We start from the raw sequence: 261,712 nt of genomic DNA, 5'->3' as shown, positions 1-261,712 counted from the left end.
ATTTAAAGAAAACAATTTCACCATAGTAAAATTTCCTACAAAAAAAGTTTCAGGTTTTTTATTGGTAAAATTGAGAGCATCTCTAACGACACCTATGAAATGACATTTCTGAGAAAGAAAGCTCTTGATGGTAATGTTTATTTTGTCTTTCCATAAATTGACAATGCGGCTGAAGTAGAAAGAGCCCAAATTATTAAAAAGTTGTTCCAGAACATAGAAGGCAAGGTAAATTTATTTTTGAAGGGATAGATGATTATGACATTGAGTAATACTTTTCACATTGTTTATGACATACAATAAGTAAAAATTAACATTTGTTTGTCAAATTTTTTGAATGCAAATGTTTGTGTAGCAAAAATCTCAAGTTTAATGTGCTTGTAAAAATTTGTTTAGTCTAGAAATTGTAAAATTTTGTTGCAAATACAGCTATATATTTTTAAAAAATGAAGATAGTGATCGGATTCACTCCACTGGACTGATTCCATTCCTGCGCACAAAATACAATGGTAATCGGATTCTCCCCAGCTGAGGAGGTGAAACCAATCAACAATTAACTTAAAATAATAACTGCAATTATAAACTAAAAATAACTTGATACATGAATATATCATTATCAGAGTTGTGAAATTAACATACTGAATTTTTATTCTGATATCACAACAGTAAATGGACGAAAGTTAAAAAAAAATAAAATAAAAATAAAAAATGCTGTTCTTGATCGGATTCATCTCATTTTATGGTAACATGCATTCAAGTAAGGCAGTAATCTGAAAGAAGATTAGTTTTCAGGTGCAGAGGCATACAGTGTGTTTGTGTGTGTGTGTGTGTGTGTGTGTGTGTGTGTGTGTGTGTGTGAGAGAGAGAGAGAGAGAGAGAGAGAGAAATAAAATGTCTTGTGGTATTGACAGAATTCCAGACAAAGTAATCAAACATAGTTCCACCAGTATAGATACTCACCTAACTGACATTATTAATACTTCTTTCAGGACAGTGGTGTTCCCATCAAAACTAAAACTCTCCATAATAAAGCCACTTCACTCAAAGGATAGTACAGCTGACATAAATAATTATAGACCAGTGTCATTATTGTCAGGTTTCTCTAAAGTAATTGAAAGAGTAGTGTATGAAAGGCTAGCTGACTTCCTGAATAAAAATAAAATACTGACTAATGCTCAAAATGGGCTTAGAAAGAACAGATCCACAGAAATGGCAGTCTTCCAATTCATGAAAATGGTTTTAAATGCCTTGGACAAGAACGAATTAAGGTGTGGAATATTCTTAGATTTATCTAAAGCATTTGATTTAATCAGCCATGACTTATTGCTTATGAAACTAGAATTTTATGGGGTCCGTGGACTTGCCTTCAAATGGTTCAAGTCTTATCTCTCTGATAGACAACAGAAAGTACAAATATGTCATGAAGGCAAAGAGAGTATCTTTCATATTTTAAAAAAAACTAGCTATGGAGTACCCCAGGGTTCTGTGTTAGGCCCTCTGTTGTTCCTGGTGTACATAAACGATCCGCGAAACCATCTGACAGTTGCAGAAACGGTAATGTTGGCTGATGACACTAGCATTTTTATAAAAGGGTACACTGAGGATGATCTACAGCAGAGTGCCTCTAGGACAATAAATGAGACAGGAAAATGGTTTAGTGATAATGCTTTGATCATACATAAGGATAAAACTGTAATAACTTCAAGTTGAACAAATATATTTCAAGGAAGACGCAATATATGAAAGTCACAGATTAAGTAAACAGAGTAAGACGTGTGTACACTTTAACAGTCAAATCATAACTGAGTCCAAGTCTAGCGGCCACTGGCTGGCTGGCCGCTTAGGTGGCACTGCTGCTGCATGGCTGGCAAACAGCACCACATGTAGAGGACGCACGTAATTGCGCGGCGGCACTTTGAAAGATCGGCAAGTCACAACACTTTTCCCCCCTTTGAGTTTTTTGCACAGGTCGTGATGGAGGTGGCCTGTAGATTGCTAACGTCCATAGGTGTTGTGTGACTGGCCGTAAAGTCTCGAGGAGGAGGCTTCCTGTACGGACGGAAGTGTCCCCGATGATAACGGGTCGAGATGACAAGAAGCAAGACCCCTGAAGTAGTGAGACGATCCAGCTCCCATTTGACCTGATCACGAAGGGCCACAGGAATGGGCCGAGCCCAAAAAAACTTAGGCCGAGCAGTGGGTGTGAGCATGATATGAGCTTCAAAGTCATTTTCCCGGCCTAACCCAGGACGAAAATGTCGTTGACATGGAATCCAATTGAGCATAAGGAACAGCATCAGAGACAATATTGACAAAGTCATCTATGGAGAACCCAAAAACGCGAAAGGCATCGAAACCAAAAAGATTCTCAACGTTACTATGGTCGACCACAAATATGGGAACAGTGCGAACGACAGATTTGTAAGATACCTCAGCATCAAATTGTCCCAAGAGAGAAATCTTCTGTTTATTGTAAGTCCGTAATTGCCTAGTGACAGGTGACAGGATTGGAGAACCCAACTGAAGATACTTCTGAAAATTGATGATAATGGCAGCAGAACCAGTATCCACCTGCATGCGAACATCTCAACCAAGTATTTGGACAGTGAGGAATAACTTCCCTGAAAGGGAAGAAGTACAATTGACAACACAGAATCAGCATCATGTTCATGAACATCATGTATGTGGTCGGATTTGCAAACGGATGGCACATGACCCTTTTTTTTTTTGCATTTGTGACACACGGCCCAACGTTGTGGACAATCTTCTTGTGAATGTTTCGTAAAACACCGCGGACATGAAGAAAGTTGCCGTGGGTTTTGCCACAGTTTCTTAGAGGTTTGTTTACGGTTAGGCTGAGGCTGCAGTTGGGACCGTACTGTGGCCACGTCAGCTGGCGGGGACACGCCACACGCTTCATCAACATCGCACAGAGGTTGTATTTCCCTGAAGTTGCCCCATGCCTCTATTTGCGCTCCAGCGACATGAGAAATTTCAAAAGACTGAGCGATGGATAGGACTTCATCTAGAGTCGGATTTGCCAACTGAAGGGCACGTAGCCTAACTTCTTTGTCAGGTGCCGATCGGATAATAGCATCCCGTACCATGGAATCGGCATAGGGTTCTTTGTGAACTTCAGTAACAAATTGACACTTTCTACTGAGGCCATGAAGTTCAGCAGCCCAAGCATGATAGGATTGATTCGGTTGTTTTTGACAACGATAAAAGGCAACACAAGAGGCTACCACATGTATTTGCTTTTGAAAATAAACGGACAGAAGTGAGCACATTTCAGCAAAGGACAAAGACGCAGGATCTTTCAAAGGAGCCAATTGCGACAAGAACCAATACATTTGGGGTGGACAAAGACTCAGGATCTTTCAAAGGAGCCAATTGCGACAAGAACCAATACATTTGGGGTGAAATCCATGAAAGGAGCAGAGACTTACATGTTTGTTTGTCCGTAACATGAAATGCCAAGAAGTGCTGTCGAAGACGTTTTTCGTAATCAGACCAGTCTTCTGCCATCTCGTCATAAGGAAGAAAATTAGGTAGAGACAACGATGCCTTGACGAAATCACGAATCGCATTTGTGAGAAGCGTTTGCCGTTCTATGAGACCTTGCAATAGTTGCTCTAAAGTAGCCATGGAAACGTGGGTCAACGATGGAAAAGAAAAATCACTACCTTGTCGCCAATTGTAATAACTTCAAGTTGAACAAATGTATTTCAAGGAAGACACAATACATGAAAGTCACAGATCAAATAAACAGAGTAAGACGCGTGTACACTTTAACAGTCAGATCATAACTGAGTCCAAGTCTAGCGGCCACTGGCTGGCTGGCCGCTTAGGTGACACTGCTGCTGCGTGGCTGGCAGACAGCGCCGCATGTAGAGGACACGCTTAACTGCGCGGGGGCACTTTGAAAGATCGGCGAGTCACAACAAAAACGGTATTGATGAATTTCAGTAATATTAAAAGTAAAGCTAGAAGAAGAGTAAAAGCTGAGTTAGGGAACTATGTTATTGCACAACCTCCATACACAAAATTCCTTGGTATATGGGTGGATGAGCACTTGAGATGAGAAAAGCATTTAGAAGTTTTGAGTAAAAAATTAAGTAAATGCTGCTATGTGCTAAGAATGCTTCAGGAATGCTGCAATACTGTTTGCCTATTACGCTTACATGAACAGTTTGCTTAGATATGGTGTGATGAATAAAGAGATTGATTGATTGATTTCAGCATCCATAAACAGACCAAGCCAGTCTCTGCTACTCGTATAGCTAACAGCTGATTGTATCAGGTTTGATTATCATATTTAATACCTGTAGGATACTATAGAAAGCAATCCACTTTGTTTTGAAAATGACATTTTCCTTTGTGCAAGACTGCTTCCAATCTATGATCTTATAATTAAAAAATTATAATTTTTCATCATTTGAACTCTTTTTCTTTGTAATAAACCTATAACGACAATTGACAGTTTGTTCTAGACCAAAACTTGAACCCGGATCCCGTTTATCATGAGCAGTCACCTCAAACATCAGGCTATCTGAGGGCATCTCTGGGCCTCAACTGAAACTTCCGTAGTCACTGATGTTTCCATCTATGACTTCCAAACATTACTGTCAGAGTCTGTCCATGGGCTATTTGGTAACAGCACCCCTGGAGAATAGAGGCAGTGGAGGACAGTGCTTTACCTTACCACAAGAGAAATACATGTATGAAATTAATTACATACACTGAAATGAAATGAATGGCTTGATGAGGCTGAAACCAGTTAAGATGCAAAGACACAAAAGATAACAATGCAAACAATTCAAATATGGTGTTAGTAAATCAATAGTGACACTGATTTGAGTCCATGTAATTACTTTACATGCATGTTCTGGTTTAATAGGTTCCTTTTGCATATGAAATGATGATGAATATAGTCTACATCAACAAAACTAATCAATTTTTGAAAATATAATGTAACTGAATAGATAAGAAATGTACTCTAGAAGTGGCGGCAGGAGAAAACACACATGTAAAGGTTGAGAAAATTTGCAAGCTTTTGGAGCCAGTTGCTCCTTCTTTTGCAAGAAAGATTGAAGGAGAAGGAAGAGTGTCAGAATCTCGGGTCAGGGGAGACTTACTAGATGGGATGAGAAAGAAAGGCTGATTGTTTGCGACTGCACCAGATAAGATTTGAAAACCTTAAAGCTTATAAGTGGAAGATGGGTGATAAGCAAGACAAAGTTTACTGACAAAACATCACGCAAGAGTTAATGAGAGTGGAAAGCTAAATGCATTGTATCGGGGGGGGGGGGGGGGGGGGGGGGGGGGACAGGAAAGAATAGAGGAGACAGAAAATAAAATAAAAGCTATTGAAAACTAAAGAAGAATGGAGAAAGGAATAGTTACTGAGAAGAAATGCTAAGACTGAAGAAATTAATGAATATTAAGGCCAGGTGGGTGGTGAGAACCAAGGATATGTAATGCCCATTTGCACCTGCAGAGTTCTGAGGAGGTAGTCTCCAGGGTAAGAATCCAGCCCTGGCCATAGTGGCCAGAGTTAGCAGCCATGTGAGTGAAGTGTGCTTGCTTGTATGAATATGTACACCATTTTCTCTGAAGAAGGCTTTGGCTGAAAGCCTATATGTAACAGTAATTTCATCATGCCTACCTGCAACTCAAAGTATCACCTTTACAATGCGTAGCATTCTATCCTTTTCATAATATTGTTAATCTGTTCTTTGTATGTTTTATCCAGTTGGTAAGAATTTCATGTCAGACACAACTGAAATGATCTTCTTACTTATTTTTCATAAACACTGGGTTTATTCACCACATAACAATAAATCTTGATTGATATCATAAAATGAACTTGATTTGAGGGGTTGCCCAGAGGAGACGAATACATTTTAAAAGGCGTACATACAAGGAATATTGATTTATGCATTTTATTGTAAGAGGAAGAGATGTGCCGGAGACATGGTATTATTATTGTGTGGCTTATTATTATGATGGATGACCATCAACCAGCTGGATATTATATCTGCTGGTATTATAAACCTGTGCCAAATGGAGATAGTCTTCAGCACTTGCTAGGTCTCAACAACGTGTATGTGACAAGTAAAAACAGGCAGACAGTTTGTAGTTTCCATCAAACAAAAATATTAATGTACTAAATTCCTTAGATTAATTGCAAGGCATGTTCAGAAAGTAAGTGTCCTAGATTTTTATATTTCTTTTATAAAAAATGCATTTGAAATCAATTATAGGGTATTGTTGATACACTTGTTCACTATATTTCCACATTATTGCCGTCCTATTTAGTGCAAGTGGTGAGTCATGGCACAAGCTTCTTTATGCCCCTCTTGAAGAAGACTCCCACCATCTCCTTCTCCCACTTCAGAACCTCTGTCTGCACCTGCTCATCAGTTGAAAATTTAATTCCATTCATGTGTGCACCTTCAGGGAAGTGAAAAGATGATAATCTGCAGATGCCAAGTCAAGGAGATTGGGGAGGAGAGGGGGTGGGGGTGGGGGGTCAAAACAGCCCAACGAAATGTATCCAAGAGTATCTTGGTGGCTAAGACTGTGTGAGGATGAGTGTTGTCGTGCAACAATCTCACTCCTATTGTCAGCACTCCCCCCTCCCCTCTTTCTTTCTTTCTTTTTTTTTTTTTTACGGTCTCACAATGTCATTGTCCAAGGCAGACATTTGGCCAAAATGATGCTTTTTTGGTCCCAAAACACTGAGGTCATGATTATTTTGCCCGGAATTGTGGTTTTGAATTTTTTGGCAGATGGGGCATTGGTGTGATGCCGCTGTGACAACTGTCTTTTTGTCTCAGACATTTAATGAGCCACCCATACATCATCTCCAGATTAGATTAGATTAGATTTACTTTCATTCCAATTGATCCATAGTGAGGAGGTCCTCCAGGATGTGGAACATGTCAGAAAAACGACAATACATGACAAATATTTACAACTCAAACAAATAAGCTAATGTACCATTCCACAGGTCCCAAGTGGAATGATCGTCATTTTTTAATGAACACTATATGAAAGAATCATTTTACAAATACTAATACACTGAATTTAAAATAAAAAAAGTTTATTTATTTATTCATAAGGTAATAAACGTGTAATACAATAAAGCTCAGAAAATCTCACCTTCCAATTCAAGTCACTCACAAAACACGCAGGCACTATGAAGCTGATTTTCTTGTGCCCTGTCAGCTGTTTTGAGAACTGTATTGTGCATAGTTTCCTTTACCCCAGTGTTTCTGTGAGTGTCCCATATAAGAGTGTTCTGGAGAGTTATGCAAACACTGCAGAAATTTCATCCAGTCAATCGGCAGTCTTCCCAAACAATTTCCTCAATTTTTTACATCAACTCATTAGTCAAAATGGAAGGTCTTCCACTCCTCTGTTTCTCTTGAACATTTGTTCTGCCTTCATCAAACTACCTACACCATTTAAAACATTCATTTTGTTCATAACATGTTCACCATTATATGTTTTGATTTGTGAAAAAATATTGGCAGGTGTTATTGCTTCTGCATGTGGAACAGGATGACATCACTGTTGAACTGAATGCAAGAGCTATAAATGATGAACCACAGGTGGCAAATATAGTTAATAATCATCTCGTAAATGTCGTAGTAATGACAGGGATAGATAGCAGGAGAGCTTCTGTAAAGTTTGGAAGGTAGGAGACGAGGTACTGGCAGAAGTAAAGCTGTGAGTACCGGGCGTGAGTCGTGCTTCGGTAGCTCAGTTGGTAGAGCACTTGCCCGCGAAAGGCAAAGGTCCCGAGTTCGAGTCTCGGTCAGGCACACAGTTTTAATCTGCCAGGAAGTTTCAGGGATAGATAGTTCAAAAGAAAAATCACAGCAGTACATTGAAAAAATAATTCTCACAAAATTCAGTCATTTAGATGTATCACCAACATTTCCTCCTGAAATTATGAAAATTATATATGAAAGTAGGCTAGGTTTTACTGTATATACATGATTGTTATTTTATTCATTAATATGTACTTCCTGATTTTGCCAATTTATTGAACTTGGTTTAGAATAAAAATAATTAAGAAAGGCTACATATATATTTCATATTTTTCTCTATTACTATAAATAGAACTATGGATGCACTTAGATCCTACATCATCATTTATTGGTCTGTTATGGTCCTTCCTAAATTTTGAGAAAGACGCAGAGTGAGAGAACACATAGTGCAAATAACAAATTTTCAATGTATTTAAGTCCAATTTAGAAATTAAAATCATGAGTTACATCCAATAAACACGAGTTTAAATAGTAAAAATTTCCAGTAGTTTGATTTTAACTTTATTAATACTATGTTTTATAGCTAAAAAGTTTTGTACTGAATAGAAGTTATAGTCTAACAACTGTTTAAAGTTTTTTATCTAGCTAGTGTTTTATTTGAGTAGCATTTTCTGTTTCAAAAACAATGAGTAGGTAGGCTACTAAGTAATTTAACTACTACATGTAAAACACTATTCTGATACAAAATTGCTGTTCTGGGCTGCATCATGTATATATTGCAGTAGCTTCTCATGTTGTGGCTATGGTCAGATTTATTTCGTCAGAGTTCTTCAGTCCTGTTTAAAAGATTGCATTGTGAACAGGATGGACTCATAAATCTGTAGGCTCATTAGAATTATTGATTTTAAATGAATGAAGTGTTGTTAACAAGATTCTGATCCTCCAAGATATAAATAGGACTGGCAGCCTATTCTGGATATTCACTTCTTCTTTTGCTGGGGTCTGAGTTTTTCCATAAGGTAAATAATGGTGAAGTATACATAATGTGTCTGAATCATTGTTGATCTGCTTCTACTCTGGTTTAGTGCATTTAGTGACAATCTTTTGAAAACTTTGTTTCAAGAGATTTCACATACTGTGTCATTTTGCATAAGCTTGTAGCCATATTCCTAGAGCTCCAGGTTCATTGACTGACCTCTGTAACTCATTGTCAAGACACAGTAATTGCACTAATATCTTGCAGAAATGTGGAGGAGTGGAAATTCATAAACAGTTTTCTTGATTTATTCTGATACCATCTTGCTGGAAGCAGCTAGTAATCAGAGACGCTGAGGAATCTACTGTAGTCTAACTGCAGCTGTGATAGAAGTTGTAGCGTCATATTCAAATAAAATTTGTTTCTTTTTTATTGCTGCAAGATAATTAATACATCATCAATGTAAAGAAGAAACACACAGGCTCTATGATAGAGGCAACTGGTGTGTCACATTTAATTTATAATCACTGTAAACAAACTACTAAAGACACAAAAATTACTGCATAGTAGGTTGAAAACAAAGTGTAAGGCTATATATATAGTAAGATGAATTAAATATGTTTGGCCGTCAAGAGAGCAATGTGGTGAGGCATTCAATGACTACCACATCAGACCATATTGAAAGACCTCTCACAAAGTACAAAGAAATTCTGGTCATACATAAAAGCTATTAGTTATACAAAAGTCAGTGTCTTGATGCTTATGGACAAAACAGGTACTGAAACTGAGATTAGTAAAGCAAAAGCAGAAATGCTGAACCACATTTTCAAATGTTCCTTTACAAAGGAAAATGCTGGAGTATTGCCCCAACTTAATTTTCACAATACTGCAAAGCCAAAACTGAACACCAGAGCTGGATGGAATCCATATCAGATTATACACCAATTTGTGGTTGAGTTACACCTCTTTTCAAAATAATCCACTGTATCCCTTGAACAAAACACACTGTCTATTAGAATGAAGATGTCACAGATTACACCTGTGTTAAAGAAGAGTAGCAGAAAGTGAGCCACAAAACTACCATCCAAGAATCCTTGACATCCATTTGTTGTGAAATCTTAGAACATTTTATGAGCTCAAACATAAGGAGGTATCTCAGACAGAATCATCTCTTCCATGTAAACCATAATGGATTCCGAAAACATCAGTCATGCAAAACCATAATTTTACTTTTTTTACATGATATTCTGAACACCATGAATGAAGACAGTTGGGTAGATGTGGTATATCTTGTTTTCCGAAAAACATTTGACTTTGTATCATACCTGTGCTTATTATTGAAAGTACTATTGTACACAGTATCAAGCAAATTTTGTGATTAGATTGAGGATTTCTTGTAGGTAGGATGCAGCTTGTTATATTGGGTGGAGAATCGTTGACAGATGTTAGAAGTAACTCCAGGTGTCCCACTTGTGGCACTTGCTCTTTATGTTGTATATTAATGAATGTGCAGACAGTATTAATAGGGAAAAAAAAAAAAAATCATCCCACGACTGCAATACCAATGAGTCATAAATCGAATCTGTCAATTCATACAAGAAACAATTTGTAGGAGTATGAAACAAAATGATCACATAGCTGTAGTCACACATAAAGCAGATAGCAGACTTTGGTTTATTGATAGACAGTAGGGCAATGCAATCAGTCTACAAAGGCGATTCCTTACAAAACACTTGTGGAATTCATCTACATACATCCTACAATATTACTCAAATGTTTGAGACAAATAGGACTAATAGACGATATTTAATGTATACAGAGAAGGCTAGCATAAATAATTGTAAGTTTTTCTATGGACACGCAGTGTTGTGAAGTACTTCTGAATATGTTTTCTGAAAACTGTCTTGACTAACTATATTCACAGCCCACATGCAGTGGATATATTTTAGACAGCGTAGCTTCAAATAGGCCTGACCTTTTTTATGGTCTCAGTATAAAAACAGAGAATAGTGATCATGATGTCATTATAGTCACAAGGTTACTAAAGTTAATAAAGCCATCGTGAAGGGTAGGAAAGAATTTTTGCTAGAAAGAGCAGAGAATTATTTGTTAGCATCCCATTTAGACAATAATGCACATCATTTAGTTACAGTATAATGGACATAGAGGAACCCTTGCCAAAATTTAAACAGATTGTAAATCATGCTCTAGAGAAGTATGTTTTGAGTGAATTGATTAAGGACAGAGAAGATTCACTGTGGTTTAATAACAAAATTAAGAATCTGCTGAGGAACCAGAGACTGTTGCACTCTTGGTTAAAAAAAGAATGTACAAATGGTGACAGGCAGGATTAAAAGAAGACATTGAAGCAATTCAGAGATTTGTTACCCTTAGGTACAATTAACATAAAAGTGCTACAGATATGCTTTGCGAACTCAAATGGGAAACCCTGGATGGAAGACGACGTTCTTTTTGTGGAATGCTATTGAGAAAATTTAGAGAACAGCCATTTGAAACTGACAGCAGAATGATTCTACCACTGCCAACATACATTTCATCTAAGGACAAAGAGAAAAAGAAATTAGGGCCCATACAGAGGCGGACAGACAGTCGTTTTCCCCTCGCCCTGTTTGTAGCTAGGACAGGAATGAAAGTGACTAGTAGTGGTACAAGGTACTCTCCAAAATGCATTGTGTGGTGGCTTATAGAGTATGTATGTTATGTAGATGTGGACTCGTGGGAGAACTGAACATGTATGCCAGGGAAATCTACTTAAGAGGTTTCAAGGACAGCATTAAATAATGGAGGACAAGATTGGACTAATTACTGCACTCACAGAGACATTTAAACAATCATTCTTCCAGAGCACCATACATAATTGGAGCAAGAAGCAGCCCTAATTACCGGTACAGTAGGAAGTACTCTCTGCTGTGGACTTCATAGTAGTTTGCAGATAATGTCTGCAATTGTAGATGAAATAGTTATGTTCTTCTTGTAACGAAATTGTCTTTGATGTCATCTTGCCATAAAATTACCACATATTAGCAGTTTTATTTTCTCATGGACCATTCTGTACAGTGGTACTGAATGCCTTGTTTACATGGAGTTTGAAAATAACACAGGTACAGGAGTATATCAATAAAATGAATGATTATCTTAATATAAGTATCAGAAAAACACTGATACACCTACAGATTTTTTAAAGGAAGTTACTTGGAGTACTCAGTGTATATCCATAGAGAACCTGCTTATTTGTCTTAAAACTACTTATAAACATGAATACTTACAGATTTAACAATCATAGATTAAAACCATTTATGCTGTTTTAAAAAATACCGTATTTGCACATTTACATGTGAACACATTACAGTATTTTAATTTTTAGCTTCAACAAATTCTTCAACATTGTATGGAAAAATTTTAAGTGAGTGACTGTCTAATTTACTTTTGAAAACAAACTTTTTTTCTATCATCCTTATATTGTTTGGCAAACTGTTGTATAGTAATTACCTACTTTTATAGGCCCTTCAGTAGTTAATTTGAGCTGTTTTCATTCAGTGTGATAAATCATTTTTATTTATTGTGTTATAATTCTGGATATCTCAGTTTAATGATTCAGCATAGTTAATTTTGATATGAATAATTGTTTTGTATCTGAATAGTGATGATACTGTTAATGTGTTTAGTTCTCCGAATTTATTTCTGCAGGAATCTCTTTGAGATAATTTCTTATTTAGCTTTAGCAATCTTTGTATGTTCACATTTATGGCATACCCTCAGCGCAGAATACCACATGATACCTGTGAATGGACTATCCCTAGTTCACTGTTAGCAGTTTTTGCTTGTTTATTGTCCTTGACATGTTTCTGGTCAGAAATATAGTTGAACACGCTTTATGACAGATATAATTTTTGTCATTCTCCCAAGTCGAGTACCTATCCATCATCACACTTAAAGAGTTTGTAACTTTCTATCTCTTTTAGATCCAGATCCCCGAGCATGACAGTAATATTTTTCAAGTTAATTATTTAGCTTCATGTTCTAGGGTGCATTTTGCATGATAAATCACAGTCATTCACATGGTGAATTAAATTGTAAATATGGTTACATGCTGAGCATTTCTAGGCTTTTTTCTTTCTTTTTTTAAATATATATACGGATGTGAGTTAGTAATTCCTTCTGAACACCTTTAATGCATTTCTGTAATAGAATTCCTCTAAGGAACAGAAGAAGTTGGCAAAGAGAAGCTTTTTTTGTTTGTTTACACATTTTACTTTGCCCTCTGTCAGACTTTTATGTCACTGTGTAAGTGATCAATTTTTTTTTTTCTCACAGCACTGTGCACCCTTTTTGTGCTAAAGACTATGTTAATGTGGAATAATTAATGTCAATTTCCCTTCTCATGTTGGAATTATGTACATCATTGTTTCTTTTGAACTGTGGTGAATTATTTACAACAAACTCCATGTGTAAATAATTATACTGTGAATCAGTTGTCAGGATTCCCAACTCTTTCAATAGATGTCTGTCAGATGATCATGGGTGAGCACTGCACATTATTCTTACAGAACATTTTTGATCAATGAACACTTTCTTTCTTAAAGATGAATTACTACGGGATATTATTCCACATGGAATTATTACATGAAAATGTGCAAAATATATCAACTTACTGATTTGTCTCTCCCCAAGATTTGCAATGTTCTAAATGCAAATGTGACTGAACTGAGTTGTTTTAGGAGCTCCAAAATGTGCTGTTTGCAGTTTAAATTTCTGTCAGTATGGACACCTAATAATTTTGAAGTTTATACCCTGTTTGTTATTTTCTCTCAAGTGTTACACTTATCATTGGTGTAATACCCCTAGATGTGCAGAACTGAATGAGTTGTCTCTTTTTAAAATTGAGGATGGAACCAATCACAGAAAGCCAGTTGATGTTTCTTTTAAGAACACTATTTACCATTTTCTCTGTTTCTGTATGTATGGTTTCATTAGTTACAATACTAGTGACATCTGCAAAACAAACTAACTGTTCCTGTTGTATATTAGATGGAAGATCATTTACATATATGAAGAACAATAGTGGACCTAAGATTGAGCCTTGGGGAACCACAGACATGATTTCTGCCCAATTAGAATTACATCCATGGGCTATATTGGCTGAATTACTAAACACAATTGTCTGCATTCTTTTGGTTAGATATGACATCAAATGGTTGGCTGTATCATCAATCCCATAAAGCGTAAGTTAATTTAGGAAAAATACTATGATTCACACAAATGCCATTGATAGGTTATATAAATACCAAGTGGCACTATTTTATCACATATTTCTTGTAAAATTTGGTGTGTGAACATGTAAATGGCATTCTCAGCGGAGCAACTCTTCTGAAATCACAAACTGTGATTTGCTGAGGATGTTATTATTGCTATGAACCATGGACCTTGCCGTTGGTGGGGAGGTTTGCGTGCCTCAGCGATACAGATAGCCGTACCGTAGGTGCAACCACAACGGAGGGGTATCTGTTGAGAGGCCAGACGTGTGTTTCCTGAAGAGGGGCAACAGCCTTTTCAGTAGTTGCAGGGGCGACAGTCTGGATGACTGACTGATCTGGCCTTGTAACATTAACCAAAACGGCCTTGCTGTGCTGGTACTGTGAATGGTTGAAACCAAGGGGAAACTACAGCCGTAATTTTTCCCAAGGACATGCAGCTTTACTGTATGGTTAAGTGATGATGGCGTCCTCTTGGATAAAATATTCCGGAGGTAAAAATAGTCCCCCATTCGGATCTCCGGGCGGGGACTACTCAAGAGGACGTCGTTATCAGGAGAAAGAAAACTGGCCTTCAATGGATAGGAGCGTGGAATGTCAGATCCCTTAATTGAGCAGGTAGGTTAGAAAATTTAAAAAGGGAATGGATAGGTTAAAGTTAGATATAGTGGGAATTTGTGAAGTTCGGTGGCGGGAGGAACAATACTTTTGGTAAGGTGAATACAGGCTTATAAATACAAGATCAAATAGGGGTAACACAGGAGTTGGTTTAATAATGAATTAAAAAATAGGAGTGTGGGTAAGCTACTACAAACAGCATAGTGAACGCATTATTGTGGCCAAGATAGACACGAAGCCCACGCCTACTACAGTAGTATAAGTTTATATGCCAACTAGCTCTGATGATGACAAAGAAATTGAAGAAATGTATGATGAAATAAAAGAAACTATTCAGATAGTGAAAAAATTTAATAGTGATGGGTGACTGGAATTTGGTAGTAGGAGAAGGGAGAGAAGGAAACGTAGTAGGTGACTGTGGATTGGGTGTAAGAAATGAAAGAGGAAGCCGCCTGGTAGAAATTTGCACAGAGCACAACTTAATCATAGCTAACACTTGGTTCAAGAATCATAAAAGAAGGCTGTATACATGGAAGAAGCCTGGAGATACTGACAGGTTTCAGATAGATTATATGATGGTAAGACAGAGATTTAGGAACCAGGTTTTAAATTGTAAGACATTTCCAGGGGCAGATGTGGACTCTGACCACAATCTATTGGTTATGAACTGTAGATTAAAACTGAAGAAACTGCAAAAGGTGGGAATTTAAGGAGATGGGACCTGGATAAACTGACTAAACCAGAGGTTGTACAGAGTTTCAGGGAGAGCATAAGAGAACAATTAACAGGAATGGGGGAAAGAAATACAGTAGAAGAAGAATGGGTAGCTTTGAGGGATGAAGTAGTGAAGGCAGCAGAGGATCAAGTAGATAAAAAGATGAGGGCTAGTAGAAATCCTTGGGTAACAGAAGAAATATTGAATTTAATTGATGAAAGGAGAAAATATAAAAATGCAGTAAATGAAGCAGGCAAAAAGGAATACAAATGTCTCAAAAATGAGATCGACAGGAAGTGCAAAATGGCTAAGCGCGGATGGCTAGAGGACAAATGTAAGGATGTAGAGGATTATCTCTCTGGGGGTAGGATACATACTGCCTACAGGAAAATTAAAGAGACCTTTGGAGAAAAGAGAACCACTTATATGAATATCAAGAGCTCAGATGGAAACCCAGTTCTAAGCAAAGAAGGGAAAGCAGAAAGGTGGAAGGAGTATATAGAGGGTCTATACAAGGGCAATGTACTTGGGACAATATTATGGAAATGGAAGAGGAACAAGACCCCCGGAGTAGACAACATTCCCTTGGAACTACTGATGGCCTTGGGAGAGCCAGTCCTGACAAAACTCTACCATCTGGTGAGCAAGATGCATGAGACAGGTGAAATACCCTCAGACTTCAAGAAGAATGTAATAATTCCAATCCCAAAGAAAGCAGGTATTGACAGATGTGAAAATTACCAAACTATCAGTTTAATAAGTCACTGCTGCAAAATACTAATGCGAATTCTTTACAGACGAATGGAAAAACTAGTAGAAGCCGACCTCGGGGAAGATCAGTTTGGATTCCGCAAAAATATTGGAACATGTGAGGCAATACTGACCGTACGACTTATCTTAGAAGCTAGATAAAGGAAAGGTAAACCTACGTTTCTAGCATTTGTGGACTTAGAGAAAGCTTTTGACAATGTTGACTGGAATACTCTTTCAAATTCTGAAGATGGCAGGGGTTAAAATACAGGGAGCGAAAGGATATTTACAATTTGTACAGAAACCAGATGGCAGTTAAAGAGTCGAGGGACATGAAAGGGGAGCAGTGGTTGGGAAGGGAGTGAGACAAGGTTGTAGCCTCTCCCCAATGTTATTCAATCTGTATATTGAGCAAGCAGTGAAGGAAACAAAAGAAAAATTCAGAGTAGGAATTAAAATCCATGGAGAAGAAATAAAAACTTTGAGGTTCACCGATGTCATTGTAATTCTGTCAGAGACAGCAAAGGACTTGGAAGACCAGTTGAATGGAATGGATAGTGTCTTGAAAGGAGGATATAAGATGAACATCAACAAAAGCAAAACGAGGATAATGGAATGTAGTCGAATTAAGTCAGGTGATGCTGAGGGAATTAGATTAGGAAATGAGACACTTCAAGTAGTAAAGGAGTTTTGCTATTTGGGGAGCAAAATAACTAATGATGGTCCTAGTAGAGAGGGTATAAAATGTAGACTGGCAATGGCAATGAAAGCATTTCTGAAGAAGAAAAATTTGTTAACTTCGAGTATAGATTTAAATGTCAGGAAGTCGTTTCTGAAAGTATTTGTATGGAGTGTAGCCATGTATGGAAGTGAAACATGGATGATAAATAGTTTAGACAAGAAGAGAATAGAAGCTTTCGAAATGTGGTGCTACAGAATAATGCTGAAGATTAGATGTGTAGATGACATAACTAATGAGGAGGTATTGAATAGGATTGGAGAGAAGAGAAATTTGTGGCACAATTTGACTAGAATAAGGGATCGGTTGGTAGGACACGTTCTGAGGCATCAAGGGATCACCAATTTAGTGTTGGAGGGCAGTGTGGAGGGTAAAAATCGTAGAGGGAGACCAAGAGATGAATACACTAAACAGATTCAGAAGGATGTAGGTTGCTGTAGGTACTGGGAGATGAAGAAGCTTGCACATGATAGAATAGCATGGAGAGCTGCATCAAACCAGTCTCAGGACTGAAGACCGCAACAACAACAACAACATGAGATACTATTCTAGATACATCATCATTTCAAAAATTTTGGAAAATGACGTCAGCAGTGAAATGGGTCAAGTAGTTATTGACATCTCTCGTATCACTCTTCTTAAAGAGGGGTTTAACAACATAATATTTTAGTCACTTAGGAAAACTGTCCTGAGTTAGTGATGTAATACTTATTTCAGATAAGACTGGGCTTATTATATGGGAACTAGTATTTAGTACTTCATTGGAAACACTATCAAAACAAGATGAGCTTTTACTTTTGAGAGAAATTTTCTTCATTTCAGGAGGAAAAGTTGGTGATACATCCATATGACTGAATTTTATGATAATTACTTTTTCAACATACTGCTGTGATTTTTCTCTTGAACTGTTTGTCCCTATGCTTCCTGCTATAAGTAAGAAATGATTATTAAATATATTTGCTACCTGTGGCTCATTATTTATAGCCCTTCCATTCAGTTAAATAGTGATGATGTCCTGTTCTGTAATTGGTTGTCCAGTCTCATGTTTCACCACATTCCATACATCCTTCAGTCTGATGTCAGATTTATTGATTTCTGACATTATGTGCATGTTCCTTAGCATCATGTAGTGGATCCTCAATTTCTTTTTCCATTCATTTGTATATTATTCGTGTCAGCAATTTGGATGCATGAACTGTCAAGCTGATTGTGCAATAATTCTTGCACTTGTTGACTCTTGCTATCTTCAGAATTGTGTGAATGATATTTTTCTGAAAGCCTTATGTTATATCACCAGTATCATACATTCTACACATTAACGTGAATAGTTGTTTTGTTCCCAGTCATTTTAGAAGTTCCGATGAAATGTCATCTATCCCTTCTCGCTTATTTGATCTCAAGTTTTCTGGTGCTGTTTTAAATTCTGATTCTAATATTGGATCCCCAATCTCTTCCCTGTCAACTCCTGTTTCTTCTTCCATCACGTCATCAGACAAATCCTCCACCTCATAGAGGTGTTAAATGTACTCTTTCGACCTATCTGTTATCTCCTGTGCATTTAACAGTGAAATTTCCATTGCACTCTTAATGTTACTGCCCTTAGTTTTAATTTCACCAAAGTTTTCTTGATGCATGCTGAGTCAGTCATTCCATCATCCATTTCTTTTTTGATTTCTTCACAATTTTTGTGTGGTCATTTTCCTTAGCACCCCTGCATTTTCTGTTTATTTCATTGGTAAGTACCTTACATTTCTGCATTCCTGAACTTCCCTGAACATTTTTGTACTTCCTTCTTTTGTTGGTCAGCTGCAGTATTTCTGCATCTGTTACCCAGGATTTCTTCATAATTACCTTCCTTGTACATACATTTTTCTTTCCAATTTCTGTGGTTGCTCTTTTTAGAGATTCTTATTCCTCTTCTACTGAACTGCCTACTGAGCTGTTTGTTATCGCAGCATCTATAGCCTCAAAGAACTTCAAACTTATTCTTCATTCCTTAGTACTTCCATATCTCACTTCTTCACGCACTGATACTTCCTGACAGGTCTCTTAAGCTTAATTCTAGTCTTCATCACTTGTAAATTGTGAGCTGAGTCTATATCTCTTCCTGCGTATGCCTTAAAGTTCATTATCTGTTTTCAGAAGCTCTGTCTGACCATGATGTAATGCAACTGGAATTTTCCCATATCTCCTGGCATTTTGCAAGTACACCTTTGCCTTTTGTGATTCTTGAACAGAGTATTCACTGTTACAAGGTGAATTTTATTGCAGAACTCAATTAGTGTTCATCCCCTCTCATTCGTACTACCAAGCCCATATTCTCCCATAACCAATTCTTCTACTCCTAAGCCTGCAGCCCCATTCCAATCTCCCATGACTCTTAGATTTCCTTCTCCCTTTACATACTGAATTATCCTTTCAATATCCTCATAGACTTTCCCTATATATTCACCCTCTGCTTGCAATGATAGCATGTATACCTGAACTATTGTTGTCAGTGGTGGTTCTTTCTTGATTCTGATGAGAACAACCCTGTCATTGATATATTCACAGTAACTCATTGTCTGTCCTACCTTCCTATTCATAACAAATCCTACTACCATTATACCATTTTCTGCTGCTGTTGATATCATCCTATTTTTGTCTGACCAGAAATCCTTGTCTTCTTTCCATTTCACTTCCCTGATCCCCACTATATCTAGACTGAACGATAGCATTTGTCTTTTTAGATTTTCTAGCTTCCCTGCCACATTCAAACTTCTGACATTCCATACACCAATATGTCCTATGTAACCTTTTCACTGGTTATTCAAACTTTTTCTCATGGTCACTTTCCCATTGGTAGACCCCTCCCGGAGATCTGAATGGGGCGTAGTCCGCAATCTTTTCCCAATAGAGAGAGTGTCATGACACTTTTTCAATTACAATGGATACACATTATGCAAATTTAATGCACTGGTTTCCATTGCCTTCTGCATCCTAATGCCACTGAATATTACTGATTCTTCTGTCTTTTAGGCAAAGTTTCCCACACCAAGGGCAAGAGAGTGTCCTGAACATTGGTCCACTCCACTGGCCTGTTGACTGAATGAGGGTAGACTTCTTATACCTAAAGTCTTTGGCCACCACTGCTTATCACCTTAATTGCGTAGTTATAGGAAGTGACTAAAAAATTATGGAAATGACCATTTTACAACTTAATTTTTTTTTAAGTCAGAGAAAGTACTGTTTGGATTACACTAATTATATGCTACTAAAATGTTTTATAATGGGAGGTAAAAATAAACTGATGGTGTTCTGGGAGCTGCAGTGTGGTCCGTACACACTGCAAGATGCCAAAGCATTGTAAGTATGTTCATTACTCAGTGCCCTCACGGCGTACACTGTAAAAAAAAAATAAAATAAAATAAAATAAAAATAATAATAATAATAATAATTCCACATTCTGCCACCAGGTGAAAATACGGCTCAGTAAGCTCTCAGAATGTGAAATGTTCCATGTTTTGATGCAGTATGCTGTTTGTCACTTGGCGACACATGTTTATTTCTTTTGTGAAGTGACTTGATGTAAGTAGTTAAGAAGGTTAAAGTTTTCCTTACAAAACACAATGGCTACTGAGAAGAAAGACCAAGCACTGCTGGTAAAGTTGTTTTATCAGAACGGCGGCAATAGCAGTGCTGTGTTACTGTAACATCACCAACAGAAACAGCCACGAAGAGGCCCCATGTCAGTAAGTGGGCTAAAGAATATGATCAAGAAATTTCAAGAATCAGGTGAATTAGGTGCAGCCGGGAGAGGGGAGATGGCCCATTCCTGTAGCAGTTGTTGAAAAAGTTGCTGTAACTATAGCTGACTGTGCAGCACCTGCTTCAGTTCTGCAACCAGTGTCTGAACTGTGTCATAGAAATTCTCTCTTCCCAGGTTAACAGTTCAGAAGATTTTATAGTGCATTTTAGACTGGAATCCCTATGAGTTTCAGAATGCGTACCAAATGAAGCCCCAAGATAGGTTATAATTGCATGACTTTGTCCTTCACTTTTTAGGATGCATAGAAATGGATGACTTGTGGCCAGGAGACATTCTATGGACAAACAAGCAACATTTTACTCTTCACAGTGCCCTGGATGCATAAATCCATTGTATATGGGGTTCTGCTCTGCCACATGTTGTGCAGGAACATGTTCTGCACTCCGCTTATGTGACTGTGTTGTGGTTTCACAAGCTCCTTCTGTCTCTGGCAGTTTTTCTTCAAGGAGATAACACCTTGTGGGCCTGTTAGATGCACAGTGACATCTACGTGTTATAGAGACCTCCTTGTGAAACATGTGATTCCAGCTTTGCATGAAAGCAACTGTGTCCATGATACTATTTTTGTGCAAGATGGGATGACATATGTAGCTTGCCAGGAGAGAGATTTGCCTTGAGAAGCCTTCAGTAATCTCGAGGCAGTTTCAAGATGTCTAGCCTTCTGGATGCAGCAAACCAAATCTATGTGATTTCCAGTTGTGGAGATATCCGAAAGGTCGTGTCTATCACAGATGTATCTGAACTCTTGCTGATACGAAGGATAGCATATGATGACATATCGCTCTGATTACACTAGATACATTGTGAGCAAATGTCAGCCACACCTAGTTATGGATGCAGCAAAGTGCTGAGTCAGGAGACCATATTGAACACTTGTGACCTCATTGTAATAAATGTGCTAGAGCCACCAGTATCCTGTGTTTGATCATTCCTCCCTTTTCCAGCACCCATACCACATTCTGACTGCTTACAGTGCCATATTTTCATCTGATTGCAGAAAGCGGAACTGATATTTTTTTCAGCATGCTCCATGAGCACACTGATTAATGAACATACTGCAATGTTTTAGCATCCTGTTATGTATATAGCCCACACTGCAGCACTCAGAACACCATCAGTTAAATGTTAATCACATGGTAGATTGTAATGATTTCCTTCCTGAGTATGAAGTAAACCTGTATGTGAATGATTTTGTCACCCCATCTTACTAAGATAGGTTATGCTGAGTAACAAAGAAAACTTTTCATCCTGCACATGTCAGCTTAAATGATAGGAATAAAACTGCTTTCAAATCAAGTGACATCACAAGGTTCAGGGCATTTTTCTAAGTTGTTGCAGTTTTTCTAACCATGTGACATCACAAGATGCGCAATTCACCCATCTATCCAGTTCACTATTTAGTCTGGCCTCAGCAGCCAGAGACTGTGATCAAGCATGTGCGAGTTACGTTTGCGGGCATATGTGTTGTCTGTTCCTATTCATAATGAATCCTACTCCCATTATACCATTTTCTGCTGCTGTTGATGTCATACTATTGTTGTCTGACCAGAAATCCTTGTCTTCTTTCCATTTCTCTTCACTGATCCCCACTATATCTAGACTGAACGATAGCATTTGTCTTTTCCAATTTTCTAGCTTCCCTGCCACATTCAAACTTCTGACTTTCCATGCACCAATGCGTCCTATGTAACCCTTTCACTGGTTATTCAAACTTTTTCTCATGGTCACTTTCCCTTTGGCAGACCCCCTCCCGGAAAGCTCACTTTCTCTCAGTCTTTTTGTTGTGTCTATCTGTGACTGAGCATCTCCGCTATATGGTAACAACTATCCTTTTCATAATATTGTTACATTCTGTCCTGGATTTTCCATTGTTTGATTTTGCTTTATAGTGGGCACTTCCTCACTCAGTGAAGTGCAAGTTTCTGAATGAATGGCCACTATGAGGTACCACTCTTATGTCATGTCTAACTGACAGTCACTTATAATGAGGTGTCTCTAACATTTGTCTGTTTTGGTTGTGGCAGATCTGGCACTGGAGAACATTTTTGGCTTCAATGCATAGCACGCTTTTGGGATTCCATTACATCATGAAGTGTGCTCCAACAGTTCATTAGTACCCTGTGTTGCCACTGACACACCTTGTATGCAGTTTGTACCTGGTTTGGGGAAGGAAGTTGGCTTTCTGGCCCACATTATCTTAAAACCAACAGCAAATCCGAGATTTTGCAAAACTCACTTGATTCCAATGGCCAATAAGGATGAGTTTAAAATTCAACTAGGCAGAGTAGAACAACAAGTTTACCCTTGCCTCATAGAGTCAGTGGATTTTCACTGTTGGTGGTGGCTAGAAAGCCTGAGTGTTCTTTTTGGTTGTATGGAGACTTTATGCAAATCATTAATGCACAAGCTGAAATTATTGCTTAAGCCTTCCCTCATCCTTTTTCTAAACTTTCAGAAGGAAAACTCTTTTTCTAAAATTGATTTAGTAGAGGCATATTTTCAGTCACCTCTTGACAAAGACTCAAGGAAGGAAACACAATTCGGACTGTATGAAGGTAGCAGATTGCATTTGGCCTGGCTGCCGTCCCCATCATCTTCCAAAGGCTTCTTGAACACGCTATTGTAGGGATTCTGTATTGTGTGAACTACCTTGATGATATTCTGGACACTGGTCGCATGACAGAAGAACATTTGCGCATTCTGTATTTTGTGGCTCTTGCGCAGAAATGCACTTTTCCAAATATGCTGTCTTTCAACCACTGGTCACTTATTTAGGTAATATTCTCAGTGGTGAGTGCCTTCGGCCCACCAAAGAAATTTTAGAGGCAGTTCAAAACAAGCCTATGCTCAATGGACCTTCAAGTGTTTCTAGGAAAGATGAGTTACTATGGATGATTCATTTCCCAGGCAGCCCCCATAGCTCACACACCAAATCATACTCGTTGAAAGGGAGCCTATTTCAGTAGTCAGTGGAGTGTCATCTCTCTTTTCTGAAGTTAAAATCAGTCACCCTATCACCATCCTGCCTTGAGATTTACCAGTCACACTTCCTGTAGGTGTTGGCAACAGATGCATCCCCACAATGCATTGGGGCTGTCCTGTCTCATAAGTTAAGAGTTTGATGCAGAGAGGCCAGCCACATTTTTGTCAGAAACACTTACTCCAGCTCAAGAACATTATCACAGTTAAAAAAGGAAGCATTGGCCATCATCTCTGGTGTCCACAAATTTTGCATTTTTGCATGATAGAGTAGTTCATCCTATCACTGGCAACAAACTTCTCTTGCACTTTTTGGACATAATTCAAAATTGGCAGACTGTACAGCAGATCACCTTCATTGACAGAATCCCTGTTTGACAAATTTTCAGTACTCCATTTACTATCACACTTTTATTCATCATTCTAATGTGGCAGATCAGGATTCTGTATGCGATCATCAGGAGATAGTTTGTTTTCAGTTAGATAGCCAATTTGCTTGATGAGTTCCCTGTAGATTCCTGAGACTTTGCTACAGCTAATTTGATATGGAATCACATACACCTTTAAAGGAATTATATGAAGCTCTATGCAGCATTGTTCTTTTGAATTGATTAAGAGATGATCATCACAGTAGATGAGTGAGTGAGTGAAGTGTATGCTGTTAGGCCATGTTACAGTAAGATAAGATATAAATGTGAATACCATCATGATCTCAGAGCTGACAGAACCTATACAATGTAAACAGAGTTAGAAGTTGCTCTCTGCTTAAGTTCTGCTTTTAGGAATAAAAGAATCAAGAAAAACAAGCTAAATGACACACAGTTTATTTAAATGATACAAGAGGTTATCAGGAAAGAAGTTTGGCACAGTATTTTATATTCTCTCAACTTGCTGAGTTGAAATATTCATTTTAATGAAGGCAACATGAATATCTTTGAGTCTCCATACACCACAACAAATTTTTCCATTGTGTTTCTTATGTTGTCCTTTGTCTACAGTGCACATGAGAGGCATGGGAAAACTATGTTTCATAGGTTTCTTTTGTAGGGATGGGGAGGAGGGAGGGGATGAGAGCAACATGATAGCATTGGACAGATGAAAAATCATAAACTAAAAAAATTGCTGAAGCTCTACTAGGCCAAACAAAGAAAGTGAAGCTGACAACTAATTATCACACAAAAATTTCTTCCTGGAGTTTGACATTCTCATAAATGCAACAACTTATGTTGAGGTAAGTCCACCTATATCACTGACTAAGAATAAGCGAGAGAGAGAGAGAGAGAGAGAGAGAGAGAGAGAGAGAGAGAGAGAGAGAGAGAGTACATGTATTATCAGTTACTTGGGAAATTTACTTTTTCTAAACAAATAGTTAATTCTCTCCTTCCTTTCGGAGACTCTACTATTTTACTAGTGTAAAACATTCTCTCTATACATTTCCTTAATTGTATTTTATATGAGCAATAAGGAAAAGTGGAACAAGCATCTGTTTCTTCTATAGAAATGAACTGTGTGTGGCTGTACAATCATAATAAAAGAAGAAATGTAACTCAACAACAATAACTTTTATTTGTATGTTTCATAATAAAGTTAAAAGTAATTTACATTAAAACTGAACAGTAAATACTGATTGCGGCAAGCATGTAATGCAGGAGTATTGTACTCCTAGTTCTTATTGCATGTGAAGGTGTGCCCGTTTCAAATGATATCCTGTCTTCTATGGCTGGGTACACAGGACTCTTCTGCTTTATGTAGTCAGCAACAATATCACTGTCAATATAATCTGTAAAATCATATAAGTGAACATGTTAAACAATCTCACATTAACAAGCTTCATTTACAACTGGTATTTTCTCGAATATTACACAGATGAAGGAAAATTTACATACTATGTTTAGTGCTGTTCTATCACACTACTTACCTAATGAAGATGATTCAATACTGTTTTCAAAAACTTTGTAATTATCACCTCCCTGTTTCATAAAAGCTGGGATGATGACACCATATATATCACTTTCTATCAAGGGAGAATAGGTGGGCACCCTGCACTCTCCACAGAGCACAAGCACTTCTTGTACTCTGGCACCCGCTGGCTTTTTGATGTTGTAAGTGACCTTCAGTCCTGTGGAGAGATAGAAATAAAACTATACAAATTGACTGTCTATCTTATTTTTAAAATGATATCTAACTTCATATACATACAATGTCTGTCAGTATCTCAAGTAAGCTGGGAAACTGAACAATAATTATTTACACCTATCTTATTGTCTTTCTTATAAAAGGGCCTACAACCCTTGTAGAGAAATCAAGACCTACCTTTCTCTTACAATGCAACCATTATACCAGTGCTTTGTGTCTCATACTAAGCACCCACCCCTCATTGTAGATAGTGAGCTCTCTTTCCTGAGTAGGAGTTAATAAGTAGTGCCTAACAATATTATGAAAAGGATAGTTGCTACTCACCCTATATGATGAGTTGCAGATCGGCACCACAGCATCTCCTCTATATGGTGAATAGCAACTATCCTTTTCATAATATTGTTAGGTTTCATCCTGCATTTTCCATTGTTTAAGTAGTGCCTAAGATGGACCAGGAAATGCTTCATCACTAAATCTAGCACATACACCTGAACACTGCACAGCCAATTGAAAAACTGCGTAGAACAATGACTATTATGTAGTACTGCAAACAGTACTCTTGATCACTAATTAACTATGAGGGGAGACAGAATGCTAGCAGCTCAAAGTATTCCAATTCCTACTGATCTGGTACAAGGTTTTCACGTACCTACTCAAGAAAAAGTTTCTATTTTGTCATTAGTGAACATATCTCCTGCTACTTATCACTATTAACATACGAATATTAAAAAGATTTCACAATTTTAGAAACCATATGAATTGCATTGATGATACAAAAACTAAACTTTGAGTGTGTAATTAGTTCAGAAATGTACCTGATAGTTGTGGAAAACTTCCAATTCCCCTTGTTGTAACTTCTTCATAATAATAAACTCCATTTTCCAAAGCAGCCAACAACTGTGATCCATTTATTTTTTCGAAGAATAAAGTGTTTTGAAAAGGCAACGTTGTTAATATATCTTCTTTGGTCACATTGCCTACAACAAATCATAAATATTGTGGTTAGAAATAAAATCCCATATTGTGCTGAATGAGCTGTGATAAGAAAAGAAGACTTTCACATCCATTTTTCATTGTATGTAAATATAACTGTAAAAAAACGGGTCATATTTTTCATTGTAGGTAACTATAATTGTAATGAAAGGAATTAGCTTTTCTTTACACCATAAAATTTGTTACTGTTACCTCACTGGGAAAGGAGTAAGGGAGAATGGCTAACATTGTTTGGTCAAATTGTGAATATCACAAATAAATTAAATGGCTGACCAATACCTAACTCCAGCTGGCGTAACTTCCATTCAGCAAAGAAAACATATGTAACAGCAATTCTAGCCTTCAGAACCATGGAATCTCTCTTCACAGAGAACAAATAAATTATACTGGGTGGATGACTCAGATGCCAGACTAAATAAGACCCACCTTGTATGAAGAGGAAGAAAGGTGAAAGTGAAGAAAGAGTAGGAGGTCAAAGAAAGTGCTTTAATGTGTACTGGGCCAGTTTCTTAGAAGAGAGGAATAGAGAGAGAAATAAACATGTATTAAATGAAAAACAAATCATAGCTAGTGGAAAGAATATTCCAAACTGGATGACAGAGATAAAGAGAGTATGATATAGGAGGTAAATAATTAGAGAGAGAGAGAGAGGGGGGGGGGGGGGGGACAGAGGGAGTGGAACCTGATGGTAAGAAGCCGAAGGAAGGAAGGGAGGGAGCAAAGAAGCTAAATGAAGGAAGGAAGCTGAAGGAAAGAGGGAAGCTGAAGGAAGAAAGAAAGCTAAAGAAATGAAGAAAGTCTACAAGCACTAAGATTCACTCGGCTGGCACTCTGAAGCCACTCACAGTGCGACAGTCTGCATGGTAGCAGATTTTAGGTGGTGTGTAGAAAGTAGGGATGCTTGGCTCAGTAAAAGAAAGGACTTTTGTGGAGGCACTTGCATGATTCTGCTAGTTTTTTATCTATTTATGAAAGTCTGTCTTTAATTCTTATTCTTTTCTCCAATTGATGCTTCTGCTTTTCGCTTTTTCCATCCTCTCTCTAATCTCCAGTTTCCTCTTTCTGTTTTTACACCACATTCTATTTCTCTCTTCTCTGAACTGAATCTGGCTCTGAGCAAATTAAAATACTATCTTTGACTTTTCTCCTCATACAGGTTGACAGGTTGGGTTGCTCGCAGCCTGCGTTTAGTGTGTCACGGCCCCCCACGCCCAACCCCCAATTTCTTTCACATGTAAACTCTACCCATAAAATTATTTTCCCAAAAATCTGCACACAAAAAAGTGTTGTTTTGTTCTTTTTTTTCGGGTATCTTATCTTGGGTTCTATTGATCACAGAGATAAGGGGGTCAAGTGTTTTGGGTAGCCCTTAGCCTAGTGACTATTTGTATACCTATTGGAAGAATAAGAATATTGTAGCTATCCTACAGTACAGCATCAAAATTTAAACACTACACACTTCTTCAGCCCAGGCAAACTGGTCAAATCAGTTGTGATCTACAGTGGACCTTAGGCAGCTTATAAAAGCACCATTTGTTTGTATGGAGTTCCTGAGAAAACCCAAAAAGAACACGTTTTGGGCATGAAAAGTATTGTGGGAATGACCACTTCGATAATTTCTATTCATGGCAGACTTTTCAGTATCATTATCCATTACCAAGATACACAGGTTCAAAGTTACCATACTTATACACATAAAATCTGGTCTGAGACATAAATGTAGTTTTAATGATGTAGAGAACACATGGAAAGGTGTCTAGGTTCACTAAAAGAGTTCTGAGGTCAGCAAACTAGGTTTTTAATGAGCATTTTTTCACCAACAAAACTTTATGCTGCACTATCTCTGTATACTGTGTACTTCACACCTACACAAATTTGTCTAGTGTCATACTGCAGTGACAAGAAATGGGCCGAAAAGGGTCTTAACATGCCTGAAAAGAGCTTAAAATGAGCACAAAAAACTGCATAAAACTAGAAAGACTGCAAATATATTTCTAATACCATTTTTACTCTTTTAAGATTTAAATCATAAACTGGGCATTTTAAGTGAACTGAAATCAATGAGCTAAGTAATCAGAAAAAACAAAGCAAACAATTTTGTGTTAACCTTATATTATACGCATATTTATTTGTTGTTTGTACGTGGCAAAGTCAATTAATGTGTCAAAGTACATAAGTAAGTTGTCAAAACTTTCTGAATTACACAATTTGTTATATATAAGCTGCACACCCTGCTTTAGCAGAGAGAAAAGGGAATCAACAGAAAAATGCTCCTGTCTGAGTACAAGATACGTGAATACTTTCCTCTACAAGAGACTCTGACAGAAAAGTGGGAGCCAGCTGTCTGAGGAATGGGGACTGAGGTTTTTATGTGTTTGTCACTTGTACTCAAAGTTGCAAATTTTAAAGGAAAGTACTGGTCAGCTTAGATCTCTTTGTGTGGATTTAACAGTTATCTGATTCATTCTGAGATGTTAATAATATATTATTATTATTAATGAATTCAATTTATTACCATCAGATGATGTATCTATAGATGATCGGATTCCACCACCATTGAATAATGCAATTGGTGCATTGGTCCACCCATTACCATGGTAGCTTTTAGCATTCTGTAATGAAGATTTAAATAATGAGTCTCCTAATGCCCCAATGTATTACAATACTGATTTTTTGTATCAAATTAAAAATATTTATGAAACAGATATTAATTCTATTTAAATCTAACAAAATAAAAATAGAAAATGAAACATTATTGTACCACATTGTATGTGATGTTTAGCATCTACCTTATGATGAACAACAAGACTGAACTATAAAGAAAGAGAGAAGCAGCAGCTGAGTTGACATTTGCTTTTGTGAGAAATATAAGCAATCGATACAGACAACCACACAGTAAGTGCAGGAGGCACTGAGTGGAGAACAGACGCATAAACAAGATATTGCACTTGTGGCTGAGCTTTCAGACTTGTGCTTCTTTCAAACTTCCTTCTCTAAGTTTATCTAAAATTTCACAAGTATAGTCACTGTGGAACTAAGAGCTAACTTATTTATACGCAAATCATTTGTATGTCAATTCAGTCATCACTCTGTTTCTTTTTGGGTTCTACACAACAAGGTCTTTAACCAGCAAACATTATAATTCTTGCAAGATACTTGATGGTATTATTGTATAAGTTATGTACTTCATTGATAGTATCAAATAAATACTTTAGTATTGTAGGAAGCCTTATTTTATATTTCCTTTCACCAGTTTTTGTTTCATTTCTCTCATGACTTCTGTCAAAATGATACTCTGCTTCATATAATTTAGGTAAGACTAGTAATTAGAGTGCAGTACAACAATATTCTAGTTTTCTCCACCCTCATGAACCACAGACATTGCCAATATGGGGAGGCTTCCCTCCCTCAGTGATACATATGGTCTTACACAGGTGCAACCACAATGCTGAGGTATCTGTGGAGAGGCCAGAGTAATCCATGGATCCTGAAGAGGGTCAGCAGAATTTTCAATAGTTGCAAGGTTAACAGTCTTGATTGTTGACTGATCTGGTCGTGTAATATGACCTTGCTGTATTGGTACTTCAAGTGGATTAACACAAGGGGAAACTACAGCTGTCATTATTTTCCCCAATGGCACATAACTCTACTGTATTGGTTAATGATGATGGCATCTTGGGTAAAATACTTTGGAGGTAAAATTTTCCCTCATTTTGATCTCTGGGCGGGACTACTCCAGGAAGATGTCATCAGGAAAAACAAGACCAACACTCTTCACATCAGAACATGGAATGTTAGATCCCTCAGTCACATAGGTAGTTTAGAGAATTTTAAAGGGGAATGCTTTGGCTAAAGTTATATGTTTTGGGAATTAGAAAGTGTGATGGCAGGTAGAAAAGGACTTATGATCAGGTCAGTAAAGGGTTAGTAACACAAAATCAGTTAGGGGTGATTAAGGAGTAGATCTAACAATGAAGAAGAAAATAGGAATGTGTGTGTAAGCTACTATAAATGGCATAGTGAATGCATTATCATTGGAAAGGTAGAAATGAGGCCAACACACACCACAGTAGTACAAGTTTATATGCCAACTTGTTCTGCTGATGTTGAAGAGATTGAAAGAATGTATGATGAGATAACAGAACTAGGAAAAACTTGCTCATGTAGCATAATTTGTAGTGCACTAGCTAGGAAGGCAGAAAAGTGAGCCCAACTTGGATCGAATTCATGTGGCAGATTGTTGATTGTGGCTGGTGCACCAGCTGGCATGGTTTTTATGCTGTTTCCCATGTTCATCCCTAATTTCCACCTCAGAAAAGATGATACACAAACTGCTAATGTATGATCACACACAGAACAAAGTTTCCACAAATTACAGACAGGGGGCCTCCACGGCTTGCTTCCCTTGGGTAACTAGCAACTGTGGTGATAGGAAGGGCATGTGGCAACAGAATTCAATAAAAGTAAATTGCCAAATCTTGAGTACAGCAGACTCTGGCTTCTTCATATTACCATTAGGTAAGAAGAAGAAGCTACAGAACATGAAAACTGAATTGTGATGGGTAACTGGAATTCTACAGTAGGAAAAGAAAGAGATGAAAAAATAGGAAAACTTCAACTAAGGGGGAAGGGAATGAAAGAGGAAGCTGCTTGGTAAAATTTTGCACAGCACATAATTTAATCCATGCTAACACTTGGTTTAAGAACTACAAAAAATATTGTACATATGGAAGAGACCTGGGAACACTGGAAGATTTCAGATTGATTGTGCAATGGTAAAACTGAGATTATGAAGCCAGATTTTAAAATATAAGTCATTTCCAGGGACAGCTGTGGACTTCGACCACAATTTATTTGTTATGAAATGCAAATTAAAGTTGAACACAATACAAAAAAGGTAGGTATTTAAGGAGATGGTACTCAGATAAATTGAATGAACCAGAGGTGGTTGAGAGTTTCAGCATGGGTATTAGGCAATGTTGGACTGAAATAAGGGAAAGGAATACAATAGAAGACCAATGGGTAGCTTTGAAAATGAAACATTGAGGGCAGCAAAGGATCACATACACAAATGAAACCAGTGAGAAATTTGCAAAAGGGAATTAAAGTTCAGGGAGAAGAAATAAAAACTTTGAGATTTGCTGATAAGGTTGTAATTCAATCAGAGATGGCAAAGGACTCGGATGAGCAGTTGGACAGAATGGATAGCATCTTGACAAGAGACTAAGAGTTGAATATCAACAATGGTAAAAAGAAAATGGTAGTCGAATTAAATCAGTTGATGCTGAGGCAATTACATTAGAAATTGAAACACTAAAAGTAGTCAGTGACTTTTGCTATTTTGTCAACAAAATAACAGATGATATCAAGTGTAGGGTGGATATAGCAAGAAAAGATTTTCTGTAAAAGTCAAATTCATTAACATCTAATATAAATTTAAGTTACTTTAGGCATAGCTGTTATTTTTCACAACTGTAGTCTGTATTTTAGAAAAAATATTCATTCTTCAGTTGCACAAATATTTTTATTTTGTTTTACCAGTTTTGACAGATTAATCTGTCATCTTCAGAACCCTAAAAAATTAGGAATATTATAAATCATAAGACCTTGGCCATACCTTGATGTAAAATACAAGAAGTGTATTATAGAAACTTAGTTAGTATTGGTTTAGCAGACGACAAATTAATTTGTTGAAGCCAATAAATTGAAATAAAAATATCTGTGCAACTGACAAATGAATTTTTTTAAATGAAGTTTTTTCTGAAGGCATTTGTCTGGAGCATAGATTTGTACCAAAGTGCAATGTGGGTGATAACCTGTGCAGACAAGAAGACAACAGAAACTTTTGAAATGTGGTACTATAGAAGAATGCTTACTTGCTTTTGCCTGGCAGATCAAATAACTATTGAAGATGTACTAAACTGAATTGAAGAAGAAAAATGGTACACTTGCAGAGGCATACATGAATAGTCAATTCAATAATGGAGGGAAGTGGGGGGGGGGGGGGGGATTGTAGAAGGGAACCTAGGCAGGGATACAGTAAGCAGGTACAAATGCATGTAGGTTACAGTATTTATGGAGTGATGAAGAGGCACAGGATAGCCGCATTAAATCAATTTTCAAACTGAAGACCACACAACAACATTAAATAGCATGTTTCTAAATGGTAAAATTAGAAGTTAGATGTACAGCTTTTAGTGAACATGTTTCCAATAATGAAAGGTGATCATTACTCCTTTCATCAACCACACAATTGTAATGCATGTATGATACATCTCATAACCATATGAAGGTCACTACCAGCTATGACTGCATTGTAGCCATCCTGTTGCTATGTGTAATTTTTGTATTTTCTTAGAAAAAGACAATATGCTGTGTGTCACACATATGTTGAATTTTGCTTAATTGTCACTGAACCAGCTTCACTTACTTCCATGGAAAGGTTTCTCTGTAGTGGACAGCTGCAAATAACTGCAATTCTTAGAGGAGTAACAATATTTATGCTTACATGTAATTTTCGTACTTTATACGAAGAAATTATGAGTCCTGATCCTTATTATATGCATTTTTTGTGTTTTATATATTCTTCAATTTCCACTTCCTCAGTGTACTTTAGTTTAGCCTTACAAAACCTTAATTTTGACTCTGTTCCCAGGTGAATCATTATGCTTATGCTTTATGTAATGTCATTATGAGAATAGCCATGGCTTTTCCTTGGTCTTATCTAAATAATTTTCTCAATTTTACTTATTATGAGTGATTATCACAGAAATTATTTTTGTGCTTCAGGGAACTGAATTCCTATTGTATTATAACTCTCAGAATTTGTTTGGTTCAATTTGCTGTTTTCTATAATTCAAGTTTAACTAACTTAATGGGAGATTTAAATCACTGCTGTCAGATTTTGCCACTCAAGTTAGATGGGTAATTTGCCTGTGGGAAGTTTATCATCTTGTTATTTGCTGTTCCAAATCGAATTTTTGTATAATAAGAATCATTTTCATGGAATTGTTGCATAATAGTTCTACAAATGTCATTTTGAGTGTTGGTTTCTAAAGTAATTGATTTTTAAAAACCAACCACAGTAGGTCTGAGTTCTCTATTTTCTGTTAAAGCTGTGAGAAAATAGATTATTTATCATGTTCTTTTTTGGATTTTCATGGATTTTGTTAATGTAATACTATGTTATAGGAACTAGAATGATGCTAAGATATATGTTGCAATGTTACTGCAGTTTTACTGAGAATTATTAATTTTTTTGTAAAAATATTATGGATTTAACTTTGAGCAAGTAATCTTGAAAATTCAACCTATTCCTAACAACATTATAATTTGGGATGAATTCATGTTGGAAGGCATTGATATTTACATTTCAATTCAGTTTTGGATGACCTTTACTACTTGCATTCTGATTAACATTAACTGATAGAAGTAAAACAAAATATTGCTTGATGAAACTGAAATTCTAACCAGAGCCACAATCAGGCATTGCAATAAATTCACTGGTGACAAGTGAACATTTGTGCCAGACTAGGACTCGAACCCAGATATCCCACTTAATGCAAGTGGCTGCCTTAACCACTTCAGCTATCTGGAAATTCAGAACTCATCCCACACTACAGGCATAGTGTACCCTCATTGTTCACAGCCTCACCCTGATTCTCACAAGAGTTAAGACAAAGGGTGCATTTGCACTGAATGATAATTAATTGCTGTCAAGGTGACTGTACGGATATGTGTATGACGTGTCTGAAAGAACAGACACCACACATATTAAGTATTGCTTGTAAAGTTTAGCCCCAGTATCTAAATGCCATATTAATTTGTAAAGTTTTCCCCAAGGATGCCTCTAATATCAATCATATAAATGTTGTAGATGACTAATTGTACATGCTGCTTATGCTACTCAACTGCTATCGAGTGCCAATACCATCACCTCAGAGAGATCACAAATGAACTCTGCACATTCACTTCTAACTTGCCAACAGATCCTTTGACATCATCTCTGAATTTCTGTCTCAATAAACTCAGCCTCCACCATGGCCCATTTAACAGAAAAACTCTTTACTTGAGTCTGTTGTTAAGTGGAACTTGGCTACACCAGTGTAGAAAGGTGTGGACTTGCAGAATTGCTGCTACATATGCTACTGTTCATCATCAAAATTATTATATACCAATACTCAATGAATAAATTTACTTTAATATTAAATCTAATGGTTATGTTGACATACACACAGTTTTGACATGTTACCAAGTCTATGATGACAATACAAGGAAACAGGACATGAGGATGAAGTGTGTTCACTAAATGGAGGATGATTAATAAAACAAATTTACAGAAGTCTTTGAAAAAATTACAGGAATGAATGATAAGATACACAACTCACTATTAGGACAAAACACAAGTTGCCTTGATCAAAAGAATACATGAACAGAGCATGTTTTGGTCACAGGAACATGACAGTGACACTGGTCCATGCTCAGGGAGCACATAGTTTGCTCAGAGAATGAAGATAAAACCATTTCGTTTGCTTTGGACAAAGTCTGGAAGTTTTTTGTCTGAAGCATGGACTATACCATCAGACTTCTTGCAGATATCACTATTCCTCTTATGGAGCACATTTTCAAATGTACACATCACTTAATTTTTGTCTTACATCCTCCAGAGAGCTTCGGAAAAACACAGCTTTGATAGAGGCATTCTGAGTCTGACAATTGGTCATTTTCACCCTGTCAATGCTATTTCACGATATCAAGATCATACACTCAAGTTCCCTACTGTGTCACAAGTAACATTACAGTCCTGCACACTTCAGTAAGGGAGAACAAGATGATGAGTAGGGAACAATCACAGTTCTATCGTTCACAGACTCGTCATAGTCATCGAGCTACAGTAAGAAGAAATGAAGCCAGATAGCACTGACATAACAGCAGTAGACTGATTTCTAATGTATGCAACCCACGACATTATACTCTAACTCACTCTGTTTATGATCTCTAGTGTCCAGTGACCACCAGAGCACCATTTGGCCACTGATGGGGGAGGAATTGTGCAGATCACCCAACATGTCTCATTGGTATTTCAAATTTTTATGTTATTTCTAATTTTTTACTTGAATATTCTCATGCATTTTGTTGTGGCTTATATGTGGAGTAGGACCTCATCTCAGCACAAGTTGTTTGTTCCTGTGGAACACACTGACAAACAAGCCACTATGCACCACTATGTTTACCCAGTAGGGAGTATGGGGGAGAATTCAAATGTTGGCAGCTGGCTGTCACATGGAGCATTGGATCCAGATAGGAACCTCCTCCTGGTGCAAGTTTTCAGTTAGCAATAATATGATCCATCTGCTACTTTCTATTATTTCTCAGACTTTGTCTGGACATAAAAAGTGACATCTTTTATTGCCCATATAGAATGGCTCGCAGCCCCACTGGCCAACCTGGGTGCACCCATAGGTATTGTATCTAAATAATATATTGGAAATACTGAGTCACAGATAGGCACAACAAAAAGATTCTCACAATTATAGCTATAATTGGCATAACAAAAAGATTCTCACAATTATAGCTATAATTGTGAGAATCTTTTTGTTATGCCTATCTGTGACTCAGCTATAATTGTGAGAATCTTTTTGTTGTGCCTATCTGTGACTCAGCATCTCTGCTGTATGGTGAGTAGCAACTTTCCTTCTCTAATATTGTTACAGTCCATCCTGCATTTTCCATTGTTTGATTTGAAGAATATATTGAGTTTAATTTTAATCCACTTTTTCACCAGAGTAACTCCCTTCAAATAACCACATCCCTACCTTTCATAATGCCCCTGCCCCTCTACCCTGCACCTGAACAAGCAACTCTGATATTTTACAGTTCAATGCATTAGAAAACCTGCAAAAAATTCTACAGATAATTATTTTTATTTTTCAGCTTATAATCAGACTCTCATTAGTGAGAAAATAAGAATCTTTTTACTGAGTTAATTTGTTTTGGAGTCAGTTAATTAGATGAACCATCTAACTGTTCATTGTACATACCTCACCACCATAAAGAAACAGAAACGTCTTAAGATGATGAGATAAGCAAATTAGCATAGCCAATGAGAACATTCCCTGCCAAAAAAAGTCTAAGTGTGTCAGAGAGAGCCTTAACTTGAAACAGAAATTTCTGGAGAACAGCATTGCATGGAAAAGAATCAGACTGCAATAAAACTTGAAATGAAGAGCATTCACAGGTTTGAGTTGATGTGATAAGGATAGTGGAAATGAAATTGTCTGATAACATAGGAAATGAGGAGGACTTCCACAGAATTATCAAGGAAAAGTATATCTATGTAAAACACTACCTAGAAGAATGCAAGCATTCAGACAGGGAACAATTTCCAAGACGCCAGATGGAGCCACAGAGGAACAACAATTGTAGGGGAAGGCAGAGAGTAGAATATATACAACAAATAACTGAGAACTATGGGTGCAGGAGATATTCTAAGGGAACAGATTGGCATAAGATGTGCAGTTGTGGTGGGATTTATGAAACCAATCAGAAGATCTGTGTAGGCTGAGACAATCAAACTTTTTCTCTGTTTGATGAGTGGTTGTCTTCAGTCATCATTCATGCAGTGTATTCAATTCAGTTTATATTTCAAATTTGTCAAGTGTTAAAAAAAATGAAACTTACAGTGTAAACCATGGCATCTGTCACTAGATTGCCAAAGTTGCATTCAAATAAGCGACAATGTTCTGCAGCACCGTCAAGGAGCACCCGTGTTTTTCCTATAATCTCTTTTGTACTGTTGTCAACTTCTGCTCTCCACTCTTCCAATGCTTTTAGGATTTCACTGTCTGAAAGGAAAATAAAATATAAGTGTTATTCCTGCAGTACGATAATTTGTTCCAGTTGCATACTTCCTGCTGTTTTCATTCCTTGGAACTTTTGGATTTTGTACACATGATTATGGAATTTTTCAGAGTTAGAAGAGTATATTGAAAGGATGACTTGCAGCTTTTCACAATGTTCATTTTTCTTAAGTTTGTGTTGCGCTTTGAGGTTAAAAGCAATAGGTCACATATATGAATTAATAATAAATGGGAAGGTTGAGCTGAGTATCATGTTGATGGCTAATAGCAATGAAGTGGCTATACCAGGTAGGTGAGGTGCTGCTGTGACCCATGTGACTGGATGTGATAGTGGTGGATGGCTGTGTTTCTGATCTTCCAGATTCCCATATTGTTAAGTGCTCTGCACTGTCATTCACTTAAAAGCAACTTGATAATGTGGCGAGAATCTGACTGTGCTAACATATGAGGTCTCACAAATTCGCCAAAAACAGTATAACTGTTTCCAGACAAGCCACAATATATTAAACTCTGCTTTGAATTGATAATAAAGAAACAATTCCAATAAAATTATCACCACCCTTGTGCAGTGTTATTAATCTTTAAATGTAAAATTATTATGAAAAGGTAAGTTGCTACTCACCATATAGCAGACATGCTGAGTTGCAGATAGGTACAATAAAAGGACTATCATAAATAAAGCTTGGGTCAGTAAGGCCTTTGTCAACAATAGACGACAGACACACCCTGCTATATGGTCAGTAGCAACTTTCCTTTTCATAATACTGTTACATTTCATCCTGGATCCACTGTTTGATTTAAGTGTAAAATTTTTTATAAAAAGTAAAAAGCACAGAGAAACTACATATATGTACTGTATGCCATATTAAAAGCATGAAGCCAGATACATAATGACCAAATTAAACATATTAAAACAGACAAATAATCTGTCTTAAATAAAATATTATATTACTACTAGTGAGTGACAAAACAGAGTTCTCTACAGTTACATCACAAAATTATCGGGCTGCATGAAAGATCTATAATACTGAGGCTAATTGTTTATTTAATAAGAAATTTATGAATCTACATTTATAAAACATCCATTTGAACCATGTAGTGAGGAATTAGCAAAATGAATAATTGTGCTCAGCTGTTAGCAGTCATAATTCTAGCGTGTGCAATGTATAAAATATAATTTAATGTCACTAATTTGACATTGTGCAACTAAAATGATATGATATTGAACTGTAATTGTTCAAACTTATTTGTTGTACATATTTAGAATATTAAAAACCTGTATAGGCTTGTATGCGTGGAATTGTAGTCAGGTACAGTCACTCTTTTGACTCAGATAATAGTTCATGTGAGCGAGCAAGCAGAGAAGTTGTAAGGGTCTTTTGGTCACTATTCTTGATTAAGATTTATTTGTTCATTTGTTTGCTGTCCATATAAAAATCAGTTTTCAGACATTGTCATAGATTTTAGTTCACATACACAAAGGTTTAGTTAACATACATAAGTGCACACAGTGATACAAACAGTGAAGATCAGAAATTATCATTTTTGGTTGCAAAAACAAACTTTGCTATATATGCTGTTTTACAAAGAGACTTTACAACTTAAAATATATCTGCATACATTGACACAGTGTGTGAAGATAAAAAATTATCATTTTTGTGTTGAAAAAACAAACTTATGCTATACAACTGTTTTACAAAGAGATATTACAACTTGAAATCTTCTACTGAATAACAGCTTTTCTCCATTAATAAATGCTTCAGTTTATTCTTTAAAGTGTTTAAATTAGCTGTCTTGAGATCAGATGGAAGTCAGTTATAAAAGATGGTTCCTATTGTATGTGGGCTACCTGTATTGTATGTAGACTAGAGCTCGAGCAACTTATGAGCTGTGTGTGTTTTAAAATGCTCATCCTAAACAACTATTTGTTTTCTTGTCTTTCATCCAAATCTTGTTATACACAGAGTTAAAATAAAAATTGAAATGATTGCATGGCATTGATAGGCCGGAGGCCCCATCCAAGGAAGTTTGGTCACCAAGCTGCAAGTCTTATTTCAGGTAACACCACATTGTGCGACTTGTGTGTTGGTGATGATGAAATGTCTAATCCAGCCAGTAACTGAACCTGGGACCGCTGCATAGTAGGCAAACATGTTACCACTCAGCTAAGTAGGTTGATGGCTGTATATACCTAAAACTGTCAAAATACTACCCTAAAATATCCCACATGTGATAGTCTACAGTCTGCTGATTATAATGGTATATTTAATGTAAATCTCATTAATTAAGAGAAATTGGTGATCAAAGTTGTTACAACAGTGTGCTATATGAAAATTGGTGTGAGCTAACCAGTATTTTCGAGAGGACTGAAACTACTCATTAGAAACCTGATTTCATTCTTTTCAACAACTAAATTTGTTTTCTCAGAAACTAATTGACTTAAATAATATTCATAGTTAAAGTTTGGCCACTCTCAAAATTACTTTTGGCATTTGACCCATTATGCTTGTGCTTGTGAGGCATGCTTGGGTATTTCAGCCGGTAAAGCACTCGCCCACAAAAGGCAAAGATCCCAGGCTTGAGTCTCAGTCTGGGACACAGTTTTAATCTGCTAGGAAGCTTCTCCCTAGTCTACAATTGACAACATTCCCGCTACCAGTAAGATATTTTATTTATGTGGGTAGATTGTCAAAGAGTTTTATATTGCTTATTTCACTCCTGATAATATTCACACTGCAAACACAAATTTATTTAGGCATTTCAGCAGTTCTGTTGTAAACTCCTCTCAACATAGTTTTAACCCCAAGAATTTAACACTGTCAACCTCTCCCATCTGTATGTCCTCATCTTACACACATGCCATCTGATCAAATGTATCCAGACAACACTATGTCATGAGAGGCAGACCCACCATTGCAGAAGGAGGCAGGGAGCTGTATGTTGTTGCCAGAGAAGCAGCAACAGCAGAGTGGGTTAGTCAAGAGAGCCCAGTGACTTGGAATGTGGACTTGCCATTTGATGTCACCTGAGTAACAAATCCATCACGGACATTTCAACCCTTCAGAAGGTCCCCAAGTCAACTGTCTGTGACGTGATTGTGAAGTGGAAATGTGAAGGAACAACGACAGCCAAACCAAGCCCAGACAGATGTCATGTACTGATGGATAGGGACCATACAGCACTGCTGAGGACAATCACAAAAAGTCAGATGAAATCAGTGGAAGGAACCAATCATGAATTCCAAAGTGCTACCAACTGTACAGCTAGCACAATCACTGTGTGTGAGGAGCTAAAAAGAATGGGGTGGAATGATCTAGCAGCTCCTCATAAGCCATACATTTCTGTAAACAAAACGTGAAGTGGTGTAAAGAGCAATGCCACTGGGCAGTGGATGATTGGAAATGAGTGATTTGGAGTAATGAATCATGCTACACCTTGTAGCAATCTGATGGAAGCATTTGGGTTTGGCAAACGCCCAGAGAGTGTTACCTGCCATTGTGTGTAGTGCCAACGCTGAAGTATGGAGGAGGTGTTATCGTATGGGAATGTTTTTTTGTGGTTAGGTTGTGGTTCTTTTATCTTACTGCACTGTGTACTACATACAGCAGAGGAACAGTTCAGATATGATGATTGCTTAAATCAGCATGACAATGAATCCTGTCATAAAGCAGCGTCTCTGAGGCAATGGGTTGTAGGCAATAACATAGAACACTTTTGAGATGAGTCAGAACACTGACTACACTCTAGACGCAAATCATCCAACACCACTACCTACTCTTTTTTTGGCTCTTGAGGAAGAATGAGCTGCCATTCCTCTACAGACATTCACACATGTTATTGAAAGTACCTTCAACAGTGTTCAAGCCATCACAAAGTTGAAGGGTTGACGCATTGAAGGGTTGATGCACCCCATATTAATGTCCACTAATATTTGTTCAGATATTTTTGATCAGATACGTATGTTGGGTGGAAACCTCTTGCAGGTATTTAACCACTTACAGTTAATTTTTTAAAAGTTTAATGATACTGAATTGACTAAAAATCTTTATATTTATATTTTTCTTTTCCCCATCTCCCTGTCCCACAACACACACACAATGGTGTGTTTTTCTGATGAAGGCTATGGCCAAATGCTTTATGGAAATGTCTTTTAATGATGCCTGTCTGCAACTTACGTGAATTCTTTATGCTAAACAGCAATCTATCTTTTCCTACATTATGATATTCCTATGTGCATTTTCTATTGTTGATCTTACTTTCAGTGACACTACATACTGGTGAAATTCTCTTTCTTGTACAACATCAAGCTCAGTATGTTAGTTACTGATGGTGTTACAGAGTAATATGTGACCAAGTACTTTGTATTGACTGTAATAGGTATGTTCTCCACCGTTACTATGTTGTTATAATGTACTGCTTTCAATATTCTGCCTTATATCCTATGCTTCTCGCCACAGCTCTGATAACAGGGTTCTCCCAGAATGAACTATAAAATAAATAAAATTATTTTTGTGATCAAGGCAAGCGTTATATCATTTAGTGCCAATAGGCTCACAGATATCATTACAGCTTTTTTTGTCTAAAATGATATTTCTTAATTAATACAGTAAACATGTAATAAGTACCACCTTAGCTGAAAATGCATCTTTGTGACTGCATACACACAAATAGAAAGAAAGAAATTGGAGAAGGAAGGGATGCGTACTCACCTTCTTCCACTGATGAATTAAGTAGCACCGGATTCCCTGTAAATGATTTCAGTTCTCCATTCTGATCAAATACCACTGTTAAATTTCCCAGGTATTTAGTATATGCATAGGCTTGGACAACAGGAACTTTTTTCCCAGATGGCTGAGTGATTATTTTAGGATACAGATCCACGGGAACTTCACTATCTGGAGCATCACCTATGGAAAATATATTGAAGAATTGATGTTATTTATTTATTACATACAAGTGCAGAAAGTTTAAAAATTGCTATCAAAACTAACAGAAGAGCTAATAAAATATTGGTGCTCCACCTAAATTGAAGTTCATCTTGCGTATGTAGTTACTAGAAGTAGTTCAGTTTCATGCTTAGGACACAATAGCATCTGTGTTTATAGTGTTTGTAGTTGAGGAGTAAAAAAGAGTTAAGGAGAAAAAGTATCCATCTTCCTTAGGGCTACCCCATAAAATATTTTTCACAGTTTCTTCTGCAGTTGAATTGAATTGTAGTATTGAAAGTTTAACATTAATACTTGCTTATGAATGTGTTTATTAGTTGTGCCAAACTCTCACACTCTTCAATAAATATAGATTTCTTGTTTTATATTTTTACTCATGATGGGTGTGATTATACTGGTAACAACTTGCGATTATATTTCTCTCTCTCTCTCTCTCTCTCTCTATATATATATATATATATATATATATATATATATATATATATATATATATATATATATATATATATATATATATATATATAATAGAGGGAAACATTCCACGTGGGAAAAATATATCTAAAAAGAAAGATGATGAAACTTACCAAACAAAAGCGCTGGCAGGTCGATAGACACACAAACAAACACAAACATACACACAAAATTCTAGCTTTCGCAACCAATGGTTGCCTCGTCAGGAAAGAGGGAAGGAGAAGGAAAGACAAAAGGATATGGGTTTTAAGGGAGAGGGTAAGGAGTCATTCCAATCCCGGGAGCGGAAAGACTTACCTTAGGGGGAAAAAAGGACAGGTATACACTCGCACACACACACATATCCATCCACACATACACAGACACAAGCAGACATTTGTAAAGGCAAAGAGTTTGGGCATTTTTTGGGCAGAGATGTCAGTCGGGGCGGATGTACAGAGGCAAAGATGAAGTTGAAAGACAGGTGAGGTATGAGCGGCGGCAAATTGAAATTAGAAATTAGCGGAGATTGAGGCCTGGCGGATAGCGAGAAGAAAGGATATGCTGAAGGGCAAGTTCCCATCTCCGGAGTTCTGACAGGTTGGTGTTAGTGGGAAGTATCCAGATAACCCGGACGGTGTAACACTGTGCCAAGATGTGCTGGCCGTGCACCAAGGCATGTTTAGCCACAGGGTGATCCTCATTACCAACAAACACTGTCTGCCTGTGTCCATTCATGCGAATGGACAGTTTGTTGCTGGTCATTCCCACATAGAATGCGTCACAGTGTAGGCAGGTCAGTTGGTAAATCACGTGGGTGCTTTCACACGTGGCTCTGCCTTTGATCGTGTACACCTTCCGGGTTACAGGACTGGAGTAGGTGGTAGTGGGAGGGTGCATGGGACAGGTTTTACACCGGGGGTAGTTACAAGGGTAGGAGCCAGAGGGTAGGGAAGGTGGTTTGGGGATTTCATAGGGATGAACTAAGAGGTTACGAAGGTTAGGTGGACGGCGGAAAGACACTGTTGGTGGAGTGGGGAAGATTTCATGAAGGACGGATCTCATTTCAGGGCAGGATTTGAGGAAGTCGTATCCCTGCTGGAGAGCCACATTCAGAGCATGATCCAGTCCCGGAAAGTATCCTGTCACAAGTGGGGCACTTTTGTGGTTCTTCTGTGGGAGGTTCTGGGTTTGAGGGGATGAGGAAGTGTCTCTGGTTATTTGCTTGTGTACCAGGTTGGGAGGGTAGTTGCGGGATGCGAAAGCTGTTATCAGGTTGTTGGTATAATGGTTCAGGGATTCCAGACTGGAGCAGATTCGTTTGCCACGAAGACCTAGGCTGTAGGGAAGCGACCGTTTGATGTGGAATGGGTGGCAGCTGTCATAATGGAGGTACTGTTGCTTATTGGTGGGTTTGATGTGGATGGACGTGTGAAGCTGGCCATTGGACAGATGGAGGTCAACATCAAGCATAGTGGCATGGGATTTGGAGTAGGACAAGGTGAATCTGATGGAACCAAAGGAGTTGAGGTTGGAGAGGAAATTCTGGAGCTCTTCTTGAGTCCAGATCATGAAGATGTCATCAATAAATCTGTACCAAACTTTGGGTTGGCAGGCCTGGGTAACCAAGAAGGCTTCCTCTAAGCGACTCATGAATAGGTTGGCGTATGAGGGAGCCATCCTGGCACCCACAGCTGTTCCCTTTAATTGTTGGTATGTCTGGCCTTCAAAAGTGAAGAAGTTGTGGGTCAGGATGAAGCTGGCTAAGGTAATGAGGAAAGAGGTTTTAGGTAGGGTGGCAGGTGATTGGTGTGAAAGGAAGTGCTCCATCGCAGCGAGGCTCTGGACGTGCGGAATATTTGTGTATAAGGAAGTGGCATCAATGGTTTGAAGGATCATTTCCGGGGGTAACAGATTGGGTAAGGATTCCAGGCATTCGAGAAAGTGGTTGGTGTCTTTGATGAAGGATGAGAGACTGCATGTAATGGGTTGAAGGTGTTGATCTAAGTAGGCAGAGATACGTTCTGTGGGGGCTTGGTATCCAGCTACAATGGGGCGGCCGGGATGATTGGTTTTGTGAATTTTGGGAAGAAGGTAGAAGGTAGGGGTGCGGGGTGTCAGCGGGGTCAGGAGGTTGATGGAGTCAGGTGAAAGGTTTTGTAGGGGGCCTAAGGTTCTGAGGATTCCTTGAAGCTCCTCCTGGACATCAGGAATGGGATTACCTTGGCAAACTTTGTATGTGGTGTTGTCTGAAAGCTGACGCAGTCCCTCAGCCACATACTCCCGACGATCAAGTACCACGGTAGCGGAACCCTTGTCCGCCGGAAGAATGACGATGGATCGTACAGCCTTCAGATCACGGATAGCCTGGGCTTCAGCAGTGGTGATGTTGGGAGTAGGATTAGGGTTTTTTAAGAAGCGTTGAGAGACAAGGCTGGAAGTCAGAAATTCCTGGAAGGTTTGGAGAGGGTGATTTTGAGGAAGAGGAGGTGGGTCCCACTGTGACGGAGGACGGAACTGTTCCAGGCGGGGTTCAATTTGGAAAGTGTCTTGGGAAGTTGGATCATTAGGAGTAGGATTAGGATCATTTTTCTTCGTGGCAAAGTGATATTTCTAGCAGAGAGTACGAGTGTAGGACAGTAAATCTTTGACAAGGGCTGTTTGGTTGAATCTGGGAGTGGGGCTGAAGGTGAGGCCTTTGGATAGGACAGAGGTTTCGGATTGGGAGAGAGGTTTGGAGGAAAGATTGACTACTGAATTAGGGTGTTGTGGTTCCAGATTGTGTTGATTGGAATTTTGAGGTTTTGGAGGGAGTGGAGCTGGAAGTGGGAGATTGAGTAGATGGGAGAGACTGGGTTTGTGTGCAATGAGAGGAGGTTGAGGTTTGCTGGAAAGGTTGTGAAGGGTGAGTGAGTTGCCTTTCTGGAGGTGGGAAACCAGGAGATTGGATAGTTATTTGAGGTGGAGGGTAGCATGCTGTTCTAATTTGCGGTTGGCCTGTAGGAGGATGCTCTGAACAGCCGGTGTGGATGTGGGAGAGGAAAGATTGAGGACTTTTATTAAGGATAGGAGTTGACGGGTCTGTTCATTGGTTGAGTTGATGTGTAGGTGAAGGATTAGGTGGGTGAGGGCAATGGATTGTTCAGTTTGGAACTGGTATAGGGACTGAGGGAAAGAAGGGTTGCAGCCAGAGATGGGAACTTTAAGTGTGAGGCCTTTGGGGGTAATGCCAAATGTCAGACAAGCCTGAGAAAATAAAATATGGGAGCGTAATCTGGCTAGGGCGAAGGCATGTTTGCGGGTGGAATGTAAATAAAACTTAATGGGGTCACTGTAGGGGTGTTGTGAGGGTGACATGGTATTAGAAGGTGGAAAGTGTAACATGAGGCTGAAATGAAAATGAAAATAAAAGTATATGGGGAGAGATAAAGGTGAACTAGAAAGTAACTGGAGATCTGGTGTGAAAAAAAGCAAAAAAGTGTTGGTTAAAGCTGGGCTATGTTGATCCCTGAACTTGGGTTGGTAGACAACGATGTGTACAAAGGTTAGGTGGTGGTGTTGCCGCCAAAACACGTTAAAGGGTGGAGAAATTCGGGAAAATTTCGAAAAAACTGCGTGTAAATGTATTAAAAGGAGTGGTTTTGCAGTGGCAGATTATGAAAATGAGGCTAACAATTGTCTGACGAGGAAATAATGACGTTAAAACCTGTGGGAAGCGGCTAAAAATGATCAGTGATGTGGGAAAAACGGAAATGGAAATAAAGCTAAAGTTATTAGAACTAGCCGAAATGGTAGTTTAATAGGTGAAAGGAACTGTTTGTGAACTAGAAACGGTGGATTTTATAGCAGCGGTAGTGTTGAAAGCGGAAAAAAATTTTTTGTTTATGGTTTGGAAGTGGGTTACGTATTATTGAGTATATATAGGCGGGATAAAATTGTATAGAAGATAACGGTAAAAAGGAGAAGGTGAATACAAAGTGAACTATTGGCAAAAACAGAAAGAGAAAATAAGACAACAGAAAAGATTTCGAAATGCAACAGTGACAATAACAAACGTAATTGTTGGGTTCAAATTAATGACATGAATGTAATAGAGGGAAACATTCCACATGGGAAAAAGATACCTAAAAACAAAGATGATGTGACTTACCAATAGAAACCGCTGGCAGGTCGATAGACACACAAACATACACACAAAATTCAAGCTTTCGCAACCAACGGTTGCTTCATCAGGAAAGAGGGAAGGAGAGAGAAAGACGAAAGGATGTGGGTAAGGGAGAGGGTAAGGAGTCATTCCAATCCCGGGAGCGGAAAGACTCACCTTAGGGGGAAAAAAGGACAGGTATACACTCGCACACACACACAAATCCATCCACACATATACAGACACAAGCAGACATATTCAAAGGCTAAGAGTTTGGGCAGAGATGTCAGTCGAAGCGGAAGTGCAGAGGCAAAGATGTTGAAAGACAGGTGAGGTATGAGTGGCGGCAAATTGAAATTAGCGGAGATTGAGGCCTGGTGGATAACGGGAAGAGAGGATATATTGAAGGGCAAGTTCCCATCTCTGGAGTTCGGATAGGTTGGTGTTAGTGGGAAGTATCCAGATAATCCGGACGGTGTAACACTGTGCCAAGATGTGCTGGCCGTGCACCAAGGCATGTTTAGCCACAGGGTGATCCTCATTACCAACAAACACTGTCTGCCTGTGTCCATTCATGCGAATGGACAGTTTGTTGCTGGTCATTCCCACATAGAATGCGTCACAGTGTAGGCAGGTCAGTTGGTAAATCACGTGGGTGCTTTCACACGTGGCTCTGCCTTTGATCGTGTACACCTTCCGGGTTACAGGACTGGAGTAGGTGGTGGTGGGAGGGTGCATGGGACAGGTTTTACACCGGGGGTAGTTACAAGGGTAGGAGCCAGAGGGTAGGGAAGGTGGTTTGGGGATTTCATAGGGATGAACTAAGAGGTTACGAAGGTTAGGTGGACGGCGGAAAGACACTGTTGGTGGAGTGGGGAGGATTTCATGAAGGATGGATCTCATTTCAGGGCAGGATTTGAGGAAGTCGTATCCCTGCTGGAGAGCCACATTCAGAGTCTGGTCCACTCCCGGAAAGTATCCTGTCACAAGTGGGGCACTTTTGTGGTTCTTCTGTGGGAGGTTCTGGGTTTGAGGGGATGAGGAAGTGTCTCTGGTTATTTGGTTCTGCACCAGGTCGGGAGGGTAGTTGCGGGATGCAAAAGCTGTTATCAGGTTGTTGGTGTAATGGTTCAGGGATTCCGGACTGGAGCAGATTCGTTTGCCACGAAGACCTAGGCTGTAGGGAAGGGACTGTTTGATGTGAAATGGGTGGCAGCTGTCATAATGGAGGTACTGTTGCTTGTTGGTGGGTTTGATGTGGATGGACGTGTGAAGCTGGCCATTGGACAGATGGAGGTTAACGTCAAGGAAAGTGGCATGGGATTTAGTGTAGGACCAGGTGAATCTGATGGAACCAAAGGAGTTGAGGTTGGAGAGGAAATTCTGGAGTTCTTCTTCACTGTGAGTCCAGATCATGAAGATGTCATATGTGTGTGTGTGTGTGTGTGTGTGTGTGTGTGTGTGTGTGTGTGTGTTTGTGTGTGTGTGTGTGTATGTGTGTGCATGTGTGTGTGTGTGAGAGAGAGAGGGAGAGAAAGAGAGATAAATATAATGACACATTGTTACCATTATAATCACACCCACCATATATATACAGTATATATATTGCATGAAGACTGCATGCATTTGGAAAAGAAAGAGCAAAATCAATCTCAATACTCTGAGTCCATCAGCGAGGCACCACAGTAAGTAATAAGTGGAACTGGAACATAACATAAATTTTGGCATAATTTAGCCACTGCTGATGATCTGTCACAGTCCAAAATAATTCTTGGTCTACCATTAAAAAAACACCATACATTAAATCTCAATATATTTGCAGCTGTTTAGTCTCTATTTCTTTCCTTTTTATGCATTAAACAATTAACCAGAGTCGTAGAAAAACAAGGATGTGACTAGTAGTGTGATTCTTCAAGCAACTGTTTCTACCGGAATAGAAAGGAATATTTGTCAGTCCTTAAAAATCTGATGTTCAATATAAAGTATAGTATTTTCGAAATACAAAATTGTCAACACAGTGACTAAGTATGAAGCAATAGCTAATAGTATAACAAACTTGGTTGCAACCAGAATTTTAAATTTAGCAAGTTGCACATGCCGACAACACTAAAGTCCCTAGCAGTTCATAGGTGACATTCTCTATTCAATAATAACAGAAAGAAGCTTTTTGTCTGGTGGTACCATCTACTACAACTATTAAAGTCAGGATCCCAGATCTGATCCGAGCTACTATTTGGATTTTGAATAATAATCATAAGTCTTGGCAGCTGAAGAGTTGCAGTACATAGAATCACCAACTACCTACCGGTGACCTTGTCAAAAGAGGGTAGAGTAGTGTATTGAGGTTTATGACATCCTCTTGCCCTGGGGCTGGTAAACTACCTCTAAAAGCAGGAGAATCAGTAATGAACAATGCTATGAGGATGCTGAAAGTAAGGAAAGATGACACAGTGTATTCGCAGGACAAGCAGGCTTCCAAAAATAATCTTATGATGACCACTTCCCTTGCAAATAATATCAGAGTAAATCAGTCCCTCATTCACATCTCTGCATGGGGGCTACCATAGGGAAGATTATGAAGTGGGGAACATATAAACCTAGCATTCTCTAGTTGAAAGTATGTTGCGTAAGAAATCTGAATTTTGCAGAGAAACTGGAGAATCTGAAAAGAGATGTGCAGGCTTAAGTTAGGCTTAATAGAATTACTGAAGTGAAATGGGAAGAGAAGAGAGATTTCTGCTTAGAATATCATAGAACAAAAGCAAACTGATGCTTTTCATTTATTATTAAAGAGTAGCAATAACAACATCAGTAAATGGTGTAACAGGCATTGACATTATTATCAACAGAAAGATGTGTAACAGGATGACTTACTTTGAGCAACACAGTGAACAAATTACTGGATAATGATTAAAACTAGCCACTATTGTACAGAGTTGCATACTCTCATCACAAGCTCTAATGATTCTGAAACGGAAAAAATGTGAGGAAATAAGGGAAATGAAGAAATATATGAAGGAGGATGAGAATTTGATAGTGTTATAACTTCAAGTTGAACACATATATCTGAAAGACGACACAATACATGTAAGTCACAGAATGAGTAGACAACGTAAGACATGGGTACACGGTAACAGTCAAATCAGCACTGAGTCCAAGTCTAGCGGCCACTGGCTGGCAGCTTAGGTGGCGCAGCTGCTGCATCGCTGGCAGACAGCGCCACATGTAGGGGACGCACGTAACTGCGCAGCAGCACTTTGAAAGATCGGTGAGTCACAACAGATAGTATTTATGAGACTGGATTCCTATCACAGTGGAGGGAAGAGAATGGAATAGTAAGGAAGGTTAACTGGAGAATATGATGTAGGGGAGAGGAATGAGAGGGAAGAGTGTCTCACAGAAGTAGTCTTAGGTTGCAGGTGGTTGTAGCAGACACATTCTTCCGAAATCAGAAGAGAGAAAGGTACCCTTGGAGGAGACTAGGAAACACAGGGAGATATGAAGTGGACTTCATCTTGCATTAGAAAATAGTAACAAAGGAAAACAGCACTGAGTTAGGATGGAAGAAAAGCTGTCAGGCAAAATCATACAATGGAAAATCCAGCATGGAATGTAACAATATAACGAAAAGGACAGTTGCTACTCACTATGTAGTGGAGATACTGATTCTCAGAAATCCACAACAAAAAGCAAGGATAGACAACAACTTGGAAATTAAATATTACAGTGCAAAGCATGCACAGATACCTATACACACTCAGACTGTAACTTTGGCAAGATGAACAGCAAGCTGAAATTCAAGAATATAGAAAGGAGTATGTAATGAAATGGAATACTGAAAATTATGTATGAGTGAGGCATAATGGACATTTTCTGAGACAGTAAGTAGTACCCTATGTGAAAATGTCAAGAGTAGATCAATAGAAAAGAAGAGGAATATAATAAAGACTGAAATAATTAAGTTAGTACAGGACCATAGTTATGGCAAAAATATAGAAGAAGGAGCTACAGCTGGTACAAGAAAGTTTTGAGCTTATAGATGAAAGAAGAAAATATAGGAAACTTAAACATGAAGTAAAAATGCAACTGTATATAGGTTTCCTAGAAATGAAATTAACAGCAAGTGCAAACAGGTTAAGTCAGAACTGATGTGAGTAACACATACAGCTACTGATTGCAGGAAAAACTGACACGATATACAGGGAGATAAAATGTAACTTCAGAGGAGTAAAATGTAAAGGTGTTAACCTGTAAGATGTAGGTAAAAAAACCTCTATTAAAAGCAGAAGGAAAGGCAGACAGATAACAAGAGTACAATGAAGACCTATACAATGGTCATGAACAGAGCTGATGTGAAAGAAATGGGACTGAACATTTCCCTATATTTTACTTCATGCCTTTCTTATGCAAACATATTATTAACCCCATGCAGTGTGGCCAGGCAGAAAGTTTGTGGTACACTGTAGCACTGGTCGTGATCACTTCACTTGCAGCACACAATATCCACGAACTCACCCAACCACCAGACCCCAGTTAAACTACATTCAGGAAAAAATTTCCACCATTTTACCTACAGATTGATCCACTACTTCCCTACATATTTCCTCTGTCATAATTTCATGTCAGCCAGTTATTTTACAACATGCTGTGATCACTAGTGGAGAACCATCCTACTACTCATAAAACAATTTGCTTCCACAGTGCTTAGAGCCATTTGAACCAAAGTACAATTTGACCCTGCATTTTCATTTCTCTGATATTGAAATAGTTATTCACAATTGTCTTTACAGCCCTCTAATGCTGTCATTTGTCCATTTCCCATGTCTGTTTCATATTTTTTCTAGTTTTTTTTTTCATTTTTCCCTAGTGTCTAGGCATCTGTCACTGATGTCATTTATATTCTTTTTCTTCTCTCTAGTGGTATCCCGTCCCACATGGTCCCCAATTCCATTTATGACTGTTTACAGCCATTATGTATTTTTGTGCCTGCTTCAAGTTAAGAAAAATCTAGATTCCTTCAGCAAAAGGCATTAGATACAGGACTGCAACACCCGCTACAAAGAGAGTGCAAATGTATCATCCTCTCAACCATCCAAGATATGAGATACCTTCTGGATGATTGCCCTGAGAATGTTCAGATCACTACCCATGGAAGTGTATGTCCTGCCACTAGAGGGATCCAAGAAAAAATTTTCAAGAGGCTTAAAACTACATCATCTGTACTCCATCCAGGAGTTTTTTGACTTTGAGGAAAGTGAATGGATTTACTGAATTTTCTCCAAAACCAGTAAATCTGTTGCAGAACTAAAATGTCAGTGGTAGATGAAATGTATCTACAGTAAAGCACTTAATTTGTTCAATTTTTTTTGTAATGTTACACATTATTTGTATTGTAATATATAAGTTTTGTAATTTTTGATTCTGTCTGTCCAGCCAAGGCTGGTGAATGACACAGCCATGGTAATAAAGGGTAGTAATATCTAAGTCAGTTCAGAAAAGTACAAGGTGGAATCCAAAATTTTTGGGATGGCACTGCCATCTGGAGAGTAGGAGTAGCAGATCTTTCCACCCCTAAGTGGCGAGAGCTGCATACCTGATGAGTCAGTGTGTGGAGTGGCATTCAGCTGGGAGGACATGTTGCATGTCCACAATGATTTCCGTAATACTCTGTGTTTGGCGTGTGGCAATTTTGCGATGGATCCATGAACAGAACAGCGGACCTTCATCAGACCACAGCTGATGATCCAACCTTCTTGTCACGGGTTATCAACAGCGACAAGAGCTGGATTTACAGTTATGACCCAGAGACAAAGCAACAATCGTCCCAGTGGAAGAGCCCGGGCTCTCCAAGACCCAAAAAAGTGAAACAGGTGAAGAGGATGATCATCATTTTCTTTGATACCAATGGAATTGTGCACAATGAATTCATCCAACCCAACCAAACAGTGAATTCCACATAATACTGTGACGTTTTGTGATGGCTCTGTGAAAACGTGTGGTGATGACAGCCCGAACTTTGGCATCAAGGGAACTGGCTGCTGCATCACGACAATGTGCCCTGCCATACGTCCTTGCCCACCAGGACCTTCTTGGCAAAAAAACAACATGGCGGTTGTACCTCACCCACCGTACTCACCAGATTTGGCACCTTGTGACTTCGCGCTATTCCCAAAACTGAAACTCAAGTTGAAAGGCCGTCAGTTCGACACTCTAGTGAGGATTCAAGAAGCATCGCTGGTGGTGATAAACACCCTCAAAGAACAGGACTTACAGAAAATATTTGACCAGTGGTAGAAGTGCTGGGACTGGTGTGTACATGTGGATGGGAACTACTTCAAGGGTGATGGTGACCATTAGTCCAAAGGTAAGGTTTTCAACAGATGGCAGCACCAGTTTCAAAAATTTTGGATGGTACCTCCTATCCTTTTCCCCAGCTAAAGCCCAGTCGTACGTCCTGTTCCTTAAAAGCTGCCTAAGCCATGTAAATCCCCTCCCCTCCCAAATGGAGTAACCATAAAAATTAATATCTCTGAATGCCATCCCTGTTTTCACTATGACCATCACATTTTCAGATTCCATAAATCCCTATCCCCTACTAATGCGATACTGCAGAAACACAGACAACTGTAAACCAAATCTGCTCCCTCTCACTGTTACTGTGCAACCTTTACTATGAGTACTTACATCGTATTCTCAAATGTATAGCCTTGCTCTCTGATACCTGGAAGAGCACTCCCAACACCATCTCCAAAAGTCTCGAATTTATTTACATCTTATACCCACTTCAGAGCACCACTACCCAACAACAACTATTCTACCCCAGTGAACCCTGTATCAACCCCTTCAGCATGAAGCCCTTGTCGTGCTGACCTTTTTCCTCTGCCACGTCCCACAAAACTCTGTTCCATCATCCCACAGAATCCAAAAATTAAAAAATGCAAAACACTGTTGTTAACCTCTACAACAAAAACCTCAGTCCTACAGAAGTTCAGTCCTATCCAAAGGCTCACTTTCAACCCCACTCCCAAGTTCAGTCACACTGGACTCATCAAAAATCTACCGGTGCTCTGCTTCTCTCAGTCCTTATAGTGGAAACATGTTTTTTTCTATCAGTCTCCCCAACCATAGCCAACCTAATTCCAGTACTGAATCTCATCCTTCCCAGTTCATACCACCATCCAACCATGACCCTCCCCCACTCCCACCTAACCACCTCCCTGGTTACCGTCCAGGAATTCCTTACTTCCAACTTGATCCTACTTTCCTTCCCAAGGTCCTTTCCCCAGAACACAAATTTCTCAATGGAAAAAAGAAGAGTCATCCATAATCTCCAAACAGGCACTGATTTAATCATCTTCCCTGCAGATAAAGACTCCACAACTGACATGATGAATCACAATGATTATCAGACAGAAGGCAACTGTCAACTGTCTGACCCCTCTACTTATAAGTCCTGCCATAATGAGCTCATCCAGCATAACCTACAATCCCTGCTCGAATCCTTAGGCCCATCCCAGGGTCTCTCCATGAATTCATCTTCCTTCTCACCCCCAATGAGACACTGCACACCCACCTTTCACAGGCATTCCGAAATCCACAAAACCAACAATTCTAGACACCTTGTTGTAGCTCGATACTGTACTTCTCTGAAAAGAATCTCCATTCTCACTGACCAACAGCAGTTGCCCGTAGTCTAGCCTCCTATTTAAAGATACAAACTCTTTCTTTCACTGACTCTCAACTATCCTTAGCTCATTACCACCTGGATCCCTACCTAACACTACTGATGCCATATCTTTATCAATTAACATCCCACATGTCCAAGAAGTTGCCAGTATCAAACACTAAGTGTCCCAATGTCCTTCCAACTCCTATCTCATCATCTCATTCCTTACATATCTAACAAATTACATCTTCACTCTTAAATACAAACAAATCTGCATTATGGCCCCCTGTTATGTGAACCTGCCGTGACCCATCTAGATGAAACCTTCCTAGGCTCCCAAAACTTGTCTGCTTCCAGTGTGTTGATGATATCTTCATGATCTGCCCCAGGATCAAGACATCCTATTCTCATTACTCCACAGCCTCAACACGTTTTCACCCATTCACTTCACATAGTCATCCTCAGCTCAGCTCAGCTTTGACATTGAACTTCACGTCTCTGATGGCTCCACCTATACTTCTGCCCAAGTCAAGTCCACTAACCATAAACATTAGCTGTATTTTCACAGCTGTCGTCCTTTCAAAACAAAAAAGTCACTCCCATAAAGACTGGCTAACCATGGAAAATGCATTCCGTTCCCTTGTTTAGTATGCTGAAGTTCTCAATAGGGCAATCAATTCCCTTGTCTAGTGCGCTTGGGTCTAACTAAGGCCTTCACAGACAGGCACTATCTCCCAAACCTTGTCTGCAGTTAGATTTCCACACCATATCCTCAAAACACCTCTAATCCTTCTACCACCTCGAAGAACAGGCTACAAAGAAACACCTCCCATCATCACCCAGTATCATACCAGACCGGAACATGTGAACGATATCTTCCCCAGGGGTTTGACTATTTATCATCTTGCCTGGAAATGAGAAATATCTGACTCACAATCATCACCGCTCCTCCTAAGGTGGTAATCTGCCGCCCATCCAGTCTACGCATTCTCCTAGTTTACTCTTATTCCACACCCACTTCCTACCCTTTGCAACATGTCCTTGTGAAAGACTTGGTGCAAGGCCTGCACAATACACCCACCCAGCACATCCTACTCTGGTCCCTTCACAGACTTATCCCATCCCACCAGAGGCAGGGCAGAGCCACCTCTGACAGCAGTCATGCCATATACCAGCCCTGCTGCAAACTCTGCACATCATTTTACATGGGCATGGCCACCAATCAACTGTCTCTCCAAATGAAAGGCCATTGTCAAATTGTGGCCAAGAACAGAGTTGGCCACCCAGTGGTGCAACATGCTCCCAAGCAGAACATTCTGATTCCAGTGGCTGTGCCAACTCATGCCATCTGGATTTTCTCTTAACACCAGTTTCTTGAACTACATATGAGAGTTGTCCTTGCAACACATCTTCCATTTCTGTAATTCTCCTGCCCTCTATCTCTGCTAGCCCCCTGCCACACTCCCTCCTCCACACTGCCCAGTATCCTAACTTCATTCACCTTGCGACCACACCCTCTTCCCCACAGTTTGCCCTTCTCCTGTTCTGTTGTACCCTCCAAATCTAGCCCTCAACTTCCCTGCCACATCACCATCACTTGGCCCTGCATGAAGCCACAGTACCAGTGTCAGTGCCTGTCTCACATTTCTATCCCATGCACCTGCTTCCCCTCTTCCTCTGCTTCCTGCACCCATTTCTCATGTACTTGTTGCCTCTATCCATCACAACTCTCAGTCACGCTTCACCAACCCTTCCTCCCATATAAGCAGCCTTAAAAAAAGTAAGTTTGAACAAGTTCTCCACTATTGTTAGAAAATTGTGGCTAAAGTACTGTGACACACACATTAAGGAGACAGAAAAAGTGCAAAATAAAGGGATACTAAGGGAAAAATATGAGGAAAAAGGTAAATCTACTATGGAAAACCCTCACCAGAAAAGTGAATAGTTTCAGGGGACGTCTGTTAAGGCATCAAGGCATAGTTAACCTGTGGCTGGAAGGAGCAGTAGAGGGGAGAAATTGTAGTAGCAAACGATGACTAGAATGTGCAAAACAGATAATGTCATGTAAAAGCTACATATGGATGAAAAGAATAGCAAAGGTAATTCAACAACTGCATGAAACCTATTGCAAGACCAATGACAAAAAGAAAAAAGAATGTATTCAGCTAGATTTTTATCCTCAAGTTTCCATGTTTGTAGCTTTCATACTTCATATATTGAACCAAGAAGACTTTTTCAAGGTGTAAGCTGTAAAACTTAAGAACTGTGTATGTGTGCAGGGGTGGGACTTCAATTGCATATACCTTAACATGGTGTGTCTATTTGGAAGTGGGGGGATGTTTAGGTTAGGAAGAGGACAATTGAGGGTACTTCGTGTATATCTTCTTACGTTCTTGTAGATTGAAGTTTTAATCTGAACAACTGCACACACAGTTGTTAGACAGTTGGCAGGGAGTACTATATACATGAAAAAAAACTGACAACTATGCATGCACTTACCAGTATATAAGAAGGTATTGGTATGTCCACCAATGACAACGTCAATATCAGGAACTTCAGAAGCAATTCTCTGATCTGTTTTGTAACCTGAATGGCCCAATGCAATCAGAATATTGATTCCTTCACGTTTCAGTCTCTCTGCTTCTTCTTTAATACTTGCTACTTCATCCAAAAATTTGACTTTTCCAGTGAAGGCTATGATCTAGAAAATTAATATTATTCATTATAAGTTAAATACCTAAAAATCCAAAATTAGTACAATTATTCAATTTGATGAACAAAAGCATACACCAACAAGAACACCTGTGGGGATAAGCACACAGACATTGGTGTAGGGATACTGGATCTTTAAATCTGGAAAATTCAGTCATTTGTTTCATTATGAGAAAAAAAGCAATACATAAAATACAAATGGCAAATTTGCAAGTGTGATTGTGGTAAGGTACTATTGATATGAGTGAAATAATTTGATCCTGCAAAAATGGTCAGATCACCATTAAAAGATTATCAACAGAATAATAGCATTCTGTGCCAAATTGCTACGTAATATTATTTTTATTGACTCAGTTTCATCCTTCTGAATATGGCATATTTTCATTCCCATATATTGTGCAGACTGTGCAAAAAGACCAAGTCTGTGTGGTAGGAAGTATTAAACTTAATATTGTTTCTAGTTTCATACCTGTGCTGGAAATTATTTGGAACAAACATTTCGCGATTATTATTTGCAAAAAGAATTCTTTCACATAAATATAATGAGAGGAAATTTAGTATGTTAGGTCTGTTAATAGTCATCTTGGGGTTGAAGCTCTTTTTTTCTGTGTTTGCTTTATCAATACGTACATTTTTGGATAGGGTCCACCTTTAGCAAAACACAATTTTGTTTTTTAACCCAAACATGTTTCACTGCAGTTGCAGCGTCTTCAGTGGGCTTTTATTTTTCATCTGTTAAAGATAAAGAATGTTCTTTACTGTTTGTATACATGTAACTATTAGTTTTTAAATCGTAATTACAGCTATTTGAAAAAACACATAAATTATGAATTCATACCTTTTTACCACATGGTGTGGTTTTTCTGACGTGTTGTGTTTCTACTGTGGCTGTTTTGTTCCACAATTTGTCATCTGCAACCACTTACACCTTAAAGTAGATAAATTGTTTAAGCCCAAATTATGATTTGATAATTGTTATTTCCGTGCCTGAAATTAATTAATTCTGAGTGTGTGTGTGTGTGTGTGTGTCTATTTACTTAATGTTTCACTTACATTTTCTTCTTCCTCATCTTCATCACTGTCAAACACTATATACTAAGTTGCCACTATCACTGTCACAGTCACTGTCACTATTACACTGTTTACCAACTGTAACAACAAATATGACGGGCAGTGGAACAGTTGAAGGTGTAAACACAAGATGGCTAACAGTGGAACAGTTGAAGGTGTTCCTGGCGGTTGTTCTGAATCTTTCAGAGGTGTCTGTGAATTTTCTTAAAATTTTGTTTTATTTGTGTGTGTGTGTGTGTGTGTGTGTGTGTGTGTGTGTGTGTGTGTGTGTGTGTGTGTGTGTGTGTGTGTGTGTGGGAGGGGGGGGGGGGGGGCTCTATAGGTTGGTCTTGTCTAATAATTCTTTCAGGACAGAGAACAGAGTTCCACTGCAGAGAGCTGTGTATTATCAGTTGTTTGCCTTCCACTATGGCTTTTTGTATCTGATAATTTTCTTCAATTATTAGTTTTTGTGGGGGGCTGTTGCTGCATTTGAGAATTTTCAAATCAATATTGATGTTTGTTGGGTTATGTTTCTTGTCCATGAGGTGTTCAGCAAATATGGAATGACAGCTGTTACTTTTTAATGTTCTTCTGTGTCCTGTGTATCTGGTATTGAAGTTTCTGCATGTCTGCCCTATATATAAACTGCTTTGCAGTCCTGGCATGTTAGTTGGTAAATACCAGACAATTTGTCTTTGTCTGTGATTGTGTTGGTTGTCCTTAGTTTTCTCTGTGTTGAGTTGTCTGTCCTGCAGGCTATTTTTACCCCCTTTTTTGTGTATGTTGCCTATTCTGTGGACTGCTTTGTTGTTGGAGGTGATTGAGTCCCATAGTGCTCAGAGCCATTTTGTTGTAGGTGAGACTGAACCACCTGTTTGTCACTGTGGGTGTTTCTTGTTCAAGTGTGCTCATGTGTGGGTTCTGTGTGTTTGTAAGTTGGTGAGAAGGCTTTTGTTTCTGTGTGTTGGGTGTCCTTTTTAATTTTGTGGTTCAGTTTAAATATAGTGTTTCCATCATATCCATTATCTACTGCTATTTGTCTGATTGTCTGCAATTCATTCTTGTAGTTCTTTTCAGTGAGTGGGTTTTTGTTCAGTCTGTATAGCATATATTGGAAGACGGCTAGTTTGTGTGTAATCGGATGATTAGAATCATTGTGAATGGCTGTGCTGGTGGTGGTCAGTTTTCTGAATATAGAGAATTGGTGTTGGATGTTGTGTCTGTATATTGTGAGGTCAAGGAAGTTTAACCTTTAGTCGTGTTCTGTTTCTATGGTGAATTTTATTTTTTGGTATACTTTGTTTATATCACTATGGATGTGATTTGGTGTTTCATCTACAAGGTATATGATGTCATCTACATAACAGTACCAATATATTATCTGGTATTGTTCAGGTCTTACTATTGTTTCAAATATTTTATTCTCAGAGTGATTGAGAAAAATGTTGGCTAGGAGTCCACTGACTGGTGACCCCACTGGAAGCCCGTCTTCTTGTGAGTAGAACTGATTGTCAAATGAGAAATAGTTTTGCTCTGTGATTAGTTTTAGAATGCTAGCTATTTCTTTTATGTAGGGTTTGGGAATTTTGGCTTGTTCTTCTAATTGTTGTTTGATGATATTGATGGTTTCTGTGGTGGGGATATTGGTGTACATGGATGTGATGTCAAATGATGTGAGTGTGACTGTTGTGGGTATGTTGATGTCTTTTATTTGTTGTATCAGCTCTTCCGTGTTGTGTATGCTTCTGTTATTTGTGTATATGTAATGTTTATGTAAGTATGTGCACATTTCTCTGGCTAAGTGGTTTGTGGGCGCACTTCTGAAAAAAAAAATTAAAAAATTTTTAAAAAATTCACAGACACCTCTGAAAGATTCAGAACAATCGCCAGGAACACCTTCAACTCTTCCACTGTCAGCCATCTTGTTTTTACACCTTCAACAGTTCCACTGCCCGCCATGTTTAATTTTACAGCTAGTGAAACAGTGACAGTGACAGTGGAAACTCAATATATAGTGTTTGACAGTGAGGAAGATGAGGAAAAAGAAAATGTAAGTGAAACATTATGTAAATAGACACACACACACACACAGAATTAAATAATTTCAGGCACAGAAATAACAATTTTCAAATCATAATTTTGTCTTAAACAATTTATCTACTTTAAGGTGTAAGTGGTTGCAGATGACAAACTGTGGAACAAAACAGTCACTGTAGAAACACAACACATCAGAAATCCACACCATGTGGTAAAAAGGTATGAATTCATAATTTATGTGTTTTTTTCAAATAGCTGTAATTATGATTTAAAAACTAACAGTTACATATATAAAACAGTAAAGAACATTCTTTATCTTTAACGGATGAAAAATAAAAGCTCACTGAAGATGCTGCAACTGCAGTGAAACATGTTTGGGTTAAAAAACAAAACTGTGTTTTGCTAAAGGTGGACCCTATCCAAAAATATATGTCTCTTAATAGTGGCTGACAAGATCCTCTCTGCTTTGCACTGCACATATTTCTTATATATGTTACAAAGTTAATATCTTCATCAAGTTGCTAGCATTTCCACAGGAGACAATACTGTATCTCACCATTGCCTCAAAGTAATTATGGTACACTTTTTTGTGTCTATACAAGTGACATTGGCTAAAACTGACATAGCAAATGTCAGGCTATCTAATTTATTTTATAAATAGTCTGTGTGTGTGGAGCATGGCAGGTTTCTTCCCAATTGCATTACTAAGACTTTAACATATCCTGCTCCATTTAGTTTCAAACTGCTGTGCATAGTGTGAATATCATTTATTTTAGACTGTTTTGTGTTAAACTGCATCAGCTCCATTTTTGAAATATTTAGTTTTACGCCATTTATATGGAACCATATATGTTGGTTTTCTAGAGTTTTTATGACATTTTGAGGAATTTCTTCTTCATTTTCATTTTCTGTCAGCACTCATACATCAAGAGCAAATAAAACTGAATAATAATTTGTATTTATGGGTAAGTTATTTATGTAAAAAAGAAAAAGAACTGAGCCTAGCACTAAGCCTTGTGGTACCCACTGTGAAATAGTTCTCGACTTCGAGGAGTACTTTCCTCCACATGATGTTACGGTAACCCTTTGCTTTTCCCCTATGAAGTATGACTTACGCCACTGTAAGACACTACTCATCATTGTATATTTAAATCATTTTATATAATAGTAAGGACTGGTTCACACATTCAAATGTTTTGAATAAGTGACAGAAGATTTCTGCAGCTTCTTGTGATTTGTCTAAAGTGGAATTAACTTTATTCACGAATTCATTGACTGCATAAATTGTACTTTTGCCTTTTTGAAGCCAAACTGATTTTCAGAGTCTGCACTCAAACATTTGATATTAACTTACAGATTAGAACTGTGTGCCGGTCCGAGACTTGAACTCGGGACCTTTGCCTTTCGCGGGCGAGTGCTCTACCAACTGAGCTACCCAAGCCTGACTCACACCCTGTCCTCACAGCTTCAGAATGATTTATGCTGCCTCATGATGGAGACAAATATTGTAGTTACAAACTGTGTGTTAGTGTGTTGAATCTTTAATAGAAGATTATACCTATTAATGAGTAGATTATGACAGCATTTTAAATTTTTAATTTCACTCAATAATTATATAAAATACTGAAAATCAAATATTGTTACACCCATAAGTCATTAGTTAGGCAGCCTGCAACTGGGACTGATAGAATGCATACCAGTTTAGTTGTTTAGTATTATAAATTGTTTAACACTTACTTTGAACTATGTTTTTAAATATGGAACACATATTTCATCAGTCTCTTTGAAATTAAATGAAAATAATGAAAGAAGAAAAGTTTGTCAAGTCATTGTTTCCAGTGTCTTCATTAGATTAGGAATTAACAGTTCCTCCACGTACACTAATGACTGTGAAAATTGCAACACAGAAAAGGGAACAACTGACTGAAATGAACACTTTGCTACCAATTAAGTACATGACAATTCATAATTAATTATATTGCATGACTGCAAATGATCTGCAATTTGGAGAATTCAGTGTTTGTGTGATAAGTCAGAACATGTAACAGAACTGGACAAGCCCTGGCTATGTTGTCGTGCTATCTCTCTCCACGCAGTTCATATCTATATCATCAAAGCACCAACATAAATTTATACAGGACAGTAATGAAAAAGTTAACGACCAACTGCCACTCAGACATGCTTAATGATCACATTGCAAGCAAACATGCAGGTCTGGGAAGCAGTGTTACTTACTGATCTCTGAAGAAAGTTTGTACATTTCCTACCCCTCTGACTGAATATGGTGCCACATGTCATGTAGAGTTTCATTGGAGGAGAAAGTTCTCAGTCTCTAAAACCTCCCTGAAGTAGCAGTTACTTTTTAGATTTTCCTCATTACGAAGGTGTTGCACCCTTAGTATCCCAAAATATCACACCTGACATTCATCCGCTATGCCATTCTACGAAACAGAATTTCAAATTGTCATAGTCCTGATATCATCTAATATGTATGTCGCCAACACTGTTAGGGTGGTTGAAGTAGGACTCACATGAAACCATATTTTGCAACTATGCACACTAATAATAGTGTTCATGTTACCATTGCAGCCTGAGATATTTATATTTTTTTTGGAAACAGCAGACAGTGCAATTACATGTTTGCTATAAGTCCAGGTTGCAATGAATCTTTCTCACAGAATACACTAAACTCTTTCAGGGCTTAGCATAGAATGTTGCTTTGGGACATGATTTTTTTGTTTCAGCAGTAATAATAACTAAGCTGCAATGTGCATGTAAACCAGTAGGTTGTTAGTTAGTTACATAGTTACAAGTTCTATAGATCATTTGAATGATTCTTTATCAAAATGATGTGGTAGAGTCAGTTTACAGGATATGTACACATGATTAGTGTTAACATTAATGAATACATTATTATTTTAGTCCTACTCATGCAACTACACTTAAAAACAAGTTTTTTTTTTCCTAGCAATTTTTGAAGTGCAAATCCATCAATGGAATAGAAAGAGATGTCCAGGAGAAAAAGTTAGGATTAAAATTTGTTTTGGTACCTGTCAAACATTTTATATTATTGAAATTATTTAACTGGATAGGTAAGAAATTCTACTCACAAAGCAGCAGCAGAACACACACATAAAAGACTGTTGTGATTGGCAAGCTTTCAGAGCCAGTGGGTCCTTCTTCCATCAGAAGGGTTGAAGGGGAAGGAAGAAGGGTGAAGGAAAGGAACTGGAGACGTCTAGGAAAAGGGATAGAATTTGGGGAAGTCACCCATAACCACAGGTCAGGGGAGACTTACCGTACGGGATGAGAAGGAAAGTGATTAAGAGGCAGGCTGTCAGATTTGTTACCACTAGATTCAAATAGCACACAAGTGTTACAGAGATGCTTAAGAAACTCAACTGGGAATCCACAGACAGAAGATCAAGCTCTTTTCAAAGAACACTACTGAGCAAATTTAGAGAACCAGCATTTGAAGCTGACTGCAGAGTAATTCTGCTGCTGCCAACATACATTGTGTGTAAGGACCATGAGGATAAGATACGAGAAATTAGGGCTCATATGGAGGCGTATAGACAGCTTTTTTTTCTTCACTCTATTTGCAAGTGGAACAGGAAAGGAAATGACTTGTAGTGGTACAGGGTACCCTCCACCATGCTCCACATGACATCTAGTGGAGTACCTATGTAGATGTAGATTTGCCCTTCCTGTTACTTTCATTCTCACTGGACAGTGACAGTGGTCATGTGTGTGAGTTGTGCTTGCGTAAATGTATGTGTGTTTTCTGCTTCAGAAGAAGGCCTTTTGCCTGAAAGCTTAAACATATAGTAGTCTTCTCGTTGCACCTATGTGTGACTCAACATCTCCTCTATATGGTAAGTAGCACTCTACCCTTTCCAATTTTGTTTATTGTAAATACACAGTATAGTAGGAAAAACAATGATTTTGCAAGTTATTTGGGAGTATATATGGCATGAAATGTAGCATTGGGCTGTTGCCATTGGAAGCAACAATGGCTTCAACCTGGTGGCATGCCAGCCTCTTAGCTATATATGAACAGATATTTGCAGTGGGTGAGGGATCTTGAGAATAGTCTGGCCAGGGTAACAGCTGAGCACCCCCTGAACTGAGATAGGCTAAGACATCATGGGTGACATAGTTTTGAATTATCTTCTTGAAAGATAATGCATGCCATCAAGACATCAAAGGTACAAGGCACGTCAGAAATATGGTGTCTACTGTCTAAATTACAAACTGTGTCAAACAGGAGGGACTGTGTTGTGTAACCAACAGCACACCAGGTGCTGGCCTCTTATGATGATGATGATGATGAATGCAGTCTGGCCAAGTTCATTCTACTTGAAGCCTCTAGACATTGATATTCCCATTGTGAGCCTGTATGCAAAACTGAGACTTGCTTGAAAAGCTGATGCGGTTTGACATATGTTCCCAGTGTTGTCGTTTGGTGCACCACAACAGCTTGCCTCTCTCTGCTGCTGTACTAAGGGAAGCTACAACAGTGGTAGCCATGCTGGCAGTCCACAGTGCCCCAGACATTATTTAATTATTTCACTGTCCATGTGAATACCTGTCTTGTTGCAAACAGATTCATCTCCTGACACAAGGTATGTGATGTAGATGTATTATCCTGCACAGCTGAGCAAGCAATATGTCTATCCTCTCAGGCACTGGTAACAGATTTCCACTGAGACCGTAAATGATACTGAGTATCACTGATTCCACATTTTTGCAACAGTCATGGGATCCTGACCAACACAAGCAACAAAATAATAAATTGCAGTCTCAATAGAGCATAGCCCTGCTGTTTTCAAATATCAACATATATTAGTAGATGTTTCTCTTTCTTATATGAGGCATAACATGATATTTTCACATACAACAACACTGAAATTAGAAACCCACTGTGCAATATTTCTGTATCTATATCTACTTGGCTACTCTGCAACTCACACTTAAGTGCCTGGTAGAGGGTTTGTCAAACAACTTTCACACTACACTCTAACAGCACCCAGGAAAAACAAGCACTTAAATCTTTCCTTGTGAGCTCTGATTTCTCTTATTTTATTACAGTGGTAATTTATTCATGTCCAAAATATGTTTACATTTGGAGGAGAGTGTTGAAGATAACCCTGACACTAGTGTAGGCAGTCTCTTTAGTAGATCTGTTACATCAGCAAAGTGTTCTGGCAATAAAACGCTGCCTTTTGTTTGCCTTCCCTGTGACATTATGTTCCTGTTTAAGTTGATTGTAATTGTATTTCAAAGGTATTTAGTAATTCCTAGGCATTTAGTTGAATTCACAGTCTTTGGATTTGTGTGATTTATCACGTAACCAATATTTAATGGATTCCTTTTAGTACTCATGTGGATGTCCTCACACTTTTCATTATTGAGGGTCTGGTACCACTTTTTATCCTATACAAACATCTTCTTTATATACAGATTGTAGATGGTGTTATTTGTGCTTACTTCTTGCAGCTGCACTGAAATCTCTAATGGGGAAAGAAAAGAGGCACCGTAGAGGAATTATCCAAATGGGACGGAAATCAGTAGATGTGATACGATGTACATGTACAGACAGAAAACGATTACAGCTTCAGAAAAAATGGATGATTAATTCAAGAGAAAGAGCTCACAAACTGAGCAAGTCAGTACTTACTGGTCCATCATTGGCCCCTATGTAAGCAGTTATTCACCTTGGCATTGATTAATAGAGTTGTTGGTTGTCATGCTAAGAGAAAACATGCCAAATTTTGTCCAACTGGTGCGTTAGATCATCGATATCCCAAGCTGGTAAGAGCCCCCCCAATGCTCCAAATATTCTCAATTGTGGAGAGATTGACCTTGCTGGCCAAGATAGGGGTTGGAAACAAAGAAACGTTGTAGAAACTCTCACCATATGCCAGTGGGCATTGTCTTGTTGAAAAGTATGCCCAGGATGCCTTGCCATGAAGGGCAACAGAATGGGGCATAGAACATCATCGACATACCACCGTGCTGTAAGGATGCTGTGGATTAAAACCAAAGCGGTTCTTGTATGAAATGAAATGGCACCCCAGATCATCACTCCTGGCTTCAGGCCATATGGTGGGCAACAGTCAGGTTGATACCCCACCACTGTCCAGGGCATCCCCAGACATGGCTCTGCTAGTCGTCGAGGCCTGCAATCTCATTGACTGGAGTAGAATTATCTTCAGTGATAAGTTCTGCTTCGAACTGAGCCCCAATGACCAGCAAAGACGTGTTGAGACACCCCAGACAGCGGTGGGATGCCAACCTGACTGTCACCCACAGGAGTGCCATTTCATTTCATAGCAGAGCCCAGTTGGCTGTCACCTGTGACATCTTTACAGCACAGCAATATGTCAATGATATTCTATGCGCCGTTTTGTTGCCCTTCATGGCATGCAATCCTGGGTTTATATTTCGGCAAGGTAATGTCCACCCATCCACAGTGAGAGTTTCTACTGCTTGTTTTCATGCTTGCCAAATCCAATTTTGTCCAGCAAGGTTGCCAGATTTCTCCCAAATTGAGAATGTTTAGAGTATTATGGACAGATCCCTTCAACTAGCTTGGGATTTTGATGATCTAACACACCAATTAGACAAAATTTGGCACGATATCCCTCAAGAGAGCATCTAACAACTCTGTCAATCAATGGCAAGCTGAATAAATGCTTGCAAAAGGGCTAGAGATGGACCAATGTGTTACTGACTAGCTCAATTTGCAAGGGCTCTTTTTCTTGAGTAAATATTTTTTTTTCATTTTAATCATTTGCTTGCCTGTGCACATACATCACATCTAGTGATTCCCATCCCTTTTGGATAATTCCTTCACGGTGCACCACCTTATTTGTCTTAAAGTGTATTTGCATACTGAAACATGTAAGTAATGCCAATTTGGCATTTTTTGCTTTTGTTATTCTCATGATGTTACAATTTTAATGGCCAATATTAATAGTCTGTTGCAGTATTCTTAGCCAAATTCCTTTCCAGGCTTCCAAACATCTTTTGTTGCTGGTATATCCTCAATGTCTGCTCATTCTCTCATTTCTTCATTCATAATGTTCTGTAGATGCCACCAAGAAGTGTAATGAATTAACTTGAGATGAAGATGCCATGAAACTTAATGTGTGTACTAAATTGACACTATAATGCTTAATGCCTATCAGGCTTATGCCCTATAAATCTGATTCAGTCAATTCATAAGAAAACTGCCAGTTTGCAAAAAAGAATTGCTGCCTTCTCAGTTTTATTATAGAGCTGCTGTTTATCTGGCCAATGCTGTCATCTTCATTTCTCCTTTATCCAGCATCAGGCAACATTGGGAATTTATGGTACTTCTCCATTGTCCTCTGTCTTTTGAACATTCTTCTTCTCTAACTGTTTTTTTTCCACTCAAGATTCCTTCTTCTTAAACTTACCTTTGTTGAGTCAATTCATCTTGCTCTAGGTCTCACTTTTGCTCTCAGACTGGCCTCCATCATTCATTTTGGTATTCTTTCATCTTCCATTCTGTTTACATGTCCAAACCAATTTAACCTGTTCTTCTCAGTTCTCCCATACAGATTTTCTGCTCCAATTTCATTCCCTACACCTTCATTTCACACTCTGTCTCTCCTCGTTTTCCCTAACATACTTCTTAGGAATTTCATTTAACAGGCTTGGATTCTACTCTCCTCTCTTTTTGTCACTGTCCAAGCCTTTGATGCATATGTCAGTATGGATGTAAAGTATGTCTTATACAGCACTTGCTTAATATTTACTTGGTTACAATGATATTATTTAAAGAAAATATTCTTACATCTGTAAATACTGAGTCATGTTTATAGTATGTTAATACTTGTCACACAGCTTTGCAACAAACAGTGCCACTTGTCATCCAGTTAACAGAAATTTTCAGTCTCTGAATCCAGATAATTTGTAGAAAGAATGGCCTCCTGTTTTTCCCTGCTGTGTTTTTATAACGGTGGTGTCCTGAGTGACTTTCACTGAACATCATTTCCTTCTTTCTCCATTAAGAAATTGACCTTATGGTGTATCAAGGCTTCAGGTCTGCATCTGTTGGATTCATCTGCTCTTCCGTCTTCCAATATATCTTCTAGCTGCTGGGTGTTAGTGGAGATTAATTTTAGATATTGTTTTACTGGACATGTTCTGCATATGGTTCCACCACTAATTTTTGTAGCCTTTTATCTTTTCCACTAAGCACCAGATGTTTAACTGCTGTAGTATATTCTCATTAATACCTACTTGGCACTTATGAATCACTGTTATTGTGTCAGCCGGCAAAAAGGACATTAACATAACTTCATACAACCTCACAGAATACTTGCCTATGTCATATCTTCTGGTGCAGTACTGCTAATGTCATAAAGGTATTCTACAGAAGAGTGCAGTAAGAATATTGTCTAAAGTTGATAACCAAACACAATGCAGAAGCCTCTTCAGGGCCATACATATGTGTGGCCAGTACTGTAGTGAAATGCGAGTCGCCAGTACTAGCCTCACATAGTAACAGAGCAGATGTATTTTTTCTCCTGTTATGTTTTTCTCCCCCCCCCCCCCCCCCCTTACCCTCAAAAAAAATTATTCTTTGCAAATATCTTCCAGAATATCACTTATATGGCGTGTCCAGAGTACCAACAGTCTTGAATACTAACTCAGGGCTTAGCCAACTTTATTAGCCATTACGTTCTTTTGAATAACGGGAATTCATAAGTGTGATTAGTTTACCTAAAACCCCATGCTAACTGCACAATACTAATAACATAAAACTTCATTATCACCATTCACATGTAAACATATGTCCATATGCTAATAATTGGATGGAGTAGAGGTTAAAGACAGATGAATAATTATAGCATTTATACAGCTAATGTTGGAAACATAGTATTAACTTTTGCACTCATTTAGTTGCAGAGTAATTAGCATTCTCATCTAAAACATTGTTACTGAAGTAGAATCCCATATTTTGGGAAATTAGACAGCACAGTTCAATAGCAACTGTTGTACCTAAAATTTCACAACTAGAAGAATCTCTCTACACTATTAAGTTAATCAGGATCATATATGTTTAATTGTAACTTGTAAAAGACAGTGGACAACAACAGCTGAGAATTATAGTGAACATACTGCAGACAAACTGCTGCAAATTACAATTCACACAATGTGCCTAGTTTTATCTAAATTTCACATCCTGGAGATCTTTCTATAAATTGAGACTGTTTTCAATGATTGACTTGCAATTAACCTCAAGAACTGTGTTAATCTTCAATGACACACTCTGTGAACTGTGACAATAGTATAGAACTATGAACCATGTTATTTCTGAATTATGCTTGCTGTGCAGCTGTGTTTGTTTTGATATGACTATATAATTGGAAGGACAGTGTAATTAAAAAACATGTTGATGATTCACATGCTACGTGCGAACTTTTTGGTCACTTCAGTGTTAGGCTACTGCACTCGAACACTCTTGTTCTAGGATATCAACAGAGTGTACTATGTGGCTAGCTGTTTATCTGTGTGCCTTAATTATAATAGATAAGACATAATCTGGCCATAAACATTAGGTCATCTAAGGTGTAAAGGTGTAAAATTTGTTTGGAACAATTACTGAAAATAGCCTACTTCAGACAACCACTTTTCAGCGAGATGTGACTGAGGTGCAACTGCTGATGACAAACTACCACAGGTAAATATAGCTATGCTACGACATGTGTGCACTATGTATATTCCAGACAAAGTAATAAAGCACAGTGCAATATATATATAAATTACCAACTTGCTGATATCATTAATGTATCATTTAGCACAGGAGTCTTCCCAGAAAAGCTAAAATATTCAATTGTCAAGCCAATTTACAAGAAGGGTGACCAGTCTGAGTTATCAATTACCAACCTATATCACGGTTATCTGGATTTTTAAATATACTAAAAATCAAATATTAGTTAATGGAAAAACTGTTTTAGGAAAAATAGGTCAGCTGTCACAGCACGGTCTATAACGTTTGAAAACAGATCATAAATTCCATAGTCAGAAGTGAATTAAATTGTGGACAGTTTTTGAATCTAGGCATTTGATGTCATTGATCACAATTTATTGCTCAAGAAACTACACCGAATAGCCAAAGAAACTGGTACACCTGCCTAATATCATGTAGGGTCCCCACGAGCATGCAGAAGTGCCGCAATACGATGGGGAATGGACTCAACTAATGGCTGAGTACTGCTGGAGGAAACTGACACTATGACTCCTGCAGGGCTGCCCATAAATCCATAAGATGGGTTGGAGATTTCTTCAGCACATTGCAAGGCATCCCAGAGCTCAATAATGTTCATATTTGGGGAGTTTGGTGGTCAGTGGAAATATTTAAACTCAGAAGAGTGTTCCTGGAGCCACTCTGTAGAAATTCTGGATGTGTGGGGTGTTGCATTGTCCTGCTGGAATTGGCAAAGTCTGTCGGTATGCTCAATGGACATGAACGGACGCAGGTGATCAGACAGGCTGCTTACATACGTGTCACCAGTCAGAGGCATATCTACGTGTATCAGGGGCCCCATACCACTCAACTGCACACGCCCCACACCATTACACAGCCTCCACAAGCTTGAACAGTTCCCTGCTGACATACAGGGTCCATGGATTCATGAGGTGGTCTCCATGCCTGTACAAGTCCATCCATTCAATACAATTTGAAACGAGACTTGTCTGACCAGGCAACATGTTTCCAGTCATCAACAGTCCAGTGTCGGTGTTGAAGGGCCCAGGCGAGGCAAAATACTTTGTGTCATGCAGTCATCAAGGGTACACAAATGGGCCTTTGGCTATGAAAGTCCATATCAATGATGTTTCATTGAATGGTTTGCATGCTGACAATTGTTGATGGCCCAGCACTGGAACCTGCAGCAATTTGTGGAAGGGTAGCACTTCTGTCACATTGAATGAATCTCTTCAGTCATCATTGGTCCCGTTCTTGCATGATCTTTTTCCAGTTGCAGCAATGTCGGAGATCTCATATTTTACCAGATTCCTGATATTCATAGTACACTCGTGAAATGGTCACACAGGAAAATTCCCACTTCATTGCTACCTCAAAGATGCTGTGCCCCATTACTTGTGTGCCAACTATTACACCATGTTCAAACTCACTTAAATCTTGATGAGCTGCCATTGTAACAGCAGTAACCGATCTACCAACTGTGCCAGACACTTGTTGTCTTATATAGGCATTGCTGACTGCAGCACCATATTCTGCCTGTTCACATATCTCTGTATTCGAATACCCATGCCCATACCAGTTTCTTTTGCATTTCAGTGTATATTGTCATGAGATTCTTGGAATAGCATACGATTGGTTCAAATTCTGTCTTTCTATCAAGTACCAAATTGTAGAGATGCAACATACAGGAAAAGTTTTCTCATCAACATACCAAAGAGAAACATCAGCATACCAATGAGACAGGTCTGGAGTGCCACTGGGCTCCATGCTGGGACCATTGCTGTTCCTAATTTTCATAAAGGACATGCCAAGCCATATATCAGCAGCACATACAGTACGTTTGCTCATGACAACAGTCTGTTTCTTAAAGCTATGAATGAAGCTGACCTACATGAGAGAGTCACAGTAGCTGAAGAAGAAGCAAGTATGTGGTTTATGGATAGCAAATTAACTGTGAATAACAAAAAACAATTTGGATGAACTTCAGACATATAACAAATAAACCAGGAACAAATTCAACAGTAGTACTTGTACAACACAGCTAGAGCAAATCCCCATACTAAAGTTTTAAGCTAGTATTCTTACATTCTTAGAATGCCAAAAAATTCCTGTAGTATTGATGCAGTGTTATGTCCATACTTTGCACTCATACATAGCACATTAAGATATGGCATCAAATTTTGGGGAAATACCAATCTAGCGGAACACACATTTATGCTTCAAAAGACAGCAATAAGAATAATAAAAGGGGTGACACATAAAGAATCATGCAAATTTGTTTCAAGAAACTAAAAATCATGACCCTACCACGTATCTATGGTCTTTCCCTCTCCTTCCCTCTTTCCTGATGAAGCAACCATGGGTTGCGAAAGCTTGAATTTTGTGTGTGTGTTTGTGTTTGTTTGTGTGTCTATCAACATGCCAACGCTTTCGTTTGGTAAGTTACATCATCTTTGTTTTTAGATATATTTTTCCCACGTGGAATGTCTTCCTCTATTATATCCATATTATTTATGAAAGTAAATGTTTTCTGAAGGCACACCAGGAACATTCAGTGTTAAACAGCCAAGTCCACAACTACAAAAACTGCTCTTTATCAGTCTAACATCCTGTTTAGTCAACTACCAAAGGAAATTAAAAGAATATATAAGTTTCACATATCTGAGATCAAAAATTCTAGTTAGGAAGAGTTTTTATGGTATCAAGGAATACTTAGATCATCAGCACTCAAAATGGAGCAGCTTATTCTATTTATCATAATGACCTGAAGTAATCTTGAAAATAAATTGTATTCATTTGTTATTCTAATTTAGTATATTATGATTGTTGCTCTGTGTATGATTTCATGTGACAGACATGGATATTTTATTAGCCAACATATAACTGTAAATCTTTCATGTCCTATTATCTATGTAAGGTTTTGTAAGACAAATCCTATATTATTTTACAGTGATGAAATACTACAGTAACACGCATATGATGATCTCTGTTACAAAATGATGTAATTACTGACTGTGTCAGTTAGTAAGTTATAACAGCATAATGCCTGTGTTTTACAATCATCATTCAATTACACTGGCCATGAGTAATGAAAAGCTCTTTTTAACTATATCATGTATGAATGTTGTCAGTTTAAGAAAGATTTTATTGATCTATGAAGTTGTAATACCTCCAACACTAATCGAGAATGAATATTGTCAGTTTAAGAAAGATTTTAATGATCTGTGAAGTTGTAATGACTCCAACACTAATCGAGAATGTTCTGTGATCTGAAGATGGCTAGATTGTGATCCACCCAAATAAACAAGATTTCATGTGTGATGTTGGCTTCATGGGTTTTCAATCCATAACATAAAGTAAAATAAATAAATCTTTTGTCATGAGAAATTCTCTGAAGCCATCTGAGAAGAATTGTGGGTTAAGTGAGTTATGTGGCAAATGCAGGTGCTCTTGGTTAATGCTGGGGCTGAATGAGCATTTAAATTTGCAATTTCTGAAAATGCTTAAACAGATAGGTTGCTTGTTGTAGGCTAGTCAACCATTTTGTATCATCCATCTACATTAAAACATTTTAAAAGATTTTTTGTGATTTTTTTGGGGAGTGCCCATATTTGCACCCCATTTTACAAGCTTTTTGTCAGTCTTCTTTTTTGGATAGAAATAACTGATGTTAAGCATTGTTTTGCCTGGTATCATTCAGTCCCAGTCATTAATGAAGATCAAAAATTAAGAATTTTTCCAAAAGAAAATATCTTTCAAGTGAAAAACAAAAGTTGATTTCCTTATTTATACATTGTCCTCTAGGCTTTCAAGAAACATTTTCATTTTTTTGTCAAGTACAATTAACATTTTATTAAAAACTTTTAAGTTAACTTAAAAATATAGTACAGCACTATAAAAGCATAAATATGCTGATTGTGCTGTTGTTTGAATAGTGCAATGTTGTAAATAAATAGGCATAATGTAAGGTTTTTCTGTGTTGCCTGTAAAAGGCAAGGCCTATTTTAGATATTTTCAAGGGTCATTTAATACATAACGCAACACTTTTTTCCATGAAAACAGGTTGGTTTATTCAGGATTCCAATACACAACATTATTCCCCACTCTTTTGGCTACTAAACCCTATTTTTTTAAAATAATCTCCGTTCAATGTGACAGCCTTACACCACCTTACTCACCGAGCGAGGTGGCGCAGTGGTTAGACACTGGACTCGCATTCGGGAGGACGACGGTTCAATCCCGCGTCCGGCCATCCTGATTTAGGTTTTCCGTGATTTCCCTAAATCGCTCCAGGCAAATGCCGGGATGGTTCGTTTCAAAGGGCATGGCCGACTTCCTTCCCCGTCCTTCCCTAATCCGATGAGACCGATGACCTCGCTGTCTGGTCTCCTTCCCTAAAAAACCAACCAACCAACCACCTTACTCAGAGGGCCTATATGCCTGCATGGTGCCACTCTAGTGGTTTATATCGGAGCCAACGTCTTGCTGCACCAATAAACTGCCCATCACCATGTACTGCTTCCTGCAGAGTTTATTGGAACAGATGGAAGTCTTCTGTGAGGTGACAAGGAGCCCACTGGGCACACCCTTGAGCACCCCCACTGGTGGTCTCGCCTAAAGACTTGTGCTTTTGTTCGCTGCCAGGTCTCTGCAGACATTTAGCAAGTGCCTACGAATATCTGTGACGCTCTCGTTTTGCGTCAAAATAAACTCAGTGACTGCTCTCTGCTTGGAACGCACGTCCATTACAGACGCCATTTTGAAGGCTACGTGTAGCGCCGCCATCTGTCAGAACTTCATGAAACTGTAGGGGCTGAAGCGATAATATTCCATGATATCCCGCAAAAAAATTCCGCATTTTTCAACCTAAATTGCCCGAGAAAAAAAGTGTTGCTTTACTTAATGAACGCCCGGTGTATAATACCTTATTTTAACATAAATATGTCGATTGTGCGACTGTCTGAATTGTACAATGAACTAAATAAATAGGCATAATGTAAGGTGTTTCTGTATTGCCTTTTACTGCCTATTGCAGATATTTATAATGGCTTTTTGATTGCCTATTTTAATCATTTACAATGCCTAAACACCTGGTTCTGATTATAACAATTTTGGCACTTATGCAGTTTACGGGGTACATGCGCTGATCACGAGAAAAGTACCTATATTTGAAGGAAACGCGTATTTCTGAAGATATAAAAAATTTTTAGTTCAAAAATTGTGTGTTACAGTCATATCTGATGCGCTCGTCACCAAAAAAGTATTTATTTTCATATGGATGCAAAAAGAAGATCAATTAACTGTCTCAAAAAAAAAAAAAATATCAAAAATGATGTATTGAATATGTATGCACGGAATTTCAAAAACATTTTTTTTTGCAAAAAAGATGGAATTAATAACAAAATTTTCTCTAAAAATCATATTTGTTTATTTTGCACAGATATACACTAAAGCTTGAATCACAGATTAGATAAAAACAGCTACCTCAAGTTAATTTGCAGCATTAGGATAGATTTTTCGAACATACTCAATGAAATTCAAATGCCTCTGAGCACTATGGGACTTAACATCTGAGGTCATCAGTACCCTGGAACTTAGAATTACTTAAACTTAACTAACCCAAGGACATCACACACATCAAGCCCGAGGCAGGGTTCGAACCTGCGACCGTAGCGGTCGCGCGGTTCCAGACTGAAGCGCCAAGAACCGCTCGGTCACACCGGCCGGCATACTGAATGAAATTGTGGAATAGATTTCCCCCAAAACGTTGACGCCAGAGAAATCCCGCCAGGTAGTTACTTAGCATAGCACGGTGAGTTCCGAAACGCCTTTTATCTTTTTCTTTAGCTTTTTGCCAGACTGACTCCATGTGATTTGTGGTTGCGTTTGTAAAGGGATCGACAAAATAAAGCGAATGATTAACAGTCAGATGATTGTAGCCCAAGTTACCTATAGTGTTGTAAGCTTGCCACAAATGAGAAACTACTGTGGTTCCAGGCAAAACATACAGTTGAAAAATTGGCAGCAAATGGGTAGCATCACTTCGTGGCACAGCAACCTTAAAGCTTTGCTTTGTCTCAACGTCATAACCACCAAAGACCCATTGCTCCCGCACCATACGACTTCGATGGTACTTTCTCCTGGCGAAGCAGCTCTCGTCTATTTCAACAGTATGGCCAGGGCCGCCCAAAACTATTGGCTCAATCAAGAAATATTCATGGCAGATATCCCTACAAAATTGGCACCAATCGACCACAGTGTGCTCACTGCCAATTTTGAGCTCCCTCATTAAAAACTTTTGCTTATTGAGTTCTAAAGCCCACATGTAAGACAGTCGCAAAATTTTAGAAATGTCTAAATGACTGCCAGCAAAAAATGACATTTTCCTGATTGAACATTTCTTTCTACAGTCCCTGCCAACGGAGCAGCGCCAAATTTCGCCATCTTTCCCTGTAGTTTTCTCCAGTTTCATCTCGTTGTATCCAACACAATTCCCATTTTCAGACACACCATATCGTTCTTCAAAAGACCTTGTTGCCTAGCCCATTGTATAGAGCTTTGGGTGTTCTCCGTAACATGGTATAAATCTTCCATTACAAAGTCACTCAAATCTTGAAAATTTCTCGCCATTTTGGCACACACAGTAATATACGATACTTCAAAACAGACAGCCTCAACAGAAAAATATAGGTTGTTGGGCGCACTGATCAAGATACATAACTGAGCGACAGGGACATATACCATACGCAACAATATGCAAAGCCAACAGTAGCTGTCATGGTTAGGATGTATGAAACAGTAAGCATTACCTATGGGTAAAGAACTCTGTGAAGAAATACATTAAAGTGTCTGCAGCATATTGGCATAGCAACATGAATAAGTTGGTTTAAATTGTTCAAATGTGTTTGAAATCTTATGGGACTTAACTGCTAAGGTCATCAATCCCTAAGCCTACACACTACTTAATCTAAATTATCCTAAGGACAAACACACACACCCATGCCAGAGGGAGGATTCGAACCTCCGCCGGGACCAGCAGCACAGTCCATGACTGAAGCGCCTTAGACCGCTCGGCTAATCCCGCGCGGCGAATAAGTTGGTGAAAGCAGACAGTTAATTGATTTTTTTTTTTTTTTTGCATCCGTATGAAAACAAGTACTTTTTTGGTAGTCCGTGCATATATATGCTTCTATCCTGCTTTTCTCGTGATGAGCGATGGACCCCCTAAACTGCATAAGTGTTACAATTTCCAGGTACAGCTGGCGTAATTCATTTTAGCACGTCATCATGTATTCCGTGTCGATCAAAGAGTTGATGAACATGCCACGAGAGTAGTACCTTGGTCTCTGGTGTGAGGTAGCCGATGATGCCGACGTCGGGACCGCCTGGCAGGTGGAGGACGACCGACTTGACGAGGGGAGAAGCGGCCAGCGCTGGCTCATCGCTGGTGTCCAGGTTGGCAGCGACCACGGGGAAGCTGGTGTTCTCCAGGAAGGGCACCAGCCCTGCCACGCCGTTGTCGAACTCGTGGTTTCCCAGGGACTGCAACATTCAAACACAATCTTACTCAGGCTGCCCGCTTCCTACATCAGTACCAACATTCTGCACATCACTATTTGGTATAATTTGGTAATTTTTTTTCTTTTTCTTTGTCAGGCTAAGGTCGATTTCAGACCTCGATCCACATCTAATCAATTGTTTCATTCAGAAGGCTCTGTGTTAATCGTAACACAAATTTTCACGTTATAAAAGTTGTTTCTGATGCGATGTAACAGACAGATTCGGCTACGGCATAAGATAGTTTGAAATTATCGGTGTCTTTTCGTCATGATGATCTCTCCATTGGCAAAAGATTCCATACTAGCCCCCTATTCGGATTTCCAGGAATGGAGCAAATAACTCCCGTTTGCGTCTTGTTTTCTTGCCAAGTGCCAAACAACATCGCAAATTATTTCTCTTGTCAAATAATTCTGTCTTTTTCACTGTTGGAATCATTTGCATTACGTTCCTGTTTGTGCATAGTGAACGTTTCTTCTCTGTAAGCCGTAAATACTTTTTTATTTTCAGACATTTTGACTCTCTTGCAGGAGAACACTAATAGCAAAAATACCAGGGCCTTATGCAACCTTTTCAATGTGTCACGAAAACAAAGCAAACAACACGACGAATATTCAGAAGACACGAAAGTAGGACTCAAAATCCGCAGAGTTCGGCATACTCGTAAATTTATAACTCCTTACTCGGCACAATTTATAAAGCACTGACGTCGTAACCGCACACGCGGACTTTTTTAAGCGGACTGCCTATGAGCTCATAGGCAGCACACCGCCCCTGATACACGCGGCGCTCGGGGAGCACAGCACAGCTACGACACCTGAGGATGGACTTATAACACTCCGAAACCGGTCGCGTGGAAATAAAGAAATTTACAACTGAAGCGGTATTTTCAATCTCTGCTATAATGTTCAGTTGCGGATGTTCTTCCAACGGGATTGTTTGTTTTAAAATATGGTTTAAAAAACACTTAAGAAAGAAGCACTTCACTGTCACTAAAACTGGAAGGGATTGGGAGCCTATGATGAAGGGAATAAGGTTTGGCAGTTTGGCGAGAAAGAGGTAAGGACGGAGGACTGGTGCATGGTATTGATGGGGTTTGAGGGGCTGTTAGGAAACAAGAATAGGAGAGGGGGGATGAAGGTATTAGTGAGGCCAAAATTTGAAGGGGAAAAGGGAGGTTAGGGAAATATGGAGAGGGGAAGGAGAAAAGGGGTTAGGGAAATATGGGGGGCAGACGGAGAGGGATCCCTGATGAGATGGAATGTGTGGGGTGGATTTAAAGTTGGTAGAATGAGTAAATTTTGGGCCAGAGTTCATGATGTGGAAAGGAAAGACGGTTGAAATTTCTTTGGGAAAGTATGTGGAAGGTGTCAAGGTGTAGGGGCAGTTGGATGTGGTGGTAGAGGTGCAGCAGCATACGGGGATTGGAAAGTGGAGGGGAAACTATATGATTATTCGAACTAAGTTTGCAGAAAGTGAGGCAGAGTGCACGGCGTTCTGGTGCCTGGAGCGGCATATAGAAATTAGGTGGGGGAGGGGGGGGGGGGGGAGATCCATGCAACAGTCACGTAGCAAAGAACAGGTCAGATCAAGGTTTTGTAGGTGTGGAGGACAGTGGAGGGGTGCAACCCCAAGTTTGGCTGGTTAATAGTTTTAGTAGTTTTAGTCTATCGTGGTCTTTCTTTTGGATGATTAGTAGGTGAGGTTTCCACATTAGTTGCCGGTCGATAGCTAGTCCAAGATATTTTAGTGTATTAGTTAGCTGGCTAGGACCGCTAAAGATCATACGGTAGAAGTCACAGAGATGGAAGGTACAGGTGGTGCATCCGATAATTAGTCCCTGGGTTTTGGAAGGGTTGATCTCGAGGAGCCATTGGTTACACCAAGAGGTGAACTGATTGAGGTGGATTTGGAGGGAACGTATGGATTTCTGTAGTGTGGGACAGGGAGCAAGGAGGGCAGTATCATTAGCGAACTGAGGGAGGTGGACTGGTGAGGGTAGTTTGGATGAATGGGCAGTGTAGAGGAGGTAAAGAAGAACAGAGTTCTCCTTGGAGCATCTACACATCGATATGTGCATCCCGATGCTGTACATAATTTCAGGACTAGCCAGCAAAGATGAGGTGTCTCTGCAACATCCTGTGTTGTCGCTGGGCGCATTAGAGTGGCAAAAAATAGTTTAACTGATAGAAATAATCGGTTACTGAAAAGTAGCAGTTACTGAATTAATCGCTCATTTGTCACTAGCAGTTGTTTTAATAACTGCCAATAGTGCTACAATCCTCCCATTGGGTTGGCAGGACCAGTATCAATCTCTGTTTGTACTAGAACAATTGTACTCAGCGAGGTCGGCGTTGGGGATACGTGAGTCCATCGCATCTCGCGGCTGTTGGTCTGAAATCCACTAAGCTACTTCTTTGAGATGATGTCCCTTTGACCGCATTGGAAGTGCTTGTCGTGGATTCACTGGATCTTTGTGCTGAGGTATAGCTGCAGTGGTGAATTGTAAAAGGAATTCTCTGATACTGGTTGGTCAGCAAAGAGCATACACAATTTAAAAGGGGTTGTCATATAATTTCATTTATCCAGTGGCGCCGTCACATACACTGCACTATACACAGTTACATCCAGTCTGCTAGTAGGCAGAATACCAAGAGATCACTTTACATCCACAATCTTACACTCATGGAGCGCGAATTTACCATGTAAACAGTAAGCATAATCACTGAGAAACCACTTTCTACATGTTGATTTTGGAGACCACCGACAATGATTCTATCTTTAATTAGAAATGGTATGATTAACGTAATGAGTGGGACATACGGCCGACACACGACTGCTCCTGAGGGCCTCCTTCACCTCACTGCCCGTCCAGCCCCTATGACACAGAGTAGGGAACTGCTTCCGTGTTTTGTGGGCAATAAGCGCCGTGGAAATTTTGTCTGGCTATATATATAGGGTGTTACAAAAAGGTACGGCCAAACTTTCAGGAAACATTCCTCACACACAAAGAAAGAAAATATGTTATGTGGACATGTGTCCGGAAACGCTTACTTTCCATGTTAGAGCTCATTTTATTACTTCTCTTCAGACCACATTAATCATGGAATGGAAACACACAGCAACAGAACGTACCAGCGTGACTTCAAACACTTTGTTACAGGAAATGTTCAAAATGTCCTCCGTTAGCGAGGATACGTGCATCCACCCTCCGTCGCATGGAATCCCTGATGCGCTGATGCAGCCCTGGAGAATGGCGTATTGTATCACAGCCGTCCACAAGACGAGCACGAAGAGTCTCTACATTTGGTACCGGGGTTGCGTAGACAAGAGCTTTCAAATGCCCCCATAAATGAAAGTCAAGAGGGTTGAGGTCAGGAGAGCGTGGAGGCCATGGAATTGGTCCGCCTCTACCAATCTGTTGTTGAGAAGCGTACGAACACTTCGACTGAAATGTGCAGGAGCTCCATCGTGCATGAACCACATGTTGTGTCGTACTGGTAAAGGCACATGTTCTAGCAGCACAGGTAGAGTATCCCGTATGAAATCATGATAACGTGCTCCATTGAGCGTAGGTGGAAGAACATAATAGCGAAACTAAAATGAGCTCTATCATGGAAATTAAGCGTTTCCGGACACATGTCCACATAACATCTTTTCTTTATTTGTGTGTGAGGAATGTTTCCTGAAATTTTGACCGTACCTTTTTGTAACACCCTGTATATTGCAGCAAAACTCCATCAATGACATTCTTTTACAAGGGTGATGCAATGCCATTTCACCAAGGCGCCACACTGGAAGTGCTATGTCATCTACGCTATCTGCCCTCCCTCCCTCTCTCTCTCTCTCTCTCTCTCTCTCTCTCTCTCTCTCTCTCGCACACACACACACACACACACACACACACACACACACACTGGCCTGGCAACGTATTGCACAACATTATGAAATAGTAGGTACCACTTACTGACATAACAGTTACAGCATGTGGCGCCATATGTTTACTGCAATGTGTACTACGCTGTTATGTCATCTGAGATCTGACCACGGCTAAATGAACAGAGTAGTGGAGTGGATCCTCCTCCAAGCTATTCTATAGCTCATGGAAATATCTGTCAGACTGCACACCACCTATTTATAGAATTGCTGTCTGACTGTTCAGACTGACCATAAGGAGTTCGCGCATTTATGGAAATAATCGCCAGTAGATGAGTGTAACTGTTTATCTGTGGCAGTTATATTATTCAGGCACGGTTATTGTTCTCTAGGAGTTGGTTGAACTGTGTCCTGTTCCAGTAGGTTGTAGCAGATAATGATATTTTTTAGAGAGGACATATATCCCAGTGAGACAAGTATTTTCAAACTTCTACGGAAATAACTCCCGGCTGTCAGGGGGTTTGGCAGAGTTTACAAACTATTAGTTTGTTATTGCCCTTAACGTGATCCACATACCGGCATACATGCAGCTGCCATTAGCCTATACGCATTCGCTAATAGCATGGAACCGCGCCCCAGAATCAACATACTCAGCTACCAAATCAAATTAAAGAAAGTTAAATATCTCAACGTACGTGTCACAGATTTAACTATAGGACCAAATAAAACAAAAATGAAAGACGATAATTAACAAAAATGTTTTAAAATGGACTGTGACGTCACGCAACTTGGTTGGCGCACGATGAGGCACAACTAGTTGGCTACCTTAAAAGACCAGTCTTTAATTGGAGATCAAGCGACGAAAGTGAAGCCATCCCCATAAGAAATACATTGGAGATAAATTAATCCAAGTTACCATGTATACAAGCTGAGAGCAATCTACCAGCTTGCGTTTCGCTAGCGCTCAGATTTAATGGTACCTTCGTCTGGGAAATTCGGCAGTAAAAATAACTGGCATCAATAAGTAACTGAAGAAGTATCTGGTATAAAAAAAACACAACCGTGACAACTAATACTCCGAAATAACCATTTGGCCCATTTCTACGATGCACCGTTAACGGCCTTGTCACAATGGGTATACCGGTTCTTCGCAGTTCACCAACGCCAAGCACAGTTGGACATGGCTAGTGCTTGGATGGGTGAGAGTCCGAGTACGCCACGCGATGTTGACAGTTTTCCCTTTGCTATCACGCCAGAGGGGACAGGAGTGGTGGTATCGTCAAGTCCCTGATCACCAGTGTTGACGCCAATGTCCTGGATTGAATTCCAAATCCCTCCACAGTATCTGGTGAAACAAGGGCACGCGGCACTGCTAACGGTGATCTATCCGCCGGAGGGGATGTTAAGCTCAGTGGCCACCTTAGTGCTATTTGAGAAAAACAGCCATCGAATTTCAGCCTCTCCCTTCTCTCAACATCATCATCCAAATCATAAGTGACGCCACGCTACACACATATCCACTGCAGTCATCTACACTTAACCGTCACACTTAAGACAACACATAACGCTTATACTTAACAAAGGAAAGGTGAGGGATGCAGAGGATAGAAAACACCTTTTCAATTCAGGCGGCTGAACCTACCCTTTGGGGTCTTCCAGCCATTTGTGCCATACAACTTAATTTTACTGGGTGCTCCAATGTCGAGACGCCTACTTTGCTGCCGTGCTGATAGTCTGCGGTCATTCAGGGGCTGTCGCATTGTCCTTGTAGATTCCACATCCTGACTCTAGTCACATTACGTGGCTGTATGATCCTCCATGGCCAAGTGGACAATGCTTGTCTTCTTGAGCGCTAATGGCTTGGAGCCGTTGAAATCCTGCATGGAGTTGAGTATGACCCTTCTGGAAACAACAATTTCGTATATGGATCACAGTCGTAGGATCCCAACCAAAGCGAGCTGCAGAGCCAAGTGGACAATGTCTGTCCTGGTTCCAAAGGCTCTGAGCACTTTGGGACTTAACTTCTGGGGTCATCAGTCCCCTAGAACTTAGAACTACTTAAACCCAACTAACGTAAGGACATCACACACACCCATGCCCGAGGCAGGATTCGAACCTGCGACCGTAGCGGTCGCGCGGCTCCAGACTGTAGTGCCTAGAACCGCTCGGTCACCCTGGCCGGCTAGTGTCTGTCCTCTCGGACGCTAATCGCTTCGAGCCACTGATATCCTGCATGGCGTTGAGTATGACCCTTCTGGAATCATCAATTCTATATTTGTAAGACAGTAGTGGGTTCCTGATCAATAGGAGCAGCAACACCGGGAAACGATGGACCGCAGTCAGGAAGACCACGATGTTGTCACTTCGGATTCTGATATGTGCTGGTAGGCTTTTCCACTTCGTACAGAAAACATAACACGATCTTCTCACAAACAAACGAAGCTGAAAGGTGGTTTCTGAATGAGAAATCCGCTGCATAATCTTCCACTGTATACGAATGTAGATGGCCTTACTGCTTCGTGCTTTGTGCAGTTGTGTTGAAATGCCAGTCACTTGTACAGCCAACCATGACAATGATGCAATGTTTTTGGATAGCATTATATTAAAAAAAATAAAGCAGAGGATTGTTTGATAAGTCTGGTGAAAAATCAACAAGAAATGTTTTATAAAAATTTCATCTTACTTCTCGAAATAGTCCTCTTTGAGGGCTGTAAACTGATAAGTCAAAACATTATGACCACTGCCCACCGCGACGCTGGTTGCTACCTAGTGGCTTTGCGGGCACGTGACGCGGTAACAAAAGTATGTAAGCGGAGCAGACGCCGAAAGGGGGTCACCCTAGCGAAGATATGAGCTGCAAACGGGGAAATCACTTGAGATAAGCGGCTTTGAAAAGAACAGGTTATTATTACGCAGAGCCTGTGAAACAGTATCTCGAAACCAGCGAGGCTGCTCGAATGTTCACGTGCTACTATCTTGAGCATCTGTGGAAACAGGTAGAAGGGCAGTGAAACTAGCACTAGGTGCTAAATGGTTGGACGTCCACGACTCTTGACAAAACGTGAGGTTCTGGGGCTTTTCTGCTCTGTAAAGTAGGACAGGCCGTCAGTTACGATTGCAGTGGCTACGAGACCATCGGAATTCGACCGTCGGTCAGTGGGAACGAGTCGGCTCTTCGGTGTCTCCACAAGCACAGTCATCGAGGTGAGCGTCGTCTCTAAACGTACAGCGCGCCACGGACGCAGGGTGGTGTGTGCAGTGTTATGCTATGAGAGACATTCTCCTGCCCTTGCATAGGAACTGTGGTAATAATCGAAGACACGCAGACAGCTGCGACCCATCTGCATCCCTTCATGCTTGATGCCTTCCTCAACGGCGATTCATCTTTCAGCGGTATAACTGCCGTGTCTCGGAGCCACAACCGTGCCACAGTGGTTTGAGGAGCATTTTAGTGAACCCATGGTGATGCCTCGGCCATCAGATTCGCCAGATGTAAATCCTTTGGAATCCATCTGGGTCGCTATCGGGCGCCATCACCGCTTACGAAAATCAGCGGTCCGTTATTTACGCGAATTACATGACCTGCGCGTAGACATCTAATGCCACATACCTCCACAAACATACCAACAAACTGTCGGATCCCTGATACGCAGAATCAGTGATGTAGTTCGTTCCAAAGACGGACAAGCAAACTATTAAGCAGGTGGTCATAATGTTGTGGCTCATCAGTGTATATTTGGTCCAGCGATTCTCCCACTAGTTTACACCATCAGAAAAACTGGTTTTGTCGAACTCTTTAAAACACTCATTGACTGCAGCTATTACCTCCTCATTCGATGAAACTTTCAAGTCAGGGAAGAGGAAGAAGTCACTTGGGGGCTAAGTCTGGGGAATAAGGTGGATGAGGAACCAATTCAAAGCCCAGTTCATGCACTTTCGCCATTGCTATCGCTGATGTGTGGGATGGTGTGTTATCCTGGTGAAAGAGCACTTTTTTGTGTGCGTACTTTGGTCTTTTTTCCAGGTAACGGAAATTTAAGACGATTCAGCAATGAAGCACATAGGAGTTAGTTACGGTTCTGACTTTTTCCAAGTAGTCTATGAGGATTATTCGTTGGAAATCCCAAAAAACAGTGCCCATCACCTTACCAGCTGACAAAATGTTTGCTTTTTCCAGTGCACTTTCACCAGCCTTTGCCCATTGTTTTGGTTGGCGTTTTGACTCTAGTGTGTAATGATGGATCTAGGTTTCATGAACAGTCACATATCGGCGCAAAAGTTAGGCGGATTGCAATTAACCATCACTAGACATTGTGTTGAAAAGTTGTGTTGGATGAGCTTTTGGCCGACTATGAGAAATCGCGGAACCCACCTCGAACAACAGCTTCTTCATCGTCAAGCTCGCTCAGTTGAGATGCCTACAGTCTCAGCAGTCACACGAATTTTTGTTCGGCGTTTGTCAATGGTTTCCTTTGGGTTGACCTCAATTGGATGGCCGGAGCGCGCTTCGTATTCCGTGCCTGTCCAACCACGTTTAAGTTCATTAATTCAAAAGTAAATGGTCTTCAATGACGGTCCGCGTGAACTTCATCCAATTGTGTTTTGATCTGTGCGGCAGTCCAACCGCTCTTCAGTCGCAGTCGACACACAGACAAGTTCAGATGCCTGTCAACAATGAACTGGTTGCTGTACATTGTTGAAATTCTTTGTACGATCCTTAGAATAATGAAGCCTCTAACCATGAAGGCACTACAAAACTTTTCCATTCCTTCATGGAAATTTACCAGACTTATCAAACCACCCTCGCATAGTAGTCGTGTTCGACATGCGGCCTCGGACGCTGGTCAGCTATAAATATGTGCGGAGAGGTGTAAACCAGACCCGCCCTGTTAGCCATCAGATAGGCGTAGTACGTCAGCGTCTGTGAGTTACTCCGCTACACAGCGCTCAGTGACGGCGAACAGGGCTATTACGTCATGGTCTACAGCAGGGTGTGGTTGTTTGGTGGCCACACCCTTTACTGTGCGAGAGAGCTTTCGGACGGACGCGTGTTTCCATTAACCCGAAAAACAAAGAGGGCATTAGCGCCAGGTCTCAACTAGACCCCCCAGATTTGTCTACAATGCCCCTTTTGTTGAACGTTCTCTCTTGTACGATAACGTTTACCGTCTGGACTTTTACCGTCTAGGACTTACGTAACATGTTGGCTGAAGCATGTAATGAGTTCATATTGGGACAATAGTTATAATTTTAAAAGTAACACGTTCCGTAATGAACAACTCCTCTCGTGTAGCATCTCATACTGAAAACTGTTGAACATACATGTGTGACGCTTTCGCGCTGACTAAATTATAGTCCGCGACGAATGGCGTCTTTATTCTCTGAATCTTCTCTGTACCTTTTGTTAGTCCAACTTCACACGTATTCCAGAGAAAAGAGCAATACTCAACAATTAAACAGCTACAGATTTGTAATAAGAAGTGTTTTCAACTCTAGAGATACAAAAATATATTTGTTGAGCAAATTACGTCACTGGCAATGCTCACTAGTAGGATTAAACAAAAACTCACTGGGTTGCTAAAATTGGCGTCGAAACAGGGTTGAGCGAAACCACCAGTATCAGTGTGTTTTCTCCGATACAATGCCAAGCACCGAAATAATCTTTGCAAGCAGTGAGAAAAGAGCAAGTCAGCGCTAATATCAGGGGACAGGCAGCAATTTTCGACATTTCTTACAGATATTATTTGAGATTAATAGCTATTTGGAAAACTCAGGCATTGCTGCTCACTTAACCCTTAACTCACGAGGTGACGTTTCTGTAATGTATACTACTAGGTGGGGTCTCTGGCATCGTTACGTTTAAATCAAGATTTAAGGCGCAAATCATTTGAAATTTTTACTTACGTTATATAATATTTATTTCTACTATGAGTTAAGTGTTGTTTAGGTGCTCGTTCTTTATTTTATTGTTCTACAGAATGCCTCCACAAAATCACATACTTCCGCGTCATTTTTTAAGTAGTGCAAATAAATGGATTGGTTGAAAACTGAATTCCACATTCTGAAAAATTATACTATCTCTATAGCAAGTAAATTCCTACACACAACTACATCCCACGGTTTAAATTTGCACGTAAAAATCCAACCACATTGGTACGAAAAGAAACTCTGCAAAACTGACATTCAGTTCTGGTATACATTTTTCTCATTGCCACTCATAACACATTTGATTTTAACTAACACTGTAAGTATTTTATTACCGAAACAGGCAGATTCTCATCACAATTTCACCGAAGTTCTTCCTCTTAAAGATGCTCTTGTTCGATAGCAGAACTGTGATCACTGGCTATTGTAAAATCGCCGTCTTTTTGGCTTGTTTCTTGTTTTATATCACTGACTACTTCCTCCGCCCATTATCTAACTATTTTATAAACTCGGGAAAGTTAAAACTGACACGTTCCTACGAACATATTTGATACTAAACGGTACCGTTGTGAAGAAAACCGGTACGTAGTTCACGAGGCGCGGACAAGAAGCCCTAACACCAAGTGTCAGAAACAAACCAAGAAGGCGATAACGCAACCAACAACGAAACATGGTAGGTGTGGCATTTTTAGGAGGGTAGGAGGTCATAGAAGCATTACGCCGCAACTGGTTTTCGACAGCGATTTAGATAATTTACGCCCGGTCTGAAACAACATACCTTGTGAGTTAAGGGAACTGATTGCCTCCATTAGCTGATGCTATGTCTACTTCTACCGACATATAAGAGTAACCTTTAAAATTTTAACCAAAATATGGCTTTATTGAGATGTGACATTAATATTATTTCAAAATTTATTCAAAATGGTTCAAATGGCTCTGAGCACTATGGGACTCAACTGCTGAGGTCATTAGTCCCCTAGAACTTAGAACTACTTAAACCTAACTAACCTAAGGACATCACAAACATCCATGCCCGAGGCAGGATTCGAACCTGCGGCCGTAGCGGTCTTGCGGTTCCAGACTGCAGCGCCTTTAACCGCACGGCCACGTCGGCCGGCTCAAAATTTGTTATTTGTATTGTTAAAACAATGGCAGCTCAGATACTAATAGAATAGTTTGTTCACAGCGAACGTTTAAAGGAACAGTTTTGTAAAAAAATGTACAGTTCACGCGAAAGCTTTCATTGGGTGATTTCTTTTTTGCGATTTTGGTAAAGGTCTGGCTCAGCAATGATGCCTCTAATGGATTTGTTCACCTTTTCATGATCGATCTCATTTATTAAGGAACTTACTGTTTACAATCTGACTTCCAGAATTTTCTCGTGGTCCTGCGATGAATTTCGTGAACGTCGGACAAAATCGGTGGTTGTTCCGAAAAACCTCGATGCCGTGCACAACAAGAGAATGGCATCTTTCTTACCCTGTACCGTAAGTACGTCGAAGACTGTACTGCATTCCATTTTAGATAAACAATTTGCTGTGGAAAGGTCTGTTGCCGATGAATTCCCCACCAACTAGGCCGCAGCTCAGTAACAGAATCTTGTCAATTGCCGGAAGGAAATGTTCACAGAATTCGACTGAGGAGATGCGGAACCTAGTTACAACATTGTAAAAGGAGACGAAGATTGGGTACATTCATACGCGTTTCAAACTAGGCAGCAGTTAAGGGTTTGGGTGAACCGACACCAGCAAAAGTCGTTCGCTCGCGAATCATTTTCACGAAAATGTCGCTTGTTTCTTTCGTTGTACTGGACGTGTCGTAACCCTTGCCTTTGAGGTAATGTTGTGCTTGAGCACGGCTCGAACGGCTCGAGAAGTTTATGTCACAGCCCGAGGAATTTCGGTTTCTACTCGATCTTTCGATCGCCCTGCGGTATGGCGATGTGTTTTAGCGTTATTAACATACACAGATTTTAATAACAATAAAAATAAATGTGAAACACGGACTGAAATATCTTCTAGAGTGCAGATCATTTGAAACAAAACAACAACTAATAAATAAATGAAAGATCACAGTCACGATTCAGTCCAATTCTCGAGCTTTCGCTCGTCCCGCGACTTATGGTGACGTGCGTGGTTATCCGCGCGATGGGTCTTACCGCCGTAATGTATTTGTAATGTATTTTCACTATCGCAATTCGAGTTAGTTTGTCATGTAGTTCTTGTTCAGTTTTCTTCCTTATTGCATCTGATTGTTTCCATCTTGTTTTCACTGTGATTGAAAGCTTATAACTTTTTACTCCTTAATCTAATATGTGCACAATGCTGGAAATTCTCATTTGCTACACATTTTGTAAATATTTGCAGTTTCTAATAAAGAAATAAAACACTGTACCGAGTTCAGACTCATGCAATGTGTCTGAACGACAAGACTTGTTGTCGTTGTTGGGTTTACTTAAAAATCGACATCTGTACTTTTTTTGTCATTAGTCTTCTGACTGGTTTGATGCGGCCCGCCACGAATTCCTCTCCTCTTCATCTCAGAGTAGCACTTGCAAACTACGTCCTCTATTATTTGCTGTATGTATTCCAATTCTGTCTTCCTCTACAGTTTTTGCCCTCTACAGCTCCCTCTAGTGCCATGGAAGTCATTCCCCCATGTCTTAACAGATGTCCTATCATCCTGTCCCTTCTCCTTATCAGTGTTTACCACGTACTCCTTTCCTCTCCGATTCTGGGCAGAACCTCCCCATTCCTTACCTTATCAGTCCACCTAATTTTCAACATTAGTCTGTAGCACCACATCTCAAATGCTTCGATTCTCTTCTGTTCCGGTTATCCCACAGTCCATGTACTCCAGAGTACTTTCTCAGAAATTTTTTCCTCAAATTAAGGCCGATATTTTATATTAGTAGACTTCTCTTGGTCAGGAATGCCCTTTTTGCCAGTGCTAGTCTGCTTTTGATGTCCTCCTTGCTCCGTCCGTCATTGGTTATTTTAATGCCTAGGTAGCAGAATTCCTTAACTTCATCAACTTCGTGACCATGTCATTAGACTGTTCATTCCTTTCAGCAGATCATGTAATTCTTCTTCACTTTCACTCAGGATAGCAATGTCATCAGCGAATCGTATCATTGATATCCTTTCACCCTGAATTTTCATTCCACTCCTGAACCTTTCTTTTATTTCTAATATTGCTTCCCCGATGTACAGATTGAGCAGTAGGGGCGAAAGGCTACATCGTTGTCTTACACCTTTTTTAATACGAGCACTTCGTTCTTGGTCGTCCACTCTTATTATTCCCTCTTGTCTGTTTTACATATTGTTTATGACCCGTCTCTCCCTACAGCTTACCCCCACTTTTTTCAGAATTTCGAACATCTGGCACCATTTTACGTTGTCGAACGCTTTTTCCAGGTCGACAAATCATATGAACGTGTCTTGATTTTTCTTTAGTCTTGGTTCCATTACTGACTGCAACGTCAGAATTGCCCCTCTCGTGCCTTTACCTTTCCTAAAGCCAAACTGATGGTCGTCTAGCGCATCCTCAATTTTCTTTTACATTCTGCTGTATATTATTCTTGTAAGCAACTTGGATGCATGAGTTGTTAAGCTGATTGTGCGATAATTGTCGCACTTATCAGCTCTTGCGGTCTTCGGAATTGTGTGAATGATGGTTTTTCGAAAGTCATATGGTATGTCCCCAGACTCATACATTCTACACACCAACGTGAATAGTCGTTATTTTGCCACTTTACCCAATGATTTTAGAAATTCTAATGGAATGTTGTCTATCACTTCTGCCTTATTTGATCGTAAGTTCTCCAAAGCTCTTTTAAATTCTGATTCTAATATCTCTTCTAAATTGACTCCTGTTTCTTCTTCTATCACATCAGACAAATCTTCTCCCTCATAGAAGCTTTCAATGTATTCTTTCCACCTATTCGCTCTCTCCTCTGCATTTAACAGTGGAATTCCTGTTGCTCTTTTAATGTTATCACCCTTGCTTTTAATGTCACCGAAGGTTGTTTTGACTTTCCTGTATGCTGAATCTATCCTTCCGACAATCATGTCTTTTTCGATACCTTCACATTTTTCCAGCAGCCATTTCTTCTTAGCTTCCCTGCGCTTCCTATTTATTTCATTCCTCAACGACTTGCATTTCTGTTTTCCTGAGTTTACCGGAACATTTTTGTACTTCCTCCTTTCATCGATCAATTGAAGTATTTCTTCTGCTACCCATAGTTTCTTCGCAGTTACCCTCTTTGTAACTATGTTTTATTTCCTAACTTCTGTGTTGGCCCGTTTTAGAGATGTGCATTCCTCTTCAACTGTACTGCCTACTAAGCTATTCCTTATTGCTGTATCTCGTCATTACTTAGTACTTCCGTTTCCCACTTCTTTGTGTATTGGTTCTTCCTGACTAATCTCTTAAACTTCAGCCTACTCTTCATCACTACTGTACTGTGATCTGAGTCTATATCTGCTCCTGGGTACGCCTTACAATCCAGTGTCTGATTTCGGAATCTCTGTCTGACCATGATGTAATCTAACTGAAATATTCCCGTATCATCCGGCCTTTTCCAAGTATACCTCTTCCTCTTGTGATTCTTGAACAGAGTGTTCGCTATTACTAGCTGAAACCTGTTAAAGAACTCAATTAGTCTTTCTCCTCTCTCACTCCTTGTCCCCAGCCCATATTCTCCTGTAACCTTTTCTTCTACTCTTTCCCCTACAACTGCAAAAAAATGGTTCAAATGGCTCTGAGCACTATGGGACTTAACATCTGTGGTCATCAGTCCCCTAGAACTTAGAACTACTTAAACCTAACTAAGCTAAGGACATCACACACATCCATGCCCGAGGCAGGATTCGAACCTGCGACCGTAGTAGTCGCGCGGTTCCGGACTGACCGCCTGAACCGCTGGACCACCGCGGCCGGCCCCTACAACTGCATTCCAGTCCCCCATGACTATTAGATTTTCATCCCCCTTTACATACTATATTACCCTTTCAATATCCCCATACACGTTCTCTATCTCTTCATCTTCAGCTTGCGACGTCGGCATGTATAACTGAACAATCGTTGTCGGTGTTGGTTTGCTGTCGATTCTGATAAGAACAACCGTGTCACTGAACTGTTCACAGTAACATACTCTCTGCCCTGCCTTCCTATTCATAACGAATCCTACTCCCGTTATACCATTTTCTGCTGCTGTTGGTATTATTCTATGCTCATCTGACCAGAAATCCTTGTCTTCTTTCCACTTCACTTCACTGACCCCAACTATATCTAGATTGAGCCTTTGCATTTCCCTTTTCAGAGTTTCTAGTTTCCCCACCACGTTCAAGCTTCTGACATTCCACTCCCCGACTCGTAGAACGTTATCCTTTTGTTGATTATTCAATCTTCTTCTCATGGTAACCTCCCTCTTGGCAGTCCCCTCCCAGAGAGCCGAATGGGCGACTATTTCGGAATCTTTTGCCATTGGAGAGATCATCATGACACTTCTTCAATTACAGGCCACATGTCCTGTGGATAGACGTTACGTATCTTTGATGCAGTGGTTTCCATTGTCTTCTGCATCCTCATGCCGTTGTTCATTGCTGATTCTTCCGCCTTTAGGGGCAATTTCCCATCCCTAGGACAAGAGAGTGCCCTGAACCTCTGGCCGATCCTCCGCCCTCTTTGACAAGGCCATTGGCAGAATGAGAGTGAATTCTTATGCTGGAAGTCTTCGACCGCCAATGCCGATTATTAATCAAAATTTAAGCACCGACGGGATTCGAACGCGGGACCGAATACGTTTTGATTACCAATTGAAGACGCTACCCCTTTTCTTTTTTTGCATTTTGTTGGTTGTCGATCGTTGTGTTTGGTCGTTGCGGACGTCACATGATATCCAGTCAAGTTCGTTTGTTGATCCTTCCACTCAGTTTTTTTTATTACAGAGGCCAACCAGCTCTCTGCCCGAACACGCTGAGCTACCGTGCCAGCACGCCTAGGCCACTGGTCTAGCCTACTTAACGAGAATTTCTGTTGAAAATTCGTTAAAAATACAAGTTTTTGTACGATGATAGTGTGGTGTCACCGCCAGACACCACACTTGCTAGGTGGTAGATTAAATCGGCCGCGGTCCATTTAGTACATGTCGGACCCACGTGTCGCCACTGTGTGATCGCAGACCTAGCGCCACCACAAGGCAGGTCTCGTGATACGAACAAGCACTCGTCCCAGTTGTACGAAACCTAGCTAGCGACTAGATGTACGAAGCCTTTCTCTCTCATTAGCCGAGAGACAGAATAGCCTTCAGCTAAGTTAATGGCTACGAACTAGCAAGGCGCCATTAGCCTTACAGTGATTGTAATTAAAGTCTCCTGTGTATAGTCAAGAGCGATGTACCACAATGATTGATTAAAGATAAGTATTAATCCAGCTACGTACTTTTCTTCATAGCATTAATTACGTAGCCTGTTCCAGTACTTGACGCCCGTCGGCGTGTGTGTGTACGCGTGCCTTTCTTTCGGCTACCCGTCACTGTGGACTGGCTGCCTTGTCAGTCCACTTCATTGGCGACGAGTTAAAGTATTCTTTCTGATTGCTTACATTTACTTGTGTCATGGCTTCGCCAGATGTACTGTCCGAATTTTATCGCTTGCAGAATCAGCAGACGCAGGCGTTATTGGATGCCCTTGGACAGCTCGTCCAGGGTCAACGTGCCATTCAAACCGATGCGGCCGTCGCCGCTTCACCGGTACCGCAGCCACAACCTGCCGTTGCACCGCAGTTTCGCCAGTTTGACCAAACCCAGGAGACATGGACTGAGTGGTCCCGCCAGTTTGCCTTCCACCTCGCCGCATACAGAATTCAAGGTAATGAGCGGCAGCCGTTTTTGCTTTCTTGTGTCGGTGTGTCCACCTACCGTGTGATAGTGAAATTGTTTCCCCGACGCGACGTAGCAACTCTGTCCTACGAGGAAATTTTGTCTGCTTTAGATGCCTATTTCAAAGAAACAGTTAATGTGGTTGCAAAGCGGTATACGTTTTTTCGTACAAAACGTACGGCCGGTCAAACTAATAGGGAGTGGGTAGCAACATTGCAAGGACTTACTAGGGACTGTGCCTTTGACTGTGACTGTGGTCTTTCTTATTCAGATACAATGGTACGTGATGCCATTGCACAAAACGTTTCTGATGTTCGCATACGGGACCAAATTTTGAAACTAGTTAATCCATCCCTTCAACAAGTGATAGACATATTAGATAGACAAGACACACTTGACTGTGCTCAGGAATCTTTTGAAACTTCGCCAGCAGTGTGTAACATTAACCGGCCCGCCGGGCGAGCGCGGCCCGGTCAACTGCCCTCGCGCAAACAAACGCAGCTGCCGCCGCGTTATAAACCAGGTGTGCCGCGACAGCCCACAAATGCAGTGCAATCGTGCCCGCGGTGTGCTACTAGACATTCGCGTGAACATTGTCCGTCACGCCAAGCTATTTGCTTTTTCTGCAATAGGAAAGGACATGTTCAAAGTGTTTGCCAGAAAAAGCTCCGATCAGACAATCACAATCATTCCAGGCCCTTTGCTTCGCGCCGGAATCGAACCAAGGACACTCAGGTTCGTGGACCTTCGCCCATGGACATTCATGTCGTTAATTCCGCTTCGGCCAGTGCCACTCTTTCTAACAGTGACTGTGTTCGTCCCACAAAAAGTGTGTGTCGACGTCGCCGGAAATCACGTCAATTAGCAAGTGCTTCTGTACCAGTGTCTGTTCAAATTGCACGAGACAGTCGCTCTTGTCGTCAGCAGGACAATAAACTTTTTGTAGATTTGGACTTTAATGGCAAGGTCATACCATTCCAGCTCGATACCGGAGCTGCAGTTTCATTGCTCAATCACGACACGTACAAACAACTGGGCAAACCTCCGTTGCGTTCCGCAAATGTTAAGCTAACCACATATTCAGGACAGAAAATTCCTGTGTTAGGACAGTGCAGCCTTCTTGCAACATACAAGGGACAAACAAAACTTGTGTCGTTTTACGTTCTTCGTTCTTCTACGGCAGTGAACTTGTTTGGTTTAGATTTATTTCAGTTGTTTAACATGTCTATTGTAAATCAGGTCCTATCAGTGAATCAGACTGTGCCTTCAGACAGTGTTTCTCGCTTATGTGACGAATTTGCAGACATTTTTGCACCAGGCTTAGGTTGCGCTAAAAACTATGAAGCACATTTGGAACTGAAGGTCAACGCGCAACCGAAATTTTTCAGAGCGCGCAATGTTCCCCACGCATTGCGTGATGAGGTCGCAAGAACGTTAGACGATTTAGAATCACAGGGTGTAATTGAACGTGTGCAAGCTTCTCTCTGGGCCTCACCCTTAGTAATTTTGCCAAAACCTTCCGGAAAATTGAGACTTTGCGTGGACTTCAAGGCCACAGTGAATCCATAACTAGTGACTGCTACTTTTCCTTTGCCCCGCCCGGAAGATCTTTTTGCTAAACTGTGCCCGGGAAAATATTTTTCGAAGTTGGATCTAGCCGATGCGTACTTGCAAATACCGGTGGACGACGAATCGCAGCGTGTATTGGTGGTTAACACGCATCTTGGATTGTACAGGTTCAAAAGACTGCCGTTCGGGTGTGCATCCGCCCCTGCATTGTTTCAGCAATATTTACAAACTATTTGTGCGTCGGTCCCTACTGCAGCAAACTATCTGGACGATATAGTGATCTCCAGACAGACGGAAGAAGATCATCTTGCGAACCTACGAACGTTATTTCAGGTCTTGCGACTCAATGGTCTTCGCTTGAGGAAGGACAAATGTGTGTTTTTTGCTCGTGACTTACCATACCTGGGCCATGTCATCAACGCCCAAGGCATACATCCGAGTCCAGAGCACCTCCGTGCCATACAAGATTTACCTTCCCCTCGCAATGTGAAACAGTTACAGAGTGTGTTGGGTAAAATTAACTATTATCACAAATATATGCGCAATGCCTCTTCCATTTCAGCTCCGCTTCATCGCTTACGCCGTAAAGGTGTTCCGTTCGTCTGGACGACGGAATGCGAACGCGCCTTTCGCCAGTTGAAATCGGCGTTGCTTTCTAATACTTGCCTTACGCCATTCGATCCCCAGAAACCCCTTTTGTTGATGGTAGATGCATCGGATTTCGGGATCGGTGCTGTGCTTGCGCACAAAGTTGGCTCCCATGATCGCCCTATTGCCTTTGCGTCCAAATTGCTCTCGTCTGCGCAAAGAAATTATTCACAGATAGAGAAAGAAGCTTTGGCTCTCGTGTTTGGTGTTACTAAGTTCCATGATTTCTTGTATGGTCGTCACTTTACCATCATCACAGACCACAAACCTTTGACATCGCTTTTTCATCCGACCAAGCCTGTACCTTTACGTACAGCGCAGAAATTCATTCGCTGGTCTATTTTCCTCTCGCAGTACCGCTACGATATCTTGTATCGGTCCACTGCTAAGCACGGAAACGCCGATGCGTTGTCCCGTTTGCCTGTTGCTGAGGATAAAGCATTCGATTCTTCCGAACTTGCTTGCCTGTTCATTGATTCGGAAACCGATGAAGTGGTCGAATCGTTTCCGATTGATTTTCGTCGTGTAGCTACAGCCACCGCTGCTGACCCTGTCCTTGCTACTGTTTTGCGTTTTGTTGCTACGCAATGGCCTTTGTCAAAGTCTCGGATCGAGGATCCGTTGGTTCGCCGATTTTTTGCTCACAAGGAGAGACTTTTTGTACGACGTGGTGTTTTGTTGTTGCGTTCTGATAATGATCAGTCCAGAGTCGTGGTCCCACGTTCGTTACAGTCCTCTGTTTTACGGCTTCTTCACCACGGACATCGGGGTATAGTGCGAACGAAACAACTTGCTCGTCAGCACTGTACTTGGTTCGGAATAGATGATGCGATTACGAATATGTGTTCTTCTTGCATGGCGTGTGCCGAACAACAATCCGCACCGCCGCGGAAAGTTTTTGCATGGCCAAAAGCCACTTCCCCTTGGCAACGCTTGCACATAGATTTTGCTGGTCCATTCTGGAATGCTCGATGGTTGGTTCTGGTCGATGCCTTCAGTAATTTTCCTTTTGTTGTCCGGATGTCTTCCACGACGTCCTCCGCCACCATCCAAGCGTTGTCTGCTATCTTTTGCATTGAAGGTCTTCCGCAGACTATTGTTTCCGACAATGGCCCACAATTCATGTCCGCAGAATTTCAGTCATTCTGCCAGGCCAATGGTATTCAACATCTGACATCCGCGCCGTTTTCGCCTCAGTCAAACGGTGCCGCTGAACGATTGGTCCGGACTTTCAAGTCACAGATGTTGAAATTGAAAGAGTCGCATTCTCGGGAGGACGCATTGTTGCTCTTTTTGTCTTCGTATCGCTCTCAGCCCCGAGATGGTCGCTCGCCGGCTGAGTTGCTCCATGGTCGTCCTCATCGCACCTTGATGTCTTTGCTGCATCCGCCGCATCAGGTTCCTTTGCAGCGGCAGACTCCTGCTTTTGCTCCAGGCGACGTTGTATTTTATCGCAACTATCGAGGTTCACGGCGTTGGCTCGCAGGGCGCATTCTTCGCTGCCTCGGCCGCGCGATGTATTTGGTTTTGGGGGCCTCTGGTGAGGTGCGTCGGCATCTCAATCAGCTGCGCCTCTGTCGTCGCACGGGTTCTGCCGCTCCCCGTCTGCTTTCAGCGACGGTGCCGTCCGGTCAGCGCCCTGGGGACCCATCTACTGGCTCGCCTCATCCCCAGGTGTTACCGACGATGCCTTCCATTTTGCCCCATGGCGGCGCGCCGCCGCAGCAGCCGCCGCAGCCGCCGCCGCCGCAGCCGCCGGTACTCCCGCCGGCGCCGCCCGCATTCGACGCTTCGCTGCAGCCGCCATGCGCCTCCCAGGGTCACGCGCCGCCGATCGCTTCCCGTGACCAGCTGTCCTCCGCCATGGAACTCCCGCCCGCTCCGGACCACATGACGTCATCGCGCGTCGGGTACCCCGACGCAATGGAGGTCGACCCTTCGGCCCCTCCTGTCTCATTACGGGCGCATACACCGCATGTTGACGTGCACCCTGGACTAGGTTTTCAGGCGTTTCCTAGCTCCCCTCGGACCGAATGGCCGGGTGCGGGTGGCACAGCCTCGCCTGTTGTTAGGCTCCCCACCTCATCGCATACGTCAACATGGGGTCCTCCCCACGGCGGGCGGAAGCCTTATCTCACGACCGTTCGCCGATTTGCGGGGGAGGAATGTGGTGTCACCGCCAGACACCACACTTGCTAGGTGGTAGATTAAATCGGCCGCGGTCCATTTAGTACATGTCGGACCCGCGTGTCGCCACTGTGTGATCGCAGACCTAGCGCCACCACAAGGCAGGTCTCGTGATACGAACAAGCACTCGTCCCAGTTGTACGAAGACCTAGCTAGCGACTAGATGTACGAAGCCTTTCTCTCTCATTAGCCGAGAGACAGAATAGCCTTCAGCTAAGTTAATGGCTACGAACTAGCAAGGCGCCATTAGCCTTACAGTGATTGTAATTAAAGTCTCCTGTGTATAGTCAAGAGCGATGTACCACAATGATTGATTAAAGATAAGTATTAATCCAGCTACGTACTTTTCTTCATAGCATTAATTACGTAGCCTGTTCCAGTACTTGATGCCCGTCGGCGTGTGTGTGTACGCGTGCCTTTCTTTCGGCTACCCGTCACTGTGGACTGGCTGCCTTGTCAGTCCACTTCAGATAGGATCCAACGCAATGCTCTCCTGCGTTTCACGAAAATATATTTTAAACAGAGCTATAGCTTCTTGTTGTCGCGAGTTCGTGTATCGCTTGTACTAGCACCATACGAGGATTGTTCGAGCAACCTCGGATACCACCGCGGCGATTTGGGAAACATAGAGTCCGTTCGATCGTGAGTATCATCTGCCCAGCCCTACTTATAAGATCGATGAACAGTTAATCTTGAATGTTGTACACTGTCGCATAGCACACGATCACGCTGATTAGATTGTACAACACATTTCAACTTTTCGTCTGCCTTCTGAACAATGGTATGGTTTTACATTTGTCATGGCTATGGGGAACAAGGATATAAAAATACCGTTTTCCAAAAGTAGAGGTTTATTATTCATAAAAATACAGAATTTTGAAATCTTATAAAGATAAATATTTCAACCACGAATAAGTTTAGGACGTTTTTGTTCGTTTTCTTTTGTATTCATGTTCTGCAGTGCCCTTAAGGCCAACAATATTCTGCCAACATGCTGCAGTTCCACCGCCCCACAAATCATTTTCCATGACTACAATGTCCTGGTGAAATCGTTCCCCGTGTTCACTACTTGTACCCCTCAAGTTCTGAGGGAAAAAGTCAAGATGGCAGTCCAGAAAATGTAATTTCTCTGACATTTGCCACTTCCTTGTTAACGGGGTATCCGCCTGGAACTGAGGAATATTTATAATTTCATGAAGGGGGACTGCCTTTAAACTTGATTTTGAGGAAGCAAAACCTAGTCTCCATTCGTCAGAGTTGTGAACATGGCGCAATGCTCCAAACAAACCATTGTTGTCATTAAAGTTTACAAATTCGTTGGAGAAAAAGAAAAGGTTTCTAACTCACTCTGGTGACTCCTACATGAAGCCACTTTAACACCATCCTTGCAATCACGATGACACCAAAGCAGATTGTGCCTGTAACAGATTCAAATCCATACAGAGGTCATTTAAGTTCTTCCTGCGGAAAGCGATGAGATGATGTCGATTTTTGTGGCAAATACTCCGGATCCGGACAAACACATGCTCTGCTGGTTGCTGTCGCTCCTTCGTTCCCACTGTGCCCCGATAGCTGAGTGGTCAGCGTGACGGACTGCCGTCCTAAGGGGCCCGGGTTCGGTTCCCGGCTGGGTCGGGGTTTTCTCCGCTCAGGGACTGGGTGTTGTGTTGTCTTCATCATCATTTCATCCCCATCCGCTGCGGGTCGCCCAATGTGGCGTCGAATTTAATAAGTTCTGCACCAAGGCGGCCGGACCTGCCCCGTAAGGGGCCTCCCGGCCAATGACTCCAAACGCCCATTTCCACTGATGTCGGATAGCACCTCTATACGTTGCTCGTAAACGGTCGAGTCACTTAGTTGCTTAGGAGGTGGAGAAGTATCATCAGGAACTGGCCACATGGCTGAGGGCAAATTTAGATGTTGAATAGCATATTTTAATTTTATAGAATACCTTTTGGTCAAGAAAAATTACAATCAGTGGCATGATCCTTCCGTTCGCGCCACACCATTGGCACCACAAATGTCACTGATGCTCAAGAATCCTGCAGCCATTTAACATAAGTTACTTGCATATGTGTCACAACAAAGAGAAGAAGCAAAAGCCCAATCATGGTTCAACACTGCAGCCAAAATACAACAACATACAACAAAATACAACAACCTTCTTAACTACAAGAGTAAGATTATGTCTTTGGCTTTTCACTGTATATTCCCCACGTCGTAACAAGATATACTGTATTTATACGTTGTCTAGATATTTTTTACTGAATTTTCTGACAGACTATAGTAGAACATCACAAACTTCACGTAAGCACAAGACACAGTGCAGTAGTAACATCCATTACAGTGTTGTACCAGCACTCATTCTTCTAAATTGTTTGAAAACTCTCTAGGTGGTAGCACAAGGCAGAATTGTAACTTCCGTTTAAAACAGTTAACACTAGATGGTCAAACATAGAGATCAAAATACACACCGGGAAGAAAGTTTCCTTTCTGCGTGTGAACTGAAACTTACTTCAGTTTAATTAAAGCGTATTTCCCTAAGGTAGAAAAAATTGATATCCAGAAGGAACAGTATGTGACGGAGAAAAACCAAAATCAAATCTGAATTCAGCATACGAAAATTAATTATACTCACCTATTTTCACGCAGAGGATGAAAGTTTGTTGTGCAGCGTTATTATTTCACGGAATGAATCAAAGAACTAATGTCTCATTATCCGTATTACCTGATTTATTTCTGCTCCCTTGCACCAAAGAAAAATTTGCAGATAGCGATTTTCATCACCCCACGGAGCTGTTGAATCCTCGCAAAACCATGTTTTTGAAGCACCAACATCGGAGTGGAAAAAATTTTTCAGATTTTTTCGAAAGCACAGAAAAGTGCATGAATTTTAAAGGCAATATTTTGAACAACAATGAATGATTTGTACCACAAAATGTATTTCCTTCATTGCTTTTTGTAAAAACTTAAGTGAAGACGGCCCTCATATCTTTAAACATTACCCCTCTGGATACTGGAGATAAATGATATGGGAGAAGTTGCTAGAATAAAATGGACAGCATGGAATTTAGTGCACTGTGTTCGAAAACATAGTGATCGCATAAATCGGTAGTCTTTCACTAGCACCATCTGGAAGATAAAACGTTCAAAGAGGAACAAGGTGTTTCTATTATTTCATGCATCCTCCGTGCGATTTCTGCCGTTTCCTTGTCGAAACTGATGTAATATTTTGTCTCGAAAGAGTCCCTCTCTCAGAAGAGACGTTGGAGTCATAAGAGATAAAAAAAAGAACAATAGCGTCTGGCCTCTCTCCCTTATAATAGCTCCCTTGTAACACGCTTATTAATAAGCAGGGCGACCTCTTCCGTGAAACCACATAAATTCCTTAAAAGCGGGTAGATTCTATGAATATTTAACTCTGCGATAATGTCCCAGGTTTTATGAAATACTTATTAGCTTCCTCTTAGCTCAGGACTTAACAAAGAGTTGCGGCGTTGGCCGTCACAAACACGTAACGGAGCCATTTTTAGACCTCTATCCCAAATTGCGCCAATTTGGTCGTAACCTATGTAAATACTAACTTAGACCCTGAGCGTTTTGCTTTTGTGTAGAGTTGAAATGCTGAAAATTTGACATAGTTTTTTTTTTTCTCAGATAGTGCTTGCTTTCGTTTCCTTCCGAAAGATGCGATGCGTTTACGGAGACACGCGGAGAGTTGATTCAAGGCAGTGTCATGGTTTTCTGCTGCAGCATAGTTCGCATCTCCGTCCATGCATCCTGTGTTAGCTTTCCAAGATTCTCTCCACGTAAATGTCTGGATGGTTCGTGACCACCGCCGATTTAAAAAGGGTGTGAGACATGGATGTAGTCTTTCACCCATACTGTTCAATCTATACATCGAAGAAGCAATGACAGAAATAAAAGAAAGGTTCAAGCTTGGGAGTGAATTTCAAGATGAAAGGATACGAATGATAAGTTTCGCTGATGACATTGATATTCTCAGTGAAAATGAAGAAGAATTACAGTATTTGTTGAATGGAATGAAGAGTCTAATGAGTACAGAATATGAACTGAGGGTATATCGAAGAAAGATGAATGTGACGAGAAGTAGCAGAAATGAGAACAGTGAGAAAATTAACACCAACATTGGTATCCACCACGTAGATGAAATTGGGGAATTCTGTTATTTAGGCAGCAGAATAATCCATGATGGATGGAGCAAGAAGGACATAAAAAACGGCGTTTCTGGCCAAGAGATGTCAGCTAGTATCAAACACAAGCCATAATTGGAGGAAGAAATTTCTAAGACCATGCGTTTGGTGAACCATGGACTTTGGGAAAACCGGAACATAAGAGAATCGAAGCATCTGATATTACAAAATAAAATTGAAAATTAGGTGGACTGAGGTGGAATGAGGAGGTTCTCCGCAGGATCGACGAGGAAATGAATATATGGAAAACACTGGCAAGAAGACAGGACAGGGTGATAGGAGATCTCTTAAGACATCAGAGATCTTCCACGGTACAAGACGGAGATGATAGGAGATCTCTTAAGACATCAGAGAATAGCTTCCACGGTACAAGACGGAGCTGCAGTGGGTAAAAAGTGTAGAGAAAGACAGACATTGGAATGCATCCAGCAAATACTTGTGGATGTAGACTGCACAGGCTACTCCGAGATAAAGAGGTTGGCACAGGAGAAGAATTTGTGTCGGGTTGCATCCAACCAGTCAGATCCAACCAGTCAGACTACGGAGAAGAGGTTGAAAGATTAGCCAACCAGTTGCAAAACAAAGATTTATCAGCCCTTGATCTAGGTTTCGATTTTTCTAAAAATATCTTCTTCAGAAGGAGTGGGTCTTGTAACATCACATGATGGTGCATTAGATTAGATGAGGCAGAGCGATTCTTGTCATATATAAAATTGACAAAACAAGAATTATCCCAACCCGTGGCTTTAGATAGCAGTCAGATTACATTTACCTAACTTCAGAATAAATGCTCATTAGTAAATTCCTACAGGTAGAGGCTCTTGTCCACATAAAATTGCAACAGGAGTCACAGGATAAAATATTCCAGTAAGTTACGTGTTCATCATGCCATAGACTAAGGCCTACTGTTCAACGGTCGCCGTGATTTAAGTACTTCATACCCCTCGAAATAACGCCAGGCGAAAGCTGGCATGACTTTGGAGGAAACAAAGCTGACCTTCTGTCCTGTCACTGACCGTCTGAGCTAAGAGTGCTCCGTCTATAGGATCTCTAAGTCGATGTCATACCAAACCCCTTCCTTAGCTTGTCAGCTGATTTTACAGAGCGTAACACAGATACTATCTGTAACAGCTTTTCTCTTAATCCAGTTACCCATGTTGTTCGAAGATCCATCATGAAAACAAATCTGGGTTCAGTTACAGCTCAAGGTTTCATAACTAGTGTAGACTGCTTGCAGTAAATATCATGCCCTGCAAATTTCTTTCTCCACTCTACACATAAAATGCACACGAGAGTAAATTTAATGCTCTCATGCTACCGTTGGATACACTGACTAGTCCAAGCAACAGAAGCGCTGACAAGCGGTCAGTGCCAGTGGGTAAGCTGCGGAGAAGTCGCTACTGATCGTGCTTTGGAGAGGGGGAAAGGGGGGGCGGGCGGATGAAAGTCTGACGTAAACACATCGCAAATTTCAGCGGCACAGGAGATGACTCGAAAGTTTATAAAACACGCAAGTGGTGACCAAACACGTGAGAATCATAAGAATATGTTCATGACATTGGTCGTACCGTTAAAGCGCACGATAAAGGATCAACAGATGCTAATAAAATCATAATATTGAGAGATGGACATGCACTGCTACCATTGTGTAGCGGAGCGATAGGTGAGTTGAAGGATTCGGTTGATTATGTTGATTATTGTTCGCGATGTTTATTAGAAAAATCACAGTAATTATCAGGTCCTGTGCCCCAATTAAAAACAAAGAAAAATAAAGCAACACCGCCAGTCAAAGAATGTAAGAAAAACAGTGAAAATAAATTTCAAAACTGGTTCGTTCAGATATTTTTTCAAATTGCAAATGACACATACACTACCTGATCAAAAGTATTCCACATATCCGTTCGTAAAGCGGAATCGACCACTAGATGTTGTATATATGCATACTGAAGAGACGAATGAAAATCTGTACCACGGCTGGAATTCGAACCCGGTTTCCTGCTCACTAGGCAGATGCGCTAACCGCTACGCTATCCTGGCACAGTGGCTCTGCACAACGGCACGGACTATCCTATATCCTAGTACATCTCTCTCCTCAATCCAAATTCCCATTCCTGCCTCAGTCCGCTTGGTATTCGGCCTAAATTCGAAGATAATTGGGACCATAAAGTTTCTTCAGCCTACAGGAGACTTGGATTCGAATTCCGGCATTGTTACATACACTCTGTGATCAAAAGTATCCGGACACCTGGCTGAAAATGACTTACAAGTTTTTAGCGCTCTCCATCGGTAATGCTGGATTCAATATGATGTTGGCCCACCCTTAGCCTTGAAGACAGATCCCACTTTCGCAGGCATACGTTCAATCAGGTGCTGGAAGGTTTCTTGGGGAATGGCAGCCCATTCTTCAAGGAGTGCTGCACTGAGGAGAGGTATCGATGTCGGTCGGTGAGGCCTGGCACGAATCGGCGTTCCAAAACATCTCAAAGGTGTTCTACTGGATTCAGATCAGGAGTCTGTGCAGGGCGGTCTATTACAGGGATTTTACTGTTGAGCATTATGGAAAGGTGCTCGATCGTGTTTAAAGATGCAATCGCCATCCCCGATTTGGTTTTCAACAGTGGGAAGCAAGAAGGTGCTTGAAACATCAACGTAGGCCTGTGCTGTGATAGTGCCACGCAAAACAACAAGGGGTGCAAGCCCCCTCCATAAAAAACACTACCACACCGTAAAACTACCGCCTCCGAATTTTACTGTTGGCACTACGCACGCTGGCAGATGACGTTCACCAGGCATTCACCATACCCATACCCTGGCATCGGATCGCCACATTGTGTACCGTGATTCGTCACTCCACACAACGTTTTGCCACTGTTCAATCGTCCAATGTTTACGCTCCTTACACCAAACGAGGTGTCGTTTGGCATTTACCGGCGTGATGTGTGCCTTATAAGTATCCGCTCAACCATGAAATCCAAATTTTCTCACCTCTCGCCTAACTGTCATAGTACTTGCAGTGGATCCTGATGCAGTTTGGAATTCCTGTGTGATGGTCTGGATAGATGTCTGCCTGTTACACATTACGACCCTCTTCAACTGTCGGCGGCCTCTGTCAGTCAACAGACGAGGTCGGCCTGTACGCTTTTGTGCTGCACGTGTCCCTTCACGTTTCCACTTCACTATCACGTCGGAAACAGTGGATCTATGGCAGTTTAGGAGTGTGGAAATCTCGCGTACAGACGTATGACACAAGTGACACCCAATCACCTGACGACGTTCGAAGTCCGTGAGTTCCGCGGAGTGCCCCTTCTGCTCTCTCACGATGTCTAATGACTACTGAGGTCGCTGATATGGAGTAGCTGGCAGCAGGTGGCAGCACAATTCACCTAACATGAAAAACGTATGTTTTTGGGGGTGTCAGGATACTTTTGATCACATAGTGCATTTTCATTCATCGCTTCAATCAGCGTATGTAAATCAAAGATGTCTGAGGCATGAAAAGGGCTCTGAAACCATGTAGTTTCGTACGATTCAAGCAAAACTGAGACACAAGTAGTCGATGCGGCGTCCAGTGAATGTTTTGCACCATGCAAGTAGACATGCAACATTGTTTATCAGTCTTGGTGGAGCTGAGTTCACTAAAGCACTCTTTAACGATGGCTTTCGACTCGGAGGTGGAAGGTTCGAATCTTCGCGGTGGAAGCACATCAATATTTGGGCGGGAAACGGAGGGAATTGGCGGGGCAAAAATTCCTAATCGAAGCTGTTGATGGCAACTCGTACACAGGAATGGGAACACTGTAATCGACGGACCTCTTTAAGTTATCGAGAGGAGTATGGTATATGCCTGCACCAGGTTTTAACCTTTCCCTTCTCTCATCTTAATGAACAACAACAACGGTCCACTCATTCATCACTGTCGCTTACACGAAACAAATCTGACGCTCAAGCTGTTTAACTAGCTTAAGCTATAAAGACCCGAACGAGCACATCAATTATACGAATAAATAATAAAAAACCTTTTAATTTAGAGAGCAGAACAGAAGTGAACGTAGCAAGCTAACTCCCAGCGAGACACCCAGAGCTATGCGTCCGCACTTCTCGACGTTCGCAGAGCGAATGAAGCCAAGAGTCCTGTAGTCTCAGCTATACTCCATGTCTTCCAAGTCAAAATGTTTGCATCTGGAAATGCTTCAAGGCCACCATAATCTGCATGATTGCCCCATACAACTGCAAGTGTCAACCAGGTACTACCTCCAAACATTGCTTGTACATCACACGTAAAGTTCAGATGGAGTCCACGAAAAACATTTGGACCCCCAATCAGTTGCTGTTTATTAAACTGACCGTAGCTCTGGGTGTCTCGCTGGGCGTTGGCTTGCTACGTTCACTTGTGTTATCGTGCCACAGCAATGCCTCTGCGACGTGGTTACCGTCGTCGCTGGCGGCGCAGCGTACCTGTGTATTGCAGTTTGAAGGCGATTGATATTGACTTGGCTGGGCAGTTTAATAAACAGCAATTGATTGGAGGTCCAAATGTTTATCGAGGACTCCATCTGAACTTTAGGTGTGATGTACAAGCAGTGTTTGGAGGTAGTACCTGGTTGACACTAGCAGTTGTATGGGGCAATCATGCAGATTATGGTGGCCTTGAAGCATTTCCAGATGCAAACATTTTGGCTTGGAAGACATGGAGTATAGCTGAGACTACAGGACTCTTGGCTAAACAGCCTCATGGTACTCTTGTTCCAAGCATGCCATTTGTTTTGACTACGAGAAGGAAGAAGAAGTTAAATGCTGATGAGTACCTCTTTATATGGGCGAAAGTCGGCATTGGCAATTGTAAAATAAAGATCAACGGCGATTGTATGATTTATTATAGACAATAAAGTGTGTTCTGTCCTTTCCTTATCTCTTTTCCTTATCTCCTTCGCTTTATTTATCTCTTGAACTTTGGCTGTGAGAACTACTCTATATATCAATATCAAACACACTGAAACGCGTTTCCAGCGCTGATTGGGATTTGTAGATTTGTCGGGTACGGGAGATGGTCACAGACGAGGATTTCGCTACTGACAGACGGAATATTTTGAGGCCGATGCTTGTGGCTTTCTTGTCAAGTATGGGAATATTTCAATACTCGTAAGGCAGTCCGCAAGCGTGTTGTCTACCCACAAGCGTCACGAACCTTGTTCGACAGCCAAACATTTATGTCACCATCACAATATATTTTCAAGAAACGGACGATCAACTCTAAACTCCAACAAGGGTTATTATTCGACTGATTCCAAGACAGGTACATTTTGGTCAACTAACATCAACAGAAGACACCCTCTGTTCTCATTTATTCAGTAACTGGTTATTTGTTCACAATCCTTGACGAGTCCATGTTAGTATTTACCTCTAATCATGAACATAATAAAACATTCACGAGAGCCAATAATTATTAATATCCTCATCACGAGACTGTTTTACAACTTGCTAAAGAAAAAAATTAGGAAGGAATATCTCTATTACTAAATGGGTAACCTGGTTTACGGTTCGTGGTTCATGATTGACGGTCACAGTTGCATGTTGCTTATCTAACGGCTTCCAGCGATATCGAAAATTTTATCATCAGTATTTCATACAATTACTGAACGAATTTAATCTGATAATTTACTCGCAAGATGTATAATCTTATACTGAGGTGAAAAAAATTCATGGGACAGCGATGTGTACGTATACAGATGGCGGTAGTACCGCGTACACGAGGTATAAAAGGGCAGTGCTTTGGTGGAGCTGTCATTTTTACTCAGGTGATTCATGTGAAAATGTTTCCGACGTAATTATGGCCGCACGACGGTAATTACTCGTGTAATGTACCTGTCTTGGAATCAGTCGAATAATAACCCTTGTTGGAGTTTAGAGTTGATCGTCCGTTTCTTGAAAATATATTGTGATGGAGACATAAATGTTTGGCTGTCGAACAAGGTTTGTGACGCTTGTGTGTAGACGACACGCTTGCGGACTGCCTTACGAGTATTGAACACGGAATGTTAGTTGGAGTTAGACGCATGGGACATTAGATTTCGCAAATCGTTAGGGAATTCCATATTCCGAGATCCACAGTGTCAAGATGGCGCCGAGAATACCAAATTTTTGGCATTAACACTAACGACGGCCGACAGCCAAAGTTCAAGAGAAGTAACACTCGAAACCCTCTCTGCTCCCTAAATTAAAAGTTTTTTTTTTTTAAAGTTATTTGGGTGATTGACATGCAACACTGCTTGAATTAACCGCAGAAATCAGTGTGGGACGAACGACGAACGTATCCGTTAGGATAGTACGGCGAAATTTGGCGTTTAATGGGCTATGGCAGCAGACGACCGATGTGAGTGCCTTTGCTAACAGCACGACATCGCCTGCAGCGCGTCTCCTGGGCTCGTGACATTATTGGTTGTGCTCTAGACAACTGGAAAACCGTGGCGTGATCAGAGGAGTCCTGGTTTCAGCTGGTAAGAGCTGATGGCAGGGTTCGAGTGTGGCGCAGACCCCGCGAAGCCGAGGACCACGTCGTCACCAAGGTGCTGTGCGAGTTAGGGCTAGCTCCGTATTAGTGTAGGCTGTGTTTACACTGAATGGACTGAGTCATTTGGTCCAACTGAACCGATCATTGACCGACAATAGTTATGTTCGGCTACTTGGAAACCATTTTCAGCCATTCATAGATCTTCTGTTCCCAAATAACGATGGAACTTTTATGGATGACAATGCGGCATGTTACCAAACCACAATTGTTAGCGACTGGTTTGAAGAACGTTTTTGACAATTCGAGCGAACGGTTTGGCCAACTAGACCGTCCGAGGTTAAATTTCATCGAACATTTATGGGATGTACTCGAGAGGACGGTTCGTGTTCAAAATGCTGCACTGGCAACACTTTCGCAGTTTGTTGTTGTTGTAGTCTTCAGTCCTGAAACTGGTTTGATGCAGCTCTCCATACTACTCTATCCTGTGCAAGCTTCTTCATCTCCCAGTACTTACTGCAACCGACAGCCTTCTGAATCTGCTTAGTGTATTCATCTCTGGGTCTCCCTATACGACTTTTATCCTCCACGCTGGCCTCCAATGCTAAATTTGTGACCCATTGATGCCTCAGAACATGTCCTACCAACCGGTCCCTTCGTCTTGTCAAGCTGTGCCACAAACTCCTCTTCTCCCCAATTCTATTCAATACCTCCTCATTAGTCATGTGATCTACCCATCTAATCTTCAGCATTATTCTGTAGCACCACATTTCGAAAGCTTCTATTCTCTTCTTGTCTAAACTATTTATCGTCCATGTTTCACTTCCATACATGGCTACACTCCATACAAATACTTTCAGGAACGACTTCCTGATACTTAAAATACTCGATCTTAACAAATTTTTCTTCTTCAGAAACTCTTTCCTTGCCATTGCCAGTCTACATACTTTCGCAGTTATGGATGGCTGCAGGAGCAACATGGCTCAGTATTTCTGCAGGAGATTTCCAACGACTTTTTGAGTCCATGCCACGTCGAGTTGCTGCACTACGCCGGCATAAGTAAGTCCGACGTGGTATTAGGAGGTATCCCATGAGCTTTGTCACCTCAGTGTATATTACAGGTTTAACACAGTAAGATAAATATTAAGGTTACAAACTTTATATACATCCCGAGGCAGCGTAACTCATGGTGCTCAAATTACCCAGACTATATTCATCCAGTATTTAGAATGTGAGCACTTAGCGACTTCCAACAAAATTGCAAAGCCTTACGAAATTTTCTCCCGCTGACACTATCCATCAAAATGAAGAAAGGACATAAGCTTATCGCTTAAATTTTCCATGTTCGCGCAGTAAAACGTCTGCATCAGGCATGATGTTTCAATTTTTTCTTGTTTACTACTAACTCTGTGTTCGCAACACATTCTGCAGATAGTATCCACATATACCACTGAATGTACCAACAAAAGTATATCATTGTAATACTGGAGACATGATGTCTTAAACATTGAGATGCGCGAAAAACTCGAAAAACTAGCTTTTTCTTGAATCGTAGCGCAAATAAGCTAGACTATGCTCATACAGTGTTTGAAATGAGAGCACTTAGCGATTTCCACCAAACTTTAAACATAATTTCAAACCTTTTCCAAACTTTTTCTCGTTAACACGCTTAACGTCAAATATTTAACACGTTAACTCATTTATAAAGTAATCATACGTTTGAAGCTGTTTTGTACATGGGAGTTCGACTGTTTAAAGAATCGGGGGTTTGCAGGTAAGTAATTAAGTGACAATATTCAGTTAAGAACTATGACAGCAATGTATGGAAACCCCGCTGTAAACATCAAACAATTATATTTATACAGTTATATTAAATAAACATAACAGTGTAATTGACTGCGTAACTGGGCTGTTAGCCACGTAACAAGGAATAAATAAATAAATACTACACGCGGCCTTTCAAGCCTTACTGCGCACTCCTCTTTATGCAAAGAAATACGGGGTAATTCAGCTGTCCCTACTGATGTCGTTTTATGCAACCAGCAAGTCTATATCTGACTTTTAAAACCACGGGCGAGAATTTTATGATCTCTCACACGTGAACTATTAGTCTTACCGAAAATTTTAACCGGACATTTTTGTAGGAAATTTAATATAGTTAAATTTCGTAGGGGGATACGTCTTCGCTGGAGACCTCGATTTTAGAGTTATTCGAAAAAAATGTGGAAAAGTGATCTTCAAATGCAGATCCAACCACACACTCATCGCTCATCTAGTACGTTGTTCGTGGCATTACCTCCTACCACTGTACAAATATATCGGACTACGCCAGCTGTTGCCGATATTCACCTTTTTGGTCTCTATTGATTGGGCAATTATGCCACCAGAATAGTCAGTTGTTTCGTTAATATTATTAATTTGAAGGTGCACAGGAGGGTAATGAAATACGAGGGTGAGTCAAATGAAAGCCTTAAATATTTTTTTAAATATTATTTATTGTGCAGAAGTGGTACAAAGCTGTATCACTTTTCAACATAATCTCCCCCACGCTCAATGCAAGTCCTTCAGCGCTTACAAAGTGCATAAATTCCTTTAGAAAAAAATTCTTTTGGTAGTCCACGCAACCACTCATGCACCGCGTGGCTTACTTCTTCATCAGAACGGAACTTCTTTCCTCCCATTGCGTCTTTGAGTGGTCCAAACATACGGAAATCACTTGGGGCAAGGTCTGGTGAGTATGGTGGATGAGGAAGACACTCAAAATGCAGGTCTGTGATTGTTGCAACTGTTGTACGGGCAGTGTGGGGCCTCGCATTGCCATGTTGCAAAAGGACACCTGCTGACAGCAATCCAAGTCGCTTTGATTTGACTGCAGGCCGCAGATGATTTTTTAGGAGATCTGTGTATGATGCACTGGTGACAGTGGTCCCTTTAGGCATGTAATGCTTAAAAATGACGCATTTTCGTCCCAAAAGAGAGTCAGCATAACCTTCCCTGCTGATGGTTCTGTTCGAAACTTCTTTGGTTTTGGTGATGAGGAATGGCGCCGTTCCTTGCTCGCTCTCTTCGTTTCCGGTTGGTGGAAGTGAACCCAGGTTTCGTCCCCAGTAACGATTCTTGCAAGGAAGCCATCACCTTCACGTTCAAAGCGCCGAAGAAGTTCTTCACAAGCATCATCACGTCGTTCTCTCATTTCAGGAGTCAGCTGAAGTGGCACCTATCTTGCAGACACTTTCTGAAACTGGAGCACTAAATGCACAAGGTGGTGTGCTGACCCATCCTAATCTGTAAACATGCTGCAATGTCATTCAGTGTCACTCGGCGGCTTTCCTTCACTATGGCTTCAACTTCTGCAATGTTCTGTGGAGTCACAACTCGTTGTGCCTCACCTGGACGAGGAGCATCTTCCACTGAAGTCACACCATTTGCGAACTTGCTACTCCATTCGTAGACTTGCTGCTGTGACAAACATGCATCACCGTACTGAACCTACATTCGTCGATGAATTTCAATAGGTTTCACACCTTCACTACGCAAAAACCGAATAACGGAACGCTGTTCTTCCCTGGTGCAAGTCGCAAGTGGGGCGGACAGCTTTATACTGATACTGCGACGGTATGTGTGCATCTGCACTATGCTGTCACCTACAGGCCCATTCTGCATGCTGTTTGTAGCACGCTTACCAACTTACAGGATAACGGCGCGAAATTTCCATTTGTTATTACAAATTTAAGGTTTTCATTTTACTTCCCCTCGTAAAAACGACTTTTGTAAACATTACGCTAAACTAATTATGCTGAAACTTCGATCCAGACTTAACCCTTACAAACCTAGTAGTTTGATCGTCAGACGGCCTGACGAATACAACTATGTAATTGATGATTTTATGATGCTAAAGTTCACAAAATCATTAGGTATAATTTACACAAACGTCAGTTTTTCAGTTTATAAGTGCTTGGCTAAGCCGGTGTCGTAATACCGCCAGCCAATGATGACCAAAACAAGTCGATTGTGGGCAATACATTGTACATTGGTAGGAGAGAGTGCTATGAACAACATACTAGAAACTGACCAGTGAAGGCTGCGTGTGGGAATGGGGGTGCGTTTGAAGGTCACTTTTATAAGTTTTTCTTGAATAACTAGAAAACTACGACCTATCGAAAACGTACTACAGTACAAAATTTAACTACATCGAATTTCTTAGAAAAAGTTCCTGCTCATATTTTCTGTGGGACTAATAGTTTGCGCGTAGCGAGCGAGATAATATGAAAATCTCACACGTGGTTTTCGAAGGCCAGATGTAAAATTGCGAGTTGCATAAAAAGATATTGGTAGGGGCAGATGAATCACCCTGCTTCTTCTCTTAACACACTTCATACTAATGAAGTTATGACATCATGATTCATCTAATACTCCATAAGACTGAAACGGAATATTCCGCTAAGTCAAAAGCACTGTAGGCAGCGAAGAACTCTTAGGGATTAAAGTGAAGTATACGGAATTCTAGGTCTATCTGATTACTTGTTTTGGTGCGACAAGAATGACTTATGAAGAACCAAGTTTTATTGTTCTTCAGCTTCAGAGAAGTTCTGAATGTTCTTAAGGGGATGACACCTTGCTCAGGTCGAAAAAAATCGATTTTCGGTGTTCATCATACTTCAATAGATTAAGGTTTTGTTTAGGTACTCTGAAAAGGATTTTGCTGAAAAATTTTTTTTATAGCATTTAAAGAGCATTTTCCTACCACGTGTGTTTATGTGCCACGTCCACTTTTCTGTCACCCACTGTCATCCCACCCACTGTCAACTGTAAGCCATATGGAGATGCAATTATTAGAAAAATAGAATGAAAATTCCATGTTCAAAAACGATTGGCAACAAGGCTGAGAAAACTAACTGTTGATATGAGAGGAAGAAAAATTAGAAGATGGAAAATAGTTGACCGGTCAGGGTCGGTTAACTAAAAAATGGTTCAAATGGCTCTGAGCACTATGGGACTTAACATATGTGGTCATCAGTCCCTAGAACTTAGAACTACTTAAACCTAACCAACCTAAGGACATCACACACATCCATGCCCGAGGCAGGATTCGAACCTGCGACCGTAGCAGTCGCGCGGTTCCGGACTGCGCGCTTAGAACCGCTACACCACCGCGGCCGGCGGTTAACTAAAACTGAAATAGAAAACTTGTAGGTATACTATGGGCAGGCATTTAGGAGAAATAAAGAAAATCTGGAGGCAATGAAGAGAGATGTTCGTTTCATATTCTTCCGTAAGTCCTCTACTAATGATAAGCCATGTCATGGATTGTGTCCATCAGGAGAAAATTCGTGGTGCAAATACAGTAGGGGTCAGGCAATTGGAGAATCTTATTCTCACCAGCATTCTCTTCGTGCTGCTGTTGTTACAGCAATTAAACCTATTTTCAGAGACTTGGCTCATTCTAACCTTCTAAGGAACCCAAATGAATGTTTCAACAGCATAATTTGGAATCGCCTTCCTAAAACTGTATTTGTAGGCATGCATACAATGAAACTAGGTGTTCATGATGCTGTTATTACATCCAATTGTGGTAATACTTGAAAGTGTTGGGTACTGAAAAAGCTGGGAATTAATTCTGGTGAAAATATGATACTGGGCTGCAACATTGCGATCAAATGAGGATAGCCGATGCAGACAGGTCTGCATCTACTATGGCCAAGAAAGCAAGCCAAACATCCAGGAAGGTGAAAAAGAAGCTGGATGACCTGCTAGAGGCCAAAGAAGGGCCATCATATGCAGCAGGACAGTTTTAATTAACTGTAAGTAACAAATTTCAAAAGTTTTTTCTTTAAAGTCAATTCCCCACAAACTAAAATTTTCAGTGCATACGCCCCATTATATCAGATACTATTACAGATAAATGAATGAAATTTTCAGAGACTCTGCATAACATAAAAAGCCACCTCTGGTACTACATTCATTAATATTCCCCCATTAGGAAGTTCACAAAAAAACATTTCCTGCAGAAAAAAGTTAATATTTTTTTGTCAATAAATTTAAAAAAGTATTTCTTAAAAACTATAAAATGGATAAACTAGATTTTAGTACAGTTGACTCTATTAGCATCATGTTCGGTACAGTAAAATTATTAAGGTCCTGCATCAATTAGTTTTTTTGAGAAATGGGTCAAATACTTGCCTAAATTAACATCGGTTAGATAGGCAGGGTGTGGTCCCCTTAATGCTGGAACCATATACGACAGTCGGAGCAAGAAGGCTCTCTAAGAAAAGATATACAACGTTGTTCATTTCGCATTTATGAGTGTTCTTGTTGACGTGCGCAATCCTTCCTCCCGCAGTAAACTTGTTGCTGATCGTTCTAGTATTTTCAATATGGCGCCACCTGTAGTGATTGCAAGAAGTGGTGCTCCGTTGCAGGCATCGACAGCGGAGCAATATCGCAAGCTGCTTGCACTGTCAATGCGCGAAAACAGTAGGTGGAGGCCAGCAGGTCTAGTTCCGGTTAGAACTTCGGTCGCTTACAAATAATCCCGTGAAGGCAGCTGAGAAAATAGAGCGGAAAGCGTCCTGCTAGCAAAGTGTTTTCGCTTTGTGCTGTCGCCGAGGTGACCTTCGAGCTTCCTATTCGGCACGCTGTTGTCAGGCGAAAGAGATAAAAACCTGTGTGGGTGACATTATCCCGCACACCTTGACAAATTGCTGCCGTACTCACGTGACGTTTGAGAACGTCAGAGACAAAGAAGACAACTACTTTCTCAACGGATATCCCACGCCGCATGGATGCGTCACACGACTTGTAGTAACTCTGCTTCCCAGTGACAGGGTGTGTAGTGTAGTAGAGGTTTTCGTGGTTAGCGGTCTGGAAAACAAGGTCATTCTAAAGTGACATCCGCTGTTGTTTAATCTACGTATTTTTCTGATGCTCTGCGCCGGGAACTACAGGCTAACTGAATGTTGTAAGCAGGCCCAAGTTATCTACACTGAAGGGCAAGAAAAACTCGAACCGTCGTAATGACTAGCGAAACATAGTTTTGAAACATTATAAATGGGAAAATGTAAACTTCTACTGTCGGAAATCACAAACATATTAAAATATTCCGGGCTATTATGCCATGGTAGGATGAATTTCTTGGTGACACCCGAAGTTTCGTTTCTAGTTGTGGAGGAAATTTTCAAGTAGGGTTCTACCCAACATATATGAAGCTGTGTAAGAATCCGAATGACTAAGTTCTTACAGCTGTTCCACGGTTGATAAAAACTGCTCAGCTGGACGAAACTCACAGATATGTCTGTTCAATTTAGTTGCACTACCACCGAGACCTTATGGGCTGCCGAAAATTCAGAAACAAAATGTTCCACTAAGACCTACAGAAAGCGTCATTGATATGTCCACCTATTCGGTGGTCAAGTCCTTGATAACACTATTATGACCACATGTGGACCTAGGGGTATGGGGAGCCACTAAAACCTGGAAGTGGCAAATTTCTTCATAGAAAAATTCAAAAACGGACATTAAGAACTGCCAGCAGAAAATGGAAAATATCCTTATGTTATGTGGAGATATGGAAGTAAGGAACATCTCAATTATATTAATTCGAAGATTCAAATCACTGTGGAGGAGAAGATAGATGGTAGATTACATTACTCTGATCTACCTACCCCTGAATCGAAATCACCATCCACGTGAAATGTTACGTGTCATATAAACATTGGCAGATCAAGCAAGGAACATCTGTGAACTAGAGGTGCTTGATGCAGAATTGCAAAATCTCATCAAAGCGTTGCTGAAGAAAGGATGTTCGTCCGCTGAGATAAAAAGAGCCACAGTAAAATCATATCGATGTACAGGTGTGTCCGAAATCCAAAACTGTTCTGGTCTTCATTAAAGACGTTACTGTCCACTAGGAAAGGTACTGACGATACAGAATATTGCTGTAATCTATAAACCCATCCGAAAGATGAAAGAAAGCTAAAGTTGGCTGAGGGTGTTCGGAAACCGCTGGAAAAAGGAATTTACAGGATACGGTGCAGATAAGAAGACATGCACATGGATACTACTAAAAGAATGGTCGAAAAACGACAAGAAACACTCAAGGGCAGGAACGACTAGAAAAACACAGCTGTAGAAGGGGAGAAACAGACAGATCGCTTTTGCACAGCATGCTTTGCAGCCAGATCACTGGTTTCGATTTGTTAAGACTCAAGTACTGGCAGTCCCAAGCGGATGCTATTAAAGGCTATAGAGAGATACTACAGCTCCTAATAATTTTAATCAGGAGCAGGAGGGTGTGGAACAACGGTATATAGATTCCGGTGCTGATGAAGACGTGTACCAGCCTTCCATAAGAGAGTGTTAGCAATAGCGGACGACAGCAACTGACAACAGCCAATTGTGCTGCAGTTTGCAAAACATGTGACGCCACGCCATTGCGCGTGAGCACGTGGAAAGAGAGTTTTACTTGTCAGCAGCGAGCCAGGGTGAGCATCGGACCTTTGAAAAACCTACAACCCATCTAGAAGATGTCCTTCACTAATGGGAACCAACGTTGGGTTTCAACAAGAAATTCGTTGGAGCACAGCGTAACAGCCCGGGAGTATGTTTCCTTGAATTCTCTGCAACGGTACACTCGTGGTTTGTCTTGATCAGTTTCGGTGTGAATGACTCTGTATTCTTTGGGACAGAACTCTCCTGATTGAGCCCATCTCGTCTTTGGTATGCCAAGGACATCGATTTTCAAATTTAGATTCTTTTTTTCTTCACTTCGTCTGTGTATTTTGCATTCAGCACCCGGAAATCCGTGTGGGGGACTAGTTCACCTCTGGAAAATTTTTCGCAAGGTACTGGCATGGTTTACTGCTGATGCTCGGGATACCCACGGATCTGTTCTTGCACCACCGGAAATGGTTCTTCAGTACCAGGATAAGAGAGTGCTCTGCCAATAAACGCTGATGTAGTGACTCATCCCCATCACTATTAGGCCCCTGTCGATGTTAATCGTCACATCAAGCCATGTTTTCCCTTCCCTACCATGGAGAGGTAGGTAGATTAGGTGTTTTCCTACACCGTGTCCAGGACCTTAACGGCATTTCCTAAATGTCTCAGGTACTCTCTAGAGAGAGACCGTCAATCAGTTGTAATAAATCGCGACTGTGACTAGTTGGAGAGATATCACGCCTAACGCAAGACACCGTTTGTTTCATTTTTCTTTGCCCAAACATGTTCCAGCAATTTTTGTGCTATCTTCAGTGGAATTTGTTTTAGTATTCAGTGTGAAAATTGGTTTGATATGTTAACATTTGAATTTCAGCTAAAATATATAATTAAGCATAAAATATTTTTGCGTTGGTTTACATGTATAGTAAATAACATATACTGAGACACGACATATTGCGTTCTTATGCTATTGCGAAAATTAAACTTGGACAATTAGTTTGAAAAACAAATACATGTACATAGTTTTTCACGTACTTTACACAACATTAAATTAATTCGTGTGAGTGTAATGAATAATTTCAGTTAAAATTTTTCAATGACTGCTTTATCTCTCGATAGACATGTTGTGTAGCACTAGGTGTGCTGAATTTCTGCAATTTAGAGGTCACTGCTGCACTATCTAGTTCGAAACATCAGCGCACTCCCCTGGTAATCCCAGTATACCAGGCGACTGTGACTGCCAAAATATCGAATTTTTGAAACACATGAAGTTGTAAGGGGGCAGAATGCCTGTTTGTAATTCATCGCTCAGTTGCGACAAGGCATAAAGCGATTCAAGAAATGACTTCGTAAACAGATTTAGTCCTTAATAGCTTTGACCTCGTTCGTAGATATAATTCAGCAACATATTAGCACGCTACAGCACGAATACGTTAAAGCCTGCATCAACTAGCTCCGTGGACCCTGAGGGACTGTAATCAATACACTCTGCAGTTGAACTACAGCACGAATAAATTAAAGACTTCATCAACTACCTCCCAGTACAGTTTGCAGTTGAACTCCGTCACACACATATCGCGTTGAACAGGTCAGAGTATATACCAGTAATTAACTTTTTTAGCTGCGAGAAGGCACGAACCGATTCAAGAATTGGCCCTAAAGGCAGAGTAAGTCATTAATTATTGCTTTAATTTTTTTTGGTGAGGCGAATTTACACAATTTGGAGGTTGCCACAGAGCAATAGAGTAAAAAACGACGTCACAGCACTCCTCTGGAAATCTCAGTGTGCCAGACGAATGTCGCAAAGTTCTTCCTTATCACACTCCACGTCACAAGTTTTCAGGAACAGCAATGTGTAGCGTTTCCAATGAGGTACAGGTGGCCGTAAAAACAAAATTACATGGAGTGTCGGTTGACTTGCGTCTTGCAGCATCATCGTTAAGGTTGGTAGCAGACATTCGGTGTTAAGAAAGACTGCTATCAAGTTTAAGAACTATGATGACCTCTTTTCAGTTGCTCACCCCACTCGTTAAAGTTAAGTGCACAAAACTAGTAAGAAATTATAATACGGCGAAAGTATCAATTGCAACGGCGCAGTGGGGCCAAAACAAATCGAAAATTTGGAATTGGAAACATAAATGAAAGGCAGGAGCAAGACAAACGCCACTGGCAATGATTTTCCAGCAGAGTTTGTATATATGTTTCACAAAAGCCATATTGTTAGAATGACACCGTGTCCGTATCAACAACTAAAGATTCGATCGGACAGGGGTACAGCAAACATGCTATTTGCTGCAACATTGCTGATTTTATTTTGTTCATGCTGAGGGTGAAGGTACCACGATAACATCTTCTTGTATTTATAATGCGATATTAATACACCAACTTCTGAAATGCCAGAGGTCAGGAGTTCGGGCGTCTGTCGTTTCTGGGACTTTTTTTTTTACCTGTGACCTACGGTTTATTCCATTTCTGTCAATGATCATGTAAAAAAGGTCGTAGTTGCTCCATAGTTCGGAGTCTACATTAAGCGGTAGTACTGGCTGGGTAAGTCAGTTTATAATTATGTGGGAGAAAAGCGAGGTCATACCACTTCCAACAGAGCGACGTCTGGGCCAACACTATCATGTTCAAACCAAATTCCCGGTTGATGACAACATTACATTACACTATTTCTGTCGCAATTAAAATGCCTTTTAACACAAGCCAAGCAATACGTTGATTCCATCCTCAAGTGTATACGTTAAAAATTTAGCGCAGTAAATTGATTAATTACTTTATCACCTGCATTCTTATTTTACTTACATTTAGGAAGAACCGTATGCAATAACGTACAGGGTGTTCGGAAATTCTCGTTAAAAATTCTGGGACTTGTACAGGAGAGTGAGTACATAATATTTTGAACAGGAACCCAAGTCCGGAAACGTACGGTTTCCGTGCTACAGCCGTTTGAAAGCATATTTGTTAGGTAGGCATGCAAAGGGGTAGTCGCAGTGGGAGGTAACGTCATTTGACGTCTGTCCTACCTCTCTGAACTGGTTCGAGCCTCATTCATGTATCTGTGGGCGTTAGAGTGACGTCGGCCGGTGTAGCCGTGCGGTTCTAGGCGCTACAGTCTGGAACCGAGCGACCGCTACGGTCGCAGGTTCGAGTCCTGCCTCTGGCATGGATGTGTGTGATGTCCTTAGGTTAGTTAGGTTTAAGTAGTTCTAAGTTCTAGGCGACTGATGACCTCAGAAGTTAAGTCGCATAGTGCTCAGAACCATTTGAACCATTTGTTAGAGTGACGGTTGAATACACGTTTGGAGAACACAGCGACATAATCCTTCTCAATGGGGAAGCTCACGATAACGGAAGAGCTGCACCTCCCTTTTACCAAGATCGTTCTCGACAACGTCATACTCCATCGCATACCCTTTCCATCACAATTACGCAACGGCTTCGAGAAAGGGTACCTTCACATTTCTGCAGTCAAAGCTAAGCGACACTCGAGGAGGTGTAAAGAGCGACGATGACTGGAGACCAGTGATTTGGAGTTATGAATCACTATATGCCTCGTGGCAATCCGATGGAAGGTTTGGGTTTAGCGAATGCGTGGAGAGTGGCACCTGCCATCAGATGGTGCTACAGCATGGGACTGTTTTTCATTGTTAGGGTGTGGCCCCTTACTACACTTAAGAAATCACTAAATGCGGAAGAATAATATTCCTGAAATGGACTAGCCTGCCCAGAGTCCCGACCTGAACCTAATGGATCAACCTTTGGGATGTGCTGGAACGTAGACCGCTCCAGACCCCAGCGTCCTCCTCTGGTTTCCGCTCTTGACGAAAAAAGGGCAGCTATTCCTCGAGGCATTCAGATACCTCATTGAAAATGTCCCCAGCAGAGTCCTCGCCATCATAAAGCCGAAGAGTGGACACACCAAAAATGTTCAAATGTGTATGAAATCTTATGGGACTTAACTGCTAAGGTCATCAGTGCCTAAGCTTACACACTACTTAACCTAAATTATCCTAAGGACGAACACGCACACTCATGCCCGAGGGAGGACTCGAACCTCCGCCGGGATCAGCCGGTGGACACACCCCATATCAATGTCCACTAATAGATGTCCGGGTACTTTTGATCACATAGCCTCTATCTTGTTAGCAAGTTCTGTAGTGAGATTTTCCATTGCGTTATGCATATTGTTTTCTGTTTAGGAGTAACGTCTAACTCAATAATGCATCTACTTTTCTTGTCTTTTGTAAAGACTTGTGAGAATGTAATTCATTAATTTGATTCTACCAATGCCAGATATTCCTCGACGTAGGTATTTACGGTACACCCTTCAAAAGCGTCACGTGGAAAGGCCAGTGTCTGCAGTATCTGGGATTGGAGTACTCCAGATATGAGGCACCCATGATCTGGCTGTGATCAGATGCGCAGGTACCGCACGTGTTGCCCACCATTTGCCAGAGTACCCCGGCGGCGCTCGGTACAAGGTCTGATGTGATCCCAGTCACGTAACACGCAGAACTATCGCTAGCACCGTGGCTACACGAGCTCTCTCTCTCTCTCTCTCTCTCTCTCTCTCTCTCTCTCTTCGCAGCATAACAGCTATCTCCAGTTCAAGTGCTCTTCAGAGTAATTTATAGTAATTCACATGCAAATCCTCATGTGAAAGCACTAATATAAAAGGCATTGTCCTGACTCACTAATTAATCATCGCCCACCCGAAACGGCTAAGGATAGAAACTTAAAATTTGGGAAGGATGATGTTGATTTTATACTGTAGGTATCGTTTAAGAAAGAATTTTTCGAAACTCCATCCCCAAGGGGGTAGAATACAGGATGAAGATATTTTTGAAAATGTGTCGCTATTAAGGCAATTTGGAATCTAGAGCTATCGAGATTGGTATTTGATTTCTCAACCAAGAATACAGAAATATGTGTTTCAGTATTTTTGGAAATTTAACCCCTATGGGGGTGAAATAATGTGTGATTTTTTAAAAATAAATAATTATTAAAGAACCACTAAAGTATTTTTTAGGGTACATCTATGAAAACCGGTATTTAACTTGTCGGTTGGATATAAAAAATACGTGTTACTTTGTTCTTGTAAATTCAGCCACTAGGAGGAGAAATAGGGAATGGAATGTTTTATAAAATATTTCATTATGAAAGAATTTTTTAAGTTAAATCTATGAAAATTTGAATTTGGTTTCTCGATCAGAAATCAAAAAATTACGTGTTTCACTGTTTTTGGAAATTCATTTGCTGTGGGGGTGAAATATGAGATGAAAATTTTTATGGAGATATTTCATTATGCAAGCATTTTTGAAGCTAAATATATGAAGCTTCTCTGTTAACAATAAAATGAATACGCATTTCATGTCTTACGAAAATATTTCACTGTGAAAGCATTTTTAAAGATAAGTCTATGAAAATAGGTGTTTAATTCTCGGTTAGAAACGAAAAACTAAATGTTTCACGGTTTTTTGGAAATTCGATCCCCCAGTGTGTGAAATAGGGCCAGACTGAATCTCTTACTCACCATCGCCCGCCCCAAATCGCTAAGATAGAAACCTAAAATTTGGAGAGGGTGTGGATTTTCTACTGTAGGCATCGTTTAAGAAGGGATTGTTCGAAATTCCACTCGTAAGAGGATGAAAGGCTTTTTGAAAATATGTCACTATTAAGGTAGTTTGGAAGCTAGAACTACAGAAATAGGCAGCCAGAATTTCAGCCAGAAATTTAAAAAATACGTGTTTCAGCATTTTTGGAAATTGAACCACTAAGGGTTTGAAAGTATTTTGGAAGATAAGTCATTGCTAAAGAACTGCTAAAACATTTTTAAAGCTATATCTATGGAAACTGATATTTGACTTCTCGGTTAGAAATAAATAAATGCGTGTTTCAGTGTTTTTGTAAATTCGACTCCCTAAGGGAGTGAAATAGGGGATGAAAAGTTTTATGAAATTATTTCGTTATGAAAGCGTTTACTAAGCTAAATCTATGGAACTTTGTATTTGACTTCTCTGTTAGAATTTTAAAAAAATAAGTGTTTCATTGTTTTTGGCAATTCAGCGCCAAAGGGGATGAAGTAGGGGATGAAAATTTTTAAGAAAATATTTCGTTATATTAAAAAAAAATTTGCTAAATCTATGAAAACTGGTATTTCACTTCTTGCCGTGTTAAGGGATGAAAGTGTCTATAGAAATATCACCACAAGAACCCAAAAGGCATGATTAACAAAAACCTTGGAGTCCAGCTACGAGAATCGCTCTCTGATTACAAGTAAACTCGGATAAGATTATGCTTCAGTCGCCTTAATTAGCATGAAATGATTATAAGGTGTTGCAATTTGTGAACAACGTAACAATTTGATTAAAAAAAAAAGTCTCTGCAGACCTTACAGTCAATGCGAAATGAAGCAGCGGTCGCTAAGCTAGTCCTTGATGTGCATAATGTCACCACATTTTTTTGGTGAAACAATTATGTGACGGGCATTTCTGACGAAGTGACCAAAGGTGTGTGATCTTTAAAGAAGACTGCAGTAGAGCTGTTGCTCAAGAGTTCTGTAGCTTCAGTCTGGTAACAGGCGTTAAGAATGAGTGATCAACCTATAGCACTAACGTATTATACTTGCAGTGCTGTGGCTTACGTTGTCGTAATATTGGGTTTGCCCAGTAACATTGACCCTTTTCTAAGATTTTAGTTCACTGTGAACAGGCGTCTTATGGATTAAGCAATGGAACTACGAATTTCTTTTCCTAATGTAGCCTCTTATTAAAAGGGATGAACGGAAGCAATAATGGATTCGAACCAATATACCTCAGGCTGCAGTAACTGCACATGGTTATGCAAACACAAATAGTCGTCAGCTCACATCGAGCAAATAATTTCAAAACAAATATTAATAACTTTAACACTTCAAGAATGAAAACTAAGCTTTAAAAATGCTTCCAAAATGCAAAACAAAAATAGATTCAGACGAGAACACACTAGCAGGATCAATTATTTACTATCGCTTTGCATTAACCTATTGACAAGTAAAAATAAAACAATAACGTTTTTCATAGTAAAGTGTACTATCCAACAACCTATGTAACCTTTATACTCTTTAGTAGACATCAACTGATCAACGAGCAGCACCGTTTTAGCATACGGGAAAGAAGAATCTGTTATGGTGCTCCACCGCACTTTCGACGAAATATCATACAGAAACACGTAGACTGTAACGAAAGCACTATTATATGAATCTTAACTGATTTTTTGAACCATACAGTAGCTAATAGATGGCGACCCCAGAAATGTTTTGATACAAAAATGCACTTCTATAGTCTGATTAAAATTACTTGATAGCTGACACTTCAGGTGTTGCAGCTGGTTTCCTCCAATGGGAGCGCTCAACGTAACCTCCCCCCCCCCCCCCCCCACCCTCTGAACCGCTCGCCGTTGCCAAACTATCACAACAATTGATCAGTCCACTTCCAATTGCTTTTCTGGCTTTCGTTCTTTCTGTTTGTGTCCCGAATCTTGGGTCTGGCACTTTTATTTCTCATTTCATTATACACGATAAACACACCAAAAACAACACACACACACACACACACACACACACACACACACACACGTGTCGATACTAATGAAACACACTCGTTTCATACACTGCACTAACTGAACACTGCTGGATATTCCCGAATAGGATGCCACTCAGCGTCACACATACGGTTATCATGATCACAGAAATCGGCTTACATTAGATAAGCTTCGCCCAACACTGCATAAAATAGAGCTTTTCAAGGCTGCAATTCATCGTTACGACTCAGTGATCACAGTTAAAAATATGACAACTTGACTCAGTATTGTACTATAGCACAGTAGTTAGCGTGGAAAGTCGTAGGGTGCAATGTCACGATTTTTTTTTTTTTAGTTTCTGAATCTAACCAAAAGAGTTTATCATTTTTATTCTGTTAATTGGTTTAAAAGTATTTTTTTAATTTCTAATTCATTGCCATGTCATTTTAATAATCGTATTAGCTTTTTTATTTGCTCTTCTTTTTGTATCTATCGCTCTTTTTTCGTCTGGAATGTGGCTGCGTCGCGTATAATCTGGAGCCGAGTGTCAACCAGGACAGCTCACCACTTGGTAAAGCGGCAGTTCGGGTTGCCAGTGAGACGATAGTTTCAGGTAAACAATGATCGTGAGACATTATAGTTTGCTTTTAGCTCTGAAACTGAACTTCTTCTGTCTTGAGTTTGCTTTCATAGCCGTGAACAAAGCGATCACTGTTTAGTTCTGCCGCCGACTGTTCTTGGGTACAGTGTACACCACGAGGTTGTTGCTAACTTCTGACGTGAGTTTAAATTCCGGGCTACAGACAGTGTCTCCTGCCGCAGTTCCGTCATTGGTCACTTAAAAATCAGCTGTCCACAGAGCATCTCGCATTTCCGACATACCTCGCGGCGGCCACGTGCAACATTGCTTCACGTTACACATTAACAGCTCTAAGCAAAGAAGGGAAAGCAGAAAGATGGAAGGAGTATATAGAGAGTCTATACAAGGGCGATGTACTTGAGGACAATATTATGCAAATGGAAGAGGATGTAGATGAAGATGAAATGGGAGATATGATATTGCGTGAAGAGTTTGACAAAGCACTGAAAGACCTGAGTCGAAACAAGGCCCCCGGAGTAGACAACATTCCATTAGGACTAATGCAGCCTTGGAAGAGCCAGTCCTGGCAAAACTCTACCATCTGGTGAGCAAGATGTATGAGACAGGCGAAATACCCTGACTTTAAGAAGAATATAATAATTCCAATCCCAAAGAAAACAGATGTTGACAGATGTGAAAATTACCGAACTATCAGTTTAATAAGTCACTGCTGCAAAATACTAACGCGAATTCTTTACAGACGAATGGAACAACTGGTAGAAGCCGATCTCGGGGAAGATCAGTTTGGATTCCGTAGAAATGTTGGAACACGTGAGGCAATACTGACCCTACGACTTATCTTAGAAGAAAGATTTAGGAAAGGCAAACCTACGTTTCTAGCATTTGTAGACTTAGAGAAAGCTTTTGACGATGTTGATTGGAATACACTCTTTCAAATTCTGAAGGTGGCAGGGATAAAATACGGGGATCGAAAGGCTATTTACAGTTTGTACAGAAACCAGATGGCAGTTATAAGAGTAGAGGGCCATGAAAGGGAAGCAGTGGTTGGGAAGGGAGTGAGACAGGGTTGTAGCCTATCCCCGATGTTATTCAATCTGTATATTGAGCAAGCAATAAAGGAAACAAAGGAAAAGTTTAGGAAATGAGACACTTAAAGTAGTAAAGGAGTTCTGCTATTTGGGGAGCAAAATAACTGATGATGGTCGAAGTAAAGAGGATATAAAATGTAGATTGGCAATGGCAAGGAAAGCGTTTCTGAAGAAGAAAAATTTGTTAACATCGAGTATAGATTTAAATGTCAGGAAGTCGTTTCTGAAAGTATTTGTATGGAGTGTAGCCATGTATGAAAGCGAAACGTGGACGATAAATAGTTTAGACAAGAAGAGAATGGAAGCTTTCGAAATGTGGTGCTACAGAAGAATGCTGAAGATTAGATGGGTAGATCACATAGCTAATGAGGAGGTATTGAATAGAATTGGGGAGAAGAGGAGCTTGTGGCACAACTTGACTAGAAGAAGAGATCGGTTGGTAGGACATCTTCTGAGACATAGAGGGATCACCAATTTAGTATTGGAGGGCAGCGTGGAAGGTAAAAGTCGTAGAGGGAGACTAAGAGATGAATACACTTAGCAGATTCAGAAGGATGTAGGCTGCAGTAGGTACTGGGAGATGAAGAAGCTTGCACAGGATAGAGTAGCATGGAGAACTGCATCAAACCAGTCTCAGGACTGAAGACCACAACAACAACAACAACACATTAACAGCACTAGTGAAATGATTTACCAAGTTCGTGCGTTACCTATAACAGAGCGATTGCCGGTGGCTTGTGTGGCAACACTGAAGCGGCATGTGACAGACGTCAACTATAAAGTAATTTTAAACGGACTTAGTCAAACTTTCACTGTGTTCAAACGCATAAAGTTTCATCAAGATATTCTTTAATTTCCAGTAATGGCCATTAAAATTACTACACCAAGAAGATGACGTGCTACAGACGCGAAATTTAACCGACAGGAAGAAGATGCTGTGATATGCAAATAATTATCTTTTCAGAGCATTCACACAAGGTTGGCGCTGCTGGCGACACCTACAACGTGCTGCCATGAGGAAAGTTTCCAACCGATTTCTCATACACAAACAGCAGTTGACCGGCCTGGTGAAACGTTGTTGTGATGCCTCGTGTAAGGAGGAGAAATGCGTACCATCACGTTTCCGACTTTGATAAAGGTCGGATTGTAGCCTATCGCGATTACGGTTTATCGTATCGCGACATTGCTGCTCGCGTTGTTCGATATGCAATGACTGTTAGAAGAATATGGAATCGGTGGGGTCAGGAGGGTAATACGGAACGCCGTGCTGGATCCCAACGGCCTCGTATCACTAGCAGTCGAGATGACAGGCATCTTATCCGCATGGCTGTAACGGATCGTGGAGCCACGTCTCGATCCCTAAGTCAACAGATGGGGACGTTTGCAAGACAACAACCAAGTGCACGAACAGTTAGACGACGTTTGCAGCAGCATGGACTATCAGCTCGGAGACCATGGCTGCGGTTACCCTTGACGCTGCATCACAGACAGGAGCGCCTACGATGGTGTACTCAACGGCGAACCTGGGTGCACGAATGGCATAACGTCATTTTTTCGGATGAATCCAGGTTCTGTTTACAGCATCATGATGGTCGCATCCATGTTTGGCGACATCGCGGTGAACGCACATTGGAAGCGTGTATTCGTCATCGCCATACTGGCGTATCACCCGGAGTGGTGGTATGGGGTGCCATTGGTTACACGTCTCGGTCACCGCTTGTTCGCATTGATGGCACTTTGAACAGTGGACGTTTCATTTCAGATGTGTTACGACCAGTGGCTCTACCCTTCGATCCCTGCGAAACCCTACATTTCAGCAGGATAATGCACGACCGCATGTTGCAGGTCCTGTACGGGCCTTTCTGGAGACAGAAAATGTTCGACTGCTGCCCTGGCCAGGACATTCTCCATATCTCTCACCAATTGAAAACGTCTGGTCAATGGTGGCCGAGCAACTGGCTGGTCACAATACGCCAGTCACTACTCTTGATGAACTGTGGTATCGTGTTGAAGCTGCATGGGCAGCTGTACCTGTACACGCCATCCACTCTCTGTCTGACTCAATGCCCAGGCGTATCAAGGCCGCTTTATAGCAGATACTTTTATTGTAGATCAACTTGTAAAATATGGACTACTGTTTTCAATAAATTTCACCGATTATAAACTTGCATAATATATGGGACATAACTGAGGAAATTAAAATGGTATGGTCGACAACCCATTTTTAGAAAGCTTTTCAAGTCCAGAAGTGCTTAGTAAATAAAAATACACTCTTTAAGCAAAATTAAGCAAATATAACTGCTATTAATTGAACTTAGTCTCTTTGATAAACGCTTGGAGCTACTTGTGAATTAGGAATAGCGTCCTAAGTGCTACAGGTCAAAGACGTGCAGGGATTGGACAGAAATATGGGAACACCGGGAGGAAGGAATACTTGATCTTAAGTACAGATGCTAACCAAGTTGCGCTGTCGTATCTGACCACGAACGGCGTCTGTGCAATGTTCTAAGTAAGTCGCAAGTGCCAGCCGTGGTCAGAACATTGTTCTTTGTGATTGTTGGTGAATTATGTCGGAGCTAATTGAATTAGGAAATTGTTGGTGCTCGTATGGTGGTCCTTCCGTAGCCAAGGTAGCGGAAGTGTTTGGCGCGCTTCGAGAGGCATCATATCTAAGATTTATACCGCATACAGGGAAAGCGGAGAAGTTTTCTGCAAAGTCACAACGTAGACGAAAGTGTGCGTTGAGTGATCGTGACAGACGGTCATTGAAAAGGATGGTGATGAAAAATACCAGGTGTACCGGTATGAAATGAGCGTAAGATACAAATGTGTCGATAGGAAACATTTGTTGTGAACGAGTCTTAATTTTTTTTTGTTTGGTTGGTATGACATCTGTCAAAGATATTTAGTATACATCAAGCCATTGAACAAACAACATCATATGTTTTCAATGTGTTAACAATGTCGAATTTTGTACCAGAAGGTGATGATTTGCGGAAAGCATTAATTTTTTGTTTTCATTTGAAAAAAAGCGCTGCAGAGTAGCATCGAATGCTTGTCGAGGCATATGGTGATCATGCTCCATCAGAAGCAACATGCAAAAGATGGTTTCAACGGTTCAGAAGTAATGATTTTGATGTAAGAAGACGCCGAATTGCAAGCAGTATTGGATGAAGATGATACTTTGAGTCAGAAGCAAATGGCAGCAATGCTAAATGTTGCACAACAAACAATTTCTGACCGTTTGAAAGCTATGGGAAAGATCCAAAAGTGTGGAAAATTGGTGCCACATGAATTGAATGAAAGACAGATGGAAAACTGAAAAACCATTTGTCAAATTTTGCTTCAAAGAAATGAAAGAAAATAAATTTTGCAGCGAATTGTTACTGGCGATGAAAAACAGATTTATGTTAAGAATGCTAAACGGGAAAAATCATGGGTTAATCCGGGACAACCATCAACATCGACTGCAAAACCAAATCGAATCGGCAAGAAGACAATGCTCTGTGTTTGGTGGGTTCAGAAAGGTGTGGTGTATCATGAGCTTCTAAAACCCGGTGAAACTGTGAATACTAATCGCTACAGACAACAAATGATCAATTTGAACTATGCATTGATCGAAAAAAGACCAGAATGGGCCAGAAGACATGGCAAAGTAATTTTTTTACACGACAATGCACTTGCACACAAAGCAAAACTGGTTCAGGATACATTCAAACACTTGGCTGGGAGCTGCCACACCACCCTCCGTTTTCACCAGACTTGGCCCCTTCCGATTACCATTTGTTTTCATCAATGGGACACGCATTGGCTGAGGAACACTTCGATTCCTACGAAGAAGTCTGAAATTGGGTGTCTGATTGGTTTGCTTCAAAAGACGAACATTTCTATTGGCGTGGTGTCCACAAATTGTCAGAAAGGTGGCCAAAATGTATAGAAAGCAATGGTCGGTACTTTGAATAAAATGTTTTTACTTTTCAATTCAAAATTAGTGTTTCATTTTCACAAAAAAACGCTCATTTCATACCGGTGCACCTAATAAGAGCTACAAAATTCACAGCAGAACTGAGATCGCCCTAAAGCAACACGAAGGAGCTCCATAAGCAGGGAATTGTAGAGCGAACCACGCATCAGTGATGCAAATGTCAAAACAGGAAACGTGGTGTCGAAGCAATAAAACCTGGACTATGGAACAATGGAATAAATTCATTTGGTCGGATGAGTCTTGTTGTACAATGTTTCCAACTTCTGGTCGAGTTCATGGCGGGGGATACGGTCATGATTTGGGTAGCCATATTGTGGAATTCCACGGGCCCCTTGCCAATGTTTTGTCGGAAGAATTGTTTAAGATACCCCTGGAAACAGATACTGTATTTACCCATTCCGAGACGACAAGATGCTATTTTGATTGCCTACAGTTCTTCTACATCGTATTAGGCGTGGTGTTTCCAAATTTTTTCCCCATCCCCTTCATACCTAACACACGTAATTTCAGTAAACAGTTATACTGAGAACACATCAAGCAAAACTGGTTCAATCATAATATCACAACTATCAGAGCAAACAGCTAGTTGCCACTTTGCCAGTTAACCCATAATTTTGCCCCGCTCATCCCTGCAGTTCCTTTCAGTTTACTGGGTGATGTCAGACTGTCTTCGTTGTAGTATTACCCCGCTGGGTTCGCGCTGTCTCACCTTTTCAGTTGGCGGATTCATCTACCACACGTAGGGGAAGGGGGCGTCTTCCTTCCACCTTTTCCTGTCATCTACAATTCTAAAAGGCCTGCGTAAGAAGCAGTTTAATTCATTTAATAAACAAGTGAACTTTGGTTTCGTAATAACAATCAGTAAAAATACGCAAACGTGATAATATACAAAATTAAGAAACCAATAAAATACTGAGTGAACATTCAATACTTCACGGAATAATGCACGTAGAGAGGTAAAAATTGACACACGTGCTTGAAGTGACATGAGGTTTTATTGAAATCAAAAGGAAGTGCACAAAATGACCAACAGATGGTTTTTCACATGATTTGAAAGCAATAATTAGCATAAAAGCTGACTTTTAGTAAGGACGTTTTTCTTTACAGCAAAAGCTCAACATGCCGGCCGCCATTCGTCAACAATACATGTAGTCGATGGAGAATGTTGTGAACAGCACTGTACAGAGTATCAGTGCGTTTGGTGAGAAATGGCCGGCGGATGTTGTCCTTTAGCATCTTTAATGAGGTCGGGCGATTGGTAGACTTGCGACTTCAGGTAACCCCACAACCAATAATCACACGGATTGAGGTCTGTAAACGTGGAACACCTAGCATGACGGACGTAGCGGCTCAGCACGTGATCCTCACCAAACAGTGCGCGCAGGACAGCGTTCAAACTAGGACTACTGATATTTTTAAAAATATCGGAATCTGATACATCGATATCTAAAAAAATGTCATTATATGGCGTCGACACAGTGATAGTAATTACCGATATATCAAAAGAAATAATATCGATTTACGGCCTATAAAATATCGACTGCACATTGTAAATATTCTGACGGTTTTAGAGCTGTATATTTATATATTGATTTATTATTAGATATTATGTATATCAACAAGCTAGCAGCCTGCTTATCTCCCTTAGAGCAAGAACTGTAAGGAAAACGATGGACGTTCACGCTTGGGGGTAACCACGTTGCTAACAATGGCAGCTGCATGTAAGTGGCACAATAAAAGGCGTTCGATGGGTCCATCGTTCGGTTTCGTCACATATCATATTTGATCGGAACACTTCATGTCGACTTCTCTGTTACCTCTGGATACCGGGTTAGACTCCAGGCAGGGGCGGGGATTTTCTCCTCCCGGTGGGGACTAGGAGTTTGTGTTACCTCATCATTTCGCCATCATTCGGGTAAGTGGCGAGACAGTACGAGCGCTGGTAACCACACAGTTGAGCGCCCTGCAAACCAAATATCATCACCATCGTCGTCTGCTTCCCTGCCTTTTCATTTCTGCAAACACAAGCGACCTAAGCAATTGTAGTGTCAAAATCGCGTGATGAAGTTATACGATGCAGTTTATATGTTGGTACCGCCGAACGCCAATTACTTCAGCATTTCCCCTCACACGTCTCTGCCCAACGCAAAGACCAATCTTGTCATTTATATTTTTGTTCATCATTTTCTGCAACTGTTTTTGAAGAATGCCAATATGAAGAAATAGCACATTAGATGCGTAAAAAATTGTTTTTAACGCAACTGGTGTGCTGTTTCTTCGCATCGGAAATCTTGTTTCATTCACACCGCCATCCCCAGTGCAGTCGGACTTCTTTTGTGCCACGTATACTTGCTTCACACAGTCAAAGAGAAAGACTGGATGTGATGAAAGATCAAAAAGGAAAAAGACTCTTTCAAACAGTGAAAGTAAGATTATGTTCCACCATAATTTCAAAAGAACGATTTCAAAAATTTACCGAAAATTGCGAAAAAAGGTAATATAAAATAAAAGTACCGGCACTAATACTGCCATTGCGATATCTCGGAGGAATGTCGCCGATAAGCATCAATAATTTATAATGTTTGGGTGAAATATCGATATATCGATATTTTATCAGTAGCCCTAGTTCATACGTGTAGCAATATGGAGTGGAGCGCCATGATGCATAAACGTCGTACCTTCCATCAGGTGTTATCAGCCAGTCTAGGGATACTCTGACCCCCCTTGTCGCTACAGCTCATTTTATACACGATTCTCATTTCGACGTCACTGACGTGTTGCTGACCAACGCCATGTGTGGGCCGGTTTTTGCACTCGTTTTTGTTTTCAATAAAACCATGTCATATCAGGCATATCTGGCACTTCTTACCTATCTGCCTACATTATCCCGTGAATTAGTGTACTTTCAAATGTTAACGGACTTTTCGATATGTACATGATGTAAAGCATTGCCGCTGTTACATCACATATGTACAGTATATATGCCACAACCTACGTCAGGCAAGCTAGGAGTGAGTTTCTTCCTCTAATGAAATTTTACTAATGAAGAGACAAAATAATCAGATTGTTTTTCCTGTCTTGTTAACAAGATCTTTACTACCACCACTGATTTTGTTATAAATATGTAGTGGAAGACTACTAATTCTGGAATGTCTCCAGGAGGCTCACAGTAGGTGGTAGCCTGAACTAGGACGGCAGCTCGCACATAATGTAGTGGAAAGAACCTAGCAAAATGCACGAGGTCACAGAAACTGTACTCCTAGCAAGTGTATGGCAAACAGTATGAACAGAAAGTGTTGCAGTGCATCATGACAACACAAGACACATCGTCGGCCGGAGTGCCATGCCTCGGGCATGGATGTGTGTGATGTCCTTAGGTTAGTTAGGTTTAAGTAGTTCTAAGTTCTAGGGGACTGATGACCTCAGATGTTAAGTCCCATAGTGCTCAGAGCCATTTGAACACAAGACACATCAACAGGACTGGTACACCTCAGTACATGTCAGGCAGGCCATCCGCTTCACATCTTGACACACACACAGACACACAGCACACACACACACACACAGAGAGAGAGAGAGAGAGAAACAAATTAGCTGCACACGCAGATACTAGGAGTACATATTTTTGTTGGTAGCTGTATTGCACTAGCATCAAATTAAAAGTAGTTCAAAATCTCTCGTTTCAGACAAAGGTTTCCGGTATATTTTTGTGAGCTATGCGGGAAAAGCAACTGGAAATCACCTCTTAACGATGGCCGGTTGGGTACCCCGTTTGTCACGCACCCACCCGGACGCGATTTCACTCGAACTCAACAACAGATTAGATTCAAAATAGCCCACCCTACCAAACTGAACAGGGAATGACACGAAAAGAAAAATCATGTAGTGATCATAATGGTATTCTTATTGGTAGGGTCACATTGTGTAAAAGGATTGGAAAACTTCATCAGCAGATTGGCTTTTTTATGTGACATCACATAATAGGTCATTTCAGTAATAATAAAGAAACAAGAAGCCTCAAAATCCGTGGGTCAAATTTTTCTTGTTTTGTCTTGAGAAACTCGCCCCCAAAATTTGTTATTCTCATGCTCACCCGTATAATGCTCGCTTTAACGGATGTAATAGGTACAGTATTCTATAGCAAGATCGTCAAAGAAGCCTATCTACTCATGCTTAAACATATGAAAAACCATCCTGCACAAAGGTATTCAGAGTAAATTGCAGTTACTGGCGAGATAGAAAGGAAACTAATGGTCATTAAGAGGTGACGTCACTGGTTATACGCTGTTGGGTTGTTCGTCATATCCTGCACCTTGTGAGAGTTTCGCACACTTCAAATGACGTGGCAAGCATATCCGCTCCGGAGAAGCGGAAATTTCGCATCTCTCATTCTCAGCCAGCGGAAACTGTCACGTCGGCCATCATTCGACAAGTGCTCACTTCCTGCCTTACGCTAATGACTCGCTGTTCACGTTGTTGTGATATTAATAGACATCCTAGAAACAAGAATTTTGTGGCATATCTCTGTGACAACAATATTTATCGAACAGTGATACAGCAACACTTAGGACTCGCTTCTGTACAAAATATTTATACGCATGCGCCAGTTGAAGTCTGTTCAGTATGACGCAGTAATAATTTGTTGTCGTTCATATAGCGAATCTTTATTTTTGTACAGACATTGCGTACTACGCGTAAACTTCCTTGCGTTCGTTAATATTCGTTGGGCATTATTCGTAGCTCGACGTGCACCTGAAAAGTAACCTCTTTATATCTACATTCGCTCTATAATGTCTAGCGCGACCGCAGCAGCAGCTTTCGATGTCCCTTCACATAAGTGATTCAAAGCATACGGCTACAAATAGTAAACAATGTTTTTAAAGAGGCCCATTGAAAACAGGGATGTCACATTTTATCCTCGAAGTAGCCACGCACAAACCTATTCATCCACTGTTGGGGAAACCCGACTTCGAGGCTGAAATGTAGTGGTGCCACACACTGTAAGCCAAAAACCTGATTGTATTCTTTCTTAATTTCTAGGAAAGCCAACAGTTACAGTCTATAAAAATGGGACTCGTGATGATTTTTCTGCACGTATAAATTATCCTACAAAGCCTTTATAACTTAGATTAATCCACATCACTAACCTAGGATGAAATTGATACTCCGAATTGCAGATGCTGCAGTTGCCTCCATTTAAATATCCATTAACAAGATAGTTGCGCGTCTGTTAAAAACGTGCACTTAGAAAACTGCTTCGTCGTTGATCTTTCCTACCATTACTTACGCAAGCTTGATTTCGGGACGTAGTCACGTTTTAAGTGCTTGCAACCGCACTTCCTTCAGCTTGAAATTACGTGATTAATGATCATATTCGTGAAAATTGGTATATTACGCTCGAAACACGAAGTGCCGTTTTTAATACTTTTTTTTATGACTGCAATAATTTATTGTATTGAATACTAACTTCAGTGGGCAGTTAAGTTTGGAATACCAACATTCAATTCATGGAAGCTGCCAGATTTAATACAGCTTAAAATGCTGACTGTCTAAAATGTCGCTTAGTGCTGCTCATTTCCATGCCACTTACGGAACACTGGAGTCTCCATTCCCTTCACTAGCGCTGCTCAGACGCATATGTTTGTCTAAATCTTCCCTAGCCAGTAGTAACGCATTTACATTATCCTGATAAGCATATAACCCCCATGCTACATGTTTAGTCAATATTGTCAATATTAATTTCATAAAATCTCTTGATGAATTAAACGCACAGCCTTATATGTGTGTATGTGCGTACTACAACAAAAGAAGTTATTCTGTTTCGGAAATCCTGTTTTTTCGCATACGTAAGCAAGCAAGTCTCACATCCGGAGGATACACCGTATTCCCGTTTCGAGGAGAAATGAATTCAAACGAATCCAGGAGTAAAAATAATTCTTATCTAATACACACCAAGAATTTTTTAAAGATTACTTTTAAACAAATAGTATCTACGCCGGTCTGTCGTTCCTACACACTCAGTTCTCTTTCTCCTTTTTTAAGTTTGCACGAACATCCCTAAAGTGTTTCCACATTTTCCTCCAAAAGGAATGTCAACATCCTCCTAGAATTTCCTAGGCTTCAGTATTTCTTTGTTTTTCTTCACACGTCACCGTTCCAAGTATGGCTAAATAAGGTGTACTTCTACTGTAGAAACTGGAATGGGTAGCAATTTCTCGTTAGAAACTGGTGTACGCAAGTTATCGTGCTACTGAATAAACAGAGGTCAGGTCGCGACATGATTCCTTCCGCGGCTGAAACCTCGCACCATTTCGAGGCCTATGGACAGTAGCCAATTACTTTTTTAGAACTCCATATAACTGGCTGTCTCTGCTACGTCTGTTGTTATTCGACACTTCTTTCTGACACTTCTTTTTTCTGACAGCGGAGAGGCACACGGGAAGAAACAGATGGTCCGCGATCCGACCGTAAACAGAGCGTGAAACATGATTCACACTGGACTTCACATCCGCTAGGGGCCCGATTAACCTGCAGAGAGTAAATATTTCACCCATCTATATTTCGTTATGTTTCTGCTCGAACAACAGGCGCCTGTGCTACAGTATTAACTAAATAGCTTTGACAGAATGCGTTCGACTGTTCGACTCGGGAAAAGTCCTTGGCCGACTGTCCAGTTGCGCAAAAATTTATGATGTTACACACAACACAGTTCTTTCTCGTTGTTTATCGTCTCATTCGTCCAAATTGTCAGCAGTCAAAATGCGCTGATGTAGATGCTGATGATGACTGCAATGAAATGGGGATGTGTTATGCTGATGATTTGCTAGTCCAGCTAAAGGAGAATGAGTACTTGCGTGGAAATGTAGCTGTCAGTAACTGTGGAAGGATAATAATTGGAGTTGTGTTAGTTTTAGGATGACTGACTCCCACAACGTGAGAGGTAACGATAACGGATCTTATGGAGAGGAAAATTAAATTGCGAACAACTTTCTAGATGCGGAAGTAAGGACTGTTACAGTTACCTTGGAACTGGCTGGACGATATGTGGAGGCGAAGGGGAGGTATGTATTGGTGGAGGCGCTACATAGTGGTAATTTGCTGGTCAACTTTCAGGTTATGTAAAATATCCAGAAATGTTTTAAGAATTTAGAAATGGAATGGGAAGTTAATTAAGAAGTATAGGATGCTAGTTGGAGGAAGGAGGCCAGACGGAGGAAACGACAACCAAGAGCTTGCGTGTAGTGATGGAATTCAAGAGGAACGGAAATCTATTCTAAGTTGGGAAACATAACAGAAGGTCGAATAGGGCTGTCGTATGAATGGTGGTGGAGTGGAGGTGACCACGGGAGCTGCCGTTCACTAGTTTTAGGGATTTAAGTCTGTCGTGGGCTCCTTGCACAGAAGCGCTCACGTCTTATGATTTGTCGACGATACTAGCTTTTTGCGTATAAGGCAGCGCATACTCCATGAGTTATGACCGCACAGTGAGATTGCCGGCCGCGGTGGTCTCGCGGTTCTAGGCGCGCAGTCCGGAACCGTGCGACTGCTACGGTCGCAGGTTCGAATCCTGCCTCGGGCATGGATGTGTGTGATGTCCTTAGGTTAGTTAGGTTTAAGTAGTTCTAAGTTCTAGGGGACTGATGACCACAGCTGTTAAGTCCCATAGTGCTCAGAGCCATTTGAACAGTGAGATCTTTATATCTGAAGGTTCGATGTGTTAGATTTCCGGGGACTGCAAGTAATACAGGGACACTTATAGTCACCTCATGCTGAAAGGTTGCCAGGAATGGAAAATTGCGTCCGTGCTCCAGTGAGGACTCCGAAGTATTGGTTATGCTGATAATTGTCACATTATGTGCGGCTATGTGCACCTGAAAAAACCAGTTTTATCAGGCCAATCGCGTTTCGGCTTTTGCGTTCTGAAAGGCATCATCAATGGCCCGTAATATATACATATTTCTATGTATACTATTTTGTTTTACATACTAGATGTTGTATTTTCATATTGGAAACAATTTTGGCACTTTTTGACTTACTTTTAAGTAATAATAGCTCATAGTTGTAGTTACAAGGTTTGAAACTGCTGCCTTACAAGAGAGCTCGCTTTGCTGGTTTTAAAGCTTGTGCTGCCAGATTTTCGAATTCTCACTGGCGCAGCACTGAGTACATGGCCATACGTTTCCCTCAAATTTTGTTTTCAATGTTTTTGCGGGCTATTGTATGCTATTGTCAACTGCCGAATGTGTGCATGTTGATATCTGTGTTGTGGTGGTGGTGGTGGTGGTGGTGGTGTGTGTGTGTCTGTGTGTGTGTGTGGGTTGGTATATGTTTTTGTGTTGTGCCATGTGTATGTGTATACCTGTATTTTTTATCACTATTCTTTATTATTTATATTTTTATGACGTTATCACGTATCCGTTTTTGCAGTAGCTCTCTGGATGTGGTAATTTCCCTGCGTTGGTATATGGTATTTAATTTGGTTATTTATCCTGATGATTTTATTGTCTTGTTCTATGTTGGTGTGATGACGACCGTAGTGCTTTAAGTGCCCTGTGGATGTGGAATGGTTTGCTTCACACTTCAGTGACCGATGTGCTCTTTGTATCGTGTTTTAAAATTCCTCTATAACATTCATGTATACATTGCATCAAAGATTTGACATTCAAGTTTGTATATTGCTGCTCCCAGGAATCTGTATCTCTTGATTGTTGGTTGGTTTGACTTTGAAGAGTTTGCACTGTTTCTTTAGTATGTTCGTCACTCTGTGTGTTAATGTCCGTGCGTAAGTCATAGTATACCATATGCTTTCCTTCTGTGTGGTGTAGTAAGTAAAAAATTGGACTATCATTACGTTATAAGAAGTCAGAACGTGCTAGAACTGTTTCTAAGCTCGCAGTACAGTATCTAGTATGTAAAATAAAATTGTAGAGTCGTAAATAGGTATATATTTCAGGCCACTGGTGGCGATATTCAAAAACTAAATGCTAAATGCATATAGCAAGAAAGAATTGGTTTCATTTGGTTTCACATAGACGGATATAACATGCCTATTACCAACATAATATTACACTCATTGGGGACGCCAGGGCAAGAAAACTAATACACAGATTTAGAAATCTGTGAGGATTGTAGTTGGCGCAGATTGTGCTAATACGTTAGTTACGAAGATTAATAGTACGACCTTATTAGTCAAACGCATTCTTCTAAAGCTTGCAACTGTTCTAGTGTAAGAGATGGTGTCGCAGAATCATTTGCTAATTCAGTCGAGTTACTGCCCAGTGATGTGGTGGAGTTGTTATGACACAGGAAACATACGCAGGAGAACAGTGATTCCAGTACCCGCCTGGAAATCGAGATTTGCGTTTCTTGTGATTTCCCCATACCGCGTACCGCGAATGTCGGGACGTTTCACTTAAAGGAGCAGGGCCGATTTCCTTCCGCATCCTGCACCAACTCGAACTAGCACTCCGTCGCTAATGCCACCGTCTTCGACAGGGTATTAAAACTTAAAAAAAAAAAATCATCCATATTCAGGCTTGTTCAGTGCAGTCCGCCACGAATTCTGTGCCAAAGTCTTCATCTCAGAGTAGCATTTGAACCCAAAGTCCTCAATTATTTGTAGGATATATTTCGATCTCTGCATTCCTCTACAGTTATTCCTCTCTACAGTATCCTTGAATTGTAGAATAACCAACTTCCGGAAGTAAGTATGTGCCAAAAGAAGAACAAATACTGTCTAGTAAACATGGCCTCTAAAATGCCTACCTGAAGAGCTATGAGCACCAGTTCATCTTCGATACTGTGACACACGTCTCTTCTACTACAAGCTCTTTGGTTTTCATAACTTTGAAGGCGGTGTTATGGGCCAAAACAAGAAGAAAATGATAAGTAAACAATGGATTTCTTCTTCGCTAATGTGAGACACTCCTCTTCTGCCCAACATGTGCCCATAACTCTTCAGGTATACATTTCAGAGGCCATATTTACTGGACAATTTTTTCTTGTTTTGGTCCGTACTACAACCTCCAAAAATATGGAAACCAAAGAGCTTGCTGTAGAAGAGATGTGTTTTTCAGTATCGAAGATGAACAAGTCCTCATTGTTGTTAAGATATGCCTTTCAGAGCCCTTGTTTACTAGACATTTCTTTCTTGTTTTGGTCCTTATTAGCCTACCACCTGTGAATTGCGTACCCTACAATATTACCAATAACAGTATCAGTACACGTATTCCATTGACAGAGGTATCAGGATCCCTTACCTCAAACTGATACATGTACCCTTCTACATCGTTCCTGAAAGTTTATAACGTCAGCATGGAATAACCCTGTTGGGACCACATATCAAACGGATCGAGTCTCTTCTTCTCTGGTTTTTCCACAGTCCTTGACTATCATACAATGCTGTGCACCAACGTACATTCTCAGGAAGTTCTTCCTCGAGTTAAGGCCGATGTTTGATACTAGTAGACTTCTTTTGGCGACAATTGCTCTCTTTGCCTGCACTAGCCTGCTTTTTACGTCCGCCTTGCTTCCTTCACCATGTTTTATTTTGCTTTCACGTTGGTAAATTCCATAGCTTCACCTACTTTGTGGTTCCCAGTTTTGAAGTTTACCGGTAATTTTATTTCTGCTACTCATCATTACTTTCGGTTTTCGTGGGATTCCCGTCTATCCATGTTCTGTACTCAGTGAATTAAAAAAAAAATGTGTGAAATCTTATGGGACTTAACTGCTAAGGTCATCAGTCCCTAAGCTTGCACACTACTTAACCTAAATTATCCTGAGGACAAGCACATACACCCATGCCCGAAGGAGGACTCGAACCTCCGCCGGGACCAGCTGCACAGTCCATGACTGCAGCGCCTCAGACCGCTCGGCCTCAGTGAGCTGTGGCCTCAGTGAGCTGTTCATTCCCTTCTGCAGATCACGTAACTCTTGCTCACTTTCATTGAGGATAGCAATGCCATCAGCGAATCTTATCATTTATATCCTTTCGCCCTAAATTTCAATTCCACTCCTGAATTCTGTCATAGCTTTTCGATGCGTATATCGAACAGTTGTACCACTATTGTCGATTTTCTTTCGTCATCCGTTAGCTTGCTGAGCGAGGCGAAAATTTCTATAGGCCCCGGCACGTGACCTTATCTGTCTTATTCCCGTAATCCCTACGGGAGATACACGACTGTGGCTGCACAGTGGTCTCACAATCTTCATCGAATACAGGTTCTCAATAAATTCAACCGCGAGAACTACGTTGCCATTCTTCCAAAGATTCCCCTTTATCAAGTTTCATGGTAGGCATAGTGCCAATTCTTAGTAAACTGAGACAGTGAAATAAGTGGAATAGTTAATAAATGCAGTTGTGCCATTTTTATAGGTTTTCGAAGTAAGCGCTGCATCTTCAGGGCTTTCTGTTATTATGTAAGGACACTTGTCTGGCGCGTTGATATTGCTATGAGCGTCCTTAGATATCAGTAGAAAGCCCTGCTCACGAAGTTGTTACTCTGAAATTTAGTTTGGCATAACAGAGAAGTTATAAATCCAGTTGACGGAATTTATTATTATAGTTCCCAATTAAGTTCCCCGAGCAGGTCCCGTGAGATAAAGTATGTGATCAAAAGTTTTTAGTGACCATTAGTGTGGATTATGAAGTCTTGAAATCAGCTGGGGACATTTTCAATGAAGTATCCGAACGTCTATGGAGGAATGGCACCCCATTCTTCAAGAGCCACAACCAGAAAAGGCAGTACCATAGCTACCTGGGATTGTCAGTGTTAAGAGACGCGATGTATTACTTGAACTCGAATTAATGTTGAATTTTTTTTGGTAATATCTTTACTGGCTAAGTCTGTATATAGGAAGTCTGATAATTAGTCCCGACAGTTATCAATCATCTCCAGATTGAAATATACACAGTGGTGTCTAAGATAAGAGATACTCTATCAACTGGCTGTTAATAACATTCACTTACGTTGACAGTCAATTGTCAAAGTGCCCTCTTATCTTAGGCACTGCTGTCAGTATTTTGATCTGAAGATGACCGCTAACGGTTGAAACAAGTTATAAAATTTCCTATGTGCGATCTTGGCTATTAAAGATTAAAAGAAATGGCTGTCTTGGACGCTGTGTGGAGCTCCTCGAGCATTGTAAACTATTCTTTTTACCTCCCTATGCACAGTCTATGTGCTAACTTGTCTGCTGGTAGCACTTGGGAACTCACAAGTAATTCCTTCCACCGAATTCACGCAATTTTTGAGAACAAACGTCCGCAATGCTCGATGGTTCCTATCCGCCAGTACATGAGGTCTTTCTCGTCTTGGTTTAGCGGTTGTTGTTCCTTCGCTTCGACTTGGGCAGCTTTGGATTTGTTTCTTAGGTGACATGCAGTGATTAAGCAACGTTCGAAGGCACTAAGCTCTCTGGGCCGACGCAGCCTGCTGTCACTGCTTCTCTATTGAAAACACAATATTCGTACTCTCCGCCTCCTTTTATAATGGCGAGTTCTCCCTTCGTGATATCTAGCGGTCAGTTCCACAATGAATAATGGTACGGTATCCAGATATTTCTGATCATATAGTGTGTACAGTGCGCTCGAGAAAACTGCGATATGTTATGTGGTGTACTTTACCTTCTTCACTAACAAGAAACGAAAAAAGGGTAGAAAAGTTCAGGTAATAGGGAGCCTGTACACGCCGCAGGTCAGATCAGGTCAGATAATACAACTCGTATTATGCGGTGCAACAATGAGATTTCACCCATTAATATTCAGCTGTCTTAAGCATCCAATTGGCTAGCTATTGATTACTCATTATCTTGAGTGGCAGGTAACTCATTGTGAATACACTATTTGCTTCAGAAGCTTCCCTCTAAATCCTCATCTTGAGCTTACAGGGTGAAAGTTATTGAACTATATGAAAAAATTAATTAGTTACAAACTACGAGGTGCACACACTTTATTGAACATGTAAACGTCACTACAGATATTTGGATTTAGGTGATGACGTGTTCGATATGCGTGCCGTCATTGGCGATGTGGCGCAGACGAATAGCGACATTCTGCATGACCCGCTGTTTTCAGCTCAGCAATGGTTTTGAGGCTATTGCTGTACATCTTCTTTTTAATATAGACTCACAAAAAGGAATCGCAAGAGTTCAGATCCGAAGAATATGGCGGCCAATCGAGGCCTATGCCAGTGGGTACTCCAGAGACAGAATGCGGTCCTCAGAGTGCTCCTCCAGGACATCAAACACACTCCTGCTTCGATGGCGTCGAGCTCCGTCTTGCATGAACCACATCTTGTCGAAATCAGGTTCACTTTGAATAACAGGGACGAAATCATTTTGCAAAATCTTCAAGTACCGTTCGATAGTCACCATGCCATCAAGGAATATCGCATCGATTATTCCGTGAGTGGACATTGCACACCACACAGTCACCTGTCGGGGGTGACGAGACTTATCGATCGCAAAATGCGGATTCTCAGTCCCCCAAATGCGCCAATTTTCCTTATTGACGAACCCATCCAAATGAAAGTGGGATTCGTCGCTAAACCAATACTAATTCCCATCATGCCTCGCAGCCAACAGTGCAGTTTGAACGTCCTCGCGCAGAAGTTATTATGAAGTTATTTCATATAGTTCAATTGAACGTCCAAACGCAAAGTTCAGAAGTTATGATGAAGTTATTTCGTACAGTTCAATTGAACGTCCTAACGCAAAGTCCAGAAGTTATGATGAAGTTATTTCATATAGTTCAATAACTGCATTTTGAGATGAGAAGGGAACCTACAGGAAAACCTGCTGATCTCAGGGCTCCATTTGTAGCTCACACTCTCACGATAGCCTCGGAATATCTACAACCTGCCTCAGATTGCTAGAGAGGATAAGGTAGGGTATATAAAACTGCAAATTACAAATCCTGTGGTGATCCTCTTACTTTCCTCCTCGCCTGCACTGCACTCCATGTTTATCGCATGCTTGAAGCCAACTGTGGAAGTGTGGTCCATGTTGGAAAATCTTCTCAACAGGGCCCTCTTTATTAACAGTAACGCTTTGGTCTCTGTGAACTGGGAGATTTCTCCTTGGTCTCATTGGTGTAAGTAACCCCTTCCAGGCCTGTGTATTGTGTACCCAGATGACTTGTAAAAGGCCTCTGTTAGGGTTCTGCCTCATGCAGCTACGCTCTTCCTGAAAAGTCCTTAGTTACTGCTTCCATCAAGTTTCTTGAACACGACTCTAGCTGTTTATTGTAAAGGCGCTAAATTTGCAGGTTCGAAGCACGTGGAAATGGCTAGTATTCAGCTTTCGCGATAGTGGCACGAGTGTTTGACCTCGTCATGCTGGCGGCTGCCTCGTGGATGTTGTCGCACTGCTCAGGATGAACAGTGGGCTATATCTCGTGCTGCGTCACTCACAACAGAACTATAAAGCCGCCTGCTCTGCTGTTGCACCAGCCAAGCATGTACAGGGGATTGCGTGATCTGTGCAATACACGAGGCTAGTGGGACGCGACAGCCGATAAGCGCCAAGATCCTTGACCAACATCCGTAGCTTCATTGGCCACGGGCCTACAGCCGGATGCCCTTGCCTTCTCAGGTAGGCAACAGCTGTCGTTTCCACAGGCCGTAAACAGTCATGTTTATATGCGTACGAGTAAACAATAGACTATTAAAGGACACTACACTGTTGTTACACTCAACACTTACTACATCACGTAGTCGTTAATTCTATATCTCACATTCGCATGCACATTATACTTCCTACCCAGCACCGTGCTAGCAACGACACTTTCTACGTCAGATAAGATACCTGAGCATTGAGGAGCCAAAAGTTATAGGACAGCGATAAGGACATATACAAATAGCGATAGTATCGCGTACATAATGTATACTACTGGCCATTAAAATTGCTACACCGAGAAGAAATGCAGATGATAAACGGGTATTCATTGGACAAATATATTATACTAGAACTGAGATGTGATTACATTTTCACGCAATCTGAGTGCATAGATCCTGAGAAATCAGTACCCATAAAAACCACCTCTGGCCGTAATAACGGCCTTGATACGCCTGGGCATTGAGTCAGACAGAGAGTGGATGGCGTGTACAGGTACAGCTGCCCATGCAGCTCCAACACGATACCACAGTTCATCAAGAGTAGTGACTGGCGTATTGTGACGAGCCAGTTGCTCGGCCACCATTGACCAGACGTTTTCAATTGGTGAGAGATCTGGAGAATGTGCTGGCCAGGGCAGCAGTCGAACATTTTCTGTATCCAGAAAAGCCCGTACAGGACCTGCAACATGCGGTCGTGCATTATCCTGCTGAAATGTAGGGTTTCGCAGGGATCGAATGAAGGGTAGAGCCACGGGTCGTAACACATCTGAAATGTAACGTCCACCGTTCAAAGTGCCATCAATGCGAACAAGAGGTGATCGAGACGTGTAACCAATGGCACCCCATACCATCACACCGGGTGATAAGCCAGTATCGCGATGACGAATACACGCTGCCAATGTGTGTTCACCGCAATGTCACCAAACACGGATGCGACCATCATGATGCTGTAAACAGAACCTGGATTCATCCGAAAAAATGACGTTTTGCCATTCGTGCACCCAGGTTCGTCGTTGAGTACACCATCGCAGGCGCTCCTGTCTGTGACGCAGCTTCAAGGATAACCGCAGTCATGGTCTCCGAGCTGATAGTCCATGCTGCTGCAAACGTCGTCTAACTGTTCGTGCAGATGGATGTTCTGTTGCAAACGTCGCCATCTGTTGACTCAGGGATCGAGACGTGGCTGCACGATCCGTTACAGCCATGCAGATAAGATGCCTGTCTTCTAGACTGCTAGTGATACGAGGCCGTTGGGATCCAGCACGGCGTTCCGTATTACCCTCCTGAACCCACCGATACCATATTCTGCTAACACTGATTGGATCTCGACCAACACGAGCAGCAATGTCACGATACGATAAACCGCAATCGTGATAGGCTACAATCCGACCTTTATCAAAGTCGGAAACGTGATCGTAGGATTTTTCTCCTCCTTACACGAGGCATCACAACAACATTTCACCAGGCAACGCCGGTCAACTGCTGTTTGTGTATGAGAAATCGGTTGGAAACTTTCCTCATGTCAGCACGTTGTAGGTGTCGCCACCGGCGCCAGCCTTGTGTGAATGCTCTGAAAAGCTAATCATTTGCATATCACAGCATCTTCTTCCTGCCGGTTAAATTTCGCGTCTGTAACACGCCATCTTCGTGGTGTAGCAATTTTACTAGGCAGTAGTGTAGATGGCAATGTGCCATGTCACAGAGCCATAGCTGTTTGCGATTGGTGTGAAGAACATTTTGGACAGTTCGAGCGAATGATCTGGACATCCAGATCGCCCCACACGAATCCCATCGAACATTTGTGAAACATAATCGACAGATCAGTTCGTGGACAAAATCCTACAGCGGCCACATTTTCGTAATTATGTACGGCTATAGAGGCATTGTGGCTCATTATTTCTGCAGGGGACTTGCTGAGTCCCTGCCACGTCGAGCTGTTAGACTACGTCAGGCAACGCGATGTTAGGGGGTATCTCGTGAGTTTACCCCAGAGAACATCAGATGTGATGCCACAGATATCTGGTCCCTTTTTCTGTGACCTGTGTGTAAATACGACATTTTTTTTAAATGTACGTGAATGTAATGTTTGCATATCTGCAGTGGTTGGACAGAAATATGACAAGACCACGAGAAATGCGTTCTTCAACATAAATGCAGATGCCAGTCAAGCCCACAGGCACCGCTGTTGTATTTGACCACGAAAGGCACCTGGGCAGTGTCTTCAATATGTTGCAAGTGTCAGTCATTGCGGGATCAGTGTTCTGTGTAGTTGTGAGTGCACTGTGTCGGAGCTAAGTGCAATCGAACTTGGGCCAATTGTTTGTGTTTGTATGCTGGATGCTTCTGTAACCAAGCTAGCCGAAGTGTTGGGTGTCTCAGGAGGCATCATATCGAAGATTTATACCGCAAACAGGAAAAGCGGAAAAATATCATCCGCTAAATCGCTAAGCGGACGAAAGTTGTGTGGAGTGAGCGTGACACACGGTAGTTCAAAAGGATTGTCACTAGAAATACGAGAACGACAGCTGAAAAAGCCGCTGCAGAGCTACATGTCGCACTTGCGAACACTGTCAGCTCCAAAACAACTCGACAGAAGCAACAGAAGCAGAGAATTACAACAACAAAAAAATGGTTCAAATGGCTCTGAGCACTGTGGGACTTAACTTCTGAGGTCATCAGTCCCCTAGAACTTAGAACTAATTAAACCTAACTAACCTAAGGACATCACACACATCCACGCCCGAGGCAGGATTCGAACCTGCAACCGTAGCGGTCTCGCGGTTCCAGACTGTAGCGCCTCGAACCGCTCGGCCACTACGGCCAGCGGGGAATTACAGGGCGAGCTGCAGTTTAAAAAACAGCTCATTAGTGATGCAAATGCTTTTAACAGGAACACACGGCGCCCTGAAACCTGGACTATGGAGCAATGGAAAAAAGTCATTTGGTCGAATGAGTTTTCTTTCACACTGTTTCTAGCTTCTTGCCAAGATTACATCTGAAGAGTGAAATGTAGTGATGGTATATGGTATAAGATTGAATTGAAAACCATACAGGACCTGTATTTATCCATTCCGAGACGACTGGAAGCCGTTTTGAATGTTAACGGGTTTCCTACACCGTATTACGCATGGAAATGTGTTTTTGTTGTTTCTGTATTTTTGTCCCTCCTCAGTATGTCAAATGCTGTATTACGGTACTATAAAAAACTAAACTCCGCCCCGACAGGCTATGAAGGCCCATCGGTAACAACTGGCCGCCGTGTCCTCCTCAGCCCACTGGGTGCGGATATGTAGGAGCATGTGGCAAGCGCACCCCGTCGATTTACGAAACCGGAGCCGCTACTTCTGGGTCAAGTAGCTCCTCAGTTTGCCTCCACGGGCTGAGTGCAACCCACTTGCCAACAGCACTCGGCAGACCTGATGGTCAACCATTCAAGTGCGATCCCAGCCTGACATGGCTTAGTTTCGATGATCTGGAGGAAAGTGGTGTTACCACTGCTGCAAGACCATTTGCTATTACGTCATAATACTTGACAAAAAAACCATGTTGTACGTTACCTATACATTCTGGCAAAAGTGCATCTCTTGTTATATGAATTAGGTATAATCTTTTCTTTTATTTGATGCTAGTCCTCACATCTTCCTCATTTATTGTCTACGCCTTAATGCTTTTCTGTACTATTTTTATATTTTGCGTATTTACACTCTTGGTTCTGAGACTTTGCTATTCCGCTTTTTCACTATACTCTTGCACAACTGACTTGTAATTTTATAGAAAAATATTACTCCGTTCTTGTATCATACGTTTTATGAGACATGTATTTAAAGTCTTTTAACACTGTATGCATGAAGCAGCATCAGTTATATCTGTGCTTCGGCTTAATCTTCATAACAAATATCTATGTCCAGATATTCTTTGATAAGCTTACATTCAGCTCACGATCAGTTCTACACACTACTTCTTGTCCAAGGATTCATGTTTGGTTTTATAGCTATTCCGTTCAGGTAGTGCAGTAACTGTATAGATTACCATATAGATATGATATGTTATGACACGTCATTAGAATTTGAGCTTTTGTATTAATTTATACCACCTACGTATAACTGATTTTAGTTGTTTCATGCCTTGCTTTGATGTATACAAATGCCGCGATGATGGTGTAATCCGGACACGGTAGTTATAACAAGAGACAATATTATTTAGACATAACAAACATAATACTTCGAAATTTGTAAGTACGAGATCCTTTATTGGTTTTTTGTTCAACTTATTTTTTTTGCTGCCGTTTGTGGTGTTGACAAACTGCTGCACCGAATGCAAAAAAGCACCGGTGTTTACTAGGCGCTACGGTGTTTCGCCACGTTGTTTTCCTTTTTCCAGGCTGGTATGTCGAAATGCCTCAGCAGCGAGGTCGCGCTTTGCGCGCGTCTGTTCGTGGAGTCGGAGTGTCTTCCGTTTTGGTTTGTAATTTTTTAAACATCCTAGTGATTCTTTCATGGCAAAGAGCCCCGCTAAACCACCCGAATCTACTGCCTAGTAAATACAACAGTTCTCCTCAATGGCTAATTGCTACGGATGTGTGGCAAAACTGATGAAGGAATACTGCACCAGCTTCATTCGTCCCGCAGTTCTACAGTTAGGTCCTCCACACTCTCGGAGGGCTGAATCCACTCGAAGAAATGATAGTTCGAAAAGTTAGGTCGCACGAACCCTAAGGCTGATTCCGGGATAGAACTTCCACTGTACAACGAACTATTCCCTGACATTGAGTATCGTGATATGCAAGAATAATAACTCAAACGCGCATAGTGAATGTTTCGACAATAACTTACTCATTAAAATTGGAAAAGATATACAAACATGATGATGTAACATCACTGATACTTATCTACATCATAGTAGAGAATAATAAATTGTGTTTTGTAGAAAGGAAACAGAGTTTAAGGGCCCACCGGTGACGAGATCGTTAGAAACGGAGGTCAAGCTCGGAAAGGAGAAATTGGGGAAGGAAACGCTCCGTGTCCTTTTGAACAGAACCATCCCAGAATTCTCAGTAGTTTCAAGAAAATGTATCGTACTAGACATGTGCGAATTTGAACATTGTTCCAACCCGAGTGTGATTCCACTGTCTTTACCACTGCGCCAATTCGTTATCCAAGTTATGTTCAAGGCTGTCACTCCATTGTTCCTCATTTAACATGGTGTTAAGTAGTTCACTTCATAGAATCTCCTTTCCCTTACAGAGACTACAATGTCAGTAACGTCAGAAATATATAGTTCTTTCGGAACATATTGCTATTGTATCTATTTGTTACTGATATGATTGAGACGACTACTTCAAAATTTGCTTGAAGAAGATCAAAAAGTTCGCCAATTACCATAAATGAAAGAACAGAAACGTGAGAAAATGCCAAACTCCAAGATCACGTGGTACTTACAATTATTTACTGCTAATAGCCTGACGTTAATGTTATGCAGTTCAAAAATTTCATAGCATAAATTACTCACATGACGATTGATAAGATATATTTCATAAATTATAAATCTTTTTCCAGGTTTTCTAACACGCTCTAATTGGCAAGCATTGCTAAACTCTTCAATCCTGTAAACACTAAAGGGACACTGACAGTGAAAAAGTTATTGTTGCTACCGTAATACCGATGGGAAGGTCAAAAGGAGTTTTTTTTGTCATTCGCTTTCTCTGCAGCTACGTATACATCTACATCTATTGTCTGCATTGATACCTCGTACCAGTATTAGCGAATTTCTGTGTTTAAGGTCTGATATGCTCACTTACCTAAAATAATTGTAACTGTTGCGCCTTGCCTTGATATACGATTACGATCTGTTATGAGCTACTATTTGCTCTGTATGTACCTACATAAATTCGTTTCAATTGCCAGATATAATATTTTTGTAATACCGTACTGACTGCATGGCACATACAGAAAACGACAAGATAAAAAATATAAAAAAAACCTGCCTTATTCTCATGGTTCCTGTGCGTAACAGGAAAGAGTCAGGTACACTTGGACACGTGACCGTTTCAGAAATTATGTTTTTTGGAAGATTGTATTGGAACATTCTTCACACTAAATAACTATTAAAAATGCTAAATATAATTGTAAAACTCGAAATCAGAAGAATATAGATTCGTTTCTTTTTTAAATTTTTTTCACCCTTTGCATTTTAGTCATTTACATATTTTTAGAGGGTTGTACCGGACGTGAAACTGTTAATATTTTTAAAAAGACGTTTTTGTTGCAAATAGGTCTTAATTTATCGTAAATGCTTCCAGAATGAGATTTTCACTCTGTAGCGGAGTGTGCGCTGATATGAAACTTCCTGGCAGATTAAAACTGTGTGCCGGACCGAGACTCGAACTCGGGACCTTTGCCTTTCGCGGGCAAGAACTTGGGTAGCTCAGTTGGTAGAGCACTTGCCCGCGAAAGGCAAAGGTCTCGGGTTCGAGTCTCGGTCCGGCACACAGTTTTAATCTGCCAGGAAGTTTCTTATCGTAAATGGTTATAAACTTGAACTTGTCCATTTGCATACTTTCTGAAATCTGCTGCTCGCTGCAGACTCGTAGCCTTAATCATCCATGTTTCATAAAACGATAGAAAAAGTCTTCGCCCGGTTTCAGTTTTCTGTTACTTGATCGATGCTTTATTTCCAGCTGCCCTACATATTTGTGCTCTACATTTAAGAACTCATCTTTACTCAAAGGCATACGACGGCTATCTAAATTTTTAACGTGATATTAAAATATTGTTTGCTGTTCGTCACTGAATGGTTTCGAAAACAAAAAACTTAGTATTTCCTATAACAGTTCTGATTACCCTCTCTTTCTTTTTCCGTAAAGCTTAAAGTCTATCAGCTAATGTACCTCTCGGAACTGGCTCTTTCTAGACGCGCGGGATTAGCCGAGCTGTCTAGGGCGCTGAAGTCATGGACTGTGCGGCTGGTCCCGGCAGAGGTTCGAGTCCTCCCTCGGGCAAGGGTGTGTGTGTTTGTCCTTAGGATAATTTAGGTTAAGTAGTGTGTAAGCTTAGGGACTGATGACCTTAGCAGTTAAGTGCCATAAGATTTCACACAATTTTTAAAATGACTATTTCTCACACGCTTATCTTACTATCTTTTCAAGATTATTTTCATCTCACATTATGCCCTGAGTTATCCATCTTTGCCTGTTTAAGAAAACAACAGTGGAAGCTTTGTTCTTTAGAACACGAACATACCGCTGTAGTAGGTTAACATTCACAGTTATTACTCGGGCGGGACATTCTCACAGCCTTCGTATATTATAAATTGGTATCCCGGAACCAAGTACCAGTTGCACCTTGCCTGTCTAATGGCTGCTAAGGGAAACCAAAATTTGAGTTTTTATTTCGCGTGGGTATTGATTGAATATAAAATTTTAAAGCTGTGTCACAACGTAATAGTTAAGAGGTATAATCTTATGTTAAAAGTTTAACACAATAAGACAAGTGAAACTAAACTCCGCCCAAACAGGCCATGAAGGCCCAACGGTATCGACCGGCCATCGTGTCATCCTCAGTGCCCCAGGCGTCACTGATGCGGATGTGGAAGGAATGTGGTCAGCACACCGCTCTTCAGGCCGTATGTCAGTTTAAGAGACTGGAGCCGCTACTTCTCAATCAAGTAGCTCCTCCGTTTGCCTCCCAAGGGCTGAGTGCACCCCGCTTGCCAACGGTGCTCGGCAGACCGGATGGTCACCCTTCCAATTGCTAGCCCAAACCGACAGCGCTTAACTTTGGTGATCTGACGGGAACCGGCGTTACCACTGCGGTTAAGTCCGTTGGCTCAATAAGACAAGTATTATAGTGAAAAACCGTGTCTTTAGGCAGCATAACTGACGGCGCACAAATACCCGGACTTTATTCATCCAGTACTTGTGAATTAGAACACTTAGGGGCTTTGAACAAACTTCACATATAATGTCAAATCTTTACGAAACTTTTTCTCGCTTACATCTCTACAAAATGATGGAAGAGGAAACGTTTATAAAACTTCAGCAACGGACGTGACGTTTTAATTTATTGCTTATTTACTACCGACTCAATTCGTACCATGTTCAAAGATTCGAAGATCAGTACGCCCATGCACCATTATGCCTCGCCGCATCATAACAATGGACCACCAAAACGATCATGTTCGACAATTTCCCTGGGTGCATTACGTGTTCGCACCTCTCGCCATATGTCGGTAAGTCCAGAATCACTATTCAGACTGAATCTGCTCTTTTCCGTCCGCAGCTCGTGGTCTTGCGGTAGCGTTCTCGCTTCCCACGCCCAAGTTCCCGGGTTCGATTCCCGGCGGGGTCAGTGATTTTCTCTGCCTCCTGATGACTTGGTGTTGTGTCATGTCCTTAGGTTAGTTAGGTATAAGTAGTTCTAAGTTCTAGGGGACTGATGACCATCGATTTTAAGTCCCATAGTGCTCAGAGCCATTAGAACCATTTTTTTGCTCTCTTCCGAGAAGACCACGCGACCGCCCTCCTCGTTGGTCCGGTGACCATGTTCTTGGCACCATCTTAACGGTGTCACCGATGTGCTTGTGCCAACGGAACACAACGCACTGATAGTTTAGGAAAGAGGCCACGCCCCACGGCCGGCCGGTGTGACAGAGCGGTTCTAGACGCTTCAGTCTGGAAGCGCGAGACCGCTACGGTCGCAGGTTCAAATCATGCCTCGGGCATGGATGTGTGTGATGTCCTTAGGTTAGTTAGGTTTAAGTAGTTCTAAGTTCTAGGGGACTGATGACCTCAGACGTTAAGTCCCATGTGCTCAGAGCCATTTGAACCATTTTTTTGACCTCAGATGTTAAGTCCCATAGTGCTCAGAGCCGTTTTGAATCACGGCCCACGTAGTCTCCGTGCCACTGTGAAGCGTGAGACTGCGTGTCTTGCAGTGCTGTTGAATGTGGTTGCAATTGCACCTGTTGTCTGACATTGGTTCCTTCTTGCCTGTTGCACAATGCAGCGGTCATCTGTTGCTGCAGTTGACTGTGATCGACCACCTCCTCTAGATCGGGCAGCAGTGCGTGCTGCTCAGGAAGCTCCCCATGCACGTCAAAAAATGATGTGAGCAATACCAAACAGCTGGACTACACTCGTCACACGTTTCCTTCCAGTTCGCCGATCGTTCTTCTCCATGTGAAGTCATCCACATGTTGTCTCTGGGCCATTTTGTACTGATGAACACCACCATACTGCAAAAAAAAAACTGCTCGCTGATTGACACACACTGTCTTTTCCCGTTCCTCCAGCTGCCTCGTGTTGCGGGGCCAGTCCCATTTGGCTCTATTATCGCGTGCCCTCACGCCATGTGACGTCCAGACTTCTGTGTACGAGTGGGAGACCTCGGACAACATCATCCCTCACCTTCGTTCGTTTCTACCTAGTAATATATTATGTTACTTTACGTAGCTTTGTTGGTTGGTTGATATGGGGGGGGGGGGGGGGGGGAGGGGACCAAACGACGAGGTCATCGGGCCAATCGGATTCGGAAAGGATGGAGAAGGAAGTCAGCTGTGCTCTTTCAAAGGAACCATCCGGGCATTTGCCAGAAGCGATTTCAGGGAAATCACGGAAAATCTAAATCAGCTTGGCAGGGCCTGGGTTTGGACTGTCGTCCTCCCGAATGCGAGTCCAGTGTGCTAACCACTGCACCACCTCGCTCGGTATTTAGCTTGTTTTTAAGTTTTGCGGTTCAGTGTATCATCCTCAAATATTCAGAAGTTGACAGTGCGCTTCAGCATTCCATATGGTAGAAACGTTGGCCTCCATACATGTGGTTTCAGAAAGTGATTGCAGAAATGGAGCACATTGTACGTTCGCTGTTACCAAATAGGTGACAACAATGACGGAATAGGAAGACAGCGACACAGGGAACAATAGAATGAGAGAACATCTCATAATTCTGCACAGCAAACAGTACTATGAACAAGCAAATTCTTAAAGATATACAATACATCTTCTTTCCCTGTGTATGTTCCACGAATTACTCTGAGATTATCTGCGACATACTTGTGTCAGAAAAATTAGAGAATGTATACTTATTATCATGTGTATGTCAACGAACGCCAGCCGTTAGGCTTATCCTTCGAAACTCAACTATTTAAAAAAAATTAAGAAACGAGTTCAATAAATTCTAAGAGGGAGGCTGACTGTTAAAAAGCCTTTATTAACTGTTCTCCATTACTATAGTAAACAGAATGATATTTTCCATATTCCCAGTTCTGCCTCATGTACTATTCTATAACGGTACGTATACAACAACAAGAAAAAAAAATCTACATTGAATTATAGGAGCTGCGCATAGCACTTGGGACTGAGGAGTTCTTTTGCAACTACAGTCGATACGAAGATGTCAGAAATTTGAACGAAACTTGTAATTGTCATTAAGACAAATGCGAAAACAGAGTGTAATAGAAATGTTGTATTGAAATATTGTATGGAAACTTATGCGAAAAAGATTTCGAAGAACTGTGCTAATAAAAATGAGACTCACTGTGCGACATAACTGGGACCTGAATTTGACATTGGGACAGGACGAAGTGAAAGCCATAGGTCAATTACACACACGCTGTGGACGGGTCAGATTAGGGGAACAAATTGGTTTAAACTGACACCAGTTGTCTAAAAAAACACAGATAACCTCTAAGTGCGTACGTTTACCAGCAAAATTAGTAAATATATCGGGCTGTCAACACAGATATCACCATCGAAGCGTCACAGTTATGCGCCGATAGTGCCGACAAGCTTTATCAACGACACTGAACGGCGTTCTTGACGTCTGGAAAACTGCGACGCAAACAGGAAGCAGAAATGATGGATCTAAGGCGCGTGGCCAGTAGTCAGAAAATTCCTCGCAAATCATGTAACTACGTGGTCTGTTACATCGTCGCCGGCCGGTGTGGCCGAGCGGTTCGTGGCGCTTCAGTCTGGATCCGCGCGACCGCTGCGGTCGCAGGTTCGAATCCTGCCTCGGGCATGGATGTGTGTGATGTCCTTAGGTTAGTTAGGTTTAAGTAGTTCTAAGTTCTAGGGGACTGATGACCTCAGATGTTAAGTCTCATAGTGCCTAGAGCCATTTGAACCATTTGTCACATCGTCAGCTCAGCAATCTGTACACTTCAGTATGATTGGGACAGACTGAAAATGAACGTCTGGCCTGTAATGGACTGATCAAGCGCTCACCTTTCGCTATACATAGTGCCTTTCAATACGGTTAAGGAAAGGACTACCCGATACGCTTTATAAATTTATTATACGACACAAAGAAATACATAATTATTAGTATTTCACATGTTGTAGTTTTAATAACATGAATAATATGAGTTTCATTATTTTTCAAATAACTTAATTATTTTTCATATACTGGATTTATTTCTATATTTGTTATTTTAATCTGAAATCATCAACATTAAAAATTTTTAAATTTTTGAAATTACTTCAAAGGAAAGAGCACCGATAAGTAAATCATTTGTTGCGTAAAAGTATTTCTTTGATATATATAGAATCTTTGTCCATCTTGGTTAATAGTTGAAAGTCGTACATAATGGCGGGAGTGAGATGTAGTTGTTGGCACATACTGCCGCGTTTAACATTCACAGTTTCATGATGTTATCCTTGGAAATTAAATCAAATGATTCTGTATGAAGAAAATTGAGACTGTTATTACGCGTTGATGTATTGTTGTACATTTGACATGGTCTACATCTGGTGCATCCCCTCATTATTGATCAATTGGAACGAAAATTGCATCTAATCAAATCTTCCGTTTGTCTTGTTTTGAAGAGGGAGTATAATTTTTGATTTGTGGAACCTTGCGACTGACGATAATGAAAAGCTCTAAATTTATAGAAAATGTGGAAACATTAAAATTCAGTATGTGAAATCAAGAAATGAATGCATTTTAACCACACAGTGTCCGTTTCTGAAAATCAATACCTGGATCATGCTACTGAGATGCAAACAATTCTTTCAGCGATCCTCGGATTCGTCGAGGAGCCACAAGAAAGAGATGAGCAGTAAAATTGTTACTATCCGATCTTCTTTCTCAGAGATTTTAGCTGCACTAAACTAGCGTTGCCACTGCTAAACAAGGTGAATTTGATTTAAACAACAATTGAAAACTTTTCAAGTTCGTACATCTAATTGTTTTATACATTAAGAAAGGCTCTATCCAGATTTAGATTGTCTGTAGAGGTGCAGCAAGGAGCAGTAAGTAGGAGAAACAGGAATCGACACCCTATCAAGCCAACGTGATTTTCTAAAGCATTTGAGGCATAGGTGAGCTGAGTGCCCTTCCTCCAATTCCTTTAGTGATTATGAGAAGTCCCAGACACACTAGCATGGTTTCTCCACAGGTCTCGTAACTGTTTTGATTGAAGGAGAATCGCCAGTGGAGAGGTCCGTGATATTATTTCCTTTATCGTTCAGAACAGCTATCAACTATATTTACCGTACGGTGCACGATGGAGGGTACTTTATAGTACTAGTATTATTCAGTCATGCAGTCTGTCACAAATGCCAGTTCTCTAAGCTTTCTCAATAGTCTTTCGCGAAAAGAACGTTGTCTTCCCTCCAGGGATTCCCAGTGCAGCTCACGTAGCACGTGTGCAACACAAGCAGCTCACGTGGCGCTTCTGTGCTACTTGCATAGTTGATCGAAACTACCGGCAACAAATCTACCAGAACGTCCTTGAATTGCTTCGATGCCATCCTTTAATCCCATCTGGTGAGGATCCGAAACTCTGCAGCTGTACTCAATAAATGAAACTTCCTTTCAGGTTAATATTGTGTGCCGGACCGTGACTCGAACTCGAGACCTAGGCCTTTCGCGGGCAAGTACTCACCAATTGAGCTACCGCAGCAAGGCCCGCGACCCGTTCGCCACTACCTCGTGTCTCCTAACTTCAAAACTTCACAGATGTTCTGCCGCAAAACTTGAGGGACTAGCACTGCTGGAAGAAAGGGTATTGCGGCGAAGTAGCGTAGTCACAGGCTTGGGGATGTTTCCAGAATGTGGGAGACCCCGCTGAAGAGTGAAACTTTTATTCTGGAAACAGCCCCCAGACAGTGGCTAAGCCATATCTCCGCAATATCCTTTCTTCCCCGAGTGCTAGTTCCTCAAGTTTTGGGGCAGAACTTCTGTAAAGTTTGGAAGGTAGTACGGGGTACTGGCGGAAGCAAAGCCGTGAGGATGGGTCGTGAGTCTTGCCTGGGTAGTTCGGTTAGAGAGTGCTAGCTCGTGAAAGGCAAAGGTCTTCGGTTCGAGTCTCAATCCGGCACACAGTTTTGATCTGCCTGGAAGTTTCGTATCAGCGTACACTCCGCTGCACAGAGAAAGCTTTATTGTACTCAATAAATGGCTGCACAAGTTTTCTGTCCGTGGTCTGCTTTCCACTCCTGACGATACCCTTGCCTCTCAGCTGCATCCATACTTGACGCACCCTTCTTCAGTTGAAGTGCATATGGAAGTTTCAAAATTACGTTTACAACAGCGTATGAAGTCACCTTCACATTCTGCAAATACAAAAGAAGGACGGAATATAGGGTTAAACATCCTGTCCCTTTGGTGGCCGGATACAGAGTCATTTCGAGAAGGATAGAGAACTTAGTCGGCTTGAGCGTTTCTTGATTCAAATGATTCAAATGGCTCTGAGCACTATGGGACTTAACTTCTGAGGTCATCAGTCCCCTAGAACTTAGAACTTCTTAAACCTAACTAACCTAAGGACATCACACACATCCATGCCCGAGGCAGGAGTCGAACCTGCGACCGTAGTGGTCGCGCGGTTCCAGACTGTAGCGACTAGAACCGCTCGGCCACACCAGCCGGCCTAGGCGTTGCTTCTCGGCGGTCTTCGCACGGAGCATGAAAGCACAACATCCCACCTGACATCTCCAAAACGCTATTGATTGCATAATCAAACGGACCCTGAGTGATGCCACGCTTTCATCTTTCTTGGATAAAAGCCAAGTCATTTCCATCAGCTGGCGGAACACAACCTAAGTCTGTCCACATTCGTGGACAGAGCGGCAAGCCGTCTTCACACAAGACATGTTTCTCATCTTTAAGCGCACCAGACGCTTAGAAATGTGCAGGTGCATCAGGTAGAACGTGCTCGCCATCATGATTTTCAACTGCAGCACTCTCCAGCGCCAGTCGGCGATATCTGGCTCGCGAAACAGAACGTTTGTTTACGAAAATGGACCATAGTAAAATTCATACGTTACCTCTCTCCTCCCTTGTCCATATGCTAACCATATTGTTCTGTCTATAGCACTGAACATGTTATAAGGTAAAAAACTAAATAAATAAATCCACCTCCAACATAGCCGTGTGGGTGGCGGGGGGAGGGTGGGGGGGGGGCCTCCCTGTCTTTAACACGCAATCTCTTGGTTATCTTCCGACCAGCTTCTCTCCAAGACCGATCGATATAGCACACATCTCCCCGTTATTGTACTATGTCATTATTCATTTCGTCGAACTAAGCTACGTTTGGAACGATCTCCTGGACACCCGTCCTCCCCGTGCGAAGGACTTATATCCTTTGTTTACATCGTCCACCTCTCGCAACGCCATTAAGGTACACCACCCAGACGTTAACTGGCGGACGGCTTGGGGAGGCGTCCACGCATCCTCCTTACCATCGAACGTCTCAGCACTTTAGTATGTCGTTGTAAACGGCAAATTCCCGGGCAATCATCGACTTGACTGCCTACTCGACGACATCGACAAGCATCGTCTTGAGTACCCCCAGAAACGGCACATTTGGCTCCTCATCCAATGTATCGAGGGCTGTTACCTCCACGCCCTGACAACGTCGATTGTCCTGCTGTTGCTCCAGATTTTTCACTACCCCTTTGCAAAACACCACACACTCATCTGGTGTCGAGTACAGGCTTCAGAGTACCTCTTTCACAACAGTCCACTTCTGATATCGGGTTGTGATCTCGCATAGTATGTCACCGGGCTGTCTCATTACCGACGAACCTTGGCAGGATATGTCCACAGCGTCTTTCTTACGCGCACCACAGTTGTAGAGTGCCCAGTCTCCCCATTTCTTGACACAACGGTGACCATCTTCCACATTACAGTAGACCGAGACGTACAGGTCAAAGAACGGATATACAATAGAACCCCTCTAATCCGTCACCTTCGGAGCCGGGACCATGGTCGGAACGAGAAAAAGGTCGGATTATCCGAAAAATCTAATATTTATTGCAAAAAATATAAAGAGACATTTAGTACAAAAAAATTAAACGATATAAGAACTAAAGTAAGTCCACAGTAATATAAAAATATGTTTTTTGCACAGTGTTAAACAATATATTAACTAAAAAACGTCTACACACACTAAAGTAAGTATTGGTTTCAAAAAGGAAAAACGACAAACAAATTACAGTCTGTACTGTACTTAATAACGTATAAACGTTATATACTGTAAACTAAAAAAGGATTTTAGCACTGTATATGAAAAAGAAATTTTTTACAAAGAAATAAACTACTGTATGCATTGTTTTTACCGTAAAAACGAAAACAAATTACTTGGAAAAAAAGTCAGTGATACATTTTTGTTTAGCAGATGTTATTCTACATTTAGCTGCAGGGCCCCTCCATTTTTTTATCCGCAAAACGTCCATTCGACTTGAAATTGGATTCTGCTCGATGTATTGAAGGGCGCTGTCAAAAGCGTTTTTTGCATCGTTGTGTGAAATCCGGGTGGGGGTTCGTCTTCGCCGTCCGAGTCCTCATTCACAGTTTCCTGGCTAACAGCGGCAACAATATGGTCGTCATTGAGCTCTTAAAAAGTGTCACAGTCTTTGTCACATTCGTTGATCCACTTTTCAACTTCATTGGCAGGGACGTTCGGCTCCAGAGTTTGTAGATCTTTAAGGATTTCCAGTGCGTCGTTGTTTTGCTCATATTCGGTATGCTCATTTTCAGTCATAACTTATGGCCAAAGCTTATGCCACGATTTCCGCAGTGTGTCAGGTTTCAGTTCATCCCAAGCTGCAGCGATTGTGTAGATAGCATCTTTGATGTTCAGGGATTTTATTGCTTCGAATAAGTTATGACCTCCTTCAGATTTTTCCAAGACTGAGCTGATATACTTTCTGCGATATCGCCTTTTTAACCATTCTATAGCGCCATGATACATTGGTTGGATGAGTGAGGTCACATTAGGAGGCAGGAAGAGACCTTTTATGTCCCCTTTCACCAAATCTTCCACGGATGAATGTGATGGTGCGTTATCCAACAGCAGTAGAACACGAACAGGCAGATTTTTTTGCTTCAAGTCTTTTTCGACCGATGGCAAAAACTCGTCGAAAACCCAGGATTTAAAAAGTTTGTAGTCCATCCAAGCAGATTTTTGATTGCGGTAATAAACCGGCAAGGAAGATAAGTTTATATTTCTGAATGCCCTTGGCTTCTTAGATATGCCAATGGCGAACAAGGGGAGCTTGTGGGTACCATCTGCGTTGCTACAGGGAATGACTGTTATTCTATCTTTTATAAGTTTCGTTCCTACCACGGAGTCATTTGAAGCTGCGAGCGTTTTGGTGGCAACATTTTAAAGTTCAGCCCTGTCTCGTCGATGTTATACAATTGGCAGGGTAACAGTTCATTTTCTTCTACAATTTCTTGAATCTTAACAGAAAACTCCGTAGCAGCTGCGCCATCGGCAGTTTTTTACAGGAAATAGAAACAAATCGGACACCTTGACGAGTTTTACAACCATCAATCCAGCCTTCACTAGCAGCATATTTACTTTCGGCTTCCAGTTTTTGTGCAAAACTATCGCTTTTTCTTTGAGAATTGGCCCGGATATTGGATTTCCTTTCCTTCTTTCTTGACAAAACCACATCCACAATGCGATATCAAGCAGTTTAAGTTCAGGCTTTTTTAATGTGTTACGATTCTTCAGAATGTTTTCACCATCAATCGAAACTGTATAGGATTCAATGTCTTTACGATTCATGCTCCAATCCTTAATTGTCGTAACACCTACATTCAGTTCCTTTGTAATTTTTTAGAGCGATTCTCCTTCGTCCAGTCTTTGTAGCCCTGCTAATTTTTCATTTAGTGAAAGAGTTACGTGTTTACGTTTGAATCCAGACATGTTGAAGAACAGACAACTGTACACACAATGAATCTACAGTAATAATTACTGTAGAGTAATTACTGTACAGTAATAATTACTGTAGAGAACACGGAATAAAGCAAACAACGACGTTTTTTAATCCCAGCAAAGGATAAAACTGCACGATAACGTACAGTATAACAACACGCACAGCGACAGACACCGCAACAATGGCCCGACAGGTGTCAAGTCAGTGACAAGTCGGCACAGGCTCGCGAGCCTGAGCATGACGGACCATCCAAGGTCGGATTAGAGGGGTTCTACTGTAATAGGAAAAAAATCGTTGTTTCGTCGTTATTTGGATGTCCTATCCCTCACACCTTTCGCCCTTAAAGATTGGCGTTCAAGCCATTGTCTCTTTTAGTTAGTTTCCTTATGTCGGGGGAGGGAGGGAGGAGGTTTACGTGTAATTAGGATGGCAACGCCTGAAGAGGGAACAGTTTATCTTTGTTTGATAGGGTTTCGCTGTGCCCAGTAGGGTTAGTCCTGTTTTGTGTTCCTTTTTGCTAGGTACCCTTGACACTTCAACCTTCGTAGAAAATAAAAATGAAATAGTCGAGACAGTGCCGTGCGGAACGATTACGCAGACAATGCGGCCATGCCCGTTCTACCTTATCTTTTTTTATATAGAAAAAGAGTGTTAACGTCGGGATTGGGCCAGCAGCACCTGCCGTGAATCGAATATCGAAACCTCCCAGCAGATTAACAACAAGGGCCGGTTTGCCGGCCAGCCTTGATGTGGTTTCCCACGTCCGAGTAGGTGAACACAGAGCTGGTAACCGAGTCCCGCCCCCGTCACACTATTCGCAAATACTTAGGAAACTTCCGCACACTTTCGCATGGGTAACGCTATATGTAGACAGTTGGTGTATACACATTCCTTCCCGGAGGGAGCGGGATGGTGACAGCAAGGACGTCTGGCTGCTCCTTAATTTAACCAAGTAGTAACCACGCCTACCCTGCGCTGAGGTGAGACAAAGGCAAAAGAAAAAGAAGAAAGTGTGCCAAGGTAAAAAGATAAGTTCTGCATCCAATCCAATCAGCAAGAACATCGGATTATATAAGTTCGATTACAAACAGTGTTCTAAAAATTTACAATATTAACATAAGATAAAAACTATTTCATCATTCTCACCCTAAGCTCATGCTTGCCCGCCCGGTTAGCCGTGCTTTCCGGGCTTTCCGGGCGGGAGGGCGTGCCGGCCCCCGGCACGAATCCGCCCGGCGGATTAGTGTCGAGGTCCGGTGTGCCGGCCAGTCTGTGGATGGTTTTTAAGGCGGTTTTCCATCTGCCTCGGCGAATGCGGGCTCGTTCCCCTTATTCCGCCTCAGTTACACTATGTCGGCGATTGCTGCACAAACAATGTCTCCCATACGCGTCCACCATAATTACTCTACCACTCGTCTGGTATGAGACGTTCCCAGGGCGGTCCACTGGGGGTCGAATCGCACAATAACCTTGAGTTAGGTATTGGGCGGCGGTGGGGTGAGTGGACTGCTGTGCCCTGTTGTGGGGTTGTGAACCACTGAGGGCTACAGCGGGGACGAAGCCTCTCCGTCGTTTCTAGGTCCACAGTTCCATACAATACAATACAATACAAAGTCTTGCTTACTAGGTCACTGCCTCTACTCAGTAGCAGAGTTTTAGAAGACGTCAAATACAAGACTTTACAAAATATCAAAACTAGACATGATTGTCTTAATGGGATTTCCGCGATCGTTCTTTAAACAAAAATATGGCATTTCAGTCTTTGATCGCTATTTTTTTATTTTCAATGGCTGGTTTCAGGCTAGCTGCCCATCTCCAGATCTGTTCGACAAAGTTAAAAATATAATTAACAAGAGAGATACATTTACTGATAGAAATATTTTAGCATAAAAGGGCCTACTTTCATGCAATGTGGAACAGAGCCCTGAGATTGCCACTAAAGGAAGATGAGTTGCAGAAAGAACTAGGTATTATTAAGCAAGTTGCAGCAGCTAATGGATACAGGACACAAGATGTTACACGTATGCTTAACAAGGTCAAAAACAAATTCGCGGGTATCAATAACGATTCTAGGAAAATTAAAGTTAAGAAGAAGTTTGTCACCATGACATACAAAGGGCGTGTGTCGGAAAGAATTGCTGAATGCTTTCCAAAAAACATCGCTGTGGCATTCCAGAATGAAGGGCAAATGACACATAGACTAAGACATAAACCAGCAACGACAAAATAAATGAAATACAACAATTCCGGAGTTTATAAGATCAAATGTGCTGAATGTGACAGTTATTGTATAGGACAGACAGGACGGAATTTTGAAATTCGATACAGGGAACATTGCAGTCATAGCAATCGGACAGCATTTGGAGCGCATGTAAAAGATAGTAAACATGAAGTGAGTAATATAAATGAACAAATGGAGGTGCTATATAAAGCTTCAAAAAGTCTCTATCTTACCGTGCGCGAAGAGATTGAAATATACGCTAATCAAAGAAAAAACCCAGATCTACTACTTTATGAGCAAAGTGATTTTATGCACAGGAGTTATTATGAGATTTTTAAAGAGATGGTTTAGGCTTACTCTTGAATGCAACAGCACCCTCCAGTAAGAACCAGCTGCAGCGGAAAGGTCCTCAGGGTACTGGCCGCGAGGTGAATTGGGCACGACGGAAGAGGACTTGGCGTGGTGTTGTATACATTCTGACGCAGGGAAACCCTCTCCACCACCAATCAATACAAAGAAGAGGAAACGCACATTTTCGAAAGAATTTCTACATTTTAATTATATTCTTAGGTTTCTTTACAAAAAAAATTATACATTAGTGTAAATTATTTCAGTTCATGGCCCACTCAATAAAAAAAATTGTTTTATTAAAAAGTATATTCGCCATTAATATGTACGGTGAAAAAATAACATATGCACAGTTCTTATAGGTAGAGGGCAGTTTTTACTGTTTCCAGTCAGGTTTCTCCAAAACTTGCGATATAAGCTTTTAACAGATTAAAATTTACTTTAGTTATGACAGTGAACTGATAGTTCTGTACTGACAACTTACTCTGTAACTGCAGTATATGGTATGTTGGCATTTAATACATTCCAAAATTTCTTCTTTTTGTAAGCTATTTCTATCAGTAAATTATCTCTCTTGTTAATTATATTTTTAACTTTGTCTAACAGATTTAAAGATGGGCAGCTGGCCTGAAACTGGTCATTGAAAATAAAAAATAGCGATCAAAGACTGAAATGCCATTTTTTTTTAAATACAAAATATCCTACTGCAAGTCGTGCAAGCTCTCCTGTAGATGAACCCAAAAAGCCATTTATTTACTTTTTGTGCACTTTATATGAGTGTGCGTGTAACGTTTTTTCGATAAATAGATAAATACTGAATTGCGGTCGAATCATGGAGTGAAGTAGAAAGAAATTCGTTGGTCCATGTTCCCTGGCACGTTCACAAAATCAAACAAATTCACTGCTGACAGAGAGCGCTCTTACATTTACATCACATCGAACTTTCCAGAACATACTTCAGTTATACTGATGAAAAGATTCCAGAACCATTTAGAAGACTCAAAAGTCAATAAAAAAAAGTTTGGATATGATAGGACGTGAACCAACTACACATGACTTTGCCACTCCACAACTCTGTCCACTACACTATGATGGATTTAAATAACATATGACCAGTCCTTTTATGTTACAATATGCTGTGGGTTTATTCGCCGATATGTTGCCAACACACATTTAACTATAACATATCGTATCACAACCAATGCTTTTTTTTTATAAGTCTTTAAACGGTATACTTCCGCAACACGTCAGATTATATTACGCAAACAAGCAACTAGGAAAATTCTTTAACTATCAATATGACGTTTCCTGTCATTTTATTACAACAAATCGTACCAGTAACCTCGCGTTTTCTAGATTTCCTCAATGTGCTGACACTCTGAATATTAAATCTCATTGGCCGTGTTCCTCTTCACGAAGCAAAAAGCCGGCCGCGGTGGCCGAGCGGTTCTAGGCGCTTCAGCCCGGAACCACGCGACTGTTAACGTCGCAGGTTCGAATCCTGCCTCGGGCATGGATGTGTGTGATGTCCTTAGGTTAGTTAGGTTTTCGTAGTTCTAAGTTCTAGGGGACTGGTGTCCTCAGATATTAAGTCCCATAGTATTCAGAGCCATTTGAACCATTTGAACGAAGCAAAAATCTTACTTGTCTTGTTCAGTCTTTTAGGCTACGGAATGTTGTGGAACGTGAAATACCCCACTGTGACGTCACAAAACCCGACCAGCTTGTCCACAGACGAATTCTCGTCCCATATGAGGACTGCTGAATGTGCCGTCAGCATATATAGGGACTGCACGGCAAAGCAATTCGTAACGCCAAGCGTCTCTCTCTTTTTGTCATCAGTCTTCTGACTGGTTTGATGTAGGCCGCCACAACTTGCCCTACCCGCTGCCAAACCATGCACCAACATTATCGGAATACCTCAGCTGCGTGATGTAGCGTGTCGCTGCACCGACCTGTTCAGCAGTAACGTGGAGGTACGCAGTGCATTCACACATCCAACTAATGCAGCATGTCCAGAATCATGGTGAGCCGAGGGACTTCCACACAACGCAACTCCGCCCATCCGCACCCGCTCCAAAGAAGCATTTTAGGGAGATCGCACTTTTTTTTGTGAGAAGGCGCAGCAGTACCAGAACCACCACATCTAGGCACTTGGACACGAAATCCATCAAAGAACCAATACTAAATGGTCAGGTCTGCTGAAACGGTACTCAGCACCAGATGAAAGTTAAAGGAATCACAAGAAAAGGAAGCACAAATCATGAACCAAACAAAAAAAAATGAAAGAAATCTGAAAGCGACGGACAGTCAGAGCATACTGAACAAGACCCTGTAAGGATTCCACACTGAACAAGGCCCTGTAAGGATTCCATTGTTTTCCTTGAAAGGTTTGTAAGATGGCTATTTCTTGATGGCGTTATTGGATGTGTTAATATCTGTGAAGGAAAATGATATGTTCGAAGAACTGTAGTCAGAGACAGTTGTTAGGCAACAATATCAGTGTCTACAATGGCAGCACTATGGAGTCGTAGGATCTTTGACAGTCAGTAGTGGACAGCTGCCGTGTGCAGCAGGCGAAGATTCGTTGAGTGTACAGTGTAATGCATGGATACACTTTTGGAACTACGTGAGTTGCAGATTTATTACGGGGAAGAACGACGACTCAGAACAATGGTTGGATAGCACACGGATATAAAAAAAGATTTTGAAATAAATAAGGTATTATTCGATGAGGTAAAAAGTGTATTTTTATTTTTGTAGACTTGCGTTGGTGATCCACTTCACACACGCCACAGTAGAGTTTTTGATAATTATTCTATTGATTGATTTTCTGAGTTAACTTACCGTATCATGGAAGTTATTTGATTAAATGAATTTTCATATTAGAGTCCATGATTGCTTTTTGATAAGTTCCTTCCTAATTGAAAATTCATAAGTTAAAGGTTGAGTCATGTGTTTCATTGTCATTCTGTGTCAAGATTATGAAACTAATTTTCCTGGAACAACCGTAGTTATAGTCTTTAGCAGTATTTTTTTATTTTGTTTCGTTTCCTTTGCGCAATGTTGGTTCTGTCAGTTCCTTTACTTTACCAGGGCCATATGTCAGTGCAGAAATTGTCGTGTTTCAGGCTACATTCTTATACAAGTGGACATTACAGTTTCTTATGCAGATACGTTTTTTGAACACTTCGCACTGACCAAGTCTACTGAGCGTGAAATTATTGGTTTGCTTATTTATTTGCTTATAAATCTTATGTGTCTTCACACACACACACACACACACACACACACACACACACACACACAGGATTCTTTTCAATTTCATGTAAGTGATGTGTCTTTGAACTCGGTAGCACATTTAGGCTATCAGTTCACATTACCAGGTTTGTATTTACGTTAACACACACACACACACTTTCAGTTGATTGCGAAAGATGAAGCGTGTAGAGAGGCTTAGCACAACTGCAGTGATATGAATATTTTGATTCATCATCACAGATCTGGGCGTGCGGTGTTAAGGTAGAGAGGTCTGATAGACTTTTTTTTTTTTTTTTTGTCTGTCGATGACGTGAGCTAGGGAAATGATAGAGGAGCAGTATGGCTCACATTTGGCGACACATGCTCGCGTCCTTGTAGGATTTTGCAACATAGTGGCTCCCTGCGACAGGAAGTGAGAGAGTGACCGTTTCGTTCAGACTCAGTGGAGAAGACAAAGATATTACTAATCTCGAGCCTCGTGCAAAATCGACCTTCCGCGATTTTTTTAAATGTTGGCATCGGTCTTCCTGCTGTTTCGATGCGGTCCGTCACCACTTCCTTTCCTCTGATAATTTTTTCATCTCAAAGTAGAACTTCCACCCTACGTCCTCAATTAATCGTTGGAAGTATTCTAACCTCTGTTACAGTTTTTACCATCTACAGCTCCCTCTGATACAACGGAAGTTATTCCCTCACGTCTTAATCGTGTCCTATCATCCCGCCCCCTCTTCTGTCAGTGTTTCATATGTTTCATACACATTCCTTTCTTCCCAGATTCTGCCAGAGAACCTCATCATTCGTAATTAGCTCACCTAATTTTCAAAATCCTTCTACAGCACCGCATCTCGAACACTTCGATTTTCTTCTTTTACGTTTTTCCCGTAGTTCACGATTCACTACCAAGCAATGTTGTGTTCCAAACGTGCATTATCAGAAATTTCTTCTTCAAATTAAGGCTGATCTTTGATGTCAGCAGACTTCTGTTGTCCAGGAATGCCGACTTTGCCTGCGATAATCTGTTTCTTGTGTTCTTCTTGCTTCGTCAGTCATGTCTTACTTTGCTTCCAAGGTAACAGAATTCCTTAACTTCGTTCAAATGGTTCAAATCGCTCTAAGCACTATGGGACTTAATATCTGAGGTCATCAGTCCCCTAGACTTAGAACTACTTAAATCTAACCAACCTAAGGACATCACACACATCAATGCCCGAGGCAGGATTCGGACCTGCGACCGTAGCAGCAGCGCGGTTCCGGACTGAAGCGCCTAGAGCCGCTCGGCCACAGCGGCCGGCTTTTAACTTCGTCTATTCCGAGAGTCCTAATCTGGATGTATAAGTTTATCGCCAAGTACAATTCCGCTACTCCACATTAGTTTCGTCTTTCTTTGGCATATTCACAACCAATATTCTGTACTCATTACACTGTTTATTCCATTCAGCACGTCCCATAACTCTTCTTCATTTTCACTGAGAGTCATCAGCGAACCTTGTCGTTGATATTCTTTCACTCTGTATTTCACTCCCAGTCTTGAAACTTTTTTTTTATTTACCGTACCGTAAGGAGAATCTATTTTCTATTTTCTAACGCTGTGAGGAACTACCTTGGCGTGTATTTCTTATCAGCTGGCTCCGCGTCTCCGCGATCTTTGCTGAAATAGTGGAGCTCTGTCGCATCTTAACCCTTAGACTCTTGTTTTCTTCTCGAGTAAAGTCCATGGCCAAATAAGATTAATGTGCCGCTAGTACGGTCACAGTGCAGTCAGCGTAAATCCTACTTTAGTGGCTCTTGTAGCGTTTTAGAGACGTTTGGTGTGTTCTGCTAAATAGCTCATTGCATCACTGCGCAGAATTTACTTCGGAAGATGTCGAATAGCTTGTTTTGATTTACTTGTCATATCAGCAGAGCCGGACATTTCTTAAGCGCTGTTATTTTCATTCACGGTTCTAAAACCAGTTTTGGTCTCACAGTGAACAGCTGACGACTAAACTATCTTATACGTCGTTCACTTTATCTTTTGTCTATGCTCCGCTATGGAAACAGAGATTTCGATCGAGCACGACGTCCGATGTTTATACTCGGTCGCTATCACTGCCTTACCTGTTCTGCTGATCTAGAAACCTACGCACAGATCGAAGGGAAAAGAATGACATACGTGGTGGCAGTCTGAAGTCGTGAATGCACCTATCATGCGAGCGTGATTGGCCGAATTAGAAGAAACAATTAAAGAAATACAAGTGTTAGGATGTGAATCCCAGTCGGGGAAAGGGTTTCCGTATGTTATGGATGTTCAACACAATGATTGAATGCAATAAAGCGCCTTCATCTGCACGGACATACCTGTCAACGATTTTCGGTTATGAACTATAATGTATATCTGAAAAGTGCAGTAAGGGAACGAGGTTTTGGCTTTACATAAAGTAAGATATACAACATGTTACAAATTGTACAAACTCAGAACAATCACATACCGGTAATTTTATTTTTAAGCATAACTTTTTCAAGATAGATTAAATAAAAGAGTGTTATTTTCAGATGACAAGCTGTACCAGAAGTAGGCCTGTACAAACTAAATCACACCCGCCAATAAAGAACTGTACACAAAACCAAGGAACTTTCTGTCAACTTTCAGTAAAAATAATGACTGATTTTAAGTGTGCATGTACATAACTTACCTGTTAAAGTAAATAAAGAAATACTGATGATGATTCAATAATATTGAAATATGTCTGGACCTTGCATTAATAAATAACACACACACATTGTGTATATATAATATTTTTTGATCATGTCCTTGAGTTACTTAATGATGTTTTCAAAAACATCCATGTCTACTTCTCGGGTACAGATATAAACTACATGTTTGTTATACTCGAAAGCACTCTGCCATTCCGGTTCTCCAGCAGATACCTGATTAAGTAATAGATAATCTCTGTCCTCAGGGATGCCATTCTGCAGACTGTTGTATCCGAGTACCGTCTAGATACAGACTTGATGAAGGCAAGTTTTTAGGAACCGTTCTTCGCAACTCTCTGAAGGTGTGTTCGAATAGCTCAGTGGTAGAACTAGCCCGTAGTGGCAAATACTCACTTCCAAATCCCAGTTAAACACTCTCGACAGCGAATATTAGCGAACAAAGCGATCTACAGAGGGAATTCCCACTCCCAGCCTGAAATGTATTCTCAAATCAACTTTAGGCTTAGTATAAAGTCGCTTTTCAAGCTATCAGTACTGATTGAAGTGGAGCTTTCTACTTTAGTTCTTATAGTGGAAACAGTTTTAATTACATTTCTTGCTGTTATATCCACCTATATTGAAAACTACACCAAGTTTTTCTGTTTGTATGTAAAGGCTGATCTCAGGAGCTACTACAGGAAGGATGATATGACAGTGTGTTTGAGGCGACATTATTGTCAGTAATGACGATGCAAATGTAAAGACAACACAACACCCAGTCCCCAGAGCAGAGAAAATCTCCGACCCGACCAGCAGCCGAATACTGGCCCCTGCGGTTAGTAATTTGCCGCGCTGGCCGAGCAGCTTACACAAACTTGAAAAACGTACAAGTTTCAGACGCATTGCCATTCAGAATACTTGTCCGAAACCGCCTCACAAACATTTTCTGACGCCTGTTTAAACTTTAACGTAATTAACGTAATTCAAAAATATCCACTGACAGCAAGTGCATGGCGTAGGCGTGAAGCTCAGTTATGGACTGAATGATAGTCTACACTGGCCGTTTCGTGTCTGCCGGATTACGGTGAGATTGTGACTGGTCAGTTCAGTCCACCAGTGGCTTTTTTTGGAAAATTAACTGATATCTTTAATAGCGCTTTGGAAAGCCTGCAAACAAATAAGGCAGAATAAATACAAAACATACCTTCGGAATTTTTAAAATCATTGCAGGAGTGTCAATCAAATGACTATTCAAGTTGGTGGTTAGAACCTATGAGAGTGGAGACATACCATCAGATTTTCGGAGAAATATCATTAACACAATTCTGAAGACAGCAAGTGCAATAAGTGCTGTTCATTTTTGGAACACAACCTACGACCAGCTTAGAGACAGAAGTGATTACACTTTCTACAGGACCTGACCATCATTTTGCAGGACAACGCTCAAGCACGTACAGTGCAAGCTGTTACTGACCTGTTTGACTGATGGGGCTGCTAAGTGCTATACCACCTACTGCACTCCCCTGACTTAAGCCCTCGTGAGTTCAACTCGTTTTCTAAACTGAAGGAAACACTTCACGGCATTCGCTTCAGGACTGCTACAAATTCGTCGGGCAATAGACCGCGCCGCTCGAACTGTCAACACAACTGGCACTGCCAAGAGTATCTTACGACTTCCACATCGCTAGCGACGGATTATACACAATGCTGGTGCCTGCTTTGAAGGCCAGTAAAACTTTGAAACACGTATCTATTTTGTACGAGCTGTAAATAAATAGTTGCCACTATTAAAGTTCCAACCGTCGTATAATTCCCATTCTTCAAGTATATCTAACTTCAGTCCTTTAGGTGCCATGGGAAGTTAGACATACTTGAAAAACGAGAAATACAAGATTAAAGAGCAGAACAAACTGACGAACGATCAGTGCGAATTTTAACACATTATTTTTTTTTGCGCTTTAGTCAAGAAACACTTGTTATATTGATCTAATATAGAAGGAATGTTTTATGTACAGTTGAGTATTACTTATGCAGATATGTCATAAAAGTGTTTGAAAATACTGTATTTCATGTTTTGCTAACAACGATCTATCTTCTACACTACTGGCCATTAAAATTGCTACACCAAGAAGAAATGCAGATGATACACTGGTATTCATTGGACAAATATATTACACTAGAACTGACAGGTGATTACATTTTCACGCAATATGGGTGCGTAGATCCTGAGAAATCAGTACCCAGAACAACCACCTCTGGCCGTAATAACGCCCTTCATACGCCTGGGCATTGAGTCAGACAGAGCTTGTATGGCGTTTACAGGTACAGCTGCCCATGCAGCTTCAACACGATACCACAGTTCATCAAGAGTAGTGACTGGCGTATTGTGACGGGCCAGTTGCTCGTCCACCATTGACCAGACGTTTTCAGTTGGTGAGAGATCTGAATAATGAGCGGCCAGGGCAGCAGTCGAACATTTTCTGTATCCAGAAAGGCCCGTACAGAACCTGGAACATGCGGTCGTGCATTATTCTGCTGAAATGTAGGATTTCGCAGGGATCGAATGAAGGGTAGAGCTACGGCTCGTAACACATGTGAAATGTAATGTCCACTGTTCAAAGTGCCATCAATGCGAACAAGAGGTGATCGAGACGTGTAACCAATGGCACCCCATACCATCACGCCGGGTGATACGCCAGTATGTCGATGACGAATACACGCTTCCATTGTGCGTTCACCGCGATGTCGCCAAACACGGATGCGACCACCATGATACTGTAAACAGAACCAGGATTCATCCGAAAAAATGGCGTTTTGCCATTCGTGCACCCAGGTTCGTTGTTGAGTACACCATCGCAGGCGCTCCTGTCTGTGATGCAGCGTCAAGGGTAACCGCAGCCATGGTCTCCGAGCTGATAGTCCATGCTGCTGCAAACGTCGTCGAACTGTTAGTGCAGATGGTTGTTGTCTTGCAAACGACCCCATCTGTTGACTCAGAGATCGAGACGTGGCTCCACGATCCTTTACAAAAATGGTTCAAATGGCTCTGAGCACTATGGGACTTAACATCTGAGGTCATCAGTCTCCTAGAACTTAGAACTACTTAAACGAAACTAACCTAAGGACATCACACACATCCATGCCCGAGGCAGGATCCGTTACAGCCATGCGGGTAAGATGCCTGCCATCTCGACTGCTAGTGATACGAGGCCGCTGGGATCCAGCACGGCGTTCCGTATTCTGCTAACAGTCATTGGATCTCGACCAACGCGAGTAGCCATGTCGCCATACGATAAACCGCAATCGCGATAGGCTACAATCCGACCTTTATCAAAGTGAGAAACGTGATGGTACGCATTTCTCCTCCTTACACGAGGCATCATAATAACGTTTCACCAGGCAACGCCGGTCAACTGCTGTTTGTGTATGAGAAATCAGTTGGAAACTTTCCTCATGTCAACACGTTGTAGGTGTCGCCACCGGCGCCAACCTTGCGTGAATGTTCTGAAAAGCTGTTCATTTGCATATCACAGCATCTGCTTCCAGTCGGTTAAATTTCGCTTCTGTAGCACGTCATCTCCGTGGTGTAGCAATTTTAATGGCCAGTAGTGTAATACAGGTAACGGTTTGAGAATGAACGAAAAGTTGGAAAATCGTCACTCATAAAAACGTTATTTGCAACTCTGCCAGAAACCTTAATTAATAAGTTACAAATATATAGAGTTGTTGATCCTGATACCAACATAATGTTGGAATTACGTAAAAGTGTTGTTCCTGTTAGTCACATTGCTAATTTCTTTCAGTTGCCTCCTGTACTATGCTGTAGCAGCTCTTTTTATTTATGGTCCACGTTTCATCGATCTATGTTGATTGACAGTTACACATCATGTGAAAGTTATCTTCGTCCTTAAGTTTTGCACACCAGTGTGCTTCAGCACCGCAGACGCAGACAAGCAAGATCATGTTCTCCTAGTGAACAGTCTCTAGCCCCATGCGACTGGCGAGAGACCGAACATCTAGGACGGTGACCGTCTGCGCTAATCTTGCGAAATCTCGTAATTCGGGTCTGTCTGTCGGCTGCAAAGGGACCTTGTGCCTGATTGCCGCCGAGATGCCATCGCAAAGAGTCCGCTACTCCGTCACAGAGCCAAAAAGTGAAAGAATGTGCTGAAATGAGAGCGGCGGTGCAGCAGTAATAGGGACACACTCAAACGGAATTTCGTCAGCTGAGACAACCAGGACTCAGCGCTTACGTAAGAGGCAGGCCCTGCTATATTTATGAAACTGCACTTGGTTGCGCAATGCGGTCACGTGCAGAAGAGGGCTCTTAATCGAAATAAAAAAAGTAAGCAGCGGATATTCTGAACGTTACTGGGAATATTATGTCTCTTGTCTATATCTCTGTCAGTCTTTGTAAATATTATGTGTATGTGTATTTCTGTGCGTGTGTTTTCCGCAGATGGTGGATTTGGGGGATGGTTCTTAGCCTGAAAATAACTAACAGCTCAATACTAATGGTTTGGATGTAAGCGTACAAGATTCGTCGAACACATTGACAAGATAGCAACCGCCATCTTGGCTTGGCACAATGATCGTCAAACATCTGCTGCGCGCCACACCAAAGATCACACTACTTAGCAACGATGACACAAGCTGAGGCAGGCGAATCTTCTAGAGATTTATATACAGAGCCAAGCTTCGAAGACAGTATCATAGCAGACTATCGTGTGCACACTTATAAAATCCTAAGAATCATAATATCAAGTTCATTATCTAAAAGACAAACACAGTTTTATTACATTTTATTTTATTATCAGTTCAAAATTTTCTCCAGCTAGTAGTTTTAATCACATCGCTTGAAAACTAAACTAAACTCTGTCCTTACGGGCCTCGGAAGGCCCAACAATACTGACCGACCGACGTGTCATCCTCAACCTATAGGCGTCAATGGATGCGAAGGCACTGTAATTACAGGTTGTGAGTAACATTTCCAGAGATCAATAACTTCAAATATCTTGGTAGACTAATCTGTAGCATCAACAGAGGATACAGAGAAGAAGTAAAGATGAACGGCCCGTTCTGACGTGGGTCCGTTCAGTAATCGCGAGAGCGATCGGAGGTGCGCAGCGAACTTCAGTGGCAGGGGTTATTGTGCGTGTGCGTGGTTTGAGCTTATGGGCGCTCAAAGGCGAGGTTATCAGCGCCCTTACACCTAGCGGGGGCTACAGTAGTGGCGCTGAGGATCATGGAGAGGAATACCTTACAATTCCGAGGGTGTGCGTTCCGACATGTTATCCATGATCGCTAACACACACCCAAGGGGGGTCTCTCGATTCACAGGTAAACTGTTTCGAATCCTGGGGCAGATGAAATTTTCACTGCCAGTATGTCACTGGTAAGTGAAGGGAGGTGGTAGTGTATAGTTTCTGATCATCAGTCTTTGCGCTAGCGGCCTGGATTAAATTCCAAACCTCTTCCGTGTCTAATGAGGGCACGCGATGTTGATGATACGTCCATGGACTCCCTTGCTGCTGTTCGAGAGGAGTTGGTTATGTGCCGTAACTGGAGATTCACCTTAAATCTTGCCTAATCATCACTATACAACAGAAACATGGCACTACGCCAAAGACGCATCCATTGCACTCACCTGCGTTCCACAAATTCATGTACCACACAACTCTAACATACTAACGAGCAAATGGGCCAATATACGTGAAAGAAGAACACCCTCTCCGACAGGTGACTGACCCGCCGCGCGCGATAACCCAGCCAACAATGGCATACGACTTTTTTTTTACTTCCTCCCCTCTTAAATATCGCGAAATGATGCGATGTGAAAATGAAAAAGATTAGATGTCATGCTTAGGCTTATCCGACATTGACTCTTCCAGAGTCTCGATCGTGAAAAGAACTGGAAAAGAGGGACATGGTTAGGGTACAAGACATAACTTCCACCACACATTGTCAAAGAAACTGAGCAGCTTGATGGAACTGCGAAAACGCAAGCTGATATTTCGCGAACACGAGAAAAAGAAGGAAACGCCGCAACATGAGCAAAGAAGACCTACTAACAGCCACGCAACCATGAAGAAAATCCCAACGAGAAGACCACATTAAACACCATCAGGGAGAAGTAGGAAAGGCGTGATCCCCCCCCCATCCTACAACTCACCGGAGCATGAAACTCCGTGAATCTGCGTAGCGAAGACATCGAAGCCGCCATGGAAGAAGCGGTATCCCGCTTCTGGATGGTGCTTCACACGAAGATGGAAGCAGCCTGCCTCACGCTGAGGGAGTCCTTCCGTCCCCCACCGCGGGTGGAGTCGCGTGCGTCACAGATGACCGCGCAAACGGGCGTCGATGCGGACCCCAAACGGAAACTTGCTCGTTCCAAGCGCAGACCACAACAAAGAAGTAGAGAATCATGACAAACCGTGCCGTACAAACGACCGGTGTCGCCGCAAGCCAAGAAGACCAAGAGGTACAAACTCGGGATTTTGTCAACTGGCACGACAACTCAGTCAACACTGAGGTGCTAGAGAAGACAGCCCAGAGGGCGGAGGATCGAGACGACGCGTACCAACGCAACTGGCTCGAGGTCTGGCGGAAGAAGGAGGCTGAACAACTCGAATTCCAGAGAGAGCTCGAGAGGAGGAGTCTAGAACAAGAGGAACGACGCCATCGCCAGCCCTATCGCTTCCACCGAATATAGGCCCCCCCGTAGTGCAAGGTGGCAGGAACAACGCCACAGCACTGAGAAGTCAAAAAACAAAACATAGCGACTCCTCAGCGAAGCGCCATGAGAAGCAAAAGGTGTTACTACCAGCATCTCTGGCCAGGCTTTGCAGGTTTTCCTCAGGCTGTAAGATGAATACAGGAACTCAAGGACCATTCTCGGATAGCACATGAAGAAGAAAGCGAGTTATGTCGTCGAAATATCGTGCGAGAACGACGCGAACATCTGGTAGAAGATCCGTTTTTTTTTTTTTCAAAATGTCAGTCTTATTACTTTTTGAGCTTTCATCACGTCCAGTTTTTCTCTTTCACAGTATGAAGCAAATATAGGTGGCACAAAGGAGAAGCCCAATTGCTCTGTGTGTGAATAAAATATCAAGATTTCCGATACGAAGAAACAGTCCACCAGCTGCGTTAAAAACAACAGTCATCGGCATTCTTCAAACACAGTTGCTGAAAATGAAGGACAAAAATCTAAATGACGAGACTTGTCTTTGTGATGCGCAGAGACGAGTCAGGGGAAATCTTGACGTAATCGGTGCTCGGCAGAAACTGAAACGTTTAAATTGATCACCCAATTTTGACACTATAACAGCTTCTCTAGATCATCCACCCTTCGAAAACATCAGCACGTGGGTTTCTAATGGACTGGCACGCCACCACTGGGCAACAACTACGATAATGAATTCGGGCATAGCCGTTGTCGCTACGTTAATGTACCATCGCCCATGTTGAACGTTAGTGTGCAATAACAACTGCCGGCCGGAGTGGCCGAGCGGTTCTAGGCGCTACAGTCTGGAACCGCGCGACCGCTACGGTCGCAGGTTCGAATCCTGCCTCGAGTATGGATGTGTGTGATGTCCTTAGGTTAGTTAGGTTTAAGTAATTCTAAGTTCTAGGTGACTGATGACCTCAGAAGTTAAGTCCCATAGTGCTCACAGCCATTTAAACCATTTGAACCAATAACAACTCACTGACGGCAGGTGGCAGCAGTAGCAGTCGAGGGGTATATAAAAGTGTACGGGAACGAGGGAAATAGTGTAGACGCTGTTGTAATGCGAAAACGGAGCGATTTATCTGACGTCCGAAAGGGAGTGATTATTGGCTTTCGGGCCAAGGCAGGAAGCACCTTGAAAGCAGGTAAGTTTGTAAACTGTTCGCTTGCCGACGTGGTTAAATTATACCGTGCAGGGCAAAATGGCGCTATCCACAACAGGCGCCGAGGCAACTGTGTTGCACCACGGGCTACAGGGTTGAACAGATGAACCACGCGGCTACCAACAGTGTCTCCTCAACAACTGTTCAGCGAACATTGCTGTGTACGGCCTTTGCAGCAGGTGCCTCGTTCATGCATCCATGCTGACTGCTGTTCATCGGCGACGAAGGCTGGAATGTGCACGCCAATACCACAACTGGACACCCACTGAATGGCGACAGGCGGCCTTTTCAGATGAATCGCATTTTATGCTCCATCGGACAGGTGGCCGTTGGATCGTCGGAAGGGTTGAGGCTGAATGACGGAGCGTTGTGGTCTGGGGAGTGTTTTATTGGCATTCCCTGGGTGATGTCGTCATTCTGGAAGGCACACTGGGTCAACACATGCACACTTGGGTGTCATGTCCACCCCTACATGCAGTTTATTTTTCCTCTGTTACACTGTCCCAATGCAACGCGTGACGCTACTCGCAGTGTACCTGCGTGGTTTCGAGGAGCACCAGGCTTATTTTACCGAACTCCCCTGGCCACGAATCTCACAGGTTTTAAATCCAACCGAGAATCTGTGGGTCCGCCTCGATTGGGCTGTTCACTTCATGGACTCTAGCGCAGCTGGACACGGCACTGGAGTCGGCAGGGCTCCACATCCCTGTCGGTACCTTCCAGAATCTCACTGACTCTCTTCATTCACGTCCCGTAGCGGTCCGCGCTGCAAAAGGTGGTTTGACCGCTGGTCACAGTAATGTGACTGGACAATGTACGTGTACCCAATTTCTCACCCGTATTCCCATTGGCGTCTGCAAGATGGAGCACTTGCTACCTTGAATTTGGAGTAGCGAGATGTTATTCATATAGTGAGTGGATAACCATTACTTCTCAGGGTCACCTGTAACAATTAGTTCTTGTGGCACGACACGTCTCGAAATTGACGAACTAGTTTATATAAAGAAAAGAATTTCAGAGTTTTGCCCTCCCCTCCGCCACCTGCAAAAAACTTTGCGGACGACCGTATGTACGAGGCGTGTTTTTTTAAGTAAGTACCGTTTTGAAATTTAAAAAATACGTGCTAAGATACCTCAATAATTTTATTTTTACATGATAGCCTGTACCTTAATCTACTTTTCTACATAATTTCCGTCAATATTGAGGCACTTGTCATAAAGTTGTACCAGTTTTTGAATTCCCTCCTCATAGAAGTCTGCCGCCTGACTTGTTAACCACTGCATCACCACTGTTTTGACTTCGTCTTCGTCCTGAAGACGCTGACCGCCCAGGTGTTTCTTCAAGTGCAGGAACAAATGGTAGTCACTAGGCGCAAGACCGGGGCTGTACGGAGGACGATCTAGAGTATCCCATCGAAAAGATATGATGAGATCTTTGGTCTGATTCGCCACATGCGGACAGGCATTGTCTTGCAGCAAAACGATGCCCTTACTGAACTTCTATGGACTGTTACTTTGATTCTGGTGTGACGTAGGCCACCCATGTTTCATCGCCCGTAACAATTTGGCTTAAGAAATCATCACCGTCGTTGTGGTACCGCTCAAGGAAAGTCAATGCACCGTCTAAACGATTGGTTTTGTGCACATCCGTCAACATTTTCGGTACCCAACGTGCGCACAATTTTCTGTAACTCGAGTGCTCGGTCACAATGCCATACAAAACACTATGAGAAACATTAGGAAAGTCATACCGCAAGGAGGAAATCGTAAAGCGTCCGTTTTCTCTCACCTTATTGTCCACTTCCTGCACCAAACTTTCATTAACGACCGAAGGACGCCCACCCCGTTGTTCATTATGCACAGCCATCTTTAAATGCTCTCGCCCACTTTCTTGTAAAAATAAAATTATTGAGATACCTTAGCTCTTAATTTCAAAACGGTACTTACTTAAAAAACACGCCTCGTATATCCCCAAATCACCCACAGATTTAATCGTGCGTTCTTCCTAATATAGCTATAAGCACATTAACTGAAATTTAGTAATTTGCTATCCTTCTAGGGTGCCAGCTTTGAGAGGTAGCATTGTCTAAATATCCTGGCATAGTTATATGATATTCTTATTTTTAGAGTTTTTTGCCTTTTTATTAATACTGTATTAAGAAGAAAAAATATCAATATTTGTCATTGTATTGCAATTACCGTAGTACTGAAACACAAAGAGACGCAGACCTACTACAGATGATGCATTCGTTTTCAAAGCTCTGCATTTTCCACAGTATTATATGTACAAAACTAAAATCATTGTTGCATGAACAGAGCTGTAAATTCACCAAGTTTCCATTGTGCCCCTCCCCCCAGTTGGCGTTTTATTACAACAGAGCAACGTGCATTCAGAAGGAATTGTGGAAAAGATCCGTCATGTAAACAGAGCATCGTGCCTTGGTATCGAGTATTAGGGACACTGTTTGCCTCTATAGGCCGAAAAGCACCGGTCGACCAAATGTGACAGAGCAACCGTGGAGAGTGTGAGGGAAAGTTTCGTACGCAGTCCAATCAACGGGTTGCAGAAGCCACAAACTTGGAATCCCGTAGCAAACTGTCCGGACGATTTTGCGACAGCGGTAACGTTTCAAACAGTACCGTAAGCAGCTCGTGCAACAGTTAAAGCCAGAAGATTTTGGCCGGCGTTTTCAACTTTGTATTGCAATACACAAGCACTTCAAGAAAAAATTGCACCTCCAAGCTGATATTCAACGACGAAGCAACCTTCCATTTATCTGGAGGGTTTAATTGCCACGATGTGACACTGTGGGGCATGAACCTTCAGCTGAAATTGTGGCACGTGAACGAGGTTCTCTGAAGACGAGTGCAATGTCACAGACATGGACCGTTTTTCTTCTGTGAGATGGCCGTGACAGGTAGACACAGTTGTGGTTGTTTCCATAAATGACTGCTTAGTCCGAGAATTTCATCTTCCAACAAGAACGGGCATCCCCTTCATTGGAGCATCGATATTTGTCGCTACCTAAACGACGAACTCCCGCATCACTTCGTTGGGCGTTGTGGGGATGATGCGGTACTGTTCCCTTGCCCCCCCCCCCCCCCCCCCACTCAGGTCACGTCCTACCGCCTTGTGAGTTTTTCCTTTGAGAGTACCTAAAGGAACCTATTTTACGTACCCACACTTCCGAGAACACTGGATGCTGTTGTGATGACCACTGACAGGATGTTGCAAGAGGTATCAGAGGGGCCATTGTAGAACGGATTGTAAATTGCCGACTTGAAGACTTCACAGTTCTCTTCACGCACCAATTAAATTTGTACATGTAATACTACGGAAAATATTTCTATAACTTGCTGTAGGCGACAAGCAACTGCATGATGAAAAGTGTTTAAATAAAAATGTTTTCTGTAAATAAATTTTAACATTTCGCAAAGTCGCTTTATCCAGATGAAACACAAGCTACAACGAACACCGAATTTAGTTTCGACGGGTCTCGTCGTAAACATCATGCACGCTAGTGAACTTCTAACAAACTTGACATCATGAAAAAGCGTGAAATACGTTATATGATTGATTCGCTCTCTGCAGTTCGCTCTTAGGCACGTGAGCAAGAAAAGTGATCGTTTATTTGTTTTGTCAATTGTTACAGTTTATTGACTTGTGGGTCGTTGGTCTCCTGTAGGTTGGGGTGGGTCGGGGGAGGGTAATCGCTCACTAGTGACAGTTTTTTCAAGGAAAGCGATCGTTTACTACCGAATGTTTTGTCAGTTTAAGCTTATTGCGTTAGGAGTCACTGGTGCCGCATGTCGATAACGACGGCAGTTGCTGTTGTCATTGCGTGCGCAGAAAATTGCCTATGTTATATTATTGATTCACTCTCAGCAGTTCACTGTTAGGCACAATTGCAAGGAAAGCAATCGTTTACTAGTGAGTGCCTGCTTTATGTGCTCTCTGCAGTTCGCTGTTAGGCACAGCTGCAAGGGAAGCGATCGTTATCCAGTGATAGTTCTGTCAATTGTTAAACTCATTGCCTCACGCGTCTTCTTTTTACACTAGACTTGGCCACTGTTTCTATGTTTCGATACAGTGTATCGATACGTGGAACTGTTTCAGTGTTTCGGAGCGGTTGTGGTTCACTGTTTCGAAACAGTGGTGTTTCATTCCGCCCCTGTCTCGGACCAGATTCGATCTCGAGCCAGACGCAGAAACTGTATCGTTGTTTCAATATAAGGCTGTTTCAGTCCACCTGTGCCTGGAACGGACTTATTGTATCGAAACAGTGATGTTTTATTCCACTCTGTGTCGGACGAGCTTCGGGCTCGGCACAGGTACTGAAACACAACATACCACTTCATGAAACTCTTTCAAGAGTGTCGAAATCTTTTTGACAAGCAATGGCATGAAGCTTAAGATATCCGAAAATAAAGCTTCGTTTCTAGCTGCCTGTCCTGTTTCGAAATGGCGTAACATCTGCTTTATAAACACTAACCAAACAATAAAACAACGCATACTATTCGCATTCAAAATAATAAATATGTGAAAATCATTCAGTTAAATTACACTTTTTTTATAACATACGCTTCTCTGTTCATGTACAGTAATCATATTAAGAAACGCAAATAAGCCTACAATATTTTGAATAAAATTTGACGTAGGTATAATTGCAAGCAATCTGTTTGACAAATCACTGATAGTGTAATGGTGTACGGGAAGGGCTGGGAAGCATGGTGAATTTATAGTAACGGTTCGAAACACCTTGAAAGACAAAAAATCTTTCTGTTATATTTTGTTATTTATTCGAATTATTTGGCGTTATTTGTGAGTCTAGAGTCACTGTGCCTATTATCCACAATGATTCCCTTTGTGTAGATGGAAATTAGCAGGATGGGTATATTACCCATACTAACGGAATGTGGGACTCCCAGTAGAATATCCGTTGTTTCTGCAGTTTGCTCCCACCTCCAGTTCCGTTCGTGGTGGTTCTTCTGTCTTCAGCTATGGCTATCCTCAGCCAATTGAAAAGTATGAAAGTCACGCTACACGAAAGCAGCGCATTTGCTGCAGGAAATACGAAACTGCCAAGACGCCTAAGTGATAGTTTCATACTTTCTGCGACATGATTAGCGCTCTCGCACCTCGTTTGTATTAAATGGACATACTTATACAGTAGACATTCAAGATGATAAAATGTGTAGGTTTATTAGATTACAGAACACACTGTTTCACTGTTTCGAAACAGCGTATCGGAACATTACATTGTACTGTTTCATTTGTTTCGGAACAGTTACGTGTTTCAGTTTACCCATCTCTATTTTACACTAAGTTGGTGTTGGCAGAGGAATTACCCATCAATCGCTTCCTAGATGATCACTATTGCCTACACTAAGTTGGTGTTGGCAGAGGAATTACCCATCAATCGCTTCCTAGATGATCACTATTGCCGCTTCCCAACCGTGGCGAATTATGCATGCTTATGAAACTAGTTACAAATCACCTGTAAAATACTTGTGTCATGTTTTAATGCTTTCCCTTAACTATTCACCTGCGAGAGATTGCACGAGAGTGCTAAGAAATTACGGCTGTAAAATATCATGCTTTTTTGGACAGACAGAAGAAGTAATACGTATTTTACGTTTATTACGGAGTTTGAGATCATGACAACGGATAGCAGTTCAGTGGTAAAAAAGGACGGTGGAAAATGTGACGACACTATTCTGGGCTCGTTACAAGTCGTAGTATTATATGCACCCTGGAGGCAGTGTGTTACAGACAGCTGTCCCTCCAATAGAACAGCTATCTGTAATAACACATGTCCCGAATTTTCAAGGTTTTATAAAACGGATTAATAAACTTTTTTAGGTTTTAACAAACTGTTTTAGCCTTTGTAGGGTGTTTAATGAAAAACATTTTGCACACGAATTTTAACGAACAAAATGTTGGTATAATTTTGACGCAGTTATTTTAGTTCTTTGTGCAAAATAAACAATTAGCAGTTCTTTGTATCGGCACTCGAAAAAATGCATAAAAAATTGACATATTTGTTTGCGTTAAAATTATTTTCCTTTTCTTTAATATCTAATAGAAATTCTATTGTCGAAAAGTTCTTTTCATATGCTGCGCTATAAAAAGACACATTTGAGGTGTGCAGCTATGTCTGACCATTATCCGTGACGTTATGCTACAAGTAACAAAATATTTTGTGTTACATTTTGGTATTGCAGTATACAGTGAACCACATTTCCTAGTTTTTTAAAGCAAAACTTTTTCTCTAGTGACGCAGTAAATTTTTCCAGGCTGAGAAAGATCTCGCTACAGCGCAAGAGGTCAATGGTCCATATTTCATCGACGCAATTATGCGTGGTCCCAAATACAATCCACCTTCGAACATTTCTCCCTGTGTAACGGTGGACACTTTATTCATGTCCCGGACACCTGATATGAATATTTCTTAACTTACTGACGTATGCTGTAACCACTGAACCAGCTATTTCCTCCAGTCACATCTACACTGTCGGTTCTCGTTATTCGTAAGGGCCGTCTTGGCTTTTTCGATAAAAGCTGATTCAGTAGAATCGAATCTATCTACTACCGCTTTGACTTTTTGGTAGTGTTCGGTATACTATAAAGTTGCCAAGAGCCGGGCGCACCAACGCCTAAGCTTCAGGTGGGAGGGTAATGTTTACATCCATTTCCTTAAAGCACTGAATGCGGGTAGGAGCTTTGAGATAAAGGTCTACTTTCGTTAAAGAGGAAATGACACTGTCAACCCCTGGGTAATAATTTTGGTGACTTACTTTGCTGGACGGTGTAGGCCATGAGCAAGGCAGGTGCTATGGATCACACTGCTATAAAATTCTTTGTGTTGATCCCGCTTTTAACATGTAGACATCTCAATCTCTCACCAACAGTAAAAATTTCTTATCCTTATCTTCCCATAGGATGTGTAGGACGTGCCCGACAGTACAGGCTACAGTATTGTGAATAGTCATCTACTATTCTTTACATGGGAGTAGGAGGGGTTGTCCTGATGTCGTGCAATATAATTTTGTCATCACTTGGCATTAGCTATAAATATGTCACAACTGCTAGCGGTCTTACGTTTCACGGCACATCAGCCGACGCTTAAGCTTTACTCAAATCCATATTAAAGCTGTCCACTGCACTACTTGTCATAGAGGAAATTAATGGCTAAATCTATTGGTTTTTTCATAGTGACGCGCGGAATCTTTGTGTTGTAAGAAATGTGGCTTTTTACCATGGCTTATCGAAAATTAAATCAAACGAACACTAAGGGTATAGCAGCAATCAGAAAATAAGAACATGATAGTGTAAAATGTCAACTTCCATCGACTCGCGTGTGCTTGTTAGGAATCAAATTTTAAATTTCGATTTGAAAATCCGAGGGAATAAAACTAGCTAGAAGATTGATAGGTGAAATGAGTATTAAAATAACTTGTGTTTACTCAATTAATTTTTGACAGGCTTGGCAAAAAATTACTCGGCCTTGTATTGCGAAATTGAGTACTTCCCCAACCCAATGCCGAAAAGAGCATTTTTTGATAATTTCTGTTTATGCATGACAAACTCAGACTTAAAGCACACTACTCAACGCGAGAGAACAACAATGCAACCAGCTCTCAGTCTCGATGGAGATCTACCCACCATTCTCGCCGATATTGATTCCTATGTTACAAGATTTGTGACATTTTGTGAACTGTCAGGCCTCATCCCTAAACTGGTGGGGAAGGGCGGCAGACTTACAAGGGGAGGCCGCCAATTGTGAAATTCAGATTCGATTCATAGTGAGCATAATAAAAGCTCATTGCCAGAGGTGTAATGTGGCAAAGCACCAAGATGCACTTCTCAGCCGTTGTCGAGAAAATCGACAGTTAAAAGAAACTGTTGCGGTGAAATACTCTCTACGATTAATGATTTTTCTACAGCGTCATAGCGCAGTGGTAAGCGCTGGGGTTCGTAATCCGAAGGTCGCCGGATCGAATCTCGCGCCATGCAATATTTTCTTATTATTAGTTTTTTGCAATTCAAATATATATATATATATATATATATATATATATATATATATATAAACTATTAATGAATTGCTTAGGCATGTTGGTGAAGGCGGATCGCTCTCCAATTGTACCGCCTCCATTTTTCCGTTTGTTTAACAGGGTATACCAAAGCTGTCCCGTCCGCACTGATTTTCGACGATGTTATAAGTTGCGCTAGGGACCGCATCTACCTTCTTTCGAAGTTAGCTGGCAACTACGCTGTTATGGGGCGGCTCGTTTCGGCCCATTCAACATCTGTCCTTCAAGTGTAACGAGCGAGTAACGGAGTTTATATTTCATACCTGCAACAGCAAGTTTGTGTTCGTGGGGTCTCTATTCTAATTCGAACGTTTGACTTACGCTATACGTATTCGTTTCTACGTCTTCCGTTAACTATACGTGCTTAACATTATGAAGACAATTAATAACATTTGTGAAATACAACTTTGTTTGCGGAAATATAATGATGTTCGAAGTCGCCAGTTTTTCCACGACAAACGACTTTCAACAACTTATTATATGCATAATTGTTGCAACTGATTCCCGGGAATTATATATATATATATATATATATATATATATATATATATATATATATATATATATATATATATATAAATTACAAAAAACAAATACTAAAAAAAAAAGGTTGCATGGCGCGAGATTCGATCCGGCGACCTTCGGATTACGAACCCGAGCGCTTACCGCTGCACCACCACGCTGTACAAAATTACTAATCGTAGAGAGTATTTCACCGCAACGGTTTCTTTTAACTGTCGATTTTCTCGACAACGGCTGAGAAATGCATCTTGGTGCTTTGCCACATTACACCTCTGGCCATGAGCTTTTATTATGCGCAGTATGAATCGAATCTGAATTTCACAATTGGCGGCCTCCCCTTGTTAGTGCACTATAAGCTGCTCCGCATATGGGGACAGCCTTCGTCCCCTCCCATGAGACTGGCATTCCGCTTTTCGTCGAGGCGCTGATAACCATGATGTTGAGCGCCCATCACCCAAAATCATCACCATCTTCTTCAACAACAACGCAACTTTATTTTGTAGTCGCAAAAAAAAAAAAAAAAAAAAAAAACAGATTCACTTGTGACCGATTTGTTCCCTTAATACAATGAGGTGAGAAGTCATGGGATTCCTCCTAATATCGTTTCGGACCTCGTTTTGCCCGGCGTAATACAGCAGTGCGACGGGGAATGGACTCAGAAAGTCGTTAGAAGCCCATCCAGAAATATTGAACTACGCTGCATTTGTAGGCGTACGTGTTTGCGAAAGTGTTACCGGCGCAGGGTATTGTGCACGAACTCATCTCTCGATTATATCTCATAAATATTCGATGGGATTCATGTTGGGCAATCTGGGTGGCCAAAGCGTTCGCTCAAAATGTCCAGAACTTTCTTCAAACGCAGTGCCTTGTGTCCACGGCTTCGTGGGTGTGTGCCACACTCGAAATCTCCCACCAGTTCTTACCAACTGAAATCGCGACTCACCTGACAAGGCCGCGGTTTTCCACTCATTTAGGGTCCAACCGATACGGCACGAGTCCAGGAGAGGCGCTGCAGGTGACGTCACGCCGTTAGTAAAGGCACTCGCGTCTGTCGTCCGCTGCCATTTACGTCAAATTTGGTCGCACTGTCCTAACTGATTCGCTGGTCTTACGTTCCATATTGATTTCTGCCTTTATTTCATGCAGTGTTGATTGTCTGTTAGCACTGCCAACTCTACGCAAACGCCGCTGCTCTCGGTCGTCAAGTGAAGGCCCTCGGCTACTGCGGTTTCCGCGGTGAGAGGTAATGTCCGAAATGTGGTATTCTTGTCACACTCTTGACACTGTAAATTGCAGAGCACTGAATTCTCTAACGATTTCTGAGACAGAATGTCCCTTGACTCTTGCTCCAACTACCATTCCGCGTTAAAAGTCTGCTAACTGCGTCATGCGGCCATAATGACGTCGGAAACCTTTTCACATGATCCCCCTGAGTACAAATGACAGCTCCGCCAATTCACTGCCGTGTGCTTTGTTTACGTTATACTACCACCATCTGTATATTTGCATATCGCGCTATCCCATGACTCTTACAAGGGGAGGCCACGACGTTTGGAACGCGGATTTACTGCAAACTTCATACAAACGTAGTACTCCATGAGGACAACAAAATGTGTAAGCAGTAGCGCGTACTTCTCAAGCGTTACTTAGAAATCGCAAGATAATTTCGGTCGTCGAATGTATATCTGTGCGTGGCCGTTGTAACCATGAAGCGGCTGCAGCCGAGTGGTGCCGGCGCGGTAGCTCATATAGTCCGCGGCTCGTGGTCTTGCGGTGGCGCTCTCGCTTCCCGCGCGCAGGGTCCCGGGTTCGATTTCCGGCAAGGCCAGGGATTTTCTCTGCCTCGAGATGACTGGGTGTTGTGTGCCTTTCATCATCATTTCATCCTCATCAGCGTGCTCGGTCAGAGGGTTAGCTACCCTCTGTAATAAAAAAACTGAGTGAACGGATCAACAAAGAAACTGAACGGCTGTCATCGGACGTCCGCTCCGATCAAATTCAAAGAAAAATACAGAAAAAAAGAAGAAAAAAAAGAAAAAAAGCGTGTTCGCTTGGAGCGTTATCTATCTTTTATAATAAAAGAACTGAGCGAACGGATCATCGAACAAACTGAACGGGTGTCTTCGGCCGTCCGCCCTGAACAAATTCAACGAACAATATAGAACAATTTTAAAAAAAAGCGTTTGACGTTCAAGCCACTGGATCGCTGGATCGAGTTCCGTTCGTCGCTTTTTTTTCCAACACTGTCATTTTCTTTATTATTTATATTACAATTGATATAATGGGGAAATACGTGTAATCGGATGACATTTTATTAAATTTATAATGTTATTTGGCAGTCTACTAATTTTTATTATCACAAATAATGTAATATTCATAACTATCGACTTTTTAGTCATCTCAGTCTATAGTCCGCCCTCGGTAACTGAGTAGTCAGCGCGACACAACGTCAATCCTAAGGGTCCGCGTTCGATTCCCGGCTGGGTCGGAGCTTTTCTCTGCTCACGGACAGGGTGTTGTGTTGTCCTAATAATCATCATTTCATTCCAATCGACGCGCAAGTCGCCGAAGTTGCGTCAAATCCAAAGACTTGCACCCGGCGAACGCGATATTTCGTCCTACATATACTTGATTTCAGTGCAGTGCATAAATTTATTTTATTTTGTCTTTTCTTAAAATGTGCAAGTTTCATATTATTCATTTTCCTTAGTATTAATTTAGAAAAGCGACTTAAAAGTCAGATTTTGCTGCAAAAGTCCACTTTAGCCCTTACTAGTTCTGTGAAAGTCCTTTTAGCACCTATTGAGCCTGTATGTGGAATCTAGCCCTTTTTACGTTCTATAAGGCTAAAACTTTCAAATCTGGACACTGCGTCATGACTGTACATGCTATGTGGACGTAATCCCGTTCTTGTTGCGGCCTTCAGTCCGAAGACTGGACTGATGCAGCTCTCCATACTAATTTATCCTGTGCAAGCCTCTTCATCTCTGCATGACCACCGCAACCGACATCCATTTGAAACTGATTCGTCTCTTGGTCTCCCTCCTCAGTTTCTCCACAACGCCTAACTTACAAATCAATCCATTTGAACCTGATTCGTCTCTTGGTCTCCCTTCTCAGTTTCTCCACAACGCCTAACTTACAAATCACTGATGCCTCAGAAAGTTTTCTATCAACTGATCGTTTCGTGTAGTTAGGAAGTGCCATAATTTTCTTTTTTCCCCACTGTGATTCAGTACCGCCTCATTTGTTACTGGAGCTAGCCTTTTAATCCTCAGTTTACTTCTGGAGTACCACACTTCAACACGTTATATTCTCTTCTTTTCTGAACTACTTATCGTCCACGTTTCATTTCCGTACAAGGCTGCACTTCAGACAAATACCTTCAAAAAAGCATCTTAACACTTAAACTGATTTTACACGTTAGCAAATTCCTCTCTTTCAGAAATTCTTTTGTTGCTATTGCCAGTCTGTATTTTCAGTCCTCTCTACTTCGTTCGTCGTCCGTTATTTTTGCTGCGCAAATAGGAAATCTCATCTATTACTTTTAGTGTCTCATTTCCTTTGAGTCTTCAGTCTTCTGACTGGTTTAATGCGGCCGGCCTGAATTCCTCTCCTGTGCCATATTTTTCATCTCAGAGTAGCACTTGCAAGCTGCGTCCTCAATTATTTGCTGGATGTGTTCTAATCTCTGTCTTCTACGCTTTTAATCACTACTGCTCCCTCTAGTACCTGATGTCGTAACAGATATCTCATCATCCTGTCCCTTCTTGTTGTGTTTTCCACAGAACCTCCACATGGCTTACGTTAACCGTCCACCCAATTTTCTACATTCGGCTGTACCACCACATCTCAAATTCTTCGAGTCTCTATTCCTGTTTCCCCACAGTCCATGTTTCTGTACTATACAATTCTGTGCTCCAGACATACATTCTCAGAAATTTCTTTCCCAAATTAAAACACATGTTTCATACTAGTAGATTTCTCTTGGCCAGGAATGCCCTTTTTGCCCCTAAATTTTTGATATGCTCCATGCTCCGTCCGTCATAGGTTACTTTGATACCTAGGTACTAGAATTCCTTAACTTCATGTGCTTTATCACGATCTATCTTGCTGTTAAGTATCTCGCTGTTCTCGTTTCTGCCACTTCTCATTACTTTCATCTTTCTTAGATTTGTTCTCAATCCACATTCTGTACCCGTTAGCCTGTTCATCTTCGATGTATGGATCGAATAATAGGGGCGAAAGACTACATATCTGTCTTACACCTTTGTAGTTCGAACACTTCGTTCTTCCATTCTTATTATTTCCTTGTGGCTATTGTACATGTTGTACATTACCCGTGTCTCCCTAGAGCTTACCCCTATTTTCCTCAGAATTTCGGACATCTTGCACCATTTGATAATATCGAACGCTTTTTCCAGATCGACAGACCCTATGAACGTGTCTTGATTTTGCTTTAGTCTTACTCCCATTATCAACCACAACGTCATAACTGCCTCTTTGGTGCCTTTACTTTTCCTAAATCCAAACTGACCGTCATCTACGGATCCTCAATTTTCTTTTCCATTCTTCTGTATATTATTCTTGTCAGCAACTTGGATGCACGAGATGTTAAGCTGACTGTGCGATAATTGTCGTACTTAAAGTCAGATGTTATATAGCCAGACTCATACATTTTACACACCAACGTGAATAGTAGTTTTGCTCCTACTTCCCTCAATGGTTTTAGAAATGTTATCTATTCTTCTATCTTATTCGATCTTAAGCTCTTTTAAATTCTGATTCTAGTACTGTATCCCCTATCTCATTCGTATCCACTCCTGTTTCTTCTTCTATCACGTCAGACAAGTCTTCTCCTCATAGAGGTCTTCACTGTACTCTTTCCACCTATCCGCTCTCTACTCTGCATTTAACAGTGGAATTCCCGTTACACTCTTAATGTTACCACCCTTGCTTTTAATTTCACAGAAGATTGTTCTGACTTTTCTACATGCTGAGTTAGTCCTTCCAAGAATAATTTTTTCCCGATTTCTTCATATTTTTCATGTAACCATTTAGCCTTATCTTCATTGTACTTCCTATTTATTTCATTCCTAAGCGATCTGTTTTGCTGTATTCCTGAGTTTCCCGGAACATTTTTGTATTTCCTCATTTCAGCAATCAACTGAAGTATTTCTTCTGTTACCCATGGTTCCTTCTCAGTTACCTTCTTTGTACCAACTTCTGTGAATGCTTGTTTTAGAGATGTCGATTTCTCTTCATCTGAACTGCCTACTGAGCTATTCCTTATCGCAATATCTATCGCCTTAGAGAGCTGCAAACATATCTCTTCATTCCATGCCGGCCAGTGTGGCCGAGCGATTCTAGGCGCTAAAGTCTAGAACCGCGCGACCGCTACGGAAGCAGGTTCGAATCGTGCCTCGGGCATGGATGTGTGTGATGTCCTTAGGTTAGTTAGGTTTAAGTAGTTCTAAGTTCTAGGGGACTGATGACCTCAGATGTTAAGTCCCATAGTGCTCAGAGACATTTGAACCCATTTGTTTATTCCACAGTACCACTGTATCCCACTCCTTTGTGTATTGGTTCTTTCCGGCTAGCCTCTTAAACTTCAGCCTACTCTTCATTACTACTCAATTGTGATCTGAGTCTATATCTGCTCCTGGTTAAGCCTTAAAATCCAGCACCTGAGTTAGAACTACCTGCTTGACCATGATGCCATCATCATCATTATCATCATCATCATTAGCCAATTCGATCATTTGGTGATGTGATCTATTTGAGTCGGTGTGCAAGACAGAGTCTCAACAGGTTCTTCCATGCCTGCCTGTCTTTTTTTTTTAAGTCTCTGTCCCATCTGTCCGGTGGTTTTGCCCTTGGTCTTTTTTACCAAAAAACCCAGTATTTGTTTTGACCACCCACCATCTTTTCATCGAGTGACATGACCAGCTCACTGCCATTTTAAGATACTCACCCTTTCCATTACGTCGCTGAGCTTTGTTGGGTGCCTGATATCAAGCGCTTTCTTTCTGTCTTTCATTGTGGAGCCCAGGATCGATCTTTCCAAAAAAATGGGTCAAATGGCTCTGAGCACTATGGGACTCAACTGCTGTGGTCATAAGTCCCCTAGAACTTAGAACTACTTAAACCTAACTAACCTGAGGACAGCACACAACACCCAGCCATCACGAGGCAGAGAAAATCCCTGACCCCGCCGGGAATCGAACCCGGGAACCCGGGCGTGGGAAGCGAGAACGCTACCGCACGACCACGAGATGCGGGCTGGATCGATCTTTCCATTCCTCTTTGGGTTACCATTAGTTTCCTGAAAATTAACTCACTTAATGTTCATGCCCCACAGTCGTAAGTTATTACTGGCAGTACACAAGAGTCACAAACTGTTTCCTTTATCTCGTTTGACATCTTGGACTTCATAACTTAGGAGTATCTTCCATATGCCTAATACTTCGAAATATTTCTGATTTTAAATCTCCATTCATATTTAGCAGTCGACCCACACAGACATATTCTGTGACCCTTGAAAGTTGCATACTTCCAACAGATATATTTCCTTCCGGTGTCCAGTCATTCATCATAATCTTGGTTTTATCATAGTTTATTTTTAGGCCAATTTCAGAGCAGACTGACGCAAGTTCACTGACCAGTACGTAGAGTTCTTCAATACTATTTGCGAGTAGCACAATATCATCAGTGAACCTCAGGCGATTTAATGTCTTTCCCGGAATTTGGATTCCCTTTATTTTCCAATCTAATTTACACGTTGCTTTTTCGAGGACTGCTGAAAATAGTTTTGGAGATACAGAGTTGCCTTGTTTTACGTCCTTTTCGATGGGGAATTCATTGGTTGCTTCAACTACGTTCACAAACGCTGTGGTTCTATTCCTTGATCTGTTAGAACCGCAAAAACAGCTGGGTGACTGATCGAATCGAATGGCTTTTCAAAATCTACGAAGGCAAAACAAAGAGGTAGAGGGTACTAATTTGTTCTACTAATAGTTCCGCGTAGAGTGAGGATATGATCAGTTGTACTAAACTCTGCACGAAACCCAGATTGCTCGATGGGTTGGGCCAGGTCAAGTGTAGTGCTCAATCTGGTGGTCAGAATTATAGTAAAAGCTTTGTGCAGTATGGACAGGAGGCTTTATATCTTTAGTACTACCTTTCTTATGTATCAGGTTTAATTTCGCTTTATTCCAATCTCTGTAATTTTACACTGTAAATAATTTGAAAATATTGTATGTAAATGCTTCATAGATTCGTCACCCATCAACTATAAAATATCGACTGAGAGGTCGTCACTAACTGGAGCGGGCGGTTTTCACCTTTGCGACGTACATCACTTAAGCCAACAATGCTCCATTTATTTTTTTTCCAATTCCTCTTCTACTTCTGTCAATTTTTAGTCTCTCACTAGTGAACGACAATTATATATGAATACTGAAAAATTTGGTTTTCTTGTTTTGTAGACTTGGGAGTTTGGGATACCAAAGAAGCTTCCACACGGATATACGAATGTGAGGCTAGTTTAACTGTGGAATATTTTACCTTACTGTCACACATCATGACTAAAAGGTGAGAAGCATAACCGGCAGGCCTGCTTCAGAACGGATTGGCTCTCTGATTTTCAAGGCCACCCCTAACGTAGAATACAGACACTCAGGCTGGCAGTTTCTCTCGATTACAGACACCACCCATGTTGCTAGTTTTGGCCTGCCCCGGGTATTTCATTTCCACGATTCCATCCAAATCTGGGAGGCTTTTCCCGATCCACGATATAATCTAACTGAAATCTTCCCGTATTTCCCGGCCATTTCCAAGTATACCTCCTCCTCTTGTGATTCTTGAACAGAGCATTAGCTACCACGAGCTGAAATTTATTGCAGAACTCGTCTTTCTCCTCTCTCATTCCTACCACCAAGCCCATGGTTTCCCGTAACCCTTTCTTTTACTCCTTCTTCTACAACCATATTCCAGTCACCCATGACTATTAGATTTTCGCCGGCCGCGGTGGCAGAGCGATTCTAGGCGCTTCAGTCCGGAACCACGCGACTGCTACTGTCGCAGGTTCGAATCCTGCCTCGGGCGTGGATGTGTGGATGTCCTTCGGTTAGTTAGGTTTAAGTAGTTGTAAGTTCTAGGGGACTTATGACCTCAGATGTTAAGTCCCATAGTGCTCAGAGCCATTTTATTAGATTTTCATCTCTCATTACGCACTGAATTACCCGTTCGTCTTCCTCATATTATTTCTCTGTCTCTTCATCTTCTGCTTGCGACGCCGGCATATATACCTGAAGTATCGTTGTCGATGTTGCTTTGCTGCCGATTCTGATGAGAACAACTCTATCACTGAACTGTTCACAATAACACACACTCTGCCCTACCTTCCTATTCATAACGAATGCTACTTACCCTTCTCTTCTTTCTATTTCACTACACTGAGCCCCATTATATCTAGAGGGAGTCTTAGCGTTTCCCTTTTCAGGTTTCTGGACTCGTTACCACGTTCAAACTCATTCCATGCCCTGACCCGTAGAACGTTGTCTTTTCGTTGGTTATTCAGACTTTCTCTCATGGCAGTCCTCTCCCAGAGATCCGAATCGGGAACTATTCCGGAATCTTTTGCCATTGGAGAGATCATCATGATACTTTTTTCATTTACAGCTGTAGATACACATGATGGATCTTTAATGCAGTGGTTTCCATTCCTCATGCCGTTGATCACTGCTGATTCTTCTGCCTTTAAGGGCAGTTTCCCACCCCAAGGCGAAGAGAGTTACCTAATACAGTATAATTCAATCAGCATGACCTGATTTAAGTCGACTACATTCCATTATTCTAGTTGATGATCATCGTATAACATATTATTGTTACTGTTATTATCACCAAAATCGTGCAAAAACCGTGTCTCGGAAAGGTGGAAGAAACTGCCAAACCTTTTTCTAATGGAATACTTGAATCGACATCACTGCCCTACAAATTTTCAGAAAAAGGTAATGAATATATGTTTTTATTAGTAATGTTAAGGTCGTATTGGATAGAGATAGAAAAGTGTACCATTTTAGGCTCTTTTGAACCATCATCAACCGGTTTCTTGTTACAAAAGTAAATCGTCCAACAGTTGTACGCCCACCTTGGATTGCCGAGGTTGGTAAACTGTTGGAAGTCAATGACAATAAATACAATTTTTCGAAATATACCTGCTACCTCAGTTAAACAATGTCATGTTAATTACGCCATAGTGTGCCCAACGTATATGGGGAAACAAAAACGTCATCTTCATATTGCCAACATTATCAATCGGAGAACACTTCAGTGTGATGTGTGCGTTGCCTGATACACGTACAGTCTGCCCTCGCTCCGCTGAAAGACACATGATCAGTGTATAGCGCGAACCTCCAGACGCTGTTTACGTCACAGAGGGTACACGTCGAACATTCATTCACGACTGTCTCACAACTGCAGACGACGAAAAAATGACACGCGCGACCTTGTTTCCAGGCCGTTGTCGGCTCTGATGGCACGGCGCACGCGCGAGCTTTGTGTGACGCCTGCTAACGGCACAGTTGTAGCCTCCCTGCTCTGGTAAGACAGTACGTCACTCGATATATGATGGTAGCGCAAGATGGTGATTTTGTGTTAGGTGGGCGTATCGCAGTACTTTGCTCCTGGGACTAATCGACTAAAACGTCTGCATATAAAAACAATTTCGCCGATCACTCTCGTAATAGGACGACGTGCGTTCGGTTACGACCTAATCGAGTTTTAAAATACACTACTGGCCAATAAAATTGCTACACCAAGAAGAAATGCAGATGATAAACGGGTATTCATTGGACAAATATATTATACTAGAACTGACATGTGATTACATTTTGACGCAATTTGGATGCATAGATTCTGAGAAATCAGTACCCAGAACAACCACCTCTGGCCGTAATAACGGCCTTGATACGCCTGGGCATTGAGTCAACACAGCTTGGATGGCGTGTACAGGTACAGCTTCAACACGATATCACAGTTCATCAAGAGTAGTGACTGGCGTATTGTGGCGAGCCAGTTGCTCGTCCACCATTGACCAGACATTTCAGTTGATGGGAGATCTGGAGAATGTGCTGACCAGGGCAGCAGTCGAACATTTTCTGTATCCAGAAAGGCCCGTACAGGACCTGCAACACGCGGTCGTGCATTATCATGCTGAAATGTAGGGTTTCGCAGGGATCGAATGAAGGGTAGAGCCACGGGTTGTAACACATCTGAAATCTAACGTCCACTGTCCAAAGTGCCGTCAATGCGAACGAGAGGTGACCGAGACGTGTAACCAATGGCACCTGATACCATCACGCCGGGTGATACGCCGGTATGGTGATCACGAATACACACTTCCAATGTGCGTTCAGCGCGATGTCGCCAAACAAGGATGCGACCATCATGATGCTGTAAACAGAACCTGGATTCATCCGAAAAAAAATGACGTTTTGCCATTCGTGCAACCAGGTTCGTCGTTGAGTGCACCATCGCAGGCGCTCTTGTCTGTGATGCAGCGTCAAGGGTAACCGCAGCCATGGTCTCCGAGCTGATAGTCCATTCTGCTGCGAACGTCGTCGAACTGTTCGTGCAGATGGTTGTTGTCTTGCAAACGTCCCCATCTGTTGACTCAGGGATCGAGACGTGGCTGAACGATCCGTTACAGTCATGCGGATAAGATGCCTGTCATCTCGACTGGTAGTGATACGAGGCCGTTGGGATCCAGCACGGCGTTCCGTATTACCCTCCTGAACCCACCGATTTCATTTTCTGTGCGGCTGATCCCGGCGGAGGTTCGAGTCCTCTCTCGGGCATGAGTGTGTGTGTTCGTCCTTAGGATAATTTAGGTTAAGTAGTGTGTAAGCTTAGGCACTGATGACCTTAGCAGTTAAGTCCCATAAGATTTCACACACATTTGAACATTTTTTTGATTCCATATTCTGCTAACCGTCATTGGACCTCGACCAACGGGAGCAGCATTGTCACGATACGATAAACCGCAATCGCGATAGGCTACAATCCGACCTTTATCAAAGTCGGAAACGTGATGGTACGCATTCCTCCTCCTTACACGAGGCATCACAACAACGTTCCAGCAGGCGACGCCGCTCAATTGCTGTCTGTGTATGAGAAATTGTTTGGAAACTTTCCTCATGTCAGCACGTTGTAGGTGTCACCACCGGCGCCAACCTTGTGTGAATGCTCTGAAAAGGTAATCATTTGCATATCACAGCATCTTCTTTCTGTCGGTTAAATTTCGCGTCTGTAGCACGTCATCTTGGTGGTGTAGCAATTTTAATGGCCAGTAGCGTAAATAAGTAGTGGTTTTCCCAGACGTGTACAAGAGGTGATCAATAAGTCATGGATCACATTCTTTTCGACCAATTTCGGTTGAAAAAAATGCGTAATTTGTAGTGGGACATCGTGGAATATTCCCTCTTCAGCCCCTTTTGTTTCACGAAGTTCCGATAGGTGGCTCTGTAGCGAAGGTGCGTTCCAAGCAGAGCGCTGTTATTGAGTTTCTTTTGGCGGAAAATTAGAGCATCGCAGATATTCATAGGCGCTAGCAGAATGTGTACGGAGACGTGACAGTGAACAAAAGCACGGAGAGTCCTAGAGCGAGGCATACGGCGTCATCGCTGATCTCCTGCGTGCCGGCCGACCACACACAGTTGTGAGCACAGCCATGTTGGAACGCGCGAACACACTCATTTGAGGTGATCGGCGGATCAGAATAAAACACCTCGCTTCTAAACTGGACGTCTCTACTGGCAGTGGTGATACACCCGTTCGCCAGCTGGATTTTTCAAAGGTGTGTGTCCGCTGCGTTCCTCACTGTGTAACAGAAGAGAAGCACCGAACGACCATCTGTGCGGCATTGCTTGAGCATTACGAGGCTGATCATGGCAACTTTTTTTCAGACATGGTCACACGCGCAGAACCATGGGTTCATCACTTCGAACCGATACCAAAACGGGAATCACACTACCTCTCCTCCGAAGAAAAGGTCCAAAGCCGCACTGTCAGCCGACAGAGTCATGACTGGGGTCTTTGAGACTCTGAGGGGTTTATTCTGCTTGATGCCTTCCCTCGTGGCGCAACAACTCTGAAGTATATTGTGCTACCCTCAGGATATTACTTCAGCGTGTTCGTCGCCACAAACATGTAAACGAACTTCTCCTCCTCCATGACAATGCAACTAGTCAAAAAAGCCTGCGCACCCGAGAACAGCTCACAAAACTTCATTTAACTGTTCTTCCTCATCCATCCTACAGCCCAGATCTCGCACCTTCCGATTTCCACCTGTTTGGCACAACGAAGGATGCACTCTGTGTGAAGCAGTATGTGGATAATGGGGAGGTTATTTATGCAGCATGACTTTGGCTCTGGCGTCGACCAGTAGAATGGTACCATTCAGACACATAGGCCTTCCAGAAAGGTGGTGTAAGGCTGTCGCACTGAACGGAGATTATGGTAAAAAATAGTGTTTGTAGCCAGAAGATTGCGGAGTAATATAGCGTATTGTATCCTCAATAAAACCAACCTGCTTCCAGAAAAAAAAGTGTTGCATTACTTATTGAACGCCTCTCAGACAACAGCGAGTCTGAAAGTTTGAAACAAGTAGCAGTACTCGAATTTTGATGTCAGAATCAAACAAGACTCCCTTCAAAACCGTGTCTCACGCGTCAATGATCAATAAACCGACGTAGTTTATTTACGGATTTGTAATGGAATACCATTAGGGGTTTCGCAGTGTTCAACTTCACGCCAGACTGAACGTAAAAACGATGTCCTCCGTGAATACGAATGTATGGCGTGGTGGTCAATGGCCTTACCTCCCCAACCGCCAGGGCCGGGCGCTATTGAATACCAGCGTGTGGCCGTTTTCACCGTCGCAGCCTGGCACAATACTCCCCCCCAATCACCACCCCACCACCAAACCCCATTGCCCCCTACATCTTCGGAGCTCGATGCCGTCTAGAACCCTCCAACAGCAACTGGAATCTTCACGTCATGAGGAATTATTTAAAAATATATGAACCCCGAGGGAAATGCATGCTTGAACATAAATGCAGATAGTGGCCAACGTCACAGGCTACGCTGCTGTGTTTTACCGCGTTGTCCACAATACGCTGCAGGTGCCAGTCGTAGTCAGAACAGAGTTCTGTGTGGTTGTGAGTGCATTATGGAGGAGCTAAGTGAATTGCAATTGGTGCCAATTGTTGATGCTCCTTTGGTGGTTGCTTCCGTAGCCAAGGTAGCCGAATTGTTCTGTGCTTGAAGAGGCACCATATAGAAGATTTATACCGCATACAGGAAAAGTCACAATGTACACTACTGGGTATTAAAATTGCTACACCACGAAGATGTGCTACAGAAGCGAAATTTAACCGACAGGAAGAAGATGCTGTGATATGCAAATGATTAGCTCTTCCGAGCATTCACATAAGGTTGGCGCCGGTGGCGACGCCTACAACGTGCTGACATGAGGAAAGTTTCCAATCGATTTCTCATACACAAACAGCAGTTGACCGGCGTTGCCTGGTGAAACGTTGTTGTGATGCCTCGTGTAAGGAGGAGAAATGCGTACCATCACGTTTCCGACTTTGATAAAGGTCGGATTGTATCCTATCTCAATTACGGTTTATCGTATCGCGACATTGCTGCTCTCTTTGGTCAAGACCCAATGACCGTTAGCAGAATATGGAATCGGTGAGGTCAGGAGGGTAATACGGATCGCCGTGCTGGATCCCAACGGTCTCGTATCACTAGCAGTCGAGGTGACAGGTATCTTATCCGCATGGCTGTAACGGATCGTGCAGCCACGTCTCGATCCCGATCCTTGAGTCAACAGATGGGGATGTTTCCAAGACAACAACCATCTGCACGAACAGTTCGACGACGTTCGCAGCATCATGGACTATCAGCTCCGAGACCATGGCTGCGGCTACCCTTGACGCTGCATCACAGACAGAGAGCGCATGCGATAGTGTACTCAACGACGAACCTGGTTGTACGAATGGAAAAACGTCATTTTTTCGGATGAATCAAGGTTCTGTTTACAGCATCGTGATCGTCGCATCCGTGTTTGGCGGCATCGAGGTGAACGCACATTGGAAGCGTGTATTCGTCATCGACATACTGGCGTGCCACCCCGCGTGATGGTATGGGGTGCCATTCGTTACACGTCTCGGTCATCTCTTGTTCGCACTGGCGGCACTTTGAACAGTTTACGTTACGTTTCTGATGTGTTACGACCCGTGGCTCTACCGTTCATTCGATCCCTGCGAAACCCTACATTTCAGCAGGATAATGCACGACCGCATGTTGCAGGTCCTGTACAGGACTTTCTGGATACAGAAAATGTTCGACTGCTGCCTTGGCCAGCACATTCTCCAGATCTCTCACCAACTGAAAACGTCTGGTCAAGGTGGACGAGCAACTAGCTGGTCACAATACACCAGTCACTACTCTTGATGAACTGTGTTATCGTGTTGAAGCTGCATGGGCAGCTGTACCTGTACACGCCATCAAAGCTCTGTTTGACTCAATGTCCAGGCGTATCAAGGTCGTTATTACGGCCAGAGGTGGTTGTTCTGGGTACTGATTTCTCAGGATCTATGCACCCAAATTGCGTGAAAATGTAATCCAAGTCAGTTCTAGAATAATATATTTGTCCAATGAATACCCGTTTATCATCTGCATTTCTTCTTGGTGTAGCAATTTTAATGACCAGTAGTGAAAGTGACGGACGGTCATTGAAACAACACTGACGAGAAAAAGAAGAGGACGACAGCTGAAAAATCGGTGCAGAACTGAATCTCGCACTCGCAAAACCTTTCAGCAAGGGAACAACACGAACGTAGCCCCTAAGCAGGGAATGCCGGAAGAGATGGAAATCTAAAACCAGCCATAAGTGATGAAAATGCCCATAGCAGGAAAACGTGGACTTGGGAGCAGCGGAAGAAAGTCTTTTAGTCGGATTAGTCTTGTACCACTCCGTTTCCAACTTATGGCCGAGTTTACATTTCAAGAGGGAAACATACCGGGGGCTCGGAGATGACACGGGCAGCCATATCGTAGTATTCCATGGCCACATGATTACTCTGCAAGAATGAAGTACCGCAAACGTTTATGTGACCCTCTTGGCTGATCAGGCCCATCTCATGGCACGATGTTTGTTACCCAATGGTGAGGCTATATTCCAGGACGACAGGGTCCCTGCTCACACAGCTTGCATCGTCCAGGACTCGTTTTATGAGCATGAGGATGAATTGTGGCATCTCCGCTGGTCGCCACAGTCACTTGACGTAAATATTATTGAGCCTTTGTGGTCTATTTTGAAAGAAGTGAGCGTGATTTTTATCAATTTCCGTCATCATTACGTGAACTTGCCACTAGTTTGCAGGAATAGTGGTATAAGGTTGCCTCGTAAACCCTAAAAGGTCTGTATTTGTCCGGTCCGAGATGACTGGAAACTGTTTCGAATACTAAAGGGTTTCCTTCCCCGTTAGGTATGGTATGTTTTTGGTGTTTCCACATCTTCATCCAACCCCTGAAAGTAGCAGGTTTTACATACTAGTGGAATAAGTAGCCAGACAGATGGAGGTAATACTGATAGATTCTACAGTAACAAAGGTATGAAAATACAAAAAGCCAATGCCACCACGTACAGTACCGTTTACTGTGCAAAACATTTACTGCATTGTACTAATTCATGCCAATAAACTGCCAGAAAAATTGTATTTACAAATGTAAATTAGGGTGTGTCTCTCCTAGAAGCAATGTAGTTCTATGAACACTATTATTTGATGGTTCGCCCCCGGTAGCTGAGTGGTAGCCGGCACGGTAGCTCAGCGTGTCCGGTCAGAGGGTTAGTTACCCTCTGTAATAAAAAACTGAGCGAACGGATCAACAAAGAACCTGAACGGGTGTCATCGGACGTCCGCCACGACCAAATCCAGAGAGCAACATAGAGCAAGAATGAGATTAAAAAAAAAAAAAAAGTGGTCAGCTCTACAGACTGTCAATCCTAAGGGCCCGGGTTCGATTCTCGGCTGGGTCGGGGATTTTCTCCACTCAGGGACTGGGTGTTGTGTTGTCCTAATCATCATCATTTCATCCCCATCGACGCGCAAGTCGCCGAGGAGCCGTCAAATCGAAAGACTTGCACCAGGCGAACGGTCTACCCGTTGGGAGCCCGTCGTCGCACGACATTATTATTATTACTATTATTGATCATAGGAAAGACTTGGATGCACAGGGTCCTACTTTCACAAATGCTCTAACTTCTCGAAGTTGTTGGAAGAAGAAGGGTAACCAGACAAGGATGAGAGCTAGCGTAGAGACGGAATTCCCGTTCGCAGTGCGTTACCTAGCTTGGCGGCGAAATACGGAATGCGGACGGCACAACCCCATAAGTTGTGGTGACTTGAGCGACGGAGAAGCAACTAATAAATTCGTGACATGAATTTTTACACGAACCTTCCCAAATTAGTGGGTGAGGGTGCAGAAGAATGCATGATTTACAGTGCTATCCAACACTTGCTACACCTGTGCACCAGTATGTATCAACAAACAGACCAAGGTGGACGTCCTCAACTAGCGGTTACTGCATTAACAGCCCATGATGACTTGTCTTCATCACGATCTACACGACACGAAGCGAATGCACTGAGTGACACCGTGACGAGGTGGACTCTCAGTTTTGTCACCTCTGTTCCAAGAAAACAGGAGACTCACGAAGGACCCTATCAGTTGCCCTCCAGTTGGCACTGACTGTCAGTGGGAGGAGGGAAGTCGCAACTAATCATCCGAGTGTGAACTGCTGACGGTTGCTTCTAATTAGCCGCCATCTTGCAAATATTAATTAATTTATCAACGACCAGCAACGTGGAATCGAAGCCTTTCGTACAACTAATGAGGATGTTATTGACAATTCTCCTTGCTGAATCCAACAAGATTGAATGGGGGAAATCTGGCTATAAAGTACGAGGGTTATTCGGAAAGTAAGGAACGATCGGTCGCGAAATGGAAACCAGAGTGAAAATCCGATGAAGTTTTGCACAGGTGTGTTGGGCAGTGTCTCTAGTATCCCCGTCGATCGCGTTACGTCGTTCTTTTTAGTTCTGAGCACACAGGGAGCACATAAAGATACATAGAACAATAGTGTCTCCCGCCAAGTACGACGGCCTGGTGACAGATTTCGCCTGAAGCTATGCAGCCAACATTACATAACTGTCGTGCGTTTTCTTCTTCAAGACAAATCTCAACCGCATTCTGCAGGGGCAATGAAAATGCTCCTGCATCGTTTTCAATTGGAACTGTTTAATTACCCACAACGCTTTTCGTAATTGTCTCCCTTGAGTTTCATCTCTGCTCACATAAACTGCTGGCTATGAAGACAACATTTTGGCACAAACAATGAGCTGTATGCCAGTGTAGAGAATTGGCGGAAAGCACTGGTGGCTGCCTTCTATAAGGAGGGTATTGGAAAGTTGGTACAACGCTACGACAGACGTCTAAATCGGATCGGCGACTATGGAGATAAGTAGCTGGAAGTTGTAGCTAACTGTTGCAAATAAAACAGTTTTGATTTTCACTGAGGTTTCCACTCTGCGACCTATCGTTCCTTACTTTCCGAATAGCCCTGGTATAAATTGCATGTAAACTAATTAAGATACCCTACTTTAAATTAAATCCCTAAATCCCTTTAATTTTTCTCATTTCACTAACAGTATTACCAATTGATTTAATTTCAACGTTTTTAAGAGAAAGCTTTCGGCACTTTTGAGGTGCTACATGAAGCAGGGCGGAATTAAATCCTTAGACAATAAACTTTATACAGCAGAAGTATAAACACACCCATATGTTGGTTACAGGTTGGTTTCCACTATCATTCGGCAGAAATGTATCGGTTCCATGGTTTTTACTGACCTTTAAAACTTCATTAGTTACATCAGTTGTAATCGCTTAATCATGTTACACAGTGCGGTATCTGAATTATCTGGTGCCACAAATTGCAGCAGAGTAATTATCACCTTCTTTTTTCATTCTATGTGGTACTATCGTTTTGTATTCAAGATTTTTCAGTATATCCAAAATATCAAGAATAAATTAAAAAAAATTACTCTGCAAAAAGTGCACCTTCTACATCTACTTCTACATAGATACTTTGCAAGCCACCGTATGGTCCGTGGCGGAGGGTACCCTGTATCACTACTAGTCACTTCCTTTCCTGTTCCACTCGCAAACAGAGCGAGGGTAAAACGATTATCTGTAGGCCTCCCTATGAGCCCTAATTTCTCGTATCTTATCTTCGTGGTCCTTATGAATAATGTATGTTGGCGGCAGTAGAATCGCTTCGCAGTTAGCTTCAAATGCCGTTTCTCTAAATTTTCTCAATACCGTTTCTCGGAAAGAACGGCGCCTTCCTTCCAGGTATTCCCATTTGAGATCCCGAAGCATCTCCGTAACATTTACACGGTGTTCGAACCTACCGGTATCAAATCTAGCAACTAGCCTCTGAATTGCTTCGATGTCTTCCTTCAGTCCGAGCAGAACTCACGAATAGATTGCACCAGCAGCGTCCTAATGCGCTCTCCTTTTCAGGTGAACCATTCTTTTCTAAAATTATCCCAATAAACCGAAGTCGACCATTGGTCTTCTGTATCACTTTTCTCAAGTGCTCGCTCCGTTTCATATCGCTTTGCAACGTTACGCCCAGATATTTAAACGACTTGACTGTGTCAAGCACGACACTAGTAATACTGTATCAGAACATTACAGGTTTGTACTTCCTATTCATCCACATTAACTTACCTTTTTCCACGTTTAGAGCTAGCTGCCATTCCAACTAGAAATTTTGTCTAAATCGTCTTGTATCTGCAGTCACTCAACTTCAACACCTTACCTTAGACCACAGCATCATCAGCAGACAGCAGCAGATTGCTGGCCACCCTCTCCACCTAATCACGTATGTATATACAGAACTTCAGCGGTACTGTCTCACTTCCTTGGGGCACTCCTGACGATAACCATGTCTCTGATGAATACTCGCTGTCGAGGACAGCATACTAGATTCTATTACATAAGAAGTCTTCGAGCCACTACTCACATATCTGTGAACTTATTCCGTTTGCTCGTACCTTCGTTTACACGATGTAGTGAGCCATCGTGTCAAATGCTTTCCGGAAATTTAGAGTTATGGAGTCTGCCTGTTTACCTTCATCCATAGGTCTCAGTATATCACGTGAGAAAAGGGCAAACTGAGATTCGCACGAGCGATGCTTTCTAAAACCATGCTGATTTGTGGACACAAGCTTTTTAGTCTCGAGAAAGTTGATTGGTAAAACACACAAACACACACACACACACACACACACACACACACACACACACACACACACGTACATTAGTAAGGTGATGAAGACCAACGACTCTTTTTCTCAGTTCGGATGCAAATCATGCCCGAAGCCTTTCCGGAATCAGTGTCTGCGAGTTACGGGTTCATGGGTATGTGTCTCGAAGTCAGTAGTGAGTAACAGGCTGTAAATTTGGGTCGGAAGGCAAGCGTGTTCGAATGGCCGACGCGGTTAACGTGACCGCTCAAGTAAAACAGGAAATCCGGCTTCGAGTTCCGGTCCGGAACAGATTTTCACCTGTTACCACTGATACACTTCAGTACCGAAGTAAAGCTAATGTCATTAAAACCTTTGAACGACATGTACAGATGTTCGATTAATGCCAGTTAGAACCGTGTGGTTATAATTAAAGTGCAGTTACTCACCGAGGTCCAGTCTGGGCTGCAATTATCTGTATGGCAACGAAACTTGGTAAATATGCTAATTTGTTTACACAGGGAAAAATAGTTCCAATTTTGGCCACTAGGTGCAATTCTGACGCAGTACAGCATCTCATCGATGACTACGGCGCTCATATTGAACAAATTGTGTAAGTGGTGGTTAATAATAAAATGAACATTATGCCTTTCTCACTTTTTGACCTTTTCTGGCCACATCCCCTTCCTAATCCATTACATATGGAAACATTTCTGTAAGTCTTTCTTGCATTCGCCGCGCCAGATTTGCACCTGATGGCAAAGATCGGAACTACTTTTTTCCAGCGTAAATAGGTATTGCGGAACCAAAAAGTGACGGACTGGTCGTTCATACTAACGAGTTTCTTACTAAAGAATTTCGAAGGCTCTACTTCAAGACAGACTCTAAGAGTATGGTGTGTGAATCCAAGCAAGTGCTTCGCGATGCGTACGTCACACATCATCACCATCATCACTGACGTCACTGACTGAGCTTATGTGTACAAAAGGTTAATCGGTTGCAGATGGTCTCTTATACAATGTTTCGTTTCATACGAGATTTAGTGGGCGTGCTAAGTTGCGTGTTCTTCCATCGTTTTATGTTCATAATGTGGCAACAGACAGGATAGGGGAGGGCTTTGCTTCCTTTCCTTTTTTGCTACAGGTATCTTACGTTCACTCCAGATATGGTACTGTTACATACTGAAGAAGTATACCAATGTTTTTATCTAGAACAGCGATTTTCCCACAGTATAATGTTTCAGTGAACGTGTAGAATAATCTGAATCTTCTTTATCGAGATATCAGTGTCCACACAACCCTTCACTGTTTCGCTAATTAGCTCCTTATCCCCGTTCCGCGTTTATTGGATGAAAGTACGCCGACGGAGGTTCCCCTTTGCAAAACTCAGCTATTTGTATGAGTTAAGCACGTTTCACAGTTGTGTCATTATCATTAGATGCTCTTTACTTAATGATCTTTAATTACCAAATATTTCTGAGACACCCCGCTGTGACCGTTCTTTTATTTTTTGAGACTGCAACATGTCACAAGCCAAATGCTGGTAGTTTCAACTGGAAAAAGAACGACCGCTATGTGTGTGATTTTTCTTTCTGTGTTTGTTGTTAAGTAGGTGTGTTTCGATTTTTGCTTCTTCTGACATTGGAGGACACTCAGGAAATTTTTCGTGGTGCGAGTGTCCTACAGCATAAAACACTCACCTGGATATACGTTTCAGTATCTTGGCAGCACATCGACGCCATTCGGTTGCAATCCCGAAACCTTATGGAATTCGCCAGGAAAACTTCAAGAATCTCGTTTCCCATATCAGAGTACAGATTTCGATTCCCCTTATCACTTTTTTTACCCAACATATTTGACTCATAGAACTCTGTAGTACACGTCTGACATTCTTTTGATATTGTTCTTACTTCTTCTTCTCTCTCTTTCCCTGTCTTGAAATACTTAAGTACTTGAAGTACTTAAGCATAACCAGAAGATGTTTACGGACAGTAGCGCATTATGTGACGTACCCTGTATCTGTAACAGATAATGTTCTTGGTCTCAAGGACATCTGCATCAGAGGTGCAACGAATTGATTGATTGTAGGTGTTGGAAAGGTAACACACATGAGGAAGACGATCACGTCCTATGTGCTTCTATAGCAGGTATAACTATAAAGTTCGAGCACGTACACGTACTTAATTACCTACTATTTCCATTCGCAGTAAAACCTTTTTGGAATCATTAATTACGCCATTTTACCGAGAAGTTCTTCGTTATCGATGAAAGGCAAGAAGCCTACTTCTTTCTTATTGTCCCGAGTGCTATGTACTACATTGGATGGCGATAACTAAGCCTAGATAATGATCGACGTTTATCCACGCTGTGCGAGGGACACATGCATATCTCGTGCGGGAGCTGTTGCAGGTGCACCGCAAGTTTAATATTTCATATTCTTTCTGTTGTGTAATTCCCATGCTCTAATTCCAAATCTAGAATTCTGTTCAGCCGGAAGCTCTTGCTTGGGAAAACGTGGCGTTTCTCCTCGTTCATCCCTTTAAATTTAGGTTTCCCACGGTTTTCAGATAACCACTATGTACAAATGAAGGAACTGTTCTTTTAAAAAGGCAGCGGCCGATATCCTGCTCTATCCTTGTCCAGGATGGTCCTTATCTAACGATCTTGGCATCGGCAGAACGTTCAGTTGTAATCTTCTTTCCTTTTTAGTTAATTCTGACCCGAGTGTAAGTATTCTTCCCTTACTGCAGCGGAACGGGGAAAGGAGAATTGTTAACATTGACAAGGTACCTCCGAGTCAGACGCCGCATTGTATGGTTCAAACTTTACGGCGATACACGGCTCCCCTCCCCTTCTCACCTCCCCCCCCCCCTCGCTACGCTGCCCCTTAAAAAAAAAAAAAAAAAAAAAAAAAAAAAAAAAAAAAAAAAAAAAGCCAAGAATTAGCTTCGTGTTTGTGATGATGCAGACTGCGCTGATGGAAGACTGACTGACAGCATAAATGGTATGCCGTAAGTGCACTACATTCTACTTTTTGTAGCAGGAATTGGGCATTGGCTACCGCAAAGGTTAATTAAGGGCAGGAATAGTGTCCAGCAAGAGTGGTCACTGACAATTTGCGTCTTCTTCTGTAACAAAATGTAGGAATTTCGTCTGCAGCTGCTGCAGTTGTCGAGGAAACCTAGGTTCATCAACTAGACACTGAAAAATTGCGGAAGGATCCATCCTGGTGCTTCCAAGTGCTACTCTTCGTGCTTTCGCAACGTTCATATGAAGCAACACTCCACTGGAAACATTCAAACGATGTTTTGCTTAGCTGTTTACCCATCGGCTCACAGGTAATATTATTTTTCCTGTAAAGATTTTCTTTGCTATTGCTACTGTTACGCTACCGGTTCCCCGAAGCCGTCCCATAACTGATGTAAAACTTGAATTAAAAAAACAAATGAAATGGGAAAAATTAATCCTCACCGAAAACTGAAATGTGCATCAGTGCCAGTAATTAACTAACGTAGATCACATTTTCGTATCGAACTGCACATGCGTCTAAACAAGAAGTCTCTATGGACCCATAGCTGTGCGTGTGCGGATGAGGTAGGTCATAGCCGGCGAGGGAAACCGGCCTCGGCCCGAAATCGGCCCTCAAGCTCACGGGCGATGGTCCTCCCCGGGCGGTCAGACTGGTTGTGCTTTACAGAACCACTCTGGGCGCCGAAAGTCTCATTACAGATTGCATCTCCAGGCTGTGTAGAGGCAACGAACAAGCAGTATGTTGCAGGAGGGAGGGGGACGGTGCGTCCCGTTCTCGGCAGATACCGCGAAGAACGCTGTCATAAACAGAACAACAGAAAGCAGGAATTCGTCGAAATACACGCACTGCTACAGATAACATCTGAAAGTGAGTGGTGAACAGGGAAGTCAGGATGCCTTTTAAGTATGTGGGATACAGTCATCAAACTCAAGCCCTGCAGGCAACGTCAAGTTGTTAATAAAGGCACTCGCGTCGGTCGTCTGCTGCCAAAACCCTTTAACGCCAAAGTCGCTGCACTCTCCTAATGGATACGTCCGTAGCACGTCCCACACTCATTTCTGCAGGTGTTTCACCCAGTGTTGCTTGTCTTTTAGCACTGACAATTCTACGCAAACGCCGATGCTCTCGGTCATTAAGTGAAGGCCGCCGGCAACTGCGTTGGCCGTGGTTAGAGATAATGCCTGATATTTGTCATACTCGGCACCATCTTGACACTGTGGATCATGGAATATCGAATTCCTTAACGATTTCTGAAATGGAATGTCCCATGCGTCTCGCTCCAGCTACCATTCTGCGTTCTAAGGCTGTTAATTCTCGTCCTGCGGCCACAATCACGTCGAAAACCTTTTCACACGAATCACTTAGGTAAAAATGACAACTGCGCCAATGCACTGCCCTCTTATGCCTTGTGTACACGATATTACCGCCATTTACGTGTATGCATACCGCTGTCCTGTGACTTTTTGTCACCTCAGTGTAAAGAGAATGTCAATAACACCAATATGGGATTGTCGTTCCGCCTTGATGTAAAACACTTTCCCAAACTAGTTTCAGCGACAATACCGCCATCATCGGTAGGTTGTTTAATTCTTATTTGCTTTGTCACAATATGGTTTTTACGTTTCTTGCCGCTGTTGCTGGCATACATTCTATGTTTTTGTTGCCGTTTTTTCGGCATGCAGCATGTGTCAGCAAGTTCGTTGCTTTTGAACACAGAGAAACATAAATTGTGCAACTTGTTTGTAATTTGCTTTTGAACACAGAGAAACATAAATTGGGCAAATTGTTTTTAATCCAGTTGGATTTCTAACAAAGTGCAAAAGTTATGTTTTCTGTGTTTAAAAGCAGCTTCAAACCACGCAGTGAACTTCCAGATGACACGTTGCATGTCGAAAGAATGGCAACTAAAACACAGATAGTATGCCGGGAACAGCGGCAACAAACGTAAAAACCGGGTCGTGACGTAAAGCAAATAAGAATTAAAGAACCCACTAATGAGGGTGATATTGTCGCTGAAATTAGTTTGGGAATAAATAAATAAGAAACGAAAGTGTTTTGCATCAAGGTGGGCCCGCAACACAAATGGCTGGAAGAGTTTAAGGATGAAGCGAGTTAAGACAGTCAGTGTTGGTGCCAAGGCAAGAAGCGGTAGAGCTGGAGTTAGCGACAACGCTGTTGGTACCGTGCGTGCAGCATTTCTACGCGTCGTGTTTCCAGAGCACTGAGGTGAAGACTTTACACAAACTGCTGCATTACCGTGTATGCAGAGTGCAAGTCCCGCAAGGTTCGCAGAAAAATGATAGACCCAAAAGTGGTGAACTGGCTAGGAACATGCTAGAAGACGAATCGAGGTAGACAACTGAAAATCAACTGTCTTGTGCATGTGTGTCAGCGGAATGAACTTTCTGCATTTATTACGAAGTGACGCATGCTATACGAGACTATCACCATTCAAACACAAGCAGAGTATTACTTACTATTATGTGTGTGCAGAAATCAAACGTAAAGTAAGCAAATTTTCGTTTCCGAATCGCACGACACAGCTCGTATGAATAACAGAGCAAACAACAGACTTGATCGAAGTCTAAATTAATCTCAATGACTCGTGCACAATTCAAACCTCCTACAAAACATGTGAGCTTAGGCACTCTTTACCACATCTACACCTCTCTTTTTTTATTGAATCTAGTGCTTGGTCACTGCACACAATGGAAACTCGTCGCAGTGAAGCAATATCCCAGAAATACACTCGGTTATGTTTCTTATTTAAGGGGTGCCTAAACACAGGGAAGTTGTAGGAATTTTAACGATCACAAAAAATTTAAATCATGGTTGAGATTAGAATGTTTTATTCCTTCTAATCAAGTTAATAACTGACAATAATAGTAAAGAACCGTGTTATTACAAAAATACAATGAACTGAAGTAAAATGACACTGGTTTCTATGGGACTTGTGTAACATTACAGGAAGGAAAGCGAATAAGACTTCCCCATCTGGGCAGCTCGTAAACTGAAGATAGACGAAACAAGTATTAAATATGACAAGTTGGCACGAGATGCATAAAAGATCTGATTTAATACGAGCTGCTCAGAAGGCGGGTTACGCTACAGCCTGAGCGAAACTTACAACTCCCACGAATAGCAAGTGGGCCCCAGACTGGACGAGACGTGAGCCGGCCGGTGAACGCTCCGGCATCCAAGATCTCTCCAACACAACTGGCCAATTCCCCAACTCAACTTGGAGGTGGAAAATGAATGCTGCCTCCAGTCTGACGAACAATAATATGCCTTCGCCTGTGCAAGAACAGGGGAAAGCAACGAAAACTTCTCACTGAAGCCGGAGGGATAAATATATTACCATTCATTTGCTTGGTACTGGCTTCCAAGACGCTTCCATCAGATTACCGAAGTTAAGCGCTCTTGGGCTTGGCTAGAACTTGGATGGGTCACCGTCTGGCTCTGCCGAATGCTGTTGGCAAGCGGGGTGCACTCAGCCCTTGTTAGCTCAATTACCATTCATACTTCATTGAGAAGTCACGAAAACTGACGACGGCCAGGAGAGCGGTGTGCTGACCACATGCGCCTCCATATCCTCATCCAATGACTCCTACTGGCAGAGGATGACACGGCGGTCGGTCGGTACTGTTGGGTCCTACGAGGCCTGTTCGGACGAAGTTAAGTCTTCTTACTGGTTTCCAATAATCCCCACTGGTTAACAATGTCCGCAAGTCTGGTGGCGGGGGCTATCCTTTGATTGGACAGTCTGTAATTCTCGGAAGGAAAGTTTCTCACGCCATGATAGTAGCGGTAGGCGGCACTTTTTGATGTGCAGACAGAAAGGCAGAAGTCACACACAGAGGAATGCTGTGACGTCCAGCGGCACAACGCCTGTGGCAAGCCGATTAGAGCCCGGAACAGACCACAATAACAGCTCGGGAAACAAGAGCATTTCCACGAAACTGGTCGCCGTTCCCTGCGTTTGAAATACGGTGAATGCCTTCTGCAAACCGATCGACTAACTGCCGTGCATCAAGCCTCGCTCCCTTCTTTCGAGAAATCAAACAACTTCCTACTTAGAGTAAAAGTACCAAGCTCGCATAAAAAATTATCAAGTAATAAATTATGTCGCAGCCTTGTTACATAGTGACTAACTTAATAAATCATTGATTTGATCCATAAGGAGTAATTGTTGAAAGCATGTGACTGTAAAAACAATAGATTTGCTTATGAAATAACTTTTCTGCTACCTGTCACGATTTTACTTTTATTTAAATTTTTCACAACGTGTTTCGGGAAATAATTCCCATTTTCAAGTCCGGTTTTTTGTGTGCCATAGCATGTATTCGTAATGATCTCCATATGTGACTTACCGCACTGGTTGACGTCTTTTCTGTAATGTATCAGAACACGAGCAGTTTTTAACCAACGATCGATCTTTTTACAGATTTAGTAACGAAATTTGGAAAGAATGTCTGCTTACAGTTTAATTGTGGCCTTCTTGCGTAGAAACTCACACATATTAAACATCGCGCACAATCTTCTGTGCACAGTACATATTAAAATTATCAAACGTACATAAAAAACCGCGCGGAGTAGCCGCGCGGTTTGAGGCGCCATGTCACGGATTGCGCGGTTGCTCCCTCCGGAGGTTCGAGTCCTCCCTCGGACATGGGTGTGTGTGGTGTTCTTAGTATGGTTAGTTTAAATTCGTTTAAGTAGTGTGTAAGTCTAGGAACCAGTTTGGTCCCTTCGAAATTCACACACGTTTGAACGTAAAGAACAGTTAAAAAGACGTTTTTACATGTAGTCAAAAGAGAATATTCTGCTGATGACATTTAGCATCATCTCTGTTGACTAAGTGTAAAAATCTCTTCGTAACTTTTTGTTTCTATACTATTACTAATTTTAGTATGTGTTATGCACAGAAAATTGTGTGAGATGTTTAACATGTGTGAGCTTCTGTATAAGTGGGCCACAAGAAAACTGTAAACAGAAGTTCTTTCCAAATTTCGGCGCTATCTATATGAAGATCGATCATTGATTAAAACTGTTAGTGTTTTCATACGTTACAATAAAGACAACACAGCAAAGTAAAACCTCACAAATCATCACGAATAAATGGCGCAGCATACAGTAAACGCACTTGAAAATCAGAATCAATTCCCAAAACGCGTCGTGCAAAATATAAATAAAAGGAAAATCGTGAATGGTGGCAGAAAAGTTATTTCGTAAACAAACCTATATCTTAATGCGCTTTGTTTCTCCGATGAAGCTGCTTTTCACATTTCCGGGAAAGTAAACAGGCATAATGTCCGCATCTGGGGTCACAGAATCCACATACAACAGATACAGGAGATCCCGAAAGTGAATGTGTCGTGTGGCTTAATGCACAACGAGTTTACTAGACCCTTCTTTTTCACTGAGCCTATCATTACTGAAAGTTTACCTGCTGTGCTGTAATTTTACGTTACGCCTCAGTTACAGGAATTTCAGTCGTGGATAGTGTTTCAACAAAATAGTGCGCCACAACAGTGAGGGTTATCCGTATGCCACTTCCTGGAGGAAATGTTTCCGGACAAATGGAATGGTAGAGGCTGTCCAACTTCATGGCCACCACGATCATCAGACCTAACGTAAAGCCGAATTGCATGAATGACTAGGAAGCCTCCAAGAGCAGTTTCAGACGCCTGACTTTGAAAAGTATATTCTATCCTTCGCACCGGTAGGCACCTTCCGTTCGCGAAAAGTGAGCATTCGGTGTTGTTTAAGCGTACTGTAAGTTAGAAGTGTAGGGTGTGTGGTGTCATGTATGTGTTCGTTGAGACCGGACACATGAAACCCGGTGCCGGGACATAGCCTACTCGTCTCGAATAGCACCGAGCTTAGCTTATGTTCTATCGTCCTGCCTCTTGTTCTTGTTTGAGTTCTCCAAATGTTCCTTTCTTTGCCGATTCTGCGGAGAAACTTCGTATTTGTTCTTTTAACAGTCCACCTACTTTTGAACATCCTTCCATGGCACAACATCTCAAATGCTTCACTTATCTTCTGTTACGATTTTCCCAACCGTAAGTGATTCACTTCCAGACAATGCTGTGCTCCAAACGCACATTTTCAGAGGTTCCTCCCTCAGCTTAAGACCTATGTTTCACGCTAGTAACTTCTCTCAGCCAGGAATGCCCTCCTTACCTACACTTGTTTGCTTTTTATATCCCTCTTGCTTCGTCCGACATACGTTACTTTGCTTTCTAGGTAGCAGAATTCCTTAAATTCGTGTAATTTTTGGTCCCGGATTTTAGTTTAAGCTTACCGCTAATCTCATTTGTGCTACTAATATGTCGTGCAGTTCTTCTCCACTTCCGCTGATAACAGGTTACCCTACTTACGGGGTGGCAATTATTGAACTATGTGAAAAAATAGTAAATTAGTTACGAACTACGGCGCGCATACACTTTATTCAACACGTAAACGTCACTACAGATATTCGGAATTAGGTTATGACATGTTCGATATGCCTGCATCATTGACGATGATGTGGCGCAGACGAATAGCGAAATTCTGCATGACCCGCTAAGGTGTCGGAACATCGTCGCTGTCGGTGACCTGATGATTGGCTGTTTTGGCTCAGCAATGGTTTTGCGCTTATTGCTGTACACCTTGTCTTTAATATAGCCCCACAAAAAGGAGTCGCTTGTTTTCAGATCCGGAGATATGGCGGCCAATCGAGTCCCATTCCAGTGGCCTCTGGGTTCCCCAGAACCAGAATAGGGTCACCAAGTAGCTCCCGCAGGACATCAAACGCTCTCCTTGTTCGATGGGGTCGAGCTCCGTCTTGCATGAACCACATCTTGTAGAAATCAGGGTCTCTTTGGATAATAGGGATGAAATCTTCTTCAAAATGTTCAAATGTGTGTGAAATCTTATGGGGCTTAACTGCTAAGGTCATCAGTCCCTAAGCTTATGCCCGAGGGAGGACTCGAACCTCTGCCGGGACCAGCCGCAACGCACACCCATGCCCGAGGGACCAGCCGCACAGTCTATGACTGCAGCGCCCTAGACCGCTCGGCTAATCCCGCGCGGCCGAAATCATCTTCCAAAACCTTCACGAACCGTTCTGTAGTCATGTGCCATCAAGGAATATAGCACCGATTATTCCGTGACTGGATACTGTACACCACACAGTCACCTGCTGAGGGTGAAGAAATGCGGATTCTCACTCCCCCAAATGCGACAATTTTGCTTATTGACGAACCCAACCAAATTAAAGTGAGCTTTGTCGCTAAACCAAACCGTACCAATTCCCATCACGCCCCGCGCCTAACCGTGCAGTTTGAAAGTCCTAATGCAAACTGTTCAGAAGTTATGACGATTTTGTTTCATATAGTTGAAGAATGGTAACCCTGTGTACCACTGGGTGAGACTTCCCCACCGCTGTACACACAGCGCACAGATTCCGTGCAGTATTCCGCAGCTCGGAACGCCTCACGCGCGCTACGCGACTGCTCGCGCCTGCTCGTTGCGAGCGGATCTGGGCCATCAGGGCCACGGGCGGTGCCCACTGTGCACGGCGTTAAACGCGGCCGTCCGGCTCGGACGGCGTGATTGATGGAGCGGACACCAGCTAGAGACAACGGCGTGCCTCCCGATAGTCGTCACCGACGCCGAGACGTCACGCCGAGCTGCTACTGCGCTCGTCTTCACGTTAACGACGCAGGACCGGATACAACGGAAACCTTGAGTTTGCAATACAATTCTCCAAGTTTGTGCCCTTACATCGTAAGAGTGGCAGTTACGCAGAAACGCAAATAAAAAAAAAAAACTCCATCATAATTACTGTACGATATTAGTTGCTTATTTGCATTCAGTTTTTTAACGCTGAAAATGTGAAATGTATTTATAGCCATAAGTATGGTAACACATGTCTGTCATTAGTTCTTGTAGTTGGAAGTGCGAACTCACATGAACTCTGCAAAAGTCTAACTCCACTACATTTAATTCTTCGTTTGCGTGGCCATATTGTCCGTAGTTGCTTTACTCTTCCTGACGGTATTTTTGTTCTGTCGTTACAACTATAAGAAAATGCGTGCTTTCTTTCACCAGACGCGTTTCGTTTTATTGAGGTGAAGCATCATGTGTTTCTGTAATTAAACATATTTACAATTAGATTTGTTTTTATGATCTAAAAACATTTCATTAACAGTGCGTGGGTTTTTACTTACGGTGATTTCTGCTTAGTTTCTCGCCTACATTGGATAATGCCGTCTTTTAGCACATCTTTGGTGTGTTTCTCAATCAGACACTGATATTGCAGTCTAATTTTTAGTTGCTGTGCAGAACTATGCATTTCTTACGTTTTATACAGCAAATTTTTTCGCGTACCACTGTTTACTGTTTATTTTGATACTTGTAAGCGTATATAGTGTTTTGTAGTGTTGCCAACATAATATTGCTACTAGTTTGTCTTTGACTTATCCTTTTTTTTGTAGTTAACTGTATGTGAGTTACGCTGTTCAGTTATGTTGCTGTGTATTTATATACTGTGTAAGAGTAACGAAGCAATAGCGATGGCACACATACGTGCAGTTAAACATCAAATGACGCCACACTTGCTAAAGTGACAGCACAACTTATCACGGGCAAATTACATAGCCTTTTTTTTTGGAAATATTATGTGAAGGATTAATGCCTGCGATATGAAACACCTAAAGGGCGGTGTGAAGCACCATACTATCTCGTACGTAAATAAACTTCTAAGGTTCTCTTTGCATTGCAATTTCATTGAAATTAATACTGCTTTAATGTACTGGGTTCGCGTAGAGAAATACTATTGTGTGGCATATTTATCACTGATCATTTCGGAGTAAGTTAATTTCTGTGAATTTACGTAGCTGAGAAAAAAGATAGCCGTTACGCGGCAACCACAAGAATTTAACGAAAGCTAATATTAATCTTTTCAAATAAATTAAAATGACACTGAAGTTAAATAATACAGTTAAAATGCAAACTTTATAAGCTATTGCCGCTGCTCTGTGCCGTTTAATATTGGCAATATTCAAATAAGACGCTGCGGCTGTGCAGATGGCAGACAACAATCAATCATAAGCTAGCGCTGTATTGCGCGTTCTCACATTCTGAAAAAATTAGTTATCAGTCTCCTAACATGTAGGGATGCTAAAGATACGTAAATAAAGGTTTTAAGAGCAAATAAATACATAAATTCAATCAAAATGGAACGCAGGTACACTTACAATGCCTCTCACTTCTATCTTCATCCAAGATCAAGACCAGAGTAAGTAATTACATAAAGTCATTCGACTGTTTCACAGTTATTAATATTTTTAACATACAACAAAGGATAATATACATAATAATCGATATTGTTTTCAAATACAATTACGTTGAATGATAAATGTTTTATCTCTACATTTTTACATACGTCGTTCAAGAATAATAAAAGTCTTAATTCATTGCACGGTTCGTAATATCACATGAATTAATATTGTCCTCCGCAGTGCAATCAGTTCAACCGACTGAGCAATATCACTGACCTGTCCAGTCACACAGAGGAGGGCGCTGTTGGACCCATGTGCTCGTCACCTCTCTGCCACTTGTATCACTTATTATGTTTTCGGTGTTCTACACGTGGCTTGTTGCAGACCATTACTTTTCAGTGTTTCAGTTTTTATAAACAGTAGCGTATTTAAAGAAAGAATAAAGGTAAAAAAGTTCCAGATAATCCTCTCTCGAGATTGAGATGCGACTCGTAACGCAGCTGAAATTTTCCCGGCAGGCTTTAAACCGGCCACAACGGGGATGAAGCCGGTTGAAGTAATTACAAACAAAAAATGAAATCCGCGGATACGGACCGTGTGATACAAGTCGCATATAGCAGTCAAGTGTCGTGCTCGGCTTTACGGGGGACCCTCGACTCGCAGTATTTTCTCTAGACAATGGAGGTAGAGGACGCTGCCGCAAGTTCCCACAGTAAGGAGGGGCGTAATTACCTTTTATCATGTAGCAGTGCGATTACGTACGGTCGAATGGCTGAACAGAAACAATGAGGAGTGACGCATAGTTTTGGCAGGAATGTACTTTGAGTACAAAAGGAAATCATACGAATACCGTAAACTGTGGACCTGAAAGCTAATAGTACCCTAACAGGGACATGACTGAAAACAAAATGTTAAGTACAGTTCCTGCAAATGCTAAAGAAGAACCACAGCTCCGCTCTGTGTCTGCTGCGGCATGCAGCAGAGCTGTTCAGTCGCTGCTAGAGTACAGGTTATTCTCTGTGTTTTGCTGTCGCTACTGTTAGACATTAAATAGCATATAGCAATGGAACAATGTGGGGCCGCCTCTATTACACGAGTACATAAAATTCAGCTTGAAAATGTTTATAATGAGAAACAAACCCACATTTTCCGATGCACTGGACGCTGCGCGACACATGTCATTACAGTTTTTTCGGGGGACTTCGTTTACACATTACAAAAACAAAACTGCAAATATTTGTCGAAACGCGAAAAAAGAAGATGAACCTGACGACTCTGAGTAGAGGCGCCCGGTACACAGGATGTGTTCATGACTAACAGCGAAAACTGACACTACTGAAATGCAGGATAATAGACGTTAGGACGTTGCAGTAAACATTAATCCTTTGCGAGATAATTACTAATGTTTGGTTACAAGCCACAACCTCTCTTCGATATCAAATATTGTCCTAGTTCCTCTTCATACTCCAGCTAATTCCAGGCTGGGTCACTGCTTTCGCTGATATGTGACCCTCATTTTCTTGGTCGTCAGTCTTTCTTAATATGATGAATAATTTTCTGTTTTTTTTTCACTCATAGAGCGACCCATACTATCACACGCTACAGAAAAAAAATTAAGAAAGAAAACTAAGAAGTACCGGCAAAAGAACTTGAGTACTCTGGGTACATAGATGGTAAATAATATGGGTCACGAACATGCTCAAACTGATTAATACGGCATTGTCCATAAAATGCCAATGGCTGCGTTCAAAGCGACATTCAAAGTGTACTTTTAATATGTTTAGAAGGTTATGTACGAGGGGAGTTCAATAAGTAATGCAACAATTTTTTTCTCGGCCAAATTTGGTTGCAAAATGCGGAATTTATTGTGGGACATCGTGGAATATTTCTACGGACCCTGGCAGTGAAGAAAAGCACGGTGAGTCGTTGGGCGAGGCTCTGTCATCATGGCAACAAAGTCACGCAAACCTATATGATCTCCAGCCTACAGCGCTGATCTCTCACCTTCCGACTTCCACCTGTTTGGCCTAATGAAGGGTGCACCCCGCGGAAAGCAGTACGCGGATGATGGGGAGGTTATTGGCGCTGCAAGACGTCGGCTTCGTCATCAAATGGTTCAAATGGCTCTGAGCACTATGGGACTTAACATCTGTGGTCATCAGTCACCTAGAACTTAGAACTACTTAAACCTAACTAACCTAAAGACATCACACAACACCCAGCCATCACGAGGCAGAGAAAATCCCTGACCCTGCCGGGAATCGAACCCGGGAACCCGGGCGAGGGAAGCGAGAACGCTACCGCACGACCACGAACTGCGGGCGCGTCGTCATCGACCAGTGCAGTGGCATCATGAGGGCACACAGATCCTCGCAGTAAGGTGGCTTAAGACCGTCGCATCGAACGGAGATAATGTTGAAAAACAGGATTTTGTAGCCAAAAGAGTGGGGAATAAAATTGTGTATTGGAACTCTAAATAAAACCAAGCTGCTTTCAGAAAAAAAAATTGTGTTGCATTATTTATTAAACGCCCCTTGTGGTATAGAAAATACCGTAGCCCCCAGAGGGAAGACATTGTTAGCAGATTTAAAACGCTTGCCAGATTGCCAATATATGGCATGGCGATCCACAGGGTTTTGTTTTGCGCACTCTTTTGTTTCTGTTATTCATAATCGATCTTGCACTATTATTATCAGACGGCGTATGTTTCTTAGTTTTTGCAAACGATCCAAGTGCGTCAATAAAAATCAGTAATGCTATCAGTATTTCTCGGAATGCAGCTAATAAAATATTTAGAAACACTAACAAATGGTTCAAGGCGTGTGAATTATTAGATTTTGGCAACACTCATCGCTGACTAATCAATACTTCTCAAAGAAGTCCCCCCATCAACGGAAACAGTCTACGATAAAGTGGAAGATGCAGATAGTGGTAAGCTTTTAGATTAATCTGGAGAACCGAAACGTCCCGATACAAAGAACCTTTTCGTTGAGCTACATTTGCGCGATTGATTTCTGATAAAATTTATTTAAAAATTAAGAAACTAGTCTATTCTGAATTTTTCCAATCCATGTTTTTTTTTAATGAAAGGGTTACCTTTTGTTTTTTTTTTATTTTAGAGATTCGATCCACCTTTGTAAAAATTTTACTGACGTAACAAAGTGTTCCGCTTTATGATACCATTCTTTACTAAGAAGGGTCTCAAATGTCGCAAGGAAAACGAATGACAATTAGAGAAGAGGGAAGTAAGTAAAGTGCCGTGCTTTAAACACCATGAATCCGCCTCAACGCACTGCGATATTTCTTATCGCTGGAAGGCAGTTCCACGCGCTAGCTGTATTTTGCATTGTTCTAGCATTAAGTGCTATCCTTGGAGGCAGCAAAATGCGACTGTAAACACCCGGGACTCAGGCTTCTTACGTCACACATCATGGAGGTGCTGGCAGCAGATAACGTTCATGCACTTGCCTTTCCACGTAGTCAATGGTGGCGGTCATTTCGGAGCATCCATCCATTTTGCCAAGGACGAACCGGTTTTCGCTTTCTTCTATGCATTTCTACCCGTTACTTTGCCTGCAGTTTTGTCTCAGCTGCGTAACAGTGCAGTTATTTTTGATCAAAGGGACGTAACGATACCTGGTGCCTTTAAACTCATAACTGAACTTTTCTAAACATGTCCTTCTACCCGTCGCTGTCTTTGCATCCCTCCAGGGGGCATGCGCACTTTCCACCGTATGAGCTTCCTCTCATAAGCACACTTCGTGGCAATCGGATTTTAGAAATTTTTATAGCTATGGTTCATGAAGTTCGAAACTCACAAATCAATCACCAAAAGAAATTGGAAGTAACTATCAAAATTTCTCGAGAAAATCGACTTAAAATTTTCCGAGCATCTTTAATTTAGTAATTAACATCAGTTTTGTCAAAGGTCCACATGACTCTGTTGTAGTAAGTTCATTGACTACATGACCGGCCTGGGTTCGATACCCGGCCGATCAGTACTGATGATCACCAGGTAGCCGAAGTTAAGGGATTCTGCGACGTAGGCGGCAAAAAATCCATGACGGACGAAGTAAGAAGGACCTAAAAAACAGACTAGCACTGGCAAAAACTCTATTTCTGGCCAAGAGAAGTCTCCTAGTATCAAACATAGGTCTTTATTTGATGGAGAATTTTATGCGGGTGTACACATGAAGCACAACATTGAAAAATAGTGAAACAAGGACTGTGGGAAAACCGGAACAGAAGAGAATTGAAGCATTTGAGGTGTGATGATACGGAAGAGTGTTGAAAATTAGGTGGACTGATAAGGAATGGGGAGGTTCTTCGCAGAATTTGCGAGGAAATGAATACGAGGAAAGCATTGACAAGAGACAGAATGATACGGCATCTGTTAAGACATTCAGGGAGTAAGTTTCATGGTACTACAGGGAGCTGTCAAGGTCGGCAGTTGGTAAGCTCCTATGGGACGAAACTGCCGAGATCATCGGCCCCTCGACTTACACACTACTTAATCCAATTTAAATTAACTTACGCTAAGGACAACACACACACCCATGTCCAAGGGAGGACTCGGACCACCGACGGGGGGAGCCGATTCCTAATTTCTTCATAATGAGTATCCTTCCACCCCTTTCAAATCCTGTATTTACTATTCTATGTAGCTTTGTGACTCTTAGATGCTGCACTTAGAATCTAAAACTGACTGATGACCCTGCAAACTACTATGGACTCGAAGACACTGGGTAATTGTACCATACGTGTGTCTTGTATTCGTTACATATGATAACATTTAGTACGCCTTTTATTTACTTGTAATGTAGCATGATTCTCCAGTTGACAGTATAACTAAGATCGATAAACCTTTTATAATGATTTTTTTTCGGCGTAATACTGCATGGTGATTGCTACAGAAATTTCCTCGTTTCCTTTCTTGGTAAGATTTCATCAGACACGATTATCCAGAAGACGCATTCCTATGCTTCCTCGTTGTGACACGTTACGTTTGACGTATCGCGTAGTTGCAGGGCTCAACCGTAGCGAGCGTCACAATACCACTGCACTCACATTCAAATACTCCACCCGCCGATCCAAATTCAAACTTCTGCAGTTTCCGTAAACCAGCAAAGGCAGATGGTAACGTAGTCTCTCCGTAAAGGATACAGTTAACTACATTTGTCTTCCCTTGCCCAAATTGTGGCCTGTCCCCAGTGATCCTGTCGTATGGGGAAAGTTTGCATAAACCACCTTGCTATTGTTTTTTTTCCCCGCTTTTCCATTTCCAAACAAATGCCATCATACTGACACCTAATCTCCAACTTGTCACACACGTAAGATACACCCAAAAGTGACAAATGAAGTGCAGCAGAACAATGGCAACGGCGACTGGACAATAGCAATTCCTCAGTTCTGCTTAAGGACAAATCGACTTTGACTTTCACTGAAGGCTGCATTGCATAGCGCTGTGTTGTTGTCGTGGTTTTCAGTCCTGAGACTGGTTTGATGCAGCTCTCCATGCTACCCTATCCTGTGCAAGCTTCTTCATCTCCCAGTACTTACTGCAACCTACATCCTTCTGAATTTGCTTAGTGTATTCATCTCTTGGTCTCCCTCTACGATTTTTATCCTCCACGCTGCCCTCCAATGCTAAATTTGTGATCCCTTTGATGCCTGAGAACATGTCCTACTAACCCGTCCCTTCTTTTTGTCAAGTTGTGCCACAAACTCCTCTTCTCCCCAATTCTATTCAATACTCCCTCATTAGTTAAGTGATCTACCCATATAATCTTCAGCATTCTTCTGTAGCACCACATTTCGAAAGCTTCTATTCTCTTCTTGTCCAAACTATTTATCGTCCATGTTTTACCTCCATAGATGGCTACACTCCATACAAATACTTTCAGAAACGACTTCCTGACACTTAAATCTATGCTCGATGTTAACAAATTTCTCTTATTCAGAAACGCTTTCCTTGCCATTGCCAGTCTACATTTTATATCTTCTCTACTTCGACCATCATCAGTTATTTTGCTCCCCAAATAGCAAAACTCCTTTACTACTTTAAGTGTCTCATTTCCTAATCTGATTCCCTCAGCATCACCCGACTTAATTCGACTACATTCCATTATCCTCGTTTTGCTTTTGTTGATGTTCATCTTATATTCTCCTTTCAAGACACTGTCCATTCCTTTCAACTGCTGTTCCAAGTCCTTTGCTGTCTCTGATATAATTGCAATGTCATCGGCGAACCTCAAAGTTTTTATTTCTTCTCCATGGATTTTAAAACCTTCTCCGAACTTTTTCTTTGTTTCCTTTATTGCTTGCTCAATATACAGATTGAATAACATCGGGGAGAGGCTACAACCCTGTCTCACTTCCTTCCCAACCACTGCTTTCCCTTCATGCCCCTCGACTCTTATAACTGCCAACTGGTTTCTGTACAAATTGTAAATAGCATTTCGCTCCCTGTATTTTACCCCTGCCACCTTTAGAATTTGAAAGAGAGTATTCCAGTCAACATTGTCAAAAGCTTTCTCTAAGTCTACAAATGCTAGAAACGTAGGTTTGCCTTTCCTTAATCTCTCTTCTAAGATAAGTCGTAAGGTCAGTATTGCCTGACGTGTTCCAACATTTCTACGGAATCCAAACTGATCTTCCCCGAGGTCGGTTTCTACCAGTTTTTCCATACGTCTGTAAAGAATTCGCGTTAGTATTTTGCATCCGTGACTTATTAAACTGTTCGGTAATTTTCACATCTGTCAGCACCTGCTTTCTTTGGGATTGGAATTAAAAATAGCGCTAGACCTCGTCATTTCCTTTCCTATTCCACTCGCAAATGGAGCGAGGGAGAAACAACTGTCGACATGCCTCCGTATCAGCCTTAATTTCTCTTGTCTCACCTTTGCGGTCCTCATGCGAAACGTACGTTGGCAGCAGTACAGACGTCCTGCAGTCACCTGCAAATGCCGATTGTCTAAATATACTCAACAGTGTTTCGCGAAAAGAACGTCGCCTTCTCTCCAGTGATTCACATTTGAGTTCCCGAACCATCTTCGTAACACTCGCGTGTTGACTGAACCTACCGGTAACAATGCAGCAGTACCCCTCTGAATTGCTTCGATGTTTTTCTTCAATCCGATCTGGTCGGAATCCCAAACATTGGAGAAGTACTCACAAGTGTTCTATACGCGGTGTTCTTTACACCCGAGCAACGCTTTCTTTAAACTCTCCCAATAAACCGGAGTCGATCATTCGCCTTCCCTACTACCATTGCTCGTCGCATTTCAAATCAAATGGCTCTGAGCACTATGGGACTTAACATCTACGGTCATCAGTCCCCTAGAACTTAGAACTACTTAATCCCAACTAACCTAAGGACATCACACAACACCCAGTCATCACGAGGCAGAGAAAATCCCTGACCCCGCCGGGAATCGAGCCCGGGAACACGGGCGTGGGAAGCGAGAACACTACCGCACGGCATTTCAAATCACTTTTCAATGTTATGCCCAGCTATCTGATAGATGTGACTATCAACCAGCACACCACAGATACAATGCTCGAACACTGTAGAATTGTTTTTTCTACTCATTAGCATTAACTTAAATTTTTCTACTTTTAGAGCAAGCTGACACTCATCACACAAAATACACTGCGCAACAGAATTAAAAGATCACTTTTTCGAAACCCTGTATTCTCGCCAATTGCGACGCTTAAGTTTGAAATTTTTCTCGAAGGTGCGTATAACTTTCCTCTGTAATGGTATGTAAGCTTGGCGCCCTGTGACGTCATCCTCAGGCTCGACGACGTTTCAAACAGCAAGGCGTTAACACTTGCCAAAAAGTGGCCTTAGCTCAGAAGTTCATGCGGTGCGTAAGGGGGGTTAAGGATCATATATTTGGACATATTTCACCAAAATGCTGTCCAATGGCACCGCGGACATGTTACACCATCGAAAAGTTGTGACACCTCCGCCCCCCTCCCCCTTTCCCACTTCTCACGCCCTCTTTTGACGCCTCTGCGATAGTGGTCAGAATAGCGACTCCGAGCGTTGAAATCACGCGGTTTTCTGATGAACGGCCAAGGCAAACATTCCAGACTCACCACCGCTCAGAATCGGCACAAAAAATCCGCGGCGGATGGCATAAAGGGCGTCAATGAAACCGCCCAAGAAATTTCGCTATCGAAAACTATTACCTCGAAGAAAACTATCTATTGACACACAGTCAACATGGATTTAGAAAACTTCGTTCCTGTGAAACACAACTAGCTCTTTATTCACATGAAGTGTTGAGTGCTATTGACGACGGATTTCAGATAGATTCCGTATTTCTGGATTTCCGGAAGGCTTTTGACACTGTACCACACAAGCTTGTGGTGAAATTGCATGCTTATAGAATATCGTCTCAGTTATGTGACTGGATTTGTGATGTCCTGTCAGAGAGGTCTCAGTTCGTAGTAACTGACGGAAAGTCATCGAGTAAAACAGAAGTGATTTCTGGCGTTCCCCAAGGTAGTGTTATAGGCCCTTTGCTGTTCCTCATCTACACTCCTGGAAATTGAAATAAGAACACCGTGAATTCATTGTCCCAGGAAGGGGAAACTTCATTGACACATTCCTGGGGTCAGATACATCACATGATCACACTGACAGAACCACAGGCATATAGACACAGGCAACAGAGCATGCACAATGTCGGCACTAGCACAGTGTATATCCACCTTTCGCAGCAATGCAGGCTGCTATTCTCCCATGGAGACGATCGTAGAGATGCTGGATGTAGTCCTGTGGAACGGCTTGCCATGCCATTTCCACCTGGCGCCTCAGTTGGACCAGCGTTCGTGCTGGACGTGCAGACCGCGTGAGACGACGCTTCATCCAGTCCCAAACATGCTCAATGGGGGACACATCCGGAGATCTTGCTGGCCAGGGTAGTTGACTTACACCTTCTAGAGCACGTTGGGTGGCACGGGATACATGCGGACGTGCATTGTCCTGTTGGAACAGCAAGTTCCCTTGCCGGTCTAGGAATGGTAGAACGATGGGTTCGATGACGGTTTGGATGTACCGTGCACTATTCAGTGTCCCCTCGACGATCACCAGTGGTGTACGGCCAGTGTAGGAGATCGCTCCCCACACCATGATGCAGGGTGTTGGCCCTGTGTGCCTCGGTCGTATGCAGTCCTGATTGTGGCGCTCACCTGCACGGCGCCAAACACGCATACGACCATCCTTGGCACCAAGGCAGAAGCGACTCTCATCGCTGAAGACGACACGTCTCCATTCGTCCCTCCATTCACGCCTGTCGCGACACCACTGGAGGCGGGCTGCACGATGTTGGGGCGTGAGCGGAAGACGGCCTAACGGTGTGCGGGACCGTAGCCCAGCTTCATGGAGACGGCTGCGAATGGTCCTCGCCGATACCCCAGGAGCAACAGTGTCCCTAATTTGCTGGGAAGTGGCGGTGCGGTCCCCTACGGCACTGCGTAGGATCCTACGGTCTTGGCGTGCATCCGTGCGTCGCTGCGGTCCGGTCCCAGGTCGACGGGCACGTGCACCTTCCGCCGACCACTGGCGACAACATCGATGTACTGTGGAGACCTCACGCCCCACGTGTTGAGCAATTCGGCGGTACGTCCACCCGGCCTCCCGCATGCCCACTATACGCCCTCGCTCAAAGTCCGTCAACTGCACATACGGTTCACGTCCACGCTGTCGCGGCATGCTACCAGTGTTAAAGACTGCGATGGAGCTCCGTATGCCACGGCAAACTGGCTGACACTGACGGCGGCGGTGCACAAATGCTGCGCAGCTAGCGCCATTCGACGGCCAACACCGCGGTTCCTGGTGTGTCCGCTGTGCCGTGCGTGTGATCATTGCTTGTACAGCCCTCTCGCAGTGTCCGGAGCAAGTATGGTGGGTCTGACACACCGGTGTCAATGTGTTCTTTTTTCCATTTCCAGGAGTGTATATAAACGATTTGGGAGACAATCTGAACAGCCGTCTTCGGGTGTTTGCTGAGTCAGAGTGCTTCAGATAGACTTCAACGGTGTATTAAGGAAGAAGGGGGACGGTTTGAGCATAAAAAGAAATGATGTATACTGTAATTTGTTGGTTGGCCTCGTAATCTCCCCCTTCCTTCCTAATTCCATTTATTGTCCACAATAAGCAAAGTCTTTTATGAAAAATTTGAGAGGGGAGTAGATTACAACAAACTTCCTAGTTTACTTACGTCTTCGTAAAGAGTTGGCTCCGGTTCTTTTTGTCTAGGTTCTGATTCTTGAAGGTGAAATCCTCACATTGTAGGTACGCATGGTTGAATTGATCTAAATAAATTTGAAGATTGTCGTTCCAGAATTTTGTTGTTACGTTGATATATTTGTCTCATTTTACTATATCATACAGCCTTTTCAATTTTCACATTAACAAAGCTGAAATTACATTGTTCGCCCAAAATACAAAAATACGTCCGATCACATCAGAGGCACGCTTACTACTACTTCACTCCGCGGTAATAACCCTATTCCAAAGGGTTTACAACTTTTCTTGACTAACGAATTTCTATTAATTTCGATTACTATTTGATAAGTGAATCCAGAACTAAACATAGTAAACAGTACTAGATAGCGTAATTAATAATAAAAACTTTAAGTGTGCCAAATAATTCGTAATTTCAAATGTTTCTAAAAAAATGATTTTAACTGTACACTCAAACTATACTTGTCGATTGTAGCACCGAACATAAAGTATTTTCTTTTCATAAATTTTAGCTTGAAATGTAACATATTGTGTATAAAATTATATGAAATTTTCCAGAAAAGCAGCTGAGATAATACTGACCTGTTTAAAATTCGAAAACTACTGCTGTTGAGTAAAAGTAATTGTAGAGGAGGATGTCCCGTTACAACGTTGACCCTGTTCACATAATTAAAAACTAACGTAACCTACGTAAGACAATTAAATGTGGAGTAACTCTAGCGCCGCCTTTTACGTACAGACTTCATTGAGTGGGCCTTGGTTGACGTTCACGCGCTGTGACCTTGCCCATAATCCAGGTAGCAGCTGACGCCCGCGGGTCAGGCTTTCGCTTTGTCAGAGTCGGGACGACAGCAGAAGCAGAACAATGGACCGCCGGGTTATCCTCCGCCGTGCGAGATCCTTTCTGCCGAGTCAGGTACCGGCTGCCGCGTGTGCCAAACTGCGTAGCACAGTATCCGCATTGCTATTTTTAAAAATATCGGGAACCAATATATCGATATATGAAAAGACTGTGTTGTATAGTCCATCGAAATATCGACCAGAGTATCGATACATCTCACGGTGAATTATCGACATATGGATCTATAAAAATGTCGGCTACGCATTATAAATGCACTGCCGGTTTAAGAGTTGTATATTTAAGTACTGATTTATTATTTGATATTCTGTACATCATCAAGTTAGCAGCCTGCCGATCCCCGTTAGAGCAAGAATTGAAAAAAAAAAAAAAAAAAAAAAATTAATTTGAAAATTTTAAGTTAATAATGGGACTTTGTGCAGATGAAAAGCTTATATTAAAATACTTTTTAGTCGATTGTTGTGTTGTTAATTAACAACTGTGTACGTGGTGCACTGTCATTTAGTATTTCATTCCAGTTAACCTCTCCTACCTTATTTTCTTAATTTACCACTGGCTGTATGTCGAAATAAAACTTTTTTCACGTGGATGTAGAAAAATTGAGTGATGAAGCTAAACGTTGCAGTTTCTGTCGGTAGCCCCGATCGCCGATTACGTCAGCGCATCCCCTCACACGTCTGTAACCGCCAAAAGACCAATCTTGTCATTTAGATTTTTGTTCATCATTTTCATCAACTGTTTTTGAAGAACGCCGACGTGAAGAAATAGCACATTAGTTGCGTTACAAATAGCTTTTTAACGCCCCTGGTGTGCTATTTCTTCACATTGGAAATCTTGTTATTCCATTAACACCCTCTCCCCCCCCCCCCTCCCCCCTCCCCCCTGTGCAAACGGACTTTTTCTTTTGTGCCACCTATACTTGCTTCACACAGTCAAAGAGAAACATTGGTTGTGATGAAAGCTCAAAAGTATTAAGACTCCTTCACACAGTAAAAGTAAACTTACGTTCAACTAAGATTTCAAATATTTACCGAAAATTGCGAAAAAAATAAAACATAAAAATATAGGGTCTAGGTACTGCAATTTTTATGCCGACATATCGACGTAAAGCATCGGAAGAAAGCATCGCCGATATGTATTGATATTTACTGGGGGAAATATTGTTACATCGATATTTTCTCAACAGCCCTAACTCTGAAACATATGCACGGGGTGACAGTTATTGAACTACATGAGAAAAAGTAAATTAGTTACAAACTAAAGCGTACACACATGTAAACGCCACTACAGATATTCGATTTATGTCATGGTATGTTCGATATGCCTACCATCATTGGCGAAGATGCGGCGCAGACAAAGTTCTGCATGACCCGCTAAAGTGTACGAACATGGATGCTGTCTACGACCTCCTGAACGCCTGTTTTCAGCTCAGCAATAGTTTTGGGGTTATTGCCGTACACCTTGTCTTTATATAGCTCCACTACAAGGAGTCGCATGTGCTCGGATCCAGAGAAAATGGTGGCCAAAATCGATGCCCATGCCAGTGGCCTCTGAGTACCCCAGAACCAGAATGCGGTCCTCAACGTGATCATCCAGGGCAACAACACTCTCCTGCTTCGATGGCGTCGAGCTCCGTTTTGCACGAAGTATATCTTGTCAAAATCAGGGTCACTTTGGATAATGTGGATGAAATTGTCTTCCAAAACCTTCACGTACCGTTCAGTAGTAGTCACTGTGTCACCAAGGAATATCGCACCCATTATTCCGTGACTGAACATTGCACGCCACACAGTCACCCGTTGACGGCGAAGAGACCTCCCGATTGCGAAATGCGGATTGTCAGTCCTGCAAATGCGCCAATTTTGCTTATTGAGTAACTCATCCAAAAGAAAGCGGGCTTCGTCGCTAAACTAAAGCGTGCTTGCGCATACTAATTCCCATCATGCCCCGCGGCCAACCGTGCCGTTTGAACGTCCTAACGCAAACCGTATAGAAGTGATCGATTTCATTTCATATAAATCAATAATTGTCAACCTGTATACACATCTCAATGATGTTGTGCAGATTGTGAAAAGCGTCTTCATTGTAACCAGGCAGCTCTTCAAGAGCTCGAGGTTTCATAAACCGATGACTGACTAAGTTTTACCTTAATTATTATAATCATTATCATCATCATCATCATCAGAATCCAAAAATATCTCACAATTATCGTATGCGTCGAACCTTTTGCGACATTAAGGCAAATTACTTTCCTGCCACATCAAAAGTTGTTTCCCAGCTACGCTCTGCAGCCGATCGCCACGGCGGTCGCGTGGTAATAGAGAACAACAACTTTCTCGACGAGTGCTCGCTGGCCTGTCTGCGCCATCAACAATCATCGTTGACACTGCCGTCGCTTAGCAACGTTATGCCGCCCAGCCAGCAAATACGCGACGTCTGCTGCTGTCAATCAATGCGTTCACTGAATACCTCGCTGACATTTTAAGGGCCTCACACACGCGTCGATATATCGCCCGACCGACCTATCTTTTGAAAATGTATTTATCCTGTCAACACAATGTTACTACGGTTACGATTCGTTTGTTAACACTGCGTTTACGTTCATTACTCAACGATATGACAGGAATGGTCATTCGAAGCAAAAAAGTTTAATAAGCATGGGCTCTAAAATGCATACCTTAAGAGTTACGAACACTTGTATAGTAGAAGAGACGTGTTTCACAGCAGCGAAGATGAAAGTGCTTGTAGGTCGTAAGTCACACATTTTAAAGCCCATGTTTAATGGATTTTTTGTCTTGTTTTGCTCCATAATGACACATCATGACACATCATAAAATATGGAATACTTTTTACACCATACATATAAAGGCTGATTTTTCCCACCGTGTACAAACTTTAGGGATTGATCGATGAGAGGTTACAGAACAAAAAAGGTCTAACGAACGTATGTCCGGAAATGCATGGTTTCCATGCTAGAGACCATTTATTCAACCACACATTGTTACAGACACGGCGGTGTAATACGCACTGTATTATGCAGCCACAATTACAGTATGTATGGTTTCCTCCTAGGAGGTGGTACTGTTCCTCGTACGTCATGCCCTAGTGCCCTCTCCCGCCATAGTAGTTGGTAATATTGTGTCCTATTCATTTCTCTTGCTGATTCACACTGTAGTGGATGTGATACAGAGTTGTACACAATGGTTCCGTATTATTCGAGCTTGCGAACATAGTGTTCACTTACGGAAGCGCAAATGGCAATGGGCGACGGGCAGCAAGGTTGTATCAGGAGACCTGTCCCCGCCGACAACAATCGCTGCTTTCAATGTCTGCAACAGGGTTTGGCCTTTTGAGACAGGGTCGTTTCAGGAAGCAGGAAATCATGAAGAACGTACCTGAACTATTCGGGCACCAGACATGGAGGAAAATATGATTAACACTGTGTAAGGCGACCGTCGTGTCTGTACCAGGCAGTTTGCCCTCCAGTGCAGGGTAAGTCAGACGACCGTGTGGAACGTTCTCCAGAACAATTGTTACTACCCGTATCACTTACATCGTGTGCGGGACTTACTCGCATCAGACTTTCCACATCGGGAGCAGTTATGTCACTGTTTCTTCACCAGGCAACCACGATTCCGGGATTTGCTTCATCCATCCTACTCACAGATGGGGCCACCTTTACGCGGAGTGGTATCTTCAGCTTCCTTAACAGTCACCTGTGAGATAGTGTGCAGGACCCCCATGGTATGGTGACAGCGAATCGTCACATCGGTGCAGCCGGAACGGCTGCTAGATAATGGTCTTCCAGCCACCTTCGCTGCTAGCGTCTGGACGCATCCCAATCGTGTCTTCTCTGGTCAGTGGATCGGACGAGAGGGTGCAGTTGCGTGGCCTGCTCGTTCATTGGATCTCAACCCGCGCGATTTCTAGTTATGGCCGCATCTCAAAAGTATCGTGTTTGCAGAGCGCTTCCAGATGTGGAGACACAGGAGCAGCGTATTCATGCTGCCTTTGGCACTGTTCCGATACAGTCTGGCCGACGTGGATGTGTTAGACGGAAGATGCTACGGCGCGTTGAGGCACATGGAAATCATTTTCAGCACATACTGTAACTGTGGCTGCATGACACAGCGCGTATTGGACCCCAATCTCTGTAACAATGTACGATTCAAAAAATGGTCTCTAACATGGAAACCATGCATTTCCGTTTCCTCTCCTCGATCAGTCTCTAGAGTTTGCACATTGTGGAAAGAATCACCTCGTATAATCCTCTACAATTGTTGTCTTCAAGGCTCCTGACACCATAGTCCAGGGGTAGTGCCTCTTACTAATAATCAAAACGTCCTGGGCCGCAGTGTCGACCGTTCCACTGTTTAAACTTTTAATAAAGATTATCAGCAATGCCTGCCGAAGATAGGGGCATAAGAAGACATCCTCCTTCTGGCAATGATCTTATCGAAAAGGGTCGAAGATCAGACATAGGTTTGGGGCACCCTCTTGCCCCAAAAGGGCGAAAAATCAGCAATTATCAACGACATTAGGATGCAGAAGGTAATGGAAACCACTCCATTAAAGACACATAATGCGCATCTGGCCTGTAATTGAAAAAGTATCATACCTCTCCACTGGGAAAAGATTCCAGATTAATCCCTCATTCGGCTCTCTAGAGCAGACTGCCAAGGGCGGTGACCACGAGAAAAAAATGGAATAACCAAGAAAAGGGTAACACTCTACGAGTTGACCGAGCGAGGTGGCGCAGTGGTTAGACACTGGACACGCATTCGGGAGGACGACGGTTCAATCCCGCGTCCGCCCATCCTGATTTAGGTTTTCCGTGATTACCCTATGTCTCTCCAGGCAAATGCCGGGATGGTTCCTTTGAAAAGGGCACGGCCGACTTCCTTCCCCATTCTTCCCTAATTCGATGAGACCGATGACCTCGCTGTCTGGTCTCCTTCCCCAAAACAACCCATTCTACGAGTTGGAGAGTGGGACACCAGAAGTGTGAATATGGTAGGGGAGCTAGCTACAAAATCACGAAAGGAAAAATCATAGAATCAGTCTAGTTATAGTAGACAGGAGGAGGGGAAGGACAGTTAAGTGAAGGTCAGGTCAGACGAATACAGAGTAATAACGACAGCAGCAGTAAATGTTGTAACGTCTGTAGGATTCGTCTAGAGTTGATAGGTGACATAGCGATTTGTGTAAGATATACCCAGAGGAGATATAGATACAGATCACAATTCAGTAGCGAACATTAGGTTGAAGTTTAAGAGAACCGTCCGGAAGGCATCAGGAAATTCACAACAGGCAGTTCAGATGAGCAGTGGACATATCTGAAAAATGCTGTCACAGAATTGGACAGAGAAATTAGCTACAAGGAAGTTATCTGCAAAGAAACCCTAAGCATCAGAAGAAATACTTCAACTGATCAAAGAAACTGAGAAGTAAAAAAACGTTCACGGAAGGACAGGAATACAGCAATGTAAGTGAATAATGAAATAAATGTGAACTGCAGGGTAGCAAAGGCGAAATATCTTCAGTGAAATTAAAAGCAATGGCGTAACATTAAGAATGCAAGAAAATTCCACTGTTAAATCCACAGAAGAGAGCAGATAAGTGGGAAGAGTTCGTACACTGAAATGGAGGAAATGTCTGACGATGTGATAAAAGTGGAAATGGGAGTCGATATGGAAGACATGGGAGATCCAGTATTAGACTCAGGATTTAACAGAGCTTTGGAAGACATACGATCAAATGACGCTGAAGGCGTAGATAAACATAGAATTTCTAGAATCACTGAGTGAAGTGTCAACCAGACGTCTATTCAAGCTGGTTTGTACAACCTACGAGTCTACGAGAATATCGGAAAAATTTCATCCACAGGATCCTAAAGATAACAAGAGCAGGCAAGTGCGAAAACTGTCGCACAGTCAGCGTAACAGCTCATGAAATCGAGTTGTTTACACGAACAATACACAACACAGAAAAGGATACTTTGACTCTGCGATCAGTTTGGTTTCAGGAAATTAAATGATCGTGTGGCATTGATGGCCGGTAGGCCTCAAGAGAAAGTGCGGCCGCCGCTTGCAAGTCTTATTTCAGGTGACGCCACAATGGGCGCTTTGCGCGTCAGCGATGATGATTACAGCAAAACACTCAGTCCACGAGCGGAGAAAATCTCCAACCCGGCCGAGAATAGAACCCGGGCCCCACTGCATGGTAGGCAAACACGTTCCCACTCAGCTAAGCAGGCGGACTGGCCTTAGGACAGCTCAAGGCTCCAGAGACCAGTTTCACGCTGCGCTCGATCGTGGCAGCAAGACGTAAGAAAAATCAAGACACAGTTTTAGGGTTTGTGATCTAGAAAAAGTTGTCGATCTCGTAAAATGGTGCTAGATGTTGGAAATTTTCATGACAGTAGTCTAGTGAGCACGTGCTATCGATATAAAGTAATGAGGAATCAAAAATGAAATTAGCGATATACTTAGCATAGCAATTGGTGATCAAGGAGTAGCTGAAGCCAAGTAATTCTGCTACTTTGGAAGCAAAATAATTCGTGATAGATGAAGCAAGAAGGATATAAAAAGCGTACTAGCACAGCCAAAGAGTGCTTTCCTCGCCAAAAGAAGTTGAATGTTATGAACGTTACGAATCCGGAGTCAGTAAGCGTCACATGTTTATTGCACAAAACCCCTCTGGTCGACGTATCTACATAATGACCTTGATGGTGCTTCGACGTTAAACCTTTATCTTCTTTCCTTCCTACCTGTACATTCAATGTGTATTGGTGACACACTTACACACATAGTAGTTACGGCAAGTACGTTTCATATTTCACCAAAATCCCGTCCTTGTATAGGAATTGTTATAACGTTTGCAGCTGAAAGTGGTGATCTAAATTACAGCTTCTAGCAGCTGACGATGTCGTAAGGGTTTTGTCCATGACCCAGATAGAACAGCCTTCATCGAACTGTTAATTTAGTCACGATTGCGTCTGTTCAGATTTACATTCGCTGCGAGGACCCAAGTGTTGTTGTTGTTGGGTTTTTTTTTCCCCCAAGCTTGTGGGGCAGTAGGTGTCTTGAGGCAGTGGGGAAACATATTCGCCTTTCGCCCGTTCAGTGGAAAACGCTGAGCTATAGATTGTGAACGAGGAAGAACCTATTCACTGGACTGACGATCGCTGATCTGATAGAAATGTTAGACTGTATGTGATGTTTTTGAACCCTCCCTCCCCTTCTCACCTTCAGTTAGTCATCAAGAACACAATACGCAGACATCAGAAGTATGTGCAATGACGCATAAACAGCATCTGATTGCCTCTCCAAGATTAGATACAGATCCAAGTGCTTTGCCATGCAGTACTATCCAGAGTTATATAGAAGCCTAAACTTCTTCTACATAAGAACTCCGGACAAAAAGTTAATCACTATGTGAGGACATGACATCAGAGACAAGCGTGCCCCAAGGGAGTGTGATAGGCCTTTCTCATTCTCTATAAACGTAACCGATCTGACGACCTGGGTGAGCAGTAATTTGCAACTATTTGGTGATGATACTGTGGTGCATGGAAAGGTGTCGTTGAATGACTGTAGGAGAATACAAGTTGACTTTAACCGAACGTACATTTCATATGATTGGTGATAGCTTGCTCTAAATGTAGAAAAATGTAAATTAATGGAGATGAGTATGAAAAACAATGTTCGAATACAGTATTAGCAGTGTGCTGCTTGGGACAGTCACGTCGATTAAATACAAGTATCGTGACATAACGACACAAAGCGATATGAAATGGAACGGGCATGTGAGAATAGTGGTATGGAAGGCGAATGGTCGACTCCGGTTTATTGGGAGAATTGTAGGAAAGTGTGATTCATCTGCAAAGGAGGGGACAGAACACTAGTACTATCCGTGCTCGAGATCTCTTCCAGCTTTAGGGATGGACACCAGGTAGGATTAAAGGGAGACATCGACGCAATTCAGAGGCGCGCTGCTAGATTTGCTACCGAGAGGTTCGATCAGAATGTGGTTATTAAGGAGATGTTTCGTGAACTGAAGTTGAAATCCTTGGAAGGACGACAACGTTCTTTTCGCGGAACACTACTTTCGTATGGCAATAACTGCCGTTTCTTTGATTGCTCGGTGAGGTGGCACATAGGAACCGTATTCTCTTGAGCTATAATGTACAACATTAATTAAAGTAAAGTACGACGTCCTACACAACAGTAAGGAAAGGTGGTCTATAGAGTAGTGCAACAACTGTTGTCGTAGGAAGCTGGACAGGAGCAGAAATGATTAGTAAACAAGTAACACAGCAAACAGAAGATTTACTTGACTTGTATTTCTCCAAGTGAACTAAGACTCGTTACAGATAAAGCAACAAGAAATAGAATCCAACTCTCAATGTCAATAACAAAAAGTCTCTCTGTACTGAAGCACGAACGATGATGTTGGTGCAGCGACTAGGCGGCATTTGCGCAGCCTTTTGTAGTGAAGTGGCTCCATGCCAAGTGCCGGCCGTCCTCTATTGTGGCGGCAGAGGAAGCTCATAGGTTCGAATCCTGCCTCGGGCATGGATGTGTGTGATGTCCTTAGGTTAGTTAGGTTTAAGTAGTTCTAAGTTCTAGGGGACTGATGACCACAGCAGTTGAGTCCCATAGTGCTCAGAGCCATTTTTTTGAGCTCATAGTACAGAGCTGCTGCAGGGGTCGCTCAGCGGACGCGCACCATTGGATCCGCCAGATCTGGCGCAACTGCTACTGGCGTCAGAAGGAAACCTGCAATTCCGTTACCAACACTGATATGCAGTTAGGGTGGTATCGATATGTGATACCACAGAAAATTCTTCAGTAACCTCAACATCTAATTGGTCCTAGGCTATGATGTTGACTCCTTCAGACGAGCTCATGATCTGGGGTAGAGCTGTTCCCAGCTTGCCTCTCTTCCCAGCTTGCCCCTATATTGGCGTCAGTGTGAGGCACTGCTATGCTCAGAGGGAGGACGTAGTCTTCTGGAGTGTCTCCCATTGGTTGTTGTGGATTACAGTGAGGCCTCGCATATGCCTGTGGTATTGATTCGCACTGCCGACTTTAGTGTGGCACCGCGGTCGCTTGACGATACCACTCCACCAGTTCTAGCTTTGATAATACGCTCAGTCTGTCGATTAAGATATTCCAATGTTTGTTCAGGTACGCCATATACAACGGAAGACACTCGTTACTAATTAGATTCCGTCGAACTTCAATTGAGGTGATGCAGGTTGCCACTCTTTATCTGCTTTTCCAACAGTCCCAGAAATATTTCTTCCGAATTGAGATCAGGTGGTACAGCAGCCCAGTCGAGGTTCGATAGTGTTCTCCGCCTCATCGAGAACGTATGTGTGCAGCCCACTGAACACAATTGTAGTCATCTTGGAGGACGGGAGTGTTAGCAGCATACTCGCTGCGAAGATGCAGAAGAAGGGTCACAGAGAAAGTGGTCCATGTTCACAGTAATCTGAATGGGTGGGCCCAAGTCATGGTACCAAAAGCGTTGCCTAAACATTACAGAACCATTCTGGCCTGGTCTGTACCATCTGCACGCTGCATGGTAAAGGCCTCATTAGGTTGCAGGTACGTTCGACATCTCGCATCATTTCAATAACGGCACAATCATGGCTCATCGGATAGCACTTCATAGCTCCAGTCAGCTTCTTCCCAGTTTATGCATTGTTTTTTCCTCACTGAAGTTGTTGCAGCTTTATGTCCGCTATGAGCAATGTTTTCTATGATGTACCCGACTCCAAATGTGCACTGCATGCAGTTGCCTTCTCAGTGTTCGCTCGGCAGTTGGTTAATATGGGCCTGCATTCCCGGACAGCAGCAGATCTCGACTAGTTTGACGCCGAAAGTTATTGACAAGATCTGACACTAGCCTCTAATCGCTTCCAGAAAACATCGTTTTACATCCACGCCCCCTTCTCGCATACGCGACTATATATCAAGTGAAACTCTCGGATAATGTTTGAGGTTAATATGAGCTACATTAAGAAATTCTAGAGTGGTTAATTTGCGAGGGGCGTTGGGTACGTAATGCAACATTTTTTTCGGACAATTTCGGTTTAAGGATACAGGGTACTTATAAATGGCGTAAAAATCGAAATTTTTAATGACTTTATTAAATTCTATAGACTAGTCTTTCCTGATTACATTGATGTACACGTTATAGGGTTTCAAATGAAAAATGTCCTATATATGCCGAATTTTAAAGTTACAGTCATGTATACTCCACGCCCCCTTTTATGTCTGTTACAGAAACCAGTATGTCCGACAGAATAGTACCCTCTTCATATACATATATATGTAGTTAAGACTCACCGGCCATTTGACCATCTTCTTCTTCTGTGCGGATGCACAAACAGTGCCCGAACTCTTACGGGAATCGGCAGTAAAGCCGCGAGTAATGAGTATAATGGGCAGGGACACTATGAATATAGTGCAGGACAATAAGCTGCGAATGTGGGTCTCACGGGAGGCGTGCCAGAGATAAGTCCCTGCAGTCGCACTATCCTCTGTGTCCTCGGTGGTTCAGATGGATAGAGCGTCTGCCATGTAAGCAGGAGATCCCGGCTTCGAGTCCCGATCGGGGCACACATTTTCAACTGTCCCCGTTGACTTACGTCAACGCCTGTATGCAGCTAAGGGTATTCATTTCATTGTAATTGCATTACCTAATGTCCACCGTTCCGTAGTTCGACCGCTTGAGTTACGCCATCAAGTCAATGGCGAGTATTTACTGCCGTAATCACAGTGTACAGTGTGTACAGTGGTGTTTCGTCCAGGCAAAGCATATGCGCTTTGCTCTTGGCTAGCGCACTAAGTATGAGTCGGAGACCCCACGTTCGTATACTTAAAATCATTACCTGTATCCAACCTATCATCCAACAAGAATTCTGTACTTATTACTGAAACACCCAGTATAATTTGTCCAGGTGTTATGGCCTGGATCTCCCACTCAAAAGCCTGATGACGCTGACGCCAAGGTGGCATATAAAATTTTCTCAGACGATTGAACATTTGCTCGTTGCACCCCAGGACGGAGTTTGCTTTTACAGCGGAAGGCCTATTTTTTTTACAATGACAAGTCTATTAAAGCTGCAGAGGTTTGATAGAAGGTAGTTTGCACATTCTCGGAAGATAAGGTAAGTACTTTCTCCCTTTCCTGTGCCAGTTGCGAGTGCGGTGGTGAAAAAACGACAGCTGGCATGTCTCTAGACTCTTCAATTGTACCTTCATGGTCTCTACAAGAGGTATACGTTGGAGGAGGTACTGTAGGTAGCCTCTTCTAGAAATATTAAAGTTCAGCTACCACAGAAGTCCAGTGTGGGCTGTAACTATCGAATGACAGCGAAACTTGGTAGATATTCTAATGCGTTAATGCCGAATCGATTTACGCTGGAAAAAAAGTAGTTCCAATTTTGGCCACCAGGTGTAAATCTGGTGCTGCGAATGTGGCAAAGACATATAGACAAGTGGAATCCTGCCCACTCATCTCTTATAGGGTACCTAGGAAGCTGTTTTCTCGGATAACTACACAACATCAACCAAAACATATTAATGGAGTTCATTGCAGTAATTGAACTGACGACACTTAACTTTCGTTTCTAAATGATGGGCCGGAAGCAATTGGCGACATGCAAATAATAAGTGTCCTTTGCTAGATACAATTTCCATGCAAGCTAATCACGCAAGTTCATAAGCCACTGCTATCGTTAATATCACTGCGGCTCTTCTTGTGCGTGTCTTCTACTTTCCGGGTCTACTACTGTTGCGCATCTTCTACTTTCCAGCCGTAACTAGCCGGCGCGTCGCTTTTATTCTTTTCTTGTAGATGCCGTCCCTGTCTTGGTGACGTCCTAGTCAGCGTGCTATTGGCTGACGCCGTCTCACAGCCCTCTCTGCTGTATCATTCTTGATCTTCGTGCCGGCGCTTGTAGTTATGCCGGAACAAGACATGTGTCCATACATAAAGGTCTGGGAACGGGCGATGGACAGGAAAGGTCGAAGAAGTGAGAATGGCATAATGCTGATTTTATTGCTAACCACCGCTTACACAGTTTGTTCAATACGGGGACCAGAGACACCGACGAGATGCCAACATCTGTAGTAAGACGTGATCAACAGCTGCTCGCAGCAGTTCCGGTGGAATCTGAGCAACGTGATCCTGTACACCGCCCTTCATCACAGGTATAGACCGAACGTGTCCCCAGTAAACGCATTATTTTGATATCCCCAGACCCAATAGTCATCTGGATTCAGATCAGTGACCTTGCAGGCCATACATCTGGGAAACGTCTGGATATAACAAGTTTGTGTAAAGTGTCATTAAGCAAATGTGTCACTGGCTGAGCGACATGAAGTGATGCCCCATCTTGCATGAAATCAGTGGATTCTACAGAGTTGTGCTCTTTCAGAGCAGGATTCACATGCTGTACAAGATGGTCTCGATAACGTGCAGACGTCACGGCACAGAGAATAAAGGTTATTGTGAATCCGCACCACACAGTTACACATGGCGAGTGCAGTGGCTCTTCGTGCACAACACGCTCTTTAACAGTATCCCCAATTCGGCAGTACTGTGTATTTGCTGCACCCCGTAGTATAAAAATGCCCGGCCATACGTCGTCGACTTCGATTTGCGACGAACACCGAGGAGATGATTCAGTAGCTCCACCGTCTGGATCTTGCATGGGTACCGCTGTAAAGTAGACCATAAAACTTCCCATACTGATGGCCACGGGATGGACAATTCTCGTGACACTGCACGAGCACTAGCTTTACCCGGGACACGTGCTGCGTGGTCAGTTACAGTAACAGAAACCTCGTCAGTAACTTCGAGTGGGATAGGACGGCTTCCTCTTCCAGGAGCCACTCCAAGCTCACCCGCGTTTCATCATCTTCTCTAAACGATTGACTGACATCGGACTACTCTTCAGACCTACTCTCTCAATGCAGCGCTGTATAATTGTCGGCGTTCACATAACAGTTTCATTAACAGCGCACGCCCTTTCTTCTCGATTGCCATACTGTTCACTCACATTATTTTTTGTCAAATGTCAGCGGGGATGTCATACTGTCATTGAAACAGCATGGCAGCGCCAGACGTGCCCCTGGTGGCCAAATTTGGAACTAATTTTTTTCCAGCTTATATCGGTTCCGCATTAGCGTATCTGCCAAGTTTCACTGCCAGACGTTAATTACAGCCCAAACTGAACCTCCACGAGTAGCTGCACTTTAATTATAATCACCAAGTACTCTGCCGGAATTTTAGCAGTAAAGCACATCGTAATGCATAATGTTTCTCTTACAGTGTCTGTCAGTGGAGTTGGATGACGCTCTCTCTATTAGTAAAGGAACCTGTGACGAAACGTACTACTGTTGTATGGATTTTCTTTGTTGCCTCTATCAATACTAATTGGTACACGTCCCAGAATACCGATCAATATTCCATATCACGGTCGAACGAGCGTTTTGTCAGGGACCTCCTTCGTGCGTGGACTACACTTCCTGAGTAGTCTTTCCGTGACTCCCAGTGAGGCATTTGCCTTTTCGGCGATTAGTTTTATGTGATTTATGCTGCGAAGCTATATAAACTGGCTCAAACCGTTAAGTCAGCAATATGGGTGACAAATGGAAGACTTGAATTTGTTGGGAGCGTTCTGGGTAAATGTGCGCAGTTGTAAAGAAACCCAAATGCGAGACACTAGTGCAACCAATTCTAGTAATGTTCCACTATACGAAGCCTCCATCAGGTTGGCATATCAGCGTACACGAATTCAGAGACCAGTTGCTAGGTTCGAAACATGTGAACAGTACGAAAGTGTCATATAGTTGCTCGGAGGATACAAACGGGTATCTTTGCAAGAAAGGTGACTCTTTCGGTGGAACTCTGATCAAAAAATGGTTCAAATGGCTCTAAGCACTATGGGACTTAAAGTCTGAGGTCATCAGTCCCCTAGACTTAGAACTACTTGAACCTAACTAACCTAAGGACATTACACGCATCCATGCCCGAGGCAGGATTCGAACCTGCGACCGTAGCAGCAGCCCGGCTCCGGGCTGAAGCGCCTAGAACCGCTCGGCCACAGCGGCCGGCGAACCGTGATAACCAAATTTAGGGAAACTGTATTCAAGGAAGATTGTGCAACTATTCTTCGTCGTCCATTGTAATTCTCGCTTAGGGATTATGAGGGTAAGATAAGAGAGATTAGTGTGTGTGTGTGTGTGTGCGACGATGCATTGACACAATCGTGTCCCTCTAGGTCCATACGTGAGTGGAAAACGGCAGAAATATTGGTACAAAGTGCGTTCCACCCTTCACTGTATCCTGGTTTGCGTAATGAACATGTGGATGTACGTACTTTACGTAATCGCAAATTACGTATCTATCTTTTGGAGGCAACTACATTGAGAACAGGGAGGGTCTATTGGCAGAGAATCACAAATCATTTGAAAAATTTCTTGTGTTGTTGTCCTTTTAAAGAGACCAACTGTAGCATTTATTTCATTCGTTAAAAGAGCCGACTCTGCTTGATGTACGTTAAGTGGGTCATTCACATCTTCAGGCGCTTAGTAGTATCCATGCCTTGTAGGCAAAAGAAACTGAAGTTGTGAGAGGTATTTTTATATTCGTGTTTTGTCTCAGTAATACCTTGTTTGCTGCCCCTTTTTACACAGGTATATTACATCGACAAACGCGGGGCCTCTATTAAATGCAAGACAACGAGGTAATGCAGGTTCTCATACCTCTATTTTTTTGTCTTGAGGACTGCTAAAAATGGAATATCGGTACGAAAAATGCCCACTACTAAAAGAATGTCCGCTGTCGATACTGATGTCTAGTGGCAAGTAGCGTCATTGGCTGATCGTAAGAAAAAGAAGGATTTGGAGAAACTTTGCGCTTCGCGTGACGTATGACAGCTCTAACGTTGATAACTGCAAGATAATACTTGTGACGATGAATCTGATAGTATATGATTCCAAGATTAGCGATGAACTTCTTGAGCATCTCACATTGTACATGTCGTGCTAAGAAGCAATATGAAATAGGCCGATCACGTATAGAAGGGAACGTGACTGGATCGCTTTGATTTGTTGAAAGGGTTTTGGGGAAGTACGGAGCATCTGTAAACGAAGATTCGAACAAGAGTCTAGTGCGACCAATTCTGGTAGATTGTCCAAAGAATGAATTCAAGGCGCGTAGCTATGATTGTAATAGGACAAGATACAGCGGTGGGACAAAAACATGAAAATCGTAACTCATAAATACAGATGCAAGCCAAGGCCGCAGGTTGCGCCGTTGTATTTGACCGCAAACGGCAAATAAGCTATAAGCGTCTGTCGTATTCAGAACATTGTTCTGTGTAGTCGCGAGTGCGTTAAGTCTTAAGCAGTGAATTCGAGTAGAGGACAGATTGTTGGCGCTTGTAGGACGGGTGCTTCCGTTAGCAAGTTAGCCAAAGTGTTTGGTATTTCAAGAGGCAACGATCGAAGAGTTATACCGCACACACAAAAGCGGAAAGTAGTCTTCCGCTGAGTCACAACACGGAGTGTGTATGTTGAGTGGACGTGACGGACGTTCATTGGAGAATATAGTAACGAAAAATATGAAAACGACAGCTGCAAAAGCACTGCAGAACTGAACGTCGCACTCTAGAACCCTGACAGCTCAAAAAAATAAATAAAGAAATTAAAAACATGGAGGGAGTTCTGTAAGCAGGGCGAGCTGAAATTCTAAAACCACTCAACAGTGATGCAACCGCTCGTAACAGGAAAACGTGGTGCGAAAACCGTAAAACCTGGACATGGAGCAATCGAAAGTAGTCATTTGGTCGGATGAGACTTGTTTCACAAAGTTTTCAAAATCTGGGCCAGTGTACTTCCTAAGAGTCAAACATTTCAGGGGTCTGGGTGATGATTTTGGCCACATTGTTACTGTGCAAGGTTGTATTACCGCCAAGGATTGTGTGACTATTTTCGGTTGATCGCATCCAATGGTGAAGCTGTATTCCAAAACGACAGGGCCCCTGTTCACACAGGTTGAATCGTCCAGGACAGGGTTTGTGACCACGAGAATGAATTTTCGCATCTTCCCTGGCCACCTCAGTCATCAGATCTCAATATTAATGAGCCTTTGTGGTTTACATCTACGTGGATGCACCGCAGTCCACCAGTCGGTGCGTGGCGGACGGTACCCCGTACCAATACTAGTCATTTCTTTTCCTATTCCACTCGCAAATAGAGCGGGGGAATAACGACTTTCTATATTCCTCCATTTGAGCCCTAATTTCTCGTAGGCATTACGCTAAATGTGTGTCGGCAGAAGTAGAATATTTATTTTCGGTCATAATGGCTACGTTTGTGAACCGTGACTGTGTGGGATAATTATTTATTTCTAATTTCTGCTACCAGTCACTTTTATTTGTTTTTTGTTTAATCTAACATAATACAACGCGTTTCGAACATCTTCTGTACATCATCAGGCGTTAATGCACACATACATACAGAGAAATGTTGCTTAAAAATAAATTGTCTTAAACTAAATGAACCTAGAATATTTTGTTCTAGGTTAATTTAGTTTAAGACAATTTATTTTTAAGCAACATTTCTCTTTATGTATAAACGCCTGATGATGAACATGTTCGAAACGCGTTGTATTATAATAGATTAAACATAAAACAAATAAAAGTGACTGATAGCAGAAATTACAAATAAATAATTGGGCAGTAGAATAGTTCTGCAGTCAGCTTCAGATGCCGATTCTCTAAATTTTCTCGGTAGTGTTCCGCGAAAAGAACTTCTCTTTCTCTCTAGGGATTCCCGTCTGTGTTCCCAAAGCTTGTCCGTAACACTTATGTGTTGTTCGAACCTATCAGTAACAAATCGGGCAGCCCTACTCTCAATTGCTTCGATGTCTACTTTGGAGAGAACGGCGCGTGATCATTAATCCACCTCCATCATCGTCACGTGAACTTGCCACTATTTTGCAGGAAGAATGGTTTAAGATTTCCTCTAAAACCCTACAGGACTTGTATTTATCCATTCTGAGACAACTAGAAGTTGTTTTGAATTCTAGCCGTTTTCATACACTCTATTAGACATGATAAGGTGTTTTGCCTTTGGTGTTTGCATATTTCTGTCCCTCCGCTGTAGCCCTTATGATGGTGTAACACACATGCTTGGGGAACATACATGGGAATCCTTGAAAGAATGACGACGTAGTTCTCGCGAAAATATGTTGGGTAAGTTTAGAAGGGCTGTATTCGAAGACGTCTGTGTGGCTATCTTGGTCCCACTATCGCACATCGGGCGTGGCGTTCAGGAGAGGGAAGTGATGAGTGATGTTGTCAGGAGATCTCAAATCGAATCTATATTTCTCATTTTCCTCTAGTCAAATTCCGTGCCTAAGGAGCATCGTTTCAGCTGTGCGACTGGATTCGTGTTATCCTGTCACAGTTCGTAGTAATTGATGGGGCGTCATGGAGAGGAACAGAAGTGATATGTGGTGTTTCCCATGGAAGCGTTATAAGCCCTCTTCTCTTAATCAAGACTGGTCAAAGAAAACCATCGTAACGACCGGGAGAGCGGTGTGCTGATCCCACGCCCCTCCTATCCGCATCCTCATCTGAGGGTGACACGGCGGTCGGATGGTCCCGATGGGCCACTTGTGGCCTGAAAATGGAGTGCTTTTTATTAATCAAGACAAACGACTCAGGAGACAATCTGAACAGCCCTCTTAGATTGTTTGCCGGTGATGCTGACAGTTACCGTACAGTAAAATCATTATAAGATCGATAGGAATTAGAAAATGACTTAGAGACTACAACTGTATGGTGCGAAAGTGGCAGTTGATCCTGAGCAATAAAAAGTGTGAGGTCTTACACATGAATACTAAAAGGAATTTGTTAAATTTCGGTCATACCATAAATAACACAAATCGAAACTTAATACCTAGGGATTACAATTACGAACAACTTAAATTGAATCGATCACATAGACAGTTTTATGGGTAAGGTGAACCAAAGACTGCATTTTATTGGCAGGACAGAAGATGCCAGCACGACCGCTATGGTCGCAGGTTCGAATCCTGCCTCGGGCATGGATGTGTGTGATGTCCTTAGGTTAGTTAGGTTTAAGTAGTTCTAAGTTCTAGGGGACTTATGACCACAGCAGTTGAGTCCCATAGTGCTCAGAGCCATTTGAACCATTTTTTAGAAGATGCCACAAACGCACTAAAGAGACTGCCTTCACTACGCTTGTCCGTCCTCTGCGAGAGAAATTCTGTGGGGTGTGAGATTCTTAGCAGATAGGACTGACGGGGGTCATCGGAAATATTGTATTTTTAGGGTTCCGAACCTCAGTCGGTAAAAACGAAACAATTACAGAATCACTTTGTCTGATTGTTAACACCCCTATTTCTCAGGAACAAGTAGAGGTATCAAGCTGAAATTTACGCCACATACTAAGGTCTACGTTCCCTTGGCGGTGTGAAAAATTTAAGCTTCTAAGTAATGCACTCGAATGATATGGCCATATATGTCACATATTTTGACACTCGCAAACTCACTCAAATGTTCAAATGTGTGTGAATTCCTAAGGGACCAAACTGCGGAGGTCATCGGTCCCTAGATTTACACACTACTTAAACTAACTTATGCTAAGAACAACACACACGCCGATGCCCGAGAGAGGACTCGAACCTCTGGCGGGAGGGGCCGCGCAAACCATGACATGGCGCTTCAAACCGAACGGTCACTCCACGCGGCGCTAACTCACCCAGCAGTACCTGTAGATGAGATATCTGTAGATATGCCGGGCCTGGTAGTCTAGCGGTAAAGCGCGTGCCTAGAAACAGAGAGGTCGCGGGATCGAGTTTCGGTCACATCACCGACTGGTCTTCGGTTTAATCTAGTCTTCACCTCTTATCTATGTGCGAAGTCGCTAGAACCAACGCGTGGTTCGGATTCCACATTAAGCTGTAGATAGCCTTTGCTCGGTTGGATAATTGAGGTATGTTACGGGCACGCAAGTCGCGAACTAGAGTCCAAAAGAAAGACTTGAACCAGACCATTGTTCCACACAAACTTATCATTACTAGAACCTACACATTTAATTAAAATTTAATAAAATCTAATAATTTACCGATTGCTCAGAGCGCGAGTAATACTCGAACATGTCCGGTTTCTACTATCGAGAAACAGAAACGGGTATGATATGGGAATTGGGGTATCAATCATTAAAAGAACGGCGTTTTTCGTTGTGGCGAGATCTTTTCACAAAATTTCAGACACCATCTTTTTTTCTTCAAATGCGGAAATATTTAGTTAACTCCCATCTACTTAGGCAGAACAGACCATCATAATAAAATAAGAGTAATTAGAACTCGCACGGAAAGATTTAGGTATTCATGTGTTCCAAGTGCTTTTCGAGAGCGGATCTGTCGAGGTATAGTCTGAAAGTAGCTCTGCGAACCCCTTGCGAACTGCTTTGGATGTGAATTGAAGAGCAGTGATGCACATCTAGACAGATCTTTCTTCCTCGTAAGTAAGCGCATGGAACAGGACAGGGAATCGCTAATATTGGTACGAATTACCCTCCGCTACGGACAGTAAAGTGGCTGGCGGATATACAGGGTGCTCGGAAATTCCCGTTACAAACTTCTAGGGCTTGTAGAGAAGAGTGAGTACATAATATTTTGAATAGGAACACTAGTCCGCAAACGTCATCCAACGACGCCACATAGGCGCCGGCGCCTGTAAATGTATGTACATACCGGCTGATTTCGTGATGGTGTTAGAAACTTTCAAGAATGATGGAGAAGGACAATGTATCAACTTGAGATAAGGGTCCCTCTACCTCAAACGAACAATTCGAAAGTTGTAATCGGAAACCGTTCTGATATCTCTGACGGTGGAATACATGTACTGGTACTGCTATTGGTAAGATCGTAGAGTAGGAAAACAATAAAAAAATGTCTAGCAAACACGGGTTCTAAAATGCAATGCCTTAAGAGCTATGAGCACTTGTTCTTCGCTGGTGTGAGACGCATCTCCACTATTGAACAAGTGCTCAACTTCCTTAACGTATGCAGTTTGGAACCTATGTTCACTAGACATTTTTTCTCTTTAAGTTCCATACCCTACAATCTTAGCAACAACAGTACTGGTACATGTATTCCACTGTCAGAGGTACCAGAGCGGCTCTAGATTACAACTTTGGAGTCGTTCGTTTTCGCTACAGGGACTCTTACTTCAAATTGACACCTTAATCTTCTCCGTCATCGAAAGTTTGTAGCATCATCACGAAAAAGCCCTGTATATATACACATTTACAGGCGCCATCACCTATAGTTTTGACTCTGTTGTGTCTTGGGTGGCGTTTCTCGACATATTTTTATTTATTTATTTATGCATTTATTTTACCAGGCAAGATTAGGGCCTTCAGGCCCTCTGTTACACCTAACCAGGCATACTCGGATTGAACGAATTTCGTTTTGTACAGAACATTATGGACATACCAGGTTATACAGTATTAATGTTAATGAAAAAAATAGAGATTATAACAGTAATACAAGGATAATTAAGACAATCAAAAAATAATTATAACAATCAAGGATAATAATAATGATAGTAATGACTATATATATGAAAGTAAACATATTTTTCTCTTATGAATCTTAGTCCTATTGCTAGTTGGGAATTTTCTCATTATGTTCTTGCAGCTTGTGAGTTATTCACATCGAGCAGAGACATAAGACGATAGAATGGGGTGAAAGAGATATAGAAGAGGTAGCTAGGTTAGAGGAAGAGAAATAGAATGATAAAATTTGAAACTATGATGGAGAGGAGAAAGAAAGAGATGAGAGGAGCACAACAATGGTGGCTATACCGTCCCTAATATGTAAGTTTTGAGTTCCCTCTTGAATGTTGAGTGGTTCTGGATAAGACGCAGATCACAGGGGAGCGCGTTTCATAGTCGTGTCCATAGTCGTGTGGCTGAGATGGAGAAGGACGCGCAGAAAGATTTTGTGTTACGTAAAGGTACAGCCAAGATGCTAGACGTATCTGATCCGGTATTGCGGTTGTGGAATGATGATAGGTGTTTAATGTGAGAAGATAAGTATTGGGGGCACCAGTGACTAAGAAATCGATGAAGTAAGCACATCGTGTGGAGATCGCGTACCTTATGTGGGCGTATCAAACATAGCTGGGAGTGTGAAGGACTGATATGATCATACAACCGTGTATTGCACACGTCCATTGGAACTACTGACGGCCTTGGGGGGGAGAGCCAGCCCTGACAAAACTCTACCATCTGGTGAGCAAGATGTATGAAACAGGCGAAATACCCTCAGACTTCAAGAAGAATATAATATTTCCAATCCCAAAGAAAGCAGGTGTTGACAGATGTGAAAATTACCGAACTATCAGTTTAATAAGTCACAGCTGCAAAATATTAACGCGAATTCTTTATAGAAACTGGAAAAACTAGTAGAAGCCGACCTCGGGGAAGATCAGTTTGGATTCCGCCGAAATGTTGGAACACGTGAGGCAATACTGACCCTACGACTCATCTTAGAAGTTAGATTAAGGAAGGGCAAACCTACGTTTCTAGCATTTGTAGACTTAGAGAAAGCTTTTGACAATGTTGACTGGAATACTCCCTTTCAAATTCTGAAGGTGGCAGGGGCAAAGTACTGGGAGCGAAAAGCTATTTACAATTTGTACAGAAACCAGATGGCAGTTATAAGAATCGAGGGGAATGAAAGGGATGCAGTGGTTGGGAAGGAAGTGAGACAGGGCTGTAGCCTCTCCCCAATGTTATTCAATCTGTATATTGAGCAAGCAGTGAAGGAAATAGAAGAAAAATTCGGAGTAGGTATTAAAATCCATGGAGAAGAAATAAAAACTTTGAGGTTCGCCGATGACATTGTAATTCTGTCAGAGACAGCAAAGGACTTGGAAGAGCAGTTGAACGGAATGGATAGTGTCTTGAAAGGAGGATATAAGATGAACATCAACAAAAGCAAAACGAGGATAATGGAATGGAGTCGAATTAAGCCAGGTGATGCTGAGGGAATTAGATTAGGAAATGAGACACTTAAAGTAGTAAAGGAGTTTTGCTATTTGGGGAGCAAAATAACTGTCGAAGTAGAGAGGATATCAAATGTAGACTGGCGCCGGCCGTTGGTGGCCGAGCGGTTCTAGGCGCTTCAGTCTGGAACCGCGCGACCGCTACGGTCGCAGGTTCGAATCCCACCTCGGACATGGATGTGTGTGATGTTCTTAGGTTAGTTAGGTTTAAGTAGTTCTAAGTTCTAGGGGACTGATGACCTCAGATGTTAAGTCCCATAGTGCTCAGAGCCATTTTGTAGACTGGCAATGGCAAGGAAAGCGTTCCTGAAGAAGAGGAATTTGTTAACATCGAGTATAGATTTAAATGTCAGTCATTTCTGGAAGTATTTGTATGGAGTGTAGCCATGTATTGAAGTGAAACATGGGCGATAAATAGTTTGGATAAGAAGAGAATAGAAGCTTTTGAAATGTGGTGCTACAGAAGAATGCTGAATATAAGATGGGTAGATCACATAACTAATGAAGAAGCATTGAATAGGACTGGGGAGAAGAGAAGTCTGTGGCACAACTTGACTAGAAGAAGGGATCGGTTGGTAGGACATGTTCTGAGGCATCAAGGGATCACCAATTTGGTACTGGAGGGCAACGTGGAGGGTAAAAATCGTAGAGGGAGATCAAGAGATGAATACACTAAGCAGGTTCAGAAGGATGTAGGTTGCGGTAGGTACTGGGAGATAAAGAGGTTTGCACAGGATACAGTAGCGTGGAGAGCTGCATCAAACCAGTCTCAGGACTGAAGACCACAACAACAACAACAACATCTAACGCAAGCATTCATCACTATTCAAAGCGTTATGGAGTCACTCCCCTCCACAAGTCCTAGAAGTTTGTAACGGGAATACCCGAAAACCCTGTACATGTAGACGGAGGTATGATAACTGCAGTTTATAGCGGAGTGACAGGTGTCCTAAGATGGTGCCATTTAAATCATTAGAAGTGGAACGAAAATTGAACCCTGCGGGTCTACATTTTTGATTTCTGCCTGGTCACAACAGTCTTCCGCCTCCGAGAATCGTTTGCAATACTTGGCATCTCTTTGTTTTTTTTAAGTGTGAGAGGTGGCGGTGTAGCGTTTACTCACGGAGGCATTGGGATGCAGCAGGTTGAGCATGGCGGCGACGATGCGCCACTTGTGCACGGTGAACCAGACGGTGCCCTGGTAGGTGTCGCCGGCTACCAAGAAGAGCACGTGCGGCGCGGTCGCGTCCTCGGCGGCGCGGCGACGCGCTCCGCGGACCACGTGGGCGACGCGCGCGAACCCACCGTAGCAGTGGCGCTCGTCGCCGCGCCGGCACTTGCCGTTCGACCGGCTCGTCTGCTCGAAGCGCGCGTGCATGTCGTTGGTGTGCAGCAGCGTCAGCGAGACGTCGGCCCCGCCGCCGGCCGGGGCGGCAGCAGCAGCCGCCAGACACAGCCACAGAGCGACGGCGGCCACGGCGGCTGTCGGCGAACGCATGGCTCCTGGTACTGCCGGCTGGCTGACCCACCCGTTCCGCAAGGCCGCCCGAAGGCAACTCGCGGCCGCCACTGCGCATGCGCCATTCATTTCTGCCCCCACCGCTGCTCTGACCTACCGCACTGCAAGAGCGCGAGCGCCCGGCTACAGAAGTGGGCGCACCGGTCACAATTCGCAGCCAAACCTTCAGCATCTCTTTTCCGCTAGGTTTACGTCAAGGCCGTGCGCAATCGACAGGTGTCATTTCAGTGATTCTCTAACGTTTTCAGTACAATGAATTATGTAGGCAGCTATGTGAGGCCATCCTCGACGGACACGGCTGGCTGCAGGAACAGTGAAACACCTGTCTACATCTACATCTACATTTATACTCCGCAAGCCACCCAACAGTGTGTGGCGGAGGGCACTTTACGTGCCACTGTCATTACCTCCCTTTTCTGTTCCAGTCGCTTATGGTTCGCGGGAAGAACGACTGTCTGAAAGCCTCCGTGCGCGCTCGAATCTCTCTGATTTTACATTCGTGATCTCCTCAGGAGGTAAAGTAGGGGGAAGCAATATATTCGATACCTCATCCAGAAACGCACCCTCTCGAAACCTGGCGAGCAAGCTACACCGCGATGCAGAGCGCCTCTCTTGCAGAGTCTGCCACTTGAGTTTGCTAAACATCTCCGTAACGCTATCACGGTTACCAAATAACCCTGTGACGAAACGCGCCGCTCTTCTTTGGATCTTCTCTATCTCCTCCGTCAAACCGATCTGGTACGGATCCCACACTGATGAGAAATACTCAAGAATAGGTCGAACGAGTGTTTTGTAAGCCACCTCCTTTGTTGATGGACTACATTTTCTAAGCACTCTCCCAATGAATCTCAACCTGGTACCCGCTTTACGAACAATTAATTTTATATGATCATTCCACTTCAAAGCGTTCCGCACGCATACTCTCAGATATTATACAGAAGTAACTGCTACCAGTGTTTGTTCCGCTATCGTATAATCATACAATAAAGGATCCTTCTTTCTATGTATTCGCAATACATTACATTTGTCTATCTTAAGGGTCAGTTGCCACTCCCTGCACCAAGTGCCTATCCGCTGCAGATCTTCATGCATTTCGCTACAATTTTCTAATGCTGCAACTTCTCTGTATACTACAGCATCATCCGCGAAAAGCCGCATGGAACTTCCGACACCATCTACTTGGTCATTTATATATATTGTGAAAAGCAATGGTCCCATAACACTCCCCTGTGGCACGCCAGAGGTTACTTTAACGTCTGTAGACGTCTCTCCATTGATAACAACATGCTGTGTTCTGTTTGCTAAAAACTCTTCAATCCAGCCACACAGCTGGTCTGATATTCCGTAGGCTCTTACTTTGTTTATCAGGCGACAGTGCAGAACTGTATCGAACGCCTTCCGGAAGTCAAGGAAAATAGCTTCTACCTGGGAGCCTGTATCTAATATTTTCTGGGTCTCATGAACAAATAAAGCGAGTTGGGTCTCACAGGATCGCTGTTTCCGGAATCCATGTTGATTCCTACATAGTAGATTCTGGGTTTTCAAAAACGACATGATACGTGAGCAAAAAACATGTTCTAAAATTCGACAACAGATCGACGTCAGAGATATAGGTCTATAGTTTTGTAGCAAAACGCAAAGAATGCCGGACATTTGCCACGCCGGACATTTGCCACACTTGCCCCTTCTCCAGGTAGCGACCCCTCAGGTAAGGGACGCCCTTCCTTCTTCTGTCCGCTTTCAAACCGCCGTCTCCACATCTTACTCGATACAACCAATGCCTAAGGGACCTTCTCCTTCGACATCTTGGCCAAATACAGAGCTTCTTTTCCGAAATAGAAATATTTATAACTTTTGGGAAACGAAAGCAATATCGACGATTATGTCAGTATATACAGTGTGTTATAAAAAGGTACGGCCAAACTTTCAGGAAACATTCCTCACACACAAATAAAGAAAAGATGTTATGTGAACATGTGTCCGGAAACGCTTAATTTCCGTGTTAGAGCTCATTTTAATTTCGTCAGTATGTACTGTTCTTCCTCGATTCACCGCCAGTTGGCCCAATTGAAGGGAGGTAATGTTGACTTCGGTGCTTGTGTTGACAGGCGACTGATTGCTCTACAGTACTAGCATCAAGCACATCAGTACGAAGCATCAACAGGTTAGTGTTCATCACGAACGTGGTTTTGCAGTCAGTGCAATGTTTACAAATGCGGAGTTGGCAGATGCCCATTTGATGTATGGATTAGCACGGGGCAATAGCCGTGGCGCGGTACGTTTGTATCGAGACAGATTTCCAGAACGAAGGTGTCCCGACAAGAAGACGTTCGAAGCAATTGATCGGCGTCTTAGGGAGCACGGAACATTCCAGCCTATGACTCGCGACTGGGGAAGACCTAGAACGACGAGGACACCTGCAATGGACGAGGCATGTTCTTCCACATACGCTCAATGGAGCACATTATCATTATTTCATACGGGATACTCTACCTGTGCTGCTAGAACATGTGCCTTTACAAGTACGACACAACATGTGGTTCATGCACGATGGAGCTCCTGCACGTTTCAGTCAAAGTGTTCGTATGCTTCTCAACAACAGACTCGGTGACCGATGGATTGGTAGAGGCGGACCAATTCCATGGCCTCCACGCTCTCCTGACCTCAACCCTCTTGACTTTCATTTACGGGGGCATTTGAAAGCTCTTGTCTACGCAACCCCGGTACCAAATGTAGAGACTCTTCGTGCTCGTATTGTGGACGGCTATGATTCAATACGCCATTCTCCAGGGCTGCATCAGCACATCAGGGATTCCATACGACGGAGGGTGGATGCATGTATCCTCGCTAACGGAGAACATTTTGAATATTTCCTGTAACAAAGTGTTTGAAGTCTCGCTGGTACGTTCTGTTGCTGTGTGTTTCCATTCCATGATTAATGTGATTTGAAGAGAAGTAATAAAATGAGCTCTAACATGGAAAGTAAGCGTTTTCGGACACATGTCCACATAACATATTTTCTTTCTATGTGTGTGAGGAATGTTTCCTGAAAGTTTGGCCGCACCTTTTTCTAACACCCTGTAATTAGTTCTGCCAAGTATAAAAATACACTCCTGGAAATTGAAATAAGAACACCGTGAATTCATTGTCCCAGGAAGGGGAAACTTTATTGACACATTCCTGGGGTCAGATACACCACATGATCACACTGACAGAACCACAGGCACATAGACACAGGCAACAGATCATGCACAATGTCGGCACTAGTACAGTGTATATCCACCTTTCACAGCAATGCAGGCTGCTATTCTCCCATGGAGACGATCGTAGAGATGCTGGACGTAGTCCTGTGGAACGGCTTGCCATGCCATTTCCACCTGGCGCCTCAGTTGGACCAGCGTTCGTGCTGGACGTGCAGACCGCGTGAGACGACGCTTCATCCAGTCCCAAACATGCTCAATGGGGGACAGATCCGGAGATCTTGCTGGCTAGGGTAGTTGACTTACACCTTCTAGAGCACGTTGGGTGGCACGGGATACATGCGGACGTGCATTGTCCTGTTGGAACAGCAAGTTCCCTTGCCGATCTAGGAATGGTAGAACGATGGGTTCGATGACGGTTTGGATGTACCGTGCACTATTCAGTGTCCCCTCGACGATCACCAGTGGTGTACGGCCAGTGTAGGAGATCGCTCCCCACACCATGACGCCGGGTGTTGGCCCTGTGTGCCTCGGTCGTATGCAGTCCTGATTGTGGCGCTCACCTGCACCGCGCCAAACACGCATACGACCATCATTGGCACCAAGGCAGAAGCGACTCTCATCGCTGAAGACGACACGTCTCCATTCGTCCCTCCATTCACGCCTGTCGCGACACCACTGGAGGCGGGCTGCACGATGTTGGGGCGTGAGCGGAAGACGGCCTAACGGTGTGCGGGACCGTAGCCCAGCTTCATGGAGACGGTTGCGAATGGTCCTCGCCGATACCCCAGGAGCAACAGTGTCCCTAATTTGCTGGGAAGTGGCGGTGCGGTCCCCTACGGCACTGCGTAGGATCCTACGGTCTTGGCGTGCATCCGTGCGTCGCTGCGGTCCGGTCCCAGGTCGACGGGCACGTGCACCTTCCGCCGACCACTGGCGACAACATCGATGTACTGTGGAGACCTCACGCCCCACGTGTTGAGCAATTCGGCGGTACGTCCACCCGGCCTCCCGCATGCCCACTATACGCCCTCGCTCAAAGTCCGTCAACTGCACATACGGTTCACGTCCACGCTCTCGCGGCATGCTACCAGTGTTAAAGACTGCGATGGAGCTCCGTATGCCACGGCAAACTGGCTGACACTGACGGCGGCGGTGCACAAATGCTGCGCATCTAGCGCCATTCGACGGCCAACACCGCGGTTCCTGGTGTGTCCGCTGTGCCATGCGTGTGATCATTGCTTGTACAGCCCTCTCGCAGTGTCCGGAGCAAGTATGGTGGGTCTGACACACCGGTGTCAATGTGTTCTTTTTTCCATTTCCAGGAGTGTAGATCCCTCTGTCTCTATGGTAGCTTCCTCTCACGGTTACTGATTGCGATAGAAACAGTCCATCGCCATGGGAGCAACAAGAAAGGAACGATGTGAAGAGAATGCGAATGTACGCTAATCATTTCTTTTTAATCACTGCATTTGTGCCTACTTTAATTACTACAACTTGCATTCCAAAAAGACAATAAGGAAAGAAGAAATGGGTATGTGAATGTTTGGAAAGAAGAACGACATACTCCATATTAATTTACTCTCTAAAATGCCATATCCCTTGCGGCGGAACATTAGTTAATAAAGTGTAGCGGGACAATGTTCAAAACATGACTGAAAATACTCTCACTAAATAGAGATAATATCATCTATGATTGACAAGTCATCTAAATTTGACATACAATTTTAAAATGTTAGAAATAAGGAAATGAAGTAATACAGAATGCTATGCTTGTAACGTAGCTGCTGCAGGAGCACCGAAAAAGGCAAGTATAATTTAGACGAACGCAAAATCTCCAAGATCGGAGAAGTTTTACTGAGGCTCGAAATTTGGTGCGGATTTCAATGCGAGATGCATTTGATAGTTTCCACAACGAAACTCTTTCTAGAAATGCGGCGGAAAATCCAAAGAGATTCTGGTTCTATGTTAAGTAAACCAGCGGAAAGGCTCAGTAAGCGATGAGGAGGAGGGGGAGACAAGGGGCCCAACCCTTCGGAGCAGGTAAAATCGTACAAATGTCCGGCGTGGTAAATGTCCGCACACCAAACGCAAGAAGACCTGCAGAGGATCACTATTGGTTCAATGATTAGCAGTTGACCTTGAAAGTAAATACACTGACGTCACAAAAGTCATGGGAGGGCAATATGCACATATTCTTATAATAAATAGACTGTTACAGAAACTACAGTGGTCGGCCGCTGCGACCGAGCGGTTCTAGGTGCTTCAGTCTGGCACCGCGCGACGGCTACGGTCGCAGGTTCGAATCCTGCCTCGGGCATGGATGTGTGTGATGTCCTAGGTTGGTTAGGTTTAAGTAGTTCTAAGTTCTAGGGGACTGATGACCTCAGATGTTAAGTCTCATAGTGCTCAGAGCCAAACTAAAGCTTTTGATATTTGTTACACTCAACACCATGTAGTCTTTAATTCTGTGTCCCACATTAGCATGCACATTGTGATTCCTACCCAATATATTAATTGAGTCTTGTAGGGATGTACGCTCTCGGAACTTAAAAACAGGGGACCATAATGTGATGCTGAATGCCTCTCTTGTAGTGTCTGCCACTGGAGTTGGATGGGCATATCCACGTCGCTTTTGCTCCTACTAAATGAACATGTAACGAAACGTGCTGCTTTTTCTTTTCATCTTCTATATTTCCTCTGTCAGTCTTATTTGGTACGGATCCCATACCGACGAGCAATATTCAAATGTTGGTCGAACATATGTTTTGCAAGCTGCTTCTTTTGTTGGTAGATTACACTTCCTGAGCATTCTTCTAATGAATCTCTCTGGCATGTCCCTTACTCGCGATTAATTTTATGAGATCATTCCACACCAAATCGCTCCTTATGCATAATCCTAGATACTTTATGGAAGTGTCTCCTGAAGGAAGGAATAAGGAAGGAATATTGAATTTAACATCCAGTCGAATCGAGTTCACCAGACACGGATTACAAACTCGGATCGTGTCGAGGTTGGGGGAGGAAATCGGCCGTGCCATTTCAAAGAAACCATCCCAGTATTTGCCTGGAGCGATTTAGAGAAGTCAAGGAAAACTTAAATCTGGATGGTCGGACGTGGGTTTGAACCACTGTCCTCCCGAATAGGAATAACTGCTTCCAGTGATCGTTCAGCAATTTTGTTATCATACGATAAAGGGTCTCTCTGTCTGTGTATTAGCCGGCCGGTGTGGCTAAGCGGCTCTAGGCGCCTCAGTCTGGAAACGCGCGACCGTTACGGTCGCAGGTTCGAATCCTGCCTCGGGCATGGATGTGTGTGATGTCCTTAGGTTAGTCAGGTTTAAGTAGTTCTAAGCTCTAGGGGACTGACGACCTCAGATGTGGAGTCCCATAGTGCTCAGAGCCATTTGACCTGTTGGTCTGTGTATTCGCAATATATTAATTTGTTTATGTTGAGAGTAAATGGCCGCTCCATGCTCCAATCGCCTATCCTGTGCAGGTTTTCGTGCCTTACGCTACAAGTTTCTAGCGTTGCGGCTTCTCTGTATACAGCAGCATCATCCGTGAAAAGCTTTATCCAACTTCCGACGTAATCTACTAGCTCGTTTATATACACTGTGAAAAGTAGTGATTCTACAACACTCGCCTCGGTCACCCTTCCCCCCCCCCCCCCCTCCTCCTACCCTCCTACCCCTAGTTACTTTTACGCCTGAAGACTTCTCTCCGTTCAGAATGACATGCTGTCTTCTGTTTGCTAGAAACTCGTCACTGCAGCTGCACAGCTGCTCTGATACTCCATACGTTCGTACGTCGCTCATTAGGTGGCGGTGCGGAACTGTACGGAATG

General features: G+C 42.0%; 1 protein-coding gene across 1 annotated transcript; it reads right to left on the bottom strand.

Annotated features, from left to right (window-relative positions):
• Nucleotides 1–25,179: 25,179 nt before the first annotated feature.
• LOC126458299 (protein 5NUC-like) lies at nucleotides 25,180–254,653 on the bottom strand. The gene is made up of 9 exons (XM_050095244.1): nucleotides 254,270–254,653; nucleotides 77,716–77,919; nucleotides 57,330–57,531; nucleotides 42,334–42,531; nucleotides 37,446–37,609; nucleotides 29,281–29,377; nucleotides 26,588–26,749; nucleotides 25,555–25,755; nucleotides 25,180–25,416 (listed from the first exon to the last, which is right to left on the bottom strand). The coding sequence occupies exons 1-9, from the start codon at nucleotides 254,642–254,644 to the stop codon at nucleotides 25,235–25,237; spliced, it is 1,785 nt and encodes a 594-aa protein (XP_049951201.1). The 5' UTR covers nucleotides 254,645–254,653; the 3' UTR covers nucleotides 25,180–25,234.
• Nucleotides 254,654–261,712: the final 7,059 nt, after the last annotated feature.

This window comes from Schistocerca serialis, chromosome 2, assembly GCF_023864345.2.
Source record: "Schistocerca serialis cubense isolate TAMUIC-IGC-003099 chromosome 2, iqSchSeri2.2, whole genome shotgun sequence".
Taxonomy (NCBI): domain Eukaryota; kingdom Metazoa; phylum Arthropoda; class Insecta; order Orthoptera; family Acrididae; genus Schistocerca; species Schistocerca serialis.
Note: the sequence above shows the minus strand (reverse complement) of the source record. Positions and strands in the feature narration are given on the sequence as shown.

Excerpts from the sequence above, each read along its gene's own strand:
- LOC126458299 (XM_050095244.1), bottom strand. The coding sequence starts at position 254,644 with ATGCGTTCGCCGACAGCCGCCGTGGCCGCCGTCGCTCTGTGGCTGTGT. Across the intron at positions 25,756-26,587 it reads AAGTTTTCCACAACTATCAG|GACTGAAGGTCACTTACAAC; the intron begins GTACATTTCTGA and ends ATCTCTCCACAG. Across the intron at positions 25,417-25,554 it reads TATTGAATCATCTTCATTAG|ATTATATTGACAGTGATATT; the intron begins GTAAGTAGTGTG and ends ATGATTTTACAG.